Source organism: Carica papaya, chromosome 7 (genome assembly GCF_054855325.1).
Source record: "Carica papaya isolate Zhongbai chromosome 7, ASM5485532v1, whole genome shotgun sequence".
Lineage (NCBI taxonomy): Eukaryota > Viridiplantae > Streptophyta > Magnoliopsida > Brassicales > Caricaceae > Carica > Carica papaya.
Genome location: NC_142315.1, coordinates 5,215,950 through 5,475,819, shown reverse-complemented (window position 1 = coordinate 5,475,819; position 259,870 = coordinate 5,215,950). Strand labels below are relative to the sequence as shown.

At 34.1% G+C, this 259,870-nt stretch overlaps 19 protein-coding genes and 1 pseudogene across 56 annotated transcripts; 7 read left to right on the top strand and 13 right to left on the bottom strand.

Annotated features, from left to right (window-relative positions):
- Positions 1-8,103: 8,103 nt before the first annotated feature.
- LOC110821949 (S-adenosyl-L-methionine-dependent methyltransferases superfamily protein) lies at positions 8,104-19,640 on the bottom strand. 5 transcript variants are annotated; one of them, XM_022051930.2, is made up of 13 exons: positions 19,425-19,640; positions 18,924-19,103; positions 18,787-18,848; positions 18,248-18,295; positions 18,133-18,159; positions 13,260-13,364; positions 12,810-12,917; positions 12,601-12,672; positions 11,481-11,531; positions 9,779-9,841; positions 9,551-9,675; positions 9,239-9,452; positions 8,104-8,943 (listed from the first exon to the last, which is right to left on the bottom strand). In XM_022051930.2, exons 2-13 carry the CDS (start codon positions 19,018-19,020, stop codon positions 8,230-8,232), a joined length of 1,686 nt encoding a protein of 561 aa, XP_021907622.2. In that variant the 5' UTR covers positions 19,021-19,103; positions 19,425-19,640; the 3' UTR covers positions 8,104-8,229. The 5 variants fall into 5 exon arrangements, with proteins under 5 accessions (XP_021907622.2, XP_088063342.1, XP_088063343.1 ...); XM_088207216.1 differs by having other exon boundaries at positions 19,230-19,639; XM_088207217.1 differs by lacking the exon at positions 11,481-11,531 and having other exon boundaries at positions 18,924-19,640.
- A 1,751-nt stretch (positions 19,641-21,391) lies between these two features.
- Positions 21,392-22,176, top strand: LOC148252903 (proline-rich family protein). Its single transcript, XM_088207707.1, has one exon. The coding sequence runs from the start codon at positions 21,457-21,459 to the stop codon at positions 21,994-21,996; it is 540 nt and encodes a 179-aa protein (XP_088063833.1). The 5' UTR covers positions 21,392-21,456; the 3' UTR covers positions 21,997-22,176.
- Positions 22,177-22,583: 407 nt separating this feature from the next.
- Positions 22,584-26,933, bottom strand: LOC110822047 (kinase with adenine nucleotide alpha hydrolases-like domain-containing protein). The gene is made up of 7 exons (XM_088207101.1): positions 26,498-26,933; positions 26,227-26,318; positions 25,355-25,996; positions 25,146-25,241; positions 24,462-24,890; positions 23,388-24,221; positions 22,584-22,917 (listed from the first exon to the last, which is right to left on the bottom strand). The coding sequence occupies exons 1-7, from the start codon at positions 26,658-26,660 to the stop codon at positions 22,894-22,896; spliced, it is 2,280 nt and encodes a 759-aa protein (XP_088063227.1). The 5' UTR covers positions 26,661-26,933; the 3' UTR covers positions 22,584-22,893.
- Positions 26,934-29,414: 2,481 nt separating this feature from the next.
- APM1 (aminopeptidase M1) lies at positions 29,415-44,884 on the bottom strand. The gene is made up of 19 exons (XM_022052085.2): positions 44,472-44,884; positions 44,181-44,326; positions 43,895-43,997; positions 43,531-43,717; positions 43,346-43,439; positions 42,977-43,130; positions 42,727-42,831; positions 42,517-42,633; positions 41,109-41,222; positions 34,044-34,226; positions 33,332-33,629; positions 33,132-33,253; positions 32,934-33,031; positions 32,381-32,558; positions 32,186-32,300; positions 32,020-32,087; positions 31,846-31,920; positions 29,914-29,991; positions 29,415-29,810 (listed from the first exon to the last, which is right to left on the bottom strand). The coding sequence occupies exons 1-19, from the start codon at positions 44,730-44,732 to the stop codon at positions 29,625-29,627; spliced, it is 2,682 nt and encodes an 893-aa protein (XP_021907777.2). The 5' UTR covers positions 44,733-44,884; the 3' UTR covers positions 29,415-29,624.
- Positions 44,885-45,985: 1,101 nt separating this feature from the next.
- On the bottom strand, positions 45,986-47,738 carry LOC110822081 (nuclease). The gene has a single exon (XM_022052087.2). The coding sequence runs from the start codon at positions 47,584-47,586 to the stop codon at positions 46,156-46,158; it is 1,431 nt and encodes a 476-aa protein (XP_021907779.1). The 5' UTR covers positions 47,587-47,738; the 3' UTR covers positions 45,986-46,155.
- Positions 47,739-49,713: 1,975 nt separating this feature from the next.
- Positions 49,714-59,669, bottom strand: LOC110821936 (Cyclophilin-like peptidyl-prolyl cis-trans isomerase family protein). Of its 2 annotated transcripts, none has more exons than XM_022051913.2 (10): positions 59,191-59,669; positions 58,597-58,775; positions 58,414-58,515; positions 58,193-58,299; positions 57,945-58,086; positions 57,409-57,640; positions 56,422-56,461; positions 51,896-52,094; positions 50,625-50,762; positions 49,714-50,408 (listed from the first exon to the last, which is right to left on the bottom strand). In XM_022051913.2, exons 1-10 carry the CDS (start codon positions 59,408-59,410, stop codon positions 50,268-50,270), a joined length of 1,500 nt encoding a protein of 499 aa, XP_021907605.1. In that variant the 5' UTR covers positions 59,411-59,669; the 3' UTR covers positions 49,714-50,267. The 2 variants fall into 2 exon arrangements, with proteins under 2 accessions (XP_021907605.1, XP_021907606.1); XM_022051914.2 differs by having other exon boundaries at positions 51,896-52,091.
- Positions 59,670-59,981: 312 nt separating this feature from the next.
- Positions 59,982-64,951, bottom strand: LOC110822085 (uncharacterized). 3 transcript variants are annotated; one of them, XM_088207102.1, is made up of 6 exons: positions 64,492-64,951; positions 61,694-61,811; positions 61,304-61,625; positions 60,985-61,046; positions 60,598-60,679; positions 59,982-60,352 (listed from the first exon to the last, which is right to left on the bottom strand). In XM_088207102.1, exons 2-6 carry the CDS (start codon positions 61,808-61,810, stop codon positions 60,234-60,236), a joined length of 702 nt encoding a protein of 233 aa, XP_088063228.1. In that variant the 5' UTR covers position 61,811; positions 64,492-64,951; the 3' UTR covers positions 59,982-60,233. The 3 variants fall into 3 exon arrangements, with proteins under 3 accessions (XP_088063228.1, XP_021907784.2, XP_088063229.1); XM_022052092.2 differs by having other exon boundaries at positions 61,694-61,815; positions 64,492-64,950; XM_088207103.1 differs by having other exon boundaries at positions 60,243-60,378; positions 61,694-61,815.
- Positions 64,952-74,188: 9,237 nt separating this feature from the next.
- LOC110821926 (protein phosphatase 2C 50-like) lies at positions 74,189-78,475 on the top strand. Of its 4 annotated transcripts, none has more exons than XM_022051896.2 (6): positions 74,189-74,536; positions 74,617-74,675; positions 74,887-76,136; positions 76,233-76,550; positions 76,640-76,745; positions 77,783-78,475. In XM_022051896.2, the coding sequence occupies exons 3-6, from the start codon at positions 75,264-75,266 to the stop codon at positions 78,121-78,123; spliced, it is 1,638 nt and encodes a 545-aa protein (XP_021907588.2). In that variant the 5' UTR covers positions 74,189-74,536; positions 74,617-74,675; positions 74,887-75,263; the 3' UTR covers positions 78,124-78,475. The 4 variants fall into 4 exon arrangements, with proteins under 4 accessions (XP_021907588.2, XP_021907589.2, XP_088063509.1 ...); XM_022051897.2 differs by having other exon boundaries at positions 74,850-76,136; XM_088207383.1 differs by having other exon boundaries at positions 74,617-76,136.
- Positions 78,476-79,163: 688 nt separating this feature from the next.
- Positions 79,164-82,428, bottom strand: LOC110822064 (protein phosphatase 2C 53-like; annotated as a pseudogene). The gene is made up of 4 exons (XR_015813433.1): positions 81,192-82,428; positions 80,774-81,095; positions 80,581-80,681; positions 79,164-79,584 (listed from the first exon to the last, which is right to left on the bottom strand). The product of XR_015813433.1 is annotated as a protein phosphatase 2C 53-like (transcript).
- A 6,902-nt stretch (positions 82,429-89,330) lies between these two features.
- On the top strand, positions 89,331-95,770 carry LOC110821989 (B3 domain-containing protein Os01g0723500-like). Of its 2 annotated transcripts, XM_022051981.2 has the most exons (4): positions 89,331-89,513; positions 89,943-90,662; positions 95,120-95,209; positions 95,631-95,770. In XM_022051981.2, exons 1-4 carry the CDS (start codon positions 89,445-89,447, stop codon positions 95,661-95,663), a joined length of 912 nt encoding a protein of 303 aa, XP_021907673.1. In that variant the 5' UTR covers positions 89,331-89,444; the 3' UTR covers positions 95,664-95,770. The 2 variants fall into 2 exon arrangements, with proteins under 2 accessions (XP_021907673.1, XP_021907672.1); XM_022051980.2 differs by lacking the exon at positions 95,631-95,770 and having other exon boundaries at positions 89,334-89,513; positions 95,120-95,624.
- LOC110821987 (glutamate decarboxylase 5) lies at positions 95,490-99,348 on the bottom strand. The gene is made up of 6 exons (XM_022051979.2): positions 98,415-99,348; positions 97,190-97,394; positions 96,895-97,095; positions 96,343-96,811; positions 96,218-96,270; positions 95,490-96,114 (listed from the first exon to the last, which is right to left on the bottom strand). The coding sequence occupies exons 1-6, from the start codon at positions 98,498-98,500 to the stop codon at positions 95,677-95,679; spliced, it is 1,452 nt and encodes a 483-aa protein (XP_021907671.1). The 5' UTR covers positions 98,501-99,348; the 3' UTR covers positions 95,490-95,676.
- A 195-nt stretch (positions 99,349-99,543) lies between these two features.
- On the bottom strand, positions 99,544-107,589 carry D-CDES (D-cysteine desulfhydrase). The gene is made up of 10 exons (XM_088207613.1): positions 107,287-107,589; positions 107,133-107,198; positions 106,798-106,992; positions 106,583-106,693; positions 103,943-104,034; positions 102,422-102,514; positions 101,628-101,685; positions 101,436-101,549; positions 100,359-100,456; positions 99,544-100,046 (listed from the first exon to the last, which is right to left on the bottom strand). The coding sequence occupies exons 1-10, from the start codon at positions 107,527-107,529 to the stop codon at positions 99,842-99,844; spliced, it is 1,275 nt and encodes a 424-aa protein (XP_088063739.1). The 5' UTR covers positions 107,530-107,589; the 3' UTR covers positions 99,544-99,841.
- Positions 107,590-108,852: 1,263 nt separating this feature from the next.
- On the top strand, positions 108,853-185,900 carry LOC110821957 (putative cyclic nucleotide-gated ion channel 20, chloroplastic). 4 transcript variants are annotated; one of them, XM_088206897.1, is made up of 13 exons: positions 108,853-109,116; positions 110,590-111,114; positions 118,216-118,407; positions 132,231-132,329; positions 133,869-134,006; positions 138,903-139,151; positions 149,203-149,466; positions 158,952-159,097; positions 174,701-174,778; positions 175,657-175,786; positions 176,475-176,721; positions 181,559-181,721; positions 184,676-185,424. In XM_088206897.1, exons 2-13 carry the CDS (start codon positions 110,605-110,607, stop codon positions 184,719-184,721), a joined length of 2,262 nt encoding a protein of 753 aa, XP_088063023.1. In that variant the 5' UTR covers positions 108,853-109,116; positions 110,590-110,604; the 3' UTR covers positions 184,722-185,424. The 4 variants fall into 4 exon arrangements, with proteins under 4 accessions (XP_088063023.1, XP_088063024.1, XP_088063025.1 ...); XM_088206898.1 differs by lacking the exon at positions 184,676-185,424 and adding an exon at positions 184,386-184,629; XM_088206896.1 differs by lacking the exon at positions 184,676-185,424 and adding an exon at positions 185,448-185,900 and having other exon boundaries at positions 108,854-109,116.
- A 13,024-nt stretch (positions 185,901-198,924) lies between these two features.
- On the bottom strand, positions 198,925-203,124 carry HDG11 (homeodomain GLABROUS 11). Its single transcript, XM_022052135.2, has 10 exons — positions 202,399-203,124; positions 202,051-202,168; positions 201,702-201,890; positions 201,149-201,619; positions 200,967-201,068; positions 200,665-200,865; positions 200,383-200,563; positions 200,031-200,299; positions 199,863-199,952; positions 198,925-199,774 (listed from the first exon to the last, which is right to left on the bottom strand). The coding sequence occupies exons 1-10, from the start codon at positions 202,515-202,517 to the stop codon at positions 199,388-199,390; spliced, it is 2,127 nt and encodes a 708-aa protein (XP_021907827.2). The 5' UTR covers positions 202,518-203,124; the 3' UTR covers positions 198,925-199,387.
- Positions 203,125-205,262: 2,138 nt separating this feature from the next.
- On the bottom strand, positions 205,263-206,424 carry LOC110822026 (protein VACUOLELESS GAMETOPHYTES-like). 2 transcript variants are annotated; one of them, XM_022052030.2, is made up of 2 exons: positions 205,787-206,424; positions 205,263-205,676 (listed from the first exon to the last, which is right to left on the bottom strand). In XM_022052030.2, the coding sequence occupies exons 1-2, from the start codon at positions 206,345-206,347 to the stop codon at positions 205,362-205,364; spliced, it is 876 nt and encodes a 291-aa protein (XP_021907722.2). In that variant the 5' UTR covers positions 206,348-206,424; the 3' UTR covers positions 205,263-205,361. The 2 variants fall into 2 exon arrangements, with proteins under 2 accessions (XP_021907722.2, XP_088064478.1); XM_088208352.1 differs by having other exon boundaries at positions 205,796-206,424.
- An 11,959-nt stretch (positions 206,425-218,383) lies between these two features.
- Positions 218,384-221,186, top strand: LOC110821889 (protein REVEILLE 7-like). The gene is made up of 7 exons (XM_022051847.2): positions 218,384-218,669; positions 218,795-218,872; positions 219,270-219,398; positions 219,477-219,588; positions 219,675-219,736; positions 219,821-220,162; positions 220,257-221,186. Exons 3-7 carry the CDS (start codon positions 219,288-219,290, stop codon positions 220,938-220,940), a joined length of 1,311 nt encoding a protein of 436 aa, XP_021907539.1. The 5' UTR covers positions 218,384-218,669; positions 218,795-218,872; positions 219,270-219,287; the 3' UTR covers positions 220,941-221,186.
- Positions 221,187-222,199: 1,013 nt separating this feature from the next.
- Positions 222,200-228,317, top strand: LOC110822003 (Xanthine/uracil permease family protein). Of its 3 annotated transcripts, none has more exons than XM_088207859.1 (15): positions 222,200-222,736; positions 223,027-223,182; positions 223,287-223,384; positions 223,534-223,710; positions 223,812-223,912; positions 224,026-224,101; positions 224,689-224,748; positions 225,520-225,704; positions 226,046-226,142; positions 226,416-226,488; positions 226,585-226,643; positions 226,949-227,040; positions 227,267-227,344; positions 227,478-227,641; positions 227,857-227,996. In XM_088207859.1, exons 2-14 carry the CDS (start codon positions 223,050-223,052, stop codon positions 227,629-227,631), a joined length of 1,383 nt encoding a protein of 460 aa, XP_088063985.1. In that variant the 5' UTR covers positions 222,200-222,736; positions 223,027-223,049; the 3' UTR covers positions 227,632-227,641; positions 227,857-227,996. The 3 variants fall into 3 exon arrangements, with proteins under 3 accessions (XP_088063985.1, XP_088063984.1, XP_021907689.1); XM_088207858.1 differs by having other exon boundaries at positions 222,202-222,736; positions 223,041-223,182; positions 226,416-226,502; positions 227,857-228,317; XM_022051997.2 differs by having other exon boundaries at positions 222,203-222,736; positions 226,416-226,502; positions 227,857-228,317.
- Positions 228,318-230,086: 1,769 nt separating this feature from the next.
- On the bottom strand, positions 230,087-232,556 carry LOC110821984 (protein indeterminate-domain 14-like). Its single transcript, XM_022051976.2, has 3 exons — positions 232,093-232,556; positions 231,538-231,937; positions 230,087-231,022 (listed from the first exon to the last, which is right to left on the bottom strand). The coding sequence occupies exons 1-3, from the start codon at positions 232,184-232,186 to the stop codon at positions 230,215-230,217; spliced, it is 1,302 nt and encodes a 433-aa protein (XP_021907668.2). The 5' UTR covers positions 232,187-232,556; the 3' UTR covers positions 230,087-230,214.
- Positions 232,557-237,107: 4,551 nt separating this feature from the next.
- Positions 237,108-242,177, bottom strand: ABCG11 (white-brown complex-like protein). Its single transcript, XM_022039906.2, has 10 exons — positions 241,492-242,177; positions 241,122-241,411; positions 240,844-241,015; positions 239,739-239,861; positions 239,510-239,638; positions 239,212-239,406; positions 238,506-238,592; positions 238,141-238,413; positions 237,760-237,867; positions 237,108-237,671 (listed from the first exon to the last, which is right to left on the bottom strand). Exons 1-10 carry the CDS (start codon positions 241,873-241,875, stop codon positions 237,315-237,317), a joined length of 2,118 nt encoding a protein of 705 aa, XP_021895598.2. The 5' UTR covers positions 241,876-242,177; the 3' UTR covers positions 237,108-237,314.
- Positions 242,178-242,230: 53 nt separating this feature from the next.
- LOC110812884 (uncharacterized) lies at positions 242,231-255,122 on the top strand. Of its 20 annotated transcripts, XR_015813744.1 has the most exons (10): positions 242,231-243,196; positions 243,354-243,427; positions 243,708-243,867; positions 245,048-245,099; positions 245,261-245,326; positions 245,456-245,515; positions 245,914-253,138; positions 254,100-254,187; positions 254,270-254,311; positions 254,711-255,122. XR_015813744.1 is itself a non-coding variant. In XM_088208699.1 (9 exons), exons 5-9 carry the CDS (start codon positions 245,270-245,272, stop codon positions 255,052-255,054), a joined length of 432 nt encoding a protein of 143 aa, XP_088064825.1. In that variant the 5' UTR covers positions 242,282-243,196; positions 243,354-243,427; positions 243,708-243,867; positions 245,048-245,125; positions 245,261-245,269; the 3' UTR covers positions 255,055-255,122. The 20 variants fall into 20 exon arrangements, 15 of the variants coding, with proteins under 15 accessions (XP_088064820.1, XP_088064821.1, XP_088064819.1 ...); XR_015813740.1 differs by having other exon boundaries at positions 242,233-243,196; positions 245,048-245,326; XR_015813742.1 differs by having other exon boundaries at positions 242,233-243,196; positions 245,048-245,326; positions 245,424-245,515.
- Positions 255,123-259,870: the final 4,748 nt, after the last annotated feature.

Below are 259,870 nucleotides of genomic sequence, written 5' to 3'. Positions count from 1 at the left end.
CATTTAATATTTTTATATATTATTTATAACCAATTCGAGCAAACTAATCAAAAATGAACCGAATAAATAATTTTGATTGGTTTAATTACAACCTAATAACTGAAAATTTAATTCAAATTTTTATTTTTTAATTTAAAATCTTAATATTATTATTCATATATCATATCATATAGAGTACACATATTTTCATATTATATTATATATAATATATATTTTATGATATAGAATATATAGTATTTATTTTATATTTAATATAAATATTATATTATATTATATTTAATATATATTAAAAATTTAACCGAATGGTTTATCCGTTGAGAAGAAAAGATTCAACTGTCAGGTAGCAGTTGTTCAGACTTTTCACGCGCACTCCATGTGCCCATACAAGTTACAAATAATAGTCACATATACATATATATATATATATATACATAATGCATATTCATTATTTATATACTATAAGAATATAATATATAATATGTATGTGAAAAACTATAAAGAGCTTGAATTGTAACAAGTTCAATATTTTCTTTTGATTTAAAATAATAAAATGTATATATATATATATATATATGAATTGTGGAATTATTCATAAGATGTTAATTTATTGCAGAAATATAATTAAATTTGTATAATTAAGTAAATGGATTAAATTACAATGTTAAAAACTTCAAAAAAAAAAATAACAAATTCCATTTAAAAATTGCTTAAATTAAACAAATAAATAATATTCATATCAATATTAACATTTTTTTTAATTAGAATATAATAATAACCAATATTAACATATATATATATATATATAAGAAAAACAGTCCTAATATATTGCCGAAATATATTGGTATATCCATTTTTCTTTTAAATGAAAACTTAACAACTATTTTTTCTCCAAGATCTTCTCTACTTTCTATCATGTCACATATATATGTATAGATATATAGAATACTTGAGGGCTTGGAGCAAAGAAAACAAAAACAAAAGAAAAAGCTATCAAGCCAAGTCTGATGAGTAGGAGCTAAGTAAACAAACTAAACACCTAATCATATAAGAGCTTGCAACAAAGGGTAATCAAAAAGATAAGACATATATATATATATATGTATGAACATGTGTGTATATGTAGCTCTTGAAGGCAAGGAGCACAGAAAACAAAAACAGAAGAGAGAACCGTTCATCACGTTGAGTCTGATAATAGGAGCAAAGTAAACAAGCAAAACATGTAATCATATATATATATATATATATATATATATGTACACGAGTATACACATATAAGCATGGAATGGAAGATTAAAAAAGATATTAGCGGGGAGACAGATAGAGAGCGAGCACGCAGAGCTTCAAGCATGAACCCAGCATGCAAAAAAAAACCATGTGTGCTCACTCTCTTCTGTCACCTCCTTTACCCTAAAAAAAAAAAAAAAAAAAAACACTTCATCTGCAGTAGCTCAAGACTTTGATCGATCCAGTTACCAAGTTTATAATCGAAGTAATATTGGTTTGGTGTGAGAACATGTGAAGCTGAACTAGGGTTTATATAGGAGAAACAAAACATGACTTGCGTCACCCATGGAATAAATGTGGGTTTCTCTTATTCCTCACTTTCCAATATTTTACTCTTATTTTCGGAATATATATATATATATATATATATAGTCTAAAAGACATTATCTTCTCGATGGCTCCCCCAAGAGACCTTACTCATTTATTCAGTTACTGTTACCAATGCGTCTTGTAGTTCTAAATTTTTAACCATCCAATCCCCTATGCTTCTTCTTTTCTTCCTATTTATGTCTCTCCCCAGATGCTGTTATGAATATCCTGCCTGCCTCCATATATTTCCTGTTCTTTCAATTAATTAACTACATATATATTAATATATATGGTTATAAATCTTGAGGACGTATATATATTTTTAACATTTGAGGGTAATTGGAGATATTATATTTTTTGTTTTTTCATATCATATTTTTTTCATTAATTTTTTCTAATAACAAATACTTCTATATTTTCTATTTGAAGTATACATATATATATATATATATATGTATTCAATATCACATAATTGGATGATTCTATTGCAGAATGTAGAAAAATAAAAATTTGTTCAACAAGAAAAGACATAATTACTCAATATTATATTGGTCTACAAAGTTGAAAACTAAAAAATCACAAGATTGGACTGCTCTACATTTCATCATAAAGGTGTAGAACATCAAAATCTACATTAACAAAAGATGTGGAGATTCAAGTGTTAATCATTCTAACTCAGGATGGTGTAGATTAATATCTCCTTCAATGCCAACATGCTTGAAAATAAACCATGTATCGCTTCAATGGCCTTTAGTTCGTTTCTTTTTCTAGGAGTAATTATCTTTTGATGGTGAATTTCCGACCAAATAATTTATTCTAACTCGGTTTGATATTGTTTTCGTAATTAATAAACTCTATCAATTTATACATTATTTCGTACACATTATGCAAATTTTATTCTTTTTCTCTTTTTTTTTTTTTTTTCTTTTTGCATATATAATTTTTCTTTACTAGTTATTAGGGTGGAGATCTTGATTGTCGTAATATGAGCTATTATGCTATTTCCCTGGGTAAGTCTATTATTTACAAAATTGTTAAAAATAACACACTATTACTCCAATTTCTATCAAAGATGAACACAAAATCATTGCTAATATAATTACTAAACTCTTATTAATAAATAGGGTTGATCAAAAATTAGCCTGTGCTCATTTTAGGCCTCCTATATTTGGTGTGCTAACATTAGGACTATTTACCTTACTATAAATGAAGTCTTTCACACTTCTAAAGCATGTTAAGCTCGGTTAACACTTTATTTGTAAGCTAATTACATCTAATAATGTGGTTGTTTGTTTCCTTTGTAATGATGAGTAAATTGATGAGCTCTCTACCAAACTACTATCTCTATGACAATACGTACTTCTGCTAGATAGGCTTTGCCTTTAAAAGATCCCCACCATTAGTTTGCTAAAGGTGTTAAAAGAAAATAAGTTATCTTATCTAAAAATCTTAATTTCATACAAACCAAAGTCTTAATAGAAATTAACAAGCGAAATTAGAGTTTTGTTTTATATATAAAAACATTTTATAATTTTAATTTTCTAGATTTATATGTATTTGGTTCCAATATATTATATTCTACCACTAATAAAACAGTTTAGCTGTTAAGTTTATTGTGCTCTTCTTGAAGATTATGAGCTTAATTTTTATCGAAAACATATAACTTACTACTTATTAGTATATTGAGTTGACAGTAATCAATATAAAAAAAATAATAATAATTTGAAAAAGTATGTAGTTTAATGCATTATTGTACTAATAAGACTGCAGTGATCAAGTAAGATCTCGTTCTAACAAATTATAATGTATTTATACAGAAAGAATATTATGTAGTCACTAAATTTTCTTACTTGGGGTAAACACAACAAATTAAATAGTTTTTTTTTTTTCTATTTAATCTACAGATCTCCATTATTTTAATATGTAAAAGTTAAAGCATAATTTACCCTTTTGAAGCAGGATTAAATAATTTTGAATTTGGCAAGTATAAATTTTTGTATTTTTACGTGTAACAGTGAAAACAAAGGAACATCTAAACTTGAACTGGCATGAGATTGGCTTAAAATTTACTTCATATTACATATAAATGAATGCTCACCAAACTTAAAAAAGGAAAATCACATGTAAAATCTTTTGAACTCTTACCATTTTCACTCTTTAGCCATTAACTACTTCAAGTGGTTTTATAAATCAAAATTTTGCGCTTTATAACGATACATCCGCCAACTGGTGCGCCGCATTCACTAGCAATTTGACTCCATTTTGCTCCTTTTTCTTTGGTGTTCTATTTTTGGTGCTTTGATTTGATTTGTTCACGTGTATTGTTCTACTAAAACTGTAAGTATAGATTCTTTACACACCTATATGTAAAATCTGAAATAAAAAATCAGCTTCATCTACCATGTCAACTGCAAATCTATTCCCATATTTAAATAAAGAAAAGCTTTGAGATGGCTTTACAACCAGTGCGCCAGGTGGAAAGATATAAGCAGATTAAAGTATATATGCTTTATATATATATATATATATATATATATTAAACAATCATAATAGTAACAATAAATAATAAAAAAATAAGAAGGTTAGATCCAATCAGTGCAAAAGCATGGCTGGGGAAGAGGTCAAAGGTTTGAAACATTCCATGTTGTGTGGTATTTATTGTGATTGGATTTGATGCCCGCGTAAAGCGGTAAACCAGAGAAAGAGTATTTGCTTAATTGCATGTCCTTTTCATAATCATGCACGCACCCCATTGATCGCAATAATGCCATCCATCCCAGCTTACCAATCATCTTATCTTATCTTCTTTATACATATATACAATCATGTGCCCGCAGAAAGGGAGTTCTTTCTTTTTTGTTGGAATTCTTTTACCAAAGAAAGATGTAATCTTTTTAAGAACTCACCTCACCTAATGGGTTTTTTTTTTTTTTAAATTTTATTTTATTTTATTACGAACTCATATATATATATATATATATATGTATATATGGTATTCTTACATGATATAAAAGTTAAAATTCAATTATCAAAATTTTGTGCTTTAGAATTGAGCTTTATTGACCTCAACAATCAACCAACAAATTAACATCTTCATCTTCACTTCTCTATGTTCTTGATATGTATATACAGGACACATTCTTTTTTACATACGAACAATAAATCCTTTTTTTGGTACTCTCTCATTTTTGTCAGCTTCACATTACAGTTAATAATTGTCTCTATGCAACAACAATTGACCATATATTAACAGTATTAAGGAGTAAGCAATCACTCACGAGATAACTGTAATCATCTAAATTTTAATAACTAATATGCACTATTGATATTATGGATCTTTTATATTTAATCATGAAGTAATGTTTCATGAAAGAGATCTAAACTAGTGTATTTCATGAACTCATTATCTGATAAAACACGTATATACTCTTTTACCCTAGAGTATGCAAATGATTAATGCAAATAATCACATCCCTAAAATGAATACAATATACGCTAATCTAAATTAGATCACAAATATCTAAAGTTCTTGATTATATGATTCGAAATATTTTACGGACTTAATAACTAAGTTTAACTATTATGATCTCTATCACAATTCTAATTTTCTCTTTAAAAGTGTTAAAAACTTTTTATCATGTTAGAATTGAATTCATTCATTTAAATGAGCAATTTATGATAAAATAAATTATTTCTTTTATTATTAGTAACGATAACTAAAAGTAATATCTTGCTTTTATCATAACCAAGTTTTGTATAAACTAATAATTAAAATAATTGCATACTCATGATTGATCACTCTATTAGTGTATTGGCTTGAGGGCACATTTCTTATAATTTAGATTGCTCAACACTCAAAAGATATTTTAAACATTACTTAGTTGCATCTCCGTCAACAAATCAAACACATATAATACATGATCGACATTTACATCAACCATAATCTATACCGAAATAGATACTTACTCAAATATGCTACCATAGTAACTTAGAAAGTCAAATCAAATATCATAACAAAAAGTAACATGACTTCATACGTAAAATTAAGAGGCTCTTTAGGAAACTAAATCCTTCATAGCCACCCAATTCACTCGATGTGTTAAATTGGTAGATTTCTTATATTAGATACACAGGTATTCCCACATAAATCAAGAAAGAGTACTGAAAGTTGGAGCAAAAGAAATGTTCACTAATTTTGAATACTGAAAAAACCCTAACATAATTACTTGTCAAAGTTATAAACACTTCGTTTTACAGAAACCCAACAATAATGAAAATCTAAGAAAAGTCCTACAGAATAACCAGAAAAATTCTTGTATGAGTATCTTTTATGATCGTGCAACAAATATTTAAAAATTTTAACGATAAGTTAAAAGGTAAAAGAGACTATACAACTAATAGGATCTTGCATGAAAATATATAGATGTTCTAACTCGAAATAATCTACTATTGTTACTAAAATTTTCAGAAATCCATGCCTTGACTTATTTCCATTAAAGATGATCCAACAAAATTAGGAACAATCTAAACTTTATCCTCGAGTTTGAGGTGAGAACACACATGTGTTCTCTCCAAGGCATCAGCATCAACGAATATAGTTTTTGTTTCAAGTAAAGAAGAAGAAAAATTCATGTGGTATTAGTGTTTTACTTAATAAATTTCTCTTGATTTTCTTTGTTTTACTCCTTTAGCTCACAATTTCTCTTGATGATCAATATATGACCATAAAACAAATATAGTGTTAATATATGAATTAAATTGATATCGATCATTGTATGATCATAAAACAAATACAGTATCAATACAATAATCTAATAGTATTTGTTAGTTTCTTAGTCTAAAAGATGAACAAAAAGTTAGATTTACATCTATATATATGGATTTTATGTTTTTATTTTATTTTTTTTAAAAATCACTATTTCTTGATTTATGCTTTTGAGTACATCATAATCTAAATTTTATTTTAGATAACAGTTAAGCTTAAATGATAGTAGAATCAGAATTCATTGGCTGACCAATTTTTAATATTAGTACAGATTTTGAAGATTTGTGATGATGGCAAGTGGTGGGCTGCAAAGAAATGAAAAAAAAGCAGAATTGTAAATTTACCCATTATGGAAGTGGGCATTTTTGCTTTGCTGTACTCTTTCCCTTTTAGGAGTGAAGATGAGAAGAGTGCTTACACAATAATATATATATATATATATATATATATATATATGGTTCCACTTCCTACATGCAGGCACTTGGACTAGCATGTTCGATTATGAATTATGATAAAGCATCTTCTCCATCTCACGTTAACATGACTTTCTTTTTGGTATAAAAATTGATAATTAATATTCTTTTTATCTTCTACAACTTTCGGCTACAGAAAGAAGGAGACGTGGAGGATTTATTATTGTCGCAGATGGCGTTGTAGGGTATGTTTGCATGTTGGATTATTGGGAACCCAATAAACTTTGGCTAATTCCATTCCATTAAAGTACATATATTTTTTTTTCAGATTATGATATGAAGAATCAATCCCCACGACTTTGGGCCCCTCCAAATCCAAAAGCCGCCCCCATGTGTGTGTATATATATATATATATACATGTATAGACATGTATATGTATCCGCTTTGTGTGGTTAGGGTGCCTCAACCCCACAGAATGGACAGTAATGGAGAATTACACTGTCCACTCTTTATTTTGATGTGGGTGTGTGCATGTATACAAATATATATATATATATACGCATATACTATGCTCTATAATTAACAAATAACTAAATGCATTTTGTGGGTTTAGCCTTTGTTGAATCATGCATGTATATATATATATATATATATATATATATATATAGTCATTAAACTCACATTGTAATTCTAACTTATTACGGAAGATAAACCACCTCGCGAGAAGTAGAATATTCAATTAGAAAACTACAGAAAGCTTAACCTCTTTTATTAACATAAACATTATCTTAACTCATGGTAATAACTTGAACACCATAATAAGCCAACGGGATTCTCCATGAACTTTCAAAATATTAAAACTCGAATAAATTTTGTTTGACAAAAAAGTCTAGATCGCACCTCTTTTAAATCCAATTACTTTGTTTTCTGGAATTCTAAATGCTGTGAAATCAGACATTCAAAAAATGCACACAAAATGCATCTATTTTGGGAAAAAATAAAATAAGATCCCCTGATGAAAATAAAAATAAATAATTTTAATTATATATTTTAACAGTTCAAAATAGACACTTATATCATCAATTAAGTAAATTAATGCCAAAAAATTAGTACAGTGGCTTAAAAAACATATATATATATATATATATATATATATACAGTGTTTTTTCAGAACTACCGATTGCCAAATCTAGGCTCACTCAGGGAGATCAAGATCACAGGATGACTAAACTTGAAACCCTGTATTCCTCACTCTCAACACTATATGTAATTAACTCTATAAATACAATCTTCGACAAACAAACATCTAAAGGTCTATTTTATGACTGCAATTTTTTTTTTTTTTTTTTTTTTATTTTTAGTTAAGGGCCTATTTTCCCTTTCTCTTCTAGGATGGATGGAGGCAAAACATGTCTCCATTGAACCCAAATTGCTTGGTCTTCCACGGTTTAATTAATTTAGTCTACGTTGAAATACAATATATTCAATGCTGAGCTTGGGATATTATTCTTAGAACCTTTTTCTGAGAACCACTGGCCGATGATGTTTCTGTAAGGACTGGTTGAAATTCCTGTAGGCCACTTATCAACCAGTTTAAAACCAAATTCTGATGCAGCTGACAGAAGCGAAGACTCGTCAACTCGGCGAAAGACATGGCAGAGAATTAAGGCCGGCTCTTGTTCCTTGCAGATTCCCTTTTTTGACGAAATCAACTGCCTTGCAGTTGCAAAAAAAGGTAAAATAGCTTCTGGGATGTAAGTAACATCTGTGCCTACAATGATTTCAAAACCCCCGTTGTTTTCTGCTTTGATGGCTTCTATGTGATCCTTGTTACCCCACTCTAGTATCTTTGTAGTCAATTTGGTTAGAACTGGAGGTTTGAGATTTGAAGTTATATTCTCCTTTAAAAGCTCAAGTACCTTGCTATCTCCATCAGTAGCAACCACGGTATCAGCTGGTTCAACAGCAACCATAGAGCAAATGCCTGCACAGCCACAACCCAACTCTAGCACCCTTTTCCCGGCAACAATGTTTGGATTTTCCGCAAATATAGAAGCCATCAAACGTGCTGATTCCCACAACATTAAGCCTGTTGATTTACAGGTGTGCTGATATTCTTTGGACAGAACTTTGATCTTGAACTTGGAATTGCCAATGTTGACCTCAATAATCTGTACATGAAATAATATATAGACAGATCAACAAATGATATATGTCAAGTTCAGCTACTTATGAATGCCAATCATTGCCAACCCGCATTCACCGTTCAGAATCTTGACAGAATGAAACAGGTCAAAGAAATGGGAAAACTACTTTAAAATTGAGAATTGCCATTCAACAACCTAGAGGGATTTCATCAAAAAGACAAGCTACCAAGATGAAAAGCAAATGGTGAGCCTTTGGGATGTTATCCTTGGATGGTGAAAAGTCAAAACTAGCAAGTAAAAGGCAAATAATGAACCTTACCTCATTATCAGAAGATGGTGAAAAGCCAAACATTTCAATCGCCAAACCCTCAGACATATCAAAGTAAAGATTATCAACAGGCTTCTGAGAAGTATGTTTCTCAACTTCAGGTTCAACATTCTTTTGATTAAATTGGTCTGTCTTCATGGAAGTCTCCATACCTGAGGAAGACTTAACACAGTCTGAATTTCGGAATACAGCTTGGACCCAGCGCCTAAAATCAAAGGATAAAATCAAGTTCTTATGAAACTAAACATATCAAAATGCAAGACTGCAGGAGGAGAGAAAAATTTCTCTTCAAGTATTTCTCACCGATTCATCACCAACTCCTTTGATCGGTTCTCAACTTGTTTGCAGCATAAGCCAAGTTCTTGAACATCAAATCCATTTTCTTTAAACAAACTTGATAAGAAGTCATTAGAAAAGTAGAATGCCCGCTGGAAATACATGGTGGCATGAGAGATAAACCTTCTCAACCGAAATTATAAATAGAAAAAAGCATAATAAAAAAAATGAAGCAGACATCTGATTCAGACTTACAGTGCCATCACCTCTGACATAAAAGTTATCACTGATTTTTTGATCTTTGCCAGTAAGCCTTTCCTGTCAATCAAGGGATATATAGGATAGATATAACAGTTCCAAAATAGAACAACAGTAGATATAATTGAGATGAAGTATATGGACCTAAGCTACCACATTAATTTATATATGAATATTTGTAAACCCTTTTTACATCCAGCATTTATCTACAAAATAACTGGCAAAAGAAGTTTCATCCAAAAGCAACTTATTTAAGTGGTCAACCCTATTTTAGGATGGAAGCGCTGCTATTTGGTATAAACATAATGCTTATCTTGTTGAACAAAGAGGAATTCAATTCAAATTGAATCAGTCGACCTAAACTACCACATTAATTTATATATGAATATTTGTAAAACTACAAAATAGCTTGCAAAAGAACATCCAAAAGCAACTTATTTAAGTGGTCAACCCTATTTTAGGATGGAAGCGTTGCTATTTGGTATAAACATAATGCTTGTCTTGTTGAACAAAGAGGAATTCAATTCAAATTGAATCAGTTGCACCTTTGCTAAAACTTAATTAACCAAACAGTGGAAAGCACAAACATATTGTGCAAGTTAAACGGCAATAGTCCCAGTCTTTATAGGGTAAACCTAAAAGGCTATATTTGGGAGTCGCAAGGACAGAGAAAAGAAAAGATGTGGAGCGGGTGAAAAGTTAGAAAAGAGATTTTACTTTCCTTTTTCTTGTTTGGGTGCTCAGAAAATAGAGAAAAAAAGAACGAGAAAAGATTTGGTACTTCCCTAAATTTTAAAAATAGATAGAAATCTTTTCCCTTTTGATTGGAGAAGAAAAATATTTTGTATTACCATGTTACCCCTTGTCCCTTTCGCTTCTATGTACTTGAGTAGTGCCCATAAAATAATCTATAAAGAAAATGATATTAATTGTCTGCTAATTTATAAATTAAATGATCATAAATAATTATTTTTCGAATTAGAATAATATTAAAACAAAAAATCTTTCATGAAATCAATTTAAAAATGAATAAATAGTACCAAGAACCCTATGTTTATCCATGGACGTAAAAACATTATTGAGAGGTGAAGGCAGTCTCAGGAGATTGGGATGGTTCAAGAACCCAAGTGCATTGTTGGGATCCAGGCACACTCTCCAGACTCTTGGCTATCTTATTTTTCGTACCATTTTCGTACTCCTTGATGTTATTAGCTCTTTTTATTTCCAAATGAAACACATTCTAAAGAGAAGAGGAGAATGCTAATAATTCTATGTAACATGAAGGAAAACTAAACCATAAACACAGAATTATCACCCAAAAAAAAGCCATAAAGTTTGGATTGTAATAAGACCAACTCAAAAGGGATGAAACTGAACTTCGTCTCTGATAATATTTATTTTATTGAAAAAAACCTGATGTTTATGGGGAAAAAACTTTAAAGGTAACGGAAATCTGATTCTGTCCAACATCATAAATGATCAGAGAAAGGACTATGTGCTAAAGTAGACACACAAATTAATTAGAAGTGTTTGTCAAGAATTCTAGCTTTTTTCAGTTTTTGTTTCTTTTTTTTTTTTCAAAGCAGTTTTTCCAGAGTTCTAAGGGCACCACAAAGATTCTTGACAAAAACTGTGCATGCATATAGAGTTCCACCATAAAAATTAGCAAACAGCATTTAAAAGGAGCGTGAATAACAACCTGAGCAAGGTCACCAACAGCATAGTCTCGAAACAGCACACAACCATTTGGCTGAAAAGAGAAACAAAATTTATGTGAATTGAACCAAACTTTCATCTAAAAAATGGAAGGAAAAGTTACATTTAGCACCCTGTACTTTTAAATTTGTAATGATTACTACTGTGTGTACTTACAAATAAGACACTCATCCTCACATACTCTGTCTGCGTTTCAAATAGCTCTGATCTATTAAAATGTCTACTATTAGTGATAAACTCGCAAGGAAAAACTAGTAAATTTGTTCATCTCCTCATTCTTTTTTCTTTCCAGCACCCAGATTCCATAAAACCACTCTTAACAAAACATTATTTCTATGAAATACTCTCAGACAATGCCCAACTTATGGAAGGAAAGAACGAGCTTATCTCTGTAATTGCTTGGGTGCCAGCCTGGAGATATGCCTTACAATTCATTCTGGCCGAGACTGAAGGAACTTTGTTGATAACGCACATCCTGTGCTAGCTCGCAGGGGTGGGCACACAAGTGAAAAGCAGACCGGCAACAAAGATAGAGGACACAAAGATTTCTTTTTTTTTTCTTTAGAATTCATTTTATTATAGGCTCCTAACTTCGTTGTCTCTTACAAATTAAAAAAAAGAAGAAAAGAACTTAACAATTTGAAATATTTTTAGCAAAGCGGTCATTGTTGTTGCTTGCATTAGCAATACCATGATTAGCATTTTCCAAAATTTTCAATTTTGTTCTTCATTGACCTTTATATCATGTACTTCTCTTTTTGTTTATTATTTATTGTTGAGGCAATAGTTCCAACACCTATAAATAGTTAAATAAATTCAAACAGCAAATTTACGGTTAATTAGTTTTCAGATAATGAAGAAAGAATGAAGGAGAAGGAGATGAAAAAAATACAAGTTTAACCCTGTGTGCTTAACATTTGCAATAGACATTTTAATAGTGGATACTAAATGAAACATGCACCAAGTATGAGGGGGTATTTGTCTAAATGAAATACAGGGTCGTATTTGTTAAACCTCAAGATTACGGTGGCAAATGTAACTTTCACAAAAGAGAAATAGGAAACCAATCACATTTTACAGTTCTAAATATCATAAGCACTTACCTTAAGAACTTTTCTAACATTTTGCAACACTAGCGGCATCTTTTCTGGTGACACAGCAGATAGTACAAAAATCTATATACCAAGTCATCTAAAAATTAGTAGAAATGATTTCCAAGAAAATATCCAGAAAACAACCATGTATGAAAAATGAGAACAGCCTTTTATTCAATAACTATATAAAATCAATAAATGATAATTTAATCAAATACCATGCTGATGATATCAACTGACGATGGAGAAATCTGCTTGCTCAGGTCATCAATGGTAAGATCAGATACAAATGCATTAACACGGGTCTCCACAAAGTCTTTATGTGTCTACAATCAGTAAGGTAAAACAATCAGTTCATACGAATCACATATCCTGAACTTCCACGTTATAAGAGAAGTAGTATCTATGTTACACCTAAAATGATCAACTCTTAGCACCAACTAATCAAAGCAGAGGTTTATGGAAATCACTTAAGACAGCCATGATATAACAGCTAACATCATGTTTCCATTATCAATCATTGGGCAATTTACCTTCAGAATGTGATCATTCAATTCAAACATACCTATCCAGATTAGTTCCATTACAGAACAAAGAAATACCAACACAATTCCCCAATGTTTTCAACGTAGATTACTTATATATGGAGAGAGATGACAAACACTAACCTTGACCAAATTAATAGCACGTGGGGAAAAATCGCATGCATGCACAAAAATATCCGGATATGTAGTAAACAAAGGAAAGATGGTGTTTCCAGCTCCACAGCCAACCTGCTTGCAAGCATTGGAACAGTTAAAATATTTAGTTTTAATCCCAGCACTAAATTTCCAGCTCCACGGCCAACCTGCTTGCAAGATTGGAACAATTTAAATATTGAGTGTTAACTCCAGCACTAAATCTCCATGGGTGAGGTTAGCCAAAAAAAGTAAGGAGGAAAAAAGTTTCCGAGCTTAGATATCATATATGCTTAGTTTTTTCTTTTTTTTTGGGATAAAAACAAGTACAACTGAGAAGTTAGGAAAAATTATAGGATAAAGAGGATAAGACATCCTAGAACAAGAAGGAAAACCAGAAAACCAAATTAGAAAATGGAAAGCCCTTAACAAAGAACAGCTTTCCAATTCAGTTGAAAGCTAGGCTGCCACATTTCAAAAGAAAAAACCGATGTGCCTTAACCCATAAATAAGTAAACAAATACCATTCTATCCCAAACAAGACTAGAATAATAGCTGCATTTAGTAAAAAGAAAAAAGAAAAATACAAAAAAATCAATAGTAGAAAAGTAAAATAAACAAGTTTAAGTAATAGAAAAAGAATAGAAAAATAAACAGGGTTCAATTAGAAATAATACTGAAACCACTTTATTCAAAAATTATTTGATGTTCGATAAAAATATCAGTAAGAAATATTAAGACTTTAAGAAAGTAGAAACTATGTGTCTAGTGAAAATAACTTTTGAAACTTCAAGTGTAAATTTTTATTAAAAGACAACCACTTTCTAAAAATATAAATTGTAGCTTTTGTTTTTAACACTATTATAAACAAATTTTAATTTTGACTTTTGTCAAAAATACTTTTCACTTTACTTTTTTCGAACAAAAGTACCTTTGAAATGTAAAAACTAAAACCAAAAACTGGTTCATACAGGCCCTAAGTCTACATCAAATTTTCAATCTATTTATGAAAGCCAGAAGGTATCAATGGTGTCTGGTAAAAGGAGAAATTTTCAAATCCCTCTTTCTTAGAAGATAACCCTTTTTTATAGAGCCCAATAAAACAAAGGTACCATAACATCATCGACAATCATGACTGATTTGCTACCTCATAATTCTTTATTGATATGATTAGTGATTGATTGATAGCTATCATGTCTGATTTGGACCGATTAATCGATGGAACTAATTATGACCTGCTTGTGTTATGAATGTTGATTATTCAATTTATTCCAAAAAAATGAATGTTGATTATTCAATGCTGAAAACATGTTATTCCCCAAGGATAGTCGTATCCCTGACACTAGAGCTGTGTGCGCCAAGCAAAAGAGCATGCACTTTACAACCGATTTCTGGAAAACAGCCGCTTTGTCCAAGTCAGAGGCATGTCTTGCAGTCTCTTGGCGTGTGCCAACAAGTGAGGGGATCAGACACCAACTCAAAGGGCATGCGCCCCACTTCTATTGATCAAGAAACTCCAGTGTTCTTAGTTTCTCTAGGTCTCTAGGTTTGGGCTTTTTCCGACTTAGCATTCTACAATCATCATATTCCAAGGGGCAGATCATGTGGCAATCATCAACGCACTTCTATATCTTTTCCACCAAAGTTAGATGCTTATAGTTTACCCCTGAATTGACTGGGATTTTGTATTTTTATTCCAAAAACAGTTATAGGAACCATGAATACTTGTTTAGCCATGGTATGGGGAGCTAAGAAGCTTCTGCAATTATCACCAAATCCTACAGAATCCTAGCAGTTTGTAGAATGGATTGCAAACATATGAAGCCCTTCTCCTAATGGGAAAATTAGCTAGATGACTAATTCTTTCGACATAATTCAACAATGACATGTATGAAAAACAAAATAAGAGAATGACTAGTAGAGTTCTTGTTGCAGAGTCCAAGAGAAACGGACAATTATAGGGGTATAAATTCTCACATGAGGGCTAAGGGCAATAAACTTATAGAGGCGGAAGTTGTACTTGATGGAGCAGTCAATAGCCTAGGATCTAGAATTGAGGCCTTCACAGTCACACTCACTAAGAAGGCCACCCCAGTGATGAAGAACTTCCAAAATCACGAACATTGGTGTAGAGTATCAAATTTGCATCTTTGCACTAGAAGCATTAATAGCAATGAAGGCAAGCAAAGTGGAAGTTTGGGGGTAGTAGACGCTAGTAACTGACCAAGCCAATGTGACTGGGAGTTAAAAGGAGAGAAATTGGGACCATATTGGACCATTTAAGAGTGATTTGCTTACAACTTTGCCAAAAGTATCTTCAAACACCTGCACAAAGAAGAAAGTCAGATGGCATATGCCTCATCAACCTCAGTTTCTGTTTGGGAGAATTCCTGAATGTTACTATAATACCCTTGGTAATGGTAAGATCTAATTTGCCATGATATAGAGCAGGTAACGAAACTAGTGAAAGACAATTTGTGGTTCCATGATCTCTTAAGAAACTTTAAAATGAGAGAATACCCAAAACAAGCTAGTGGAAAGATACAACCACCATTACGAGATTGGTTCTTTAGTTCACTATTATAATGGGTGTTTATATAAGAGCATATCAAATGGAGTCCAACAAAAATGTTTACATGAGAAGGAAGATCAAAAGGCCATTGGGAAAAAAATCACGCTAGAGCCGGTTGATTGCATATTAAATGAATAGTCTTAACTAAGATGTTGTTCATCATACTTTTTTCCTGGTTGAGCATGAAAAATGATCTTGTGAATTTTGTTAGAAAATACCACGAGTCATCTTGGCCCTTCACTTATCAGGGAATAGACATTATTTGGAAGGTAAAGCCAGCATCCTCAAATGAAAAGAAGTATATAATAGTTGCAATCGATTTCTTTCCCTTTATGAATTTAAGCAAATCCTTTCAACAATTTGGGAGGTAAGCAAATCAATAACATTTATTGAAAGATATCTAATTGCAAATATAATGTTCCTGACCACGTGCTTGCCAAAAGCTTTGACACACAACAAATCTTGTCACTCATACCAGTCGAGAATCAAATCAACCATGATATAAACCGAATTGCTAAAAATAGAAAGGCTAACAGAATGACATAGAATAGAGTTACTAAAGCCAAAAACGCTAAAAAATGACATAATTCAAAGTTATCTAAGGCCAAAAGCTTCAATGCGACCAAATGCCATGACTAGAAAGTTTTGGAAAGATCAAAAGAGTAAAATTATGACAACAAACGAGAAGCTACTGAAGGCCAGAATGTACAATAAGTAGATCTTACCCAAGAATTGTTAGGTGGTCTCAATGGGAGTAAATGAAATACAACCCTAGAAGGTGTATCTTCTTGGCATCCTTAAGTGCTTTTATTTTATGTTCTTGCTTACGCTTTTGGCAACTTATTTTTAAAACTGTTTTTAGAATGAAAGAAGATAAACTACATCAAAGTGATGGCAAACTATAAGCACTGAATTCTACTGCACAAACGATAAAGAAATTCAATGATAATGCCCAACACAATCTGTCTCCAGGAAACAACGGTTCAACAAATGCTAAGTCAAGGAAAACTCAAATGTAGAAAAACCCTAGATCAAGGAGAACAAGAAAATTTACTTATCAATAGAATGATCGCATTCCTCTTAGCAGCTACACACCCCTAACTTGTGGCCACATTCCTAGAGCATGGGACCCACATCCATGGCTGGGGGCATGCAACTATAACAATTCAAAAGTTAGTCATGTGCCTAGAATAATCAAGTGCATTGCCCTTTTCTTTGGGCACACGCCACTAGCATCAAAAGTATGTATATCCCAGTGAAATTGTGTCTTCACCATTAAAATAATTAGCCTCGATAACACAACCAAATGAAGATAATCATTGAAACAAAACAAGATCGCTATCAATCAAAACTGCTGGAGAACTAATGGAAGAACCAATTGGTCAAGATTTTTGAGGACATTGTGTTTTTTTTAAAGAGTTAACAATTGCTTTAGGGAACAAAAGTAGAAAATGGAATGCTGACTCCTCTCACAACAACTGTTGTTGAACTTCAATTAGACGCTGCTTCTTACTCTGGAAGTAGGCATGCTTAGCCTTGATAAATATGTTCTATGATTGACATTCCCCAGCAGCAAATCAAGTACCATCCTCAAGGTTGTCATGTACGGTCATCAAGATTGCGATTGCACAATCAAAACTATACCCTCTACAACCATACCTTTTATGATAATGAACAATTTCCTCCTGTCTATCAGCTCTATAGTATGCAAAAACCTTACTCTAGCATTCTGCTTTCTCACTACCTCCCCAGATTTATGAAGGAAATTCCTATCTTCTTGTTGTTGCTAGATCTCACAAAAACACCTTTTTTTCTCAGATTGTGATTGCTCAAGTTGATGATTGATCCACCTTCCACAAACTCAATATTGAAAGCTTCGGCCTCAACTGCCAATCTCTTTTCACCCCAAGTGATTTTCTTTTCTAGAAGCCTATATAATCCAAGTAGAACTAAAAGAATAACAAGGCTGGCACAATAGTAAGGATTACATCTTAAGGTCAAGAAAGAAGGTGATGCCTCAATTTTCTTGAGATTCCATCTTTATCGAATCAATTCTAGTTAAAATAGAGGAAAATCCCCAAATATACTTAAAAATCAAATCATTACTTCATTTCGAACCAATTACTCCATCTTGACGCTCGAGTTGTACCACCACATAAACAAATGATATTGTGGCATCCAAGATGGTACAACGTTTATAAAGCTGCTATTGGAAACAAAAATAAGAGAAAAAACTAAGATTCGAGCAAAAAAAAGGTAACACATTCTGCATTAAAGAACCACAAGAATTACCTCTAGAATGACCTTGTTCCCTCCTTCCTGAAACAATGGTTAATAGTTAGCTGAGAATGACTTACAAGGACTTAAGACAAAATATACATATAACAAATTTTATGTATTTACTCACAAAGTAGTCTCCCCATTCCTTGTCCAAGTAGTGGCGGTCTTTGAAAAACTGAATAAGAAAAAAGATTACGACCCAAGGAAAACCAGAATCAGCATTCCTATTGAAACTATTAAACGTCACTCACCAGCTAGTGCTGGATAGAATCAAGGTAGAGATAGTTTGACATTCTGTTCGCAGGCTCAATTTTCTAATGGCCAAGAAACTATCCATTTTAAAAGAACTAAGAAATATATAAAAGTGAGATGGATCATTCTGCCTATATTGTAAAACTTGTTTTTTGGACCCCAGAAAAAAGTATTACCACCTATAAATAGCAAATTAGTAAACAAACTTAATAAGAATTTTTTTAAAAAATAAAACTATGGAAGATATATTGATTTGTCAGCACCAAGAGGATGCCACCCGTGTACAAAAGATTTACAAATCAATAAGTATATCTACAATCGAAGCAAGATCTTCTAAAATATCAAGGTTGTGTCCTAATACAATAGTACCAAAAAAGTGAAGCCATAACAAACTTAATAAGAATAAAAACTAACTCTGTCTTGATGTCGCTTGTAAAATATATCCCAGTACTTCTTAGCGTCTCTCTCGTACTTATCTGTCAAAGGAAAAAGAAATCAGCATTTCATATGCACGTCCATTAGCATGGCCCAATAAGAAGAAAGAGAGTAACCTCTCCAGAAAGAGGAAACTCCAGTGCCAGATGCAGAGTATATTTGCAACTTCTGAGGTGGTTTTTGTTCCACAGACTCTTGCGCACCAGTCGCCATTTGCCAATAAGCCTTTTGGGTTTGTGGATCTTTAATTTTGGATATTTACCAAAACCTTGGTAAATAGATTTACAAAATGAAATCTGCATCAATAGATTTACAAAATGAATACATTACGCAACTGCATGACATAGTTTCATTCTCCACTAAAATAAAACTAAAACTAATCCCACGACTTCTTCTTCTCGCACAGCTAGAAAACAACATACTCATTCACTTCAGGGAGCAACTGTTCTCTAGAAAAACCAATCAACCGAGAAAAATCCAAACACTCCCCTATTAGACGGATAAACGCCTGATTAAACGGTGCGCTTTGGTGCCGAGCGGAAATCCTTCCACAACAGCGAAGACTCTAATGTCCAATACGGTACCAAACCAATGAATTTGGATGTCTCTTCAATTACCTTCGTGTTTTGTCGCAGAGAGCATCTCGTCAAATCAGAAAATGTAACAGTTTCTCGAGAAGAGCACGAAGTCCCGTTAGGTCACTGAATCCACAGTCAATCTGGAATGAAACTATGACCTATTTTGTTTTCTAACAAAGAGAAACAGCGCCTTACAGAAAATATGAAGAAAACGAGAACTAGTGTGGAAAGAGACAAGAGTTCTGGACACTAGAATTTCAGTGTTGTAGGAGGGGTTTGACTGGACGTCAAAACGCACCGTTTAGTCAGGCGTTTATCCATCAAAAAGGGAGGAGTGTTTGGATATTTCCAAAAAATCTACATAATGGCAAAGCGGACACCTTATTATATGATAAATAAAATTTAAAAATAATATACTTCAGTACAAGGTGAATATAATATATTATATAAATAATCAAAGTCAAAGTCAAACAAAATTTCATCAGAAATTTAATTAAAATAAAACTAAAATAAATTTAACAAATTATTTTGAATTCGAACGAGTTCAAATTTTATATATTTAAAATAAAATTAAGTTCGATTGTTACAGAGAACTCACTCAATTTAATACGATGTTAACCTTAATTTAATATATTAATTTTTATGATAATTTTAGAAATCTTATATCTCGTTTCTCTTAGGATTTTCTCTTGATACAAATTTTTTCAATTTGTTAATTCATTGCATCTATGTTTCCTTTTAGGTCATTTACTTGTATATTTGACATCCATTTTATTCTTTTTATTATTTTTGTTCCTATTGTATTGTATGTATATATATATCTTTTTGTACGGGGAATAATTATTTTTCACTTTATTATTTTCTTATGTTTGAAGATAAAATTATTTAATTAATGTGTATTTGTTTTATTTTATATAAGATACTTCAATCTCTTTTTAAATTAAAAAATCAAATCACATGTTACCGATAATTTAAATTTTTAAGTTCGAAAATTGTATCTGATAATTTTAAGTCGATATAATTTTAAATTTTACTGTAAAAATAGTTAAATTATGATATGTGATCTTTATAATAATATCAATAAATATAAAAATTTAATATTACAGTGTAGTCTATATAACTTATTTTATATTTTTTTAATACTTTTTAAAAATTAAAAATAACAATAAGAATGATAATAGCAATAAAGAAGAAAAAAAAAAGGGGACAAATATTATTATGGTACTCGGTGTCTCACAATTCTATAGAATATTTAGGTTCAAATGTTACTTATATATATATATATATATGTTATGAAAATTGTTAGACAAATTTTAATTTTTCAACCATTCATTATTTAGAATTTTAAAATATTTTTATTATTTTTACAAAAATAAAAAATTATATTTTTGAAAGGGTTGCAATTTATTTTTCCTACTTTGTAGGCATATCCATGCTCACACAACACATTAGGAAATGTGATTCCATTAGCCCAACCATGAAAGCAAAGCACAAATATAAAATAATAATAATAATAAAGAAGAAGAAGAAAGTGCAAAGCATGTCTTCATGACAAGGGCAGAACTGATGCTCCAAGTTTGAACTTTATATATTAAGAAAAAATATATAATATATAGAGGACATTTATTGTATTTTTTTATTATTTAATTAAATTAATATTTTAAATTAAAAATATTATTTTATAATTTGTTCTTCATACGGGTTAGTGTAAATATAGTTTTTTTTTTTTTTTGAATAAAACAAAAAGGGTTGGTTTCTACTTCAATACCATATTAAAATATTTAAATATCACATCAATATAAATTAAGTCTTGCAAGAAAGGAACCTTTTCTAACTTATTATTTCTAACCCATATAAAATTTCATATACTTGGAAATTAATAAACATTTCACTTTATATTATATGATCTAATTAAATGTAAAAAAAAATTAATTAATTGGAAGCATATATATATATATATATATATATATGAAGCCTTTAGAAGAGCCTTACATTACACGCTCATGCACCTCGTTAACAAAAAGTTTAATAGACAAACCCTTTTGTCTCTAACAATCAGTTGCTATCTCAGATGGGTCAAGCCATCATGAGATTAACAAGAAAATGGCTTCTTACCCTCTTCTTGCTAACTGAGTTCCTGCCTGTAAAGCCATCTACTGATCAAGATGGTCAACCTGCCTTACTATGTATTAGTGATTGTGTGACATGTCCGCGGATTTGCTCACCGCCACCCCCGCCAACTACGACTCATTTATCACCACCGCCATCCCCACCAACTCGAACACATCCATCACCACCATTAATGTCGCACCCGGCAATCCCACCAACTCAGATGTATCGGCCACCACCATCTACGTCATTCTTGTCGCCACCGCCATCTCCAAAACCAGGAACGTGGTCATCACCGTGGATATGGTACATTCCTCCGCCTTCCTCTAATGACTACTTTTCGCCTCCGGATCAAGGACGACAGTCTTCGGGACAAAAGGCCCCATATGATTATCCTTATCCATACTATTATTTCTATGCCTCAAAGGCAACTTCTATGTCTTTTTATGGTTTCTATTTGCATGTCTTTTTCTCGTATGTGCTTTATTTATGTTGTTATTAAGATATTTTTGTGTATTGATGATCAACGGCAAAAGTGATTACTATATAGTAATTGGTTTCATTAATTGAAATCTTATAGCGTTCGACTAAGTTAAAGAATTTTGTAAAATTCGTTTGCTTTATGTGTGTGTGTGTGTGTATATATATATATATATATAATTCAACCCTATTGTGCTCATCATTCTAAAATGGCAGTTATGTCAGCTATTTTATCTGTATCAAGAGACAAATATATATATATATATATGTATATGAGGCCGTATATATGTATATTGTATAAGAAGTTTATATGACTGTTGGCAATTACTAATTAATAATTAAAAGATGTGTTAAAATTGCTTTGTGTGAAGTTAAAAATTGAAATGTTGAGATTTATTTAGTGCATAAAAATTTATACAAGCGTTTATATATAAAAATATAATATACATGCAGCAGTTAAATTAAAACCAATGATTAATTATTAGAAGATAGAAGAAAAACATGGAACAGATTTTAAACAATGTGTTTTGTTTAAATTTAAACAGAGTTATATATATATATATATATAGATAAACATATAAAGTTAAAATTTCATATATGCCCAGATCAGAATCCAAAAAAAAAAGCTGCGTAATAAGTTTAGATTGCAAGCACAAAGACAAAATAATTCCCCAATACACGTCCAGGAACAAATCTTTATTTTGAAGCAAACAAAGGAGGCTGAAGATAATATAGTTTGATTCTCTTTTTCAATCTTCTATGCATAAACACATCCTCTAGATATACATGACTAACGTACATATATATTTATAACACAATATATAGTTTTCCCCCTTCTATTATACCACCTTCACAGCCATTCCCATCTGTCTCTTCAGCAGCATGTGCACAGTTTTGGGATCTTGCATGAGGTTCCGAACTATTCAACTTCAGCCTCTGAATTCTATTCATTCAAAACAGTCAGAAAAGGATTGTAAAAATTATGCTTCAAAATTTTTAGAGGTGGGAAATTCATTTCCTATAAAGTAAACCATGAGGTGAGATGAAAATAAAATATATTTTAACATACATATATATGTGTGTGTGTGCGTGTAAGGCCTTAGGTTTAAGGTATTACTAAACAATTTGTTCTATAAAATTCAAAGTTAGGAACTTAATGCAGATTGTATCACGTCTTTTGATAGCATTAGTAACTATCTGAGTACAAGTATCACCAGCACAATAACCTTTTAATTCTAAAAACTCAAAGTTATTAATAGTGTCTTACTTAAATCTTTATATGGAGGTTATCAAGTAATTATCATGTGTTTTTCTAATGTGAGATGGAAGTATGACTATATATACACATATATATGTGCATAAGCAGTGGAAATTAGTATAAACAGAAGGGAGTAAAAATGCAATTAGATATACCTGGGTTGCATTAGATATCCTAAGATGTGATGAAGCGGATCCAGGAGAGCGTGGCACAGAACTGCGAGCACTATAACTAGTAGGTTGTCTGTAGCCGCTTGGATAATCGTTAGGACTGATATAATTTTGATCATGATGATTATTTGCAGTACTTCCAAGGTCTCTTAATCGATTAAGCTCAGGCAATATAACTTTGGCAAGGTCAGGTCTGTCTTTCTTCCTTAACTCCGCACATTTTAGAGACAACTTAGCAAAAGATAAAACTTCTTCAACCGGCCAATCTTTAACTGCTGGATCAAGCACCTCAGCAAAGTTACCTTTATCAATGGCTCTCATCACATGATGAGTCAGACCCATTGGAGATTTAGCTGTTATAATCTGGAGTAGCATTATACCCAATGAATATATATCAGATTTAGTGGTTAACATTCCTGTTTGTTGATATTCAGGGTCAATATAGCAGAAAGTTCCAGCAGCTGAAGTCATGTGATATTGTGTAACACTATCAGCTACTGATTGAGGAACCAACCGAGCAAGTCCAACATCACTGATTTTGCTCACGAAGTTCCTGTCGAGTAATATGTTTGCAGGTTTAAGATCTCGGTGGACTAAAGGCTCAGGCTTTGCTTGGTGAAGAAACAAAAGCGCAGTGGCAATTTCTGCAGCTACTTTGAATCGTTTCCGCCATGAAAGTGGTGGTGTGTTACCTCTTCTGAACAGTCTGTCTTCTAAGCTACCGTTGTTCATGTATTCATATACCAAACATCCATATTCAGGACATGCACCCAGAAGAAGAACCATGTTTGGATGCCTGATGCAACTCAAAACTTCAACCTGTAAAAAAGTTGCTAAATTTTATATGAGTCTGATTAGAAAAGAAATGGGTTTTTGTTTTGTTAATAAATTAAATTAATTTACACAAATTACTACTGAATCAAATAGTTGGTAAGTCTTTTCCTCTGTGAAAAATCACAGTTCAAGTTTCTCATCGTATCCTTATAATGATTAGTAGATATGCGTCATCTAATTGATAAAATGTAGGAGTTGTCTACTCAAATTTTTGAAAAAGTTTACCTCTTGTTGGAATTGTTTTTTCCCTTGTGCAGCGTCAGGTCTTAAAACCTTAATGGCGACAGGAGTATGAGCAAGTTTAGCTTTGTAAACAGGTCCATATCCACCTTCACCAATTTTATTTGAGGCAGCGAACATTTCGGTTGCTTCTTCAATCTCTTCTATTGTGTATTTTCTATATCGAACTTCATTTTGAGCTAAAGCTGTCAAAGCACGTTTCTTTTCTTCTGCTTCTCGTCTTGCTTTCATCTCTGCTTGTCTTCTTCTCTGCGCCTCCATCTCTGCCAGCCTTTGAGCTGCTTCGGCTGCTTCAATGGCAGCTTTGCATTTAGCCTTCTCAATCTCCACTATAGCAAGGGCCGCCTCTTCCGCAAGTCTTGCTTCTTCAAACTTTCTCGCCTCCTCGAGTTTCCATTGATGCAGCTCATTTGCCTGACATATATTTTTAAAACACACATAATAATCTTTTTTTTTTCTTTCTTTATAAAAAAATTAATTATATCTAATTATGTATTTGAACACTATTTAACTGAATGTTTAGTAAGTTTCTTCATTTATAAGAGGCCGTATGTTCTAGTCGAATTGTGTTCTCTTGTGTATACTTTCTTCCTGAGGTGCATGTGTATATCTGTTCTATAAAAAATACATCTATATATGTACATGTATGTGATATGTGTGTATTTATACCTGTCTTTTAGCCGAGAGAGCTTCTTTGCAAGCCGTGCTATACATGTCCATGGTTTGCTTAAGTTCAAGTTTTAACATTCTCATTTCATCGTCTCGCTGAAATTGAGAATGTCGTTATTTTCTTTGATAAATGCATATCATAGCCGATATATATATATATATATATATATATATATTATATCCCATGTAAGTAGATCAGTGTGACTTACAGTATTAGACTGGGGGGCTGAAGACCCATTTGGAGAGCCTACTGGCATTGAAAAATCTACACTACTAGAAGAAATATCCATGGATCCCATTGCAGAAAACTGCTCAGTATTATCATCAGAGAAAGAATCCCTACTAGTAGAAGTCCTCTGAGACATTCTCATAGGAATATCAATGGTTTCCATTGAAGCATTACTTGCAGAATTCCTATGTCTTTCTCTTCCACCTTCTCTAAAAGGACTATCAAGAGAGAGTCTGTCAAACCCAGAAATTCTTATAGGCTGTTGTTGCACTCCTCTAATCCCATCATCTTGTACTGATTGATCACCATTAGAGATCATAAGCTGCTGAGATAAAATATCTGGAAGTGGAACTTTTGGCGGAGCAGGAAGATTTGCAGCTGGTCTTTGAGCTGTTCTTACAGATAAAACTTTTCCTTTGGAAATTACGTAGACAGAACAGAAATCTGGAGCTGATTTGATTAAGGTTGTGGGAACATCAGGAGCTTTGAGTTTGAGAGATCTGGCAAAGACATTTTTTGTAGATGCACCAACGACAATGCTGTTTATTACGTTTTTGTTTATGTAGCTTGAAAGTGCTTTTGGAACATCTATGTCTTCAAGCACTACCTCCTTCAATTGAACCTGCAAATCAATTATCAGTTTCTCTCTCTCGCTTCCTCCCTCCCTCTACATCTATATATATATATATGAATATATGTATATATATATGTGAGCAAATGCAGGAAAGAAAAATCTAAAAAAATATTAGTTAAAATATATAATTAAAAACTAATTAAGTGGTACTTAATATATAATATTATTAAGAAATAATAAAATTATATAGACATGATTAAATGCATGCAATATCATACCCCTTTACGAGCGCAGTATCCACGGTATGGAACGAAAAGCTGATGTGTATCTTCCTGATCATTATTATTGTTAATGGTTCCGAGAGTGGCCTCTGCATTAATCTCAAGAACAAGAACAAATAAGAAGAAACGGAAAAACATACCTACACACGTGTATATATATATATACGTATATGCATACACACATATATATATATAATGAATGAAGGACAAGATAGGAATGGTGTAGGTAGATATAATTATATATGAATATATGAAAGCGGATACCTACGATTTTTTTGCTTAACGTGGATGAGGATGATAACAGGATTGCTAAGAACAAGATGGTCAATAGCCCAGCGCACAGCGTACTGGCTGTTCTTATCGTTGTCAATGGCCACTGCCGTGGTGTTCATGGATGGATTGCTGTCATCTAATGGGAGGTGAGGAGCCATGGATTCTGATTAATTGTATATTAAATTATGATGGTATTCTGATCCGATTGATCTTTGTTAGCTGGGTATTGAATTATATATGCACATACATATAAAAGTTATATTTGAATATGAGCACCACCTCCAGAAGAAGAAGAAGAAGCCACCACGACCTCTGCGGCCAAGAAAGGTAGAATTCAATAAAGGGGGGAGGACTGATGGGAGAGAAACAAGTTAAGGGTAAGTTTTCTGATTCTCTTCATCTTCACGTCAAGGTGGAAACCAGACTCCATGTTTCTCCCAACTGAAAAAACGGCAGCCCTCTTAATTTCTGCCTCTCCTTTCCTTTTTTTAGACAATTTGACCAGGTCTTTTCTTCTATATCTACTTAGTTATCTATAAATAAATCATATAGTACCACCTTTACATATTGTTTTTTTTTTTTTTTTTTTTCATATTTGTCAACCGCCTTCCGTATAAGTTTTAAAGAAGTACGGTTTGTATACTTCTAACAAAAATGAATATTGAGACCTCAAAATTTTAGAATTCTGCAACCATTTTACAATATTGACCATTCCATTTGATTAACACCCACGTTTTCATTTTAGTCACTAGAAAATAGAATGACAAAACCTTGAAAATACACCTTCAAAAATATGAACATTTACCGAGTAACATAATAATTTTACAGTTTAAACGTTTATGTGTTATTTAAAGATTACAAATTTGAAATTTATTGAGACACTGCTATTATAAATGTATCATAATTTGATCGTAGTCAGTTTATAATGTTTAATTCAATAAAATTATTGATTTAAATTATTATTATATTGGTAAAACTATTGTAACCTTCTTATAATAAATATACATCTATTACATTTCTAAATAAAAACATATTATGCGAAGTTTAAATTTTTTTAATTTGAGTAGTCACAGTAGATCTAAAATTTTAATTTAATATTTTTTTTATTAAAAAATATAAATAATTGGCTCAGTTACGAGGGATCATTTGCCACTCCATCATGAACTTACATGACCATTAAATTCACCTCTTAAAAGCCTCATCTTTTGAGCAAATCTTTTTTTGGGTGTTGATAAGTCTTAACTCACTTAATATTATATATTCGATTGACGATGTCATTTATTATCTCTCATTTTGAAGAAATAAAGCACGAATGCTTTTAATTCAAGATATTAATTATTTATAATTTTTTATCGTTATTTTTGTAGTGTTTTTTTACTCTTTATAATTAAGATCTTAGCTCTATATGTTATTGATATGGATTGGTCCATCTTAGATGACTTAAACTTAGTGCTTCATTGTTTCTTGAATTTCCAACTTCCTTCAACCAACTGATGACATGAGTTATTAGTTTTAGCATCATCCATTTATTGAGGAAAGATTTATCTATTACGATAAAGATTCATAGATGACTTGATTTTGAAAGCCAAGGAGAAGGAGAAGGAGAAGATAACATTTTGAAGTTTTTCGCACATTAGGTATGGTTAGGCTAAATAATCAAGTTCTGTATTTTTAAATGTTCTTGTGTATTTACCATGGTTTTGTTTTATTAGTTATGTTTGTTATTTATGGTTTAAAGTTTGAAGTATTTGAGTAGATGAGTCCAAACATAAGTAGAAGTTTACTCGAACGAACACATGCTAGTGACGGTTCTGTGCGTGTTCTGCATGCACGCTTGTATTTCATGTGCACCACTTCAGGCGCACTGTGCGTGCCTATACAGAAGATCTCAATGTACAGGAGATGCATTGGTACTGCGTCTATGCAGAACTTGCACACAAGCACTCGATATACGCAAATTGCGTGCATCGTTACTCCTAACTTTAGCAACACTTTTCCACCATGCTTCTAACTTTTTCTTGAGTTTTCTTCAATTTCTTTGGCACTTTTTGGTGCTGCAAAATACTCTAAAGTGGACTTCAACATTGACTTGATCTCTAAATTTTTTGTTTATTTTGATTTTTATGAATTATTTGGATTCTCTAACAGCTCTCAACAAATTGAATGAGGTAAAGATAACCAAAGTTTGTTCCAGAAATTCCGAAAAGCTGCTTGAGTTCAAAATTTTGTAAAAAATATCAATAATTTAAACAAGGCAAATGAATTGAACATGAAGTTGCTCAAAGCCAAATCTCGAACAAAGTAAATGTCTATCTCTAATAATCCAGTTTTACATAAAAAATTATGTTTGTTGAAAGATAAATTGCTTTAGCAGTGTTAGACCACAAAGTCATTATAGAAGTTAACAAAATTCCATGTTTCTATAGTAGGGATTATAACCAGATAACTTCACGAGCCGTATTAGCAGTTGTCTTTTATATTCACTCTTAGCAGGTCATCTGCTATAACATTGAATTGCAAAGAATGAGAATTATAACTTAATTGGAAAATATATACTCATATTTAGAGGACCAAGGAATAAGCTTCCATTATTAATTTCATTAAATTACTCTCAAGAAAAGACTGGCTCGTATTAAATTTACATTGTATAACCATTTAATGAAATGAAAATACATTACTAATCGCATCAAATTATTGTCAGATAATATCGAATATGCCTCAAATGCAATTACTGCCTTTTAGCAAGGGGGAAAAAGTCTAGTTATGTCATTGCAAATATGTAGAAGGATTGAAGGAAACTAGGCATAAAGGCACAAAATAATCATCGCCGCACCCGCAAGAAACAAGATCTATTTTCCCAACGAACGAGCAGATAATAGCAATGAACCTCTAAGCATAAAAGTACAACAAAAGGTAGAATCTTGAGAGTGCTCATTGAATTACGTAGAATACAGAGATACATCTCCAGATCTACTTATCCTGAAGTCATATATATTTATTTATTTATTTATACCACTCCCTGAATTGTTACTATTTTGGAATGTAAATTTCTGGAAAGCAAACAAATATGTTTGTCTGTACCAGCATTTGGCATCGGATATGGAAGGCTGATCAATGACGACTTAGTATTTCCTGTATGCTAGTTCCTTCGCAGCCTCAGCTAAATGTTCCTCCTGCTGAATGCTGGAAACCCACCTTGCATTAATGTGGACCCGCTCAATGCTCTGCTTCAAGGTTCTGGCAATTGAAGGTTTTGCTCTACTTGAGAAGAAGTCCTCTACTTCCTTAGCTTTCTCAGATGAAGCAAACTGCAAGAGTAATGGAGGAATATACATCATTTCACAGGTACTGAACTAAAGGCAAAAATAAATCTAGGAAATGAAAAAGGTGCCCAAAAAGACAGGTACAAACCGGTGAGACAATTGCACTGACAAATCGAGTTATTAAAAACCCAGAACCCCATGTTTTTGAAATATACTCCCAGTTGTCCTGTGCTCCAACCATTAAAAAGGAGGATTAGTTAAGCAGACTAAATAACAAACAAATATTAATGACTACTTTAGTCTCATAAAGTTTGGATTATGTTAAAAACTAGTTCTAATCCTTTCTATTACAACTTGGTCTCAAAATTAATGTATTACACCCAACAGAGGCAAAAATTAGTCCCTTCCGTTTTAATTCAATTGCACAATTTAGTCCTTTCCATTGTAACCTCTGGCACTGTGCAGTTTTGCTTGGAGTATGGGTGATTCAACTAGGGAGAAATGTCAGAACCTTCAAAGAGCAAGCTTCCCCAGTTATTTGGAAGAAGTCATTTTTCTTGACCTACATTCAGGCACTCATGCCATTTTAGAGACTTATCTTGTCTTCTTCGAATGGAGATTGGTTAAGTATTCTTTTCCAATAATAGGTGGCATTTCTTCTTTGTTTTTTTTTTTTTAATCCGAAGTGAGGATACCTACTTCTCCTTTTCTTTTTTCAATTCTAACTCTTCCCTGGACACAATATTTCTTCTCTATATAAACAAATAGTAATAATAGAGTCCCACAAAAGCTAGAAATGATTGGTCTTTGAAAAATTTCCTCAGGACAAGGCTGTTAAAAAAAAAAAAAAAGAGACTAATCTGTAACAAGAACGATAATAGCCTGATGAAAATGATAATTGGCTCAATGAGAAAGTAAGACAAACATAGTATCATAATGGTATATAGACCACCGTATTCTATTAACAAAAGAGTAGATATCATTCTATTCTCAAATGAAAATGATAAATCTCAATGGCCAAATTTCAATAGTACAAAATATCATTCTCTTTATTGCAGATCATTTGCTAATAAGCACTGAGAACATGTAAAATTCCAGAAAACAGTTTTAAAGAAGCATTAAAATGAAAAAAAGTTGGGACAGCCTATCCTTGGATAATGTTATTCCCATGAAGAGGTTCATCACAAACATTATTGGACCCATCTAGCTTTGTCTTGAACCAATTATTCTTACCAATTCAACAAACTAACTTGTTCCCTGCAGATTGTACTAAAAATTTTCCTATTTTGGTTTCCAAACATTGTCAGTGCAGAAAACCATCACTAAGCTTGCCTCAAAGTCCAATTATTTGGTAAAAACTGGTCCCACTTAAAGATTAAAGATAAAAGAGGATCCAATCACCTTTTACAATGTTGGAACAAATTAACTAGCAGAATATAAGCTCGTTTACAAATTCAGATTTTTATTTCTAAAATATTCCACAAAATGGAATTACTTTCAAAATAAATTCTATATAGACACAAGTTTAGCTCCAATCTTGTAGTATTTGAAGGAATTTAGAAGTGAACTAAAGATTTTGGTTGCTTAAAATAGTTTTTACACTCTTACTTAAGTTCACTCCAACCTAGTAATTCGGTTGAATTACAAAAATATATATCTCTAGAAGTTCATAATTTCCCAATAAAAACTTTGTTTAAGATAGATGAACATAGAATTTTCATAAAGTTTGCTTTTACGAAAAGATCTTGAGCAATACGAACACATGGTAATTCTTCTTGCTTTTCTTTAGAGTCTGCTAATATATTTCTTAGTTCTTCGTCTGCTCAACAAATAAGCTCATGAACAGAAGTGGCACTAAACCCCTAAGGAACCCCTACCTCATTTATGGGAAAGTAGGTGCCATTTGTGTGTTTAATCATTTCTGGCTTATGTTTTGTCTCCTAACTAGAAGTCAAATCATATTAAAGGAGCCCCCTAATTGCTTTATGAACTAATCAATATGCCAACTAAATCTAATGCATGTCCACAAACTTTGGCACTTCCTTCCAGTAACTTCAAATGAAAATAAGATGAATATTACCTTCAGCCATGTCCAAGCTGTTTCACGACCTTCCACACTAACAGCAAGCCCGAAAACAGCATCTTGGCTACGGACCTGGTTGAAACAGGAAAGGAACTCGGTATCATGGAAGATCAAAAGCTGTAATTAACACATGCCTCAGAAGATAACAGACTATAGTTAAGCTTAAAGTACCTCAGGCGACAACACAAAGTTAAGAACTTCAAGAACTAAACTGGGGTCACAACATGATGATAATGAACCTGCAAGCGTCACAAGAAAAAAAAGAGTAATAACTGACACAGCAGTGGAATGCAAAATGTATTCCATGATTTCTATAAATGTCAGATGATTTCTGTACTTAAAATTCGTGTTTTCTCCTGGCTCAGATCAGTCTCTCTATAAACTCTCAGAAGAGATTCATAACCCCATTTGTTTGACTGGTTAACTCTTTTCATTACAGCAACATAAGATGCCTGAAATGATAGTCCACAGTAAATAGGAGATAATTAAGAGAAGAATGCTTGAAGACAGCATATAATTCACAAGCAACAACCTTTCTTATATCCGGAGATAGAAGAGGTGTTTTCCTGTCTTCTAAGAATGCCTGAAATCGCCTGTTTGCTTCACTTAGTGTCTCATCATGGCCAAAATTAGCAAGGGCAGTCAAAATTTCTCCTCTCAACATACAGTCCAGATGACTCTCCCCTGGTTTAGGTTCCCAACCAAGTTTCCTGCATGGATAATCAAATATGAAACATCTTCATAATTTTTTGAAAGAGAGAGAAATAAAAGACTAATACAACTTGAAAAACAGGTATGACATCAGCATACTTATTCATAGCAGTCATATAACCTCTTTAAGGATATGAACATTTTCAATTTTTAATCCAATAAAGAAAGATATAAGATAAAATCCTGTTATGTTATGGATCCCCAAAATTCTACTTTATGTACATTTTATCTCTCCTTCAAAAAGCAATGTGAACAAATAACTACAAATATCACACTACATTTTTCCTTTTTCAAATGAATGAGATAAGACTATCAAATAAATAGAGCACGCATCAAAACTGAGGTAGGTAATAGTTAATATATTGGCAACTCACTCAGCAGCATACTGAAATAGGCCAATAAAAAATTGTTTAATGTCATCCACTATTTCAGGTTGTGCGTCCACCGCAATCCTCACGACTTTGTAACTTATCTGTAAGAAGCATGAATAAGAATCAGAGCTAAATTATAAGTTCCAACTTAAATAACGCTGCCGAGAACTCAATTAGAACTATAAGGTAGAAAAAAATTACAGTTATCAGGTTAGAAAGCACAGTATAGTCAAGCTCCTCCCTGTAAGCACCCATCAAGGTGAGCAAAGACGTCAAAGATTGCTGGCCAGCCATACAAAGTGCAAAGGAATCGTCCAAGATACCTGTTAAATGAAATATGTAACGTTATCTCTTATTCTTAACATCCAAGAGATTAGAAAAAACAAGATAATTTATATTACCAAATCTGTCTGTTGGAGATAAGTATTTGTTTTCTATTGCATATCTAAGTCTAGCAGCAAGATACTCGTCATATTTCACCCGATAGAAACCAGACTGATCCATGTTAAGCTTTATCCAAGAACATGCCGCATTTTTTCCATGGTCATCAACTGAGCACCCAAGAAGCTCTTCTATGTCAACTGTTGCTGACTTGGATTGCAATAGAAAATTCTTATGAACATCATATGAGCCACAACAAAATGTTATTGGAACTATCCATTGTCCATCACCAAGGCAACCACTTGATAAAAATTGTGACTGCAATTCATTACATTAAGCTCATCAGAAGATTGCAGCTTCAATGAAAGTCACTAGAATTTAGCAGCAGTTTATCCATATAAATGAAAGGACTAATTATCATTTGTCCCACAACTACGGTCATTGTTACAACATAGCCATTTTAGCAATAATCATGTCCTTGAACTATAAAAAAATTTTCAAATGAGTCCCGCTTCAGAAATTTTTAGATTTAATTGTAATAAAAAAATTATTAAAATTTGTCTGCATTGAACTTATTTATCAATTTTAGGACTGAATTGTATTGAAAGAATCTGACTCTGAGATGTAACAATGACTATATTACAAGACTAAGGCAGTAAGTAGCCTTAAGTTAAATATGTTACTTCCAATTTAGGGAAAGAAAAATGTGAAAGAAATCAAACAAAATTAGACCTGTTCAAGTTCCAATTTCTGATCTTTTACTTTGACAGAGACAACAGGATACCCTTTTTGTTTTGTCCATGAACTCATTAGCCTGTTCACAGGTTCACCAGATCCCTCTTCAAGGGCAGCCCAAAGATCTTCTGTCTTCGCATTGGAGCAAGCATATCTTTTGATATATGAAGCAAGTGACCGCTGTCCATGGAAATAACCCATGCAATAAACAAAAATTTATCTTTAGTGTGCCAGTAGTCAATAAAGAATGTTTCAGAAGTTCCTAACTGCAGGGAATATAATCAGTAACAAACAGTTTCATTCATCAATAAATTAGTCCTTTCATTCATCGATATTACTACCAGATTTCACAACTGTCAAATAATTGAGTTGGATGACCTTATGCTAAAAAGTTAAGTTGACAGGAAGAAGCTCAACTTTGATATTTATGCTTTAGCACATCTCCAATCCTTCACACATGCAAGTGAAATGACAAGTGAAAACAAACACAAACCCAAACAAAAACAAGGCAGATATAGACTTATGGGCATTGCAGAAAGGCCCAATTTATAGACTTTTTTATTGGTGCAGCAGATCACTATATTAATACAACTTGTGGTGATCAGTCTCAAGCTGAAATTTTGAGTTTACTTTTTCACCAAACCTCTTAGTTTCTTGTGGCATTACCCATGCAATGCACACAGATTAAAGTAAAAGCAATAGCCATAGAAACAACACAAAGAATTTTAACATAGTTTCGCAATATGCCTCATGGAGCAACCTCCAAAGTTTTCCACTATGTCAAGATCCACTTCTTACAACTAAGATTTTTGCTACATACACAGAAGAAAACTCAGGGGGCTTCATTTCTCACACCCCTAGCAAACCCGCAATTAACTGCACCAAGATAAAACGACAATTCATCATCACTTGGGTGGAGTTGGTGCATTTTTTAATAGTAAATTCTCTGAATATAAGCTATAAGCCAACATAATTTATATTGATCCATTTTTCCACCACTGGTGTACCAGTGAAGAGAAGAAGGTTGCTCGTTCTTTCTTTCACTAGAAGGTGCAAGCAAAGGTTTCTAAAGTTAGAGAAGAGAGAGAGAGAGAGAGACCAAATGACTTGGGACCCACAGTACTAAGGTTCAACTATGATATCTAACAGAATTGTCTTTTGAAACTACGATAATCCCATCATGCTAAGTTGAGGAACAACCAAAGCCAAAAAAACCAAAAAAAACAAAAAACAAAAAACAGAGAAAAATGTCTAAAATTGGCAAGCTGCCTGCTATCAGCGCTCACATATTTGCATCCAGAAGGTTACATAGCCATGGCACACGCCCATAAAATTGCATAGCTATGGAAGAATGCACATTCTCTATGGGCTGACATACGTAGCATCTGACAAAGTCCTATCCTCCTATGTCAAGCACTAATCCTTGTGCAATCATCAGACCAGCATTGAAAATCAATGATAATTTCAGACAATCCACAATTCTTTGTTGATTGTCAATTAACATTAATAGGAGCAAGTCAATCATTGTCATGAAGGGAAAATCCATCCTTTCAACATTCTCCACAAGCCTAGATCTATGAACAATTTTCTCTGTGCAAAAGGGTAATTTACCCTATTAAGAACAACTGTTCAAACAAAAACCTTATCTTAAAGAAAAATTTAGTCTTCCAAAAAGATTCATTTTGGCAACTAGAATTATGAGCAAGATAAGGAAAAAGCAACTTCCAAGTGTATCGACAAATCAAAGGTGGTCTAACTTCTGCAACCGGGATGAGGGGAGACACTAAAAGGCTCAAGGAAATGAAGGAAAGAATGCAAAAATCTTTACTCAGAGTCATTTAAGTTCCTACCATGGTGAGCCGGCCCACCAGGGTTAACAGAGAGAAACGGATTACACATGACAACCGGGTGAAACCCAAATTTTTCTGGGCTGAAAAAGGTAAATGGGTCGACCAGGCTGGCCCAAGTAAACCCACTCCAAAATCTGCCAGCCCAAAGAAGAAAATGAAGAAGGTAAAATGGGAATGGAGAATAAAAAAACCCAGCCGAGCAAGCCAACAGAAAAGAAATAAAGGTCAGCTCAACTGTATTTTCTTCCTCAAGTCCTGACTTAAAGAAACAAGAAAACAGAGACATGGCTGCTTATGTGTTCAACTCAAACATGTGATCTCAAACCCATAACCCAAGCAGCCTGGAAATAATTATTGAAAAACAGCTACTCCCTCTCAATGGAATGGAATTGATCGAGATTCAGATTCAGTCTCCTGGACCTCTTTCAGTAGTGGATAGAAACAACTTGACAGAAATATTCAACTCTCTCGAACGTGCTCTTCAGGGAAATATAAGTTGTGACTCTCAAATCTACTCCAAATGGATTCTCAATAATATTTTCGATGTCAGCAAGATACTTGGCACACCTTTTGGTGGTTTTGAAAATAGTATTCACTCAATTTTGGCTGAGTTAGTGGAGAATGAAGAAAAAAAGAAGAATGGACCCACTGCTGATTGAAGATGGCAACAAGAAACAGAAAGAATGGGTTTCAAGAGAACTAAAGAGGCTTCAATCTTCTATCAACTATGAAGGAAGAAACAGAAAAAATAAAGAGTGCGGAGGAAGCTCATTGTCTACTTGATGATTGATAAGATACTCTCTTGGTACGTAAGGAGTCTCAACGACATTTGGAGAAGAAGCATCATCAAATGTTGCATAAATAGATGGAAACCCCTCCATTGTTTGCTTGCAAGAGACAAAGATAAGTTCTTTAAATGAAAAGATCTTCAAAAACCTTTGGAGCATGAACAATATTGGCTGGTTAGCTCTTCCAGCCAAAGGGTCTGCGGATGGCATCTTAATTATGTGGAGAAAAGACCGTGTTAATTGCTTAAACAACATCCCTGGTGATGTCACTCTTTCTTGTCTTTTCTCTAGTTTATCTAACAGAGAATCTTGGTATTTTTCGGATATTTATTGCAAACGCAACAACAATGAATGTAATATGTTGAGAATGGAGCTTGAACAAATCCAACAAACATGGGGTAACAAAGGAATCATTGATGGTGATTTTAGTATGGTACTGAGACGATCGAAAGATCGGGGCACAATTGCTTGGATTAAAAAATTATGGAATTTCAATCTCTTTTTTCCGATCTTGATTTAATGGATCTACCTCTACATGGTGGTAAATGGACTTGGAGCAACCAACGAGAACAACCTTCATTTCCAAGGATTGACATATTTCTCATCTCTCCTTATTTTTTAGAAACTATGCCAAACATTATACAAAAAATCGTGGCTAGGACAATCTCCGACCATTTTCAAATTATCTTGGTCTTTGATGGTATACAATGGAGTCTTGTCCTCTTCCAACTTGATAACAAATGAATCAAGCTTGATAGTTTCAAGACCCTTGTTTCCAATACATGGAAGAGCTCTCATGTTAAGGGTATAGCCAATTATCAACTTGTCCACAAGTTCAAAAGATTGAAATCGAAAATCAAATATTGGGTCAAGTCACAGGCAAACAGGAAGAAGAGGGAACTAATAACATTATTGATGAAATTGCTTTACTTGATAAATTGGAAGCGGACAACTGCTTCTCCCCCAGCGACCGAGACAAGAGAAACTCTCTCAAAGTCAATTTAGCACAAAAACTTCAAATAAAGGCCACTTCTTGGAAACAAAAATCCCAGAAAAAATGGCTCAAAGACAGGGATTTGAACTCTAAATATTTTCATATGTTGGCCAATCACCAGACACGAGTTAATTTCATTGGAAAACTCAACATTGACGGCAACACTCTTAAAAGTAATGAAAAATTGAGATTGAGAGCTAGTAATTATTTCCATAAGCTTTACTCTGAAAACATTCACTCCCGACCAAAACCAGATGAGTTATCCTTTAACATAATCAATGCTGATGATAAATGCGACCTAGAAAGAGACTTCACTGAGGCAAAGATCCTTGAGTGTTTGCAGGATTGTGATGGGGATAAAGCCCCGAGGCCAAATTCTTACAGAGTTTTGGGGATATTGTTAGAGTGACATCTTGGATTTCTTCAAGGACTTCCATGAGTATGGCTCCTTTGTAAATCTCTCAACTCTACTTTTCTAGTTATGATTCTTGAGAAAGTCAATCCATCCAATATATCTAATTTCCAGCCTATCAATCTTATTAGCTGCATCTACAAACTTCTATCTGAAGTGTTGGCCAAGAGACTAACTTCTGTTCTTCACAAAATAATCGGCAATTCTCATAACGTCTTTGTTTTTGGTAGACAGATCACTGATGTTATTCTCATTGCAAATGAAACTGTTGACGAGATTATCAGGAACAATAAGCTTGGAGCCTTATGCAAATTAAATATGGAAAAGATATTTGATCATATCAATTGGGATCTCATTGATTACATGCGTCAAAAGGTGTGGGTTTGACAACAAATGGGGACGTTGAATCAGAACATGCATTTCTTCTGCCAGCTTTGCAGTCATTGTGAATGGTGATCCTTCAAAAATTTTCACTGTAGGTTTAAGACAAGGGGACCTCCTCTCTCCCTTGCTTTTTATTATACTTATGAAAGCCCTAAACAAATTACTCAAGAAAGCAAAGGATTCACAGCTCTTAAAAGGGATCACAATTGGTAGCAATAAGAACATGTGGAGATAATACATCTTTTCTTTGCAGACGACACATTAATCTTCAGCCAAACAGTTGTCCACTCCCTAATTTTTTTGAGATGCATTCCACTCTGTTTTCAGGCTATCTCCATACTCAAAATCAATCTTCACAAATCTAAATTGGTGGTTTCAAGAAACTCATATGGGACTTCTCTTGCGCAAGTTTTGGACTGCAGACTTTCAAATCTTCCCATCACCTATCTCAGGGTTCCTCTTGGAGCTAAACATAAAGACAGAAAATGTTGGGACCTAGTCATCGATATGTTCCAAAGTCGTCTTGCCAATTGGTAGAGAAAATTCTTCTCCAAATGAGGTAGGCTCATTCTCATCAAAAGCACTCTATCCATTATCCTTATTTATTACATGTCAACGCTTAAAATACCCATTAGTGTTGCTAACAAATTGGAAACGATCCAATTTAATTTTCTATGGAGCAAAAGGGACAACAACAACAAGAACATACATTTGGTTAATTGGAAGTAGATCAAAAAAACCTATTAAGGAAGGAGGTTTGGGTTTAAGATCAACTAATAAACTCAACAATGCCCTCCTCGGTAAATAGATATGGAGATTCTAGAATGAGGATAACTGCTTGTGGAAATCAGTCATCATGTGCAAATGGTTTAAGGGCAACTACCATGATTCATCCAAAATTAACAACAGCTGCTTTGGCACTTATCTATGGAAAAGTATATTGAATCTCAACAACACTATCCTGCATAATTCTAGCTGGATTCTCGGGAGGGGCTACAAAATCCATTTCTGGTCTGATATTTGGATTGGAAAGATGGCTCTTCAAGCTAGATTCCCTCGCATTTACAATATTGCTAAGGAAAAACACTTACTGGTCAGAGATGCCATTGACCAGAATTCTCAGGGGCTCTGGCAGGTTACAGTTCTTAGGAATCTACATGATTGGGAAATTGGTGATTATAAATCCCTACTGCAGTTATTGGCTAAAATTACGATTATAAATCAGGATGACAAATTACAATCTCCTAAATAAGGGAATTTTTTTCTGTCAAAACCTTTTACAATTTCCTGGCAGGTTACGCTAATCAATCCAAGAATGTGTTCCCATCCGCTCTTACATGGCAATCGGGCGTTACCCCAAGGATGTCTTTCTTTGCATGGGAAGCAGCAAAGGAACGAATCCTAACTATGGATAACTTAATGACGAGGGGGATCATCTCTGTTAATAGTTGCTATCTCTGTAAAAACAACCTTGAATCATGCTACCATCTCCTCTTTAGTTGTTCGGTCTCTCACATGCTTTGGTCCCACTGTTTTGGGTCTCATGGGTCTTTCTTGGGTTACAAGTGGTTCTGTCACTAAGGAAGGAAAACCCTCAGACTAATTCCTATCACTATCTTCTGGGTATTATCGAAATAGAGAAACAATCAAGCATTTGAAGACAAAGAAGCTGACTTTAGTATTATCACTAACAGTTGGTTTCTTTTTTTTGGCTCCACTGTTTTGGGGAATAATATTGACTGTTTAGATGACTTTGGTTTTGTCATCGACAGTTTAATTGACTTGTAAATAATTTTGTAATAGATGGTGCCGCCTTGGCACCTTTACATCAATACATACACCACTTTTATTTTAGAAGGAAAAAAAAAAAATGTTCCTAAAGAAGAGGACATTCTACGAGGTGTCTGTCAAGTTGATGAATGAAGGGATAGATAGAAGGATTATGGTACGACAAAAGATTATCATGGTGTAGAAAAAGGCTAGCAAGGGAAAGATCACGATAAAAAATTCTATCAAAAAAATGCAGGAATTACCACCAGCCCTCGAGCTAGAGAATGACGAGATCAGGAAGCTGGGAGATTGCCTTTCAGAGGCTTGTGTGACTTGTGGTACTCCTAGCTTTCTAATTTGAACCACTCCTCACGGTATAAACTTTCCCAACCACCCTATGCTACAAAGAATAAGGTTCCAAAGGAGAAAGCCAAAATCATTTGCAAAAAGATTTCAGGTATTGAAGCTTTTTCATGTGAAGCCCTCCCAGCCTTCCACATCACATCTCTTCACTGCTTCACTTTTTGCACAAAACCCAGACATTACAGCTCTGCTTGTTCCACACCTTGAGATCTAAATTTTTTCTTTTGAAATAAGAGATCTAAAACAATTTTTATTCCAAATTTAAAAAAAAAAAAAATCTATTTCTAAATATTGTTTTTAAATCTTAACAACTACTATGAAAAACACTTTTCTATAACAAAACATGCCTAATTGTCTCTTATATTTTCTATCTTTGCAAGACTTTTCATAAGCTTACTAGTGCCAAAGCCTCAACCTTCTGAATTTATTACAAACAAACAACTTAAATGGAGATGGAAGAGGGAAAAACAAACACATAAAAGTAACAAAAGAAGAACCAACCTGAAAGCATTCAGCACCAAGATAGCTTTGTAGCATTCGAATAACAGAAGCACCTTTTCTATAACTTATTGCATCAAATATTTCATCAATCTCAGACGCATGATTTATCTCCACCTGGAAAAAAAAGTATACTTCTCATTAAAGAATAGGAATAGTTGAAATAGAGCGTACTAGAGAACAATAGAGTATTTCCTATGGTGTTTGCCTCCTACATAGTCAATTTCCCTATATCAATTAGGTTTTATTCTTGCTTTTCTCCAAGTATCCCTGTAAGCTCCACCTGGAAAAAAAAGTATACTTCTCATTAAAGAATAGGAATAGTTGAAAGAGAGCGTACTAGAGAACAATAGAGTATTTCCTATAGTGTTTTCCTCCTACATAGTCAATTTCCCTATATCAATTAGGTTTTATTCTTGCTTTTCTTCAAGTATCCCTGTAAGTAGAGCAATTCTACAGTACCTCCGCCTACTTATCTTATGACATAAGGCTATTTATAATTACCATTCTGCCATGTATCGCTATATCTCATTTTTTTTAAACTAGAATTTGATACCATCTTTGGCTATATTTTGTCACTATCTAATACCATTTTTAGCAGTCATTACTTATCATCTTTGACCATCATGATTGTCTATTATATTTTTTGTATATCAATCTTCATTTTCCAAATGTTGATCATAAAGATGGTATTCAGTCATAATATAAAAATATTTTCATATGAAAAAAGGAATAACATTACAATAAAAGGAAATAAACATAACAGCAGAGAACTAGATATCCTCCCAAAAAAAAAGGAAAAACAATAGAAAGAAAGAAGATCATCCAGCACCCCTTAAACAAGGAATTCTATCCAATCTCTATGAAACAAACAGAGATAATCCTTAAAGCATCCATGCACCTTGGCCAAAGAGAAGCTAAAAAGGACATCTTATTCAAAAAACTAAAAAGGACATCTTATTCAAAAAACTAAAAAGGACATCTTATACAAAAAACTAAAAACGAAGAAGCTTGATCCTGAAGATAACAGTGTACCTTTTCAACCAAATCACCAATAAACCGGCAAAAAAGGACCCCCACCATAACCAACAAATGGTGATAATTGATTATAGAAAGTGGCACCAAATAATAGCCAAAAATGACAAAAAATAATAGCCAATGAGAGTATCAAATAATAGCCAAATGATATTAAATAAGAGTGAAAAATATGATAGCCAGAAATGGTGAGGTACTGATACCTCATAATAGGTGGTGGTACATTAGAATTTCCCCTATAAATATCTTACTCATAAATATCCATATAAATACTATAAAATATTCATTGAATATATTAACAATAAAATATTTCATTTTTATTCTTCTACACTTATAAACAAGCCATTTTTATAAGAAAATAGTGAACATCATCTACCTCGATAGGGTGGGATTCCTCCAGCCCATCTAGTCGAAGACCCTCAGTGGATTCGTCAAGAAATTGGGTCCAAATTTTCCATTCTGGAAACAACTTATCAGTTGCTAAGTAGCTAACCTGAAATCCGTATGCAAATCATGTTTCAATAAGGCATTACTAAAACAAGCATTAACAAAATTTGTTAGAATGATAAAAATTAAAGCCACATACCCACGTTGCAAAACCCTCATTCAGCCATAAATGTGTCCACCATTCCATTGTCACAAGATTTCCAAACCACTGGTGTGCCAGTTCATGGGCTACTACAGTTGCAACCTAAAAATAGGTCAACAGATTATTAAATTGGCCTCAATTATCAAATATTTAAAAAGTGTCAATAAGACAATGGTTCTTTCTCGAGAATATTGATTATGAAAATTGAAAAGCTGTTTGAAAGGGAGAAGTTCATGTTATCTATTACCCTCTGTTTGTTTGCAGCTGCAGAATGCTGATCATCATATAGCAGAGCTGTTTCTCGGTACGTAACTAACCCATAATTCTCCATTGCCCCAGCAGCAAAATCAGGAATTGCAATCATATCCAACTTGGGAAGAGAGTACGGAACAGCAAAGTATCTACATAACTTAGCAAAGTTAACTCGGCAATGCGACAAGTAGAACTAGGTGCATGACAATTAAGCATGGTCCATCCTTTTCTTTGACTTACATTATTAAGTTGGGACATATCTTTTTTCTTTCAAATTAAAAATATAAATATGTCCCCACTTAATAATGTAAGTGTCTTCAAGTGTACTATAACGAATGCATTTAATGATAGGTTAGAAAACTACTCCTTGTATACTTCAAGTGTCTTCACAGCAACGTGCAAAGCAAACTTCCCTTGATTGGCCTTCCCAACTTGACAATATACCCGAACTTTTATCCCTGTACCGAGATGCATGTAATCAACTCTACCAAGAGAAAAAAATTTGTTAACATAAGAAATGCTTGTGTGTGGTATGGGAAAAGATTTTACCGTCTGAAGTATAATCTTCTACATAATCAAATAAACCAACAACGATTGCCACCAAATATGTAGACATAATTGGCGATTCTTCATATGAAACTGTCTTCAGATCCCCATACTCTTTCTCTTCGAGGACTGGCATGTTAGAAAGAGCTACCAATTCAGATGGCACATCCAATGTGACCTTGAATGTAGCCTGTTATGCCATGTGTACAAAAAAAAACAAAAAAAAAATTATACTAATAATAAAAATAAATGAAACTCGAAAACAGGGCATAAAGATTTCAATGATAAACTAGGGAAACAGGGGAAGCAAGATCATAAAACATCTAAATAATATTAACTAGAGAAAGCCAAAGAGAATTAGAAAAACCTTGCAAGCAGGTTCATCCCAGCATGGAAAACATCGCCTTGCATCAGCCGGCTCAAACTGTGTGACAGCCATGTTCTTTTTCTCCCCATTGTGCTCATAAGTACTGAATAACAAAGATTGAAGCTTACATAAAATTTTCATATTCAATATTTTCAAAGCAGGTCTTCCTCGATACATTTTCTGAGTAACTAAACCAAGTTATTATTATCCAATTTCTTTATTTGACATGTTAAAAATAAATACTGAAATAATTATTTAAGAAAATTAAAAAGAATAAACCAATTACCTTCTGTAAAATCCCTTCATTTTGTCACTTAAACAACCCTCAAATTCAATAGCCAAAACTCCCATGCCAACGGGAAGAGTCTCAGAGAATTCCAGCACCAAAATCTCATCTTCCTCTACCAAGTGCACTTTGAACGGTTCCAATACCTGTAAATAAATATTACCACAGACAACCTCATACCACCATCCTTCATTCACCCCAAAATACTTTGCGTGAAAATAAAGCAAAGACACTTAAGTATGCAAAAGGCGGTGCTAATCATTTCAGCAGAATTTCAGAATGGGCGAATACCTTGGAGGAGTTTCGGGGAGTAAAGGAGACAGCATGGTCGTGGATTGTGAGGTCTGCAGCATTAAGAACGAGAAATTGCGTATTCGAAATGACATCGACGTCGATAGCGACAGAAGCGGCGAATCTGCAGGTGGCAAGATCCGGTTTCAGCTGGATATCGTACCGCCTCGGAACCGCGAATTTCGGAAGGCGAGGCTGCTGTTTGAATTGCTCCATTGATCGATTTCTCCGCCGCTCTCTCAAATTTACACCCTGTTGCATTAGCGCGACGAAATGATATTATAATCCCGGCGGGCGAATCGATCGGGAGCCCGAAAGAAATTTATTGGGCCGGGCTCCCCATCTTTGTGGCTCAATACGAGCTCCAAAAAAAGTCATGAGAGATTTCCGAAGATCCAAAATACTGTCTACAAAGCGGGATCTCGGTTTAAAAATATATCACTACACATTAAACTTATTCAAGATCAAATGAAATTTCTCTTCCAAGAAGAAAATTAACCTTATTCAAGATCGAATAGTTTAGCCCTTCAATAAAGTAATTACTTCACAAGTTCGAATCAGATGATTTTTTTTTTTTTTTTTTGTTAAAAATAAATAAATAAATAAATAAAATCTCAAAGTTTGTTACCTAATTTTTGTTAAATTATATATTGATTATTTTGTAATGAATTTTACGTCTATTTATTTTAAGTTGTTTCTTAAAAATTGGGCACATATGATAGGACCACTCTTCCTCTCATCTCTTTGTCTTATGACAAATTCAAATTGATCAAGAAATCAACTTGATCATTCAAATGGCGAACTCCATTTTGTCAACATTAACCAAGTTCCAGGAACAAGTGCTACTCATCGCCAAATCATATAAAGTTATATATATATATATATATATCGTAAATGTGATAAGACAAAGGCTTGCTCTGTAGAAGAAAAATTTGTTGAGATTAAAAAAATAACATCAATATAGTGTTTAATCATTAAAAGATAAAAATCAAGAGATTCTCATCTTTAAAACTAAATTAGAGATGAACAACGATCGTGAATCTTCTCAAAATCTAAATCGTACATCAAAAGATAAATGCGGTGTAAGTAAAAATTAAATTAAATTTTTTTAAAAAATATAGAAATTAAGGTAACCAAAAATTAAATAATATAAGAATTAAATCATTGTTTTTATCTTTAAATATATAACCGAGTATGGAAGAAATAAATCTCAATTAGTAAGGAAAGTAAAATCAATTAATAAAAGATCCCATATCATAAGTCGTTAGTTGCCTGGTAAATTAGTTTCCAATTAGTTAAATTTGAATTAACTATGGCGAAGATACTTGAGCAACACAGATTGTAATTAGTCCAAAAATGATTACTTGCCTAAAACATACGTTTTCAATTATTCAAATTAGAATTAAATGTCGTGAAAAAAGATTTTAAGTTAGATAATAAAAATTTCTATGTTAATTAAATCAAATTAAAGAAGAAAACAACATCCCATTACCCAGAAAAAGAAAATGAAAAGATAATGTGAAAATGGTTTGAATTAATTTATTTCTTGGGTTGATAGTTTGAGGTTTATAACAAGAAATATTGTGTAAAGTAATTAGGTATATATGTATGGGGATCATCTGTTCGAACAGAAATTAGGATGAATGAAATACGAAAAGAAGAAGAAAAGAATGTCAAACAATAATCAGAGGAAAGCAGTGCCAGCTAAACCATGGTGCAAGAGATTATGAGCAATTGCATCTCTAGCTTTCATGGAATTAGTTGATCTCAGAGGCGATTCAGGTATCATCTCATCGTCAACAAGCTCAAACCTCAAATCAGAATCCATGGCTTCATTTCTAAGCTCACAGATATTATGCAACACACAGCAGGCCCCAAGAACTACAGGCAAATCCTGCAACTTCACCTCAGTCCTCTTCTGCAAACAACACCATCTTCCTTTTAATCTAGCAAAAGCATCTTTACCCACTCTCTGAATCTCACTAATCTTCTCGTTGAAAGCATGTTGAGTCCATGTCAAATGTTGCTGAGTGTAAGGTACCAGAACCCAATCCATTAAAGGATACCCACTATTTCCTACAATCCAAACACCCTTTAATAAACCACCATTAGCTCTCTGATACAAAGCAGACTTCTCCAGCACTTGATCATCCGACATCGAACCAGGCCACCCTATGCATACATCTGTAAGTACACCTTTTGGGTCAACTACACCTTGAACTGTTATGGAATATGATGTTTTCTGGTTCCTCTCTGTGTGTCTCTTGTTGAAATAAGCTGCTACACTGATCTTTGGAGCTATAATGGGGATATGAGTCGTGTACATTGAACCAACGACATTAGGTATACCCGAAATAGATTCGAATTTCTCTTTGATTTTCCTCAATGAATCCTCATCCGGCCATTGTAGATACTTTGGCATCAACACAGTTTTAATGGCGGAACAAACCTCCAAAACCAGTTTATGACAAGTTGAAATTCCTAACCCGAATCTCTTCGAAACAAGTCTCAGCGGCTCACCAGTAGCTAACCTCCATACGCAAACAGCGACTCTTTGCCGCACAGGAATCGCGTTACGGAGCGCAGTATCTTCCTTAGCAATGGCGGAATTCAACTCCTCGCATATCATATCAAAAGTAGACCTACTCATTCTAAACGCCTTCTTGAATTCCTCTTCCGGATAATCCTCTCTGTTACAATCATCCCACCAAGCTTTCGACCTATCTTTGACCCATAACCTCCTGTGTTGGCCCGACCCGGACCCGACTTGTTTCGCCGCGGATTTTTCGGTTTCGGAGACCGCGGCGACGGCGACGGCGACGGCGACGGCGTTGGCGGCGGAGCGCGATTTCTTTCGAGTAATACGGTCAGATTCGTCGATTTCGTGGTAGTAGTCGTGGAGATTGGAGTAGTATTGAAGCATGGTTTTGGTTTGTTTGGTGTGAGTTGAATCGATTTGCGAAGCGCGTTGCCATGAGTCGGCGTGTTGTTCGTCTCTATCGCACTTGTCTTGGTCTTCTAAAAGGAGCAAGGAAGTGATGATACCTTTCAAATGTTTGGTTTTGGTATCCGAGTCTTGGGCGCCATGGCGGGGATCTTTCTTTTGGCGTTTCATTTGGGAGAGAAGGAGAAGGAGAAGGAGAAGGAGAAGGAGGAGGAGGAGTTGGAGTGTGGAGAAGGAGAAGAGGTTTTCATATACATAGAAAGATGAGTGGTGTGAACAAAATGTAAACGTGTGAACACGGCAGTTGACAAATTGAGTTTTGTATATATGACTTGCTCTACCCAAGTATATATATATATATATATAGATAGATACAAAGAATTTATGATTTGCTCATTTTTCAAATTTTGTTTTTAATTGGTTTTATTATGAATAAATTACTAAATATTTTTTTGAATCGAAAATTATAAAAATAACCTTTATTTAAGAGTAAGAAATTTTTTTAAAAAAAAATTATAAGAAATTTCTTTTTATCTGCATAAGTTTAATAAAAATAAATTAATTATTTTTGAATTTTAAAGAAAACATAATATAAATAAAACAAAATAAATATTTGGATCATTTTTGGTGAACAGTGGTTGACTCTACGGTCTTCTCCCTCCTCCCGCATCTCCCCTTCTTGGCAGCTCAACCTGGCGGCCTGATGACCGTAGCTGACCCGCAAGCACTGCCACATGCAGCGGCACTGAACTCCTACAGATGTGATTGACCCAACTGCAGATACATCCAAATCGAAAGCAATAGCTGGTGATGGATGGGCAGCTTAGATTCTTTTTTTTTTTTTTCCTGAAAATTAATGGAATAGAAAGAGATTGGCGGCGAGGTCCTGGTTTATTTTGTTTGAAAGAACATTGTTTGAAACCATGGTTCCTTCTCGCCGGTGCTAGCTTGCTTCGAAGAAGATGAAGCAGAAGGAGGCGGTCTCCGGGATTCATTTTCAGGTTTCAGAGAAATTAAGATTAATCATTTAATTTTTTATTTGAACCCATTAGAAAAAAATTTAAATTACCATAGCTGTCCGCGTAATCTTTAATTACTGTGTTAATAAATTTGACAAATATTACACTAAATTAAATTAAAATTTCTTTAAAAATACAGAAATTAAATTATTATTTTATCCTATACATATATATTATGATTTTTTATTATTTAATGAAAAGAAAGAAAGAAAAAAAAACTCGTGAACTGGTTCATGTATGAACTGGTTCATGTGACTCACAATTAATCAGCTTAATTAATTATTAATTTAAAATAAAAATAAAAGGTCAAACATTGAAAGCCGTTAAAAGAAAAAAGGCATGTTCGGGTGTGAAAGCGGCGACGTTTTATAAAATTCTAATTCGTGGTAGTGGCGTTAGGTGTAGGACGGTGACCTCATAGACTATTGAGTTTTTTTTTTTTTTTTTTTTTTTTTTCTTTTTTTATACAATGTAATATATAATAAATTTGTATAAAACAAATAATTAAATTTGAATCTCCAATATTAAAATATAAACTATAATCTTTTATTATGGTATCTGTAAAACAATTTCGAATTATATTAATTAATTTAATTAATCAATATAGGAATTTTGGGAAATTAATTTCATCAACTTATTGATTTGGTTGTGTGTGTAGTAATAATTTATTATAAAAAGTTTGTCAATCAATAATTGGCAAATCTTATCAGAACAAAAAGTAGTTCGTTCTTGATGCCGACATCTATCAGGGAGTGTGTGAAATGAATCTTAATAATAATAATAATAATAATAATTTATTTAGTGTGTATAAATATATTTGAGAAAAAAACAAGAATGTGCATATACTAAGCATGCTTCATACAATTCAATTAAGAATGCATTTTTCTTATTTTTATAAGTCACATATATATATATGTGTGACTGTGTATAAAAGAAGTCTTATGGAAAAATTACAGAAAGCACATATATGTATGTATGTATGTATGTATGTATGTATGTACGATGGGGGATATCCAAATTGTGATATGTGTTCAATAAAGTCCCAGTGAAATCATTACCGTTTACCTTTGGAAGGTAACAAGATTCAACATTATCAACTGCCTTTTGACGTTTGCCTGTAAAAATTATCAGGTAAGAAAGCACAAAATCATGATATTTTGCCCAGCAACTTTGTATAAAGCCATGATGATTCCCAACTGAATGAAAAACAAATATTCTATATCGGAACCTTCTGCACAAGTTTTGGATTTAAACCAACAAAGCTCTCAAGAATCAAAACTACGAACAACATAAAATCATACCCATTTCAATGATTTGTTCATGCGCGAGTCATATCAAGATAACCATGAAAACATCATGTTATTGATTCTTAGAGTCTAGTAAATGAACGGCATTTCTGTGGTCTAATGAGATCAAACATTGGAACTTCTCTTTCTGGGGTTGGCCAAACCAAAGTTTTTTTTTCCATGAATAACGTTTTCTGACTTGTGTCCCACGAAGAGGGTCCAACTTTGACGACTTCAATGTTCTTTAACTCTTGACCCAGTCAACATATCAGACATATGTAACATATGAGTACCACGGCTAACTTATAACAAAACAGAAAGGACCTGCGAGAACAGTGAGATCCATGTCTATAACTGGATTGCATCCCATTCCAGGATAAAGCTTTTTCCACGCAAAATGAACAAACATGTCTATCAGACACATGTTTTGCACTATTTGGTCCTCATGATTGAATTAACTCTGTCAAACAGCATTTGAACAAACTCATCAGCTTCATCCCCACAAATAATATTCACAAACCTCATGCAAATAATGGCAGTGGGGGGTTCAAGTAAGAGATTTCCCAGCCCATTCTCGTTCTCTTCGCTTCTGTCTGGCTTGCATACGATTGAATTTCTCTTTCCCCTTTTCTAAAAGAGGATCATGCACAACATAGTCATTCGCGTCATCCTTGCGAGACATTTGGTCCTGCATGGGAGATTCAAATAACTTTTACATAATATTGGAAAACTCAAATAAGCACCATCTATGTCAAATATCTAATGTTTCTGCCATGCTGCGTGACAACGCCACATGACGGGCATGCCGTCAAAATATCACAACAAATATAATAAATAAAATCATGTACTCATGTGAGCTTTCCAAATACTGAGATGAAGAAATTGATATTAGACTAAAGATTACCCTGCCACGCTCAGGAGCAAACTTCAATTTAACTGCTTTCCAGTCCAATGAATCTTCGTTGTTGCCATCAGATTCGCTATTTGATGAAACTGGTTTCCCAGAAAAGGATTGCTTAAACCTCTCGAGTTTTGCTAAGATCTAAAATAATCATATGATTAAAAAAAAAAAGGCCACAGAAAAGATGAATAGCATCAGCACCAGGTGCAAATAAATAAAAGATGATAAAAGAATGAGGATGATGTGTTTTTGGACCACGACTCAATGGTTTTGAAGGCTTAAGGATTTTCATTCTTATCATTATGCTTGACTTGACACTTTATGGTCTCCCTACCATATTTTGATACATCAAGATCGTATAACAAAAAATGTCCTAGAATAACAGGAACAATGTCCGTCTGCAGCATATCACAGTAGAAACTTGAAAAAAGATTAAAGAATGAAACCATGATATAGAATGTATAAAAAAAAAGAAAGCTTGAAACAAAAATTGGATCATTAAACAAGAAACAAAAATGAGACATTGTTCGTATACCTACAAATGAACTCTCAAAATGCTAGAATAATAATCTTAGAAATCTGAATTGTGAGCTATGCTCACATGGGAGACAGAGGCATATACGACTTCTACATGAGGCACATAACTACTGGAGCAGCCGATACAAGGGTAAAGATCATATTTTGACTTTGTCCCTAGTTAGGACAGTAGAGAAAGATTCTTGGAACTGAGCAAACAGGACATGAGTGGAAAAAGAATGATGCTTTTGCCAGAATTTAGAGGCAGATGCCTGGCAGAGGATGTTCTCAACAGTGTAGTGAGCAAACACAACCACAAATCAAAATATTACAAGGAATTAATTCTTACTCGTGAGATGCCAAAAACTCATAGCTAATTTAGCTGTATCTTTTTCCTTCCATGTTCTTAGCAAACAATGCAAGATTCAAAGAGAACTCCTATATTTCAGCTTGCATGTAACGAAGGAAAAGATAAGGTCTAATTTCTTCCTCCAAAAAAGATAGATTGCAGATGGCTTGGTATGTTGTTGTAAGGCTAAAAGGAAGGGGGAAGGAAACATAGAAGTCTTATGTGAATGCTTTGGAAGTCCACAATTTACTTGCACTCATTAATCTATTTATGTTTCAAATTTACTTGCCATCTAGGTAAACCACAAAATGAAAAATCACACATGTTATCATCGAAGGAGGAAGATAAGTAAAATGGAGAAAGAAAAGGAATAACAAGGTTAACACAAACAATTTTATGAGTAACTTACTTCATCTTCACGTCCTTGAAGTCTGCGCTTCTTTTGCTTTCGCAATAACCTCCTTCGTTCAGTTTCACTAAAAAGCTGTAAATCTGTATCTGCATTTGCCACGCGTTCGGCTCTTGCTTCTGAGCCAATTCCCTTTTTCTTTAATGACAGCTTTTCCACCCTTGGTTGGTCATCATCAATGCCTTCAGTATTTGACCTGCTAAGGTTCAAATATAATCTTCTTGCATTCTAGATTCTTAAAACTAAAAGAGTCTAACTTGCAAATATAGAGAAACTTCAGAGGTAGAGTCATCCACAGAGAAGGTTCAAATTTTGAGTACAAACAAAAAACTTATTAAGAAAACTTAAGCAAATCAAAGGGAGTGCCTACCAGTAGATTAATTCACTTGATTGGTGCATTTACAAACAACCAATTTCATCAAATGTTTCTTTGCAGTGAAGAAAAATTCAGTAAAAGGAGGGCCCCAGGGAGTTGCTACCTCAAATAACAAATTACATAGTTATAATACAAAACTGCATTAGAAGTCCACAGATTTTCGTGGTTCCAAGCACGAAGCTGGTTATCCTTGAATAATTTCCAACCTCTCACTCATAGTCCTTTAATCTCTCCTTCCATACCATCAAAAAAATAGAAAAGGTTACAAGGTAAAATACTTTACCACCTCTCAAGCATAACTGTCATGCCATATCAAGCATAGCATAGCAGAAGTCAAACAAAATCTTTTTTTTATAAAGAAAAGAAGTAAGAAGCCAACACAAAATAAGAATAGAAAGAAAACTGCGAAAGCTTTTCTGAGAGAAAGATCAATAAATTAAAAAGATAGTTGCAAATAAGTCAAAATATCAATCCTGTCCCAAGATCTTCCTCAAGGGAGAGGATGCCCTTTTTATCAAAAAAATCCAAGGGAATGATGAAGCCAATGATCTCTAATGTTGCCAAAAGAAAACTTCCCCTCAAAATCTCTTCAGTCCCTTTAGTTCCAGACAACCCAGAGGACAGACAAGGCATCAATTTCTTCTTGTGCCTCTCCACCACGATGCCATGCCAAGCCCAAAAATCATAAGTCACAAAACTTCCAATCCTCGATACAAGGAAGATCAAGTGCAAAGTTCCAAGAGAGATGTCCCAGGAGGTACAGAAGCAATAGATGATCAGTCACTGCCCGTTGACACAAATGGCACACATCCACCAAAACTGCACCTTTTTTCCTCAAGTTATCTATTATAAGAATTTTACCTAGCTGCCTCCCAAAAAGAAAAAAGGAAGCAAATCTTTTAGTAGCTTTTTTATTCAAAATTTGTTTCCAAGGATTTTTTTTTTTTGAAATAAAAGTAGTTTCAAAGAAAATTTGTCGGGCTCATTGTCGACATTTCAGATATGGCTAAAGCACAACTTCATAGAGAGAATGCCAATCCTGTCGGAGATTATATCATGCAGTCAACATCATCAGGAGACAGCGGCGCATTCAGGACAAAAGAGAAGACTGGCAAAGCTATCATCCCCAGTCATTTAGATTCTGAATAGAGCCAACTTCCCATACTCTTGGAGGAACTTTCACCTCTTTGTTCCTTGCAATATTGAGAATGCATGATATTCGGTCAAACAAGAGAGATTGGCCACATCAACTATCTTTGTAAAATTTCACCTAAGGCAAGTGGATCCCCACACCATTTGGGAACCCACCCATTCTTCCCAACACCATACTTAGCTTTAAGAACCATCCACTAAGTGTGGCATATTCCTCATGAACCTCCTAAGCCACTTCCACAATAAGAGAAGGTTAAAAGTGATCAGGGACCTCAAGCCGACGCCTCCCTTCTTCAAAGGCTTCTTAACAAACTTCCAAGCCCCCAAATTGGACCATACAAATTGCCCCAAAGCACTAGCAGGGAATGGATTCCAATATATTAGTGATGCTAGCTAGGGTAGGAAAAGACTTAAGTAACAAGAATAAAGAGGATAAAAATCCAAGGAGAAAGTCAAGCAAAGAGAGAGGAGACCAGAAAGGTAAAACAAACTTTTAAAGGAATACTAGATCAGAAAATAAGAAGTCCAACATAACCTATATAATCCCTATATTGATAGCATTATAAAGCCACCAATCACAATCAAATTAGAAAACTACAAAAATGATGACAATATCATAACGGCCTACTCAAGCTCTAAATCTAGGTAATATCTCCTAAACATTACACAACCAATAATCAACAATTACAAGAATGTTTACTAATATAGTAAAGATTTTTCATTTCAACGTAACATCATTCCAGATCATTCTTGCCTCCATGGAAATAGATTACCTTTTGAGTTTTGAGTTAGAAAGCATTAAAAACATGAAAGGCTGGGACATGCACTTCATACGTACTTCAGCCTTGTGCTATTTGTACACTCCATGAGAAACAGAAAGTTAGCCAAAGTAGTAAGTTCTTTAGGAGCAAGTATGACAAGATCAATGCAAGAAAGAGTTCATACAACGTGATCTCCATAGCAAGGGACATCCTCAACATATTGTCTTCTTTCTAGGTTAACTCATTTTGATATTTCTTCATGAATTTCTAAAAATCTTTCAACCATCAAGAATAGACTTAAATCATACTTAGATGTTCAATTGTCAACAACTAACATAAGTGTAGCAACCAATCAACTGAATTTTCAGTCCGACTAGTGTCTTCAAGTCACTAATCCTGAATAACAGCATTAGGAGTTGGAAGTACATCAAACACTTTCAATACATCCATAGGGATTAATTTTTTTGAAATAAAAAGTATAAGAAGTATATTAAATCTACGGCACCAAGGAGGTGCCACCCATTTAGAGAAAATTTATAAATCTTTTAGCATATCAACTATATTCCTAAAATCTTCCATCCTATCCAAAATCAAATAACCAAAATAATGAAACTATCTATCCTTAATTCTATATATCTCCCCTTCAATCACATTAAAATTCCTAATTTTTCTCTCTTTCCATACCACCCAAGAAATAGTTAATGGAATAAGATTAACAAATTTTTTCTTTTTACAAGTCCCCTCTCATGCCCAAATCCCATCCCTCACCAATCCCCCTATAACCTAATTAATCCATAAACAAACCATAGACCATTGTCCAAATATTATAAACCACCAGACACCATAGAAGAATATGATCACACAACTGCAGCATTCTTGCAGAGATAACATGAATGCACCATGGTCCTCCCCCTTCTCATCAACTTGTCAATGGTCAAAATGCATTCTCTACCCGTCTCCCAAGATAGAAAGTAATTCCAGGAGGGGCATTCACCTTCCAAATCTGCTTGGCCGGGAACCGCATCTCTTCTTCCACAGGGAGGTCATTGTTCCATAGGGATTAATAACTTGGTCAAGTACAATTCAGGGCTCCATCTTCCACAGGAAGGTCATGCATTCCGACCTGCATGCATTAGTAATCTGTGTTTCTAGCCCCTATTATGAGACAACCCTTCTGCTTGCATTCCGGAGAGACTGCAGTGACGAACTCACCCTAAGGGCAGTGCATATCACCAAAAGAGAACCCATTACGAAAACACCAGTCCCTAAAGACAACTCAAAAGAGACCAATCAATGCAATATCACTTTTGTAAATGCAAAAGCCACTGAGCAGTAACTTCCACCACTTGCATCAAATTTCTATAGAGACTCTTTCTTGATGAGCCTTCTAAGTGAAAAAGGCAACTAAACCCTTTAGAGATTTTTGCAAATAGCTGCCTGGAGCAAATCCTTCCATCTTTCTCATTGTCCTTGCTCCACTTCTCTTGCACTACTGTACTCTGTCAATTTCATCTATTTTCATCTAGCTATTCAGATGGCAAGATCTAACTTGCCTGAATAATTTTTGCACCCTTTTTTTTACTAATCCGATTCCCTCAGCCTTTATTGATTCTCTTCTAGGGATTTTGCTCCAATTTCCGCATTTTCAAACTAGGCTCAGCCAGATGTCATGGAACTTGCTTTCTTCTAAGAAACTGAATAATAGATAAATGAAAGAGTTTACTACCTTGACTTTCTTACTTGACAATTTTTTACCTTTCTTGCTTGTCTTAACCTAATCCTAATTAACGAATTTGGAGTCTTTGGATTCTGGTTGGGGTGCAACATTTCTATTGTTATTAAAATAAAAATCACTAGTTTTCCTTTACCAGTGGAATGGTGGGTTGTGGAAGAAATGTCATAAATTATCTTATCTATTATGATACCAGTGCTCATCACGATAACTTGTCCGCACTAAGGATTTTAGACATGATGCTCCTGTATATGTACATCTACAAACCCCTGCCAAGGCCCTTATTTTCCTGAAAGCTAAAATTCAAAATCTACATATATTTTATCCTATTAAGCTACTCAATCATACCATTCATACTAGCAACCAAAGTGTGAGTATGCACCAAGCAAGGTATATATGCCAAGCATAGTCTATGTTAGAAGAAACAAAGAGCAAGTCATAAACTTCTTCCGAGCTGGTGAGAGCAAAAAGACACGAAAAGGGCTAGGTTCCACCATATCCTTACCCAGAAGCAGAAATTTCTTTGCCTTTTGAATCAGATGTCCCTGCATAAAAGAATACATATTGTTGAAATACTCAAGGTAATCACATAAATAGATTAAGTCAAACAGACAAATGAAGATATACCAATATCTGCAGCTTTTAACAGACAATTCAGAAGTAAAGAAGCAAATAATTTTTATTAATTGATTTTAAAATATCTGAGCTAGCAATTAAATGCAAATTTGCTTTAGTTCCCACCTCTCAAGCTCTCTTTCTTCTCCTACCTTTTCTCCCCCTGCTAATTTCCCTAATCTGCTTTCTCACCACTAAAATCTCTCCAGAACTAAATCAAAATCTGCTCCATATGACTGTTAAGGAATTGGTTTCCTAATCATGGTACTTTTGAGTCTATGTTGCGCAGAGAGAGAAAACCCAAAGCCAACTGTCAAGAAAGGACTAGGAGTGGATATGTGGCTGTTACGGAATTGGTTCCCTAATCTGCTTCCTCATGCTTTTCTTTCGTTGCCTACTTTTAACATCATTTCTTTACCTGTTATTTTTTATTTCTTCTGCTTCTTTTGTTGTTCTCATTAATGGAGGTCTGTCGACATTCTTTAAGGCATCGAGAGGGCTCCAGCAGGGGGATCCTCCATCTCTGCTATTTTTCATCATTGTTATGGAAGCTTTGAATGGGTTATTGATGAAGGCTAAGGAACGAAAATTGGTGAGAGTCGTTTCTGTGGGTAGGAATGACAGTTTTCTTGAGATTTCACACCTTTTTTTTTGCAGATGACACATTGATCTTTTGTCAACCTGATGTGAGGATATTACTACATTTAAGGTGTGTTCTTTTGTGCTTCCAAGCGGTTTCAAGGCTCAACATAGAATTGGTCAGAATTGGTGATAAGGGTGATAAGGGTCGTCTTGCTAGGGTGCTTGTTAGAGGTAAATAAAATTTCATTACATGTGAATTTTAGGACTAAGAAAAGAAGAAAGATTATTTAGGTACCCTTATTTAGCTTTCTTCTAGATTGTAGATCTCCCAATTCCTTCCGTTTATTAAGTACTTGCCGCCGCATTCTTGCATCAAAATTGGCCTCATCAATATCATCGTCGTCATCATCATTACTATGATCAAAAGATGTAGTTTCCACATCTTTGTTTGCTCCTTCATTCTTAGAACTTAGAGCTTGTCTAATAGATAATTGGACATCCCTTTTTGTCTTATCTTCAGAGGAGTTCTGCACATTTTAGAAATTAAGTGAAATCAGTCTTAAAGATGTTATACAATCAATAATTTACTATTAAAATACAAAGACGATAAATGTCTACAATGTGCAGTGTTTGCCATTTAAGTCTCGGTACCACTACAGCCATTTATACCGGGCTGAAAGGCAGCCTGAAAAAATGCTGTATGGAAATTCAAGATCAAAAAATTATTGCATTAGTGCTTCAATTTGTTCCATGGACTTCCATCCAACCAAGAAAGGAAGGGGGAAAATTAGGGGAAAAAAAAAACAAAAGGAACAGGAACTGGACCATTACCAGTTCTTTACTCGAAAATTCTGACTTCAAGAGACGAGGATCATCCAGCACATCATGACTGCTTTTGATTTTTTGCTTCACAGCTGCAAGCTCCTTCTCCTCTTCTTCAGCCTCTTCCCCAAATGAAAGTAAGTTCAGCTTTCTACATGGTGCAAACGTGACAAAGGGCCCGTAAACAAAAAAGAGTCCAAAACACTGATTCCTTCTCCATATTACCAAATGATCAGATAGGATAAGAGAAAAATTACTTCACAGCTTTCTTCTTTGAATCTTTTACTTCAGCATCAGCTACAGGCTGAATCAAAGTCTTTACCAGAGCTCTAGGAATGATATCTTCAAAAGGGTTCCATAAAACCTAATTAAAACAAGGGGTTGGTAAAGCATCCTTCTGGCATTGCTACCATAGAATTTCAGAAAGAGAAAATTTGACCACAGGCCATATTTCAGAACCAAAAAAAGAAATACTCACCTCAACAGAACATATTTTAGGGGCAGGATCCAATGGCCAATCATTCTTATCGGTATCAACCTCACCTATTCTCATAAGATTAAAAATTGAGTCCCCAGTCACCTGAAAGGACACAAAAGTTTTCTTGAACGTCAGTAAATTGTCTTCTAAAGAATTCTCAACTGAACGATGAATGTTCATTACCTTCCCAAAAATGGTATGCTTTCGATCAAGCCCTTCACATTTATCTAGAGTTATGAAGAACTGACTTCCATTTGAATGAGATGACCCAGCGTTTGCCATTGCAACTATGCCTCTATGGTTAAACCTTAAACGAGAATGGAACTCATCCGGAAACACACCTCCATATATACTTTCCCCGCCTACATTGAGCCCCAAAGCATAAGTGAAAAACGTCAGTGAACATCAACTCACCAGTGAAGAAGACCTACAAAGGTCCTGCATACTTAACCCTGTTTCGTACTTCACCTCATTCACTGACCCAGTAAAACTTAAGCAACATTTTTCTACTTTCCATTTTCTAAATCCATCATTTTTACATAGTGCGGAAGTTCAAAAACCAGATAATCAGTACACAAGAAGGATAAAAGCCGCCGAACACGAAAGAAAGCAAGAGCAATGGATAGTACTCCATTTGGTACCTCCCTACTCCAAGAAAGTTAGAGAGAGAGAGAGAGAGAGAGTTTTCAATTACTGCTGGTATCAATCTAGATTACAACTATTAACAAAGCAACAGAGAAAACAAAAAGCAGAAACATAGATTGCTAAGGAAATCACCTGTCCCAGTGCCGGTGGGATCGCCTCCCTGAATGAGGAAACCCTTGATGACGCGGTGGAAGATGGTACCGTCGAAATACGCTTCGAGGCATAGCTGCACGAAGTTCCTAACAGCCTTGGGTGCCTCTTTGGGCCAAAGCTCGATGTCTAGCGGACCGTACGACGTGTTCACTATCACCTTACCCTTCGTCGGTGGCTCTAGCACATACACCGTCGACATCCCTTCTCACTTTCTTCCAATTGCAATTTCTTTCTACTGCCAATTTACTCGTTACCTATTCGTGGTTTCTTCTGAGAATTGCATTCAGGCTTGAGAAATTAGGGTATGTTTGCTGCGCGGAAAGGGCTGTGTTCGTAGTCTGGTCTGAACTGGATTAAAAAATTACATAAAATGAAGAGAAGCATTCAGTCCTAGTTTGAAAAAAATTGAAAATTTTCATGAGATCAATCCCCAAAGGCCTGTGTTCTTCTATTTAGTTTTTCAAAATTCTCTGAGCTTAATTTTCATTTCAAATTTATCTAATTATTATTATTAGTGTTAACTAATACAAAATTATTTCGGATTAAATTTTATTAAAATTAAAAAACAATTATTTTCTAACCATTTAATTGCTATATATGACAACTATACAAATATTTAACACTATATATAACCAACATTATATTAATTGATATGTTAATAGAAAATAAAATAAGCAATGTATTTTTAAACTAATTTTTTCTTTCTAAAGATATAGTTTTCAGAAATCTTCACAATAAAATACATTTTCCAAGAAAGAAAAAAAAAAGCATAAAATAATAGTTTTGATCTCAAAATGTGAAAAATATACACCAAACTAATTGTCTTCAGAGCATAATCAATTTTAACAACATCAATTTAGAATTCAAAACATCAGAAAAATGAAGAAACTCAATCTTCCAAATCTACAGAGTCATCTAATTATTTCATTACACAGCTCAAATCCATTGTGTCTTGGTAAATTGCTCATCCTGAGAATAGGAAAGCATGTAATGATGATGCCTAACCAAACTCAAAAAGTGAATCATGAACTTCGAGACTTGCTCGGTTGCTCATCCTCGTCACGTGGAAGCTGGAAAGGAAAATGTACAAATTGGATCTTCAAAACACGCGAATCGGCTTTCTTATCATCAAACTTGTAACCTGCAGAAAAGCCAATGTAGTACAGCCTACTAATTTTATTATTTCAATATAATAAATGTGTATTATTTTAAGAAAAAGAAAAGAGTTACTCCTTATCCAGGATTCTAAAAAGCAGGTGTGAACAGAATGGTGGTTCGAGCATAATCAAATATGTTAATATGGCTGCCTTCAGACCATGATCACCCAATAACTCGGAGTAAAAATCAGCAAACATCCAAATTAAACATTCGGTGTATGCAGTTTACCTTGCAGAGCTTCCATTGCAGTCAAAGCGCAGTTTGCATCAACAAACTCCACAAAGCATAAGACCCTAGCCTTGTCTCCAGTCTGCAATGTACTTACAAAATGATCATTGTATAAAAAGCACAAAAAGGAACAAAAACTCCCAATTGATGCTTGTCGAAGAACCATCTGATGATTACAACAACGATAAGAAAACGATAGCTGGGAATGACGAGCACAGGCATGAGCTTAGACTTTGAGAGTTTAAATTAAACATTTACGGGGAGCAAGAGGATTGTTCACGTGAGATGATGATAACCAAATGGATAGTTAGGTCCATTTATCAAGTGGAAAAATAGTGAAACACAATCATCTTTTTTTTTTATAGGTAACAAATATGAAAAACTTACATGTCTAGCCTCCTTGTGAATAACTCTGATATCTTTGTAGCCAATAAATGGACGGAAAAGATCTTTGCCATTAGTCAAGGACGTTAAAAGAAGGGAGAAAAGACATCTATCCTCAGGAACAGACACAAAACATTAAGAGAAAACACGTCTTGTGTAAGTATATAGTTCATTTTCAAGCAAAGTTAAATGCTTTCTAATTAGATTGAATCAAGCATAAAACACTCATATAAGTCATGTAAAACACGTACTGCAACAACAAACACTGAGATAACCTTACTGCATTACGTGGCTAAGAAGAAAATCAAGACCAAAAGGATACGCCCTACTTCTCTCCTCGTACAGTCAGTCGGGAGCCCATCAACAAACAGAATGTTAGATTCTCCTGCACGAACTGAGATGTCATCGACATTTCTTGTTGAGCTGGGTTTTTCAGTGGCTGCTTCAGAAATGCCTGAAGTAGTGCCTTGTCTAGTGAGAGATCCAATATCTGGTCGCTGATCAATTAAACTGGGATCCTCGGGTGGAGCAGAGTAACGTGTAAAACTAGTGCCTGCTGATACTCCACCAGGACGAAGTTCAGGAAGAACCCCAATATTTGTAAAATCATCAGAACCATACGCCCCATACCGCAATGAAGTTCTCTGGTAGAAATGACTGTAGTGTTATATGCATAATTCACATCATGAAAAGCTGAAGTAAAAGTTCTTACATCTCTCGTCAGGAACTCTGAAGACAAATCTTGTAAACCATTAGAGCCGAATGCATGTGTAGATGCAAAGGATGGTACTTCAGGTGACAAGTGGCCAGGAAAGCGAGGTCTTATCATACTGCCTGTCATAATTAGGGCTACAAATCAAGATATTTGGTCTAAATTGTAAAATAACTGAGCACAAAAAGAATAAAAATCACCACAACAAATAGTAATCTTTCAACGATTTTTTACTCCTCATTTGGTTCTTTTGGGTAGCAAATTAGTGAAACTTAAAAGGACCGGCTGTTATACCCCAGCAATTACTTCTGTGCAAAGCACAGCTCCAGTAATTTTAGCAAAAAGCACTCCCATAGCAATCGTCTGCTCTAAAAGAATAATAAGTGCAAACCACCATATATCCAGATCAACAAACATGGAAGAACAACATAAAGCAGGGAAGCTGAGGAGAAATTGCCAATAGAAATGCCAAGTTCAAGACACAAGTCTGAAGCTGCATTGGGCATACTGTGTAAGTTGAAGGTTCAACACTGTTCCAGGCATAGATTTTCAATACACAAGACTGTATTATGAAGTGCTAGGATCACATGCATTTTCTTTTTGTAGCTATTGCTAAAAGAGAGGAGCTTATAGTACATAAAGCCTATGAATGATAAAGAAATGGGGGATTCACTTCAGCAGGCACAAGGGTTTTGGAATGAAAGAGGAACTGATTAGCAGAAAATTATAGCCTACTTACATATGTTTGGCTCAGAAAATGTTTGCAGCAGCACATAGCACTACACAGAAAGGGAAGCCACCAAACTGGAAAATGCACAATATTTTCTAATCCAGTAGAATAATATGTTACCTAGAGCATTTTTTTTAACAAGATACCTATAGCAACCCTAAAAATAAAATTTAATTTAAAGTTTAAATTTGGGGTTTTAGGAGCACCTACTGGTGCTGTTGAAAACAAAATCAGGCACCAAAATTAGCATTGATCAAATGACCAAAAATTTCAAGGTCCAAAATAACATAGATAAGAATATCTGAAGCACTTTCTTTTGTTGGAGATTAATCTAATTAGGATCTACTTGCATGCATATTTATTATCCTATGAAGTGCAAGTGTGCGCGTAATGTTCATAATTAATAGAAATTCACCAAACTGTAAAATTAAAAATATTTATAAATCATGTCATGAAAAACTAAAAGATAAAAGAAAGTAATGTCTTCATGTCTATTTCCCTGCTCTCTTTTTTAAGCAACACTTCCCATTAAATAGATTTAGAGCTATAAATAATAAAATCCTAATAATGATATCATGGCCATAAGAAGAGAGGAAAATCCCAAGTTAAACAGAATAGTGCATGTGCCATTCTTGCCCATATTCATATAACAACCGTGCACTAATTTGGCGATATACACAATACTTGCTTCAACAACCTGTTAGTTACTAGCTGCGGCACAAAGAAATGCATTTATTCTATGTATCAGTTTGAAATAAGTAACGGAGTAATCAACTTTCCATTTTAAAATCACAATTCCATTTCAATAAATGAGAAAGAGGCTCCTAGACAACTTCATAGCATGGGGGATGACCGGAGAGAAATGCTGCATGGAACTTTGCTCTGAGCATTTGAAGTTTCAAGCCAAGGTGATGTTGGGCCTTGCACTCAAATTGTACTACCTCCCTTATTTCAATTATAACAGAACCTTGTGAGCGGAAAGAGTTAATAAAGCATAAATAGAGACAAACAAAACAAGAGGCCCAAAAGAAAAGGAAGCATCACATATTCACCCAAGCACGATTTTCATGGCCAGTCTTAGCATATTGCAAGCCTTTCCAAAAACAAGAATGCAATGTATTATTTGAATTAAGTTGGTCAATGACAAATCCTCCATAACAGTAAGACAATTCAAAGCATGCAAGGAACAGGGAAAGAAAGGGCAACGTAACAAGGATAGCCAAATCAGAGGCAGAATTGACATTGAAAAGGAAAAAGGAAGCGAAAGGGTGCCCACAGGACTCATGGAATGTCACCAAACAGTTTGTATGTGAACTAAGTAAAAGATGTGCTACTTCTAAATCATGCCATAACCTAAAATATTGCATAACCATCTATTGTTCATCACCAAACCCATAATTTGCAAACCAAATATCAGGTAAATGAGAGTTAAACATACAAGAAAATAGTAACAAGAGAAGAAACACAAATCAGCTCGTTAAAACAGTCTCTACAAAATCAAAATTAAATTACCATTTATATTACCGAAGCATTTTAACAAGCCAGAATGCATTCAAACATTTTCATCAGCATAAATTCAATTTGTTTTTGAAATAAGGCACAACATTTGAAAATATAGCCACACTTAGCCTCAAGACATTTTACAGATCATAAACTAGCTAACAATAATACTGCTAAAGAAAGTAATGAGCCGAGCTAAAGTTCATTCAAACATTTCCGTAACATAATATATACGAATCAAGACATACTGCATGAAATTGTTTCAACTCATTGTTTAGCTTTCATGCAATCAATCTTTGCGCAGATATTTGAAAGGAGAAAAAACTCATTTGAAACTGTTCACAGACACTAGAACACGTTTGGCATTCATCATTCATAAAACTGAGAGATAGCAACTAACAGACGAGAAAAGAGAAAGGAAAAAGATTAAAAAAAAAAAACTAATCCCACAATTCTGTCATTCATTCAAAGGAAGTCTATATCTTCATTTCATTCCTAATCAAAATCCATTTCGTTCTGCATTACAAAAATGAGGGAAATGAAGAGGAAAAAGGAGATCAATGTATACCGTTCTCGTACACCACCGAAACTCGGTTCTGTTTCTGCCACCTCCTTCTTGGCCTTTTTCCCGAAACCTCTATTCTTCCAAAGATCCTCACCGAATTCCCTCGAAATCCTCACTCTTCCGGTCTCTGTTTCTTTTCTAATCAGACCAAAATCCCTCAAAACCCAGAAGAATGAACCCCAAGAGAACCCTCGTCTCTCTCTCTCTCTCTCCGACCCACACACACGCACACTTATAAGAAAGGAGAAAAGCTTCTCCTTTCTCTCCTCCTCTCTCTCCCTCCCTTTCTGTTTCCCTTACAAATAAAACCTAGAACCCAAAACCTCCATGCAAAAGACCTTCTCGAAAGCCTCCGTTTTTTCTTCGTCGCTTCTTCTTTTCTTCTTCAAGCGCGAGCCCCTACTCCTCGTGCTTCTCTTTCGCTCTCGAACTTCACAGAGACAAAATTTGATGTAATTAATGTTTTGATACAAAAACAATTTGTTTATAATAATTTTAAATTTTTGTATGAATGTTGTTTATTTTCTCTAAATATTTAAATATAAATTAATTTTTAAAAACTTATATTATTAAAATATTAACACATAATTATCTTTCTTAGACTAATGGAGGGGGGGATTTTTGGGTTGGGTTTAATCTTGGGTTAATGGCCAAAATTAGGTTTTGTTTTGGTTTAAGATGAGTAAAATGGGTTTTAATGTAAATGACTTAACATAATGGTTTTAAGGAGCATACTTTATTGTAATTCTACATTATCTTTACAAACTATGAAGGTCATTTTCATTATAATTATAATTTTTTTATAACGAAATTTTAAGATTTATATTGTTTATAGTCACAAAAAATCGCGCAATCGAGATCTTTAATTGTTGCTTCTTCTTTTAAGATAGTAAAATTTTATAATACATTTTACTATATTTATCGTATTTTTTAATAATATTTTAAGATATTTTTTATTATTTTAAAAAAAAATTAAAACAAAATAATCCGTCTTCTCTGAATAAGATTTGAAAATGAATTTTGTTAACGATGCACCTTCGAGATTTTGAAAATGTCTTAATTGATTATCTTTTTAGGTACTTTAAGCTCATATTGCTTTAATTCGTAATTTTAAATGTATTGTGCTTTAAACTTGCAATGTTTTGATTATTTGACTTTTTTTTATTATTTTACTTTAGAAAGTTAAGAATTGTTTGGTAAATTATGTGGATTTACATAAAATTTTATTTGTATATCATAACAACTTTTAAAAAAAATTATTATAATGTTTATTGACTTATGGATTCAATTTTTCTCACTTGTACTTATTAGTCTATGTAATTAAATTTACTAATTAAGATACTCAATCAAAATCAATATTTATTATTAATATATACAATTAAAATTTATGTTTAGTGTTGAGATATTTAATTAGATTATAAATAAATTAACTATATTTGTTGAAAAATATTTATGTCATCTAAATAAAAATATAAAAAGAAATTTAGCATTAGATTTTCTTTTTTCCACATTATATTATAGTTTGCTTTCTATATCTTTAAACTAATTTTTAGGTCTTTGGCATATTTACATTTTTTTATTTGTTTTTGCTGTTGGGTATGTCGTCATTTTAAGTATTTATATATATATATATATATATATCTTTGTTTTTTTCTCTCTTAGACTTTTCTTTCTTATATTTTCTTAGCTTTTATTTTTTGTACTTACCTAAATGGCTCTTTTAATGTTTGTCCTTGAATGTCCAACATTAACTCTTAAAACATGTAATATATAATTTTTGTTCTCTAAATATTAGCTTTTGACATTTTCACTTATAAGTGTTACCTTTTGAAACAATTTAAATTTTATTGGTTAGATGACACTAATGAGTTACCAAATTTTTTTTTTTTTTTAATTTGCATTTAGCAAATTTTATAAATAAAAAATTGTTGAAAAACAATGAATCTCAAATTTTAAAATAAGTTACGTCAATATAAACATTAAATAGAGATGATTCATTCTCAAAATTGTAAAAAATTATTTTGAATTGCATCTAACCTATTGACTCTTTTTAGTCTCATCAACTACTCTCTTCATTTTGTTGCATTTGTTTGGTTGCTATTGAGTTTCTGACTAGAAATTCATAATAATATTTATATATCCCTCATTTATATATATAATAAATCGAAGTTTGTTATCCTTCAAATATTGGATTTTGTATTTTAACCTAGAGTAATTTTAATGGTGTATCCAATTATATTTATATAATATATACATTTTGTAACATCTCAAACCCAATAATTTAGCTCAAAATGGTGAAATTTAATTGATCGAATAAGTCAACTATCAAGGGTATTGGATATTTGTTCTTAATAATGATTATGTTAAGGGCTCGATAGTTGATTCATAGGTGCAACAACCTGTCTTTCTTATTTTGAAATAAAACAGGTGCACTATTAGGGACTTTGGAAGACTGGATGTAGCCCACTTCAAGACAACCTTAAAGCTATATTTTTAATTATGTCAGTTCTGTGGGTGCAATGTGTTAGGAATCTATGCCAGGATGTTTGTCACCTGATTCCAACTCGATCTAGTGATCTACCTCTCGCCTTGGTGGAAGCTTTTTGGGGAGTTCCAAGGGCATTACGTCCTTCTATTCCTTAAGAATCATTAGACACACTTCTACACCATTTGCTTGGTTTTGGATATACTATTGCTTAGTTTCTACACAATTGCAACAAAGTATATTGTAGACTTTAATCCTCTTTTGAATTACAAGGCGAAAATCATTTGTGGTCGGGTGTGTGTGGGGTTATTTATACCATTTTACCTTTTAATCTCAATCGTCCATCAAGATTTAATCTGAACCGTCCGATCGCGATTTATTTGGGATTAAATATGGGTCGTCCATCGCGATGCGATCTGGACCGTCCGTGCCTGATTGAATCTGGGCCTTCCGTACACGTGAGATTTGAGCCGTTCATGCGCACATTTGATCTGGGTCGTCCGTGTGCGCAGGAACGGATCTGGGCTGTCTGATCGCGCGCACGCGAATCACCCACGTGGCCCGTCCCATGTCAGTGTTCCTTGCCACGCGGCGTGTCCTGGTTGGCCGGGGCTGCTGACGTGGCACAACTTTTCCAAATTGCGTTTTGACATCCGGTTTCTTATTTTTTTTTCAAAAATGCTTCCAGAATCCAAATTTTCACCCTTTTTTTCTAAAATCAATTTTAATTAAATCCAAAAAATAAGTTTACCCTATTTTATCATTATTATTATTTTTATTAAATTAAATTAAATTAAAATCTTATAAGTTAAATTTATAAAAAATTAAACTAAAATTCAAATACGAAAATAAAAATAATAATTTGGGTGTTACAGGTTATATGATCAATTGTTATGACAACTATATTGTCTATATAAATGTCATATAAATGATATGTAAGTATAATATGATATATTGGTATGCATTTGTTAGTTGCTTTATTAATAAAAATTTTTATGTGAAAAATTTACTAGATACCCAAGAAAATGATTGACGGGTCCGGTATATAGGAAACCCTACCACAAACGTTATCTGAGTAGAACGGGACTGAAAAGTCTCTTACTAGAAATGTTTGAGAGATATGGTTCATTTTTATACCGGACGAGGTATCGAGGCAATAAAATTTTTGGCGCCCATTATCGGACATGGTATATAGACAACTAATTAATTGTTAAAATTGGATATTGTGTTTACGAGTAGAGGACATCCCTATGGACCCCCAAGGGTACTAGTAAGTAAGAAAGAAATGAAAGTTATCGTCTTTTGTTCTCTTATGTGTGAAAATGAAAAGTGGTATGGATATGAGCATTCATAGGTTATTTTTAAAAAAACTTGTTACGGTAAGTATCAAACTTACCGTAATAATAAAAAATTTAATGTCTTTTCTAATAATAAAAAATTAAAGAGTTTTAATTTTAATTACGGTTATTATTTTTATTTAGATATATGTATTTTGAGTATTTTTAAAATAATTTTCAAAAAATATGATTAAACTGTAAATAAATGGGAGATATATTTAAAAGAAAAATTTAAAAATAGGGGTCAAAGTCGGAAAAAAAAAAGTATAGGCCACATAGGACAGTTACGTCAATAGCACGGGGAGTCAGGACACGCTGCGTGGCGGACACGCTAACATGGGCTTTACGCGGGAGACATGCGTGTGATCAGTGTACCAGGACGATCGAACGACCCGTGTCCAGTCCCACGCACACTGACAGCCTAGATAATATCCTGTATAGTTTTCAAATGAATTGCTCTGATCGCCCACGTGACAAATCCAATGATCGTACAATCGACAGTCCTGATTCGCATAGTTGATCAATTAAGTGGTCTAAAAGCGTTTCCCAAATAAGTGCGATCGGATTGCCTCCGTTGTGCCCTGTGGACCCACACGGTCTACTGGGATTGATCGTAGAGATGTATTTAAACCTCTCTTCCATCGAAACTCTAACCTTAGCTGACACACGTTGTCGGAGAAGAATAAGAAATGGGGAGAAGCCCAGCCATCGGAGGACATCAGCTCCACCGCGTCGGAGACCCAAAACACATCGGTGAGCAAGATTTTTCTTTCTGTTCTCCCTGTCTCCCTATCTTAGGTTGTTTAAACCAACCCTATGCAGGAAAAACCAAAGAGGACTGCGACCCACGAAAAAGAGGTGGCGAAACACAGTTGTGCCGCCGCACTAAAGATCGAAAAATGCCCCGATAAGCCATGTTTTCTTCCTGTTCTTCTCATTTTTTCACTCTTTAATTGCTTAACACGTTTTCGATATAGGATGACCGAGAAAAGCCATAAATCACGAGGGAGGGACAGCGGAGCTCTGTTGAGTCGCCGCATCGAAAGACCGAAACCACCGGTAAACATATGTTTTTCCCCTCCTTTTGTTGAGAAATACTCCCTAACCATGATTTAAACAGATTTTCACCAAGAACAAACTGAAACCAACTTGACCGAGAGGAAGAGCCAACAGAGAAAGATGACCAGGCGGTGGAGCGCGGTGGTGTCGCCGCGCTAGAACCCCAACTCGACCCCTGCTGAGATTTTTTATCCTTTGTTATTGTTCCTAGCATTTTTTCACGCCATTTTGACTTACGTTGCAATATATCAGAAAATCCAAGAAATTCAAAAACCAAAAATCATCAAGAAACGCAATGAAAAATGCAGTGTTCTGCACACCTGAGTAGAACGGGACTGAGAAGTCTCTTACTGGAAAGGTTTGAGAGTTATTGTTTACTCTTATACCGGACAAGGTATCGAGGCAATAAAATTTTTGGCGCCCATTATCGGACATGGTATATGGACAACCAATTAATTGTTAAAATTGGATATTGGGTTCATGAGTAGAGGGCATCCCTATGGACCCCTAAGAGTACTAGTAAGTAAGTAAGAAATGAAAGTTATCGTCTCTTGTTCTCTTATGTGTGAAAATGAAAATTGGTATGGATATGAGCATTCATAGGTTGTTTTTTGAAAAACTTGTTACGTTAAGTATCAAACAAATATCTTTAAGTTAAATGTATTTAATTAAAACAATGACTTAATTAGTTATTTTTCTGATTTTTACCAATATTGAGTTTTCCATATCTATTATTAGTATGACATTCTTACTGGGTTAGTGTAACTCACTATTTCATTAACTATTTCATATTATAAAGATTAAGATTCAGATCTCGATCAACAAAAGAGTTGTGAGTAGTTCACCACCTGGATTTCCTTCAAGTATTAGTAAAGGTTGTCTTAATATGCTTATTTATTTGCTCATTTTTTTTTTCATTTTTTTAATTATCGTTTGTCTTTTGAAAGAACATTTTCATAACCCTATTGGACATTCTAAATTATTATGTAAGAAATGTAAACTCTAATTCTATTATTCGCTTATATATTTAAATTATAAATTTATTTCCTTTAAAGTTTCGAATCTTTACTGGATATACGTGTCGTTTAAGGCTAAATAGTAAATAAAATAAATGATATGCATGAATTAATGATGTTGAATAAGAGAGTTTACCGAGTATTATGAAAAAAAGTGTACGGATTTGGTGCATAAGGTGAACCCTACCGTGGACATTACCCTTAGTCGTACGGGACTAGAAAGTCTCATATCAGAAAAATTAGTTTAATTACACTCATACTGAACGAGGTATTGAGGCAGTTATGTGTTGTGGTACCCATTTCTAGACGAGGTATGGGGATGACCGTTTGATTATAAAGAAAATGTTCGTAACCACGTGTAGTGGGGATTCCTATGGACCCCTAGTTACACTGGTAGAAAAAGGTAAAATGATAGAGTAGAGATGAATATTGTAAGGAATTTGATTTTAGGAAATAGTGAATGGTCAATTGTTATATATCTTTTGAAAGGTATACTGTTATTCTGATTTTTATCTTAATGAATAACATTTGAAAAGTTACAGGGTAGTCAAGAAAATACTAACGTTTTCAGTGAAACGAATAATGAATGCACTAACATTCGAGTTTTATTAAAAACGAGCTTGATTGGTTGTTTTATATTTTCTACGACAATTTAATTTTCTGTATCGGTGGTAAGACGTTGATATTCTTACTGAGTTAGTGTACCTCATCTATTTCTTATTAATAATTTCATATTAGGACGACCAATACCCAGATTCTAAATAGCAAGAGACTAGTTAATAGTTTACGTCTTCCGCTTCGTCAATTTCGAATATAGATTAATCATATTTATTTTCTTTTATGTTTTTCTTATTTGAGTTTCAAAGACATTCTCATAGCTCCTATTGGATATTTTAAATAAACGTGTAAGGAATGTAACCTTCAAACTTTAATTGCTTATGCGAAATAATAAATTTCAATATTACTTATTTTACTATTACTGAGTTATAAACTTGAAATCTTTAATAGATGTTTGGGTTTTTACACATTTAGTCGTTGTGGTCATACAGCTGAATAAAAATTTCAAATGATTATCAACAATTTCATGAGAAATTACTTTTGAGCTAGTAAATTAGTGATAAATCTCGATTATTTAAGTAGGAGGTTCATTATTATTATTTTTTCTTTATTAAGTTAGTAGTTGACTTTTGAAATACAATCAATTTTTGAACTACTCGAAAGGAGAATGTTTTAGTCAATGTAAAACATAGCAATTTTGAAAAAAAAAATTTGATAATTGATTCGTGGAATAAGAATAGTTGTGGGAACACTAAATGTAACTAATAATATTACTCGTTATATATGACTTTCATAGACATTTTTTTTATTAAAAAATAATATGTTTTATATTTAATATAAATATTAAGTTAAACAATTGATTATTTTTAACTTATTGTTATTATGTGTTGCAAATCATTTTGTATGTATATTTTAAAACTTAAATTATATATAAACTATAAAATACCAACAAATCTACAAATTGGTAAATAAAAAAAAAAAGAAAAGAAAGAGGGAAATAAATGACATGTAATACTTTTTGTCTTTGGTGGTACTTTTTGTCGTTGCATTAATTACTCATGTTCTTGTTTTTTCATAATTTTATAGATGTTGCCTCACCAATAATTTGCATTTACACAACAATTAAATACTAGGCAATCTTGTTAGTAGGTAGACATCAATTATATGTTTGGCTTTTCCTTGTTGGGTTTTCTCATGCATGCTTTTGTGAATTCATGAACAGTTTGTTTGTTCCAATTCTTATGTTATTCCTCCCATATTTTCTTAGTCATTGATCCTGATATATAAAATTGCCTCGAGCCACTTTTATTTTGAATACTCGTGAATGGATTTTCAATTCTTGTTAAAAACTATAGATCGGTGTATAAAAATTTGAATGTAAAAGCCGAGGTATTTAAAAAATAGAAGTTATTGTACAATGTTAGTATAATAATCAAATTAAACAATAAGGTAGAAATAGAACCGAAGTTGAACCTAAGTGACTTTATGAAACAATAGTATTAATATAGTGGTGGGAGGAATGATCTCTCTTGGGAGCAATGTTATGAAAAAAAAATATATATTATAAAAAAATGAATTATAAGAGGCAAGAGATATAAAAATTATTAAAAGAGTTCGGGACATTAGTTGTAGAATAAAAAATAAACGATACCGAGATAAATATTTAAAAGTGTAGAAATAATAAAAATTATAACGTAGAAAAGGGCGAAGGAAAGTCGTTCCAATATTTGAAACTCAATTAAAGTAGAAAGGATTAGACTTCACATTTTTTTTAAAAAATTGTTATAAAATGGGTAATGACATATGATTTTTAATTACAAATAACAAGATATAAATAAAAAAATAATAATTTTGATAATAAAATAATAACGCTGTAATAATAATGATAAATTTCTATTAATCCAAAAATAAAAAATAAAAGTTACTACGAATAGAATTAGAATATTATACATGAAGTATCCAACATTATTTAAATATTCAAATAAATAATGTGAGAAAAATTTTAGAGTTGATCCATATTAAAATTAATAGAAGTAGGAGGAAGAAAAATAATTTTTCGGCAATTATTTGTATCACCCGAACTAATAATTTTTTCTACTGAATTTTTTGAGCTATTTTCTTGATGAGTTTCGGGTCATTTTTAATTTTTTTAGCACTTACTAGATTATTCATAATGTATCTTATATTTTTTAATGAAAGATTATAGCGCAAAAAGATTCTAAAAGCGTTCGTGTTCATTGATTGTTGCTAATCTTGTAATAGTATAATTTAAGTACATTTTTAGGCCAAAATGAGCTTCTTTCGTTAGGACGTTTCAATCAAAGTTCATGTTAATGGGAGAAGAAAAACTATAAGTTTAAATTTTTTTTTTGTATGAAATAGTATAATCTAATTATAAGATATTATTTTGACGAAAATTTACTTAAAAAATAGTTTTAATAATTTTTAAAACTACATTCACTTTTAGAAAATATCTATAGTTAAATTGGAGGCAAACACAAGATGGAATTAGTGATTCCATAATTTTTTAAAATGTAATTAGAAATCAATTCATGCTTATATTGAGGTGGAAAATAAAAATCTGTATTTTTAAAAAAATTAATTTAGCATAAAGTAAAGAAGTATGAATAATTAAAATAAATTAAATTGATTTTAAAATTAAAAATACCATAAAATCTCTGTTTTAAAAGAATTATTAAAAGATGATACTTTTTTTTAAAAAAGAATTATTTATTTTATATTAAATTAATAACTCTAACTCTATAAATTTACTAATGAATTAAATTATTAATTTATTAAATTAATCATTATGATTCTTTCACAGTCGACTTAAAATATAATTATAAAGTTAAAAATTCAACATCATTAATAAAATTTAAACTTATGACTTTTAAAAATGATTCGATAATCTTCACTGTTAAATAATATGTTGGCCGTAAAAAAAGATTTAATTTTTAATGTAAATCTGCTTAAATATTTTATCATTGAATAATTGGTTTTACATAAAATTACGAACCCATATGGAAAAAAAAGATCTACCAGGTTCAATTATAAACGAAGTCTGTCAAAATGGAGAATTGAATTAAGAAGAAAAAGGGGGAAAGCCGTGAAGGGAAAGTAATCAAAAATTCATAAGAGGAGTTGGTAGCATATAAGCCGGGACAATGAGTTTGTTTCCGATTGGAGAATGAAAAAGGACATGGGTGGAGATGCTTTAATATGCTCTTTTAGATTAGACATCTGTCAACTCTCCTCTCCCTCACACGCGCAATGCACACTCTCTCTGTCTTGTTTCCTTTATTAATAATCTTCAAAAAAGAACAAAAAAAAAAATCACTTTCTTCTTCACTCTCAAGTCTCAACGCCTGGGATTCCTATATAAACAAGAAAAGAATGAAGAAAGACTCTCTTAAGTCTTGCATTTGATTGGGATGCTATTTTTTTTTTTTTAATGGTAACGATAGCGAATATATCTTCTCTCCGTGGTGCTTTGATGAGTAGGCTGCGATGTTTTCGTTTATGAGTGGTTTAAAGACTCTGCAAGTAAACGGGATGGAGAAGAAGACTGAGTATTTTTAATTGACCAGATTAGGGTGGTGCTTTGTTTTTCTTTTTTTTTTCTTTTTACTTTCTTTTACTTTTCTTGATCGTTTTCTGACTCTGAATATTTTAGAGAGAAATAAAAAAAACGCAAGAGGCTGAGAAGGGTTGCCTCAGATCCAGGGAACTCAGGTAATATGTGCTAAAGGGTAGTGACTTTTTTAGGGTTTTCTTGTGATTCTTGAGACATCAACTTTCTTGGGGTTCTTTCACATGACACTTTTTTTCTCCTTCTTTCTTGTGTTTAAAGATAAGGCGTTTACTCCAACCTCTATTTGATTTTTCTGTTTTTTCTTTTTTTTGTAGATTTTAAATATATTTTCTGCTTTTTCCTTTCTCTTAGCTGTATAGTTGATGGGGGAAAAGATAAAGAAAAGTCCAGAGGAGAAGTTGGAGAGACTACTCAGGTCGAACCTATCTATTTTGGTCTACAAATGGCACTCTGGATCTGTTCTTGTTGACCAGATCTGACTACCTCATATCGTTTTCACAACCTTTTTCTGCCTCACCAATAAGTTCCTTCCCCTGAGTTTGCCTCTTCTTTTGGTTCATATATATCGTGCTTTTAAGGCATGGAAAATGGTCTCTTGAAACCCATGCTTCACAGTCCAATATTATTCTTCATTAGAGACGGCCATAAAATTAGCTGAACAATGACAGGTTCTTTAATTCTTGGGAGTTCGGAGGGTCAATTTTTGTACTACCCGGATAAGGATTTTGATGGAGGAGATGTCTCCGGCGGTTGGAGTGCCATTTCAAGTAGGTAATCCAGTCTGTGATAACCCCAGCTTAGCTATTCGTATTGGTTTCACAGGACTGAAGCTCATGGGGGATACAGATGGTTTGTCATCTAAGGTTTCTGCTCAGTCTACTTCTGGTGAAGATGAAGATTGTGATTGTAGTAACTTGGAGAGTGAAGTTAGTGCATTAGTGGTGCCTGTACAAGAAGAGACCCCTAAGATTGGTGCTCCTCTGTTGGATATAGTATTGGAAGATAAAGGCACTTGGGTTGACACCGATGATTTGATAAAAGAAAGTGAGGAGGATGATTCTTTAATATTGGAGGGTGATCAGATTCTTGATAGTTCTTGTTCACTTTCAGTGGCAAGTGAAACTAGCAGCTTATGCGGGGAGGATTTATTGCTTCTCGATGCAGCTTCTGATTTAGGAATAGCTAATGCTGTAGAGAATGAGAAGACCATTTCCAGTTTAGTTATTACTGCTAACAACAGTGATTTTCATGAGTCGAATATCGGTCAGGGGAATGTGACTGATCCTCTTTCTATGGCAATAGACCTTGAGGGAATTGGAGATGGATCCAAACCCAAGCCATCTGCAGTTGCTCTTCAATTGGCTTCAAGTGGAACGGTTGGACGAAGTGTATTTGAGGTGGAATATAGTCCCCTGTGGGGATTTACATCCGTATGTGGAAGAAGACCAGAGATGGAAGATGCAGTTGCAGCAGTAACTCAGTTTATGAAAATTCCCATTCAAATGCTTATTGACGATTTGTTATTAGATGGCACAGGAAATTGTTACGCGGACCAAACTGCTCATTTCTTTGGTGTTTATGATGGGCATGGAGGTTCGCAGGTACTGTTTTCCTTTTTCTTTGTGCTTATTGTGTATGTGTTTTCCTCTGCCAAATTTCATGCATGAGGGTCCTTTTTATTGATCACGTTAGTTCAGGTTGCAAACTACTGTCGTGATCGGGTCCATTGTGCTTTGGCGGAGGAAATGGAGTCTGTTAAGGAATGCCTGAGTGATGGAAGTATTAAGGATAGTTGCCAAGAGCAGTGGAGAAGGGCATTTACTAACTGTTTTGTTAAGGTAGATGCTGAAGTTGGAGGAACAGCTAATCTCGAACCTGTTGCCCCAGAAACTGTTGGCTCTACTGCTGTTGTTGCAATTATATGCTCTTCCCATATTATTGTGGCAAACTGTGGAGACTCAAGGGCCGTTCTATTTCGTGGGAAAGAACCAATGGCACTATCTGTGGATCATAAAGTAAAGAGACTTCATCAATTAGTCTTGCATTCTTTTGTAGTTTATAATCGAGTAACTATTTTCATTTTGGTTTTCTGTTGTTGCATTAGCCGAATCGAGAAGATGAATATGCAAGAATTGAAGCTGCCGGAGGGAGAGTTATTCAGTGGAACGGGCACCGTGTTTTTGGAGTTCTTGCAATGTCAAGATCTATTGGTATGTGTTCAATAGCTGATTCGATTTTTTTGTTCATTTGGATGTTGATTTCGTACTTTCCATACTTGCAATATCTTGGCATAGTGGCAGGTGTTTCATGTTGGAGTTGTTTGATCATACAGTAACGAGCCTGTATATAGAAAAAAATTCGTAGAAATCTCTATGATTTTGCAGATGCTTGCCTCTAAAATAATGGTATCAGGTTCATTCTTCTTTATTTGTGAAAACGGCACCCACTGTGTTGTGGGTGAGAGAAGTTTAGGGTCAGGAACTTAAGGTAGAAAGATCAGGTGACTCTTCACGGATTGTTATAGCTGCTGGCTTAATGGTGCTTTTTAATTGGTATCAAATAAATCCTTCCCCCTTTTGTCTTTGGTGGTACTTCTGCAGTTGTATTAATTACATACACCTGTTCTTGTTTTTCATAATCTGACTGATGTTGCCTTCATTTTGCACAAATAATTTTGCATTTATGAAACATTTAATACTAGGCAATCTTGTTAGCATGTAGGCATCAATAATTTTTTTTTTTGAAAGAATTTAGGTATCAATAATATTTTCACTTTTCCTTCATAGGTCTTTCCATACATTTGTAAATTTATCAACAGTTTGTTTGGTCCAATTCCTACACTGTTCCTAGTTCATTTTCTTAGCCATTGATCTAGATATGTAAAATTGCCTCAAAATTCTTATGCTCTTGTCAGTTTTATTTAGAATCTTCAAGAATGGATTTTCAATTTTACTGGGAAGAATAGAGGCTGCTGTCTGAAAAATTGAAGATAAGAGTGGAGAGGTTTAAAAATGAGTAGTTACTGTACAATTTTACTCATCAGGATTAGTCTAATAATTAAGTGAAGGAATAATGTAGAGATAGAATTGAAGTGGAATCAAAGTGACTGAAGCAATATTATGAAACAATACTATCAGTATAGGGTGGGGGGAAGGGTCAATGCTGCTGTTAGTTGTAGTCAAGATAATTGATTCAGTGGGTTGCATCACTTAAGTTTGAAGACTGATTACCGCCTGTGGGGCTCCAGGTGATAGATATCTTAAGCCATGGATCATTCCAGATCCTGAAGTGACATTTATTCCTAGAGCGAAAGAAGATGAATGCCTCATTCTTGCTAGTGATGGTTTGTGGGATGTGATGTCAAATGAAGAGGCATGTGATTTGGCACGAAAACGTATACTTCTCTGGCACAAAAAGAACAGTGTTAGCCTTCCCTCAGAAAGGGATAAAGGCAATGAAGTGGATCCTGCTGCTCAAGCTGCTGCTGAGTACCTATCAAATCGAGCTCTCCAGAAGGGAAGTAAAGATAACATTACCGTGATTGTGGTGGACTTGAAAGCTCAAAGGAAATTCAAGAACAGAACATGATCTTCTCTAGCCTTTCTAGCTAATTCTTGTACTATACGCTGTGATCTGATATTAGTATTTGCCCATTTGTTTTTCCCATGGGCTTATTCATGCCTGTATGTATTTTTTAGAGAGTAAAGAACTGCTGCAACTTTGCAAGAAGTTGTTATTGATTCAAGTGATTACAGCATTGCCAACTTGTAGCCATGTACATCTTTAGCTGCCTGTTGTAGGGGATAGGGGATAGTTCAAAGCTCCGTGCTTTTATTGTATTTCTTCTTTCCCGAGTAAAAACACTCTGGGGAGTCTGCATTTGCTTCTGTATTGTTTAAACTGCCTAGTGCTTATAAGAGAATATAATAATTTTCTTCTACATGTACAAAGTTTTTTAGCTTTGAGGATTTTCCCATTTAATTTTTTGAACAAATGATGAAGTATGCATACAATTTTTCATTTTTATTATGTTTTATAGTTTGGTTTTGTCAAATATTTCGTTGATATTCTGAATGTGCATGTGTACTCTCGAACACGCTTCGAATTTGTGGTAAGAGATATAATCTCACATCATCGCCAATAAAGGATGTTTGGTAATTTCAGATATTTGTTAAAACATATTTTTTTCTAGCATTGTAGACAAGAAATTGATATGTAATAAAATACAGATTCCTATATTTACTGATAAAAAATATAATCTTAAACTTATATTAATTTTTAATCAATCATGATTACAATTGTATTTGAGATTCTATACTATCACTAAGCTAAAGATGGCGAGGCTTTTGCCAACTAAATTAAGATATCTTTGTCCCCACAATAATATATATTTGAAATAAATTTATAATTTATGTAAAATTTATTTATAAATTCATATGGGAATATATTTTTTATTAGGAAGTGTTAAAAAAATTGTACTGATGGAATTTTCACATAGAACTAAAGCAATGTTTTCAAAATTTTTTCTATTTTGATAGAAATTTTTTAATTCCATGCGAGTTTAATTTTTATCATCTTATATAATAGATTTATTACTTTTTAAGTTAAAATAATTGTAGATTTGTATATGAAATTCACAAACAAATGGGCAAATACTATATCAGATCACAATGTATTGTACAAAATTAGCTAGAAAAGGCTGGAGAAGGATCATGTTTCTATTTTTCGGACTTCCTTTGAGCTTTCGAATCCACCTAGATCACGGTAGTGTTGTCTTTGCTTCCCTTCTGGAGAGCTTGATCTGATAGACACTCAGTGCAGTTTGAGCAGCAGGATCCATTTCATTTCCTTTATCCATTTCTGAGGGAAGGTTAACACTGTTCTTTTCATGCCAGAAAAGTATACGCTTTCGTGCCAGATCACATGCCTCTTCATTTGACATGACATCCCACAGACCATCACTAGCACGAACGATGCATTCATCTTCTTTCGCTCTAGGAATAAACGTCACTTCTCATTCTGGAATGATTCATGGCTTACATCTATCACCTGCAGCCCCACAGGTGGGAATCAGTCTTCAATCTTAAGTGATGCAACCCACTGAATCAATTATCTTGACTACAACTAACAGCAGCATGGATCCTTCCTTCCCACCACTATATTGATACTATTGTTTCATAATACTGCTTCAGTCACTTTAGTTCAACTACAATTCTTTTTCTACTTTATTCCTTCTCTTGATTATTAAACTAATCTTGATGAATAAAATTGTACAGTAACTTTTCATTTTTAAACCTTCCCACTCTGATCTTCAAGTTTTTAGGCACCACTCTCTATTTCCAGTAAGAATTGAAAATTCATTCATGAACATTCAAAACAAAACTGACTCGAGCATAAAACCTTTGAGGCAATTTTCCGTATCAAGATCAATGACTAAGAAAATAAAGTAGGCACAGCATAGGAATCAGACCAAACAAACTGTTAGTGAATTCACAAAAGTGTGTATGAGAAAACCTATGAAGGAAAAAGCAAAAAAATGCAATTGATGCCTACGTACCAACGAGATTGCCTAGTGTTAAATGTTGCACAAATGCAAATTACTGGTGCAAAATGAAGGCAACATCAATAAAATTATGAAAAACAAGAACAGGTGTAATTAATACAACGGCAGAAGTACCACCAAAGGCAAAAGCAGGAAGGATTCATTTGATTACCAATTAAAAGCAACATTAATCCAGCAGCGATAACAATCCGTGAAGAGTCACCTGACTTTCTACGTTAAGTTCGACCCTAAACATCTCTCATGCACAACACAGTGGGTATAGTTTTCACAACTAAAAGAAGAGTGAAACTGACACCATTGTGGACTATTTAGAGGCAACCATCAGCAAAATCACGGAGATTACTACGAACTTCTTTTCCATATACAGCTATTTGATCAAAAACTCCAACATGAAACACCTGCCATAGTTAAGATATTGCAAATATGGAAAGTAGAAAATCAACATCCAGATGGGAAAAAGTGGAATCTTGTCAAACACATACCAATAGATTTTGACACTACTATAACTCCAAGGTGCTTGTTCAACTGAAATAACTCTTCCTTCAGCAGCTTCAATTCTTGCATATTCATCTTCTTGATTTGGCTGATACAATAACAGAAAACAAAATGAGAATAGTTACTCAGCTGATTATAAACTACAAAAGAGTGCAAGAGTAATTGATGAAATCTATTTACTTTATAATCCATAGATAGTGCCATTGGTTCTTTCCCACGAAATAGAACTGCTCCTGAGTCTCAACAGTTTGCCACAATAATAGAGGAAGAGCATACAATTGTAACAACAGCAGTAGAACCACCAGTTTCTGGGGCAAGGGGTTCAAGATTATCTGTCCCTCCAACTTCAGCATCTAACTTAACAAAAAAGTTTAGTAAATAATGCCCTTCTCCACTGCTCTTGGCAACTATCCTTAATACTTCCATCACTCGGGCATTCCTTAACAGACTCCATTTCCTCCGCCAAAGCACAGTGGACACGATCACGACAGTAGTTTGCAACCTGAACTAACGTGATCAATAAAAAGGACCCTCATGCATGAAATTTGGCGGAGGAAAACACATACACAATAAGCACAAAGAAAAAGGAAAACGGTACCTGCGAACCTCCATGCCCATCATAAACACCAAAGAAATAAGCAGTTTGGTCCGCGTAACAATTTCCTGTGCCATCTAATAACAAATCGTCAATAAGCATTTGAATGGTAATTTTCATAAACTGAGGTACTGCTGCAACTGCATCTTCCATCTCTGGTCTTCTTCCACATACGGATGTAAATCCCCACAGGGGACTATATTCCACCTCAAATACACTTCGTCCAACCGTTCCACTTGAAGCCAATTGAAGAGCAACTGCAGATGGCTTGGGTTTGGATCCATCTCCAATTCCCTCAAGGTCTATTGCCATAGAAAGAGGATCAGTCACATTCCCCTGACCGATATTCGACTCATGAAAATCACTGTTGTTAGCAGTAATAACTAAACTGGAAATGGTCTTCTCATTCTCTACAGCATTAGCTATTCCTAAATCAGAAGCTGCATCGAGAAGCAATAAATCCTCCCCGCATAAGCTGCTAGTTTCACTTGCCACTGAATGTGAACAAGAACTATCAAGAATCTGATCACCCTCCAATATTAAAGAATCATCCTCCTCACTTTCTTTTATCAAATCATCGGTGTCAACCCAAGTGCCTTTATCTTCCAATACTATATCCAACAGAGGAGCACCAATCTTAGGGGTCTCTTCTTGCACAGGCACCACTAATGCACTAACTTCACTCTCCAAGTTATTACAATCACAATCTTCATCTTCACCAGAAGTAGACTGAGCAGAAACCTTAGATGACAAACCAGCTGTATCCCCCATGAGCTTCAGTCCGGTGAAACCAATACGAATAGCTAAACCGGGGTTATCACAGACTGCAAATACCTACTTGAAATGGCACTCCAACCGCCGGAGACATATCCTCCATCAACTATACAGCTAAGAGAAATGGAAAAGCAGAAAATATACTTAAAATCTACAAAAAAAAAAAAGAAAGGAAAGTCAAATAGAGGTTGGAGCAAAAGCCTTACCTCTAGACACAAGAAAGAAGGAGAAAGAAAGGGTCATGTGAAAGAACCCCAAGAAAGGTGATGTTCCAAGAATCAAAGGAAAACCCGAAAAAAGGCATTACCTTTTTGCACATATTACCTGAGTTCCCCGCGTCTGGGGCAATCCTTCTCAGCCTCTTGCAGTTTTTTTTTTTTTTTCTCTCATAAATATTAAGAGCCAGAAAACGATCAAGAAAAGTAAAAGCAAGTAAAAAGAAGAAAAATGAAAAACATCGCAGCAGCCTAATATGATAAATTAAAAGTACTTGTCTTCTTGATAACGAAGTCAAGTATAAGGAGGCTGTAGCGTGCTCATAATAATTAATTTAGTTTAGTGAGTTAATACTTTACTTTATTAGTATATTAATAAAATTATAATCATTAAATTAAATTTTTTTAATGATAAACCTGATAAAATAAATATTTCTAATTACAGCATGTCAAAAATTTTGTTTTAATTTTAAATTATTTGCTATAAATAAAAATATTTATAATATTAATTTTTTTAAAAAAAACCCCATATATTTTCTAATAAAAAAATCTTATAAATATAACAAGATAACGTTTTAAATTCTATTTATACATTAAAAAAGCATCATCTTATGATAATTTAGTATTGTAAAATAGATTTAATTTATTTCAAACATTTTTGCTTCTTTATTTTATTCTAAAATAATTTTTAGAAAATAATAAATTTCTAAATTTAGTAATTCAATGCAAACTTCTAATTACATTTTAAAAAATTATGGAATCATTAATTTCATCTTGTGTTTGCCTCCAATTTACCTATATACACTTTTTAAATGTGAATGTAGTTTTAAAAATCATTAACACGATTTTTAAGTAAATTTTCATCAAAATAATGTCTTAATATTTAGATTGTATTATTTTGTGAGAAAATTCTAAAAAGATCATAGTGTTTCTTTCTCCTATTAACTCCTACTTTTTTGAATCATGCAAAAATATTTACTATACATGAGCCAAGTCGAGCACGTGTGTGACTGATATTAATAAATTGACATATTCAAGAAGCATATGACCTATCTTCTATAAAAAAAAATGTCATTAATATTTTTAAAAAATAATGATACATGTATAATTTATTTGAAAGAATGACACATCAAATAGACATAATAAAATATAGAGTGGTGATAAGAAAGTTAAATAAATTCGTTCAAGTAACAACCTGACATATTTATTTACAAAATTATTACCTACGATATTTGAAAAATTAGTATATAACATTGAGATACCTCAAATAAGAGAAATAAAGTGATATTCTTGGGAGAGCTATTACATAATGCGCTCTATTTTCTTCAAATAAGATTTTATTCACCGAGGTTTTCTAACAAAATTTTTAATAAGATAATTTTTTTCTGTTTTGCAATGGATATACTAAGGAGAGTACTATAAGACTACAATGATTTTGATATCATTTATGAATATCAATTAATATAACTTAATTTGATTTGTAACATCATTTTAATTTAATTTGTATATTAATTTATATTATATGTTACTAATATAATACTTCAGTTTACAAATTTCTTTACTATTTTTTACCTATTCAATTTAATATCTTCTCAAATTTCATTTGCTGAAATTTTGAAATTAGTTTTTCTGTAATTGTTTGAACTTGATTTAATTGTTTAAATGTGGTATAATTTCCTAGTAACTGTTTGAGTTTTTATAGTTACTAAAATTAAATACATTAAAAATGATTTGACTATTGCTGGATACATAATAATTACATATATATATATATTGTAACGATTCTGGAATCTTAAAAAAAAAATAGATTATAAATTAAATGCAGAAGTAGAATAATTAGTTAAGTTTTATATTTTTTATACAATAACTTAAAGTACCAAATAATGATATGAGAATTACCATTTTTAAAAAAAATATAAAAAATAAATAAATAAATAAAAATTAAATAAAACTAGCATCTTATTCGCAACTCTCTTGTAGATCGGGTTCCAGATCTTGATCATCTTAATCTAAAATAGTTAAATAAGAAATGAATTACACTAACCCAGTAAGAATAGCACGTTACTCACCGATACAGAAATGAAGGTTGGTAAAAAATTAAAACAACTAATGGAACTCTTAATTAAACAAATTTATTTATCAATAATAAAATCATTTACTGTCCACTTACCGTGGCGAGATTTACAAAAACATCCTATAGAAATAATAATATTATACATATCATGATTTCATATGTAATCGACAACATAACACATATTATACTTTCATATTCAAATAACCAAAACAACAATTGTTAATTTTTATCAGTCTGCTAGTATTCACGGGGTTTCATAGTAATGTTCTCACTACGTGTGAACACTTTTCTTTAACATTCTCAATTAATGGATCGTCCCTATACTCCTTCCGGTATGAGTATTAAATTACTAAACCTTAATACCCCGTCTGTTATGAGGGTGAAGTGGACCATCCCCATATCATGTTCGCTATGAGTGCTAAATTATCAAGTCTCGATACCCCGTCTGATATGAGACAACGTTCACGATAGGATTTTCTATGTACCTGGTCCGTCTACCATCTCCCATGATATCCAGTAAGGCTGTTGTTTCACCCATTCACTTATTCACATAATTTTTTGTTTACCTTTAATCTCCATTTTTTCCAATTTAGTTGTAACCACATAAAACAAATAATACACGCATTCAAAATTATAAAATCAATCAATAATGTAACGACCTTGGAAATATCTAAAGAAAATAAAAGATAATTAAAGTATGGAAGCGTAATAAATGTTCAAGGTTTACATTCCTTACACAAATAACTTAAAGTACCAAACAACGTTACAGAGTGAATTCATTCTTTTGAAAGAAACATAAGAATAAAGAAATAAATAGAAAATAAAGAAATCTAGCATCTACTCGCAATCTTCATACGGATCAGACTCTGGAACCTGATACTCTTGATCTGAAATGGTTAAATAAGGGATGAGGTACACTAGACCAGTTAGAATATCACACTATATCACTGACACAGAAGTAAATGTTGGTATAAAATCAACAAACTAATAGAGCATTTAATTTAAATAAATTTCTTTATCATAAATAAAACTATTTACTGTTCACTTACCGTAGTGAGATTCATAAAAATAACTTATGCAAACAATTAATATCATACAAATAATAGTTTCATGTAAAATCAGCAACATATCACATATCACAAGTCTATATATACATCGTCAATAAACCAAACAATAACTGTCACTTTTTCACCAGCGTACTAGTATCCATGGGGGTTCATAGGGATGTTCCCACTACACGTGAACACTTTTCTTTACAATCTCAATTACCAGCTGTCCCCATACCCCGTTCGGTATGAGCGCCAAATTATTAAACCTCAATATCTCGTTCGGTATGAGAGTGAAATGAGCCGTCCCCATACCCCATCCGTTATGAGTGTAAAATTATCATGTCTCTATACCCCGTCCAGTATGAAACAATGTTCACGGTAGGGTTCTTTATGTACTCGGTTCGTCCACCATCTCTCAAGATATCTAGTAAGACTGCTGTTTTCATCTATTCATCTTCCCACACAACTTTCCCATTTTTCGTTAGTGTTTATTTTCCAAATCAACTATAATCACACAAAGAAACAAACATGCATAAGGGAATACAAGCATATCTTAAATTTCAAATTAAACAGTGATCATGTAAGGTAGCAATACATGCATTCAAACTATAAAATTGATAAATCAGATACTATCATGCATTTAAACTGTAAAATAAATCAACAGAAATCAACAGAGAATAATTTTTTATTTTGGCTCCATTAGTAATCCGTAATTAATTATGTACATTTATTAAATTCGCACAAAATACTATATTATTATTTATTTAAACTTCAATTCTATGATAGGGAATAGAGTGAGGGATCCTTACTCGATTTGATGTCCGAAAAGCTAAGCTCTTCGACTGTGCCTACAAGCGATTTTTGAGTTTCCTGAATTTTTATTCGGGAATTAAAACGCAATAATAGTACCTACAAATATCCCAAACAAACCTAAAATCAGTCCCGGGGCCCACTTGACCAATTTTGTAATTTCAGCACAGTGGCTTTGCCATGCTTCGGCAACGGCACTGTCGCCCGCGGCGGCGGTCCGTCTCGTGTAGGCTGTTTTTGGTCGAATTCAGCCGATTTTGCATTGATCTCTGCGATACAACACGTTAAAGGACCTCAGTTAGCCCAAAAAATATAAAAAATTGAAACTCACCGGTGGTAGGGCTCTCCATTGCGACGGCTCCTTCAGCTCACGTTGCGGTTGGGTATTTTGCTCTGGTCAACCTGTAAAGAAGGACACGGTGATTACAACGGTGGAAAAATTACACAGAACGAGAATCGAGAAGGGTCTCGTCGGAGGCATTTTGTGAAATTCTCTGCGGCATTGCCGCCGAGCTTTGCCAGCGTTTTCTGGCCAATTAGCTGGTCTTTTTGCTCCGATTTGACCATGGATGAGCTTAAAATTGAATTTCGAGCAAAAGGAGAAGTTTTTACATTTTTTAGCAGTTGGAAAAGGTTATGATACAGCAGCAGGTGGCGGCGGCTCTTTCCCGGCGGCCAGGTCTTCTTCTCCAGCGAGGGGTTCTGGCAGCTAGGGTTAGGGTTTGGTGTGAATGAGAGTTATTTATATCCGTCCGCTTTTAATTTGGGCCGTCCATCGCATTTGATCTGCACTGTCCGATCACGATTAAATAGGGAGTGAATCTGGACCATTCATCGCAATCCAATTTGGACCATCCATCGTGATCTAATCTAGACAGTCTGATTGCGTTTGAATCTGGCCGTTCGATCGCGTTTGGGAAGGAGCGCATCCAGGCCGTCCGTGCGCGCGGGAACGGAACTTGGCCGTTTGATTGTGGGCACGCGGATCGCCCGTGTGGCACCGCGTCAGTGCCTGTTGCCACGTGGCGCGTCTTGGTTCGTCGGGTCTGCTGATCGGGCATCCTACGTGACAATTTTTTTTAAATTATGTTTTAACCCTTAATTTTCGATCTTTCTTTAAAAAATACTCTTAGAACTCAAATTTTTACCACTTTTCCCCAAAATTATTTTCAATTTCATCCTCCATCAATTTTATTTCTTTTTTTACTCTAAATAAAAATTAAAAATTGAAAAATTAAGAAATTATATTTATAAATAAATCTTAAATTACATTAAAATTAAATTTAGGGTATTACAAATAAGGTATTATCATGCATTTAAACTGTAAAAACAATTAACAGAACAATAGTAGATTATTTCTAGTTCTGGCTCTATTAATAATCCATAATTAATTATGAACATTTTCTAAATTGTAATAAAATACTGTATTTATTGTTAATTAGACTTCAATTCTATAACAGAAAATAGAGTAAAAGATTCTTACGCAATTTGATGCCCGAAAAATGAAACTTATTGACTGCGCCTACCTCGGTCCCCAGATTCTCTGTATTTTTCTTAAAAAATTAAAACGTATTATAAGTACCTATAAATATCCCCAAAAAATCCAAAATCAGTCTCAAGACCCAATTTTGGCCAATTTCAAAATTCTAACACGGCGGCTCCGCTGTGCTCCGACAACGGTGCTGCCGCCCGCGGCGACAGTTCACCTCAAGTCGGCTGTTTTTGGCCTAATTCGACCGATTTTGCATCAACCTCGTGAGAAAATATGTTAAAGGACCTCGGTTGGCCCAAAAAAATACAAAAAATCAAAACTCACCGGCAGCGAGGCTCTCCGGTGTGGCGGCTCCTCCAGCTTACGTTGTGGTTGGGTGTTTTACTCCTGTCAACTTGTAGAGAAGGGAACAGTAATCACAATGGTAAAAAAATTACGCCGAACGGAAATCGAAAATGGCCTCATTGGAGGTGTTTTGTGAAATTTTCTGCGGCGGCGGCGACGGGCTTTTCCCACAGTTTCTGGCCAATCGGCTAGTCATTTTGCTTCGATTTGGCCATGTGGGTGTTTAAAATTGAATTCCGAACAAATTTTTTTTTTACCTTTTTTGGCGGTCAGAAGTAACTCCGACGCGGCGGCTGGTAGCAACGGCTCTCCTTCCTCACAGCTGAGTTTTCTTTTCCGGCGAGGGTATTTGGCGATTAGGGTTAGGGTTTGGTGTGAAGAGGGTTATTATATCCGTTCTCATTTAATATGAACCGTCCATCGTATTTGATTTATACCGTCCGATCGCGATTAAATATGAAGTGAAGGTCGTTCATCGCGATCTAATCTGGACCGTTCATCGCGATCTAATCTGAACCGTCTGATCGTGTTTGGAGAAGGAACGCATCTAGGCCATTCATGCGCGCGGGAACAGATCTGGGCCATTCAATTGTGGGCATGCGGATCGCCTGCGTGGCCTCACGCATGGCACCACATCAGCGTCCGTTGTCACGCGACGTGTTCTGATTCGTCGGGGCTACTAATCGGGCATCCCACGTGGCACAACTTCTCTAAATTGTATTTTGACCTCATTTTTTATTTTTTTTTCAAAAATACCTATAAAACCTAAATTTTCACATTTTTTTTTTCTAAAATTATCTTCAATTTTATCTCCTATCAAATTTCTTTCATTTTTACACTAAATTAAAATAAAAAATTATATGTACAAATTAATTTTAAATTATATTAAAATTAAATTTGGGTGTTACATATATATTTAGGAAAATAGTTGCGTGTAATTAATCATTTAATCCATCTGTTACTAAAGTTGCTTTAATTGTATTTATTTTGATGATAACATTCATAATTAGTATTTTGAAAATTTAAGACTCAACTTTAATGAATTAAAATCAAATTAAATTAGGAAATAAATTATTGTGAATTGAATAATTACTACATTCAGACAATTAAATTAAATTGAAGCAATTATTTTTAATTATGTTAAGAAAACAAGTAAGAATCCAACAAATATTAATTTAAACAATAAATATAATTAATTTTATATTTAAACCTTAAACTCTTTCATTTTCTATACTTTAATATTTGCAATTTTTACATAAAAAATTTAAATTATAGTGTTATTAAAAAACAAATTTGTGATTTAATGGTATTATTATCTAATATATTTTTATATTGATGAACCTTATTGGATACTAGGGGCTGTGTGCGGCTGATGAGCCTTGTGACTCAAGTCACCCAACTGGTAAGAACTAGTGCCGGAGAAATATCTTTTTTAAAGCCCTAAAGCATTCCTACTGCTCCCTCTTTTTCTGCGGTGCTGTGTTCCAGCTCTGTACGATGGTTGGAGATATAGGCAAAAAGCCTTCCTTTTTCAAGGTTTTGATTGGTGACTTCTCTACCCAGTTGGTAAATCCCCCTCCTTTTCTCTTTTCTCTCTTCTGATATGCTGTGGTTTTGGTCCTCTAGTAGGTCTACAGAATTTCAATTCTTGGATCTCTTGATGATCGATCATTTGGACTGACATAAACCTTTTGGTTTTATTTTTTTTCGTATTGTCAATCACATTGAGTGTAATGTGTTTTAGGGTTACTGTGTTTATGTATATCTATATATATTTGTTTAATCAAGCAGATGTCAAGTCCTGTTTATGGTTTTTTTTTGTTATTGGATTAGTGACCCTCTTGTGAGGAAAAAAATGTTCTTAGACGTTCTAACCTTTATCAGCATTTATCCTTTTTACACCATTATGTTATTTAATATCATATTGTTTTATGACTTACTCTGTTGTTTTTAATGGATATTAACATTAAATCTACCTTTGATTGCTGTTTGTAGCAAATTCCGCCAGCATTTGTCAAGTATGTCAACAGTGTTGTACCTCAAAACTTCCAACTTTGTAATCCTGACGGGATTTGTTTTCCTGTTGTTGTGGAAAGGGTTGAGGGAAATTTATACTTTAAGAATGGTTGGAGGAAATTTGTGCAAGATAATTCTCTGGAATTGGGAGACTTTCTAGTTTTTCTATATGTGGGGAATTCAAGATTTGATGTTGAATTATATGGAAGAGATTGCTGTCAGAAGGAGATCTCCATGAGTACTAGGAGACATCCCAAACCTCTTTCCTGCAATGAAACTAGAAACATAGACAAAGCTGCTAGTGGAAGTCGACCCAGAGAGAAGAGATATGGTGAATCAATGTTGACATATGAAAGGAAGAGACATGAAAATGCAACGCAGGAACATGCTAGTAACTTGGATTCAAGCCCTGTTGTCAAATTCAGCAACTCCAAAAAGAGAATTGTTGATCTGGACTCTCCACTTGCTGAAGGAGATACGCAAGCTGAAGCAAAGATAACTAACGTAGTTTCTATTGATTCTGACGGTTCTGGTGATGATCTGAATGGAACACCTAACTCCAAGAATCAAGAACCTTTATGTCAGATAGCTCCGGTAGTGACTTCTAATGTTCTTGGACAAGCTAGCCCTGCATTCAAATCAGAGTATCCAAGGTTCCAAGTTGTCATGAGAAGTGCATATGTGCGAAATGGGTATTTGGTAAGTTTTGACATTCAGATTTTATTAGAATTCTTTTGAAGAACAAGTCAACATAATTGCTTATCATGGTCCTCATTGATTTGATCATATTCAAAGTACGTAATCGAAGTTATCAATGTCAACTTTTGTCCACATTTAGGCTTGGAATTTGAAGAGAGTACTCATTGTTCACTAGCCTTATATTACAGGACCCCATATGGTGCACTTTTATTGTGACTTAATATTAAACTAAGTCATTTTATGACTTATATTCTCCTTTCACTTGCATTTATAAATATATATCTTAAGAAATTGTGAAGAAAAATCTAATAATAAGGATGCTATTATTACGTACTATAATATCTAGAAACCCTACTGATGTAGGGACAGAGAGAGGGTAATTTGGAGACTAGGCTACAGGTATTGAAGAAAATACATGCCTCAATGCCGGTTTTATCATGTGTATGGTATGCAAATCATAATGGTTTCTTATGAAATTTCTCGATTAGCAGTTTTTTTGGTCCCTTGATCTCCTTCACTTTTTTTGTTAATTAGTGATGCAGAATTAGTAGTTATAAATTATCTAAATAGATTAAAAATCATAATAGAATTATATATAAAAATACTATAATATTTAAGAATCTATTATTGTAGATTTAGTAACTTCAGGATTTTATTCTTATTAGTACCATTTTTTCACTTTGTATAAATAACATTTTCTATTTTATTAGGAATAACATTCCTAATCTTATCAATATTAGTTTCCTATTGTATTAGGAGTAGTCTTTCTAATCTTATTAATTTTCATTTCTCAGTTTAGTCCTATTTAGTAATTGTGATTTAGGAAGTATTATAAATGTCTTTATAATTTTACTTCTCGGAACATAATTCAATTATTGAATAAAATAGTTTAACTGTTGTGTGATAAAATCAAACCCATAAATATGATGCATAAGATTTTTCAGGTATGATCTCTAAGAAAACATAGGTGTGATATCTTCCTAAATCTGTAAGTAGGCAAATTAGCTTTACTTTGTCCTACATCAGTTAGTTATTCTTTATTAGTTTTCTATTATGGGAGGAATTAAGAAATTAGTGATTATGGGCTAGGGTTTTAGATATTATTTAGAGGAAGGAGGATCATGTTTAGGCTTGCAATAACTGAGCGAATGAGAATGAACAGGACCATATTTTTGGACAGAGAGGGAGGAACTGGTGGTTGCCAACTTTTCGAGAGCTGTTGCAAATATCAAAAGAAAAAAGATTCTGTCACAAATGCAATAAAGTAGATAAAAAGCTCATGGAAAAAGAAAGGAAAATAGTAGGGGATGTTTTCTGGTATTTAGAGGTTTTCGGAGGGAAGTAGTTCTCTGTAATCATCTCTAGTGGAAGAGGATGGTAAAGTTTTAAGTCTATTATTGCTTCCATGTTGAGTGTGCCTGATCGGTGGTTGAGGAATTGCTGGTGGAGATTGAAGGGAAGCAGAAAACTGTTGATTAGAATGTATTGGAAAAAGGAAGAAAGCCGTCAAATGAGTAGAAGGCTGCAGCAGTGTGAAGAACATTAAGGCAAGGGTATAATTGAATTCAGAATTGGAAGATGCAGCCAATGGTTGGGGAAAGGAATGCCACCATTAATACCATCATCCGCAACTTAAGGGACTAGACGATGAGAATTTTAAATTTGAAAGTATGTAATAATAGCCAAGATCATATAGTTCAGATGGTATAACATTCACAAATTGAGTTGATGACTTGAGCTTGAGTCCTGTCTTCCATCTTGTCTCCATAATGAGAAGAACATTGTTAATTATGCAGTCAGGAAGGAAGTATTTGTTGGGGGCTGATCACGAAAGATGGTGAGTCAACTCTTATTGATTGAGTAATCTCTAAAAAACCTGGGTTAATTCTTGATAGCTCTTACCAGGCTGGCATCGTAGTAAGATGTCATTTTTCAAAAAAAGGACTACTGCCCCTTGAAGCATCTGCAGATGTGCTTGCCAAGTTAGGATATTGAGTAGCCATTGGTGGACTTAAGTTTTGAACCCTCCTACTTGCATCAATAGTCTTCTCAAAGAAGCTATGCCCAACTAGTTTTGCTTTGTCTCCCTGCTTCCCAAAAAGAAAAAGGATTAGGAAAGAATGAAACATTGGCATTGCTCTGGGCTCATGACACCATGCAGCAGCTAAAACCAGATTGCTTTTGCACTGAAAAGAACTGGCTGACTTGGAGAGAGATGCTAAAATTTCTGGTACTGGTAAGGAAATAAAAACAGGAGCAATGGGAGGGAGAGTTTAGGCTGATTAATGGGCGGATATTATGGGAACTCAGCAAAAGGAAAATCATGAGGCTGTAGATGCTGTAACAGAATGATTTTTGGTCCCTCACTCATTGGAAGATAAACATGTAATTGGAAAAAACAGGACCAAGAACTGTGATGAAGAGGTTGACAAATTGGGATTTTGAAGGAACAGTATGATGATGGGTTTGAAGAAGCCGCTGAGGATCACCACTCAAATGAAGGGTACTCCAAAAGTTGAGGGGCGTGGATGGAGGTGATACAGAATAGGGAAAAGGTAGATTGGAATGTCTTAGTATGAGAGAAGGTTATTTATGACCTCTATGTACTCTTTTAGTGTGAGAAAAGGCTATCAAGGACATGTTAGCTAGATTTAGGAGTTATTTTTTTGTTTTATATTTTTTATATTTTTTTTAGAATGAGGTGGCGCCTTACTATTAGTAGGATGAGGTGAGACTTCATTTTTATCGGTATTTCTGTTCCACTTTTTGATTGGTCAAAAGGGTGTGGAATATTGCCAGCTTGTGACACCTCTTGTTGGTCCAGGGATAGTGGCCAAAGATGGTAACTACAAGTTGCCAATTTGTGCCACCTCTCATTGGACATAGATAGTGGCAAATTGTTGGCAAGACTGCTACTGTTTTTTTTTCCTTTTTTTTCTGTATAAAAATATTTGATGTACTGAAGATGATTATGTTATTGGAATTAGACTTTGAAGCATTTTTCTTGTTGAAACCTGATTTAACAAAGGACAAATTCATTTCCTTAAAAGTCTCTGTTGAAGCCTAAAATGATTAAGAAATTATCTCTGGAGCTAGTCCAAATGCTGCGATGATTCAAGAGATGAGGGGGTGTATAGCAATTCTTTATTTAGATCTTGTGGAAATCTAGATTTAAGGAGTGGGTTTGAAGTCCTTTTAGTGCTTCATTTGGAATATGACGTTGCTTAATTAGTGGATTCTATTGATGATTCTTTTTTCTCTTGGTGTTGTTTAATATCATGTTGGGGGGCAATTAGAGGATTAGTTGTGTGTATTGGCCTTATATTATCGAGATTGAGATCATTCCTACAGGAGGAATTGTCTTCTCTTTATGGATGGTGCTTTCCTTTGTGGTATCAACATTCTATAATGTTTCTGGTAGTCTTGTTGAAAATCATGTGGGGTGGGGGCAATGAGCTTACTTTGTACGAGGGGCTTCAATAGTTCTTTTGGAGATTGTCAGCTGTGAGACATTCCTCTAATTCCCAGTTCACTTGGTCAGATTCTAGGGGTAGTAAGTCATCTGTAAGTGATTGTTCTTTGGTTACTAATGCTTGGGATGATAATTTCCCTGAACGGTTGCAAGAAGTGAACAATTCCTTTTAGCAAGTTCAAGGGGTAGCAGTAATTTCTGATATCTCTATTTCCGGTGTCGCTACAATCTCCTTGCAAGTTCTGTATTTCTTGCAAAAGTTGCTCCATGATTTTCCTATACGGTATCTCTTTGGCTTGGTTCAACTTAGGAATTTCACCTCTTCTTGGTGCCATAGAAGCTGTAGATTGTTCTTTACTCTAACATAAATTCATAAAGATATGATAATTTGGAGCATTGACTCCAAAGGTCGAGTAATCCAGTAATTATTTTTGTTTCCCATAATTGTAGTAGAGAAAGATTTTTTCACTTGAGTTATTCTAATATATATTCGTAGTATGAATTTTCAAGAGATTGCATAGATACTTACAAGCTCACTTTAGGAAACTAAGATAGATAACCCTAATATACTCCTGACTACGAAAATGAAACAACTCCTAATCAAAATGATGTTAAACCACTTATAGATAATAAGATTCAGATAATTTTAAGACATGAGTATCAAGTCTGTAAATCTGCCATTATAATAATTTAACAAAATAACCTATACCGTAATTAATGTTAAACATTTTTTTTTAATTCTCCTGCATCACTTGCAAGTTTCTAATTGCATACATAAGCTTGATAATTCGGACCACTACCCATAAGAAATATTACGGTCGCCAAGAGATTACTAAAATCATGATTGCATGTATTTTTTGTCATTTTGGTTCCTTAAAATACAAAATAAGACTTTTAACAACTTTCTGTCAAAATATTGCTGTAGTCATTTTATCATTCATTTGGTTTCAAAATGACAATTTGGCTGGTTTCAACTTCTGTGCAGCATATTCCGTTAGGCTTCAAACATCATTCTTGGGTGCGTGACAAAGAAAGTATTATGCTTCGGGTTTCAAATAAATTATGGCCTATCAAGGTGAGTGTTTACTACGGCGGGTGGATTAGGTTCCTTACTGGTTGGCGTAGATTTGTGACTGAGAATTCTTTGCAAATTGGGGATACTTGTGACTTCGAATTGATTCCTGGTAAAAATGCAGTGCTAAATGTTTCCATTTCGAGGCGCAGAAGTTAGATGGCTTTATGAATTAGCATGTTAATAGAGAGAAACGAAATTTGGTTGGATGCCCTTTTGTACAGAAACACAACTCATGGTGAAATGAGTAATTATTTACAAATATTGATCAAAAGGAGATAGGGAAGACTAGGATTGTAATATTCTTTATTTCTTAGTGGTGAATTGATTTCTTTGTTCTTTCGCTCTTCTCAGATGAAATTGAATTTTACAGCAATCTTTTTAAGTTATATGTTAAACAAGCAGTTGATGTTTCTTATTTCAGAAGTCTTTCTATAGCAATAAACTCTGTTGGTGATAGTTGACAGCAATCAGCACACACCATTTCGTTTGTGGTCCACAAGACGGCGCCAATACCTGATAATGTCCTGATGAGAATGTTTAGGAGGATTAGGATTAGGAGTCACAGGCATGCGGCTAGGGAGGGTATCCATTTCCTTCAAAACCTGGTTGAGATGATTGATTAGTCTCTCTGCGAGCCCTGTGCTGAAGTCCTCCCTAATCACCACCCGCAGCACTGCCACATGTTGCGCATCTGCTGGCATTGTGTAGGCAGGAATTATCCAACCGAATCTTCGTAGGCTCTCTGCAAGCTCAAACACCGTGTGCTTGCTGCTATCCTGAAGCCTGAATGCCACAAGTGGAACCCCTACATCCTTTGATAGAATCTCAAATCGCTCCGTTTTCTCTATTCCTTCTCTCAACACTCGAGCATTTTCCATGCAGTTTTGTATTATGTTCTTGTACCCCTGTGTGTAATTCCCTTGTCAAATTCAGTTATATATATATATATAATTGTGCAACATGATATTACAAAAAATATACGGCAAGAAGGGGAGTATGTGTACGTACATCGAAGCCAAGTCTAATGAATTGATAGTACTGAGCAATAATTTGATTAGATCCTGCAAAACAAAGTTAAAGAGATATGAAGAAAAGACTTGGTGGTAGAAAAAATGTTAATCCTTAATTATAACCTTTAGAAAAGTTGAGAGTAAAAGTGGGTTGATCAGCTCCAAGATAGTTGATATGAAAAACAAGATCGTCAGGCAAGTCATCTTTTGTTCTCCAAACAACCCAACCAACTCCGGCGTAGACCAGCCCATACTTGTGGCCGCTTACGTTGATGCTTTTGACCAACGGCAACCGGAAATCCCACTCGAGATCTGGGTAAAGAAAAGGAGCGATGAATCCTCCACTAGCTGCATCTACGTGAATTGGGATATCCCAACCAGTTTCGTCATTCTTCTCAGAAAGCAGCTGGTTCAGAAGCTTTACATCTTCAAACTCTCCAGTCAAGGTTGATCCAAGAATGGTGGCTACACAGATGGTATTCTCATCAACCATCTCCACTGCTTTCGCTGGGTCCATCACGTAACATCCCTCAGTCAGTTTCACCTCCTTCAGCTCCACTTCAAAGTACCTTGCAAACTTTTCCCAGCACACCTACAAATGCCATGTATGTATTCTCCTAAATCATTTGCCATTTTCCATGCATATATAATATACACATAATACTTAAACAACACCTGCACATTAGCTCCTGTGACAATATTGGGTTTATCAAAAGGTTGACATTGTGATCTTCTCTTGTGCTGCCATTTTCTTTTGAAAGCTAACCCAGCCAACATTATCGCCTCTGATGAACCCACAGTTCCCACACCAACTGCAGCTTCATCATCTCCAACTGGAGCATGGAATAAGTTGGCAATCATATTTACACACCGATTCTACATAATAACGAAGATTGCGACTCAGAAAACAGAAATAATATCATATTAATTTATACTAATTCAAACTCTAGGATGATAGTGTTTACATTACCTGAAGCTCAGTAGTAACAGGATACTCATCCATGTCAACATAGTTCTTGTTAATGGAGTCCATCATAAGCTTGTCGCACTCAGGCTCCATCCATGTCGTCACAAAGGATGCCAAGTTTAGCCTGGGATTTCCGTCTAACATCAACTCATCGTTTATTACTTGGTATGCTGCTTCTTTTGGCATTGACCGCTCTGGCAACTTGAATCTGTCTCACATGGAGGTTGAAAATTTAAGTATTTGATACATTTTATATATAATTGAATTAAGTATAGTCATTGTGTATTTTATGAAGTGAAATGAGCATCAATACAGAATTTCTCACTCCTCATAAACAAGTAATATGTCCTGCGTGATTGAATCTAAAAAATCACTGGGTCAAGAATATAGTTGATTGGAAAGAAGTTCTATTTCAGTCAGTTAGATTCAGTTGATTTATTATGCTGCGTAGTGAAAGATAAGATGAGCTTTAACATATTATTCATACCTAATTCCATTAATAGCTTTGTAGTCTGGCTATATTTGTAGACAATATCCACAGACTTTGGGTTTGAGAGTTGTGTTCTAATGACATTTGTTAAAGAGCATAAGGGATCGCACCAGACCAAGTAGTTTTCTAGTAAAAAGAGTTAAAGAGCATAATAAGTTTTTAGCAATGTATTAAATCTATAAAAAAAATTAATTAATTGTGAATTCTGTTAATTAATCATATAATTATTAATTAAAATTAGGTCTCATAGATACGGTGAATCGAGTTTTTTATCTCACCTAATTAGGGCGGATTGTATTAGAGTTTAGCTGTAAAAAATTCATTTGTAACAAATTCTGATATTCTATATATAAAGTATTATATACGTTTAAATCTTTTATTAGAATAATATATACATATACATGTATATGAACTAGCTTTTTGTTTTGGGTTGTATATATATATATATATATATATATAAGTTGAAACCTAAAGTTTTAGCTTTTAGGTTGGTATATAAATAGGAAAATTATCAACTTAGTTCACATTACTTGACACTTATCACAATATGACCCTTAATAGAGAAGTATTAGTGGTTGGGTAACAAATTGTTTGTTAAATTATACGAGTATAGTCAATAGAGAAGTACTAATTTTATGAATGTTGACATGTATATATATATATATATATATATGTGTGTGTGTGTGTGTTTAAGGAGAAGAATAATAAGTTTAATATGAATGAAATGGTAAATGGTACCTGGGAACAGGAGCACGCATATATCTGGAAGCAAAAGTGGAGTGCAAATACTCTTCGGAGTCGGTGACTTTGGTCGTGATCGCCATGGTAATTGATTCAAATTAAAGTTCTTAATCAATTGAAAAAAATGGTAATTGAGAGATTAGCAAAGAGAAGAGGAAAGTGGGATTAATTATAGTGGGCGGTAGTTTCCTAAATTAACATCACGTCGATGAACAAGCCAAAATACATGCATAACCAGTGCCTGCTTCCGTAGACTACGACCATATTTATACTACTCCTCCACATATATATATATTTTTTAATTTGCTCATTTTATTTACAATAAAAACCAATTTTTAATAAAAATTAAATCATATGATTACCACCTTTTAACTTTTAATTAATAAGATTACTATGACTTTTTCAAGTCTTTTTATACTAATTTAGACACCATAATAACCTTTTAGAATAAAATTCATGATCACCCATATATTTATTTGTCGACTTTTTCAACTTCGTCTTCCGGCAGAAATCGGCTCGTGCTTCGCTTGTGCTACTAATTAGCTTATTCGTCTTCAACTCGGGTGTCAACAGGTTCTTAAGTAGTCGACCAGAGACTGCAGAGAAGAGAAAGAGAGGCTCCAGCTAGGAGAGAGAGGGAGAGAAAGAGAGAGTGTGTTTGTGTGGATGAGTGAAGGTGATGACTAGTCGGGCGGACATAGGCTAAGTGAGCTGCGAAGTAGGAGAACAAAACCAAGAGAAGGTTCGAGAGCAGAGGCTATGGAGGGAAAAGAAAGTAAGGGATTGGCAGCCATGGCAGCTGGTATAGAGTGGTGGTTTCTGTGAGGGGAGACTTCTGGTTTTTTGAGAGAGCTTTCGTTGGAGCTTTGTGTTGATTCAACCATTTACAGAGAGAGAGAGAGAGAGAGAGATCCAATAGTTCACATTTCAAATAGAAAAATGAAATTCAATTTAACTTCCAAAGCCCTCATAGTTTGATTTTAATTCTACTGTTTTAATAAGTTTCAAAATGTATTATTTGAATTCCACTTAGAATTTATTTAAAATTAAATTCTTAGATTTTTTTATATTTAAACTAACATATTTCTAAATAAATAACATAAAAATACATATCCTAAAATTTAGGTAAATTAATTGGAACTGTTAAAATAAATTTAATTCTGCGCAAAATGATAATATTTATATGCAGTTTTGTAATAATATATAAAATGATTCCTGAGCTCCAAGAGCACTTCACGCCGAAGGTGACAAATTTCAAAAGGTCCACCATCAAACAATGTATTATAACCGGTTAAAAGAAAATCTGGAGTCTCATATGTGAGCACAGCGAAGCTAAAACAATTTAAGTCCACCAGTAGCATCAGCAGAGCAGTCTGTTTTACTTGCAAAAGAAAACAGAGGAGGATAAGTAACCTGTTTCTCAGCTAAAACATTTTTCCGGCGCCATCTTTCCGCGGTACCGATTCATGGACATCCATTCTCCGCCAGTCCCCTACCAATGAGGTCATTTGATCTACCTTGTCAAAAAGACCTAGAAGACCCCCTGTATGTATGAACAGGATTTTCCTCCCTTCCCACTTCTTTGGGTTCTCAGCCATGTCTTGCACCATTCCATAAGCAGCTTTCCCACTGGAAGGATTGTTCAACCAGCAGAAAACAAATTCAAACTATTAGAATATGCGAAGCTGAATCAAAGAAATAATGGACACCAATTTGGAACCAATAGTAAAGAACTTTTCATGTTCACCAGCTTTTTTGGATGGTCAATGTGGAGAAAACAATTGGTTTTCCTTATCTCAGTGAAATAAATTGCCCTTAAATTTTCATATCAGTTAGTGGATTTACCCATTTGATGGAACAGGAGAGACAAAAAGAAAAGAATAATAGAATCAGTTATAAGGTTCAAAAATAAAATCTGAACAAGCTCAGACTTCTACCTACCTATACACGGGATCGAGAACAACACCAGTAGCTCTAGCAACTTCTTTTACAAACTGAAGCTCCTCAGAGGTGTTAAGTGCATAGCCCAAACCTTTGGCCTGCAGGTGATCTTTTTGTCAAAATGGATCTTACTGCTTCATGAACAAATTAAATCAATCAATTAGAATAACGTGAGTAAAATAATCTGACATGGGATCTTGTATTTGATTGCATCTTAGAGCTTCAAAATTTTTCAAATATCTCATTAGTTTTTTAGAGAGTCCAGGCCAATGAAACTTCAACAACAATACTAAATTGCTTCAGCAGTTTCTGGATGAAACAAGAAAGAAAACTAATTTCTACTGGACTAGGAATTACAATATTTTTTAAATTCGAGAGTTGCGGATAAGTGAATGCTTATGGGGTCCAGGGGTGAAACAAGCTCGGTTTGGTTCAAATTGGAGAACAATTTTAACCAAGCTGAAAATTTCAATTTCCAAATTTCCAAAACGAAAGTAATTTGGTTTATTTGATCCATATTTTTTCATCAATACCATAACAACCTGAATTTTTGGTATTTATTTTAACATATTTTTTTAATAAAAAAACATTATCTTATTATATATTAAATGTTTATTGATTCAAATATTATTAATAAAAGTCAGTTTTTTTATTTTCTTCAATTTCAAACTTTTATAAACCAAACCAAGAAAACTACTAAATTCAATTTAGTTTTTAAACTAGAGCAAATTTTTTTGTTTCAGTTTTAACCAAACCATAACAAATTGATCATTTGGTGTTTGGTTTTCTGGTTTACACCAAATAACTTACTCCCATATATGACAATATACATAACAAGCACAAGAAAATTCCTCAACCATGCACACCAAAACAGTTAAACAGGATGGTAACTGCTTTTATTTTTTCAGAATTTGAATGGTATTAAGCAATTGAAAGACACGCATGCAAGTGCATGTGCACATGGCAAACTGAAAACAAGACAAGATCTAACACCCACCTAGTAACAAAAAGATTGAACTCAGCAGATATTACAGATGTCCATACAAAACAACTCCTAAAAGTCATTTGAACACTTACATTTTTAATGTCAACAATTTCACGAGAGCTCACACCAGCTTCAAGTCCATCCAAGAGGCCTTGGACTAAGTCATAGAAGTAATCAGGGTCATCACAAACAGAAAATGCATGAACCTGAAAAGTCAATGGACTATACAATTAAAAAGTAACATAGAAAAGAGCATATGTAAATCTACAGAAAGGAAGACATACTTTTGCCTTCAACATACCCAGCCAGGATCCTAGTGAAAGACCAGCAATCGTACCTCCACTGAAATTCAGTATAAAACAATATTGAGTTTGCTTCCAATTCTAAATCCACGAAAGAGAAATTGGAATATAATACAACTAGGATGGAAATTTGAATTGAAACAGCAATCCAGATTCAACACAATTCCACTATCAATTCAAATTAGGTATGCTTTTGATTCTTTCCTTGACATTTGGAAATACAAATCCATGTAGTGGAATTGAAGGTACTAATAAAGTTGATTCAATTATGCATCAAATTTATAAATTACATCATAAATATCAAATAACTAAAATTTAAGAATTGAGTGGGAATAAAATGTTTGAACCAAATGCAACATGAAATTGGAAGAAGAATAGCACCTGACCTTGTTTCTGAGTATAATTAAAGGTAGAAGAAGAATGTTAGTCTAAATGAAATTCAAAACCTCAAAATATTTGACATAGGAGAAATCTTTGATTGTTGTATTTGCCTTTCCTTGCTCCTTTTTGGTACAACAATAGGACACTAACCTGTTGACCCTTAAAAACTGAGCATAATCATGCAATTGGTTACTGAATAATGTTCCTCGAAAAAAAAATTGAATAATGGGCAGTCCTTAGATATTTAAGTTAAATATTTGACCTCCTCTCATCATATCTTAAATAAAATAATTCATGACAAAGAAACAAGAGAACAAAGAAGCAAAAGAAAAGAAAAAGATGGAATTCTTAGCTTATGAAAGGAGAAAAAAAAAAAAACAGAAGTAAAATGGAACCTGCCACATGCTACCACAATATCATCAAATTTTACTTCTTCAGTCACAGTCTGAAGCTGCTTCTCGATTTCCCTTACGGCTTCAATATAGCCCCTGAACAGAATAGAATATCCTGAATGAGTTTGATAATGGAAGACATACGGTAGCAGTTACAGTATCCTCTCTATCCAGAGTAAAGAAAGCTACTTTTGGAGTTATACAAAGTTAACCCAAAAAAACAAGCAGAAACTGAAAAAATATGAACAGGATGCAAGTGAACAGTGCTCTGGAGCCTTGATGGAAAAAAGAAGAACAATTCGAGACAAAATGTGCTACTGACGGGAAACTATCATCCAAAGAGTCCACTTACCCACACTAACACAAATAAACCCATCCAACCCCCACCCAAAAAGAAAAAAAAAACAAAGTAAAATAGAAAATTAATGTTGATGTTAGAGTATATTTTCTTATATTAAGAATAATTTAATATGTATTCTATTGAATATCAAAACCCTATATATATAAGTTTTTTAGAATAAAAAAAGAAATAGACAATTAAATATAAACAATTTAATTTACTCTTATACTCTTTAACCTAATTTATCCTCTATTTAACAGTCTCCCTCAAGCTGGAGAATAGATGTTATTTATCCCTAGTTTGCCAATAAGAACTTGAAATATTGGATTGCTTAAGTTTTTAGTTAACAAATATGCTAGTTGAGAATTGGTAAGCATGTATGGAGACATTTGATGTGAAAATTTACCCAATTAGAAACAACTATGTGTCCAACTCGCTGCCACGTACCAAATCCACTAGCGATATTAGTGGCATTTAACGAATAGAGACCAATGCACATATTTTTTCAAAAAAATTGGTGGATCAAAAGGAGCAAACATTAATAAACGAGCCAATTCAAATATTTAAAAATAGTATACGAACCAACTTAGTATTTAGGCTGAAAAAGAAATATTGTCAGGAATAAGAGACAAAGGTACACCATCAGAAGACGAAAAATCCTCCTAACACAATAAAAGAACATAAAAGAGAAAGAAAAACATCAAAACAACAAAACGACCCAGTCCTTTTGCAAAGTAGCCAAAGAGATGTCGTAGAGTAACCATTAACCTGGGTCCATAAAGAAGCAATGAACACCTTTCTGTCCCGTTGTAGCAATTCGGTTTTGGTCTTTCTTGTTTATTTCTTTTTCGTTTTTTAAGACTATCTATTAAAAACTAGTCATACTGCTAACCAAATGCCAATACCAATAAATAACATTCAAATTCTCATACAAAAAAAAAAAAAATTAATTAATCATACTTAAAAAAGTAAATATTAATCAATACAGAGAAGGCTGGAAATTTGCTTTCCTTTTTCCTTTCTACAGGATTTTGGTCTAGAAGGATGGAAACTGAATAAGGCTAACTAGTCATAATGCAAAAAAATGAAATTTTGAACCATTACGCAATTAACAGTGTGAAGATAACCAACTATTTACAAATTTCATCTTACAAAAAAAGAATATGTGAATTAAACAATCTTACCAGGTTCCTAGTGAGTTAGAACCACCAACAGGAATAACATATGGTTTTCTCCCTTCCTTTAGCAATTTTTCTTTCAAAATATTAGTGAGAGTCTGACAGGATAAAAAATAAGAATGAGGTAAGTGAAAATTTGTTAAATCATATTGGCAATAAACAACAAATTGGATCCTGGGATACAGAAGCAATAGACCAGGTATTATATACTTTATGGTAGTTTGATCAAGGACAACTCCAATAATATAAGAGTTCAACTACTTACAGAAGACAGAAGTTAGTTTGAGTGAAAAGAACTGCAGAATTGAGTTTGGTTCTAATTTCAATTACAGATACTTTTGTGATTCTTCCTTGAAAAGTAAGACTATCATTGTGGAATTAAAAAATAGGTATCGAATTAAATTGTTCATCAAATATATAAACTATGACTAAAATCTAATATCAATAAGTTAAGATCTAGAATAGCATGAGAATGGAATAAACTTGAACATAACGCAACTTAGAAGTATTTAGATAACTCCTGCAGCTACTCAAAGATATGCAACCTTATGAGGGTGTTTGGCTAAGCTTATAAGCTAGTTGACAAGAAGCTTATACGCTTTATAACAGTGTTTTAAAAGTTTTTATGCATTTGACAAATACCCAAGAGCTTATAAGTTAGACATCTTATAAGCTCTTATATAGTGTTTTTAGAAAGGTGGTCAATCGTACTCTTTTTATGGAGCTTCTATGCTCTCTAAAATAACACTGCTTTTGACCAAAATAATGTCTAAACTACCGTACAAATTTTCTATTAAGGAATAACCAAGTATGATTTACTCCAGAGTGAATGGAACTCCAAAGTTAATGTTCTGATTACTTTCAGAAGTCTCTAGATACCTATATCTAACCTTTGATGTTTCTTTCTTACTCTTGTTAGATTCAAGGTGGGATTGGAGCCAAATTCTGTTATAGGCGGACCACTGGACTGATGATTACGCCCCTAGGCTCTGATATAAAATACATCAGTTGTCTATTGATTCTTGCTCTTGGAACATGTCTTTTTTCACAAACATGAATGGTCAAAAAGTTGATGATATGATTTCACTACTTCAGCTTCTTTAGTTAGCTGTATTTTCTCATAATTCTAATAGCAGAATGAACCTTTACATACCCTTAATTGTAAATCTTATTTTGTGTTTTTTACCCATAATCTTACTCGCCACAATGATGTCTTTGTTGAGTTTTCTTGGAAGGGTCCTGTTCCTCCTAAGGTAAAAGTTTTTGTTTGGATTGCATTTCTAAGTTGGCTGATTATTAAGGATATGTTTCAAGCTCGCAGATCTAATCATTCTTCGTCTCGTTGGGCATATATGATATGTTATAGAACTACAGAGATGTAGGAGCATCTGTTTTTGCATTGTGATATGGCTAGGAGACTATGGTGTTGGTTTTTTATACTTTCAGTGTCTTTCGGGTTTTTCCTGAGACATTAGATGGCTTCATATCTTCTGCTTTTTTGGGCATGAGATTAAAGAAGTAGTATAGATCGCTACAGGGTGACGGCTATGTTTTTTTTTTTTTTTTTTTTAAACTTTTGGAGAAGATGGGGCTATGTTTTCTGGGTTATAGAGTTGACTGGAAAGCAATACTCAGATTTTCAATTATTAAGTTTCCTTTTTACTGGTTCTTTGGGTCAGATATTCTTGCCATCTTTGCAGGTTAAGGGCCATGGTCATTTTAGCTATCCATTTGCACACTTGTCAGTATCATTTTCTTTCTCTTTTATCTTCCTTTTGTGAGGATACCTAATCCTACATCTTTTGTATGTGTTCTCCTAATATTTCTTTTCTATCAAAGATAAGTACATAATGTACCCTAACTCACTTTTCCTTTAGACTATTTATATGATTATCGCACAAAAATTGATATTAATTTTTATTATTGAGAGTCGAAGATCTCTGATTTGATTCTTTGCTATTTTTTCTAGAAGTATTGTTGTTAAACTCTCTTTGTGCATTACCTAAATCCTCAACTATCCAAGAAACCCCAATTGACTCTGTTATTGCCTTCTCAAAGTCCAGCTTAAACATCAGTCCATGAATTTTAGATCTTTTATATTCATTAGTGCGTCAAAGGATTTGTCTATCACCCACAAAGAATCTCTTATTGATAGAAATGGTTAATTTATAATGTTTTCTTATTGCATTAAATAAAACTTATTGTTCTAACCATACTGTTGGTTAGTGGCAACTCTGCAATTATATATGATTTCTTATTACATGGAACAAAGTTTTGCAGTTGCTATAATTTTCACTATGTCTAACAATCCTTCACTCTCTAACTTCATTTGCAAAAAGTCACCAAATACCCTACTTCACTAGAACATCTTAATCTCCAAAATATGATATTTCAGCTTATACTAAATTTAGAGAGCTCATGACCAACTTGTTTTTGTCATATTCAAATGCCGTTCGGTATATTTTACCATCAGCCTGAACATTTACTTGGTTAAGATAATATCCAGTTCTCGCTTGCAATTTGAGCTACAAGCCTACCGAAGACCAGCAAATTGAGGAATAATATTTGGAGGTCGAGATAATGGCACAATGAAGAACATAGCCTTATGGAATGCATAGAATTTTTCAAAAGAAGCCACAAACTAACCACACTCCCGATTTTTGCATATTCCTCTTTTGAGATAAGATCAACATGAGCTCCCACCAAACGTTCAACCAGAAGATTCCCGGTCAATCCAGGATCGGAGTCAACAAGAACCTGCAACATAATGAGACCATTGATACTACATGAGCTACTTCCATCGCCTACAAAACAAACTTAACGCAAAAAATAAAAAAAAAAGAGACAAACGAAGGTGAAACCTTAGAGGTACGAAGTATAAGATAACAGTCCAGATTGAGATACTTCGCAGCAACCGCAGTAGCACGGCAATGGTTGCTTTGGATACCTCCGATGGTGATGATACAGTCAGCGCCCTGGGCGACTGCATCTGCCAACAAGAATTCCAACTTTCTGACCTTGTTACCGCTCAATTGCATCCCCGAAAGATCATCACGCTATATTATTCCAAAGTCTTTTGTCAGTGTGATGCACGAAAGTGAAGAACAAACCTTAACAATTAATTAAGTTACTAACCCACTGTCATCCAATTAACAATACTTCTTAACCAAACTAAGATGAAAACCAATATATATACCTTCAACCAGACTTGAGTATTGTCCGGCAAATTAGGGAGGTTCCATCTGTGAATCGGAGTGGGACACTGCCAAATGATGAAAGATCAATCTGATTCAGTAATACACAGAAAGATGGAGAGGGAGATAGGGAAGGAAGGGGGACTGGATGGTTACATGAGCGAGAGAGAAGACGCTAGACGGGAGTGGTCTGAGATGTGATGCCCACGGAGGAGAAGAATACGGTTCCTTCGTGAGAAACTTAAAGCACTGCCGTTTGGATTCGTGTTCTTCGATCGAATGAGACATAGTTCTTCTGGTTTGATTCAAATTCAGTTTGTTGATACAGATTGATGGTGTTGGTGCGAAGAAGCTGAGAACCCCCAACTTACTGATGCTACCAGTGCTCCCTGCCAACATTTCAGTTCCTTCTATTTTTTGTTTGTTTATACTTTTGTAACTTCCAATATAATTTGTACGCTTGTAAGTTTTCATTATATGGTTGGCACTTCCATAAACTTACAAGCTTATATTGTGACTATTTCAACTATAAGCCACGTATAATTGTTACAAAATATTTATTTTATTTGAATGCGTTTACGATTCGGTTGAAATAAATTTAATTTAATAATTATAACATTACAAATACAAAAATAAGTTAAGCTTTTAATACGATTGAATTTTATATTTATTTTATTATTAAATCACTATATTAATGATATATATTAAATATTTTTATTTGACATATATTATTATTAATTTTTAAAAAAATACATTTATCGTATCCACTCTATATTTTATGTAAAAAAAAAAATTGAGACCTCATTTAGATTATAATATATTAATATATGGTATAAATTTTTTATAGTTTTACCTTATTTATTTATATTTTTAAATACATAATATAATTTTTGTCACGATTGTTGCATGGTTTAAATGTTACCATTTTTTTTATTTTTTGAAATTACCAAATCGTTGATTTTGTATAATTTGGATAATTTTATTTCTAAATAAAAAACAAATGTCGTTACTATACATTAATATACAATCTTTTTAAATATAGTATAATTTTGATATTACCATATTTGTACTTATCATATAATATCATGCATTAATAACCATCCTAAAAATCATCTAAATACACATTGAATGTCATTAATGTGTTGTTACAAAGAGAACAATAAAATAAAATAATAAAACAAAAAAGCATGGTACTATATTTCTTTATATTAAATTTTCAATATATTGTTAAAAGTTAAAAAAATATTTTATTAGTTAAAAAATATTTAATAGGAACAAGTAATTATATAGTCTTGTTTCGCACACTAAATTTTGTTTTGAATATATTTAGTACTTTGTAATAAGTAAATGATTCGAGTGGATTTCATAAAATAAAATATCTGATTTTTATGTCTTCAATTTAAGACAACAATTATTTCTAGTTTTTTCTTCTAATAAAAAAATATCTCAATCTTTGGCAATGAGCAAGATTTGTGTTGTTTATTTATTATTTTTAAGTAGTTAATTTAATAATAATTATTTAATTTGATATTTATTTATATTAAATAAATTACTATGATATCATGATAACTTTGTTTATAATTAAATTTATCATTAAATTAAGATTAACTTATATAATGATTTAAAGTAGAAAATGTCGTTGTCAAATTCTGAAAAAGATGATCGATTATCTGCTTATTTCACAAAAATTTATGGATATTTATGTAATTTGCAAATAAAATAATAGAGAAGGGAAGGAAAAGAAGCTCCCGCCCGGACAGCGAATTTTGCTGGAAATGTCCAGTCGCTCAATTCCAAACTTATTCTCATCCCCACCTGACTTTTCAAAGTCTCTGTCCTTCTCTCCGGTCAGCGTATTGAAGTCTTCATCATCTTCTTTCACTTTCACATTCTTCTCAGCATTTCAAATACCTCTTTTACAGCTTTCTCCTCTTTCTGTTGCTTCCGGAAGCTGTTCGGCACCTCCAATTCACGTCCAATTCTGAAGTATGTTCTTCTTCTCTTGCATATTTAGAGTTTCGTACGTTTTCTTATTCCATTATTTCCTTCAGTTTTGTTTTCAATGTTAGTTTTCATCTGTAAATTTACTCTGTATTCCGAGGAATTGCTGTGTCTCTTTCGTTCTATTTTAATGAATTTAGTTTGAAATTCAGTCGTTTCGGGCAGTTGTAAGCGTCGACTCTAAGGAAAAGCATGAATGTCAGTAGACTCAGTAGTACACCGAACGCTTTTAGTTGTCAATTAGCAAGCTGAATACATCTCGAAGAAGGCTGTGTTCCGTGGAATTGCTGTCCCTCTTTCGTTTCAATTTTATTAATATTGGATTTAGTTTGAAATTCAGTCGTGTCGTACAGTTGTAAGTGTCGACTCTAAGGAAAAGCATGAACGTCATTAGACTCAGTTGTAAGCGTCAGTCGACTCTAAGGAAAAGAAGAAACAATTTTAGTTGGCAATTAGCAAGCTGAATGCATCTTGAAGAACGCTCTGATACAATTTGTTAAAACTCAATCAAAACAACTCTTAAAGTAATCGCTCTCCACAAACTCGGACATTAATACTAATAATTTTCTTTTGACTCATTTCATTTGCATTACATACTTCATTCAATCAAATAGAAACTATTTATGGCCACAACTTTTCTTAAACACCTCATCTAACTTTTTTCCACTCTTCTGACCAATTTCACACACTTCACTTAACCTATCTTAATGACTACACCTTTCCAACATCTAGAGTCATAATTTTTCTTCAAACAATCTATTTACTTTTACTACAGAAAATTTATCACAATAAAATGATTGAACTTAGAGAAATCTCTCAAAATCTAATATGTTATCGTTGGAGCATGATTCCAAGACCTTCAACCAAAATGTCAATCCGCATATGATTTTGGATAGGATGATCAGGATGGCCTGTTTATGAGCTAAGATGCAATATTTTTATTTTTTTTATTATTTTTTTTTCCTGGGGAGTGCTGTTGTGTATGATGTAAAGGATTTGGGAGGCATTTTTATATTGATATTTGCCCATTTTACTAGTTTTAGTTATTGTTTTCTTTTGTTCGATAGGAGCATGTCTGTTCTTTCCTCTCTCTCTCTCTCTCTCTCTAAATATATATATATATATATCTCACATATAAAATCCTTTTTGAATAAGATACATAATTTTGAGCCGTTTTTGCTAAGGACTGCCTTGTCTAAAGAAAAAGAAACTTGTTGTCATGCCAAGCTCTGTTTAAATGTTATGGTGGAACTGAAACATCTTCACTGTTTGTTTGTTTATTTCTTTCTCTTCCAAAAGGAGTGATAGTCACGAGAAGAGGCATGTAATTTTATGCATTGTGAGGGTTGAGTTTTTCTTGTCCTTCTTTTCGAATTATGATATATTATTATGTCACCATTTGTGGTTAGACGTGCATGTATCTTGACTCTTTACTTAAATGTTTTCTTTTGTTTGTAGGTCAATCTATAAGAAATGGTTGATTCCGATAAAGATGAGATGCCAATGCTGTCAGACACCCTTTCACAGCCGTCACATGAAAATTTTGCTTCACATTTGAAGGCATTTACTTCCAGGACTAGGAGTGCTTCATTTTCCATTCCTATGCATTCAATGGAATCCTATGAAAATAGAACTAACCTTGTGGGTCATACTGGCCCCTTAAGGAATGAACAGAGAAGTCCATCTGTACAGATGAGTGGTCCATTATACATTGGCCATAAACCTGAAGCTATTTTTATTCAAAATCAGGGAATAGCTGGTCAAAAGAAGACAGAACCTAAGGTGGAAAAATTTTCTTCTTTTAGCGAGGTAGAAGATAATGAATGGTCCGATAACAAGAATGTGGGGAAAAATGAACATTTGCTGAGGTCTGGGCAATTGGGTATGTGCAATGATCCATATTGCACAACTTGCCCGACATATTACAATTTCAAACCGGCACAACGAAGGAGCTCAAAGGTTTCGGGCATATTTGACCCAAAGGTGTTTCATCACTCAAGGCTTAACTTATATTTTCTCCAATCATTTTTGTTTGGCATTTTGTAGCTGGTCTTAATTTCTTTAGCGAATGTGTTGGTATTGACATTTTCTGCTATCTTTCTGTTCAAATATAACTAATAAATCGAGCTTCTTCCTCATTTGTATTATAATTTATGTGATAAATATACTCCTATCTGTATTATAATTTATGTTTGTCCCTTTAATAAGTCACCTAATTTACAAAAATCAAATTTCAGCACTGTGTACTTTGTTCACAGTTTTTGGTTGGGTTTGTGTTTGAGGAGAGTGTTAGAATATTAATATAAAGTTAGGTTCTTTTGTAGTCGTTTAATCTTTTTTGGATAATTGATCTCTCAGTTCTACTATTTCACATCTCCATGTTGATTTACACTATTGGATTTGGAAGTGAAGATTTTGAACAGAATCTTTAAAATAAATATATTTTTTGAAATAAGCATCTTTAAAATATTTTGAACTCTAGTTACCTTGTTACAATGATTTCCACTTTTTTTTTGGTGTTACTTTACGGAGTGATGTTAATGCGAAAGAACCACCTTAGAATAATTGAAAATGATGAAATCTGATGTGCCTTCTAGTTTCAATTGCGAGCTTAAATTCACCTAATATAAGATTTTTAGGACTCGTAGCATCTTAGTAATGATTACGAATTTTTTTGTTCTTGCTTTGAGAGAGGTATGCTAGGATTTTCTAGGAAAGAGCATTTTGAATCTGTTAACTAGTTGAAGGTATATCTTTTCTCTGAGATCAGTTTTATTTATTTATTTGTGTGGTTAGTTAAAGTGTTCTTACCAAATTTTCTTGAGCACTAATTGTGCTTGGTTAATAAGTTTGCTGCCAACTTGGGAAGTATTGTCAGGAATCTAACAAGAAAGAATTCAAACGCATGGTTAGGGACCTAAATAGACAATTTGGCCATTAGGTTCTAGGTCCACCTTTATTTCCCCAGTGCAGGTCTAGACCACTATTAATAAAAAATTGGTCAGGATTAGATTGCTTAAATATATGAGAAATATACTATTTTAAATATACAATTGGTGTACTACTTATGAGTCTATTATTATAATTTGATAATTTCACGATTTTACTAAATTTTTTATTCTTGTTAGAATTAGTATTTCTTAGTTTCTTCTATTCAGGAAAATATTACTAAGTACAATAAGTACCATTTTAATCTCACTCTCTTATGTAGGTCAACCATTTAGTAAAATGCTTATTTGAGAATTTTTTCAATTTTCTGGTTGTGTAATACAATCGAATCTTGTTGAATATTGATGGTCTTTATGGTTGTCAATTACCAATTAGAAGTCTTTTGTGTGTGAAATTGAGTTGGAACTATGGCAAGCAGATCCAATGGGAAATTGTGCATGGATTTAACTGTTGAGAGGAAAATATTCGTAGTTAGCTTTGATAATGGGAACTGGGAACCAGTGAAAATCATGGGGAGACTGCATTTTCAATCATATCACATACTGATTGAGCAGGTGGAATTGACTCTCTAAGAAACTTCTTAGGCATGTTCTTGGATGAAGGCATCATTTCTTCAATAGTATGTCTGATCTCAATGCGTTATTTGCTGACAGAGGTATGTCGAAATATGGGAATAAGGTTTTTAGCCTTGTTTCACTATTTTGGTGATAAAAAGAGAAACAGGGTTTACATGCTAAAAGGGAGAGATGGATCTGGTTGGAGAGAGAGATTGTAGCGACTTTGATTCAGATGGGAGAAAGTGGCAGTCCACCAGACATAGAAGTGGATTGCAAAACCAGCGAAAAAGGGAAGATTAACACTTAGAAGCAGGTTTAGTTGCAGGAACAGTATCAACAGTCAGGGCTTAGAAGTCTGATTTAATGTGATGGAGGTGCAGAAGTCTGGTTTAATGTGGTGGAGGTGCGTCGCTAATACGCTAAAAAAGGTTTAGATGATGAGCTTGTAGAAGTGTTAATAAACAATGGCAGCACATAAAATGAAGGAGAAAGAGGGTCTTGGTGAATGACAAAAAAATAGAATGAAGGAGAGAGAGGGGGTCTCTAACTGCCTTTACAAGATCATTGGGGAAAGTCAACTGGCTTTTATTTCCAGTAGACAGATTACATATGCCATTTTAACTGCAAATGAAATTGTGGATGGTGTTTCCAGAAATAAAAAGAGGGGTGTTCTTTGCAAATTGGACATGGAGAAGACTTTCGATCATGTATCTTGGAACTTCATTGACCACATGTTGGATGGGATGAGTTTTGGTGAGAAATGGAGGAGATGGATCCGAACATGCATCTCCACTTCCAGTTTTGCCGTTATGGTGAGTGGCGGTCTCTCCTCTTTTTTCTCAGTTACTAGGGGATTGAGACAATGAGAACCCCTCTCTCCTTTACTATTCATCATTGTTATGGAAGTCATAAATAAACTCATTGAAAAAGCAAAAAATCTACAATTATTGAGGGGCATTTATGTGGGTAATTTTGGAAAATAATTGGAAATCACTCACCTCTTATTAGCCGATGACACTTTAATGTTTTGCCAACCGGACGCCAATTCACTTCTTACTCTAAGATGTATCCTCATTTGCTTCCAAGCAGTTTCCAGTCTCAAGATTAACTTATATAAGTCTGAACTTGTGGAGATTGGCACTGCCCAATTGTCCATCAAATACTTTGGCATGCCCCTCGATGCTAAATATAAAGATGGGAAAAGTTGGGATCCGATAATTGAAACCGTGGAAAACAGATTAGCTGGCTGGAAGAGAAATTTTCTCTCCATGGATGGTAGGTTAACACTTATAAAAAGTACTTTATCGAATCTTCCGATCTACTGCTTATCTGTGCTGCACATTCCTAAGAAGGTTGCTGGGAACTTGGAAGTAATTGAAAACCGTTTTCTTTGGGGGAGATGAGGTCAACAACAGGAAAATTCACCTAATTAAATGGGATGAACTCAGGAATCGTAATGTTTATGGGGGTTTGGGAATCAGAATTGTAAGCATTCTCAACAAAGCCTTACTTGGTAAATGGACTTTGCGGTTTTGGAATGATAATAGCAGCCTTTGGAGGAATGTTATTAGTCATAAATGGTACGGGGAAGATCTGCACAATTCCACTTTTTTGGATCACAGCCCGCATGGTTACAGCTTGTGGAAGAGCATTAAGCAGTTGGGTGTCATTGTGCCTCATTATTTCAGGTGGTTAATTGGTAATGGCAGCAGGGTGAGATTCTGGAGGGATACTTTGAATGGTCAGGAAAATTTCCAGAACAGATTTCCCAACATTTTTGCTATAGCCAGAGACAAAATTGCATTCATTGACAAAATCATTGGGTCTGACTCATCTGGTGACTGGAATTTGGTTTTAAACAGAAATTTACAAGATTGGGAAGTAGAAGAATACTTGTCTTTGACCCAGATTCTGTCCACTATTAGCTTAAACAACAATGATGACAAACTGGTATGAAAGTTGTGTAAAAATGGTGCTTTCTCAATTAAATCTCTCTACAACTACCTCTCTAGTTACGCTAATTATTCACGTCCGGAATTCCCAGCCAACATAATTTGGAAATCTAAGGTCCCTCCTAGAATTTCGTTTTTCTCTTGGGAAACTGCTAAGGAATGCATTCTAACATTGGACAAGGTCCATAGGAGAGGTATTACCGTGGTCAATTGATAACTCTGCAAATCCAACTTGGAAACTACCAACCACCTGCTCCTTTGGTGTCCATTTTCAAACTCTCTCAGGTCTTTGGTCTTCAGCATTATGGGCTTAAAATGGGTCATAGTTGGATCGATTAAAGGGGAACTACTTGCTGGGGAGGGCAGGCTTATGCAGGAACAAAGCAAATCATAAAATCATTCCCTTAGTTATTTTTTAGATCATTTGGAATGAAAGGAATAGTAAAGTTTTTAGGGAAAAGAATTGGATTTTGCCGTTATCAAGGATAAATGGCTACATCTTTTTGGCTCTATTGTACTTGGTCACAATCTTAATAGCATTGTTGATTTTAGATCTATTATAAATATACTTATTGATCTGTAAATTTTTATACATGGGTGACATCTTCTTGGTGCCTTTTTTCAATACATCTTGCACTTATATTTAAAGAAAAATACTAATTTTCTAGAAAGATCACTTTTTTAGAAATTCAAATATGTCACAAATCTGGATCATAGTAAAAAAAACCTTTTTAGTGTATAAAATTTCAGAGAAAAAGACATTTAACTGATTGAACTGTGAACTTTGTGCATTCATGTGTAGGAAGATGAATATAATACATATAACCAGAGGTATGAAGATTAGAATAATTAGGAGTGTAACTTAATAATCGACTAAAAGGTGAGACATAGTTCAATGAGGGAAGAGGCCATTGGTTACTGAGGTTGACCATAGTGGAGAGAGAGAGGTTCACACCAAAATCGAGAGGGGCACAAATGACTCTAGTAAAAGAATGCGAACAACATAGAGAAGGTGATGGATCTTTCTTTCAAGGTGATTGATCTTTCTTTTAGCTACCTTATTTTGTTGTGGGAGTAAAGGACAAGACATTTGAGAGATTATGCCATTAGTTTGCGAGATTTCTTGAAATAAAAGAGATATGTACTCTCCCAATGTTAGAGTGAAAAATTTTGATTTTAACAAAAAAATTGGTTATGAACATATGCAGGAAAGAGCTTGAGAACAGAAAATAATTTGTTTTTATAATGCAGAAAATAGATCCATGTGAAATAACTGTAGTCGTCAATAGAAATGAAGTACTTATAATTAGATGAACGACTAATGCCATACATCACGTATCGCTATGTATCATATCAAAAAGCCGAGCTACGTTTGGTGTGTGTGTGGGAAAAGACAATTTTTCTTTTTCTTAATGCACAAGAATTACAATCAAATTGACTAAGAGATGATGACTCTTTATTTCTAAGTAAACCATATTTTAGCAAATCATAAACTATATTAGAGTTAAGATGTTCGAGATGCTTATGTCATCCTTGATAATCAATAAAAGCAGAATTATAAGTGACAAAGGGTAAGAAGAAATATAAAGACAAAGGAAGTTGGGAGAGGGAAAAGACGTCCTGCATTAAGCCCCTTGTGATCTTCCTACATAACACAATCAGGTTTAAAGAATTATACTTTACAATCATTTTTCAACTAACTAACAAACAAAAACAATATTGATGGTAAGGTTAGGAAAGACAAATCATCAATTAGAAAGGAAAAAAATGTAGTGAGTGGCTGTGATGGGTAATTGGCTCCTATTAGCAGTATGAATCTTGAAATTTCTCGAATATTTGTTTTCATTGGTAAGGAAATGACTATTGTTTGATTGGAAGTCGTAGAATCAAATTATCAAAGAGATGATATAGATAAGGGTTACCTAAGAGTCCTAAATAAGAGAATACATAAATGATCATCTGTTGAGCCATTTCAGAGGTTAGGGATTGGATAGGAGTATGAGTATTTTGTGTTAGATCTGTTGTATCCATAGACCACCAATATTAGAAGAGCCAATTGGTATAACATATGTGTTGTAGATTTCTTGGGGATCTAGGAGGATATTCTTTAATAATATAACCATCTTTTTTGCAGTAATTACAAATTTTTTGAGATCGTTTGAGGTGTAATGATTAAATCCCTTGTAGTAAAAGCGTTGAATAGTACTCATGTCTCTTTCTCTTGGCTTACCTTGTGTTGCATATGCCATAAGAGCAGCAGCAGATCTTTATGTTCCATGGTGGCTTGAGTGAGAAGGTGTTGAGACATATTTCCAAGGAAGAGATAGGATCTGAATTCATAAAATTGGACCTGCTATCTTAAATTTAGATTTCAGTTTTATAAGAAATTGATCTCTTTAGTAATTTCATTAACACAATGAACAGAAGTAAGACCTTCGAGAAGTAAGGTAGCATAGATATATTAGTATATTTAGCTTAAAGATTCATGAAAGTAGAGTAAAATTCAGAGATAAAAAGAATATCCTGTTAAAGAGTAGTTAATTCATTTTTAAGCTGGAACCGACAAGTAGTGTTACATTGATTGTAGAGTTTCTATAGGTAATTCCACATCTCATCTGTAGTCTTGAAAGGTCAAAGATTCAAAACAATGTTGGACTTGATGGATCATAGGGTTCACGCCTGTATTTGGACATCCTTGACCTCCCACTTGGCATGCCCATCCTTATATTTGTTTTTGGGATTGTTGTCATCTGTATGGCTCCATAGATCTTTACATGTGACAAATATCTTGAAGTGGAATGTGTAGCCTGACTAGTATTTGCTATTAAAAGAAATCAAGAAGGATCATAGTTGTCTGGAGACATGAGGCTAAGAGACCTTGAGTAAGAATAACTAAGAACAAAGAGCTGAACGAGTCTAAGTTGGAATTAACTCTAATACCATATAGAACATAGAGAATTTAGATAGGAGAGTACGTTTTCTCAATAGAGAATTCACATTATTTATATGAAAAACACAATCTGATTTTCACCCCTAAAATTAGCTAAAATATAATATACAGATTTGATATACAACTGGTATATTCTAATTAAGGAAAGATTAACTTATTTACAAAGATAGTAGATACTTGTTAAAACTGTGCAAAGTATAAAATCTGCTGATATTAATGATAAAATCTGCTAACTTTACGTGACTAGCTAATACTCTTGACATGATGGTCATGGTAGACATGATCTTAGTAGGAGTGCTCTCATTGTGGAAAAGATAGCCATACACTTCATCATTTTGGAAATTGGTTAAAAGACCACCTTGCATAACTAATTTTATTATAAATATTATTGAACCTATAGGTTCTGTCGCTTCTCTTGCTCAATTTATTATCTCCAACAGGTTTAGCAGTTATGTTACCAAATGGAATAAAGGTTCTTGTTAGTGATTTCTAGGCCATGTCTAAAATATAAAATAAAAGTTACGCGAGAGATTAACAGGAACCTTAGTTTAAGATAAATCTCCTACACCATTTATGTTTTAGATGGAGCTCTTTTTCTTTTGTCCTCTATGTTTTTGGTTTACTTTGCATCTTTCTTAATTGCGTTGTTTTCCTTCTTTTTTCATATTTTTTGCAGTTCCATAATGCTCTTTATGGTGATGCCAAAGGTTGGGCTAGGAGGTTTATCTCTTTTCTCCGACCATACATTCCAGGGATCATGAATCCTCATACCAAAAAAATTCAACAGTGGAACAAAGTATTTGTAGTTTCATGCTTGGTGGCTATTTTTGTTGACCCATTGTTTTTCTTCTTATTATATGTGCACAAGGTATAGTTCTCTACATGAATACTTTCTCGTTGTTGGTAATGTTGAAGGAGAGAAACATATCATAATAATGCATGCTTATTTAGATTCTTCATTGTCTTTCTTTTTCCTCGGTTCCTCTACAACTTCCCATTTTTAATGTTTTTGTACTAATGCTATGTGATGCACATACATCATAAGTTTTAAACATCTTAAAGTAAGTTCGAGTTTTTATAATCTTTTTTGAAGTCTGAAAAAGGGAGATATGTCGGAAATTAACTTATCATATTTCATGTATCATGGTTTATGCTTCTTTTTAAATATTCTATTACAAGCCTTACTCATGATTGTCTAATCTAAGAAAAAAGAAGAGAAAGAGAGAGACAAGTAAAAAGAAAAAACAAAGAGAAAGAAGAGAAATTTTGAGATAAAATTTGTTTTTTTCTTTGATGGTTTACATGCACAGAGTCAAGCATTTTATAGGTTTTAAGTATTAAAGATAAACGACGTTTAAGGCTGCAAGATATGATGGTAAAGGTTAAGGTTAATCAATCCTAATCCTAATTAGCTCGGATGAAATTATCGTTTTGCCCTCCATGGGTGAAATTCCTTTTATGCCCCTCCCTCAGTATTAGACAACTAGGAGTTTCTTGACAATATCATCCCCTTGAACATCAAACTTGTCATCAAGATTGAGTTGTTGAAACTGTTGCTATAAATACTGATAGTCCTCCCACGTACATTATTTAGCTGGAACTCCTTCTCAATCGATAAGGACTTGATCCACAGATTGGTTGACATGTACTTGGTTTTTTATTGCAAGATTTGCTGGAGTTGCACACTGAGAAAGCAGTCATAAGTATGGAGAGACAAGTTTTGTTGGATTGTTTTTGTATTGGTGATATATTTCTTGAGTTGAGACACATGAAAAACTTGGTGGATCCTCGAGTTTGCTAGCAACTGGAGGTTGTAAACAACTTCTCCAATCTTCTGTGATACTTTAAGCAACCCATAGTATCGGTGTGATAATTTGGATTCTCTTCATCTTTTTAGTGTTCCCTATTTGAAAGATTGTAGCTTGAGTAGAAACCCAATCTTGGATTTCAGAGCTTCTTTCACTTTGGCGGTTGTCTATATACTGTTTCATTTATACTGTGCCTTCAAGAGGTGTTGACAAATTTTCTTGTTGACCTCCTCTCTTTTGGATAAAAATGAAGGTGATGCTGGATAGAGTTCTATTGAGTATGAGAAATGTGGAGGAGGGTATCTATAAAGTGCTTGGAAGGGTGTCATTTTCAGACTCATGTGGTATGAGGTATTATACCACCATTCAGCTGCGGCCAACCATTTAACCCAAGTCTTCAGTTGTTGATTGGCCATACATCATAAATACATCTTTAGACATTGATTTAACTTTTCAATTTGTCTATTCATCTGTGAATGATATGCAAAATTGGAGAGCAAGTTTGTCCCCATTACTTTTATTAACTCATTTCAGAATAGATTGGTAAATATTATGTCTTGGTTGGACACTATTACGTGCAAAATTTCATATAATCTACGCACAATGTCCATTTAACTCTTAGGGACTCCATTTGCAGTAAATGGATGGTGTAAGAGTATGAAATGTCCATATTTTGGTGAAGCCTAATATAGTGTATTTTCTCTCAGACTTTGGTAACTGCTCAATGAAGTCCACGAATATATGGGTCTAAGCATTTGAGGGTACAGGAAGGGGCTGCAGTAAACTTGGTGTGGGAACCTTCTTTGTTTTACAATGTTGACAGATGTCATCTTGTTAGACCCATTATAGAATATATTTTTCATGTCAGGCCAATAAAAGTGTTGTTTGGCCAATTCATAAGTGGTTTTAGTTCACTGAGTGCCTTCCCACTGTTGAGTTGTGATATTAGTAGAGTAGTTGATTCTGCAGCTCTTCTTCCTCACTGATCACCAACCTTCCTTAATGAGGCCTTGTTGCAGGCTAAAAGGGGGCCTATTATTTGGGTAAACCATCAATTCTGTGAGTAACTGCCGGGAAAAGGATCATCGGCATAATTGTTGCTTACTTCTACCGTCCACGCATGGGTGGATGTAGATATAGTGTACAAGACTTCTGTCTCAAGATCATCGAAGTCCTTTCTTGAGAGAGCATCAACGGCAGCTATGGACAATCCTTGTTTGTATTGGATCGTATAATTTAATCCCAACAGCTTTATGATTCCTTTATGTTGTAGAAATTAAAAAAAAAAGGGATGCACTGAACCGCTCCACGTAGTGAACCGGCCTGACCCTTCATCTGTGAACGAGCCCGATTGTTCATCTTCTTCCTCCATCTGACGCCATATACAGCTGCAACATCGGCTTTCTTCATCTTTCCAGCAACAATGGCGACGATAGGAATGAGTTTTTTTGTACCATTTGGTGTATATAACTAAAAGGTTGTAAAATTAAGTGAGGCATGTCATTTTTGTAGGAGTATATCTCAAATAAAATTATCTTTTCTTTATCCCAATCTCTATCTCTTTTCTCTGCTATTTATCTTTTTTTCTCTCTATTTCTCTCTCTAATAGTTTATTTCTCTTTCTACAGCTTCTTTCTCTCTTTAAAACCATGATCTCTCTCTAAAATATCTACCTTTCACATATCTGTATTCTCTCTCTAAAGACTATTATCTCTCTCTCTCAAACTCTTTCCTTTTCTCTTTTCAGACGCCATCTCTCTCTCAAACTCTCTTCTTCTCTCTCTCCCTGACATCATCTCTTCTCTCTTTCAAAAAGTCTTATTTTCTTTTATAAAATTTCAGTTCTATCCCACTTTTTTGTAGTTTTAAATTCTACCCAATATTTCAAGTTATCTCAAAATTACCCCACAAACATTTAAAATTTAATATTTTTCTTAAATTTTAGTTCCGGTAAATTACGTGTCAAAAAATCAGGTCATGACAACTTAGTGTTAGAGTAGCTCGATTATGATGAAACTCATGCAAGTTTCATAACTATGGTGTCCAAAGCTTATAGTATATGAACCATAGAAGATACAAACTTTGGAGGAAAATATACATGAGATGGATAAAAAATTTTCGAATCTTAGATCCAAAATGTATAAATCACAACAGCAAACCTGAGTCATAATGGACTAATTGATTATGTTAGGCAAATAATTTGAAAGACTCACCAAAATTGTGCAAAGCAGTATGTGAATTGGTGAAATAGCCACTCAAGTAAGTCCCTCTGCCTCTACTTTAAATATTGTTAGAGAAATATTATCGAACCTGAAAACTAAGGAAATTGGGGTTGGTAGTTCAGATCAAGGGGGTAATCGAGCTAGTAACCCTGTCCAAAAAATTGAAATTTCTATTTTTGATTGGCAAAATCCTACAACATGGATTAGAAAATGCAATAAGTATTTTAATGTTTTCAACATCTCAGAAGACGATAAGGCAGAAACAACCTCATTGTATCTTAGAGACAAAGCAGAGATCTGGTTTCATGGGTTAACAAATGACCCAAATATATTTGAATGAGAAGGTTCTAGGGTGAAATTGTGTAAAAGGTTTGGAGGATTAGCTGAAGTTGATATTATGGAGGAATTCAATAAATTGATCTAGGAAGATACTATCCTCCAGTATCAATAAAAGTTTGAAGAAATGAGATCTCTGAACTTTTTGAAAAATATTCTATCTCTAGTTTTACAAGTCGTTTGAAGGATGAACTTTGACCGATGATAAGAACGCACAAGCCACACACTTTAACTCAAGCGTTTGAGTTGCTATATGGTAGAATAAGCAGTAGATGTCATCAACCGCCACAATAAGCAAAAACACTCCACAACTTCTTCTAAAAGGGAGTGTTTCCATCACTGAAAATTCCTCTACAATTTAGAATTTTCAAGAAGTAGCACCCTTGAGGAGTCTAAATCATACAGAATTAAGGAGGAACAATCTTTGTTATAGTTGTGGGGAGAAATACTCTCTAGGACATCGATGCAAAGAAAAAATAGCAATGGCAGTGGAGGCATGTGATAAAGAAGAAGAAAGTGAAGAGGATCAACCTCCAGATGGCAAGTAGAAAAATGTTGCAAAAGATCCACAGAGATATCTTCGATAGTATAGTAAATATATATATATATATATAATATAAGTATCTATATATAATATAATAAATAGTAATAATATCATTTGACACCAAATGTTTAAAGACTGAATTTTAATCTTGAGAGCAAGGTTAATTCTCAAAGGGAATAAATTGTTAGGAACTGGTTGCAGGAATTAAAAAAAAATTGGGTTACACCGAACCACTCCATGCAGTGAACCAGCCTGACCCTTCATCTGTGAATGAGCTCGATTGTTCATCTTCTTCCTCCATCCGACGCCATATACAGCTGAAATGTCAGTTTTCTTCATCTTTCTAACAACAATTGCGACGATTGGAATGAGTTTTCTTGTATCATTTGGTGTATATAAATAGAAGGTTGTAAAACTAAGAGAAACTTATAATTTTTGTATGAATAAATTTCAAATAAAATTATCTTTTCTCTATCCCAATCTCTATCTCTCTTCTTTGCTATCTTTCTCTCTTTAACAGCTCTTTCTCTCTCTAAAACCGGTCTCTCTCTAAAATATTTACCTTTCACATATCTGTATTCTCTCTCTAAAGAATCTTCTCTCTCTCAGACTCTCTCCTTTCTCTTTCCTGACACCATCTCTCTCTCAAACTCTTTTCTTCTCTCTCTCCTTGACACCATCTCTTCTCTCTTTCAAAAAGTCTTATTTTTTTTCATAAAATTCCAATTCTGTCTCACAGTTCCTTAGTTCTAAATTCTACCCAATATTTCAATTTATCTTAAAATTGCTCCACAGACATTTAAACTTTAATATTTTTCCTAAATTTTGGTTCATGTAAATTACATGTCAGAGTCGGGTCCTGACAAAATGATACTCTTTGCTCTAACAAATACTTTAAGCTGCGTTAATACTTTCTGATGATGGAGGTTTTTTCCAAATAGTACCGCTATTACCCTACGACATAAAAAACTGCCATAATTTTTTTTTTTTGTATACTGGTTTAGTTTGATTTCTGGGACTGAGAGTCTTACTTATGAAGGTTATGAGTTGATTCTTTTGCATTAAGACAATACCAATGTCTTTGTTGTTGGTCTCTGTCTCAATACTAAATGAATTTCTGAATTTGGGCATTCTATGTACATGACTAGAAGTTATAGTTGATTTTAACAACTAAAAAGCTTGATTAACCTCTGTGTTGCACTTAAAAAACACTTTTCTTCAACAGGTTGGTATGTGGTTTGGTTATGATTCCATAATTTTGTATGGACTTACAATAGTATCCCGTTAGGCTTGAAATTTTGCAAGGGCCTTAATCGTTTGAGGAGTTGGCCAGTTAACCATAGTTTTGATTTTTTAGAGATCTGTTTTCACACCTCTTTGAGAGATGATATGTTCCAGATATTCCATTTTCGTTTGGAAAAAACAACAATTGGATTGCTTGACATAAAACTTAGTGCAGGTTCTGGTGCCTTTCTTACTGCAATTGAAGGTGTAGGTCACCGTTTTCAGGTTGGTCAGTTGCTGGAACAATTTCAATAGCTGATCCATATTCATTAGTTTCAGTTACAGATTTAGGTCCAATTATTCGACATGCTCGGAAAGTTAAAGAAATACTTCTTTCTTGAATAAACCTAAGTGATAGGAGGACCGATCTCCATATGAGGTAAAGTGATGTTCAGGAGTAGACTCAGAGGTAGGAGTAGGATCAGGTTACTTGGATAAGTCTATTAAAAGAAAAGAGATGTCCTTGTCTTCTAGACATAATTTCTTCCATTAAAGATGAGAATCATGAAAGTAAGATCTATTTTTGTTGAAGAGGACATTATAATAGATGAAAGTTTTTAGTAGGTGAAAAATAACACTTATACCCTTTTGTAATTGAAGGGTGTCCTACAAAAACATATTCAAGGCTTTAGGATTAAGTTTACCTTGACGAGAGGGATAAAAGTGACAAATGATACACATCTAAAGAATTTTGGACCATTTGGTGAAGCTGTTAGTGGGAGGAAAATGTGATGAGAGCATCTCCATTGGTGTTTGAAATCCTAGGACTCGAAAAAGAAATTGGTGTATTATATGTGTAGCAGAGAGAGAAACTTCTCCCCAATATAGTTATAACTTCTCCCCAATATAGTTATCATATGTGTTTGGAAGAGAAACACTTTAGTAGTAACTAGAAGGTATTCATTATTCCTTTCAGCAACTCAATTTTGTTGGAGTGTATAGATACACAATGATTCATGAATAATTCTTTGTTGTGGAGAAATAATGGTAGGTGTTGATCAAAATTACCTTTGGTAATTATTTGATCAGTCTTTTAATCTCCATAGTACATTGATCACTTGATCAAAATTTAGAGGCACGAAGTTGAGTTTTAATTTTTCTCAAAGAGAAAGATTTATGTTACTTGTGTGCAATCATCTATGAAGGAGACAAACCACTTAGCACAAATAAGATTAGACACTATAGACGAATCTTAAATATAATTAAGAATCAAAGAGAAAGGAATTGAAGTTCTATTGTTGCTTATTGGATAAGAGACATAACAATCTTTTGCAAACTTACAACCATACTATGACATTGTTCACCATCAATAACTTGACAAAGGACATGAAACATAACTTTTAGATGACCAAACGATCACCAAGATAACGGTGGTAGAGCCAAATTTTATCCTTTTTAGGAATAATATTTATGAAAGAAATAAAGAGGGAAGTATGTTCTTTTAACAATTAGTAAGTCATGGTAATGGAGTTGATGTGGAACCTAGGGTTGACTAATGGGCTTCAATGTGAGTTTGAGTTACATATTGGTCATAGGATCTCATGTAATTTAGTGTGAGTTGTCTTCCCCTTTCTTGCATCATCCCCTCTTCTTCAAAATGGTTCGTTCTCGAATCGGGACCTTTTCATGTAGTGGTTTAACTAACTCCACTTTCTTAGAATCCTGCAAGAAAGACACAACATTAATAGATGAAGATGAGTTATGTTAGATAAACGTTCCTTTCTATTTTCTTTCACAAAGGTTTCTTGTCTCCCATGGTATCAATTTTCTTTTCTCCTGCAACATCATGATGTAGAACCCAGGGTCAACCGGTGAGATAAAAAATTTCACATATAACATTAACATACAGAATCTTAAAACCCTTAACAAATCCTCCTTACTTAACCCAACAATTAACCTAATTATGGTATTGGGATAAATTGAATTGATTAAAATATCACAAAAAAGTATCTTGATAAGTTCAAGTCAACTCGATAAAGAAATTAATAAAACGCTACAAGGGATTATTTTGATAAGATAATTAAGTTTTTCACTCAATAAGATGGTTGAAAAACCCTCTTAAAGAGTAATCACAATAGTATAAGGTAAAACAACCTTTAATTTTATTAATATCAAAACTTGACTTGAATTACAATCTAAGCGTGTGTCCTTTATATAGACATTCACCGATTTATTTCTAATTGAAATCAAATATCAAAATCTTAACTAGATACCTAACTTTACTTAAGTTAGGAAACATTAAAATAATAATTAAACTAAAAAAATTTAATTAAAATTGTAACTCGTTTCGCTTGGCCGAACACGGAATTCTCTTGAACTTGAAGTATTCTTCATCTTCTCAACTTGTCCTTATTCTTTAATTAATTAATTTCTTTGAGGAATTTGAGTTTGAAGAAGTATGAAGATGGATGTTTGTAGAGTAGGAATCTAGGAGGAGAATTCGGCTAAGGCAAGATCCTCCTTAGCTGATTCTTTGTTGCTCTTTAATTCTTCTTCCTCTTGAATTCATTACTTCAATAAATGTAGAAGTCTTTGTATGATGAATTCCCATTGGAATAGTATTCAAGGAAATCAAGAAACACATGTAAAGCATGTAGGAAGAAAACTCCCTCTTGGTTCGGGCTCTCTCTGATGGGTGGGAGTTTTTTTCCTTTCGGGATTGCTTTTCCCACGGACTCCTTTTGCTCTAGGGTTCTTCCTTCAACTTCCTCTAAACTTCTTTTCATTCTTACCATAAGTCTTAAGAGGATTCTTGCAGCTGATCCAGAAGACGGGAAGAGGTCAGATGAGGACTCTCCCTCATGGGTGGAGGAATTCTGTATGTGTGGGATCCTCTTTCTCTCATTTGCCTTTGTCTGCACATGTGAGCTAAGAGGTTCACATGTACGGCACACCTTTGCTGCGGGCCTTCATGGCTGATTTGATCTAGACTCGCCTCCCTTTGGGCCAAAGCGCGGCCTTGCTTCTTGACATGTAATCCCTTAAGCCCATGAAGTGCCGCTTGGGCCTTGAACTCTCTTTCTCAAACAAACTTGGGCTTTCCTTGATGATAATCTAGTTTAGAAAACCATTTAGGGCCAAGTGTACCTTCCTTTTTGAAACGGAACTCGCGGGAGTCCTAGTGGGAGTGGGAATCCCCCTTCCTACAGACGAATTTCGTTTCCTGTGGGCCCTGTGAGCATGTGAGGCTGCATTGGCATGCTGTGCGCATGCAGAGTCGCTTGCAGGATGGCCTGTGTGCGCGTGACTTGCTGGCTGCGTGCACGTGCACTGTGCACGCAGCGCCCCCTTCCCGTGCGGCTTCAAGCGCGCGGGTAACTTCCCTGTAGGCTACTCCTTGCTCGTGGGATTCCTGCATCTTGGGGGAATCTTGCAACTTGTGGGTTTTCTTCCTCCCATGGGTTGGCTCTATCTTTCGGGATTCAGCTTGGATCTTCGGGGTTGTTTTTGGCGTAGCCTTGGTCACATCACATCATTTTCTGTTCTTCAGCAGCATCAATTGTCTTCGCTCTCATGACATTAGTTTTCTTTTCCCTTATGGCATCATTCTCCTTTTCTCCCGCGACATTATTCTCCTTCTCTCCCATGATTTCTTTTCTCTCTTCAAATGATCTCTTGATCCTTAGTTGATCTTTAAACACTTTTTAACGTGGGAAACTCCAGGATCAAAACATCTTGATCATGAATCCCTCATATGCATGAGCATGCAGAAACTTAACTGTATAATTAAATCCTCCCTATTTGAACCACATCCAGTAACTTGAATGCAAATCAAGGTAACTGGGAAATAAATTTAGGAATAGAAAAAATGTTACGACTTACCCGATAAGTCGATTCAAATTCTCCGGGTTAACAAAATGGTTGAAGCAACCTCACTTGAAAAACTCTCACTCACAATTTAGCGAAGCTAAATGTAAAGAACAAACTGAAATTTCATTATCTAAATTGGCTTGATTGTTTTTTTATGTCTAGAGTGAGACTTTTATATAGGTTTTTACTGGATTAATTCTAAACAAAATCAAACTCCATAATTTACCTCAAATTCTTAAACTAGCTTAATCTAAAACTCAACTTATCCTAATCTCAACTTTTAAAATAATAATAAAATAATAAAATAATAATTAAAGCAATAATATTAAATTGGGTAATGCCCCATTCTCTTTGCCCGAATCTAGACTCCTTGATCTTGATCGCCTTGAGTTAATTTTCTCTTTATTTAATTAATTAATTTGAAGAAGATAAGTTGAAGAATAAGTTAAAGTCTCTTGAAAGAGAGTGCGAGGATGTGGCTAGGAAACTTGAACTTCTTGACTGATTCTTCCATGTGCTTTTATCTCAAATTTGATGTTTATCTTGAACTCTTCACCTCAATCCATATAGGATTCTTTTAGGAATGAAATTACTTGAAAAATAATCAAGAAAACATGTGAAAATAATGACTCCGTGTGTGGTTTCTTTCATGCGGGTTTCTCTTCCCATGGGGTCTACTTGAGCTAGGAGTCTTTTCCGCCTTGCTCTGTTGTCATCTTCTTCCTCTTATCTTATCCAGCCTCAAATTTCAGATAAAAAAGAACTCAAAATCCGAAATAGAAGAGGAGAGGAATCAGGTGAGGAGGTTCCTCATGCGTAGGAGTTTTCCACGTGTGCGGGTTCCCTCTCTCGTGCATGTGCATGCGCGCACATGCGAGCAAGGCTGCCCGCATGCACGTCACTCCTTGGCCACGGGCCTTTTTGGCCGAGAGGCCTTGGACTTGCCTTCTCTTGGGACTTCAAAGGTCAACACTTCCTTGGATCTTTCTTGGACTCACGGGTTGAGCATTTTTAAGGACTCTTGGACTGGCTTTCTTAAGCTAAGGCCAATTCCTCTTGAGTTTTGTCATTTCCTTCCCTTTTGGTCTTGGAATTGCATAAGCCCTTGAAAACATCATCCTCCTGTGGGTGTTTTTTGGATGGTATCATGTGCATGCCGTGGGCGTAACTAATTGCCCCTCTCTTGCGGGTCGTTATCCCACAGGAGTCCTACTTACTACAAGATTCCTGCTTCTCTTGGGTCTTTCTTTTTGGGATTTATTTGGCCTTTCTCGGAATCACATCACTTCCTCAACTGATAAAGAAGTAAGAATAAGTTTTCGACCATTGAAGCAAAAGGAATAGCAATTCCTAAGGCCATCATGAATTGCACGTCTATTTTTTTGTTATGGTTGCCTAAGTAATATACGAGTAGTATGAATGAATACAACATCACACAAAACTTCGTTAGCGTATCGCCCAATAATAAAAGAAATCAATACTTGCTTAGATACCTTCACCTCCCCGCGTTCATGCAACAATCGCAATTTGTAGGAATGAAGATGTGTTGTGCATGTCAAACCAAACTTGTCAACCACTATAGGACTAACCGCGTTGGTGCAACTACTTTCATCAATCTGTAGGCTATTTTTCCACTCACAAAATGAGTAAGGAAGCTGTCTTGCTTATCTTCCTTTGGATTAGGATCGTCTTTCCTTCATGTCATCACATGAACTATATTTCTCCTTATGGATTCGTCTTTTGGCTTTTGATGAAGTAGGAGATCTTTTCCTTATTTCCGCCCAATTAAGCTTTTTAAACTTTCTACATACCGCTTCATATTGACTAGTTCACTAGACAACAACGTTGTGAGAAATCTACAAGAAAAGTTAGAAAATAACACATCTTCACGTGTTTCACTAGCTCTCTCAATCTTCTCCTATCAAGTTGAATATCAGAATTGAATTCTCTCAAATTAAGGTAATCAAACATTATATATAACACTTCAAGAAATTCTAGTGAAAGAAAATTGTAACACAATTCTAGACGCGATAAAAGTTAAACACACGGATGAAAATGGTGTGTGTTTTGTGTGATGCTAAGTAATTAAAATGCAAATAGCTACTTAGTGATATAATAGAACTAAAGTACAATGAAAAATAAAGAAACTTAGAGTGCAAGAAAAGATACTATGGATATGATTTTTTTTTTAATTTTTGTTTTTGCTATATGATGGGTATGAATAGAAGAGTGGATGCAAGATATGATAATAACCGAATGAAACAAGTAATGATGAGTTTTTTTTTTTATTCTTTCTTTTCTGATTCTTTTTTTTACTAAAAGAATAAGGAGATCAGTTGAAACAATAAGAATAATGCATTCAAGTGAGCATAACACAATCAAGGATTAGCACTATGATGGCGATGCTAATCACTAGGAAACAGATATATGCAAGGGCAATAAATCGAAGATAATACGATTTATTTTAGCCTATACTCTAATACTAAATGATGCGGGTCCCAGGATTAATCAATATGGTCTTCCATGTGAGTTTGAGTTACATCTTGATCATGAGATCTCATGTAACTTAGTGTGACTTGCCCCCTATTTTCTCGCATTAGGAGTGCCTTAGGCTCGTTGCATTTCCAATCATCTTCCTAGTTGCCAGGCCTAGAACCTCAAAAAAGGAACACCTAACATAGTACACAATAGTTTCGATTTAGTGACACGGTGATAGGTCTAAGAGCGGTAGAAAAGTTAGGTACATATAGAACATTTAATAAGGCCAAAGAATAACTCAAGCAAGTCCTTGTCCTGCATTAGTGACCCGATTGCCATCAGCACTAATAATTTTCATATTACTAGGAAATGGGTTATAGATAACAACTTGGAATGAAGAGTTTTTTCATATGGTTAGTAACCCTAGAGTAAATGACCCATAAATTCGGATGGGACAGCTCTGAGACACTAAATGCAAACGAAGACTTACCTGATTGTGCGAGAGACCAAGCACCCATTGGTTTGCTAAAAGTTTCAACCATACTTCTTAGCTTCTCAACCTCATTTTAAAGTCGCCATGTTCTCCACTGACTCTAATCTTTTCTTGAGGGGAATCTTCATGAGCATGGGTAAGGTTGGTTTGGCTTTTGCTAGTAACCTTTGTTACTCCACTCTCTACTTAGTGGTTTATCATAGAGTTTCTGACATTGGTCTTTGGTATGGCGGAACTTTCTGCAATAAGAGCTCAGAGCAAGTCTTTGGTTGGTCTAGGTTGTTCTTGTTTCTTATTAATGAATTATAATCCCGTGGCTTTGATTGTGGCACTTTCATCTTTGTGATCATAGCTGATCTTTCAACAGGTTGTGATTCTAATATAAGTCTTCATATGTTCTCCTCAGTACAAATAAGAGATATTGTATTATTAAGCAAAAGTAATTCTTTCTTCCCTAATTTTGCTTTATTGAATTTCGCATCTAGATTCTCCATGAAATTAAAAATCTGGTCATTTATATGAAATTCTTCAAGAAAGCGGCACCTTCACTAGACTTCATTTGAATGAACTATTGATCGTTTTTCCCATGAACTTTTAAGAAGGTTGGGCATACTCTGTTAGGGAGACATTGCCTTTTTGGTGGCTGAAGGTTTTTTGTTTTGATTTCATTGATCAAAGCTGTGTCATGTGCCTTTGCATGGGTTTACTTATCTCGGGTAAACAAGTTCAATAACCATGGCATAACTGTGGAGTCCTAATCCCGGACAGTGAACTTGACATCTCCTTCTTTGGTTCCAGTGTTAAGCAAGAGATTGGTCTTTCTCTCGCCTATTTGAACCAATTGGGACCACTTCAAATAACTCTTTCCATTTAAACGGTAGGCTGATTGAATATGTTGCAGATTATCTGTTGGTTGGGCGAGTTTGGCAACTTCTGAGATATTGAGGATTTAGAAGTAATGAAAAACTGTCTTGGATTCAACAGTAAACTTTGGATCAAGGTTCAATAGTGAGGGCTGGAAAGGATTCAGGGATGAAGTCTTAGTCGAGGTCCAGCAACTAAGGGTGGAAAAAGGGGGCTTAAATGGGGAATGAAGGCCAAGAAAAATAAAAGAGAGCTCGCCGATAAAGGCTGAGAAAAAGAATTGAGATAGAATCCTACAGCTTTGGTACCATGTGGAAAATCATGAAATCCTTATGTATTTTTCCACATCTGGGGGCAGCAGAATATATGCAATAGATATCGTCACAATGTAGCAACTGATTAAACTTAAATCCTGACAAATAAGAGATACTAATCAATACTTATTACAAGTAAATTAGTCCTACAGCTGATATTTAATAAATGTTAATTACAGAATCATTAGACATGGTTTTACTTATATAGGAGAGACTGACTTCTCACACTCAGAAAGGCTAGTTTATAACTTTTGGGGTACATCAATCAACATGCACAAATTCCATGCATCGTGCAACCTCATAGAAGAATGATTGGGTGACGAGTAAAGAGAAGTTGAAGGTTGCTGATGGCGAGGTCTTCATAGCCAATAATTTGTCTAGTTCCTCATGGTTTTATTGTTGCGTATGCAGAGTTTCTCTTTGGGCTATAATATTGGATTGTGCTAATTCTTTTCGTTGGAGATTTTTACTATATGCTTATTCTAACCTATTTTATCCTTGAATTAACATAATAACCTCCTCTATCTTGGGAATGCAGCATAATAAATGCATTGTTATCAATTGGCCCATGACAACGGCAATTGTGGTATTCAGAAGTATGACTGATTTCATGTACTTATTAAACATACTTCTTCAGGTAAGTGACTTCACTTTTTCCTTAATTTTTTTCTCAAGTTTTTATTATTTAGAAAGTTTCTTACGGAAAAAAAAATGATGAAAAGGAACAGGGAAAACAAATTTATAAGTGTTGTGTTTTGATATTGTAATGGAGGGTTAGGAGCTTGAAAGATCATGATTTATCTCTCTCTTATGTGGTTAAAATGGAGAAGGTGAGAAGGATTTGTTTGAATGTAATATAATAATTAAGTTCTGCCATTTGCTATCAGCTTAAATTACAAATCTAATGAAATTATTAAACTTGGTACCAGGATTTATGGTTTTGGGTTCAAATCTTGGGAGCTTCATTTGCTCCTATAACCTTTTATTGATTTATGGCCTCTATACTAAAGTTATTTATTTAATATATGGCTTGTGGGTTCGTCTTTGCATAGCCCTTTCAGTAGGCTGTATCTTGCATTCATTGGATTTTTATTTCTGTGCTAAGCTCAATGTCTTCTTCTTTGAGAGTCATATTATAATGAAATAGCGTGCACATTCAAGAACATGTTAGAATTAAGATTGCTGGTACATTTCCTATTGATGAATAAGCAGATCTTAAAATGGGAGATTGTGCTAGAAGATATGTTTATGATTACTTTGATATCTTAGAAATATTAAATTATTTAGGTTATATGGGAAACGGTGATTAGTTAGAGTAGGTTTTAAATTTGATTTTGATTTAGAAACTTCTGAAAACATCTTTATTATTTTGTTATTAATCATGCCAGTTGTCAATGAGGTTTGTAAGTTAGTGCTTGTATAAATGTCACGATTCTAGATAATATTAAACAAAGTTGCACTTGAAATTGCTAGCTTGAGTTTTATTTTTTGTTTATCTCCTTATGTTCCCTTTTCTGTTTCCTATTCTTTATTGCCTGCTATCCCTTTTTTGTGTATTTCTTCAGTTCGAACTTCTGTTTACTGGTGTCTCTCTTATTCTGTTTTCTTAGCAAAAGGGTTGCTAATTTGTTGTGTAAGTTTCAAACCTTACTTGTCCAGCATTAATTTGGGATCAGAAAAAAATCTGATTCTCACCCTCCCTGCCAAATTCTGCTAGTTTGAAGAGAAAGCCAGATCTCTGTATGCCATTCTTCAGTTGCTGGGTACAAAACTAGAACAAATAATTAAAAGATCAGAAAGTGCTGCTGCTGCTGCTTCGCAGCAGCTTTCTCCACTGTGGAGTTGTCACTGTTGTGCTGCAAGAATAGATGCAGTCTATTGGTGCTTTTTGGAGTTTTATCGCTCGATATTTATTTATTTTTGTTGATGCATGTCACATATCGTGAAACTTGTCAGTGCTAAAAGGGAGTCAACACTCACAGTGAATTGCACACAAATAGATAGGTTAAAATACCGAACTGTATGAATTAAAAGATTGAACACGGTGGTATATGTTTAGCCATTTTTTTTGTCTTATTTTTCCTCCCCTTCAGTTTGAAAAATGTATCTGATGATTATGGATTTAGCATGACTTGTATTAATTTTCGTTGTTTTCTTTCTTTTCTTTCTATTGCAGTTCAGGTTAGCCTACGTAGCTCCTGAGTCACGGGTTGTTGGTGCTGGAGAATTAGTTGACCATCCAAAAACAATTGCTCTCCATTATCTGCAGGGACGTTTTTTTGTGGACTTCTTCATTGTGTTACCACTTCCTCAAGTAAGTTTATATCATAGCTGCTTTGGATTATGATTTCTTTCTATAATCTGCTGATATATTCCAAGTGTCCATGTTTGTGTTTAAAAATTTTTATTTTTTCATTTAGACTTTTTGCTTGGTTTTGGACATGAAAAGGGTTAATATGTTAATATCCTTTTTCATTTACTGTAAATAGCTTTTGTGAGTGTTTAAATTTTAATATCAAAGGTATCACATTCAACTCATGAGAACCTTCTCTCCACAATTGATCACTCTCCTTTTCCTTTATCCATTAATTGGACCCTTGAAATGGGCAAAGTCATTTAATTTCTTTTTGGCTTGCAGTTCACTCCTTGTTAACTAGCTACCTTGCTTTCTTAGATCTGTTGAGTTCACAGCTTAAGCTCAGAATACCCCATGCATTCAATGGGGTGCATTAAGAATATAATATAAATAATAAATTAAGCTATTTATTATCAGTTTAAATTTTTTTTAAAAATTGATCATCTCGCTATTGTTTAAGGAAAAAAATAACTTATTATTATTATTATGTGGGTAGAAAATAAATGCTATTTATACACAAACATACCTCCCATTGAGTAGATTCTTGAGAATTAGGAAACAATTAACTTGAATAGTAAATAGAAAAAGATTATGAGTTGCGCTGGATTTCCTATGTGCTCATGATAACTTTAAAATAGATTAGTAGATATCAATGCCGTATATATTTAGAAAATAAAAGAGTGGATGTTCAACATTTGCACTCAAGCTAGTGAATACATATTTTGGCTAAATGCTCAATTAAAGGCCTAACATTTGGATAAATGTACAATTAAAGGTTCAATGTTTTGTTATATTTAATTAATGACCTAATGTATTTAATTGTCTTCAGTCAAGGGTCTAATAAGTTCAATTGCGTTCGATCAAAGGCACACAGTAACAACAAACTTAACACCATTAATATTTTTCTGCCACTAGCAAAACTCTACGTAAGCGAAGGAATTTGAACACATCCAAGATGATTTTTGCAAAAAAATAAAGTATCTTGGTAAGACCTATAATGTGACATCCTGATGCCTGGTGAGTAAAGGTGTTAGAAAGAAGAACATATATGAGTGCATAAAAAAAATTATATAGCGGAAGAAAAGTCATCCCTAACAAAAATTTAATGTTCAAATACATCTGAGACCAAGGAATTGGCAACAAAATATATACAATGCTTGTTTTAGTCACTTTTTTCGTTACAAATAATTGTTCATCAAAGTACAATCATCCACATGCACTCAAATATCCACTACAGATCCGCGAACGGATCCAAACAAGCTTCAAGAGACAGCATAGAGAGCAATTTTTTCACTTTTCTCATCATATGGGGGAAATGGATTGGAGTGAATTCATAAAATTCAGTAAGGAAAATAGTTTTTAAACTACGCTACTAAAGTTTCAAAAGTTATTCATTTTCAAAATGTGTCGTTACCTTTATAATCAATGTACTAACTGTTGGGGACCGTTGCAGAATAGGTTTATTAAAAATACATTCGAAAATGCTATACGTTTAATTGAATCAAATATTTTTTAAGATGTCAGTTTGAGACATCAACAATAAAAACAGAATAGTGAGAAATATAGTAAAAATCAGTAGAATTAACCCTAACATGACATGATAAGACGGAACAGTGAGAAACATAGTAAAAATTAGTAGAATTGACAATAGTATGACATGATAAGACGAAACAATGAGAAATATAGTAGAAACTAATAGAATCAACAATAGCATGACATGACAAGACGGAACAGTGAGAAACATATTCAATTCAGTAAACAATCTAAGCATGAATAACCAATCAGCAATCCTATCTAGACAGTCAAACGATTTTATTCAGTTACGGATTTTACAGATTTTCGCACGAAATTGTTTTAACTTATATCAACAGAGGGTAAAAAGGATCCCCCACTACCATTGTGAATGAGAAACAATTTAGTTCGATATACGGTAAAACAGTTGAAAACTAATTATCACAACCGTACTTCGCCACTGTGGCCTATACAACAGTCGCGATTCTACTCTCGTAAGAGAGAATGCCATACCATTCACAGAGAGCAGTTCATCAACAGTTAATAGTAATTATATTCGCTCACCACTTAGTGACAACAATAAAACAAATTTAAGTCTTTCCACTTTTTTTATCGATTCGAAATCATAGTCAAATTTACAGTACAAACCCGGCAGGGTTCCATTAACCAAAAACTCCCCGACAAGGGCCCGCATACTTGCATTGGGTCATTGGGTTGCCTTCTCGGGCCAAGGCCCAATTGGGTCATTGGGTTACCTTCTCGGGCAAAGGCGAGGTCGAGGGTCCAAGGCCCAACTCGTACACACGTCGTACCGTTCAAAATAATTTCTTTCATTTCTATGAGTCAATTTAAGCATGCATTTTCGTATTCACAGAAAATTCGAAAACAAAATACTCAAATTTCATCAAATGCTCGACAAAATACGATCTTTAAAACAATACTTATTTCATGCAAGAAACCAAGTCAAACAATCATGAATTTAATTACCTTTTAAATATTTTCAAAGTCTAGAAAACACAATAGGAGAGTACGTGAAAATACCAAGACCCTTACCTAAACTTTCAAGCTTTCGGGTTCCTAAAATGAAGTTGCTTGCGGATTTGAAGGAGAAGGAAGATTGCTTGGCAACCCGTAGATTTTTGGAAGGATTTCTGGAAATTTAAGGAAAGGAAGAGCTTAAGGGTGAGCTCTTAGAAGTCTTAGTGACGAAAGGAAATCAAGAAGAAAAGAAGAAAGGTTACCATGGGAAGGAGGAAAGCTTCTTGGGTTTCCTTGGTTCTCTCTCTCAAGTCTTTTTCTCTGTCTAGTTTATCTCTCTCTCTCTCTCTCTCTCTCGGCCAAGTGAAGAAGCAGCAAAATAAAGAAATGGGAGAGAGGAGAGGAGAAATGGGATTTAAATAGCCAAGGGGAGTGCATGCATGCACACCATGTGGCAGCCAGGCAGCAGGCAGCAACGGACGTGACTTGTGGGCAGCAAGCGGACGTGACACAGGCATGCAGGTGGGGCAACAGTGACGTGACAGCCTGCATGATGGGATGTGCAAGCATGCAGCAACAAGTGGCGTGAGCAGCAGGTCTGCGTGAGGGGACGCGCAGGTGTGCAGGTGCATGGACAGTACAGCTCTGCGCGATGAGATGCGCAGGTGCGCAAGGCAATGGGACTTGCACTACAGGTGCTGCGCTGTTCCGCTGGCGCTGTCGGCGCGCACAATGGGACGTGCGCGCACGTGGCACGCGGGCTCGCAGGCTCGGGTGTCAGCGCGTTGCGCCTGCGGGCATTTTCCGCGAGGCCTGCCCGTGGGTCCCTTTTTCATTTTTTTTGGTTTTCAAATAATATTTTTAAATTATGCCGATTTTAAAATTTAAAATGCAAAATTTAAAATTAACATAAAACAAAATACAACATTCGATCTTGAAACGTCTTTAATATTTTAAATGCCAAATTAGAGATTGAAAACACAATAAAATACTACATCTGATATGTAAAAAGTTCAGGGGTGTCACACGTAAACTAAATAATTATTATAACCCATCTCTTGCTCTTTCTATGACAGGCAACAAGTCAAATATCTCCTAGTTGAAGTAGGCATATTGTCTGTTCTAAAAAATAACTAAAATCATTGTATTAATCATGGATTTGTACGTAGTCAGGTAATGTCGGACAAGGCCATCACACTAAAACCAATTATGATAAACTTTGATCAAGGTAATCGTGATGACTTGCCTGAAAGTTTGGACTTAGGTTCATAAGAGAGTTGGTGAAGGAAGTGTGGATAACAGTGTCACTGAAACTTGTGTAGGAAGAAGAGAATGTATGGAGGGAGTAGGGAGTCAGCACTTGAATGACCAATAGTTCTTGGGCTAAAGTCCATGGCCATTTCTGTGACATTAGCCTCTCCGTTTTTCGCAAATGACAAGATGTTATGTTGCCTTGTTGTTTGTTTGTCTTTCTTTCTCCTTCCCTCTCTATTTTCGGGTTTAGGTTATCGCTCTATCTTTTGGAGGATGTCTTATTCTCTTTTGCTGTAATTTTCTCTCTTTCTCAATAAATTTTCTCTCTTTTATATAAAAAAAATTACCCCGAAGTTCTTTTGGTACTAGTGTAACGCATGTAATTAGAGATAATATCTTCTTCCATAGAATTCACAGTCCATGCATAATGGCTGGCTTCTGAGTAACACTGGTACGGTAACCAAAATTTCATCTTCCTCTAATGCACATTCTGACTGACTGTGACCAGCATAGAAAGTTATTACCATTGAGATGAATGGTGGTAATTTGGCTAGGTGGAGTTTCAGAATCAGAGGAGGCTCGAGAATTATGGGTGGTTAACATTAGGTGGAGGCAAGGAATGTGCAGTCGAAATTTAACATACTGGAGGTTTGTTAGTACTGTCGTGGCTACAGGAATAACTGCTTAGGATTTAGTCAAAATATTCCTGCTCTACTAACATGTCGATTAAGGGGAAAACAGAGAAAATGTTTAATTTTCTCTGGTTGTTTTTCACACATTACAAGGTCTTCTATTTCTGGCATCAGGAGATCTTTATACAAAAGGAAACTGATTACACAAAAGATCCTACAAATCTTCTTATTACTTACAAATCTTCTGAGTCAATCATTTCTTATTAATTACAGAAACATTGTTAGAGACTAAATTAGAAAATAGATGTTAAGAATTTAATTTGTTATTTGTCTAGTACTGTGCTATTTAAGTAAACAAATGCCATTTCGTGCTTGCAGCTGATAATGCTTTCTACATTTTGATGGTGATCATATCTGTAATTATCTTGTTTAAACAAGTTTTTATTTATTTATTTATTTATTTTTATTTTGTTTGCAGATAATGATATTATTGGTTCTACCAAAATTCTTGGGGACATCTGGAGCAAATTACGCCAAAAATCTGTTACGTGCTTCAGTTCTTGTTCAATACATTCCAAGATTGTACAGGTTTCTACCTCTACTTGCTGGTCAATCTCCCAGTGGCTTCATATTTGAATCGGCATGGGCCAACTTTGTTATAAATCTTCTCACTTTCATGTTGTCTGGCCATACTATTGGATCATGCTGGTACCTCTTCGGGTTGCAGGTAATCCAAGGTCAATATGGTTATTTGGCAATATTTTTGAGCATGCTTTTGTTCAAACTTATTTATGCTCTTTTCTTCCATTTAAGTTTATGCAAACTTCACCAACAGCACATTGCTCAATTAAGATGAACTCTACTTACAGAACTGATGACGAAGTTTGAGTCCTGCCCCTCCGGCATAAAAAAAAAGTTTATGTGAACTTCACTAGGCTTTTGCTTTGGTTGCTGAATTTTCATGATTAGTCTAAAAATTGTCTTCCCTAAAAACCAAAATGTTGAATTACTTGAGAAGTTTTTGCTTGAGGCAGTGGAAGTAATGGGTAAACTGAACAGAATTGTTGTTGCATGTAAATCTTTCACTTGTTTTCCTATATTAAAGCATATTTTCCTATATATTTAGTGTACAACTCAACTCACAGCTTATACCATAGTTTGGACCTTAGGATCATTGAGGTTATGTACATGAAACTCATTCTTTGACCATATCGCCCAAATCCCAAATTGTAACATTCTCTCTTGATTAAATTCTGCTAAAATGTAGACTATGGTTTTCCTATATTACTACTATTTCCAACCCATATCTCAGTGAAGGAATTAGTGAATTTGTGTTTACCCTTCTTTTCGACACATCATACAAACATCTGATGTTAATCTCCTAGTAGCTACTGGACTTGTATAATTAGCATGTAGGCTTCTGATATCAATTCAATTCCTTTCATGAACAGCATTCCTTTTTGCGGTGTAGCGTTTAGATAGTCCAAAATTTTGGTGAGTTGCTCATAGATGAGCTTCTTGGATCATGCATAATCCGACTCACACACTTACTTAATATGCTATATCAGTCAGAATGTTACGTAGGTAATTAGTTTTCCAATTAGCCTTTGGTACTTTCCCTTATCTAGGCTCCATCTTCACTTGCTTTGTGAAGCTTCTGATCAGAACTATGGGTGTGCTTATTAGTTTGTATTCCATTTTCCCTGTTGCTTGCAACAGTTAAGGGACATATTTCTGTTGTGATACAAATATCCCTTTCTTAGAACGAGCTCCTTAAAAAGTACTTCGACCTCTTAATTTCTTTATTTTAAATTCTTTGACCAAATACTGCCTTAGTCTTCCTTGCTCTTTACTATATCTCCTGTTATAATTATGTAATTTACATAAACCAATTATGCAGCAACTCCCCTGAGTTAGAATTATCAATAAATAGGGATGATCTCCCTAACCATGCACGTAGAAATTGTTTTATCCTATACAGGGCTTTCTTCTATTCAGTTCATATCAATACTAGTTGGTAGATCCATATAGATTTCTTCTTTTACTCTCCATATAGGAATGTATTTTTAACATCAAGTTGTTGATACCAATCAAATTGAGAAACCTAGAAAAGTAACAGTCTCAAAGTATTCATTTTTGCCACTGGTGCAAATATATCCTAATAATTAATTTCATATGTTTAGATATACCTTTTTGCTACCAGCCTGACTTTCTATGTCTCTAAAGACCCATCTGCCTTGGGTTCCACTTAAAAAACTATCAATTTTTTTTCCTTTGGGTAATTCAACTTGGTCCGAAGTTCTTTTTTCTTTTTTTCTTTAATGCATACCTTTTTTCCTTTCATTGTTGTTAGTGCCTCAGATACTATTATCATAATGTTATTTAGGGGATAGAGGAAACTTCAGTTTAATGGTGACAGGTTCTTGTAGGACATGAATGAGACAAAGGATATGGAGGGTATTTAGTATAGGTTCTGATGCCTTTTCGTACCATAATGAGAAGATATAGGTCAGGTTGATTGGTTGATCGAACAATCTGTACAGGTAATCCATTTTCAGTGGTTTCAATTGCAAGGGATTGTATCCAATCTTTTACAATACTCAGGAAGTTGAGAAAAAATCTTCTTTCGTGAGTAACCTGAGTGATAGGAGGAACCAGTTTTCTTGAGGCAGTATTAGGCTGAGAAGTAGAATTAGGATCATAACTAGGATTGGGTCCCTTGGATAAAGGAGACAGGTCTACTAAAGAAAAAGAATTGTCCTTATCTTCCAAAGACAATTTCTTCCTCTGAAGATGAGGATCAGTGATTTAAAGTCTGAATCAAGGTTCAAAAGTGAATGCTAGAAAGGATTCAGCGAAAGGCTGAAAGGAGATCCACTAATGAAGGCTACAAAAAAGGACGTAAACCAACCAGATACGCATTAGGTCCAAGCTTTTTAAGAATAGGGCAATGCCCCATCTCTTGAGCATTTAGCATTTTGTTATGGGAATATATCATTCAAATTTAATGTGAACCGTGACACAATCATCAACACTGGACTCTTTCCCTCTGTGATCGGCATCATCAAGTTTATTGTCGATAAAGCAATTTGGCGTCTAATCTCAACATGGAAATTTTCCATATGCTAGGCAAACAATACACTTTTAAAGGCGAGAATGATGAGGAACAAGTAACACATCAATGGGTGCACATGCTGGATGACCATAAACAAAGTTGAGAGGGCTTTTCTCCATGGACCTATTAACAGAGTTGTTATAGGCAAATCTGTCAATAGTTAACACTAGATCCTAGATATCCTACTTGTTTCCTATAATACGCTTAAGAAAATTACTCAAAGGACAATTATTATATATATTTGTCTATCAGCTTGCAGTCCCATTTGTATAATATTCTCTTATGCTTCTCCCTAATTTAAAATTGTCGTTGGGATTGCTGAACGGATGGTAAAATCCACAGGAGACTTCTTGTGGTCTGGTGTAGGTGAGAATGTTGGGGGTCATCTTGTCAAATCAGCTGTGTGTTGTCTTCTTTATGGCACAAGGTGTTGAAAAATGAGTTCAAGTCGCAATAGAATTGTTGCAACCTGAATTGGGTTGGCCCATCTCCCACAGGTCTGGGAAAGCAATTACTCTGGTATATGGTTTTTCTGCTTGCTTATTTGTGTTAGAGTGGGGAGTTTTTTCTTCTCCTTTTTGAGAAGATAGGTGGGTGGGGGGATGCACAACTTACATCTCATTTCCTCTGTTTTTTATAGATTATCTACTAGATAAAATTCTCAATCTATTCCCATTTGTCCCCTCATGATAATCATATTTCTTGGAATATTTACCTTTTTAGAAATCTTAGTGAATGAGAAACACTTGATTTAGTATCTTTGATCCCTATACTGGAACCTTTTCGCTCTTCATTTAGTCCTGATTATAGAACTGGTCTCTTGATTCTTCAAGGGCCTATATTTGTATATCATTCTTTGATCACCTTACCTGTACCCACAATTACAAATAACATTTTCCTTTTGCATGGAAGTAATCCCTGAAGGTGAGAGTTTCTGTAGTTGGGAATTGGTCTTTAAGAAAATCAATAACCAATAATTTTGTTTAGATGAACAGACCTCATATTCTTCTTACTCATGTTAGATGTGCTTTTGTAGAGCAGAATATGATGGTCATTTTGTTTGAGTTGTCAGGTTGATTGGCAGGTTTGAACTATACTTCTGTCTAATCTAGGGTAGGATGGGTTTGACCCCCAAAGTTGGATATTTTCATTTGCACTACTGTAATTTTGGGAGGAGTTATGTGCATCCCACACTTTGGAGAGGGCCTATCTTTTTTGCTCTCTGGTGCTTTAGTTGGGGATGAATGCAATAATTTTTCAGTCAACATTTTTATTCTATTAACAATATTTGAGAAAAGTATTGCATTAGCTTCTCCTTTAGATAAAGCGCTCAGTTTCTGAAGAATGTAAATTACGTATTTTTCGTTATTTTTGATAATGATATAATGATTATATTTATAATACAAAGATAGCTACCATATTTACACAAAAGAATATCTAATCTGGGTGATTTGGAAAGATAAGAACAATAGGGCTTTTGAGAGTATTGAGAATGAGATATCTAAGATTAGAGATAGGTAGTTTCATTTTTTTGAGTCCTTGATTTTGAGACATGAAAAATATAGGGTGAAGGATTTTGAAAATATTATAGATGTATTAACTAAAGTGTAAACTTTTTGTAAATGGGTGAAACCCCCTTGATCCCTTTGTGAATAATATATTTTATATTTTTATTTAAAAAAAATATTCTAATTAGGGAGAGAATTTCTTTAGAATAAATGCCAGATCGAATCAAACGGATTTGATTAACTTTGGAGCCAAATATTCTAAATAAGGAAGAAAAAATTTTGTAATATATCTGTATAACTTAATTACTCAGTTTTCAACATTGCCCTCTCAAGTTAGGCTATAAATGTTGAGTAAGCCTAAGTTGAACTTCATATCTTCAAATTTTGCCTTAGGTAGCACCTTAGTCAAAATATTTGCTTTTTGTTGATTAGTTAGAATGTAGATGATGTTAGTTATACCTTTCTATCTTTTCCTTACTGCAATGCCTATCTATTTCCAGATGTTTTGTCTTGTCATGATGAACAAGATTCTTGGGTATATTTATAAGTAGCTTGGTTATCACACAACATGTTGATGGTATTACTTACTTTTTTTGTTTTTTTGAAATGAAGGTGTAAGATTAGTATTGAGTAGTGGTGCCAAGGGGCATCGCCTGTATACAAAAAATTTACAGATTGGCTAGCATATCAACAATGTAGCAGTCAATGGTATGACCCAAAATAATATAACTAAAGTAATAAAACCAATTGTCTAAAATGACGCTAAAATCAACTTCTTTTCCTTCAAAAGCTCGGTTGTTTCTTTCTTTCCAAATGACCCAGAAAATGGTGAGAGAAATGAGTCTGAACTTTTTCTTGCTGCTGCTAAAGACTTCCCAAGCAAAAAGTTCAGATAGAATGGATTCATTCCTGACCCAAAATAAACCCAGCAAACCGACCGCAGTGGACCACAACTTGTGAGTAATGGAGCATTCAAGAAGGAGATAGTTATAAGTTTCCATGCTGTTTTTGCAAAGGACACATCTATTGACAGAGATTATGCCCCTCTTCATTAAGTTGTCGATAGTGAGTATGTGGCCTTTAGCTGCTTCCCATGCAAAGAAAGATATTCTGTGGGATGCCCCAGATTTCCAAATGATTTTAGAGGGGAACGGCCTGATGCTTGGGGTGGAGTTGCTAGCAAGAGGGTTATAGAAAGATTTTACTGTGAATTTGCCGGCCTTAGAATTTTTCCACCAAAGAATGTCTTCTTTCTCGGTAACGTGAGCAGTGTTTAGAGAATGTAAAAGACTTTCAAATTCCTCAATCTCCCAATCTTGGAGGTTCCTTGTAACCGTTATGTTCCATTGCTCAGCTAGATTAGGATCAATAGCATCCTTAACAAGCATATTTTTATCACAAGAAATAGCATGAATGCGAGGAAATCTAGAAGATAAAGCATCTGTGCCCAGTCAACAATCAGACCAAAAGTGTACTTTAAAACCGTTGCCAATTTGCCATCTAGAGTTCAAGAGGGTGGTGCTGTTTAGTTGCCAAATAGCCTTCCAAAGACTGGGGCCATATTTCCCGTTTCTGATCTTGTCAAAATCACCGGTGTTGTAACACTTACACACAATAATTGATCTCCATAAACTGTTGCTTTCATTCCAAAATCTCCAAATCCATTTGCCCAACAAAGCTTTATTAAGAAGAGTGAGAGATCTCAAGCCCAGGCCGCCACCTATATTTAATGGCCTTTTAATTTCAGCCCAGTTAACAAGGTCCATTTTCTTGTTAGAGTCATTGTCCCCCCATAAGAAGTTACGTTGAATGGCTTCCAATTTGTTAGCTATGCTGATGAGGATGTTGAGAACGGATAGATAGTATATTGGAAGGTTTGAAAGAGTACTCTTGATGAGGGTTACTCTCCCTCCCCTTAGATAGATATCTCCTCTTCCAATTTGAGAGCTTATTTTGGAACATATCAATGATGGGATCCCAGCATTGCTTATCTTTAAATTTTGCTCCAAGCGGGATCTCTAAGTGGGTGATAGGGACCTATGTTAGCTTGCAACCCAGAACTTAAACAAGAGCATTCTCGCCTGAGTCACCAAGTACCGCTAGTTCTGATTTATTAAGGTTAATCTTGAGACCAGAGACCGCTTGAAAACAAAGTAATATGCATTTGAAAAAGAATAGGAAGCTTATATCTGGTTGACAGAATATGAGTGTGTCGTATGCAAAAATTAGGTAAGATGATGGTATCACTTACTTGAACTTTAAGTTTTCTGAATAAGCATTTTAACCATATTCTTTTGCATATTCTGCATGCCATAGCTCTGAATTATGCTTTTGCACTTGTCCGAGCAACAAGTATTTGCGTTGTGCTTGACAGGTAACCAAATTTTCCCACACATAAGTACATTATCCTGATGTGGATCTTTGATCAGTAGTGGACACTGCCTAATCCACATCATTAAACATTTGATATTCCTATTTTTAGTCTTATTGAAGTGAGGACCTTCTCTATGAGTTTTCTTCAAGTACCTGAAAGCATGATACAGCTAATCCATGTGTTTTTTAGTAGGACTATTTATGAACTGACTAGCTGCACTAGTAGCAAAGCCAATATCTGGTCGTGCATGTTTATAGATGAGTTTTCCGATTAACTTTTGATATCTTCCTTTGTTAACTGGAATATTGTTTTCTTCTTTTTTTTCCGGCAATTGCTTCCATCGGAGTATATATAGGTTTACAATCCAAAATCTCTGTTTATTTGAGTAAGTCAATAACATACTTTGCTTATGAAACCACAATTTCTAACTGAGTCCTTGTAAACTCCATTTGGAATAAATATTTTAGGTTTCCTAGGTCTCTGACTTTGAATTCATGAGGTAGAACCTTCTTAAGTTCTCCAATCTCATCTTGATTTTCTGTCAAGATAATATCATTTATGTAGATAATTATGATAAATATCATTCCATCAGGGAAATATTTGACAAGTAGGATATAATCTGATTAACGTTGAAAATATCCAAATTTCTTTGCCGCCTTTGAGAATCTGTCAAAGTAGACCTTGGCGAACTGTTTGAGGCTACATGCAAAAAATTCATAAAATGATATGAATTGATGACAGAAAAATGACATTTATATCTTTTTTGATTTGGTGTATATCCAAGGAAGATACATCCCTAGTACAGTCTCATTGAGTAGTTTCATACGCATTAAGTTGCTGCCAGTACTTACTCAGGCGGCTGAAGTATTGAGTGACTGAGAGGTCCTCTTAATGGAGGTCATAAAGGACACCTTCAATCTCAAATGCTTCTATTGTATCTTCCTTATCTAAGAAGGTTTTTTGTGCGGCATCCCAGATTTCTTATGCTATTTTGTAAAGAATAAAAGTCTCGCCAACACTATTTATTATGGAGTTTATGAGCAATGACATGAGTAAGTTATTTTTGGTTTTCCACGTCTTCTAGAGTGGATTACTAAATTTTGGTTTAGTGGCTGCACTTATGATGTAGTCATCATTTCACTGATCATGAATGAACATCATAACTGAACATGTTATAGGAGATAGTTATGGCCGTTCAGTTTGTTTCCAGTAATGATAAACGCACTGGACTAGGATCCTCATTGTAGTTGGTAATAGATGGGGACTAAAAGTCAAAGATGATTGGCATCACTGAGAAAACGAAAAAGATTTTGGTTTTTGAGGATTGCTCTAATACCATGAAGAATAAAAGTTTTATATTTTTAATTTTTTTTAAAAATGATACAAGGATTGTATTTATAATACTGAGCTAGCTACTTTATCTACATAAAAGAATCTTCTTAATTAGATAGAAGATTTCTTTAGCACAAGTAGCAGACCAAATTAAAGGGATTTGGTCAACTTTGGAGCTGAATCTTCTAAATAAGGAAGCAAAGATTTCTGATATAGTTGTATAGCTATAATTACTCGGTTTTCAACAGTTTCTTTAGCGGGTTCCTCCTTTCATAGTACAAAGGGGTTAGGTTGCCATCTTCATACTTTTGTTTCATTTATTCTCTTTGTTATTTTTTGTATGTTTTCTCTTTTTAAAGTATAGCTGATCCTCCTCTAGGTTTTATTCCCTGTTCTTTATTTAATATATTTCTTTTTCCATAAAAAAGAAGCTGATGAAAATTTCAAGGAGAAGCGGCAACTCTTCCAAAGAGTTGGAAATGTGAATCCCTATCAAACACTGTGCCATAAGGGAACCAGTATAGATTGACTTAGGAACTCAAATTGCTTCATCAATTTTATGACAAGGATAAACATGAGCCAGTTTTTAAAAACTTATTTACAACTTGTAAAGTAGACTCATGAGTTCTTATTTAAAATGGGCTAGGGAGTACAAAAACTGATATTTTGTTTCTAGCCTTGCTAACTGACATGCTTGATGCAGATAAATGGATTTAGCAACATCCCTACTTGCTATATGAAGTCTACCGTGCTTGAGGTATAAAAAACTCCCTACCTGTTATAAGGACTAGACGAACCCTGAAGTTCCCACTAGTTGCTTCTCTTTCCTTCTCTATACAGCTTCTCTACAGTTACCTCTCCTTTATGAGTCCTTTTTTTAAAGTTCCCAAAAATCTTGGGGGATTTTGGTGTTGTCTGAACCGTAGTCAATTGGAATTTCTTGGAAGCTTCATCAAATATTGACAACAGTCCTTTCTCCTTTTCTTGGCTTTAATGCATGTGCAACACATAGTGAATACGTTGACAACTGGAATTCTGAATTTCTGGATTACTGGGTTGACTCTTTCTGCTGAGTTGATTCTTGTTATTTTAGTGGCTTGGATTTCATGACCGCTGTTTAGCAAGCCTCGCGAAAGGCTATTGTTGATGCTGTTTCTTCTTTGTCATAGTCAAACTTAATCCCTTGTAAGTTATTGGCAATATATGGGCATTACTAGAATAACCCTCTCCTTCTCCTCTATCATCGATAAGTGAATAAGTTTCTTACTTCCTGCTATTTCAAATATAGAGGGTTTCTTTACTTTAAAAGTCCCGGTGCAGCGCATGGTTGCTCCTTCCTACTTAGCAAAGATAACTTAAAGATTACTCTCTCTCTATTTTTTGAATAGATATTGCGTGGCTGTCCTTTATCGAGTGATGCAGGTTTTCCTCCTTTTTTTCTCTTTTTTGTTTTTCTTCCTCCAATTTCTCCTTGGGTGGATATTACCTCAATTGCTGTATTCTTGCTTATTTATCTTATATTACTTTTCTAAACAACAAATATGGAATTGTAAACCTTAACTAACTCTGATATTTGTTTTCAAAACTAGATCTTGATGCTGCCGATGTTTTTGGCTTATTTTCTTTTTTGGAATAACTAACTTCTTAGAAATAATAGTTCTATGATGTTGATGCAAAATGCCAAAACTAATAATAATATGGTAAAAAATTTGGTATCTAAATCATTGTTTTAGAAGAACAATGCCAATGCCACAAAAGAAGGAAATACCTATTTCCATGGGCTTAGGCAATTTCGGAAATAAATTAAAAATTTATGAAATTCATTTAGAAATCAATAATTTGTTCAATTATGAGCGGATGAAAATTCGTTTACAAAATAGTAAAAATTTACCTCTCACAGCATTCAAGTCAATCTAAACCATTTCAAATGAATTTGAAATATATTGTTTGCATTCACTTAATTCTCTTGGAGGTCAGTTTTTATTCTATTGTAATAGAGTTTTCATCCTCTCTTTGTTGAATTAGGTGTGAATTTTGATATGAACTCCACAAACATTGTTAAATTATTCCAATATGGCTTCATTAAACTTTAATGTTAATGATTATGCTGTTGGATACTTTGTAATGGACAATCTGATCCTGACTATTTTTCCTATCCAATCTTGTAGATCAAAAATAAAATAAAACGCTAAAAATTGATAGTTCAAGCAGTTGATTGTAGAAATCAAAATTTCATGTCTTTTTGTTTCTGGACATTAATGTTCATGAAATACTGGTTTGATTAACTCCCATAAGTGCCATGTTTATGCTTTCTTCAGCAGGTGTTTCCCTGTCTTGTATTCAATTTTTGATATTAAATTAGATTGAAGCACCTCTAGAAGATGGTATTACTGTGTTTTCTTCCTGGACTTTTCATATTCTTATTTCATTCTGATTTTCCTGGTACCAGAGGGTCAATCAATGTCTACGAGATGCCTGTCACAATTCTGGAATGGGTTTGAATTGTCGGGACTTTATTGATTGCGGGCATGGAAATGACATTCGAAGTTTTTCTTCCACACCACTGTGGGAAAGATGGGTAACCAATAAGAATGCTAGTGGTTGTTTAAAGGATGATGGTTTTCCTTATGGAATCTATAGCAAAGCTGTTGGCCTCACGGTAGAGCACGATATCATCAGAAGATATGTCTATTCATTGTTTTGGGGTTTCCAGGTAACATCTACTTTGTCCTTTGTGAAGCAGTATGGATTTGATTAAGAATTTGTAAATAGATTAAGAATACTCTATTTTTCTAATCTACACTTCTTTGAAATAGCATGAAGAAGATTACAACTTAGTATTGTTAGGGATTTATTTATTCTTTATGTTTATTATGGTTGCCTAATAGAATCTCTAATTATAGGTAGTTTAAGATTAAATGTTGAAAGGACTATAAATATCTTTGTAATTCTCGTATGAGAAAACTATTAGTCATTTAATAATTATTTTGAGAATTTTCTCAAATATCCTGTAATTGTGGGATGCATTTTACTATTAGATATCATGGTTTAAGATCCTTTCTTATGTGATGTCTAAGAAACACTTGGTGTGATATTTAAGTGATGTAGGACAAGTAGCATATGATAATTTAAACAGAGAAAATTTAGATGACAAAGAGAAGAATAGAGATAGACAAGAAGAGTTGAAGATCAAAGTGAAGAAATATAAAAAACAAGTAGGGCAAACAATAAAAGATCTATAGGACAATAGCCAAAGAAGAATACAAACAAATAGCATGGAATAAAACCATAACAAAAGAAATTTTTAATCTATCATAATGTTTTCTTTTTTTTTCTTTTTTGGTTATTACTAGTTGGTATTATCATAATATATCTTTTGATTGTTTAATTTTGTGGAAGATTTTTTTTTGTTGTTCATTGAATAATACACAAAAATTAGCTATGTATACAATAAATCTAGCTATAGAAAAATAACCTAACTAGGTTATATCAAATCCTATGATTTATGGGATATTCCAATGAAATAGGGAACTAATCTGATCAGCCTAATTCTGGGGATACAAGCTGTTTACAAAATCTCCTAAAATAATAATCTGCACACGTGTAACATACACGCCATTAATTACTTTTTTCTACAGTTCCTCTCAAATTGTATGAACTAACTAATTACACTCACTGCATATGCCATATTCGGTGTGTGTGAGACAGATAAATGAGTCTTCTCATTAGATGTTGAAACATTTCCTTGTCTACTGCAACAATACTCCTCATGCTGTCTCTTAGTAAGACAGAAATGAAAAAAAAAATTATCAAGTTTTTAGTACTTTTCTTACTCAAAAGACCATTGAGTTCTCTCATAACGAGTCCATATTTAGATGAAGATAGGTAAATGATGGAAGACACAAAATATAAAAAGTTCATACTGATTTTTCATGTTCATCGTCCCATAACGAGATTTGTCAGTAGGGACCTTAGCAAAAACCCTAAGCTTATTTTAAATAAAGATTAAGCATAGAAGTAATTTTAGAAGAGTTTTCTTCAACCTTTTAAATGCTTGGAGATCCTTGGATTCTCTCTTTCTGACACTAAATGAATTCATTCCATAACAACAACCTAAAGAAAGGACCATAGTATTTGGTATAAAGGGGCTACTCTTATTAGTGGTCTATGATCCATTTGGTGAAAATTTGAGAATTTTCTCAAATAGTGGTAGGAGGCTTGGGCAAAGGAACATGTTGAGCCAGAGCAAGACAGGGTAGTTTTGGCTGTGCAATAAGATGTTTTGGTAGGTCATATGAATTATGTAGGAAATGATCTGTAAGCTATTCTGAAGGCAAGGGTGATTTTTAACAACTTGACATCCTAAGTTTTAGCATTGATTTAGGTTCCAATTTGTCTTTGCAGCCCCTCTGTTGGTCCACAATACGTCAGGTATTGCCTTCTAGGATCATAGTGATGTAGTGAGCATTGTATATTACAACCTATCTTTTTATATGAGCAAGATGATGTTATTATCATTGATGATCCAACTTGTGAGAGCAAGTTAATGAATGAGGTAACCAAGGAGATCATCATTGAACATCCAACTTATGATAGTAAGTTAATGCTGAAAAGTGTGGAAGAATTTGATGTTTTATTATCGATTGAATAATACACAAAAGTTACGTATATATACAACAACCTTAGCGATAGGAAAGGGTTTAATTACTTTCTGATCCCATAATGTATGAGATATTTTATCATAACAGTCTAACTAAATCAGCCAAATTCTAGGGATATAATTTGTTACAAAATAGGAAACAATATATACATGCAATTAATCACTTTTCCACGCTTCCCCTCAAGCTAATGATTGGGTGCTTTCTATTCTCGATTTGGAGACAATACTCTGAAACACTAGACTACCTAGCCCTTTGATAAGTATGTCAACAAGCTGGATATTTGTAGATATATATGGTGTATAAAACAACCCACTCTCCAACTTTGTTTTGATGAAATGTGTGTCAACTTCAATATGTTTCGTTCGAACATATATCTTATATCGGATTATGAGTTATGCTGATAGCTGACTTGTTATGACAATATAGTCTTATTGAACCATTTCATTTGATCAAGTCTTCTAGGGTGATCTTTACCCAGAGCAGTTTACACATCTTAGGTCATCGCTCGGAATTCTACTTTCATACTTGACCGTGCTACCATATTCTGATTTTTACTCTTATGTTACTAGATTACCGCCAAGTAATTTGCAATATCTAGACGTCAACCTCTTGTAAATGATTGACTAAACATAATCGTCATTTGTATACGACTCAAGAACCAAACCTCCATTTCTTTTGAAGAAAATACATTTTTTTGGTTTGCTACTTAAGCTGCAACAATACTTTGTGAGATACCTGTAAATGGACTTTTTAAGGTTATGCATAAATTGAATGATCACTCTTACTGCATATGCTATATTTGGTCACATGTGAGACAGATAACTTAGTCTTCCTACCAAGCCTTGATACATTTCTCTGATTACTGCCACATCCTCCTATCTTCTCAGTCTAAGACTTGGGTATATTAGTGTCTTTGTTGGTTTGCATGATGTTTTGCCTGTTTTTTTTTTAGGAGATCACTAACATACTTCTAGTGAGAGATAAAAATGCCTTGTCTAGAGTGAGCTACCTCAATTCTAAGAAAATATTTCAACTGTCCTAGAGCCTTGATCTCAAACTCCTTGGTTAAGCACCAACTTAGGTGTTGTCTCTCCTTATAATCATCTCTCATTACTCTTATGTTATTAAGATATATAAGAAGAGCCTTGACTCCCCCGAAAAAGGTGAGTGTTTAAGGAACAACATATAGTCTTGACTTTACTTATATCCAAAGGCCATCATAACTCTATTAGATTTGGGAAACATACTCGTGGTGTTTGCTTAAGGCCGTATAAGGTCTTTGTCAACTTACACACAATATGAGCAGCCAAATTTCGTCCATAATCTGGGAGGACCTCCATATAATTTTTTTGCCTCTCATTCTCCATGCAGAAATGTATTCTTGTAGAAAATAAGGGAATAAATTCCAAATCAGTTAGGTTTATTTTTTCAACTATTTTCATTTTGTTTAAAATAAGTATAGTAGCTATACATTTTCTGTTTTCTATTGTAAACAGAGGCAGTCACAAATTTGGTAGAGAATAACCAATTTTGTTATTTCCTCCTCCCATAATTTTATTAGGAGTTTGTTAGAATTTAAACTGTATATATACACACCTTTGGTGAATGGAAATGATAAGCAGAAACATTATTTCCTCCATTAAATTCTTTATGGTATCAGAACTTACTTGATTCAAAAGAAAAGAGATCCTTGCTGAGCCAACGTCTCCAATGGCCATGGGTAAGCTTCCGTCTTCTCCACCAGAAGTTTCCTCTAGTTCCTATCACTGCACAGCAACCACCAGAGCTGTGAATGAAATGTCATCATCCTGTATCACAGGGCACAAACTCGACAGCAACAACTATCTTCAATGGTCATCGTCTGTCCATTTAGTCATCTGCAGAAAATGGCGTTTTGGGCACCTCACTGGCGAGCTCGTGCCTCCTCCAGCGTCTGACTCAAATGCGCAAGTTTGGGAGATTGAAGACAGCATGGTCATGTCTTGGTTTATCACCTCAATGACTTCTGAAATCGGAGAGAATTTTCTTCTCTACGAAACTGCCCACGAAATCTGGAAGGCAACTCAGGAATTCTACTCCAGTAAGAAGAACACCTCGACTATTTTTGAAATCAAATCAACACTCCATGACCTTTAGCAAGGTGAGTTGAGCGTTATTCAGTATTACAATCTCCTAACCCATAATTGACAGCAGATGGATGTCTTTGAGGATCGTCGTTGGAGCTGTCCCGAGGACGCGGAAAGCTTCAAAGCTTTTGTTGAAAAGAAGCGAGTCTTCAAATTTTTGTTGGGGCTGAAAAAGAATTTCGATGAGATTCGGGGATGCGTACTGGGCACCAAGCCATTGCCGAGACTTCGAGAAGCTTTTTCTAAGATTCGACGCGAGGAGAGCCGTCGGAAGGTTATGATGGGAGAGATTTACCAAACTCACCTGACTGAAAATGCTTCAGCACTCACGACCTGAGTTGTTGACAGTCAAATGAAGAAGACGAGACCCTGGTGCGATCACGTCGGAAGCTAGGACACACTAAGGATCGTTGCTGGAAACTTCACAGCAAACCAAGCAACTAGAAACCATCTTCCGATGAGTGGAAGACGTCGAAGGCAAAGAGCTCCAGCAAGCATCAAGGGAATCACGTTGTTGATGAGGAAATGCCCTCTGATGCAGTGGAAAAAGGCCTATTTGCCCCTGAGCAGTTGGAAGCCCTCCAACATATTATGTCCAAGACATCTTACCCGGTCAGTGCCTCTATGGCACACAAAGGTAATATTTTTAGTTTGTCTATTTTTTCAGAAAAGGGCAGGTGTTGATGGTAGACGTTGGAACATCTGACCATATGAGTGGAGATGTTTCAATGTTTCAAAATTACAGAAGATGTAAAGAAGATTTTTCAATTATAATTGCAGATGGTTCTCTCTCAAAATTGGCTTGAATGAGTTCCGTAAATTTTGGCTCCAAATTTGACTCTCTGTTCAATTCTCCATGTTCCAAATTTGGACTGTAATTTATTATCAGTCAGCAAGCTATGTGAAGTTTTAAAATATGCTGCAAAATTTGTTTTTAATATGTGTAATTTTCAAGATTTGGACTCGGGGAGGACGATTGGTAGTGCTAGGGTGAGCTCAAGATTATATTTTCTTCAAGTCAATGCTTCTAAAAGATAAGCTCACAATGCAGAATGTGCAAACTCTGTTTCTATTTTCGCAAATAATGATCATGATATTATATTATGGCATTATAGATTAGGACATCCAAATTTTATGTATTTGAAAAAGATGTTCTCATTACTATTTAAAAAAAAAGATCCAGTTGCATTATAGTGTGTATACCAATTTTCTAAACATACTCGAAGTTCATTTCCTAGCTTGTCATACAAACCTTCAAAACCATTTGCATTAATATACAGTGATGTACGGGGCCCTTGCATGGTTTCCAACATTTCCGGAAGTAGGTAGTTTGTATCTTTTATTGATGACCATACAAGAATCACCTGAGTATTCTCATGAAAGAAAAATCTAAAGTGGGATCTCTGTTTAAAAAAATTCGTACAATGATTCGAATCTAATTTCATGCTACCATACAAGTGTTGAAATCCGACAATACTTGTAAATATTTTAAAACTACCATTGAAAAATACTTTATTGAACATGGTATTATTCATCAAAACTCCTGTGTCCATACTACACAGTAAAATGACATAGCTGAAAGAAAAAATAGACATATGTTTTATGTTGCTCGATCACTCATGTTCACCACCCATGTCCTAAAATTTCTTTGGGGAGAGGTTGTTCTTTCAGCTACCTATTTGATTAATCGGATGTCCTTCCATATTTTACAGTTTCAATCACTTTACACTATCCTCTCAAATGTCTTTCTCGATTCACACATCTTAAATATTTTGCCACTTAAAGTCTTTGGTTGTTCAGCATATATCCATATTTATAAACATTTTCGTGGAAAATTAGACCCAAGAGTAATAAAGTATATTTTTGTTGGGTACTCTACTAATAAAAAAGGATACAAATATTTAGTTCCGGAATCCCGTCGTTTTTATAATATAATGGACGTCACATTTTTTGAGAACCAACCATTTTATCCCACTATTGATATTCAAGAGGAGACATTCACTCAGAAATATCAGTTGTGAGATGTGAGTGTACCTCCTCTGTACCCACAAAATCCACCACCAGACAAACTTCCCTTGGAACCTGAACCCGAAACCTCATAAAAGAAACCTGAACCAAAACCAGTTACAGAAAATACATTATCTGCAACGAGTGAGTTACGTGTCTATACAAGAAGAAATAAAGGAAAAGCACCTGAATCGTCCAAACAGTGCCATGAATCCACTCCTGATCCAAGTAATGTAATCTCTGTACCAACTCTTGATTATGATATTTCTATTGCTTTGAGGAAAAGTACCCGGACATGCACCAAACATTCTCTACAGAACTATATTTTATTGGACAAATTGTTTTCAGAACATTATGCTTTTGTGTGTAGGATAGACAGCAGCTCACCAGAGCATCGAACAATACATGAGGCTTTGAAAATTCCAGATTGGAAGATAGCTGTCCTAGATGAGATCAAGGCACTTGAAAAGAATGAGACATGGGAGCTAACTAATCTATCTTTAGGAAAGCGTCAAGTGGGGTGAAAATAGATCTTTACAACCAAATATAACCCAGATGGGAGAGTGAATCGGTTTAAGGCTTGCCTGATAGTCAAGAACTATACTCAATCATATGGCGTAGACTATCTGGAGACGTTTACACCGGTTGCCAAACACACTACTATTCGGGTATTTCTCTCACTTGCATCTAATCTTGACTGGCCACTTTATCAACTAGATGTAAAGAATGTATTTTTTAATGACGATTTGGAAGAAGAAGTGTATATGAATATGCCAACAGGGTTTGAACTAACAGACAATTCTCAGAAAGTGTATAACCTGAAGAAATCACTCTATAGCCTAAAATAATCTCCAAAGGCATGGTTTGATAGATTCAAAAGAGCCATAAAGCATGAAGGATATGAACAATGTCAATCCTATCATACACTGTTTGTCAAACACTGCATTTCAGGTAAGAAAGCTATTTTGATTGTATACGTTGATGATATCATTCTTACAGGAGATCACCTTGAGGAGATTCAGAAATTCAAAGAATTTCTAATCAGAAAATTTGGAATAAAAGATCTTGGGATACTGTAATACTTTCTCGGTATGGAAGTGGCTAGATCCAAAAAGAGAATTTCAATATCTCGAAAGTACGTTCTGGATTTCCTAAAGGAGACTGGGATGCTAGGAAGTAAACCCGCTGACACCCCGATAGATTCAGTTATCAAACTTGGATCTAGAATCAGTGATAAATGGTTGACAAAGGAAAATACCAGAGACTTGTTGGAAAACTTATCTACTTAGCACATACAAGACCAGACATCAGTTTTGCAGTGAGTACAGTAAGTCAATTCATGAATCAGCCAACTGAAGATCACATGAGAGCTGTGTATCGAATTCTAAGGTATCTCAAGATGACTCCAGGATAAATATTGTTCTTTTGGAAGACAGAAAAAAGAGGTGTTGAAATTTACACTGATGCAGATTGGACAGGTTTTACAGATGACAGAAGATCTACATTAGGATATTGTACCTATGTTTGGGGTAACCTGGTTACCTGAATAAGTAAGAAACAGTAGGTTGTGTCTCGCAGCAGTGCAAAATCTGAATTTAGGACACTTACTCATGGTATTTGTGACGGTATATGGTTGAAGAGGATATTTGAAGAATTAAAAACCCTTAACAATATGCCTATAAAAGTATGGTGCGACAACCAATCAGCTATCAGTATGGCCAAAAACCCAGTACACTATGACAGAACTAAACATGTGGAGACCAACTGCCATTTTATCAAAGAAAAATTGGAAGATGGAACTATTACTCTGATGCACATTCTAACGAATCAACAGATTGCAGATATTCTAACAAAAACTCTACCTAAACGAAACTTTGAGAACATAATATCCAATCTAGGTTTACTAAACATATACGTAAAATAGATTGAGGGGAGTGTAGAAAATAAGGGAATAAATTCTAAATCAATTAGGTTTATTTTTCCAGTTATTTTCATTTTGTTTAAAATAAGTATATTAGCTATACATTTTCTGTTTTCTGCTGTAAACAGAGGCAATCACAAAGTTGGTGGAGAATAACCAATTTTGTTATTTCCTCCTCTCCATAATTCTGTTAGGAGTTTGTTAGAATTTAAACTGTATATATACACACCTTTGGTGAATGGAAATGATAAGCAGAAGCATTATTTCCTCCATTAAATTCTTTAATTCTTAACATCAGGCTGCCGCAATTCCTAACCATAATCTGTTGCTAATGACAAAAATATTCTAATAATATTCATCTTTGCAACCGGATCAGGACTTATCTTGTGTATTCCATCTGCTCTATACTTCAGTTGTACACCCATTTACAACCTACCGACTTCCTTTCTGCTAGTAACTTCACCAACTCTTGAGTCTTGTCTTGTTTCAATGCCTACATCTCCACATTATAATTTGTTTCAATTTTTCATTGGATAAAACCTCAAATAAGGTCATAGGAATGACAATATGTTCAAGCTTACAAGGAACGCTCTATTAGATGATGAAAAGTTTTTCAATGACGAAGTGTGAGAGAGATTATAAGGATCATTTTGTGCATTCTCTACTCCCTTTACTAACACCAATGCGAAGATCTTGACTTTTAAGTTTGGTGTGAACAAACTGTTATCAGATAACAACATTCTTGTTGACTTTCTATATAAAATATCTTCCTGACTTCTATATTTCCCCAAGCCCTATCTTTTCAAACTACATTAATGTCTTTAAACTGCATGCTCATCTTGTTTAAAGGCATATTCTGCATAGTTGTTGCATTATTAATCTATGAGAAACTTTGGTCCGTATCTTACATGTTAAATCTATAAATTGATCCTACCTGTTTGATATGTGCTTTTATGAAGCAATTAAGTGTGGTATAAATTGACTGTTCATCAAATAACCAAATAACAACATTCTTTGTAATTTTCTGTCTAAAATATCTTATTGACTTCCATTTTCCTCAAATCTCTACTTTGCAAACAACATTAATGTCTTTAAACTGCATGCTCTCTTGTTTAAAGCCATATTCTGCATATTTTTTGTATTATTAATCCATAGAACTATGCTACATGAATAAATTTTAGATGTAAAATCTAAAAATTAAATCTCTCCTCTCGATATATACTTTTATGAATAAGCATGGTGTAAATGAATTGTTTATTAAATAACAGTTCCAGTAATTTTCTTTATAAAAAGTTCTTATTTAGTTTTATTTCCCCCAATTCCCTTAGTTGTGGACTACCTAAATGTCCTTGAACTACATGCTCCTCTTGTTTAAAGACCATATTCTAAATGTTTATTGCATTATTAATATGTAGTAACTCTGATACTTTGACATAAATTCTGGAAAACTAATCCTAGTTTCCTTATTTGTGCTTGTATAAAGCAAATAAGTACCCTAGCTGGAAATCAAACACCAAGCTACTTTGTGTGGGAAGTTATCTTTACCATGGGCATCATTGGGTTGGGTCTCCTGCTCTTTGCTCTTCTCATTGGGAACATGCAAAACTTTCTTCAGGCTCTTGGACGGAGGTATGTTTTGTGAAATAGTTGAGTTGGATAATCAATGCAAAGGTTTAAGCTAATAGGAAATGGTACGATATTGTTAATTATGTTATTAATTAATGCGCCCTTTCACACGTAAGTTCACTACCATAGAAGAATAGATTAAACACGTGTTTGTTATACTTATGCTGATATTTTATCTTTTAATAGAAATGAAGCAACTAGCATTTAATCGATTGATCTAATTTCTCTGATACTATGTCAGTAACCAAGTTCAGTGACCTCATATCCCCAAAGCTATGTTGATAAAAGAGGATCCACTTATTATTTAAATCATGTTTAACATGTTTGTGTACATTGAAAGTTCTAAACATGCATCATTTGTATAACCTAGAGTATTTGTATAACCTAGTGAGAAACAAAAGATATTTGGTAATTTTGTTTGTGTATATTTCCTTTCTATACTTAGATGCTCCAATTTCCTAGACCACAACTATCTTCTGTAGGTGATAGCATTGAAGATGAGGAAAGTTGTAAGGGATGTACACAACATTTTCATAAGGTTGACAAATTATGGTGTAGCTATCATTGCAAATGAGGTTGTTGACTATAATTCAAAAATGGAGTAAGGGAGACTTGTTTAGTCATTGAATGTGGAAAATTCATATGCCCATGTGTATGATGTAGGACGGATAACGTTCATTTGTCCAATTAGGAATTTGGTGATAGAAACCTAAACATCTCTATACAACTGGATCAAAACAAGGAGATTCAGGGTTTAATGCGTGGGATGAAGAAGATTCCATGACAATACCATGGCTGCAAAATTGAGTGACCCCATAAATTATTGACGCTTACATGTTCATACTTACTACCAAGGACATTTGAGAAACTTAATCAAAAATATTCCAAAGTGAAGGATGTTGCCAAAATATCTGAGATTAAGGTAAAAACTGCCACTCAGTAAATCTGTCACGTAGTATGCCAATTTTTTAAAAAATATATGGTAAAAATTGGATCATCATTGGGCTATCAAATTGAAATGCTCCAAGGATGCAACTATTCTGAAACCCTTTATTGAGGCCGATAGAGTCTATTACTTTCTCATAGGCCTTAACATAGAATTTGATCAAATAAAAATTCAAATATTGGGAATGATGAGATGCCTTCTCTAAATGAAACCATATCCATCATCAGAGCAAAGGACAGCAAGACCAGTTATGCTTAAGCCGTAGAAGCCGGAAGCATCTATCTTTGTGGCAGACAATGGAAAAAAGGAGAACATGAGAGCAGAACTATCATCAGGAAAACAAAGATAATCTTTTGTCTACTTAGTACAAAAAGCCTAAACACACTAAGGAGAGATGCTGGAAATTAAATGGCAAACCTACTAGTGCAAGCAAGGATTGGGGAAGCCAGGGGAGCATCAGGAAATCAAGGTCAAGCTCACATGAGTACAACCCAAACAAATTCAGAGAAAACCTCGTGTCAGGGAAGAGGAGATTTGGGATTTAGATAGCCGAAGATGTTAAAAAGAAGCCTAAGTCCATGGGTGCTTGTTTCTTGGCACTATTTAGTATCTATGTTTTTTATGGGCTGAAGCCCTCAGATAATGCCATCACAGACTCTTGGATTATTGGTTCAGGAGTTAAAACTTCATATGACTAATTCCCTGTCAAAACTTAACATATATACACCCTACCCAAATAGTAAGAAGGTTTCAGTTCTAGATGGTTCACTCACCATAATAGCAGGCATAAGAGATGTCCAAATTAATCTACAATTGATTCCAAAGGATGTTTTACATTTTCTTAAACTTTCAACTAATCTAACATCCATTAAAAAATTCACACAGTATATGAATTATAAAGTGTCCATTAACTGGGTATTTCAGGATCAGGTTATTGGAAGAAGATTGGACTAGCCAAGGAGAAGGATGGGTTCTATCATCTTGAAATAACAAGTAATTTAAAACGTGCCAAAAACAACCTATCACCGTCTTTCTTTTCATCTTCAAATAAAGATACAATTTGGCTCTCACTGTCTCTTGGTCATCTTTGTTTGGAGTTTTGGAAGTTATGATTCCTTTTCTATTGAAAGAAGTAGATGTTAACAGTTTTTATTGTAATATTTGTGAGCTTGTAAAACATACACGTGTTTTTTCCCTCTACTGTGCCAAATCTAACAGTGTTTTAGGTGGTTTTATCTCTTTCACTGATGATGGCACTAAAGTCTCTTGGATTTTTCTACTCAAATATAAATCAGATGTGGTAAAGTCCTCACCAACTTTCATAATATGATCCACAATCAATTTGGGTTGAAAATTAAAGATTTTTGGTCAGCTAATGCTAAGGAGTATTTAAATCAAATTAAGTTCCTTTACTTTCAAAAGGAAGAGATAATCCATGAGCCTGCATGCACTAATACTCTACAACAAAATGGAGTTGTTGAAAGGAAAAATGGTCATTTATTAGCCACGGCAAAGCCTTGTTATTTCAACAAAATGTTCCAAAATCTTATTGGGGAGAGATTGTATTTATAGATGCTCATATCATAAATAGGCTACCTAATAAAGTTTTGGAGTTGAAAACACCAAAGGAAGTTCTCAAAACTTATCGCAATTTGAGCACCACAAACAATCTCACGCCACATTTTTTGGTTGTACTGCCTCTATACACGCTGACTATAATAATAGAGGGAAATTGAATCCTAGAGCAATCAAATGTATCTTTGTAGGATACTTATTGAGCCAAAAAAGGTGTAAGTATTACCATCCACTTACTAAAAATTCTTTATCATTGTCAATGTCACTTTTGAAGAAAGGAAACCATTTTTCACCAAAACCTTATCTTCAAAGGGAGGATCAGTAGTATAAGATAAGGATAGAGACCTTTTTTTCGCTAGATCTTCCTATTAAAACAAGTTCTAGTTCTATATTGCCTAGTTAACAAACGGCTCCAGAAATTGACCCCTCTATAACACTGTAGAATTTGGAGGAAAAATAATAATTTTATTTCTTACTCTTTAGATTGTTTCATTTAGGGTATTTATAAAATTCCTAATCTACTACTAAGGGAATTCTTATTCTAATAAAATTCTAATAATATGATATTATTATTCTCATAGAATTCTAATTACATAATACTAAATAATTAATTAATTAATTAATTAAATAATAAAATATGTAAAATTTTTGAGAATAGAAAAATTCTCAAAATTTCCTCTTATTTCTTTCATTCATTGGGTTGCCATTATGTAGGCAGATAGAGGAGAATAAAATAAAAATAACAACCTTCCTCAACAGAAGGAATAAACGTAAAATGGCAAAGGGCATCCCCAACTGCCATACACGACACCTGGACAAAAAGACAAAAAAGGAGAATAACAGAAGAAATGGTAAAAAGATGAGGAGAGACCGGTTTTACAATATTTCTACACTCCCGCTCAATCTAGGTTCCATAGATGTTGAGTAAACTTAGATTGAATGTTAATTTATTGAAGGATCCCTTTGGTAGTGCCTTTGTGAGAATATATGCTATTTGTTGCCCAGTAGGAATATGTAACAGAGTGATGGAATGATCTTCATTTTTTTCTCTGATGAAGTGCCTATCTATTTCCACATGCTTAGTTCGATCATGGTATATAGGATTTTTAGACATACTGATTGTTGATTTGTTATCGCACTATACTTTCATAGGAGTAGTAACCAAATCTTTTAATTCCATCAAAATCCTTTTCAACAAAACACCTTCACATATTTCATGAGCAAGTGATCGGAATTCAGCTTCTACACTACTTCATGATACAACAGATTGTTTCTTGCTGTGCCAAGTAATTAAATTCCCCCAAACATAGGTACAATACCCAAAAGTGGATCTCCTGTTAGTCACAGACCCTGCCGAATCTGTATCTGTGTAAACTTCAATATATTTGTTCATGGTTTTCTAGAAGAGTAATCCGTGCCCTTGAGTCTTTTTAAAGTATCTCAAGATTCTGTATACTGCATTCATGTGATACTTGGTGGGTTGATTCATAAATTGACTTACAGTACTTACTGCAAAACTGATGTCAGGTCTAGTGTGTGCAAGATAGATGAGTTTGCCCACAAGTCTTTGATACCTTTCTTTATCAACAGATTTATCTTGTAGTTTGAGCCCAAGTTTGGCAGTTGGCTTCATAGGTGTTTATGCTGGTTTACACCCAAGCATCCCTATTTCTTTTAGGAGGTCAAGGACATATTTCTGTTATGACACAGATATTCATTTTTTAGATCGAGCAAATTCCATTTCAAGAAAATACTTGAGTCTTTCTAGATCTTTGATCTCAAATTCTATAGCAAGAAAGGCCTTGAGTTTCTGAATCTACTCTATGTGATCTCCTATTAAAATGATGTCATCCACATACACAATTAGGACAGTTTTCTTACCAGAGGAACAATGCTTGACAAACAAGGTCTAATTAGACTGGCACTGCTCGTAGTCCACATGTTTCATTGCCTTGGTGAATCTATCAAACCAAGCTCTCGGAGACTGTTTTAATCAATAGAGTGATTTTTTGAGTTTACATATCTTGTGTGAGTCATATGACATCTTAAGACTCAATGGGACTTCCATGTAGACTTATTCTTCTAAGTCGTCATTGAAAAATGTGTTTTTCACATCAAGCTGATAGAGAGGCCAATCAAGGTTAAAAACAAGTGAGAGCAATACCCACATAGTATTGTGCTTAGCCACAGAGGTGAATATCTCCTGATAGTCTATCCCATAGAACTTAGTGAAGCCTTTAGCCACTAGGGGAGCCTTGTATTGATTCACACTTCCATCTAGATTGTATTTTGTAATAAAGATCCACTTGCATCCTACTTTACACTTTCCTGGAGGCAAGTCTGTCAATTCCCAAGTCTCATTCTTTTCCAGAGCCCTGATTTCTTCTTGAGTAGCATCTCTCCATTCTGGCAATGTGAGTGCCTCATGAACAGTTTTTTGTTCGCTGAGACTGTTGTCTAATTTGCTCACAAATGCATGATACTTTGACGACAAATTGTCAAATAAGACATAATGCTGTATAAGGTGTTTAATGCAAGACCGAATACCTTTCCGCATAGCAATAGATAACTCAGTATCATGATTAGATATTGCAATAGTATCAGAAATTATGGTAGAATCATTACCTGTTGTGTCCTCACTACTTGGTACAGGAATAGGTTCATGAGAGTCCGTGATTAATTCGGGCACTTTACCAATTGGAACTTTATTCCTTCTAGTGTAGACTAACTCTTTATTAATTGCAAGTAGTATAAGTTCAGGCTCAAACTCTTTGTTACTGGTTTCACTCATAGATTCAGACAGCTCAGGAACAACAGAACGAGGTGATATGTTCGGGGATATGAGAGAAGATGTGCTCATATCCCACAATTGATATTTTTGAGTAAAATGCTCCCCCTGAATATCACTAGTGGGATAGAAAGATTGATTTTCAAAAAATGTAACATCCATAGTGGTGTCAAAGCGACGGGTTCATGAACAAAAACATTTGTATCCTTTCTGATTAGGTGAGTATCCAACAAAAACACATTTTAGGTATTTTTGGTCAAGTTTTCCTCTGAGGTGAGTGTAAACTGGACATAGGCCGAACAACCAAAGACTCTGATAGGAAGGGTATTTAAAACATGGGAGTGGAGAAAGGTTTGTAGTAAATTGTCATAGGGTGATTGAAAAGTGAGTATACGGGAGGGCATTCGGTTTTTTAAGTATGTGGCTGTGAGTATTACTTCTCCCCAAAGATATTTTGGGACATGGGTAATGAACATGATTGATCGAGCGACTTCAAGGATATATCTATTTTTTCTCTCGGATACATCATTTTGTTGTGGGGTGTTTACACAAAAGATTTGATGAATAATGCCCTGATCATAAAGGTAATTTCTCAATGTGGTTTCAAAATACTCACATCCATTATCAGATTTCAACACTTGTATATTGGTATGAAATTGGTTTTGAATTATAGTGTTGAATTGTTGAAAAAGGTTCAACTTCAACTTTTTCTTTTATGAGAAAAATTCAGGTAATTCTAGTGTGGTAATCAATAAAGAATACAAACCATTTTGTTCTGGTGATGTTCATAACTCGTGAGAGACCCCATACATCACTATGAATTAATGAAAATGGTTTTGAAGATTTGTAAATCAAATTTGGATATGAGTTTCAAATGTGTTTAGAAAATTGACACAGCTCACACTGAAATGAAATTAGATTTTTATTTCGAAATAAAGCTGAAAATAACTTTTTCAGATACAAGAAATTTAGATGTCCTAAGTGATAATGCCATAACATGATGGAACCTTTACTGTTCAAATGGCTTACAGATTCAGAGTTTGTACATACTACATGGTGAGTTTGTCCACTAAAAGGAGTTCTATCAGCTTGTAGGAGGTATAGGCCAGAATTCATCCTAACATTGCCAATCGTCTTCCCCGAGTCCAAGTCTTGAAATTTACATAGATTTGAGTAAAACTTAGCAACACAATACAAACCTTGAGATAATTTGCTTACTGATAAAAGATTGCAATTCAACTTCGAGACATAGAGTATTGAATACAACGTCAATCATGGTGACGCAACAATTGACCCCGTCCTTGCCACTTTAAAAATTAACCCATCGGCAATTTGGATGGTGAAATCCTCCTTACATTGATTATAATTTTGAAAGAGTGACATATCTCTTGTCATATGATCCGACGTCCAGAGTCTACAATCCACATTTACCCTTTTGTAGAATAAGTTGAAAAACCAGTTAAACTTTTACCTTTGTATGCAGTGGAGGCATTACCAAGGGTCTTTGGGGAAAAAAGCTTCTGCAACACCTCCATCTGCTCAGGGCTGAAAAGAGAAGCTTCTGTGGGAGCGACAGGTGAGTCCTCTGTCATCACAAGGGTGTCCCGATGTGGTTCCAGCCTTGAGATCTTTTTGTCGTTTATTTTTCCGTGGAGCTTCCAGCATTTCTCACAGTAGTGACCTAGTTTTTTGCAAAATTTGCACCAAGGTCTTCCTTTCCTCCCCTAAAAATCAGTCGTCCTAGTTGTAAGAGCAGCGACAGTCTTAGTTTGGTGTGCGCCGAACCGAGGCTCACTTATTACTGCTTTCTTCTGAGCCATGAGAGCTGAATCAATCTCTGTCGGGCCAAAGTGAGCTTCTCCTAGCATGACCTTCTTCGTGTTTTCTTCACGGCGAACTTCGGAGAACGCCTCTCGAATGCTTGGCAATGGCTTGGTGCCCAAAACACGACCCCGCACTTCATCCAAATTCTTATTCAAGCCCATTAAGAATTTGAAGATGCGCTTTTGTTTGGTGATGGTCTTAAACAGCTGGGCGTCTTCGGGGTAACTCCACTAACATTTTTCGAAGGTGTCGAGCTGTTGCCAGTTCCAAGTGAGGGTGTTGTAGTTCTGGGTCACTGTCAACTCGCCCTGTCGCAGGTCATGGAGATGAGTTTCTATTGCGAAGATGGCAGACGTGTTGTCGCGACTAGAGTAGAATTCACGAGCGGCTTCCCAGATGTCGTGCGCAATCTCATACAACAGGAAGTTCTCTTCAATCTCGGTGGTCATAGAATTCACCAGTCAGGACATGATGAGACTGTTCTCCACCTTCTATGAACAAGCACTTGGGTCGTTGGCAGGAGGTGTTGAGAGTTCTCCAGTGAGGTATTCATCTCTGTCTTTTCCCCGGATGAACATCAACACAAACGGTGACCATTGGAGATAATTGCTTCCATTTAATCTATGTCCAGTGACGAACGAAGGAGTCTGATCAACCAGGGTGTGATTTACCGGCACGGGAAGGTAGGATCCCGAAAGAACTTCGGGATGAGAGGAGGTTTGCTCATCCGTGGTCATTTTACGCGAATGGGATGATGATTTCGGATCAGGTATGCTCTGATACCATGAAGTTTTTGAGAATGGAAAAATTCTCAAAATTTTCTCTTATTTCTTTCATTCATCGGGTTGCCATTATATAGGCAGATAGAGGATAATAAAACAAAAATAAAAATCTTTCTCAATAGAAGGAATAAATGTAAAATGGCAGAGGGCATCCCCAGCTGCCATACACGACACTTGCACAAAAAGACAATAAAGGAGAATAACAAAAGAAAGGGTAAAATGGTAAAAAGATGGGGAGAGACTGGTTTTACAATATTTCTACAATATGGTATTCAACACCCCCCTCAAGTTGGTGCAGAGATATCACACATGCCCAACTTGCATATCAAGTTGCAAACCCGAGGTGTACACGCGCGGAAGAGCCGAAAAAAGATCAGAAAATGCTAGTCAGAGCAGCTTGCATGTAAAAGAAGGGGATTTGCACCGGATCGCGAAATTAGAGGTGGACGTGCGTAGAAGAACCGGAAAAACGACCAGAAAATGCTTGTCAAAGCGGCTCGCGCACGAAGAAGGCCTGGTCGTGAAATCAGAGGTGGTCGCACGCAAAGGAGCCAAAAAAGGACCAAAGAAGGTTGGTCGTAGCAGCTAGCGTGCGGAAGAAGTAGATCTGTCTGGCAAGGCAGCAACACTCAATTCGGCTCAAAACGGCTCAAAATCAGCTCAAAAACAGCTCGGGCGCCTCCTTCTTCAGACAAAACTGACTTTCCGCTGCACTGACGTTCTTCCGCCGTGTTGCACATCAGTGGCTGTGCAGATTTGGATCCAATTTGCAAAACTGGAAAAAAAAGAATCAGACCTTCTGTTCTCTCCAATCTGATCGAAGGCAGAACCGAAGCAAGTTGATTCGCAACTAGGATGCCTCTGGAACCAGTATCTTCTGGTCAGACGCAGACGCAGATGCACCAGGAAGCTGGAAAGCAGAAACAATGGAAATCGCGGATCAAAAACTGTGCGAAGAGGCAGAGGTCAAATCAGAGATCGTATGCAAACCAATTGCTGCGTGCAAGGGAGCCAGAGAAGAAAATACTGCAAACCAGAGGCTGTGCGCGAGGAAGCAGCGTGAACAGCTGAGTGCAGCCGGAGCAGAGAGAGATTGGGTAGGCTGGAGACGCTCACCGGAACAGGGCGGCAGGCCTCCAATGAGGTTAGGACTCCATTTAGCTGGATTGTGAGAATATTCTAGGGTTTTGAAAGAAATTCTGAAATTAAAAATTCTAAAATATTCTTAGTTTTGCTTTGATACCATGTAGAATTTAGAGAAAAAATAATAATTTTATTTCTCGATCTTTAGGTTATTACACTTAGGGTATTTATAAAATTTCTAACCTATTAATAAAGAAATTATTATTCTAATAGAATTCTAATAATATGAGATTCTTATTTTCATAAAATCCTAATTACATAATACTAAATAATTAAATAATTAACTAATAAAATAATAAAATATGGTATTCAACAAACACACCCAACTTTCTCTTCCCATTATTCCAATTCATCACAACACGTAAATCCCTATTCGTGAGACTTGGGGAGATATGAGCAGTTCGGAGATTTTTTTCTCAATCCTAATAATAGGGTAACTACAATTTTTGAACCTACTTCTCTAAAGGAACTCGAGAGCAAAACAGTGACATTCACCTGCCAATTGCTATTCAAAATAATCAAGAGAGTGACTAAGCATCTATTATATTCACTATCTCACTTTATGTTATTTGAAGAAGTCTCATCATCTCATAGAGCCTTCCTTATGAGCATAAACACTATTCCAGTTCCTACAATATTGTCTATCACATTTTGTAATGAGGAATTAAGGAAAGGTATGAGAGTTGGAACAGAAGCTTAGTGATGTGAACAAGGAAAGGGAAAAGAATTTCTTTAAAGGAAGAATCAGTCAAGAGGGAAGACTTGTTTCTGAACCATGTGATATCTTAAAGGAAAAGAAAATCAAATCTAAATCCTATGGTTTAGGAAAGATATGGGTGGCTTCTTTACTCCTTTAAAGATCAGCCTTAATGAACCATATTTATTTTCTCTAATTCCTTCATAATTAATTAAAATATTCTCATTTAAAAAGAAAATATTCTATCTAGCCTATTATAGTCAAAGTTTTCTTAATTTTCATTATTTTCTCATTCAAGATAAGATTTAATTTTCTTGTAATTTCTACAATTAACTTAGGAAATATGTTTTCTTATAATGCACATTACCTACTCTATAAATAAATTTTCAATTTTTAGTTGAATTCATTCAAAATTTGAGAATAATAAAATTATAAGTTTTTAGTTTTCAACTAATGAGGTTTTTTTCAACTTTCTTGTTGAGTGGAAATTGATTCAACTTATCAAGTTAAATTCTTGTGGCGTTTTATCAACCTTCTTGAATGGATTTCACTTATCAAGATTCCATCTTGTGGTGTTTAATCAATTCAAATCATCATCCCAATTATCTTGGTTGACATTCACATGTTGAATGTAGGTCAAGTAAGGAGGATTGTTGAGAATTTAAAGATTCTGAACACTAAAATATATGTAGGATTTTTTATCACATTAGTTGATTTCGGGTTCTACATCACTTAGAGAAGAACAATACATGACAAGTCACGGAATTGCCAAAGGGAAAGAAATCAGTAGGATGCAAGTGGCTTTTTACTGTGAAATACAAAGTAGATGGAACTCTTGAGAGGTATTAAGTGTGATTGGTGTCTAGGAGTTGTACAAACTTCGGAAGTAGATTATTAGGAGATGTTTGCTCTAGTTCCAAAATGAATACAGTAAGAATGTTACTATTATTTACCACCAATTTCTATTGGGATGTGCAACAGTTTAATATTAAAAATGTATTTCTTCATGATGATGTGGAGGAAGAAATCTATGTAGATATTGCTCCTGGTTTTGGAAGAAGTTTAGGGACTAACAAGGTTTATAAACTAAAAACAATATTTTATGTCTCTTGGTTTGAAATGCGATGACAACCATAGGTTACAAACAAATTCAAGGGGACCATATATTGTTCATTACTTAGTTGTAAAAGAAGTCACGACTTTGTTGGTATACATTGATATCATAATTGTAAAAAAAATAACGAGTAAGAAAAAGAGACTTTGATGTAGTTATGAATCAAAAAATTTTGAGATAAAGCATCTAGAAAAACTGAAGTATTTCCTAGGATGGAGATAGTGCACACACAGTAAGGAATCTTTATTTCACAACCTACTTATACACCAATCAATTCGAACTATAAACTATGAGAAATAAAGAAAGACCCTACTGTGGATAAAGAGATGTACTAGAGGCTAGTGAGAAACTTATTTATCTTACAAGCCAAAGATATCATATGTTGCAAGTGTAGAAAGCTAATTCATGCATGATTGAAGGAATACACATCTGCAAACTATCTATGAAATTCTGGATTACTTGAAATCTATTCATGGGAGGGGAATTTTATTTTAGAAGAATGTCGGGATATTACTTGAAGCATAGAAAGATGCAGATTATGTAGGTTCGCTTATGGAGAGATCCACCTCATGATACTGTACCATTCTTGGAGGTAACCTTGTCACATGAAGGAACAAAAAAAACAAAATTTAGCATTGAAGTCTAGTATAGAAACCAAGTTTAAGGTCATGGCCTAAAGAGTTATTTCAACTGATATAATTGAAAACACTCTGTAAAGATTTAAAGATTGAGTGGGATGAAACTATGAGACTTTATTGCGATAATAAGTTAGCAATAAGTATCATACATGATTCTATGTAAAATGACTGAATGAAATATGTTGATATAAATATTATATAAAGGAAAAATTAAACAGTGGTCTAATTTGTACACCTAATGTCTCCGTAAGGAACCAATAAAAGAGATGTTGACAAAGGAACTCAATAATGTGCAATTTCAGGAGATTGTTGCCAACTGGAAATGGGAGATATCTATTAGCCAGTTTGAGAGGGAATGTTGAAAAATAGATGTAAAATTCCAGGACTAATTATTCCATAATCCTAGGATTACATAATTCCGAGGTTGATCATTCTTCGAACATCATTGGATGATTATTCTAGTAATGATAGATGTTTTGATTGGTAAAATTCGCCATGACAAAAGGATTTTATTTAGAAGGTTTTATTTAGGAGAGTGACTTTTTTGCATATGTTACTAGTTACTCCTCTATGTACAATTTATATGTAGTGTCAAGAGGTAGTTTGTAGTTTAATAGAATACACTATAATTCTCTAATTTTGTTAATGGATGATCCGAGGTTTAGGGTTGTTTGGGATTTGGTAGAGAACAAAGATGCTAAACATTTGTAGAGTTGGAAAGGGGACTATTTTCTTTAGGAGGTAGGGTCACCTTAATTCAGGCTTTCCTCTGTAATATACCACTTTCTATCTTTTGTCTAGTGTACCCATTGGGGTAATAGAGAAAATATAAGGATGCAGAGAGAGTTTTTTTTATCAGGAATAGGAGAAGAAAATTTGAATTATCTAGTAAGTTAGGAGGTGTATTGGTAGACCAAGAGTTCAGTGGCTTAGGTATTAGAAATCTTAGATTAAAAAAATTATCTTTATTCGCTAAATAGCTTTGGTGCTTCCCAGGGAAATTGAATTCTTTGTGGCACATAGTGGTGAAAAGTATTTATGGTCATGGCGGGGTCGAATGAGATCCTTAGCAAAAAGGTCTATTACTCATATGTTCTTGGAAAGGCATTTGTGAAGTCTAGTTGTTGTTCATTCCTCTAAACCTGGTCAAAAGAGGGATGTAATTCTCAAGTGATGCTTTGAGAAGATTCATGGTTGGGGGATCAACCATTGGCCACCAATCCCCCTGGTTATTTTACCTTTTGTCTAGGCACAACACCCCTATTTGTTATTTACGTACAAATTTTATTGATTGGATTAAAGACAACTTGTATTTCACCTCAACCTAATACCAGAATTCAGTCCTTGGAACCCTCAAGCTTGTACACTTACGAGCCTTTCTTGACCACCTCAGAGAAAACCCTATCTCCAAGAACATATCTATTGCCAAAGTATTTTAGAAAGCGTAAATTCTATAAAAGGTCAAGGTATTTACATGGACAATCATTCATTGCAGGCTCAATACAAATGAAATGTTACAAGTCCATCAACCTCACTGATATCTTCAGGCATCTACTTTATGTGCTTCAAAGGAGAGGAGAGAAATTCACATTTTTTCCTCATTGTGCAATAGGTTGTAAGTTTTTTACCGAAATGGTTCATCTAGTTGGTCTTAGATGGGCCACTCCAACAATAAAGAGTTTTTTAAGTCCATTAATTCACAGGAAATGGATGAGGAAGGGAGAGAAACCTCTATAGCAAAGGTGTGATCTTTGTAGGTCTATGGATTATATGGCTTCAGATGAACTATAGTCATTTTTTATGACTGCTATGCATCCACTAAAGAGTTGAGGGATAGGACCACCTTTCTGGCCACCATATGGGCCAAAGTCAAATGGAAACTACACTGATGGAGTCATCTTCTAACTCCATCAGAATTGGGACACAATAATTTGCATCCCATAGGATAGATTCATTTTTGTTCTTTCTCACTATTTTGATTTTTTGCTAAGGATATCTCATTCTCTGCATTTATAGTTCTTTTTTTCCTCACATCAATAGAAATTCTTCTTCTGTTAAAAAAACAAATAATTTTGAATTCGTGTAAGATAAGAAAATTCTTGAGGAAGTTCTTTATGGAAATTTCCGCCTCTTCCCTCAGGGCTGCATTCCCTCCAAGGGAGGTAGTTTGAGAACGTATTGTTAGCATGGATAATACAAGGAAGAGAGAGAGAATCTTTGGGCTCCCCATTGTGTATTTTGTTAGATGAGGGTGTAATTTAGACTACGTTTATAGAAAATTTTAAATTTTATGTTCATATTAAAAACTATTTTGAGTTTTAGTTGATGAACTGATTTTTGTAGATCCCGTGACAAATTTATTGTTGAAAGTCAACTGTAACTTTTCTAATACTTCCCAAGTGACATAAGGGTTATTGATATATCGTATATTTATTTCAAAATGCCTTTAAGATTATGATAAATAGGATATAAGCATAAAAAATTATGCATAACAAAAATATCTTTTTGTTGATTTTTAGAGAAAAATAATAATTTTATTTCTCACCCCTTTTATGTTGTTACATTTAGAGAATTTATATAATTTCTAATTTATTGATAGGGAAATTCTTATTTTACTAAATTTCTAATTATATAAGATTATTATTTTTATAAAATTCTAATTGCATAATATCTAATAATTAAATAATAAAATATAGTAGTCAATACCTCTTCAAGTTAGTATAGGGATATCAAGCATGTTCAACTTGCAGACCAAATTCTGAAGAACTATCCTGTACTTTACCAACACCAAAGGATGCCAAAAAAATATTACAAACTGGAACTAGATCTATCAGATAGCAGTTTGGCTCGACTCAACTCAAAATGGCTTGCTCGGCTCAAAACGGTTCAATCCGTCTCAAAATTGCTTCGTCCGACCCAAAACAGCTCAGCCCGACTCAAAATGGCTTCACTCAGCTCAAAAACAGCTTAGTTTCGACTCAAAAACGATTCGGGCTCAACTCAAAAACGGCTCGGGATCCACCAGAGTACCACAGAGGTCTTACGCGCCACCACGCACCACCGAATGCCCTGCCACCGGACCACCATGTGTCGTCACGTGCCACCGCCAGCCACCACTCGCCGTTGTCAGAAATCACCGAAAACATCACAGAACACGCCGACGGGTCTAGATCCAGCACGGATCTGGTGAGTTTGTGCCAAAAATGCGCTGATTCTGCCTTTGCGCAAAGCGGACCGCCATGGCTGGGTCTTCTTCTCCAGCACGCATTTCTCTTTTTCGTCTTCTTGCGCATGGAAGGTCTGCATCGCTTCATCCAGTCGCACAAATCTAAATAAATCACCTGGTCATGTGATCTCTCTTTCGGCCTCCTATGACCAAGCTGCCCGAGGCTTCTTCTACCTAGAAAGCCGGATAGAACCGGTCGTTTTCACCTTCTATGCAATTCACGCTGCAGATCTGGTCGCCGCACCACCGCCACTATGTGTTGTGGTCTAATCAGCCGCCCGCCACCTCTATTTCTCCTTTAAGTGGCGGTCGGAGGTGACGGGAAGAATCACAGATGTTTTTCTATGGCTTTCTCTCTCTGACCTGAGTTGGGAGGAGGTTGGTGATGAGTCTCCGATGCCGTTTAAGGTGGTGATAAGAATAGATTTAGTAAATAGGTACTAACCCAATTTATTGTGTTATTTTAGGGTTTGAAGGATACTATAAAATTAGAATCTTAAAATAATTTTATTTGACTCTGATACCATGTTATTTTTGGAGAAAAAATAATAATTTTATTTCTTATATCTTTTATATTGTTACATTTAAAATATTTATAAAATTTCTAATCTACTGATAGCAAAAATTTTATTTTACTAAATTTTTAATTATATAAAATTATTATTCTCATAAAATTCTAATTAAATAATACTTAATAATTAAATAATAATTAAAATAATTAAATAATAAAATATGGTAGTCAATACTTATCTATTATATTGAAGATTGCATGAGAATTAAAATTTTGGCTAATGTTTTATTATTAATTTTCTGCCTTTTGTTCTTATTTTTTATTTTCTAAATTTACTTGTTTATTTATTTATTTTCTGCCAGGCGGTTGGAAAGGTCCTTAAGGCGTCGTGATGTTGAGCAGTGGATGAGCCATCGTCGCTTGCCAGGAGAACTAAGAAGGTGAGATTAAATAACTTTTTCCCCATACTTCACCGTGATTTAACCTTAGTTGCTTTTAATGGATAATTATTATGGTCACGTGCAATATGCCAAGAGCAAAGGCCCATATGCATGGACAAATAGTCAAGAAATTTAAAAGTTCATCAAAGTAGAATTTGATTTTGAGCTGTCCAGAAATGAAAGCAAACTTATCTGCATAAAGTTACATAACCTATACGTGCAGCCTGCAGTATGCTTAATCAAAAAACTAGAGCCTGTTGTACTTTAGCATTTTGGGAGTCTCATATAGGTTTTCTTGCCAAGGAGATTCGTATAAGAAAACTCTTCTTGTGTTTCATCCCTTATTTTTTCTTTTTACTTTTAAATTATAAACAGATCTTTATATATTTCCACAAATGCTATTTGCAGACTGTAGTATGTGAGCTTCACCCCAAAACAAGACTCAAACGTTAGCATGCAGGCTATTCCATATAGGTCTTGTGGCTATCAGAGTTGTTTAGGGGATTCATCTTGTGGAGGTTTCCTTATAGTCTCCATTAAATTTCTCCCTTTGTTTGTCTTGGACTAGGTTTATCTAGATATGTTGCATTTGATCTTGTCGTAATAATTGCCCCCACCTGATAGCTAAGATTTTTTATAAAAAGAATGTCCTTTGTATGTCCCTAATAAATTGTTGGGTTTACTAGAGATATCTAATAAAATCAGTTGCAGCATTTTTTTTTTTTTTAAGAAATAAACAATTGATAAACAACTCCATTAAGGAACAAAATATTTATAGAAGCATATTAGTAAAAGTATCTATTAAATTCTGTTCTACAAATACGAAGATATGCAGCATTATTTGCAGATTAATCTGTATAATTAACCCTTTTTTTCAGGAAAGTAAGAGAAGCTGAACGGTATAATTGGGCTGCTACAAGAGGGGTGAATGAAGAGGTGCTTTTGGAGAACCTGCCTGAGGACCTCCAACGAGATATAAGACGCCATCTCTTCAAGTTTATTAAGAAAGTTAGTTTTTGGAAATCTATGAAATAGTATAAATTGTTTCTTCAGCTGCATGTTTGTTAACTATAGTGACATCATATTTGATGTCGGACCATCTAGCATAATTTTTACGAATATAGGACTACCACCATGTTTATTATAATTATTATATGATGGCAAGTTCTCATGTTTTATCAGGGTTTTAGTTCTTAGTTACTTAAAAGTCTTATTTTGGCTATTGTCTTTGTGAAAATTTGGGATTCTGATTTCTAATTAAGTTCTAAAATCTTGAGATTCTGATTAAATGCATTGAATTTTGACTTGTAATTAAGTGACAAGATTAGCGAGATTCTATTAAAATAATTTCTTATTTTCTGGTGAGAGACTTTCTCCTAAGTGGTTACTATCTCCTGTTTTCCTACCTTCTGGACACAAACTATAGGAGTTTTGAGGATGTTGCTTTTCTTTTGACCAAGTACAACATTCTTTGATCTAGACTTTGTATTATTTGTTTAAAAGTCATTCTCTCTCAACTCACAAGAATTTTGGATATCTTATTAATATTTTGATTGAGCTGTAAATTTCTTCTGCTCATGGACGGCACTTCATTGGTGCTTGTCTATTATATCTCGTATTTTCCTTTCAAAGAATCAATAGTTTTTTATAGATGAACGTATGCATTTTCTAATCCAAGTATGTGTTGTCTTTGCAGGTTCGAATTTTTTCCTTGATGGATGAACCTATCTTAGATGCCATTTGTGAGAAACTAAGGCAAAAAACATACATTAAAGAAAGTCGGGTTTTGGATTGTGGCAGTCTAATTGATAAGATGGTTTTCATTGTGCGTGGAAAAATGGAGAGCATTGGAGATGATGGAATTGTGCTTCCCTTGTCCGAGGGAGATGTCTGTGGAGAGGAACTTCTCACATGGTGTCTTGAACACTCGTCAGTAAATAGAGGTATGATTGGAAATGCTAATTTGAAATAAAAATTTTCAGTGCATTAGTCATTGTTTTTCAAGCTACAAAAGAATATATGGTGGAAAGCAAGTTTGTATAAACTTGTTCTTAATTGTAAAAAGAGGATGCTCCTTAAATAGACTAATTTAATTGTATAAACTCAATGCTGCTAGAGATTGGTGTTATTTGCTTGTTTTTGCTTACCACCAAACACGTCTAGAATAACCTTAGATATACCTTCTCAAGAACTCAGGATGGTGCTCATATTATGAACTAAAGGTGAAGACTACTTTTACCAAGCAGGAAAGATGCAGCTATGCTAATCTCTTGAAGGGATTGTAGCAAGAGCTAGATCACTGTCGCAGCATAGAGATGAAATGCAATGAAGATGCAGTTACACTAAAAAAAAATTATTGAGCGAGATAAAATTTATGATTTTCTGGCAAGTCTTAGTGTTGAATTTAACCAAGTTAGGATTTAAATTTCAGTAAAGAAGAATTGTTCTCTATGAATGAGGTAATTTCTATCATTATAGTCAAGGAAAGTGCAAGAAAAATAATGCTAGAACCCCGGCCAACTGAGGGCTCAGTTATGTTGACTAATGGGTCCAAAATCCATCATCAGATATTTAAGGAAAATGAAAAAACTGAATCACCAAAAACGAGTAGAGATAGTTGAGACAACCTGTAGTACACTTTTTGTTAAAAAACAAAGCATACCAAAGAAAAGTGTTGGAAATTGAATGGAAAGTCTTTTACCTCAAGTAAGGAGTGGGACATAAAGGTCGACAACATAGAAACTGGGAACAAGCCTACTTAACAAGTCAGGAAGAGGAAGGTAAGGGCAAAACCAAAAAGAGTTCAATAAGGAGGAGATTGAAAGGCTAAGAAATCTCCTCGAAACTCTAAGAAAAACCCACATGTATATGTTCATTGACACATTCACGTAATTTTCCTCTTTCATATGGTTTAAATACCATAAATAAATTATTTAAAAATTCCTAGATTATTCTCTTAGGAGTTAGAAATCCTATGACACACTTTTTGATAAATTTAGTGCATAAAGACATCCCTTGTCCTAACAACAGGAAAGTAGCTATTGCAGATGGTTACCAATCACTATTGCAGGGTTAGCTATATAAAGATTACTCCCACTTTTATTCTTAAGAATGTACTTCATGTTCTAACGCTATCTAGTAATCCTATGTATATAAATAAACTCTCTCATGATATGAATTGCAAAGTAATTTTTTTCCCTTTCACTATATATTTCATGGTCAGAATCTGAGGATAATGATTGAACATACTAAGGCAAATGTGTTTTTGTGTATCATTTGTTCACATACATCAATAAAATATAGAAAAACTAGAACCAAGAGCTACTAAATGCGTTTTTGTGGGGATACTCCTCAATCCAAGTACTTCCCATGTTTCTACAGATGTTATTTTTGTTGAAGCAAATCATGTTTAACTCAATGTTATCATCAAGTGAAGACCATAATGGAAGGTAAGGATAGAGACATATTTCTTCTTGACCTTCCTTTGCCTTCTCCATCCCAGTCGGTGTTTATATCCCTCCACTCACCTCTAAACCTAGAAAACCAGCCTGATTCACCTAAAAACCCAACAAACATACTCGACAATGATCTTGAACCTGTAACCAAAGATCATGAAATCTTACATGACACGATGGTCTCTCAAGCATTCTCAAGGAAGAGGAATCCAAATCCTGAACTAAAGCAAGTCCAAGCATTAGACTCTAATTTTAGGAATGAAGTAATTCTTATAATTTCTTGTCATCTGATATTAATATGTTCATTGCAATTCGAAAAGGAACTAGAAAATGTACTAAAACCATTTTATATCGATTCTCACATTTTGATTTCTTTGAAAAATTGTCATTATCTTGCGAAAGTTCCTCATTAGTTTAAATATTATATTTACTCCTTATTGATTTTTAGGAGAAAAAATAATAATTTTATTTTTCACCCTTTATATTTATAAAATTTCTTATCTATTAATAAAGAAATTCTTATTTTACTAGAATTCTAATAATATAAGATTATTATTCTCATAAAATTCTAATTATGTAATACTAAATGATTAAATAATAAAATATGATATTCAACATCCCCCCTCAAATTGGTGCAGGGATATTGCACATACCCAACTTACAAATCAAGTTCTGAAAGAGTCATCATGCAATTTACCAAAAACGTATGCATGCCGACTAGGCTCAAACGGCTCAACCCAACTCAAAATGACTCGATTCGGCTCTAAAATGGCTCAGGTTCAATTAATAAACGGTTTGGGTTAAGTTCTAAAACGGCTCATATTCGGTTTTAAAATGGCTCGAAGTCAGCTCAAAAAACAGCTCGAAGTCAAGTTGACTCGTCTTCTCCGAACAAACCTCTGAAGGTGCGCACAAAATGGAATGATGCGACCTTTTTTACCGGTATCTATAGATGTGTGGCTGCAGTTTTTGACCAATATCTTCAGAGTGCGATTACACCTTTTTACCAATGCTTGCAGATTTGCGGCTACACTTCTTTACCGACTACTACAAATGTATAGCTGTAGCTTTTTACCGGTGCCTTCAAAGTGCGGTTGCACCTTTTTACCGTCGCCTTCAGAGTGCAGCTGCACCTTTTTCTAGTGCCTCCACAGTGCAGCTGCACTTTTTTACCGGCGTCTGAACCGTCGCTGAAAATCGCCGTAAATGCCACATAACACATTGGCAGGTTCAAATCCATCTTAGGTGGTGATGAAAGCAGATCTGGATAAAAAAGTACTAACCCAACATATTATGTTATTTTAGGGTTTAGAAAGAATTCTGAAATTAAAACTCTAAAATAGTTTTATTAAGTTATGATAACATATTGATTTTTAGGAGAAAAAATAATAATTTTATTTTTCATCTTTTAAATTGTTACATTTAGATTATTTATAGAATTTTTAACATATTAATAAAAAAATTCTTATTCTACTAAAATTTGAATAATATAATATTATTATTCTTATAAAGTCCTAATTATATAATACTAAATAATTAAATAATTAACTAATTAAATAATAAAATATGGTATTCAACACTTCTACTAAACTATTAGAGATATTATCCTGTAAAAAATGAAATAATGTTACTAATGTCAAAATGTAGGCATTAGAAACGAATATAACGTGGGAGACAGTGAATCTACCTAAAAGAAAAAGGTTAGTGGAATATTAACTATAAAGTACAAAGCATATGGTATTATAGAAAGATATAAGACAACGCTAGTGATCAAGAGATAGACGCAAACCTATAGGATAAACTATCAAGAAATCTTTGCACCTATTGTAAAGATTAATAAAATCAAAATATTGTTTTTTTAGTTGCTAATTATGATTCACAACTTCAGCAATTTGATGTGAAGAATGCATTTTTACATTGAGATCTTTAGGAGAAAATATACATGAAAATTCTATCTAGGTTTGCTAAGAATGCAGGACCCAATAAAGTATACAAACTTAAAACCACTATATGGATTGAAGCAATTGTCTAGAGCCCAGTTCAGAGGATTCACCAAAGTATTGCTAATCATGGGATACAAGCGAAGTCAAGGAGACTGTAAAGTACTCAAATTCAGGGAGGCCTTACAGTTCTACTCGTGTGTGTTGATAATCTAATTGTAATAGAAAATGATAAAAATGAAAGATTGACACTCAAACAATGTCTGACAAATAAATTTGAAATAAAGGAATTACAAAATTTGAAATACTTCCTAGAAATTGAGGTGGCTCGTTGAAAATAAGTACTCTCCTTATCTCTGTAAGAGTATATTAGCACTTTTTGAAAGACACAGGAAAACAAGTATGCAAACCTGTAAGCACACTAATGGATACCATCCACAACCTAGGATTGGTGGAGGAAGATGTTGTTAATAAGAGATGTATCGTAGATGAGTTCGGAAACTAATTTTATTTGTCACACATGAGGTCAGATATTGCTTATGCAGTAAATGTACTAAGTCAATTTATGTACAATATCAAAGAAATCTACCTGCAAGCAGCATAAAGAATATTACACTACCTTAACAGAACCCCAGGACAAGGCATTTTGTTCAAAAAGAATACTGGACCATACTTGAAGCCGTGATTGATGATGAGTAGTGGATAAGTACTCTCCTTGGAGGAAATCTTGCTACATGGAGAAGTAACAAACAGATTGTGATAGCCAAGTCAACTGCAGAATCAGAATAGTGGTACAAGGGGTGTGAGCTATAGTTAAAGATTATTGTGGAAGACATGAAGATTAAGTGGGATGATCCTTTGAGACTGTGACAACAAATATGCAATCAATATTGTGTACAATATGATACAACATAACAGAACCAAATACATTGAAATGGACAAACACTTTATCAAAGAGAAAACAGATTATGGTTTGATCTGTGCATCCTATATGCACTCTTAAGTCTCATCTTGCTAATACTTTCCTAGGGCTTGAGTAATCCAGCATTTCAAGCAATTGTTACCAAGCTGAAAATAGACAATATCTACTCCTCATCTTGAGGGGAAGCTTTGGTAAGTCTTATTATATGTAATTTACTTGTTTTTTTTTTATTTTTAAAAAGGATATATTCCTAGAATATGTTAATTTATTAGCCTCTTAAAAAGGTTGAAACTAATTGCTGGGGTTTCACTTCGGTAGTTAGCATTATATATAAATATCGATGTGTTACTCGATAAAACATATCATATTCTCCCACAATATCCAATATATTTTCCTGTGCCATGAGATGCCTGAGCCTGAAAATCAGCAGTATAACCCCCATCTAACGTGACTTCTGTTGCAGATGGAAAAAAAATCAGGATCCCTGGACAACGATTGCTTAGCAACAGGATGGTAAGATGCTTGACAAATGTCGAAGCATTTTCACTCCGAGCTGCAGACCTTGAAGAAGTCACAAGTCTGTTCTCAAGATTCTTGAGGAACTCTCGTGTTCAAGGAGCCATAAGGTTAGTTCTATCAATTCATTATGTTCATGCATAAACTCAAGGCAATACTTCAACAATTTGAACAATGCACTGGGTTCATAGTGTCGCTCTGGATTATAGTCCAGTTTAATATGTTTCAACTTCACTTTTCAGACTCCACAAGCAAAATCCTTAATCAGGCAAAGCCGTTAGTGATTGTGTTACTTATGTGGATTTTTGATAAAGCATCTACACCTGAATGAAAGAGTTAAAATTTTGAGGTTTAATGACAAAACTTTGCTTACTTTTTTACTTTTGAGGATCACTAGATCAATGCAAAATTCTGAGTTCCAAATTGTGTTTTCCACACTTGGTCAAACTTTTCCCTAGTAATTCGCTTTTTATTATTCTCAGTGATAGTTTTTGATTTGGTGAAACTATTTTCTCCATGTTCTTTTAGGAAGAAATTGTTCATATTCATATAGAAAGTTTGTTGTCTCGTTGGCATTTTTCTTAGCTGTCTTTCCTGTAATTACAAAAATATATGGTTGCCTGTAAATGCATTGACCTACCAAATATATATTTGTACTATATGTACAATACTCCCTTTCAAGTTAGAGCAGAAGTGATGATATCTAACTTGTTGTAAATGTAATCAATCTAGAACCTCATAGAGCTTTTCATAGAGCTTTTATGAAAATGCACATAGTTGTCTCCAGTTATGACATGACTAGTACAGATCAATTATTTGTTAAGGTTTTTCCTAGATAAAATAATATTTGAGCTTGATATGCATAGTTATCTCATGAAAAACTGGATTTTCTGCAATTTCAAGAGCAGTTCAGTTGTTACACCATTGCCTCATAGGCGGTAAACCTTCACAACCAAACCCATACATAACTGATTTAGTACATAAGTTCACCTGTGGATATATATAGGAGAAATTTGCAACATCGTGATTTCTCAATGTTTCCTTCTCTTTCTCATCATTTCTTATAACAATTATTTTATCGACATACAAAGATCATATTATCTCCTTGACTCTGTCTATCCCCAATGGCAAGTATTACTTTGATAAATCTTCCAAACCAAGTTCTTGGTAGCTTTGATTATACAATGCTTTCTTCAATCTGTCCACTTTATTGTCTCTTATTCCCTTGAAACCTGAAGAAATCTCCATGTATATCACTTACATCCAATTTTCGTGAAGAAAAGCATTATTTAGATTAAATTGCTTCATACCAATCAAAGTTAGTCGATAAAGACATCAAAATTCTTAACATATTCATTTTTGGCACAGGAATAAATGTCTCTTGATAGTCCATATTATAGAGTTTGTTATCCTTTTCCCATGAGTCTGGCTTGTACCTATCTAGGTAGCCATCCAGCATACTTCACTGGAAACACCAACTTTTGAATCTCACAAGCTTGTTTCTAGGTGGCAGCTCAATGACTTCTCATGTTGGTTCTTATTTAGTGCCTACATCTCTTTTTTATAGCCTCTTTCCATTATTCATCGAATAATGCCTCGTAAACAAAAAAAAAAGAATTTTTTATTTTATTTTTCTACTATTTACGAGGTAGTATGCATATATTTATAATACAATTGGTATACTAAAATGGGAAAGAATGCTAACAAATTAGGAATAAAATTATCTACCAAACCTTCCTAATTATCTATCAAATCTTCCTAAAGTAAATGCAATAAATCCTTAACCAATCTCTATTTTACCAATCCAACAAATTTGGGAATTTCCATACTCTCTCTCTCTCGATACACCATAGATCTTAATCATATCCAGCTTGCAATTGAAATCATAGAATTGACTTCAGTAATCGTGGAGAAAAGAATGCTATGATATTATTGAATAATTGACTTTTTATACACACAACTTGTAAGTGTAAGTAGAGAAAACTCTAAAAACTAATCACAAAAGTATATATTTACTAATATATCCTTCTATAAGGTAATTGCAATTGTACACTTTCCAATCTCCCTCTAACTGGTGAATAGACATTGGTCCTTCCCAACTTGGTAATGATAATTTGAAATGTTGGGTTACTCAAGCTTTTGGTGAGCATATGTACAAGTTAAGATGGATAGCATATAGGGTGTGCAGATCAAGACATTGTCTAGTTTTATTTCCTTTTTTTTATAAAATATCTATCAATTTCAATGCACTTGGTCCTGTCATGTTCTACTACATTGTAGACAATACTAGTAGCAGACGTGTTGTCAGAATAAAGTCACATCGAACTATTCCATTTAATTTCCAAATCTTCTAAGATAATCTTTAACTATAACAACTCATGTATCCCTTGTGTCATTGCTATTCTGATTCTGTATTTGATCTTGCTATCTTATTTTGTTTTTTGCTTCTCCATGAAATAAGATTCCATCCAATGAAAGTACAATATCATGCAGTAATCTTCTATCCACTACTCACTCATTATGGTTAGAATGAATATAGTCTTTTATTATCATTCTGATATTCTTTTGAACAGTATACTTTTTACTAGGGTTCCTTTCAAATAGTGTAATTACTCTTATGCTACCTGTAACTGTCTTTTGCATTGTGTATGAACTGGCTTATTATATTTATTACATAGCCAATATCTGGCCTCATATTTATAGATAAATGTCTTTTAACTGATTTCTTATACATTTTCTTATGTAACACTCTCATCTTCTTTTATCAAGTCTAGCTTGTAGCTTGTTTGTACTTCTCAAAAGATCACCGATGTATTTTTGTTGGGAGATGAAGATCCCTTTTTTCGAGTGAGCTACCTCAGTTATTATGAAGTACTTCAACCTTCCTAATTTTTTTATCTCAAATTCCTTTGTCAAATATTGTTTCAGTATTAATCTCTCTGTATTATTTCCCATCACAATGATGTCATTAACATGCACTAATAAAATTATAACTCTCCCTGAATTTGAATGCTTGATAAAGAGAGTATTAATCTCCTTGACCTTGTTTATATCCAATTAGCAGCATTATCTTTGGACCACTCGTGAAGTCAAGTCAACAAACTGAATAGCTGATGTATTCACAAAATTCTTAGGTGGCACTTGTGTGAAGTTAATTTGTTACAAGCTTGGTGCATCTAATATATAAGCTCCATCATGAGGAAAGTATTAAGATATAAAATATATTTCCTATATACTTATTTTGTAGATAGATTTGTCCTACGTAGTTAAGTTTTTTATTCCATAGTTTTTGCTTTTCTTGTCATGGAGATCCTTATAGATGCCTATGTTCTTTCTAACATATAGTTAAATCATAATATTTTCTTCAACAAATATGGTATGTAAGTAACTATTTTTCTTGATTGTTGCATAAATGACAACCAGAATTTGAAATTTTTGAAGAGAGGGATATCAACTAAAGGAATGACATCTGTTGTAACATGTCAATTTTTTTAAATAAAGTGAATTTTTTGTGGTAACTTTTGTAGCGAAGCCCCAGTGTGTTACATGCTGCATTTTCAAGGTCGTAAGTGTAAATTTCCAATGGTTTATAGCAGTGCCCCAGTGTGTCATATATTTTCAAGATCATAAACGTAAACTTTCAATGGCTATGTAACAGTTGCCGATGTGTTATATGCTGTGTTTTCAAGATTATGAATGTAAATGACAGTTGGATGATATCAGCTCTAAAATGTGATTTATCTCAAAGCTCCATCTTAACAATTTCAGTTAACTGTGCTAGACCCAGGGACTGAAATAGAATTCTCCTTTCCAACTTGTCACTGTCTTCATGACAGGTACGAATCACCCTATTGGAGATCTCTGGCAGCTACTCGGATTCAAGTAGCTTGGAGATACCTGAAAAAACGTTTAAATCGGGCAGATCCATCTCAGAGCATCCATCAATTATAATAATATATTTTGTAAGTTGTCAGTGGAGTGCATTAGGGCTTCTGAAACATCTGGCCATATTTGTAGAAAGTTCAATCAACAGAAGAGGAAGAGATGAAGATACTAGAAGTTTGAATTTAGCGTTTGTATACAGATGGTCAGTGGACATCCAGGAACATAAGTCTAGATTTTTAACCTTGGAGTCAAATTTAGTCCTATATTTGTAGGTTAAATATTGATTTAAATAGATGAAGAGTTACTGAATCATGTGGCCTTTCTTAGACTTTGTTGATGTATGTACATGTATGCAAGACCTTTATCTTCTGCTAATGGACTTTGGCAATCTTTTTCATGCTTCATAGCTTGAATAGTAATGCAGGACTTAGATACACTATAAAGGGATAAATATACTCTTAGGATAAATATACTCTTATATTTAACATGTATTACAATAGAGATTATATATAAGATTATATTTGATCTCTTTAAATATAGCCTTTATTTGTTCATTCTTGTCAGAGGCATTAGAAAACTACTTTTTTCTGGGAAAAAAATGTATTTGGCAAATAAATTAAGGTTTAGTTCTCGTACTCAATGATGAATGTATTTGGAAATGATTAGGGTATTTGCATATATTGATCAAATCAATGAATGAATGTAATTCAATGCTTGTCCTTTGGTTTTTCTTTTTGAGTAAAACACTACAATGCCTTTCTAATTCTAGCTATGAACATTTTTTCACTCAATTTTAGCTGAATTTTAAAATCTTCTAGTGCCAATTGAAAAGAACATCAATATTTGTAGTTGTGGTTGGCCGGTAGAAGAGAAAAGCTTATGGAAGCTTAGTTCTTCCCCGAGAGAGAAAACCCGGCAATCTGGTTTTCTCTACAAGATGCCTACTCTATATCAGACAAGGCAAAAACTGCAGGTGAGAAATTGTGTGTTAAAAGAAATAACGAAGATTATGTTGACATATAAATATGAGTCAAATTGAGTTCTTTATGAAAATATAAGTAAATGCAAAATAATATCATTACCTGGTTAACTACTGTCTTTTATTTTAGTAAGCCGTTTGCTTGAAGATCATATCAAATAGAGCTTCTGGTGAGAATTCACAAGTTGCCTGAGCCTTAGGTTTTTTCTAGGAGGGAGATGGATTCTGGTGCTTGTAGTGAGAATTCTGGTTGTAGGCTCATGCGATAACCTTTCTTTTCTGTTTATCTCTTTTTAGGTCCTTTTGATTGCATTATAATGTTAATATAATATATATATATATATATATTATTAACATTAAAATTAGATATCTGAAATAAGAGAAGAACTTGTGATGTTTGGTTTTTTGGTTGGTTTGCTTCTGAAAACTTTAAAGCAAAAATTGATATCCACTTGCTTAAAATTGAATTGAAAGGGAAAAAATGGTTTAATGGAACCCATTAAATTGATTGAATTGAATCCATTTTTTTTTTCTGTTAAAACACAATTTCTGCACATTCCTAGACATGGATGACTTTCAATTTAAGAAGTGAGTGATTGGCTTTCGCAAAAAGGGTTTTCTCATATACACTTACGTTTTGAGGACTTGCCAAAGAATGTGTAAATCATCATCTTGAGTTAATTTCCTTACCTAATTATGAATTGATGTTAAGATTAACCTGCCTAATTGTGATAATGACAGAATGCAAGATCAAAGATCCTATGTTTTTTTGTCAAAAAGAAAAAGAAAAAGAAATTGGGCCCTCCAGAATCATCAGAATCTGGCCTGTAATTGAAGACATCGTTAAGGAAATGGAAAATAATTTTTCAAATATTAATTTTTGAGAGAATTTCTCAAATGTTAATTTTTCAGAAGCTTACCATGAAATTATAACACACTCATATTTAGAGCATTGTTTCCATGACATGTCATTGCCTAATATATATACATACATATGTATATGTGTGTGTGTTTGTGTATTGTAGCCCCAAAAGATGTCATCACGAATACAGATTTTTTCCTTTTCTTGATAGAATTAACTACATATATATATATATATGTATACACACACACACACATATATATATATGGTGGAAATTAAAGAAAATGAATAAATATCGTGCACCTCGTTGCTACAAAATTGATAATAGTTCATCCATTGTTTTCTACTTGCATATATCATTTTTTTCTGGTGGTGGGAGTTATTTGCAAAATCTTCAACAAAAGGAGTTTAGAAGTTGACATTCATATGTGAAATTGAGTTATTTAAGAAGGTAATTATTTAATTAAGAATTATAACATTTATATAAATATATATATATATATATTCATCATAGACCAACTGCTTTATTTAGGAATTTGTGGGTTAACGTTGTTGCTCTACATGAAGGTTTTTATCTACATAACGCAATTATGGAAGGATATAAAAAGCTTATCAAACAAAAAAAGTGTTTGAAAATTTATAGCAAAGTAAGAAAAAATTATCAGGCAGAATATAAATTGGTTGATGTAACTCATAAATGTGATTGATGAACTCCTAAATTTTATTTCTATATATATATATTTTTTTTTAATTAAGATTTAGAATGAACCAATTAAAATTATGCATTCTACATCACCTTCATAATCTATCCAAGAGCAATACTTATTCTCTTTCTCTCATAAGAAATAGAAAATCATTACTTGCCCTTCCATGGAGGTAGAATACATAGCAATTTTTGTAACGAATTTTAAATTTAGATGGGTTGAAAATCTATTAAAAAGTTGGTTGTTGGTTGATTCCCTCCAAGAGTATACTCTAAAAATTTGGATGAAACATATTGTTTTACTACTTTAGTCAATCAAAATTACATGGCACATTTTTCTCTTAGTTACCTTTTTCTTTTCAAAAATTGGATTCGGCAAAAATCATCTACCCTCATCACGTTGTGTCAAACAACCAACTTATAGATGCACTGACCTTGATTAAAGTACTTGTGCAAGAACTTTCAAGACAGAATCAATGTATGTGCTGAAACTGTCATTTTATGTGGATTTATTAAGTGATCTCTCGAATTATATTGCTGACAAACGGCATTATCATATATATATATATATATATATATTTAAAGCATTTTTGAAACATCCTAATTCTAATATTATTATTATTATTGGAATTATTTTAATTATTATAATTGATTTATTATGTAATAATTATATAGTTTTAAATTTAGTTTAATTTAATTCAATAAAAATAAAAATAATAATAATAATAATAAAAAATGGTAAAATTATTTTTGAGATTTAATTGAAAACAATTTTAAAAAAAATGGGTGAAAATTTGAATTCTGAAAGTATTTTTGAAAAGAAAATTGAAAATCGGGGGTCAAAATATAATTTAAAAAAATTGTGCCACGTCAGCAGCCCCATCAGCAGCCCTGACCAACCAGGACACGCCGCATGGCAGAGACGCTGACGCGGGAGGCTACGCAGAACGGAGTCACGTGGGCGATCCGCGTGCGTGCGATCGGACGGCTGAGATCCGTTCTCGCGCGCACGGACGGTCCAGATTTATTCTCAATTTAATCGCGATCGGACAGCTCAGATTAAAAGGAGAATGTTATAAATAATCTCATCCACACTCAACCCCAAACCCTAGCTGTGAAAACTCTCACCGGAGAAGACAACCCAGCCGCTGGGGGAACCGATCGCCGCCACCCGCCGCCGCACCGGAGCACTTTTCGGCCGCAAAACTAGGTAAAATTTCTCCCATTGGCTTGGATTTTGATGCTGAACCCACCTGTGGCCAAATCGGAGCCAAACCACCGGTCAATTGGCCGAAAAACGCCGCCGCGAGTTTTATCAATTTTTGCCTCCGATGAGGCTCTTCCCGATTCCCATTCGATGTAATTTTTACACCACTGTGACCACCGACCTTTTCTCTATAGGTTGACCGGAGCAAAACGCTAAATCACGACTCACGCCGGAAGAACTGCCGCACCCGAGAGCTCCGCCGCCGGTAAGTCTCAGTTTTCTATATTTTTTGGCCCACCAAGGGCCCTACGTGTGTTTCTTCGCCGTACCGGAGTTCCGAAATTGGCCGAGGAGGCCTTGGGTCTCATTTGGAATTTTTTGGGGACATGTGCAGATACCGGAAGTGTGTTTCAGTTCCCGAAAAAAAATTCAGGGAATCTAAGGACTACCCGTAGGTACAGTGAAAAACTGATTTTAGACTTCGAATCAAGTAAGGATCACTCACCCTATTTCCTATCACGGAATTAAAGTTTAATAAATGATAAAACGGTATTTTATGAATTAATAGATATGTATAATTAATTAAGGTTGCTAATGGAGTCCGGATCTGATATATTTTCGGACAGTTGCTATTTTAGTTATTTTACAGTTTTAAATGCATTATGGTATCTGATTTATTTATTCTATAGTTTTGAATGCATGAATCACTATTTACTTCATTATGCCTTGATTTTGTGAATCCGATAATATGCCTGCATTGTTGGATGCTCGTTACTGGTTTAAATATTCATGATTATGTGAGAAACAGAAAACTAAGAAAAGAATAGAAAAGGTATGTGAATTGATAAATGGATAAGTCGACAGCCTCACTAGATATCTTGGGAGATGGTGGACGGACTGAGTCCATAGGGAACCCTACCGGGAATGTTGTCTCTCATATTGAACGGGGTATGGAGACTTTAAATGTTTTGGCGCTCATACCGGATGGGATATGGAGACGGCCCGCTTCACCCTCATACCAGACAGGGTATTGAGGTTTATGGTTTTGGCGCCCATACCGGACGGGGTATGGGGACGGCCCTCGAGTTGAGTTATTAAAGTGAATGGTTCACGTGTAGCGGGGACCCCTATGGATCCCCATGGATACTGGTAGGCTGGTAAAAGAGGAAATTTGTTGCCTGATGATTGAAATATTAAAAGTATGATATGTGTTATGTTACAGAGTACGTATGATTTCATGATATTATAATGTTATTATTTTCATAAGTTATTTTCATGAATCTCACCGAGGTAAGTAGACAGTAAAGAGTTTTATTATTGATAAATAATTTGCTATAAATTATGCTCAATTGGTCGTTTTTATTTTCTACCAACCTTTACTTCTGTGACAGTGAGATAGTGTAACATATTTACTGGGCTAGTGTAGCTCATTCCTTACTTAACCATTTCAGATTATGAGCACTTGGTTCCCGAGCCCGTTCCGCAGGAAGACGGCGAGTAGATGCCTAAAGATTTTATAGTTTTCCTTATAGTATTCATTTCTAGTATTTACTTTAGTTAACTTATTCTTTCATACGTTTAATACGTTTTGGTTATTGTGTAAGAGATGTTAATCATAATATTTTATTTTGCTTCCGCACTTAGAATTTTTATATATATGTTTTCGTTTAATTTTCGTGGTCGTTATAGTTGGTATCAGAGCCACGTTCCTCGAATTCATCCCTTACACAATAATACTTAGAGAAATACCAACCGATTAATCGTTACTCAACCTTTCCTTGTGAAATGCAGTTGCTGAGAGATGAGGAGAGGAAGACCTCCACTAAACCGAGCATCCCGGGATGATTCGCTTCGGGAAGACAGAATATTTGAGATGCTAGAAAGAATCGTTGTTGCCCAACAAGGTCAAGAGGAGAGAAAGGAGTTACCCGAACCTCCCCCACTACCACAGATTGAGCCACCACTACAGCGAGCGGATCCCGAGCTACCCCGGCACAAGCCTGCTCCTCCACAGTACCACCCGGCACCACCGCCGCAGTATAATCTGGTGCCCCAGCCACAGTACTGCCTGGCACCGCCACATAACAATCTAGTGCCCCTATTATATCAACAGGTGCCACCACAGGGCCCCTCAGTCTATCCTCAACCCGGCCCAGTCCCTCTTCCACGGGACCCAGCTCCTTCCCTGATTGACCCAGGCTACGTAGAGAGGTACAGGAGACTGAACCATTCCACTTTTGTAGGGGAGTCCTCTTTCGAAGATGCCCAATACTGGTGGCAGAGACAGAGAAGGCTTTCAAGACCTTAGCAGTGGTTCCCGAACAGATGGTTGCTCTTGCTTCCTATATACTGGTGGGGGAAGCAGGTTATTGGTGGGAGCTCAAGCAGACCACCCTGCCTACACCAGTCACTTGGGAGCAGTTCTTAGCAGCCTTTCATGAGGAGTACCTCTCCGAGCACATCCGACATCTAAAGGAGATGGAGTTTGTCCAGCTGGTCCAGGGAAACATGACGGTATCGGAATATACTCGTAAGTTCCTAGAGTTGAGCTGATACTCCCCTGAGACATTGATAGATGAGGGCAGGAAGGCTAGGAGGTTCCAGTGGGACCTCCACCCAGAGATCAAGCAGCACTTATTGGTACTAGAGCTCAAGACATATTCAGCCGTTCTGGCAAAGGCGCAGATCGTGGAGAGGAGTTTCAACACCCTTCCTCAGTCAAACAGGAATCACAGACCCTCAGCTCCATCCCGCATACTAGTACCTACTGCACCTGTCCAACAAAATAAGAGGCCTAGACCGGCGATCCAGGCTCCCCCTCATGCTCTTGGGGCAGTACGTGGCAAGATCTGTAAGCACTGCGGCAGGGATCACGGGGACCGACCATGCTATCGCCTCAACAACACCTGTCGCATATGTGGTAGTGCCCAGCACTATGCGAGAGAGTGCCCGAGGAACCAGAACCAAGGAAGACCTCCTATTCAGGGTAGGGTTTACAATCTCACACAACAGGATGCCGATGCCGACCCGGACGTGGTACAGGGTATGTACACTATCTGTAACCATATTGTTCATGTTTTATTTGACACTGGTGCATCACATTCATTTGTTTCACATATTTTTGCTTTCAAACTTAATGTATCACCTGATAAACTTGATTCAATATTATTTGTGTCTACTGCTGGGGGTGAAACACTATTAGGGGAAGTTGTCTACAGGGCTTGTGCCGTAGAGATAGCAAATAAGAAACTGAGTGTAGACCTAATAGGGTTAGACACGGGGGATTTTGATGTAATTTTAGGGATAGATTGGCTAGCGGTGTATCACGCCACCATAGATTGCTTTAACAAGAAGATTGTATTCAATCCTCCTAATGAAGAGCCATTTACAAATTAATAAAATCATTTGGTACTTATTCCTTGATGGCAAGTTTCCTTAATTTTCAAGTACTTTAACCTTGCTATTTTCTCTAACTAGGCAAGCCCAAGAAGGAAATTTGTATCTAAGAGATTTCAATAGTATGAGACTTTTCAGATGTGTTTTTGGACGAACTATCTAGACTGCCAATGGACAGAGAAGTTGAGTTCACTATAGATCTACAACCAGGTACCCAGCCCATTTCAGTTGCTCCTTACTGCATGAGCCGCGTTGAGATGGAAGAGCTGAGGAAACAGATCACTGAATTGCAAGACAGTGGTTTTATTAGACACAGTGTGTCTACTTGGGGTGTCAGAGTCACTTTTGCCAGAAAGGGAAATGGAACGTTGAGACTGTGTATTGATTACAGAGGATTGAACAAGGTCACGATCAAGAACAAATATCCCTTTCCTAGAATTGATGACCTCTTCGATCAGCTGCAGGGTGCGCAGGTATTCTCTAAAATAGACCTGCAATCAGGCTACCATCAGGTGAAAATAAGAACAGAAGACATCCCCAAAACGGCTTTTTGAACCAGGTACGGACACTATGAGTTCCTGGTCATGCCATTTGGGCTAACAAACGCCCTGACTATCTTTATGGATCTGATGAACAGGGTCTTCAGAGAATTCTTGGATCAATTTGTTATCATGTTCATCGATGACATCTTGGTCTACTCAAAAAGTAGAGAAGAACATGTTCATCATCTAGCCTAAGTTTTGCAGGTCCTCAGAAAAAAAAAACTATATACAAAGTTGAGTAAGTGTGGATTCTGCCTTGAGCAGACCGCCTTCCTATGACACATCATATCGAAGGAATGAGTATTAGTGAATCCCAAAAAGGTTGAAGCGGTACTTGGCTAAGAGAAGTTGACATCAGTTAAGAAAATCCGTAGCTTCCTGGGAATGGCAGGTTATTACCACAGGTTCGTCGAATGATTCTCTAGTCTAGCAGCTCCCCTAACCCGACTCACAAAGAAGAATATCAAGTTTAAGTAGAGTGAGGACTGTGAGAGAAGTTTTTCAGAATTAAAGGAGCGGCAGACCACTGCACCCGTACTGGCTTTACCGAGTGGATCGGGAGGATATACAGTTTATAGTGATGCCTCCTATCTAGGCCTGGGTTGTGTCCTAATGCAGCATAGGAAGGCCATAGCCTATGGGTCCAGACAGTTAAAGAATCATGAGAAGAATTATCCCACCCATGACTTGAAACTTGTCACAATCATACACGCCTTGAAAACCTGGCGCCATTATTTATGCAGAGAGACCTTTCAGATCTATGCCGATAATAAGAGTTTAAAATACATATTCACTCAAAATGATCTCAACATACGTCAGAGAAGGTGGATGGAACTCCTTAAAGACAATGATTATGATATCTTGTACCATCCGAGTAAGGGTAACGTGGTGGTAGATGCTCTCAGCAGGAAAAGTGCAAGTATCTTAGCCCATTTGATGGTTTCAGAACGCAGGTAAATTGGGGCCACACAACAGGTTCGACTTCAGAACCTGAAGAGAATTGCATGTTTGGGCCGTCTGATAGTCCAGCCCGAGATAATATAGAGAATAATAGAAGCTCAGTCAGTCGACCCTGCCCTAGTAGCTCGCAAGATTGATGCAGAACAGGGAGTGAGCTCAGAATTCTGAGTCTCTGCCGATGAGTTACTCCAGTTCCAGGACAGGGTGTGTGTCCCAGATGACAGTGAGTTAAAGAGAGACATCATGATAGAGTCCCATAACGCGAAGTTTGTCATGCATCCCGAAAGCACCAAAATGTACCAAAGCATGCGACCCCAATTTTGGTGGAATGGGATAAAGAGGGACGTAGCTGACTTTGTATCTAAATGCTTGGTATGTCAGCAGGTCAAGGCAGAGCATCAATACCCAGGCGGGTTACTTCAGCCTTTACCGATCCCGGAGTGAAAGTGGGAACATATCACCATGGACTTCGTAACGGGATTACCCAAGGCATGTTCAGGACATAACGCTATCCGAGTAATTGTTGACCTGCTTACCAAGTCTTCCCACTTCCTAGCTACCAGGATGACCGATCCCTTGGACAAGTTGGCAAGAATGTATATCCGAAAAATAATCAAATTGCATAGAGTTCCAGTGACAGTGGTATCCGGTAGGGACCTCAGGTTCACTTCTCGGTTTTAGAGTAGCTTTCAGCAGGCCATGGGAACAAAGCTGTCTCTCAGTACTGCCTTCCATCCTCAGACTGATGGACAATCAGAAAGGACAATCCGTACACTTGATGATATGCTCCGAGCTTGTATCCTTGACTTTGGGGGCCATTGGACGACCATCTACCCCTGTAGAATTTGCCTACAACAACAGCTACCAAGCGAGCATTGGCATGGCTCCGTATAAGGCGTTATATGGGTGCCCATGCTGATCGCCGATTTGTTGGGAAGAAGTGGGCGATAGAAAATTTTTCGGCCCGGAGTTGGTGGAGGAGACCACGTTTAAAATAGTTAAAATCAAAAAGAACATTCAGACGACTCAGAGCAGGCAAAAGAGTTATGCGGATACCCGGAGGAGAGATTTAGCGTTTGAGAAAGGTGACCGGGTGTTCCTTAAGGTCACTCCTTTCAAGGGAATTAGTAAGTTTGGCATGAGGGGAAAACTGAACCCCCAATTTATTTGACCATTTGAAGTCTTAGACAGGATTGGTACTGCCGCCTACAGACTAGTACTACCTCCACAGCTTTCCAAGGTCCACAATGTGTTCCGTGTGTCCATGTTACGTAAGTACAACCCGAACCCCTCTCATGTCTTGGCTCATGAACTGCTTCTACTCCAAGATGACTTGTCTTATGAGGAAGTACCAGTCGGTATCACGGACCAAAAGAGGAAAATACTCCGTAACCGAAAAATATCATTTGTAAAGGTCGTGTGGCAGAACCACACGCCAATGGAGGCTACCTGGGAGTTAGAATCAGACTTTAGAGCTCATTATCCCCATTTGTTCGACCAGGAGTAAGAGGCAAATTTGGGGGACTAAATTTCTTTAAAGGGGAGAGAGTTGTAACACCCTAATTCTATTATTATTATTATTGGAATTATTTTATTTTATTTTATTTTAATTATTATAATTGATTTATTATGTAATAATTATATGGTTTTAAATTTAGTTTAATTTAATTAAATAGAAATAAAAATAATAATAATGATAAAAATGGGTAAAATTATTTTTAGGATTTAATTGAAAATAATTTTGGAAAAAATGGGTGAAAATTCGAATTCTGTGGGTGTTTTTGAAAAGAAAATAGAAAACTGGGGGGTCAAAACGTAATTTAAAAAAATTGTGCCACGTCAGCAGCTCCGTCAGCAGCCTTGTCAGCAGTCCCGGCTAACCAGGACATGCCGCGTGGCAGAGACGCTGACGCGGGAGACCACGCAGAACGGAGCCACATGGGCGATCCGCGTGCGCGCGATCGGACGGCTGAGATCCGTTCCCGCATGCACCAACGACCCAGATCCATTCCCAATTTAATTGTGATCGAACGGTCCAGATTAAATCATGATGGACGACTCAGATTAAAAGGAAAAATTATAAATAGTCTCATCCACACCCAACCCCAAACCCTAGCCGCCAGAGCCCTCGCCGGAGAAGACAACCCAGCCGCTAGGGGAACCGACCGCCGCCACACCGGAGCACTTTTCGGCCGTGAAACGAGGTAAAATTTCTCCCCTTTGCTCGAATTTCGATGTTGAACCCACCTGTGGCCAAATCGGAGCCAAACCACTGGCTAATTGGCCGAAAAAAGCCGCCGCAGATTTTCTCAATTTTTGCCTCCGATGCGGCCCTTCTCGATTCCCATTCGATGTAATTTTTACACCACTGTGACCACCGACCTTTTCTCTACAGGTTGACCGGAGCAAAACGCCAAATCGCGACTTGCACCGGAAGAGCTGCCGCACTCGAGAGCTCCGCCGCCGGTAAGTCTCAGTTTTCTGTATTTTTTTAGCCCACCGAGGGCCCTACGTGTGTTTCTTCGCAGGAACTAGTGCTAGTTTGGCTGAATTCAGCCAAAAACGACCGAAAATAGCCAACCCGAGGCCGATCGCCGCCGTGCCGGAGTTCCGAAATTGGCCAAGGAGGCCCTGGGTCTGATTTGGAGTTTTTTGGGGACATGTGTAGGTATCAGAAGTGTGTTTCAGTTCCCGAAAAAAAATTCAGGGAATCTAGGGACTGCCCGTAGGTACAGTGAAAAATCGATTTTAGACTTCGAATCAAGTAAGGATCACTCACCCTATTTCTTATCACGGCATTAAAACTTAATAAATGATAAAACAGTATTTTATGAATTAATAGATATGTATAATTAATTAAGGTTGTTAATGGAGCCCGGATCTGATATATTTTTGGTCAGTTGCTGTTTTAGTTATTTTACAGTTTTAAATGCATTATGGTATCTGATTTATTTATTCTATGATTTTGAATGCATGAATCACTATTTACTTCATTATGGCTTGATTTTGAGAATCCGATGATATGCCTGCTTTGTTGGATGCTCGTTACTGGTTTAAATATTCATGATTATGTGAGAAACAGAAAACTAAGAAAAGAATAGAAAATGTATGTGAATTGATAAATGGATAAGTCGACAGCCTCACTAGATATCCTAGGATATGGTGGACGGACTGAGTCCATAGGGAACCCTACCGGGAATATTGTCTCTCATACCGGACGGGGTATGGAGACTTTGAATGTTTTGGCACTCATACCAAACGGGGTATGGGGACGGCCCGCTTCACTCTCATACCGTACGGGGTATTGAGGTTTATGATTTTGGTACCCATACCGGACGGGGTATGAAAACGACCCTGGAGTTAAGTTATTAAGGTGAATGGTTCAGGTGTAGCGGGGACCCCTATGGATCCCCATGGATACTGGTAGGCTGGTAAAAGAGGAAATTTGTTACCTGATAGTTGAAATATTAAAAGTATGATATATGTTATGTTACAGAGTGCGTATGATTTCATAATATTATAATGTTATTGTTTTCATAAATTATTTTCATGAATTTCACCGAGATAAGTGGACAGTAAAGGGGTTTTATTATTGATAAATGAATTTGTTATAAATTATGCTTCATTAGTCATTTTTGTTTTCTACCAACTTTTAGTTCTGTGACTGTGAGATAGTGTGACATCTTTATTGGGTTAATGTAGCTCATTCCTTACTTAACCATTTCAGATCATGAGGACTTGGTTCTCGAGCCCGTTCCGCAGGAAGACGGCGAGTAGATGCTTAAAGATTTTATAGTTTTTCTTATAGTACTCATTTCTAATATTTACTTTAGTTAGTTTATTATTTCATACGTTTAGTATGTTTTGGTTATTGTGTAAATGATATTAATCATAATATTTTATTTTACTTTCGCACTTAAAATTTTTATATATACGTTTCCTTTTAATTTTCGGGACCGTTACAATTTTATTGTAATTGATGGATAATACAAAATTGCATATGATTAACAAAAGGCAAGTAAAATAATCTTTTTATTACAGAAGCCAGATATTTCTTTACTTGGGAAAATAAAAATAAATTTACAATCCTATCTTTTTCTTTTAAGTATGAACTTGTCAAGTCTTATAATATTAGATAAAACAGTCAAAAGTTCTATTGTATTTTTTAATTTTTTTTTTTTAAATCAATTTTGAAGTCTTATTTTAACTCTTAATTAATTTTAATAAAACAATTATCGCATCGAATAAATATAACAAACAATTAAACTAATTGTTTGAATTGGATATCGGTTAGAAATTATTTTTTCTATTACAAAGTTCGCTTTCAAGTCTTTCAATCAATCGCTATAACACGGAAAAGCACATTTGCTATCATCTTTCGAACTCAAACTATAAAGTTATATTTTGTACTATTGAGTAGATTATTTAATAAATATATAAATTATTATAAATTACAATTTTTAATATTTGATTATTATTTATGAAATATTAGACTGGTATACCAGTTGAACTAATAGTTAATTGATTGAATTGCTGGTTCATAAATTCATCGTTGAAAAAATTAAATATAAGAAATCAATAATAAGATTACTCCCAATTATATATAACCAATAATTATGAAAATTTATATAAAATAAAAAAAAAATTGGAATTATTTTATCAAGAAGCCCCATGTCGTGATCAAACTTTTAAGATTGTAATTATTAGTATGCTTGAAAATTAATAATATGCAATAAATCTGAAGATAAATAAGTATGAAGTCAACCACCAGACCACACAAAACAAGGCAATAAACATTAAATTAATAAGACAATTGGGAGTTGAAAGGAATTAATTTTTGCCCAAAAGAAAGAGCATTAACAGAGAAGTCAATACCCGAACCATACACAAATTTTGTAGGTTGGCAGAGCGTATGGTGCGTTCTTGACTCCCTCTCTTTAATACTGACACTCTTCAAAATGGTAAATTGTGAAGAAAATTTAAAAAAAAAAAAAAAAAGAAGAAAAATTTGATCGAGTTTGGTGTTGATCGTAAATGAAGTTTGGCAGAAGATGAAGCAGCAATGGAGTAAATAAGCAGAGCAGCTTGATGAGGCCTGAAGCCCAGCATTCATACTTCCCAACTACCCACATTCATTACCCACCACAAAAATCCATTCTGAATCCTTCTGATCTCCATATTTATACTCACTAGACTTACCAAAGAAAAACAGTTGTCTGAGTCTGATGAATGATGATGATGATCATGAAGCAGGACAATTCAAGGCACTTTTAATTTGCTGGACAGTCGTTCCGATAAGGTTATTAACAGTTTCTACAGACTCCATGTTAAGTTTTGCAGATGGCAAGCTGCTTACCAGTATCTGAAATGCTACTGTTATTAACGATCCACTCGAACTGTTACCCAGCACGTTTGAGCTACTTGATGATGCTCCATCGCCCTGCTGGCTCTGCCCGTCTGACGAAATTGTAAACCCTGATGGCAGTAGAGGGATGTATGAGGGATCCTCCCCGCTCATTGCTATGTTTATGGCGTGTAAATCAACAGGGCAATAGACCACAAGTGAGCCTGAAGAGTCTATGCAACTCTCTTGAAGTATCAGCATATTGTTTTGGCTGGTGTTGAACGCCTGGATTAATCAATTTTTTACACTAGTTTAGTTCAATTAATGGTTTGTAGAAGGTATTGAAATGATGATCTGTATCAGAAAGTCTTACTCGAAGCACGGATATGCAGTTTCCAGGATGTGATCCATTCGCAATGTGGGCAACCTCTTGCACTGCATTACCGTTCGAGAGAACATCCCACTACAACAGAGTTAACCCTGTTAATTAATAAAAACTGTCAGGCAGAGTTAAGTCCAAAACTTGTTCTGTGGTGCTTACTTGAGGTCGAGTTCTTTCATCCTTGAAGAAACTGAAAACATTTTGGGGAGAAACTGGAAGCCAAAATGTAGTAGCTGCACTAAAAACGACACCACTGGGTTGGCCAGGATCACTACTCTTGTGTGCGCTGACTCGCACTCCAACTTCATTGAATCCCGAGAGTGTTGTCCAGCGATGGCTACTGGATGTGCTAATGCTGGTGCAGAAGTTGTTAACCATCCTCTGTGCTAGTTTCATCATGCTTCTCTTGCCATCGGGCGATGGAATTACTGTCAAATTAAGCGTGAAGTAAGTCATTTCAATATTGGATTGGGAAAATCATATTAATAATTCATTGAAGAATCAAAATTACCTCCCCCAAGATCACGAGTAGACGTGCCTGATACCATTAGACAAGCAAACCTCTCACACATTCTCTGAATAATGGCCATCCATCTTTCTGCTCCAAATGCTAACCCACTATGAATCAGCTCTCTATAAAGCCTATGCACGGCTGTTTTGTCTTCAATTTCCACATGTTCTACCCATGTAACCTATTTCAAATGAAACCGTTACTTGGGAACTAAGATAGTATTATACACGCACATACACACACATATAAGAGAAACTAAAGTGGTGCAGTAGAGAAGGAAACCTTGCAGTAACCATTAGGCATGTCTTGAATCAAGCACCCAGAAGGAAGCCTACGAGATGGACACTGAGAAACAAATTGGGCAAAATCGTAAGACACATTTACTATAGCCCACGAACCCTGTTCTACTTGCCGACAATATCTCAGAATACAGAACTCCCTGGTGGCCACCAGGGGTGAAAGCACCTGCAACTCTTCATACATCTGCAATGGTGTCCTTTCTTTTAATGATAAATAAAATTCCCCAATGCAGAAACCAAAACCAAAGAAGAAACAAAAGAAAAAGTGGTGGATGATTATATTACCAACTGCAATGAACCAGCTCGAGAACCCATCATCCCAGATGAAAGCACTTCCATTGTTTTTGCCATGGAAACCATGGTGGGGAAAAGCTCTACCCATTTGTTCTGCAAAACTTAAAGATTTTTAAAGGAACCCTTTTTCCCATTTGCATCATAAACAAAAGGGTGTTAAAGAAGACACATACACAGTCCATAAACATGTCAACTAGTGCCAAAGCATTCATGATAACAACACCGGAATCTCTTGATGCTTCAATTCGAACATTAGGGTTCTTCAAGTGAGCATTAGCTCTTGGAAACATCCTGTGGTAACTTTCGAGATCTAAAACATCTCTGCCATCATGACTCGACTTAACCCACAAGGGTTCATTAGTTTGCAGAAGCCTAAGTAATTCCTCCATGGCATTGGCTGCAATATCAGCCATTAAAGACTTGTCCATGTCGGAAATAACCAAATGCTGGAACGGTAAGTTTGGCTGATCAGTCGAAGAGCTGCATGGAAGCAGATCAAGATCAAGGGAAGGACCGTTAAACCCTTGGCTATTAAGAGTGGCAATGGACAAATCCAGTGAGGACATGTGAAGAGGCTGTACTGGTGGGAGTTGAGTTATGGGTCTCCCTATGTATTTTGCAGCAATGGAAGACACTCTATCAAGCTGCAAATCACATAAACTTCATCAAACAATACTACCCATTATACAAAAGTATGATATTAAATTGTATAAACTTGTCAATTACCTCTTCTCTCAACTGGGCATTCTCCATTCGCAGTTTATGTTCGTCGAAATAGGAATCTTCAGTGACAGGAGGCCCGCCACAAGACGGGCATATGACATTCTTTAGTGCCTCTCTGATTGCTATATTCTCGCATCGGATCTTGTCGTTCTCAGCCCGGAGAGCACAGTTATCGGCTCTTTCGTGTTGGGCCTGAGAGAGAATCATCATTTTTTAACATTATCAAGAAGAAGAATCCTTGTTTTGTTAAGGTCGATCATTACAACAAAGCGCAATATACTACGATGACTCAACACAAAACAAAGAGAAAAATAATATTAATCAGAACCAGACAGAAGACATAGGAAAGAACCTTCATCTGGGTTCTCCTGTTTTGGAACCAGAACTTGATTTGCCGAGGTGCTAAACCCAACTCTCTACTCAACTGTAATCTCTGCTTTTCATCTGGGTGTGGACAGTCCTTGAACGTTCTTCATTCAAAATAATAATCCAAACAAAGCGACAGCAGAAATCGCACGAACAACATTAAATTTTTGTATTAAAAATATAAGAATGAAAGAAAAGAAGCCAAACCAATCAAATATCAATCGTCATCAGAAGCCAAAAGGCAAAACAAAACTCTCCCATAAAACAAGCGTATAAAAGACAAAAAAAAAAAAAAAGTAAGTTCCTGAATTGTAATAAGAATAAGAAGACTTACGATTCAAGTTTCTGAATCTGGTGAGCGGTGTGACGATGGTATCGTTTCTTCCTCCTCTGGGGGTCTGAAGCGTCATGGTCTCCGCCTGACCCACTCCCTCCTCCACTTCCGTACTCCATGAAATGATATAATCTTCTTAGAGTACCTAAAATGAGTGCATTCGTCTCTCTGCTTCCATTACCGTCGCTACTGGTACCACAAACAAGACAGAAAGTAACCTAAAACGAAAAGAAAAAAAGAGAAAGAAGACGAGAACCGTATGCAAGGATGAAGACCCAGAAAAAATGAGTAACTCTACTGGAAGAAGAAGAAAAAAAGATTTCTGAAAGTGGGTTGTGAGAAAAAAGGCATTGGCTTTGAATGACAAATAAGCATGTTTCATTGGAAGAGAAACGGCCGAAAATTCAAAGATATTCGCATGATTTTGGCGAGTGAGTTCAGGCACCAAATGATATTGAAAAATCAGGCAGTAATTAAGTCAGTATGAAAGAGAGAGAGAGAGAGAGAGAGAAGAGAGAGAGGAGCGGCCACCCTCCCCACCCTCTCCACTAAAGCCACTACTACTCGATCGGCTACTACTAACAAATACTGTGCATTGATTGAGTATGAACACACACACTTTCTCTCTCTATCTGTCTAATCGTACGTGAAAGAAAAGTATGTAACTGATGGGTTTTAAAGCATTTGACGCTATGAGAGAGAGAGAGAGAGAGAGAGAGAGAGAGAGAGATGGGCCTTTTAAATTCTCTCTGTTTCAGACTCACCATATTGGAGGGCGAACCCTTTGTTTCTTCTCTCTCTAAATTAAGACCTTCCTTCTCTAATTTTTCTACACCATAACAACTCACAGCCAGGTGTACACAACAGAGAAAACAGAAACTTCGGTTACGACGAGTTTCTCGCCGGCACCGGCACGCCTGTTCGCCGGAGTTTCTTTCTTGTCTCCGGCGTTTGGCAAATTTGCATGTATCCTATAAATGACAAAACTAACCTTTTTGCTTTCTCTGTCTCTGGCCTTTCTACTTTATACAATCTATCTACAAGGAGGGAAGGTGGAAAGTCAAAGTTGATACCTTTTTGGGAGGGCGTAATTCTCTACAATTGGCTTTTTGTAAGATTTTCCCATCAAATTATTTCCTTGTTTAAAAATTAAAATCCTTTTTTTTTTTTTTGTTTTTCCTTCAACTTTTAAGATTTAATTAAAAATGTTTTCCATTTAAAGATGTTTCTCCTAATAAAATTTAGTACCCATTAAAGAAACAATTTATTGAAAAATAATTAATTACTCTACATTTACAAAACCAAAATCATAACCATATCTATATATCTAAAACATCACATGTTAATTATTTATTTCTTAAAATTTTAAGATAAATTTAAATATAAAAATAAAATTAAAATAATAATATATAATAATTATTTAAATATAAAATTATTAAAGTTTTGATATTCATAAATAATTATCTTTTTAAGTTTTTAAATATAAAATTTCAATTTAATTTTTATTTTATTACAAATATATATATATAATAGTTATATCTATTTAACTTTTTAATAAAATTAATAATAGATATAATTATCTATTTTAATTTGTAAATATAAAAATATAATTAAAGTGATATGTTTATAATAATTATATATTTAATTTAAATAAAAATAATTTTTAGTTAATTATAATTTCTTTAATTATGTATTATATAAACTCTTGATTACTTATTTCTCTACCCACACATCATTCATTTTGTAATTTTTTCAATAAAAATTAAGTTATAATAGGTGTTGATATGATCTTACTAAAATATTTAAAAATATATCTTTTAGATTTTCATTTAAAATATTTTTAATTTTATATCGTTTATATAAAAAAAATAGCACAATAAAATTTTTAAATTATTTATAATAAATTAATCCACTAAATAAGATTATCATTTTAATATGATTTGATAATATATAATTAGAATTAAATTATTACAAATAAGTTAAAAATAAAAATTTTACTAATTATAATGTAAACATTAGTCGTAGTCTAAAATAATATAGAATAAATATAATATTCCTTTCATTTTATGTATTTAATTCTATTAAAATAGTAACATTTATATATCATAATAAGCTTTTGGTATAACATGTAAATAAATTTTTTGAGAAAATAACTTTTTTTTTTTTTATAATGATAAGATTTATATTATTGTGCCCAAAAAATAATGAAACGATTCCATGTAGATATGTCAAACCAAGGAAAGTCCGGTCCACTTGGTTCGGCAAAAGGTAATACCACGAACCGGATTTTGGGCCGGAAAGCCACCCAAGGAGAACTTAAGCCCAACCCGAACCGGGGTCCAGGCTCGTAAGAAAAATAAATGGGTTCGGGTTGGCCCATTTTGGCGATCATTTCAAATCTTCTAATTCAACTTATTTCTCAATTTAATAACTTAATTTATCAATTAAAAGAAATAAAATTATATTTTGCTAATATTTATACTGTGAGTGGGGAGTAAAAGTTTTTCTCCAACTAATAATGAAGATATTCATGATATATTATATAACAATTTTAAATTAAAATTAACTTCGATGTTTATGTGAAAATCATCTTTCGTTCTTTAGTTGTTCGATCTTCTGTTAAAATCTAGGTAAAATTAGTGCAAATTTTGATTTATATCTCAGCATTATATAAGAATTTCTTAGGTAAACAATTATATGTTCTCCGAAAAATATATAAAAAGCATTATATATAAGTTTCTAAAAATAATATTTCAAATTTGAGGTGCATTATATCTTTAATTTTTCTTAATCTGACTAATTCACTTTGACAATTACATTTTTTATGCACTTTTAAATTACCAAAACATTGCAAGTAATTCAGATGAAGAAAAACAATGTAGTTAATAAATAATTTATTCAACAACATCTTCTCTGGACGTCATAAAACCCCCTTTACATTTTCTCTCTCCCCAAACAGCCTCCTAATTTTGGTTTTCCGAGTCACCAAACACGCCGCTTAAAATCGAAGACCCGACGCTGATCACAGACACAGACGGTACAGTACCAGAAGCATCACCATTACAGTTATTATCCCCGACGTTTCCCCCGCCATTTCCATCACCCATTAGATTCTGCACAAAACTCTGACCAACCTGCTGAGCTGCTCCTTCTACAAATCCTTGAACCGCAACGTTCGCCAAATCATTTCCAGGTCCATTAGCAACACCCATCTGCTGAGTTGAGTTTATGCTTCCCGTACTCTGGCTATGGCCGTAATAAATCATCCCTCCAGGCCTCTGCACGTCGAGCGTTGACTCCGTTAGAATATAAATAATTAATTATACTCTTTGCTATCAGTTTAAATTATTTAATATGATATCGAAGTTAGAGGTTTCATGTTTAAAACCTGGGTCACCTGTGTCCGAGCTGGGGTTATATTTGTGGCGGTGGCACAGTCGAGATGAGCGTCGAAGCCGCAGGGAGCGCATCGATATAGCCAGTGGTTTGTGCCGATCTTACGGCAAATATCGCAAGAGAAGCCATGAGTATTATAAGGAGGGTGAAAGGTAAGTTGGAGTTGATGAGGGTGAGAAGAATGGAAGAAAACGAGAGGCTTCGAAGCGCAGAGCATGTGAAGATCGAAGTCGCAGAGAGCGCAGTGATAATTAAAGCCGTGGCCACGGCGACCGCAAGCGTCGCAGTTGAATAATGCGCCGGGATAGGTGGGGACAGGGAGGAGGGTAAGTGGGTGGTCAGGTTGGTGAGCGGGATGGTTGATGAGTTGGGGCATGTTGGCGCAGGAAGTATGGAGAATGAAGTTGCAGAGCTTGCAAGTATAGAGCCATGTGAACTGCTGGGTTTGGAGTTTGCAGGCTGAACATGGCTGAGCGGTTGTTGATAGGGCTAGCTCTAGAGGGTGAGGATGGCTGAAATGATTGATGTACGGGTCATGGCTCAACTGCCCCATATCATTCTCTCTGAGGAATATACAAACTGACGAGGAAGATGAATGAAGATGAGAAGCAAGGTGACAGAGATTATGAGGAAGAAGATGATAAGAGACATAGCTCGTTGACTACGGAAGGTTGGTGAGTCAACGCAACGCGTTTTGGCGCTGAGGTCAACGCTGGTTTTGGTCGTCGGCTTAATGTATCAATACAATGGGCAATAAGACCATCCAAAACTTAAATTTAATATAAATTGATTATATTTAGAAAATAATAAACTAATTAGGAATAGATATAAAATATAATTTTGTATAGATTAACTTTTAACAAAATTATCATATGATAAGAGAGGAGCAATTCAAATATCCAAGTTATATTTTTTATATATAAAAAAAAAAAGACAAGTTGGAGTACTTGGTAACTTATACATTCAATCAAAGGATTATTATATTACATATAATTAGATATGCTATGTTTACATAAGAGATACCCTTTTTTTTTTTTCCTACTTAGAATGAGATTATTTTCATCAAATTTAATTAATAAAGTAAGCTATATTTTTTGAAAATCTTATAACTACTATAAGTTAGATAACTACTATAAGTTTAGAATATAAAATAAAATAAATAATAAATGTCTACATATGATAATATATGAGAAATTACATTACCAATTAAATAAAATTTTATCAACATGCATCTAGAATATTTCTATTTTGATATATGAGACTAAGAATTGCTTAGTGTTAGGAGTTATTCTCCACATGAATGTTTTATAAAAAAAAAATACTTCAAATTAGAAAAAAAAAAAAGATAAGAAAGAATATAATATGAACATATTATTATCTACGACGATAAATTAATAATGGATGAGTTACGTTTAGATGGATTGTTAAAGGACGAGATGAATCCTAATTTTTAATAATAGATTTTGTGACTATCATTGTAAAAGCTCAAAAATAAGAAAATAAAATAATATTAAAATTTATTAATTTACAGAATTAGTTTAGGATTTAGGGTTACATTCCTTATCCAGTTTGATTGAAACGCTCAATAAGGTTACGAAAATGCCCTTAAAGAACATAAATGAAAAAATGTAATTCAGAAAATCTATGTAATCAACCTCCGTTGCACAACTAGAGAAACTGGAGGTAACGTTCTATCTAGTTTTTTTACTGTTTAGGATCCGAGTTTTGGTCGTCATAATATGAAATGATTAATAATAAAAAAGTGAGCTACACTACCTTAGTAAGAATATCAACACCTTACCACTAATATAGAAAATCAAAGGTTTATAAAAATTGTAAAATAACGAATGGAACACATTTTTTTTTTTCTTAAGTAAATTCATTTAACTAAAAATATTTATTTCTCACTCACCTATAAATTCCCAAATGCCATTTATGAAGATAATGATCAGAATAGTAATTTGCATTTTGCATTCTAAAAAACCAACAGTAATTAATATTTACCATTTTTACCTACTTACCGATGTCGTTGGGGGTCCATAGGGGTCTCCACTACATGCGGACCAAACATTCATATAATTATCAAACGACCGTCCTCATAGCCCTTACAATAATGGGCGTCAAACATGGTGGTCTTTATATCTCGTCCGGTAATGAACGTAACAAAATCAATTCCTAACCCATTCCGATATGTCTGATCTCATGACAGAGACCCTAGTCAAACCTTCTTGCCTTCTTATCTTTATCTGTCATACTCTTAGGAGAGTACTGGCCTAACTTTAGGAATTTTCGAGCATATTCTGATACTAACAATTTTTTATGGATCAGGTATACAAACTACATCTCCTTCATATGTCGAAGGTGTTCTGTAAGGTATTCAACATTGAAGGCTGTCAGAAACTATTCCCAGGTGACTATAGTGGGTAGAGTAGCCTGCTTCAGTTGCCGCCAACACACTGCCTCACCTAGAGCATGTAAGTGGTAAGAACAACCTTCTGTTTGGGGACTACTCTAAGGGTTGTGAAGGCCTTCTCTATCTCTGCTAACTAGTATTTAGCTTCTTCAAAAGTGGATGTCCATATAAAAGTGGATGGATTGAGTCTCTTATACATCTCCATGTAGTCCGGGTCTATCATGTGTGGAATTGGGTCCTGTTGAAGGGGAATTAGATTATGTTGGGGAGGAACCGGGTGACCCTATGGCAGCACCAAGTTCCGAAGAACGTGACTTTGATACTAATTTTAAAAGGACAGAAATAGAGAAATAAAATAATATTAAAATTTATTAATTTATAGAAACAGTTTAGGATTTACGGTTACATTCCTTGCATAATTTGATAAAAATGCCAAATAAGGTTATGAGAATGTCCTTAAAGAACATAAATGAAAAAGTGTAATTCAGAAACATATGTAATCAACATTTGGTGCGTGACTAGATAAATGAGAGACAACCTTCTAGCTAGTTTTCTTATTGTTCAGGATCCAAATTTTAGTTGTCCTGATCTAAAATGATTAATAATAAAAGAACAAGCTACTCTAGTTTAGTAAGAATATCAATGTTTTACTATTGATATGAAAAATTAAAGGTTTGTAGAAATCGTAAAATAACTAATGAAACTTATTTTTTTTCTTAAATAAATTTATTTAACTGAAAACATTTATTCATCATTCACTTACAAATTCTCAAATGTCATTTATAAAGATAAGGATCAGAATAGTAATTCGCATTATACAATCTAAAAGACCAACAATAATTAATCTTTACTTTTTTTACCTATATATTGATGTCGTTGGTGGTCTATAGGGGTCTCCACTACACGTGGACCAAACATTCATTCAATTAATCAAACGGTCATCCCCATACCCCGTCTGGTAATAAGCATCAAACATACCACTACCTCTATACCTCGTTTGGTAATAAGCATAATAAAACTGATTCTCAACTCCTTCCGGTATGAAACTTTTTAGTCTCGTTCGACTGAGGGTATCATCCACAGTAGGGTTTGTCTCATGTATCAGGTCCGTATACCTTTTTCATGACACCCGATAAGCCCTTTAATTTAACAATATTGCTTATACATACAAGTTTCTATTACTATCTAGTCACTAAATACGTGCATAACTCATATTTCGCAATTATAAAAAAATGAACATTCAGTTAATGCAGTGATATAAATTATAACTCATCGTTTCAAGAAACATAATTAAGGCATTTGTTGTAAACTAATATAACAGAATAAAAATAACAATGATTTAAGTAAACTGAATAGATAAGAAAAATAAAAATAAATTAAAGTACACTAAGATAGAAATGAAGTAACGGTAAACAATTAAGGAAATAGACAATACAGATAAATTAGGAATAATTATAAACTAACAGGTTACTAGCTCCATCGACAACCTATATTTAATTAATCATGGGATCGCTAACTATTTATAATTCTCCGTTTATTATTAATTTGACTTTAATTTAACTGTAAAAAGAGAAATTGTGAGGGATTCTTACCCTAAGTCGGTGTTCGAAACACCGCATTTTTCATTATATTTGATGGTGGTTCCTATTTCTTTAATTTCTTGAACTTTTTCTGTTAAAATCAAAAATTTTGTCAAATAACATGAAAATATGCAAAAAATGGCCAAAAAGGGCAAAAAATCTCACAGGTGGCCGGTTTAAGGTTCCGACACGGCGGCGCCTCCATGCTCCGCTGTCGGTTCTGCCTTCTACGATGGCTCTTTCTCTCGTTCATGCTAGTTTCGACCAATTTTGGGTGAAAACCTGCTCAATTCGTGGTTAGGCAGCGCCTATTAGTGAAAAAATAAAGAAAACTGAAGCTTACCGGTGGTTCTGGCTCTCTGGTGCGATGGCTCCACCGAGCTTCGTTGCTTTTTCCTCGCAGTCGTGAATTTTCTTCAACTACCATGCACTGAAAAGCATGTTAGATGGCCTACGACTGAGAAATGGAATAAACGGAAAAGAATTTCAAGTTCACCATAGCGTTTTAATGTTCTGGCACGGTGATGTCGGCTTTCCTCCAGTGGCTAGTTTGCTTTTTGGCCACTCTTCTTCTTCTCTGGTGGTCTTGGCGACTAGAGTTAGGGAGCCCAAGTAGAGAGGTTTAAATACCTCTTTGCCTTCAATCTGGGTTGTTCGTGCAGGGACACGTGGAGCAACAAAGACCGTTCGATTACGCCTAATGGAGGAACGTATTTGAACCATCCGATTGGAGACATGTTTGTCATTCAATCAAGCCTATTAAGGAAATCAATCTTGACTGTTCACGCGTGCGGGAGTGGCCCTGAGCCATTCAATCGACCTGTCACACGGATTGCCCGGGCGACTTTCTGCATGGAACCGTGCTGGTGTGTTTGTCACATAGTGCATGATGTTTGTCATACTGCTGACGTGGACATCCTACGTGGCTACATTTTCTCTTTTTATGATTTGACCCATGTTTTTCAACTTTTCTTTTAAATATATGATCCCCTTACTTACAATTTGGTCCTATATTTTTAAAAATTGTTCCACACGCGTCCAAAATACATATAACTCAAAAATTCTAAAAGAAAATAAAAATTAAAAATTTTCATATTTATTATTTAGAATAAATTTTATCATTCTGAGCCTAAATTATAGACTCGGGGTGTTACAATCATTGCATTAACCATAGATAATAAACCTCAGTCCTCCACATAGATCGCATATAATAGTGAGGTTTATGAAGGTTAATCATAAAAGAAGAAAAAAAAAAGAAAATAAAGGAGATCAATTTTTTTTATAATTGAAATTTTTAATATATTGTGACTATCTTAATTAAATAAATCTAATTGTCACATAATGTTCATTTCACTACTTTTTTAGTGCATTATAAGTTGGTAGTAACTGACATAATATATGATTCAATGAATTTTAGAGTTTAGTTTATTAATATATTAATACGCACACAACTTTTAGATAATACTATATTTTTGTTTATTGTAACTTTCTAAACTAATGAAAAATGTCTTTCCCAATAACTCATATGATTTGGTTAAAGATGTAATGTTGAGTTATAAATTAAAGATTTATATGTATTTAAGTTAATATGTGACTTCAATAGCACACTTGACTTTAATTCTGAGTGCATAAAGTGTATAAATATTATAACAAATCAATGTAATTATACATCGAAATTCGAAAAGTATTTGTTTCGTGGTATAAAAGTTTGTGCAGTAAATGACTTGAGTTATTCATCAGTGAAACATAAATATAATCTTAAATTATTAAAATTTATAAATAACTATTTAACTGAATGGTTAATATGCGAGTTCGGGTCAGCATATGCTCTAATATATATATTTATTTAAAAATTATATTATGTTGTTTGATATTTTTGTAGTATCTAATTAATTAATGTATAAATTTACTCAAAAGAATTATTAAAATTTATCTTATCTTACTTTGTTTCTCTAATTGAATATCAATTTAATTTTAAATTACTACTTTAAATGAAAAAAAATGGCGAATACAATAAAATGTGTTAATTGTGCAAGTAATAAAGTATTAAATAAGTATTGTTCTTGACATAACTTATAATTAATTATACTTATACTTTATCTGAGAGATCTAAATAACGATATTTAGTGATAACTAATCTAAAAAATAAATTAAATATTAAATTACCAATAACTTAATTGAATAATTCCAAAAAATGAAAGATGTTGATGGATTAATTTTACATAAATCACCTACAAACACTTCATACCATATTTATATTTTCTTCTTTTGGAAATATCTTTCTCATAAAAAAAAATCAAACAATGATTTAATTACATTTATTGCTAATTCTCTATCTGTCAACAATGTGATTAGTACATGTCCAAAATATTGTCAACTATGTGATTAATACATGTGCAAAATATCTTAGAGTTGCTATTGGGAGACCGTTGAATTAATTGACTCTACCTAAAACTATTTTTAAAACCTTAATAAATGATTAATAAATTCCAAATAAAAAAATTTATCGCAAATATTGTGAGAGACTCGAGCAAAAAAATATGAGTTGAGTATAAAAGAACGAGAAAACTTTTATAAGTCACAAACATTTCATTTTCGATACAGGATTAAAATATCATACTATCTTTTGGTCGTTTTCAAAAAAATAAATTCAAATTAGAAAGAAAATTAATTTCCAAAACCATCCACAATCATAATAAGTAGTGCAAAATAAAAAAAAAATACAAAATTTAACAAAGTTCGACTGTGTGTCTATATCTATGAATAAGATTAAAAATAATTTTTTTTCACTATGATAAAAAAATATATATCACCAATAGAATCATATTTGATTAAATAACGAAACTATGAAAATTTTTCTTCCATTAAATTATACATAAAATATTCTAAATAATAACTAATAAATCATAACATAAATAGTATATTTTTAAAATTTAAAACATATTAACCCAAATTATTAGTAATTTATAACTTAAATTTTTATATAAAACTTAATAATTATATATATATTTTTTTACGTGAGACTGAAATATTACGATATTATGTAGAATCTACTCACAGAGATGACCCGAGTGTCGATTTATTTTATGTAATAATCATATTTATTATTTATAACTTGCATATATTAAAATTTTAAATTTTCACTTATGTCTTAAGGGTCAATATCTATTATTTTTACACTTTTTTGACAAAAAAAAAAAATCCAAACTAGTTGTCGTATGCCAATTGCACCGAACCCAACAGAAAATTAGGCAGCAAATTGTGAAATTACATAGGAAGAACTTGAAGTGGGCAGGCAAGACATGTGAATATTGGTTAGATTGATTTTAGGCAATATATATATAAATATAAATATATATTTATAAATAATTTATTGGCCTCAAAAAATGATTGGCCATAGAATCAATCCTGATCTGGGCGAATCAAAATGATGGCTCACACAAATCGTTTCATAAAATATCAAATGCCATGTGGGCTTTTTCTTTTTCAAGTATATACATGTGATCTGGCTATCCCACCTCCACGTACACCTTTTACTTAGCTTATTTATTTGGTATACTAAAAACATAAATAAACAACCAACCAAATCTATAATATTATATTAACTATATATTATAAAGGGTATGAAAAATATTTTGATAATTGTAACACTTTTTGAATCTGATTACAAAAAAGAAAAAAATTTTACCCCCTAATTTAGAATTTTCATTTTTGTACTAATTTGCTAAAACCCATTTATAGATGTAATTAATTATTACCATTTTTAGGATTCCTTTTATTATAATTTTTTTAAACGAATTATTTTATTGATAATTAATATATTTTTTGAGATAAAATAAGTAATAAGACTAAAATTCAGAAACACCTTACGTTCTTGAATCCATAATCATCTTTCAACTAACGTAACCTCTTCCGTTCATCAAGACTAACAAAGAACAGTGTGCGTATGAATATTCATATGTTATCCATCGACTATGTCTATCAACTTGATCTTAGATCTTAACTCACTTTATGTGGACAACCTTACAGAGAAATCCTTTAAGTTTTCTGGGCATTGGGTTCTTACCGATGTTTATCAATTCTCAAATTGTAACGACCCCGGAAATCCAAAAGGAAATATATAATAATTTAAGTGCGGAAGCGAAATAAAAAGTTAAGGTTTACATCCCTTACACAATAACTTAAAAGTACTAAACAAATATCACGGAATGAATCATATGAAAAAAACACGAGAAATGAGAAAATTAAAGGAAAATATAAAGTATCTAGCATCTGCTCGCAATCTTCTTGCGGATCGGGCTCGGGAACCAGGTCCTCTTGATCTGAAATAGTTAAATAAAGGGTGAGCTACACTAACCCAATAAGGACATCACACTATATCACTAGTACAGAAGTAAAAGTTGATAGAAAATAAAAAATAACCAATGGAGCATTAAATTTAAACTAATACATTTATTTAAAATAAAACCATTTACCATTTTACTTACCATTGGGGAATTTATGAAAACAAATTATAGAAGCAATAATATCATACAGATCATAATTTCATACACGATCAGCAGCATAGAACATATCATAAATTCACATTTATTAACAATAAACTAAATTGTAATTGTTTCTCATTTCACCAACCTACTAGTATCCATGGGGATCCATAGGGATGTTCCTGCTACACGTGAATCTTTTCTCTTAACAGTCTTAATTACATAACTGACTTCATACCCCGTCCGATATGAGCGCCAAGACATTAAATCTCAATACCTCGTCCGGTATGAGGGTGAAGTGGGTCGCCCCCATACCCCATCCGGTATGAGCGCCAAATTACCAAGTCTCCATACCCCGTCCGGTATGAGACAACGTTCACGATGGGGTTCCCTATAAATCCAGTCCGTCCACCATCTCGTAGAATATATAGTGAGACTGTCATCTTATCTGTTTATTAGACCACACCCATTTCTTGTTTTTCCTTAGTCTTTGTTACCAAATCAAACATAATTACATGCCAATTTCAAAAATCCGGCACGACGACTCCACCGTGCTCCGGTGACGGCGTCGCCGCTTGCGGTGACGATCCGCCTTGGGTTGGTTGTTTTCGGCTGAATTCAGCCAAATTTGCATTAGTTCTTGTGAGAAAACACACTTAGGACCCTCGGTTGGCCAAAAAAATATAGAAAACCGAAACTCACTAGCAGCGGGGCTCTTTGGTGCGGCGACTCCTCCAGCTCACGTTGCGGTTGGGTGTTTTGCTTTGGTCAACCTGTAGAGAAGGAAACGGTGATCACAACGGTGGAAAAATCACATCGAACGGGAATCGGAAAGGGCCTCATCAGAGGCATTTTTTGAAATACCCCACGCCGGCGCCGCCGGGCTTTGCCAGCGTTTTTCGGCCAATTGGCCAGTTCTTTCACTTTGATTTGGCCATGGGTGGGTTCAAAATTGAATTTCGTGCAAGAGGAGAAATTTTTACCTTTTTTGGCAGTCGAAAAAGGTTCCGGTGTGACGGTGGGTGGCAGCGGTCGACTCCCCGGCGGCTGGGTTATCTTCTCCAGCGAAGGGTTCTGGCGGCTAGAGTTAGGATTTGGGTGCAGATGGGGTTATTTATACTCATCCGCTTTTGATCTGGGTCGTCCATCGCTTTTGATCTGAACCTTCCGATCGCGATTAAATAGGGAGTGAATCTGGACCGTTCATCGCAATTCAATCTGGGTAGTCCGTGAGTGATTCAATTTGGGCCATCCATGCGTGATTTCAATCTGGGCCATCCGTGCGCGCGAGAATGAACCTTAGTCGTTCAATCACGCGCATGCGGATCGCCCACGTGGCTCCCCCCGCGTGGCCTCCCGCGTCAGCGCCTCTGCCACCTGGCGCGTCCTGATTGGTCGGGACTATTTACCGGGCATCTAACGTGGCGTAATTTTTTTAAATTGTATTTTGACCTCCAGTTTTTTATTTTTCTTTCAAAAATATCCTCATAATCCAAGTTTTCATCCATTTTTCTTAAAATTATTTTCAATTTAATCCTTAAATTTTTTTTTGTAACGGCTCTGGAATTTAAATGAAGATGTATGTATTAAAAATATTAAATGCAGAAGCATAAAAAAAAATTTGATTAATATCCCTTACACAATAACAAAAAACGTACTCAAAAAATAAAAGAATAAGCTAATTAAAAGAGATACTCAAAATAAAAACTATAAATAGAACTATAAAGTCTTTAGGCGTCTAACTTGCCGTCTTCCTGCGGAACAGGCTCGGGAACCACGTCTTCATGATCTGAAATGGTTAAGTAAGGATCTCTCACCCTACCTCCTATCACGACATTAAAGCTTAATAAATAATTAAACGGTATTTTGTGACTTTATAGATATGTATAATTGATTGAGGTTGCCAATGGAGCTCGAATCTGATACATTGTTAATCAGTTGTTCTTTGATCTATTTTTCAGTATTAAATGCAGTATGATATTTGATGTATTTATTTTATGGTCTCGTATGCACGAATCATGGTTTCTTTTATTATGGTTTGTATTATGGTGAACCCGATACTGTGTTGTCTTATTTGGTGTCAATTACTGGTTTACACGTTTGTGTATGATTGAATGATTGAGACCAAGGAAAATGGTAAAAAGGTTATGTGAATTAATAAATGGATAATGTGGACAACCTGACTAGATATCTTGGGAGATAGTGGACGGACCGGGTCCGTAGGGAACCCTACCGGGAACGTGGTCTCTCATACCGGACGGAGTATGGAGAACTTATGTGTTTTGGCGCCCATACCGGACGAGGTATGGGGACGACCCGTTTCACCATCATATCGGACGGGGTATTGAGGTTTATGGTTTTGACGCCCATACTGGACGGGGTATGGGAATGGCCCTGGAATCATGTTATTAATGTTAATGGTTTACATGTGCGGGGACCCCCTATGGATCCCCATAGATACTAGTAGGCTGGTAAAAGAGGAATTTGTTGTCTGATTATTGATGTGCAAAAGTATAACATGTGTTATGTTACAAAGTGTATATGATTTTATGATGGTTATAATGTTATTGTTTCCATATGATATTTTCACGAATCTCACTGTGGTAAGTGGACAGTAAATGTTTTTATCATTAATAAATGAGTTTGTTATAAAATATTCTCCATTGGTTGTTTTTGTTTTCTACCGACCTTTACTTTTGTGGCAGTGAGATAATGTGATGTCTTTACTGGGATAGTGTAGCTCATTCCTTACTTAACCATTTCAGATTAGGAAGACGTGGTTCCCGAACCCGTTCCGTAGGAAGACGGTGAGTTAGACGCCTAAAGACTTTATAGTTCTATTTATAGTTTTTATTTCGAGTATCTCTTTTAATTAGCTTATTCTTTCATGTTTTGAGTACGTTTTTGGTTATTGTGTAAGGGATGTTAATCAAAATTTTTATTACGCTTCCGCATTTAAAATTTTTAATACATACATCTTCATTTAAATTCCGGGGCAGTTATATTTTTACCCATTTTTTCATTAAATTAAAATAAATTAAATAAATAAACAATTATATTTATAAAAATAAAAAAAATAATGTTGGGTGTTACACAAATAAAATTATTATATTTGTATATAATTTTTAAAGTTTAATGCTGAAAATTAAAATATTTTTAAAAGATTATGTGAATTTCATAGACAATTGAAGAAGTACTTGTTTTAAAAGCAAATTATGTAAATATTAAATTTTATAATTATTTGATCACAATTATTTATAATTATGTTCAAGTAAATTCAGAAAATTGATGGAATTATACGATTTATTATTAATTTTTAAAATTTATTTATAACTCACGATAGATTGTGATTAACTTATAAAATTCAAATTATTTTATTATTGAATGGAATAGAATTGTGAGTTTCAAAACGTTTTGAAATAATTTAAATCACCGAGTATAATTATTTTGAAAAATAATATTACCTATTTATTATAACAATTTAAAATTTGTACTTTTATGATTTAATATTTATTTTATAATATAATTAATAATTACAAAACTACAATTTATCTTAAAATTACATTTTATTTATTTTTTATGATAAAATAATTTTTATTAAAATTTGTTTAATGATATTTTTACACAAATAGATAAAGAGATATTTTTTTAAAAAAAATCTTAAAAGATGGAGAAGAAGAAATATTACACCTGACAAGTGGCATGAAAATTTACTCTAAAGCTTGAGAGATTATTTCATGAAAATACTAATAAAAAAATAAGAAAAATTACATTAATTATAAATATTTTTAAAATCAATAAAAATAAACCAGAAAATAAATAAAAATTAAAAAATTAAATTTTTTTTTTTTTATGGAAATGGACCAGTTACGATTTAGTTTCGTGGAAAATTAAAATCTTCATATATCCAATTGATATCAGGAATTTATTTTCTTTTATCCATTAAAAAATGGAGTGGAGCGAAAACGACGCCGCCGCGTGTCCAGGGTCCCCTGCGTTCTCAGCCACAAGATTCCAATGCCTTCTGGAATTTTCCTTTGAAAAAAATAAAGAAAATTAAAAACAAAAAAAGAAAAAGAAAATGACATCTTACGTAGAGACTGGTGGGTATCCTCTGCTTTTATACGCTGCTTTTCTCGCTCTCCAAACACCCCCTCCTTCGCTACTTGATCCAAACTTTCCTTTCTTCAACTGCACCTTGATTCTTCTCTTCCCGATACTTTCGTCCTTTTTTTTTTTTGACCTGGGAGAAAGAAAATTGTTCACCGTTTCTGCGTTTTTATTTTTCTTGTGAATGGTATTTTGCGGAGAATGATTTTCTTTTGGAATCTAATAGCATGTTCTCTGTCATTTCTCTCCTGATTCGTGTTCTGTTTCAGTTTCCAAGTACTTTGGCTGGTGAGTTCCTAATTGATCTGAATCACAGTGATATTTGTGCAGGCATTTTTCGTAGATATTAAAGAGAAAGATTAAGACGGAAAGAACTTAATTCATATAGTCAATTGTTGAATTTTTTTTGTCAGAGTTTATTTAATTCTTTCACTGAAGAATCAGAGATTTCAACCCGGGCCTACTCTACTATTTGCTCTCAGTCTGCACAGGTACTTTAGTTTCAATTGATACGTTTTTGTTTCATGTCTGTTTGCCTGAATTTACCATTAAATTTGAGGTGAATGAAGAATCTGAACAGCTGAAATATGAATTTGATTTTCTGCTTTCATCTAAAGTAACTTATATTGATATCTACTCCGAGTCGGATAGGAGCATTGGTGTCACTGAGTCAAGAGGCTCGGCCTTGTTTAATAGTAATAACAGAAATTCGTCTGTAGTTGGATCCATTATCATTTCATGTATGGGCTGAATAAAGAAACGGAAACTCTAGTTTTAGTGTTTCAGTTCTAATGTGATAATTTGTTATGTGCTTGGTTGGATCCTGTTTTCTCTTTTGGCTGCCCCAACTTTTGTTATGCTGACTATGATAATGTTGAATTGGTACAGAAGCACGGTGAAGAGAAAATGAGTGAAACTGCTAACTCTACTACCTGCAGTTTCAGTACCATTGCAGACTCTGAAACTGTTGTTCAAGTAAACCGGTTAGGTTCATTTAACAATGGTAGCACGCCCAAGGTAACTATCAGTTTCTTTTACTAGGCTATCAGTTTAGCTTGGTTCATGGTAATTATATGAAATTAGTATCTCTAACAGGCTAGAAAACCTTACACAATTACAAAGCAAAGAGAAAAATGGACAGATGAAGAGCATCAAAGGTTTCTTGAGGCATTAAAGTTATATGGTCGTGGCTGGCGTCAAATAGAAGGTGACCTTAAAATATTCTGATCGATTCTTCCAAGCTTCTTTCTAGTATTTGGTTCAATCAGATGACGTTACTCTGTTTTCATGCAGAACATGTAGGTACAAAAACTGCAGTTCAAATTCGAAGCCATGCTCAAAAGTTTTTCTCCAAGGTTTTATGCTTTAAATTGGAGGGCAATTTACGGTTGTGTCCATTTGACTCATTTATGTTTTACACTCAAATTTCCTGGCTTCAGGTGGTTAAGGAGTCTTGCTCTGAGAGCTCAATTAAACCAATTGATATACCGCCTCCTCGACCAAAGAGGAAGCCTGTCCATCCTTATCCTCGTAAATCAAGTGTTTCATTAAAAGGTAGAGCCATACAAGCAGAAAGAATTGTATCCCCAAATCTGTTGGCTTCAGGAAAGGAAACTCAATCTCCTACTTCAGTTTTATCTGCTGTTTCTGAGCAGCGTAATGAATGCTCTTCACCTTCTTGTACTAGCGACATGCATTCTAGTAGCTTCCTATCAATTGACAAAGAGAATGAGTATGTGACGTCCAGTTTATCTCCAGAACAGGAGAAAATATCATCCACGGTAATTTCCTTTTAGTATTGAAGTTTTGGGTATTTTTGCCAACAATTTGTATAGCTGGAACTCTAAAATCTGTAATTTTCGTATAATGATCCAGAAATTGGATTCGTGTTCCAAGATCCCTTCGTCATCACTAGGAGATGCAGCTGCTGCAGCATCGTATATGCACATTAAGCTTTTTGGAAAGACAGTTTTGGTAACAGATGCCCAGAAATCATCCCCAGGTGTGAAGAACAACAAATTCCCAACATCCCAGACTCATGAAGAGAATCTTGATACCGATAATATAAATCTTATTCAGACTTTTCAGTCAAAGCAATTAGACACACATTTATCTCTTGGAACTGGAGCAGTTAATAAAAATATGAATTGGTTGCCAGCTGAGAGACCGGTTGTTCATTTCATGGATTGTGATGGAGAGAGAACCTTTGTGGAAGCCACTGCTGATTCTCCTCTGGAGTCAATTACTCAGTACCAGGCTTTACCCTCTTTTAGTCTAACGTTATCTAACCAAATGCACCTCCACTCACCTGTAAGTTTTTGTGGGGATGAAAACTTCAAAGAGAAGCGAAATCTGAATGGAAAGTCTTGTGCTAATTCAGTTGCTGGGTTGGAAAATAGGGAGAAGAATTCAGAAAGTGATTCTCAGTGTATAAAACCACATTCTCGCAATTGTTCGAAGGGATTTGTACCATACAAAAGATGCTTTACGGAGAGAGACATGAAATCTTGTGTGATGGGATCAGAAGAACAGGATGGGCAAAGGGCCCGTGTATGCTGATGGTGCGCATTAGTTCCTTCCATGCGTTTTGGTAAGGAGCCGACACAGGTAAGTATTGTGACAATGGTGAACAATGTTGCAGATGACGCTTGAAAAAGCATGGAACTCTTTGTCATAGCTCTCAAAATTGCCAATTTTCTTTTGTTTAGACAAGAAGATGCTGGGATGAAGATGCTTCAAATCTGGGGTTGGTGAATGGACCAACTCCCAAACATACTGATAGAATTAATTGATTTTTGAAATTTAGCTCGTCCTAATTTTTTTTTTTACACTAATACACATTTTATTGTTTCAAAAATTTTCGTCCTTAAGTGTAAGAGCAATTATTAAAAACTTTTAACCGTGGGTGTAAAAGAAAAAAAAAAAGGCATTTCAATGAAAAAATAAATGGAAAATTAGAAACTAGAAACCAAGTATGAAATTGAACACAATATTAAAAAAACTTACTAAGTTAATACTAGTAATTTTATACTCGAATTTGATTAAAATTATATTTTGGTCCTCAGAATGTTGCTTACTGAAAAAATAATTCATAAAATTTTAAATTTATTTTAAACTATTAATTTCGTTCAGAATTGAATAGAAAAAACTAAAGTGACCAAAGATAAATTTTGGGAAAGAATAACTTTATCTCTTAATCTCACGACCCTCTCTCTTCATCTTCATCTCTCTACTCAGGTCACTCTTCTTCATCCCTCCGACATCTCTCATCGCTCTCCCTCTATTAGTCATTCTCTACTACATTACACACTCTCATCATTTTTAACTAATTTCTTATATAAGTTCTTTATTGACTTACTTTTTAACCATTTCAACGATCGTTAATTGGAAGTATTAAGTCACAATAACATGTTTATTCTATAATTAATGATACTTAATATTATTTTTTTCTTTAAAAATATTTTTATATTAATACCAAAATTTTTAAACTATATAATATTAACAAAAGGAAAAAAAAAATTATCGACATTTGATTAAGATTTTAAGAACATAAGCCAAAAAAAAAAGTGTAAAATTTTTGATGAAAAAAGAAAGTAACTCAAGTTTAATAAGTTGAGACTACAAAACTAAAAAAAAATATAATTCTACATTAATATTCTAGTTGTCAAGTAATATTATAATGAATTAAACAATATTAGACATTCATCATCAATACATTATACATATATAAAATAATAAATTATATATTTTTAATAAAATTTAAACTTATAATCTTCCATGCCATATATAAGCGACTTATGGTATCAGTCGTTGTTTCCTTTTTATAATTTATAAGATATTGGGTGGTGGATTATTAAAAAAAAGCGGGAAAATTATGCTTCTTTCCGTTCCCAGAACTTCTTCCTCATCATCTCACACCTCACTCTCTCTCTCTCTCTTCCTTGATAGACAGAGCTATAGAACGCAAACCCCAGCCCCCTTCTTTCTTCCCTCCCTCTCGGACCAAATCCCTAACATTCACTTTCACACATTCAAGAGCAAATGCTCCTTAACCAGATCATCGATCTCCAGACTCAGTTCGCCAATCTCGACGACGCGGCTCCTGTAGGCGCCAAATGTGATTGGACAGACGGTGAGCTCAAGATCAAGGCCGATGTTGAATTTATCCTGGTCAGGCTGGATCGGCACATCAAGCACAGCGACATTTCAATCAGGAATTACTGCGTCGTCTCCGCCACTTCGTCAACAAGAGGCCTATAAGGTTCCGTATTGGGAGCGCTGAGTCGAAGATAGCGGCCATGGACTCCTTGCTGATTTAGCTGAGAGAATGACAAGATTACGGTGGCTCAGTCACGGTACCTGTTTTAATTAGTTTAAAATTCTTTTGACCGGCGAATATATTATCTGACTCAATAAATAGAAAACTAAATGGTTATTATACTCATTTAATTTCGTGTATCAGTTATTTGTTTGAAGAAGAAGAAGAAGAAGAAGAAGAAAATGATTGCCAAAACCAATTGAAAATTCAAATGAGAAGGAATCAATAAAACTCGAATATTTTTATAATAAATGACATAATTACAGCAAAGTAACGGTTCTCTAATTCCTCAATTATATAATTGTTCTCATTCATCTGCATCTTTAGCTTTCCTTTTCTAGGTAATTAAAATGGCACAAGGTGGCGGCGGAGGCACTGGCAATGGCGGCAGCAAGAAAGTTGAGGAGATACAACCACAACCACACCCAGTGAAGGAGCAACTACCTGGAATTCAATACTGCGTTAACAGTCCTCCTCCTTGGCGTACGTCTGTTCTCTATCTCCCCTTTCATGCCTTCCTTTATTTTCAGTTTCTGCTTGTTTCTCAATGAATGTTAATAAGACAAATACCTTTCTATGAATTGCAGCTGAAGCATTCTTATTGGGGTTTCAGCATTATCTTTTGACTCTTGGGATGACTGTATTAATTCCAACCATAATTGTTCCTCAGATGGGAGGTGGTGATGTAAGATTAGACACACAACATCACCCGCAAACTTTCAATTTCTTCTAATATTTCTTTGTTTTTGTTTTTGTATTTTTCTTCCAGCTGAACTATTCCAATTATTTAATCTTATTACCATTCCTTCTTTGATTTTAATTTTTGACTGCTAGCTGGAGAAGGGTAGAGTGATACAGACGTTACTGTTCGTTTCGGGGTTGAGCACATTATTCCAGACTCTATTTGGGACCCGCCTTCCAGTGGTAGTAGTGGGTTCATATGCATATACAATACCCATAACCTCTATCATCGTGGCCAATAGATTCAGTTCGTGTCCAGATCCTTATGAGGTGAAGAGTTTTCTTTTATGTTAGTTTTGTGTTTTCAGCTCTGTTTTTTTTTTTTTAAAATTTTTTTTTTCCTTTGCATGAGATTCTCGTTGATTTTCCAGAGATTTGACCGAACGATGAGAGCGATACAAGGTGCACTAATTGTTACAGCATGTTTCCAAACTGTGGTAGGCTTCTTAGGATTATGGAGAAATGCTTTACGGTAAAATGTTCAAGTGTTCAAACACTTTAAAGTTTTTGTCATTCGCAGTTGAGATTTTTTTTCACTAGTAACAGTGTTGTTTGTTTCTTTGTTTTTCTTTTTTCCTTTTTCAGGTTCCTAAGTCCTCTCTCTGTTGTTCCATTCGTAACTCTTACTGGGCTTGGACTCTATCATCTTGGTTTCCCCATGGTAGCCTGCACTTTTTGTTTTTTGTTTTTTTTTTTTTACTATAATACCCTTTTTTCATTTTCTACAATTTTAAAACTTTTCTAGCAATGTTCCATAGAGAAACAGCTAGATATAGTGGCTAGTTCGTTTAACTCCTTTTGAATTTGTAATATTTCTTTTGTTGTTCAGAAGAAATCTTCTTTTAGTTTAATTGTTTTGATGCTAGCCTCTAAACTACTGCTTATCAAATACAAACCTGGGAGAAGTCGTAACAATAGCTTTGTAAAATAAAAATGGTAATAAATTTTAATTCAAGATCATTGTTCATTCCATGTTAATGTCATAATTAAATATTTTACCAATGTCAACAAATTTGGGGAAAAACCAATTTCTGGATTGGTGAAGCCCTTCATAAATGGAAAACGCATGCTGACTGACTGTAGACCCGAATTTGTTGTTCTTGAAGAGTTTCTTCGTGCAGCATGTGCAACGTCTGAGTTTTTGCTTCTTCATTTTGGTCTATTTATCCTGTTAGATAACTGAATTAGTTACAAACTACAATTTATTCACTATCAATGTCATCTCATTTCTCTTCTCCATCTTTTTAGCTGGCAAGATGTGTTGAGGTTGGCCTTCCAGAGATTGTCCTGCTGGTTTTAATCTCCCAAGTAAGGAGCACAACTTTTCTTTTGTCTTCATTTATTTCCCATGTATTGTTATGCTTTCATAGTTGCACAGCATAACAACCATTATGCCCATTTCTGTCTATTATAGTTTCTTGTTTGTTCATTCAACATGCCTTGTGCAAATCTTGTTTGTTAGCTGCAGAACAACCAGAATAATAGTGCTCCATCATGTCATTTTCATTTTCTGCACCATTTTCTTCCTTTTACTTTTTCTTTTTATCGATAAATGGAGCTACGGATTCAACTGTTTCGTTGATATATTCTTGTGGTAGCTTATGCTTCCTGTTCGATGAAGATTGAGAAAAGAATATGAGCTATCTAATTGTAAGAATTAAGCAACAAATGTGCTTCATAGGAGTGGCATTCGAATTCTTACCATCTTTGCGCCAGAAAGAAAAGCAGAAAACTACAAATTTTATAGTAACAAAGCCAGGATTACGGAAATGACATTTGGAATGCTCTCAAGGGTAATGCAGCTTTACATGGTTCTTTATATAGACATCCATTTGACTAAATTTTCTAGGAAAGAATCAGGTAATAAAATATATCATTTCGGGCCATCATCTTCCGCCTAATGTAATTGTCAAGGGCAGAAAACTATCCTTTCCTAGTTGCTAATCTTGGTATGTTTTATTTAGACACAATGACAGAAGGCTATGGTGCATGCAGTTGTTATTCACCAATGAGTTTTTCCTGTCAACTTTCTTTTGTAGTTTCAGTGTAATATTCTGATCAATCGACTACTTTTTGCAGTACCTTCCTCGTTTAATAAAATCAAAACCTCATCTATGTGAACGATTCGCAGTCCTGTTCTCAGTTGCAATTGTGTGGCTATATGCTCAGCTTCTTACTTCAACTGCTGTATACAATCACAAACCTGCAGCAACTCAGCTTAGTTGTCGCACTGATCGTGCTGGACTCATTAGTGAAGCTTCTTGGTGAGGTTCAATGAAAAAACTTACAGCTAATATAGGTTTCTATAAGAAAGCTGCTTGTTGCAAGTTTTGCTGCTTTATTGTTCTCACCGTGCTTTTTTAGCATAATTAGTCTCTTGTGGTGCACCATTAACAGTGTTTTATTTTTTGAAAACAAAAAATGTGTCATAGCTCTTGAGGTGTTTAAACTGTGTTTTAACTATTACAATCATTGCAGGATTTCCTTTTCTCCTTTTTATCTTTTTTTCATTCTACTTCAGAAACTTAGCCTTATGAATTCTCTACTTTCTACATAATTTTCAAAATATTCAAAGTTATTCTCCTCTTTGTTGGTTTACATACAGGATATATATTCCATACCCATTTCAATGGGGAAGCCCTACCTTTAATGCTGGAGAAGCTTTTGCAATGATGGCTGCTTCTTTCGTATCTATCTTTGAGGTTCACTATTTAAAAGTGTTTACCAGTTCATAGCTTATATTCTAGTTTCTCTGTTTGTGCGTTGTAATTACGTTCAATTTGTATGTGAAGGACAATATGCTCATTCAGTAATCATAGACTTTATATATGCCAAGGACAAGTGCCTTGCAGTTTATTATATATGTATCTAATGTAATAAGGAGAACAAGCCGGAGCTTTTTTCTTCTTTTGGAAATTACAGTACTTTATAGAAGCAAAGATAAATCCCCCGTTTCTTTTTCTCTTAATGTGCAGTCTACAGGAACTTTTATTGTAGCAGGAAGATACGGAAGTGCAACACCAGCTCCACCTTCAGTGATCAGCCGCGGTACTGGATGGCTGGTACAACTTATTTTCACAATTTCACAATAAAATGATGCAGTTTTATTCTTTCATATCACTTGTACAATTATCTGGATTTCAGGGGATTGGGGTTTTGCTCAGTGGCATACTCGGTGGTCTGACAGGAACAACAGCTTCAGTGTAAGGAACATTTCTTACTGTTAAATATTTTTGTTGTGTCAGTATGTCAAATGTCTAGGAGATTTTGCACCCAACATGCTTGTCTGTGAGTTGTCTAACTTAGTTGACTGGTAGCTCTGGCTTCAGCTCAATTGAGCTATAAACTATACCTTCTGAACATTTAGAAACAAACTTGGGATGACTTGAAAACTTGCTTTTTCCCTTGCTTGGGATGCCTCTTTGAAGGAATGATGCGACTTCTTTGTTTCAACTAAGCAGTCATGGGGTAGTTTTATTTGCCTCCTCTCATATATTGCTTTCTACAGAGAAAATGCTGGCTTATTGGCATTGACAAAAGTTGGAAGCCGAAGAGTGACACAAATATCAGCTGCCTTCATGATCGTCTTCTCTGTATTTGGTATTATCTCAGCACTTGGGAATCATTAGTTTAAAATTTTATGTTAAATGCTTAATTCTCATATGGTCTTCACTAAGATGGATGGTATTTGGTGTTGAAATGGCATCTTATATGTTTATTCAAGACATAAGTACATGTTTTTTGAAGACATAAATACACAGTTACACACATAGCTTATGATGTTTCTTTTTTTGATCTTGTTTTATCATATTGTGTTCTTGACCAGGAAAATTTGGAGCTTTTTTCGCCTCTATACCCCTGCCAATTGTAGCAGCTATGTATTGTGTTCTATTTTGTTTTGTCTGTATGTACCGAGGTTTCCTTTATTGTTTTTCCTTTTCATTTCCTTTCCTTTCTTTTTTGCCAATACTTGGTTTTACTATTATAGAATTATATATTTCCTTCAAGTGTTGACCGTTGTTTTTTTGCCCATGTAGCGTCTGCTGGTCTCAGCTTTCTCCAATTCTGCAATCTGAACAGCTTCAAAACAAAATTTATCTTAGGCTTCTCTTTATTCATGGGAATTTCGGTTCCGCAGTACTTCAGAGAATATTACCAAGGAGGCTGGAGGTCAGAATATTTTCATACTAGTTCCACATGGGTAAGAATTTCTTAATCAGAGTTTAGTAAATCACATCTTAACTCTCTCATGGCTTATTGCCTTCAGCATTTAAGATTTTCTTTCTTTTTTTAGAAAAAAAAAAAGAAAAAAAATTGAAGATAGCATTTAACTTTGTTTTAAATAACTAAGATGTAGCCGTAAAGAAACTACTTAGTATAAGGTTTTTCAGAAAATTCTGGCTTAAACGATTGCAGTTCAACGATACAATCAAGGTTATCTTCATGTCTCATGCAACGGTGGCTGCATTAGTTGCATTGTTCTTGGATTGCACGATTTCGCGGCAGAATGAGGAGACTCGAAATGACTGTGGCTTGAAGTGGTGGGAGAAGTTTTGCTTGTACAATTCAGATGTTAGGAATAATGAATTCTATGGACTTCCGTTCAGACTCGACAAGCTTTTCCCAGCTCTTTAAACCTCCCTCGAACTTTTTATCTTTTCCCGCATTCTTGTACGTTTTGCCTTGTGGAGAAAAATTACTCCTTCCATTTGCCAACTATATTAAATCTGTATGGTTTCATTCTTCGGACAATTTAATCTTTTTTGTTGGGTTTTTAATGTTTTGATTTTATTGGTAAGTCATAACAACACTCAAATCGTCTTATGGTATGTTTGGAAGAGTAGGAAAAAATTTAATTGATTTCATTTGGGAGTGAACTCTTACGCATATAGTTTCACGTAGAATTAAAATAATATAATTTAAATTCACTCGAATTTTATATGAGATGAAAATTTCTCTGTGGCCATCGTAGTATCATTTAGTCCAAATTCTAGATTGGTTGGAAAGATGGCATTTGAGGTTTATTACATAACTTGAAATTATTGATTTTATTTTATTTTATTTCTTCAAAGGAGGTAAGTTAGAGAGAAAGAAAAGGTTTCTTGTCCGGCATAAATGGAAGGACAGGTTTTGGAGTGTGGTTATGCACGCGGCACTGACAAGGGATGACCCTGATTTTGATGATCAACTCTGAATCAATTGATTTTGTTTTGTGTATTTGTGTTTGTTCGAAGAAGTTGAAAGAGACTGGTGAGAATCTCTCTCCTTCCAACCATTACATCTCTTGGCACTGAAAAACATGCTCCTCCTCCTCTTTTTATTTAAATAGAATAACTTTTCTTATACCGACACTCAATTTCTGTTTTCAATTGAATTCGACAACATCTTCATCTTCTTTCGTACCCACCTAAAAACATACCCATGATATGTTACTCAAAAAACTACTGCAAATAAATCAATAATCAAGGTATATCTATATATATACCTCCTTATAATTAACTTAATATGTATTCCAACTAAAGAAGAGAAACAAAAAGCCAAAAACAAAAAAAAGAATAAAAGTATGTTTTTTTTAATTTAACTATAGGTATAATATTTATAAATCAAATTCGTCACTTATTGTTTTTCTATATAATGAGTAGAATTCTTATGTACAATGAATTGAAGAAGAGAAAAAAAAAAATAAAAAATATTTATCTGAATTTTTTTATTCTAAAATTCTATATATAAGATTTATTATTTATTATTTTTTTAAGATAATGAGTAAAAATCTTGATAAATGAGGTATAGTACTTATTAATATTTTAAATAATAAATAATTAAAATTAATTAAAAAAATAAATATTAAATTTGTTTAACAATATATTGCTGCTCTTCGAAGCAATAAGAACAAAGTGATAAAAATAGCTGAAAATCATTTATTAATATTAATTTGTATGACCCAAAAAAAAAAAAAAAAAAAAAAAACATGTCTCTCTTTCTCTCTCTCATGCCCATTTTTATGAGAGTTTTATGTTATAAATGCCTGGTCAGTACTACTCTTTAATGTTACAAACATCTTCATATACTCCAAACACAAAATCCAAAAATACCAACAGTTTTTCTGTACACAAATTATTTTTATATTTATATATATATATATATATTTCATCATTCAATGAAATAGTTACTGTCATATACATGTATATAATGCAATTGCCAATCCCCGTATATATATATATATATATGTGTGTGTGTGTAGAAAGAGAGAGTATTTTAAAAATATTTTTAGAGAACATAATATGCATAGTTCAACAAGTTTCAGACATGCTTAACTCTTCATAAATCAAATCTAGATAGCATGACTTGAGCCTGATTTGCAATTTAAGTTGAGATCGTACACAGTAATAAACACACATATATATATATATATCAATATGGAGTATTAAACCTACTGTATATGCACAAGTATTAGAATATATTAGGTGAAACTTTTGCTATCAGCTTATTTTTTCTTTAGAAAAAGTGGATACAGTTTACAATCATAATATATTTGTTATGATATAAGTGGTAGACTGTTTGAAAATCTTTCCATTCTCTTTCTCTTAAAATCAAAGCAATCAAATTAAGCATTTCCCGACTCAGTTTAAGCTTTTGACATGATTGGTGATCAGAATCAATTATTTTACATTACACAAAGCTAAATAGTGAGTTACAAATTAAATCACCATGAACAAATGATCATATTATACTATACATATATATATATATATATATTAAAGAGGAAGAGGTATGTTAGTTTTGGTGCAAATTAATTTGGTGCCTACAAGCAGTAATCTCTAGTTCACTTTGAGAAAGTATGGCTGGTGAAAAATAACTCATTGAAACCAAAGAGTTATGATGAGTAAAAGGATTTGTTGCTTGAAAATGGCGCTTGCAAGATTGGCAAGTGATTTGAAGAATATTAGAGTTGATTTTCTTGATTGCATGATCTTTTAAAGCTTGAGCTTTGTTTAATTCAGCTTGTGCTCGTTGCCTGATTTTCTTGGCACTGGCGAATTCCTGCTCGGCCAATTCAATCTGTTTTTTCGCTTCTTGTCTTGCTTGTTCAGCATAAGCCTTTTCTGCCATGGCCAACCTCAACTGCTCCCGAGCTTCGTCTTTAAGCTCCCTTGAAGCTGGCTTCTCGCAGCTGGAATACTCGTTTCTTTGATTACCCCCCAAGAATTCACAGGAACCAATGGAAAGTTGCAAATGAGTAGAGTGATTATCATATATCTTGGAAGAAACAGCTGAGACCCGATCAAGCGGATTAGATGTCGTGGTGGAGAGCTGTAACTCTAAGTTGTACTTGTTTTTCGAATGATTATCCTCCTTAGAAATCAAGAACATGGAATCTGTAATAGCTGGATTTGTTGGAACCACCATGGTTGATCCATTACCAGCTGGTGTAGTACTGAAATTGGTGTCGCTGGATGGAGTTGGAGTACTTGAAGTTGAGCGAGACAAACATGGCGTCTCCGGTGGCTGCTGCTTCGGTTGTGTCTCCGGCCGGACACGACCCATGTTACAAGCGTCTTGGTGCTCGATGAAACTCTCAACTCTATGTATATGCAAGTGAAAGGAATCATTAATGTTGAGCTCCTTTTAACAAAAAGGTGTTATTAAGATAAACATGTCTTTTTCCTTTTAGCATCAACAGGAAAGATGGATGAGATGATTTCGACTTGCTTGGAAACAATGGAGAAGTCCGGAGACAAAGTCCAACAATATTAAAGATTACTTTTTTCTTTAAAAGTAGATTGAAGAAAAGGAAGCAAATATAAATCTATATAATATATAAAGAAAGAAGGGAAAAAAGGATAAATATGCTAGTATAGTGAGTTACCTACATAGAAGTAGACATGGGAAATGAGCAGAAATCCTACATATATAACTCGCAAAAGAAGAAACCATTTCTGGGTTTTCAGTTTCAAACAAAACACATCATGAATAATAGAAAATTTGATAAAAAAATCTCTGGGTTCTTAATTTTGGGAGCTAGCTGTTGTGTGTGTGCATATATATATGTATATATATATATAAGAAGAAATTTAGATTAAAAAATAAACTGATCACCTGGAGAAAACACGGCCGCAGTCGCAAGAATGACCTCTGGTTCCACAAGTCTTGAGATGAGCCTTGAAATCAGACTGAACGGCATAGGCTTTAGAGCACTTGTGACAAACCCACTGCTTGTGATTACTGTGCTTCCGTCTGAAATGTTTCTTGATGCCGACTAAATCGCCGAGAGCATGACACGGGTCGTGATGCAAGCAGCTGGGTTCCGGGCAAACAAAAACCCGCTTCCTCACCGAGGGCGTCTCCCTCTTCAGCAGCTTCCATGGCACTTTGTGTCGTCGCCGGTGCATCTGCAGGTTCTGGTCTCTTTGAAACCCTTGGTTGCAGATCTCACACACGTAACGATCGGATTCCATTAGGGTTTTTGGTGACAAGGATACCACCTCTGCATCTGGATCTGCCCCGTGATACGTATACACAGATTATGATACAATAGAAATAATCACAAGAAACACAAGGGAGATGCCAGATCAAATTTATTAATCAACCCATATAATATAATATGCTACCCATTAATTATACACGTATATATGTATATGTATGCATACACACCTGGAGTTCCTGCCGGTCTTCTTTTCCTCTTATTATTACTGTTGATTCCAGTTTCCAAGCAAGAGAATGGATCGGAAGGATTACTGGGAAACATTTCACGAACAGACTCTGATTAACGACAAGTTTAATAAGACCAAATTCCCAGTTACAATAAAGTTTCCTTCATGGGTTTGAGAAATTGAGATTTGGAAAGACAGAAGAGAGAAAAAGCTGTTTTCTTGCTTTCTTGCTTTCGGTAAATTTGAAGCAGCTTTTTTTAAGCTTTTTAAACTGTGAGGTTTTCTATGATCAACTTTCTCTTTCTCTTACTTCCAGCTCTCTCATCTTCACAGGCTATTGTCTGTATAGACTGTCGACTTAATTATAAACTGGTTCAAAAGGAAGCAACGGGAGAGAGATAGACCCAAATCATATATCGCAAAGTTTCAACCTCTGAAGTCTGATCCCACAACCAGACGTGGCCCTATTTTTTAACCAAAAATAAATAAATAAATAAGACGTCTATATAAAGAAACAGAAATTCATAATTGATCTCCCACACAGTAAATTTTTTGCATGCACATGACATAATTACAGCAACCAACACTCTCCTCATAAACGTAAGTTAATTTCCCGTTTTCGACACTTTCCCTCTCTCTCTCTCTCTCTCGCTCTCTCTCTCTCTCTCTCTCTCTCTCTCTCTCTCTTTCTCTCCCTCTCCCTCTCTCTCCCTCTCCCTCTCCCTCTCTCTCCCTCTCTCTCGCTCTCTCTCTCTCTCTCTCTCTCTCTCTCTCTCTCTCTCTCTCTCTCTTTCTCCCTTTATGTTCCCCGTTTTGGACACTTCCCCTCAAAACACACACACAGTCTCTCTCTCACTTTATGTATGTATGTGTATTATATGCATGCGGCTAAATTTGAGTACACAAGTGTTTGTACAAAATAGTAATTGTAAATTAAGAAGATTGTGTTTCTTATTAAAGAGTTAAAAATAGTAATTTATAAATTAATAAGACATTTTGTTTTACTAATAATTTAAAAATAATAATTTGTAAATTAAAAAAAATTATTTTTATAAAACGTTAAACTTTTAAATATATTTTTTTGAGTTTTTTTAAATTGTTCATATTTTAAACTTAATTATGGTCATAAATTAAATTTAGTTATGATATATGTATTTGAAATTTTAAAAATTGTGTTAGTACCTATACATACTCATGTATTTGAAGAGTTTTTACAACAATCACAAATGAAAATTTGAGTATTTTTATTACTTTCTCATTATTCTTCATCACATTTGCAACAAAGTATTAGTTAGACATAACCTACTTTCTAATTTTTTTTTAACAAAATTGTATTACAGTTTAGTTCATTGGTTTCTTAATTATTTAAAATTTTAAAGAGATGACTAATAATAATTTATTATCGTTCTAATTCTCTTCTCTTATAAAAGAAAACTATGAGAATTGATATTTCTTCATGAAAGTCATACTTAACTTACAAGATGCGTGAGATATTGTAAACAAATACTTTATGATATAAGTATGAACAACTTAGATTATTCAAGAAACTAATCAAGCTTAGGACCTTTTGAGTTGGACCCTTCAAGCTTATAAAGTCACGGATTGGGCTATCTAAACCGATCAAGCTTGTCTAGAAGAAGCTCTAAATAGCTAAGCATGTCTAAAGAAAGACTCAAGCGGCAAGGGCTATCCAAAGAAAGATCCAAATGGTATAGGCTCTCCTAATAAAATCAAGGTGTTTTAGGCTCTAAACAATCTCCATATAGAGATAATAAGGTTGAGACACATCATATTATAGACTTGGAATACATGGAAGAAGTATTCTGATGCTATTAAATTAGCCAAAAATCTTGTAAAAAATTTGCAATCTTCTGCTTTTAAATTCAAATTTATTTCAAACTGCAATTCAGTTATCTATAATTTTGAAACAAATGAAAAGTTTTTGTTAAAAATGTTATGATAATATATAATTTATTATATAAATTTATTAAACAGTAAAATTATTGTAGAAAAAATAAAAAAAATTGAATAAAAGTTACAAAAAATATCAAACTTTCATATATTATCTATCAGTACAAGATAATTTATTAATAATAATCTCAATTTTTTTTAGGTTCCTGTTGCTAAATTCTTTCATCCTTCATTTTCTTCGAGAACCTCTTTTAAGTTTTGTTTAAATAAATATAGAGTTTAAGAATTTGATATTTATAGTAGCTTATTAATGGTAGTTTAGGAAAATTTTAATACTTTAATAATTAAGTAATTTTTTATTTATATATTATATATATATTTCTCTATTGATTATTAAATAATATTTATGTTTTTAATTTATGAACATATTAATAATAATGTTGGTTGCACCATGCATAGCTTATCGATGCAAATTACTACTTGAAAGGAAGGACAAGTCTACATTATGAATCGAAATATATACGAAAGCTTGTTGGATATTATTAATATGATGTAGTTAGATTTTTATGAAAATAATATCAGTAAACTTTAATTTTCCTAAACGATTTTATTCATATATTATTTTTATGGATGTAAACAAATATCTTTTTGACTTTAAAAAACATAAATTTAGGTACATCAAGTGTGTGTATTTAAATATTTAATATAGAATAAAAAATATAATGAGCTCTACTTCAATGTACTTTTAGTGGGAGTTCATGTTGCTAATTGAACATTAGTGCTCATGTATTTAGTGATGATTTCGAAACTGTCATTTAAATGTACAAATAGTAATTAACACATGGCCTAACTTTTCAAGAGGAAAGTAATATCAACAAAATTAAGATACGTCACTAAAATTAATGGCATGATAAAAATTGTCGCATCTAACTTTTGCTATCGTCTTTGTTGTAGGCAATCATGCAACATTTTAATATGCCTTTAGTTTTTTTAACCAGTGGACAAATGTAATACGCACAAATATAATAAAAGCTCAAAAAACTGTTGTAATAGCTCTTTTTTCTTGTAGTGATGATATAACTTCCATATTTATAAATATATATATTTTTTTTCAAAAAATATTTCTCTCTCAAGTCAATAAAATATATAGTTTGCTCTTGTTCGTGCAATCTATAGTGAATCAATAAGATTAATAAATTACTATATAAAATAATATTAAGACTTTAATGATCAATTTAGTTCCTCAGCTTAGGTTAATATTATATTTCGGTTCTAAATTAATCTGTTGTTATGATTAGTTATAAAACCTTGTCCATTGTCCAAATCAAAATAATAATAATAAAAACTTATGTTATCAAATATGTATATGTTGCTTTTATCGACCAAAACCATTTTACTTTAGTGAAGAAGCAATATTAATCAATAATATAAAAGCTGAAATTTAAAAAAGAAAAAGTGACCAAAAGAACACTTTTAAGTGAATGCTAGAAACATGTCAACTAGGTTACAAGGAATGAAGATAAGAAAAGTGTTATTTACAACCCACCGATTTAACATGTGCTTTGCAAAGGAAGGATCTAAAGACGATGCATTTGTCGAGCTATTATTTTTTTATATATTTTAAACTCATATATATATGTATATATTAATAAGTTAAGAAAATGAAAGAATAGAACACATAGAAATAAAAAATTTTCCGAACTTGTTAGAGGGCTCTTTTTTTTTTTTAAATTTTTATCGTTTTTAAAAATTTTAGTAAACTTTAAGTACGAACAAAATTATAAAAATTAATTTATAAAAAACGGTAATAAATTTAATTATCAAACGATGATAATAACATTATTAAAAAATAATTGCGATTCAAATCAAAATAAATTTTTTTTTTTTTTTTAAAAAAAATTATACTAGTAGGTAGTGTTTCTTCTTTCATTTCGAGGGAGAAAAAAACAAAGAAAAATTAGTCCTAACAAACCCTAACCATGAAATGAGACTTTGGGTCCCTATAAACACAAAATCCTCAAAAGGAAATTTCTCTAACAAAGTTGAATGGTGATGGGTCAAGAAGCAGAGCATGTGAGTGGGGAGTGTTTTTATCTTTTAAATACAAAAAGAGAAATCTGTCAGTGCAAATCCAAAAGTCAAAAATTCCAATTAAGAAAAAAAAGTCTTTATCTTTTGTAAAAGAAATTAATCATACAAAATGTAGGACCAATTTCTAGTAAACTATTTGGAAACCAATCAAGGGACTCTTGCTTCTTTAGTTTTATCATTCTCCATCTTACACCAAAGTTGTAAATTCTATAACGATAATGCTTAGAGATTAAAGATAAATAAAACGGGTTTTGTGAGTCTCCGTCTAAAATTATTTTTGTAGATATCTTTCGATAATTCTATCTTTAAATTATAAAGAATGTTATTGTCTCTTATAATTTCATTCGTTGCGAGTGATGAAGTTTTGAAACATTCTACAATTCATTATTCTTGTTGTTCCCTGAGCTATACTCTCTTTAGCCCATGCCGAAACCCATCTAACCTTAGGCCGAAACGAATATGATTTTATTAACAACTATAATTTATTCAATTAAATTGAATTTTTAATTTTTATGTTAGAGAGTTTTTCAATTATATATAAACTACCATAAAGTTTTATATAAAAAAAATTTAATTATTATTTTTTTCTCGGTGGACACATTCGCACTAGACAAAACTGAATTACGAGGGTACAAGAGAATTATGTAAATAAAGATCTCAAATTCTCATACCATATAAATAACAAGTTGGATCATTTCGTGTATAATCGTATTGAAAAACTAATCAGAAACTTATTATTTAATGTGACATTAGGGATACAAATCTAGAGTTTAAATTTTGATTATCAGCCACGTTATGTTAATTAAATATCCAACAAAAAGGCAAAGTGAGTTTTTCTTTGGCCCCTCTCCTCATTTCAATTAACTTGTGCATAAAGAATTGCATTGATATATAATAATAAATTATATAGTTTTGTTAGCCTAAATTTTTTAAAAGTAATCGAAAATAGAAATTACACTAATAATAATAATAGTAGTGATTAAATAATAATAGTAATGATAATCACGACGACGATGATGATAATTTTTATATAAAATAAATTAAGAATTACGATAAAAATAAATGTAGTTAAAGGGTTCGGTTGGCAATTCTAACATAATTATGATTTGATACACATATCTAACTTAGTATCTTATCATTTAGAGATATAAATTTGGAAAATTAAAAGAAAAAAATAATCTGATAATTTGGAATAATGCTACATATATATATATATATATATTATCCTTTCCCAGCAGCAGCAGGATTAACCACATAAGTCCTCAAAGAAGGGGACTGGGTGAGTCCATCAGGAGCAACTGTTGTATTCTGATGAGTAGAATTCTTCTTCTGTTGCATCCTTCTCCTTGCTATATACCCTCTGATCCAAGGAGTCACATCCTCATTGATCTTGATCATAATGAAGAATATAATCCTGTATATGATTATCATGCTCAATATCACACTCAAATCTATCCATTTTGATCGGTGCACATTGATTTGGAACACGTTTTCCAGGATGTACTCGCCCGGGATCTTTGGAAGATCTGGTGACTGGTTGTCGAACAGCAACCCTTTCAGATCATTTTGGTACTGACCCTGAAAATCATTTTTAAATTTAGAAAATGAATGATTAAATTTGAACCAATATTTCCAAGTTTATGATCTCCTTCCAACATTCTTTTACCTGCAGAGCCCAGAAATGAAAGCTGATGTATGACATTGGGTAACGCCAGAATGGTTTTGGGATGTCATTTGGGAGCCTGAAGTACCCAGACACCAGCATGAATATGCCCTGACATTATTAAAATAGTTTAACAGTTAGAGGTCTTAATTCCAGATTTGGAGAATGTTGTCTCCTGTTGCCAGTTATTGGACTTATATTACAGTATGAAAGAATGTGCTAACATATAAATAACTGCTAACATATAAATAACAGATCATGTTAACTCATATCAATTTAAGTTTTTGCCGTAATGAGTTCCATCCATTATTTAAGGTTGATAGAAAAAATTTTTCCATCTTTCCAACTTTACTCGACACTAATAATAGAAAAAGCTAAGTGTACCTGAAGTCCAGCTCCAATGATGATACCCATTAGGAAGTTTGGGACAATGCTGGCTATGGCCATCATCAAGCTCTCAACAACAGTGACGCTCGCATACAGACAGAGCACAAAGAAAAGATAATGTTGAAAGCCGGGATGAAGACGGACCATGAAATAACAAATGGTCCCAGAGATGAAGGTGATCATTATCAGGAATGGCATTGCAGAGAGTGTATTGCTGATCACAAATGCAGTTACACCATAGTGACCATTTAGTCTCTCTCTTTGGAAAACCTGCCAAAAATATACATATAATTTTTCTACTCGGGTACTATTAGAATATACGAATCTTAGTATGGGAATTTTCGTGAAGACTATTTAATTACCTTCATATCTTCTACAAACGAAGGAAAGCCACCAATCGACATAAATGTAACGAAACCAAACACGAAAGATGCACATGAACCTCTTGCCTGCAGAGTTATATGGTGTTTGTTCAAGATTAGGCTTGAATTGATGAAAATAACAGAAGAAATTTGATTGTGTGAGTAAGTTAATTGAACAGCTCATAAGCAAGAAAAATAACCCAGAATATATGCAATTTCACCAATTGCAACTACTTCTGTGGAACGGGTAGATGTTGAATTTGCTACAAACTAAATTCTAAAATTACAAATCTAGTCTCCCTCTTAAACAATATCTAAAATATACTAAAATCTCACAAAATACTGAATATCAAGGTTTTAAGAGATGACTATATGTATGCAGATATAGAGTGACTTCAGGAAGAAAAAACCCATAAAATAACCACAAATCTCACTTTGCTCGCCCACTCTGCTACGTGAAAGGTCTTGAATTTACCAGTATTTTAATCTTGTGAAATGAAAACACATCTTAACAATTCTTGATATAGCAGTAGCATTATAAACTCCAAAACATAGTAAGTTAGTGAAAAAACGAAACAAACATTCACAAAGAATTTTTAAGGAAAAAGAAAGATATTATAGTTGACATATTAGATATAGCTTAAAGTTAATGATCAATAACATACTGCAAAAACTTTTAAAACATGTAATGAGGGAATAGTAGTACCAGAATTGCGTTGTAACCAGTGCCGACATTGAGATAGATGGTCCCAATACAGACAGTGACTACAATGTAAATTAGAAGCCTCAACCAGTAATACCCAAAGTCTCTTGACATGTTGATGAAAGAACGCTTGGTTAAAGTGTAGGCCTGCATCAAGAAACTAGCTTGACTGCCTCCTGAGTCTAGCACAGTTCCTTTCTGTAACATTGGATACAGTTCTAGTTATGATCACAACAGAAACTAGAAATTCATGGTCATGAAAAGTGTATATATATATATATATCAGATTAATTCAACTTACTACTTTGGATATCTCATCAACTTTTTCTCTGGCTGTGTAATAAAACTGAGAGCTGTGGTAGAACTCGATGAGAGTTCGAATAGCTTCAGCTGTCGTTATCTTCTCAAGTGGATCCTCACTTGTTTCAAACTGAGTCAATCCCAGAAGTTAAAAAGTTAAATCATCAACAACCCAGCATTTGAGTTGAACAGAACCAAAGAATTGAACAAGGAGGAGTTGGTTATAATACCCGAAGTTTCATGGAACCTTTTAGAGTAGCCTTCACTTTGTCAAAGTCAGAATTAATGCACCTAAGGAAATGATCAGAGGGATTCCTCAAAGCAGGACAGGGAAAGCCTGCTTGTGCAAAGAACTGCTCACAGCAAGCAACAAAACTAAGGTAAGTGCTTACATATAATATTTAGATTTAAACTTGAAGTTGCTTATGCTAAAAACTTTAAGTGATAAGAAAGTGACACAACCTATATCTTTTATGTGCAAGCAAGTTTTTGTTGAAAATAATAATTTGTAAATTAAAGAGAATTTTTGTCTTAATAAGAAGTTAAAAATAATAATTTGCAAATTAATAAGACTTTTTATCTTACAAAGGGTTAAAATTATAAATGTGTCTTTTGAATTCTCCTATGTGATTTCTCCCACTTAATTACGATATGCATATTTAAAATTTTAAAAGTTACATTATTACCTATATATACCCACTTACTTGAATGTTTTTTTCCAACAAACACAAATAAAAAATTAAGTTTTTCTATTAGTCTCTCATTTTTCTTCCTCTCATTTGCAACAAAGTATTATTGAGAGTTAACAAATCTGTTAAAATTTTTTCCAATAGTTTTTTCAAACCATCAAATTAAACGAAGATCAAATCTAAAGAACATAAAAGAAGCCCAAGAATAATTGAAAGAATGCAAGTGAAAGGGAGATTGATGGCCTTTACATCACTTGAAGCCCAATAATAAGTCCAAAGAATTGGTGAACAATTCTACAATAATTTATTTATTTTTTCAAAAAAAGGAATTCATATTTAAATGTATTCCATCATTAGAAAAGAAGCATGATTCCATATTAATCTGTTCCAAACAAAATCATATGTTATGAATTAATTATCTTGAAACACTTAAAAACTCATACTAAGACACTATTTAGAAGAAATTAAACTTCAATAGTTACTACTTCAACATCTCTATGAGAATGTAAGTTGGGGTGGTCAATGTACACTCCATATTAGAAGATTAACTCAATATAAAAATAAAGACACCATATATTTTGTTTATGCATAAATTATGAGTATGAGGAAAAATAAAAGATGAAGGCGATAATAAATAATCATATACCTCATATGCTTCTGATGCCTGACCAAAATAAACAGTTTTACCACCAGAAAGCAAATATAATCGATCAAACAACTCGAACACCTCACTACTGGGTTGATGAATGGAAGCTATTACAGTCCTTCCATCTCTTGATAATCCACGCAGTGTCTGAGTCACAAAGAACGCCGATGCACTGCCCAAATACATCAAATCAAAACACTGATACCCTCATCTCTATTTTATGAGAAATAATCAAACTGGGTATGTGTATAAAAATCTGTAAATTCGTAATTAAGAACCTGTCAAGACCACTGGTAGGCTCATCAAGAAACAACAATCTTGGCCTCATGAGAATTTCAAGAGCGATGCTGACTCGTCTCTTCTCTCCTCCACTGATTCCTCGCAGATGCCAGTTTCCAATCACTGTATCGGCGCAATCCTGAAGACCCATCTCGATAATCGTACTCTCCACCAAAGCCCTCTTCTCCGATCGACTCATCTTGTCCGGGAGACGCAATCTCGCTGAATACCAAATTGTTTCTCTCACTGTTAGGGTTCCTATCAGGTTGTCGTCTTGCGTCACGTACGCCTGAGATTTTGTTTTCTCTAATTTATAAATTAACCCCAAAAAGAAGCAATAAAAAGAAGAAATCAACGAAATGAACTCACAGCAGTGCCAAATGAGAGCTTGGTTTTCCGACCATTGAGGAGAATGGTTCCAGAAAGGAAAGCGTTAGCAGCAAGGCGACTGGAGAGAGCATCAAGCAAGGTGGATTTACCAGAACCAGAAGGACCCATGAGAGCAGTTAAGCTACCAGGCTCTGCATACCCAGTCAGTCCTTCTAGAACTTTCTGGGTTTCTCCATTTCTGAGACTCACCATTACTGTCAGATCCTTCCATGTTAACCTAGCAGACACATCTCCCATTACCTCTATCTTCGTCTTCTCTCTCCAAAGTGTTTCACTCAGTGGACTCAGACCCCCCATCGTCGTCCCAGAGGGTTTACTAGCTTCTATCTCCATCATAGTATGATTTGCAGAGTTATTATTCATCGTCTCAAATCTCTATATATGACCCTCAACAAGTGAAACCAAAACAAACCACCTTCTGGGTGTACAAAACCGAAGGTGTGAAGAAATGAGAACTGTATGACTCCTTATTTTGACCGGGAGGAAAAAGAAAATCTCATGCGATATTAGCCTCTCTGGTCATGAAAAACCTTACTTCTGTTCCCATGTCAATCAATAACAGAAGTTGAAATTTTCATGACCCATACGATTTATGCTCTTTAACATGCAAAAGAGATAATCATCAATCAAATCCGGAGGAAGACGAAGACTAAAATTCATACTTACTTTTTTTTTAGTCATTATTATTATTAGACAATAAATGTGTTCTGGTAGATGTTGGTAGGGGCATTTAATACAAGAACCAACTCGTATTAAACTTGGTTTGGCGGACAATTCAATACGTTCTGCAAAGGGTAAGTGTTAGTTAATCAAGTAACTCAAATTATGATTAGGGGAAATTTTAGTTTTAATTGAAAGAAAAAACTGATAGTAGATGAAGAAGAAAGGTAATTAAAGCCAAGTCAACTGTCCATCAATACATGCATGCAGTTGGGTGTATAGTTAGGTATGGTGTGGGTGGCACACCGTCCCATTACTGTTAAATACCATTCTACTAGAAAAACTCGTATAGACCACAATGTCTTTTCACATTTGAATTTCTCTGTCTGCAGCTTTTAATTCTACCGCCATAAAAAATGAAATCAAACACCTATTTTTTTGGAGTCATATAAATTCAACTTATTTCCATTTGTATAACTAACATCCTACCATTATCCCTTAATCCATGTCCTTGTTTGCATTTTCACCTACCCAATTCACAAAATCTAAAACAAAGCCCATCTATACATCAATTTCGGACCTAACGAAAAGGCTATAATCCAAATATATGAAATTTGTTCAACAGAGACCAAGAAGTAGCCCATCCAAAATGCCCATTTCTTCCTAAGTGCAAGCCCAATCTATGCCCAACCCACAAATATGAAATCAATTAAAACCCAAACTTTTTCCATAACCAAGTCCATTACTTTAGCTTTTAACCCAAAAAGATCTCTTTATTTTTCCTTCAGATCTAGAAAGGCAACATAATTGAAGCCCACTTGAGTAGAATTTAATTTCAAAATATATTTGAACACAACAAAAAGAAGAAAAAGAGAAAATAAAGGAACTGTGGAAGCAAAGTATACTTGGATAGAAACATTGGTTAATATTTGCCACAATAGTTAGCTTCTTATACAAAGTTTTAGCAATCTTGTAATCTAGGGTTTTGAAGTTTTCCCTCAACTATTCTACATGGCGTTCTGGGGTGAGTGACTACTACTCTCCCTTTAGTTTCTGCTCTGTTTTCTAATGGTGTTCTGGGGTAAGATGCTACTCATCTTCCAGCTTAACTCATATATATGCATAATAAATATATTCCATGAAAAATTATAATTTTTAGTTTCAAATGGATTATTTTGCAGGAGTTGAAGTGAAACCAGGCAGACCTTTCACTCATGCTGCTAGTGCTGCAAGAGGAAGGCTTCACATTTCTCAGGTTTATCAGTTAGCTAGTTTTCTTTTTAACCTTAGATTTTTTATACTTTGTCCTGTTTTTGCTTTTTTCCTCCTTCAATTTGTATGCGGATTTTAACATTTTGCTCATAGTTTTGTGTTTTGGAGTACAAACTCAAGAGAGTTTTATGTTTCCTGGACTCTGCTTTTGCTGCATTCCACTACTAGAATCATGTATTACGTATTGAACCGTTTTTTTCAGTCTATACGTGCCTTCAAGTTCTAGCCACTTTTGATTGAGGATTTGGATTCTGGTTTACCAGGCTACTTTGGGGATTGGCACGTCAACAAACAAAAGTCTGCTACAATGTAATGTAGTTCTTTTCCCTCTGTTTGCCCTTGAGAGTATTTCTGGTTCTATGTGACGATGGCTTCACCTGCACAATTCAGATGCTAAGACATACATGGGAGCTCGCTCAAGAGGTTGGACTAGGAATCGAGTTTTCTGGTTACCCATTTCCTAACTTTTTTCTTTTCAAGCCATGATTTTTTGAAATAAAAGTGTTGAATGTATTGATGTAGAGGTGCCAAGGAGGCACCATCCATCTGCAAAATTATTTACAAATCTATTAAGCTATTGATCACAAAACCAAGATCATCTAGATAGTCAATCTCTAGCTTTCGATCACACAGAACACTCTCTTCTGTAATTATTACTGATGGGTCAATCTATAATATTGAGAGTTCTGAGACTATAAAAACAACTCTCTTCATTACCTTGACATCTGTTTTAAGTTTACCTAAACTTGCTTTCAATTTGATTTCTGTAAGTAGACTTACCAAAGAATTTAATTGTTGTATCTCATTCTTCCTTTATCATTGTCTTTTTCAAAATCTTATGACGAAGCAGATTATTGGTAAATGACATATATCATAAGGTCTCTACATTTTTTATAGTTGGGTGCCTCGACCAGTTGTCTGCTCTAGTGTGATATCTCTATTTGGAGTACATTGTTAGTTGGGACATTCATCTTTTACTGTGTTAAAAAAGTTGTGTTATCAGTTTCATCCTATATCTTCATTAGATTGTGAGTCGTGTCAATTTGCAAAACATCATCGTAACTTGTCGAGTTTGAGAATTAATAAACGAGCTGAGTCTGCTTTTGAATTAGTTTATTCTCATATATAGGGTCTATGTCCTATTATGTCAAAAATAAGGTTTAAATATTTTGTTACTTTTGTGGATGATTTTTCTCGAATGACTTGAATGTACTTTATAAAAAATCATTTTGAAGTATTTACTCATTTTTATGCTTTTCATGTAGAAATCAAAACTCAATTTAATGTGTCTGTGCATTTGTTAAGAAGTGCTAATGTAGAGAATATATGTCAGATTCATTTCAGAATTATATGACTCAATATGGATTCTTCATTAGTTTTCGTATGTCGATACACCATCTCAAAACGAGGTTGTGAAAAAAAGAACAGACATTTACTTGAAACTGCTTGAGCTCTTTTATTTCAGACATAAAATCCTAAGCAATTCTGGGCAAATGCTGTATCAACTGCATGTTTTATGATTAATCGTTTACTATCTACAGTACTTGAAAGTTATATTCCTTACAGTATTCTTTTTTCAAACAAGTCATTATTTTCAATACAGTCGCGAGTATTTGGTACTACTTGTTATATTCAAGATGTGCGACCCAGTATTAGTAAGTTGGATTCCAAAGACTTGAGTGTATCCTTTTAGAATATTCTCGCTTGCAAAAGGAATACTGATATTACTTTTCAGATTTCAATAAGTATCTTGTATTAGTCGATATAGTTTTTTCAGAAAATATACCGTTTTTCTCCTCACAATCCAGCTCTACAGATCGGGTGAATGACAATGAATGACTCATTTATAGATTCCAACACAATACCACTACGGAGCAACAAGGTAATAGTATTTCTTCTTGTGTGCCTTCTCAGCAAACTGATGATGGTGTGACTCCACCTCAAGAACCACCGCCAATTATTCATGTTTATTCCAGAAGACAACAGACTGATAATACATGTCCTATACCAGCTTATTCACCATTTGATGCTACCACCTATGATCTTGATCTTTCCATCAATCTTCGTAAAGGTACACGTCAATGCACCCTTCTTTATTCTACTTATCCCATTGCTAATTTAATTTCATATGATCATTTATCTCCTTCGTCTACCTCTTTAATTGCTTTTATAGATTTCGTTTCTATACTAAAGACAGTCAATGAGGCTCTGAATCACCTTGGTTGCTGTAAGAGATAAATGCTCTTGATGATAATCATACTTGAGATCTGTTGGATTTGCCCAAAGGAAAAAAGGTTGTAGGGTGCAAATGAGTGTTTGCAGTCAAAATGAACCTAGATAACTCTGTAGCAAGACTTAAAGCATGGCTGGTAGCAAAAGGATATGCTCAGATTTATGGGGTGGACTATTTTGATACATTCTCTCCAGTGACCAAATTTACTTATGTTCGTTTATTCATATCTATTGCAGCCTTCCATGATTGGTCTTTACACCAGCTAAACATTTAAAATACATTTCTTCATTGTGATCTCTTAGAAGAAGTGTATATGAAGCAACCACCTGAATTTGTTACTTATGGGGAGTACGGAAAAGTTTATCATTTGAAAAAATTCTTGTATGGTTTGAAACAAAATCCCCGCACGTGGTTTGACAAGTTCAGTGAGGTAGTCTGTGAGTTCGAATTGAAGAAGAGAAGTGTGATCATTCAATTTTGTACAGACAATTAACAGCTGGTATTATAATTTTTGTTGTTTATGTTGATAATATTGTAATTACAGGAGATGATCATGCAGGAATATTCTCTCTCAGGTCATTCTTACATACCACGTTTAATATCAAAAACTTGAGACAGTTAAAATACTTTTTGGGGGTGGAAGTAATAAGGAGTAAGGAAATGATTTTATTATCTAAGAGGAAGTATGTACTTGACTTATTTGTGGAAACAGGAAAGCTGAGAACTAAAACATGCAATACACCAACAGTATCAAATGTAGATCTTACAAAAGATGATGATGATCCCCTTAATAATCCAGAGAAATACATGCAACTAGTTGGGAAATTGAATTACCTTACTATGACTTATCCATATATTGCATATTCTGTCAATATTGCAAGTCAATTTATGTTTGCACCTACAATCAAACATTAAAAAGTTGTGGAACGTATTTTGTGCTATCTAAAAGGTGCCCCGGAACTTGGTATAGTCTTTAGAAATCATGTACATACTCATATTGGATGTTTTATAGATACTGATTGAACTGGATCTAAGATTAATAAGAGATCTACTACGGGATATTTTGTTTTTGTTGGTGGGCATCTTGTATAATGGAAAAGTAATAAGCAAACAATTGTATCTCGCTCAAGCGCAGAGTCTGAATATAGAGTTATGAACCAATCCACATGCGAAATCTTATGGATACATCACCTTTTAGATGAAGTGGGTTTGAAGCCCACATCTCCTGTAAAACTCTGATGCGATAATCAGACTGCCCTTTATATTGTTTCAAATACTGTGTATCATGAGAGAATCAAACATATCAAGATTGATTGTCACTTTATCCAAGAGAAGATTTAAGAAAACTGCATATCTACTGTTTCTGTGAAAACGGAAGAACAACTTGGTGATATGTTCACAAAACCTCTCAATGGAACACGAATTGAGTATCTTCGGAACAAGAAAGACATGATTAATATTTATGTTCCAGCTTGAGGGGGAGTGTTAGAATATTATAGAAGATCTATATACATAATAAGTTGATTATGTTTTCTAATGTATTAAACTAATTAGGAAAGAAATTAATTGGCTAATTTATATTGGTTACCATATATGATTCTATTTGCATGTATATATATCCCTACTTTTATTTTAACAAAATATAAGAAATATTTAGTATTTTTTCCTAAAATTTACATGGAGAAAAAAGTGATAATGAGATTAGCGCTCTAGAAGCCATTAGACACACGTCTGGGAGAGAGCAAGGTCAGACTTGCAAACTTGCAACAAGTCATTTGTGTTTAGTCTGTGTTGATAAGGGTAGATTTGGATAGATAGGTAATAACCCAGTCTATTGTACTATTTTAGGATTTGAAGAAACCCTGAAATTAAAATCTTAAAATACCTTTATTTAACTCTGATACAATGAAGATTTTATGAGAAAAAATATAAATTTTATTTTTCACCGTTTAGATTGTTACATTTAAGATATTTATAGAATTCATATCGTACTAATAACGAAATTCTTATTCTACTAGATTTCTACTAATATGAGATTATTGTTCTCATAGAACCTTAATTATATAGTACCAAATAATTGAATAATGAACTAAAATAATTAAATAATAAACTAATTAAATGATAAAATAATAAAATATAATTTTTTGGCTCTTTTGTGCGCATCTGCCTCCAGTTTAGCGATCCGGCGTAGATTCGCTTCTTTTACGTGTGAGTCTTTTCGAACAGCCTTTTTTGGTCCTTTGTAAGCTCTTCCACGCGCATACACCTTAGATTTGCAACTCAGTTTGCAAGTTGGACATGTGTGATATTTCTGCACCAACTTAGGAGAAGATGTTGGATATGATATTTTATTATTTAATTATTTTAATTTATAATTTAACTATTTAGTATTATGTAATTATAATTTTACGAAAATAATAATATCATATTATTAGAAGTCTAGTAAAATAAGAATTTCTTGATTATTAGAATATAAATTCTATAAATATCGCAAGTGTAATAAATTAAAGGGTGAGAAATAAAATTATTTAATTTTTCTTCTAAAAACAACAGTTTGTTAATTACAACACTCTAGGCAATAACCTTGACCATAGAGGGAATTCAATGTTCCAAAAACAATGGTGAAGAGTCTCATTCAAGTAGTTTAGGTATCTAGTTTATAAAGCACTTCCTTTAAATGGCTATTGAAACTTATGAAGGAACAAGGCAGTTTTTGGAGGAGAGTGATCAAAGCTAGTTGGCATGGAAGACATGATTTGGTGCTCAAAGGCTTCTAGTTGTCTGCATGGGGTGGTGATTTGGAAGAAAATTGCATGAGAAGGGGGGAGTTTCAGAACTGTATCAAATGAAAAGTGGGTTGGATCAAATGGTGAGTTTCTGGCTGGATGAATGGATTGAAGGTGGGACGCTCAAGCAACAGTTCCCTATGATATACTCTATTGATTATACAGGGAAGGCATGATGGACTCTTTGTCGGGATCATGTGTCGGTGGTATTTTGAGTTGTTGATCTAATGAAGAACCTCAATAATTAGGAGGATGATGATTATGTTAACTTATTTCAGGTTCTCTCGGATTATGTTAACTTATTTCTGGTTCTCTCGCAATGTGCAAACCTAATGAGGCTCTGAATGAACTAGTTTGGAAGCCAAACCGCAGAGGAGGTTTCTCTGAAAAATCATATTACCTGCAGTTGGTTAAGAGTGAGGGAGTAAGTGAGAAGTTTCCTTGTATATTCAAAAGATCAGTGCATCAGCTAGGAATTTCTTTTTGGTGCATGGGGAGCGACAAAGGAAGGCATTTTAACAATAGACAACGTAATCAAAAGGGGGAAAATGCAGATAAATGGGTGTGATTTGTGTAAGAGAGCTGCCAAGTTTTGCAACCATATCCTTCTTTGCTGCCTTTCTTGTATTGGCTTTGGTTCATGGCATATGGTCTACTGAGGGTAAATTGGTGATGATGAGAATAGTGGAAGAAGAGCTTTGAGCATGGAGATGCATCCATAAGGATAAATGCTTCAACAAGACCTTATGCCTTATCTATTTGGCTACCTTTTGGGTCATTTTGGAGGGAAGAAAGAGAAGAGTTTTTGAGAGTGTAGAGTCTACTTTTGATAGATTTAAAGATCTATAATTTTAGATCCTTAGCTTTTTGATTTATAATTTGGTAGACTTGTAAATATTTGTAGGCTTGCACTTCCTTGGTGCCTGCTTATATCATTTACTTTTATTTTTCAGAAAAAGTTTCATTTGTGCAACTATCATTATGAATGAGGTGGCTGAGAAAGGACTATAAAAATATCCAAAGAGTTCAAAGTCCAAAGTTTACTATCAGAATGATAAGAATATTATGAGGCCTGACTAAGTTAAGCAAGGAGAGGATATGAAGAGACTCGTGATTATCTAGGTTTTAGAAGAAATGCATATTCCACAAGGTATTGCCCCTCAAAACGATTTATGAAATTCTAGATCGGAGCCTCTAATGAAACCCCTCTCAAATCCCGAGATCGACAGCAAGTAGGAATATTCACCATCAGCATAAAAAAATGGGGGAGAGAGGATTAGCTTATCTTACACTTTTATGACCTCGAGACTTGGACTTAGGCTCAGTATTAACAATAAACATGAGAGGCAGATTATAGACGATGACTTATCCACTTCCTTCCCCTCTTCCAAAACCTTTTGATGTGAGCATGGACATGATCCATAAAGAGGTTTCATTCAAAGGAAGAGGAAAATAAGTCCAACCAATTAACTTATGAGCATAATTGTTTCATCAACTTGCTTTAAGTACATGATAGAAAGGGGTAAGAAAAGGAAGCAATCAGCTAAGAAAAGGGAAAAATCATATCTATCATAGTAAGAAAAGGAAGCAATCAACTAAGAAAAGAGAAAAATCATATCTATCATAGTTAGGAATTTAAATTTTAATTTTAATTAATTTCCTGTGTATTGCACTTAATTAGGGATTTAGATTTTAATTTTAATTAATTTCTTATGTAATTGCAATTTTAAATTAGGAATTTTTTATTAATTTTTTATTCACGTAGTCAACTCTATAAATAAGTCATCAAATTTTCATTGTAAGTATCCAGAAATTATCTCAAAAATATTAAGATTGTTTCTTTTAAAGATAGGTTCTTCTATCACCTTGTTGAGTAAAAAGTTGATGTACTTATTAAGGTATGATTTTGTAGTGTTTTTCCATTATATTTCTTTTATTTCTAATAATCTTAGTTTTTATCATTCTTGATAGTGGGTTAAGTAAGGAAGGTTCTTAGCCATCTGCATTAAAAGTGCCTTATCGAGACTGAGGGCTCAAAGGCTCTCTTCACCTCATGGAAAGGTCTTCCAACCAGCTTGCTCTATCATACAGTTTTAATTAATGTCCTCCAGAAACTGCTGATCACCATCATCCTCTTTACATAACATTCTACAAAAATCAGTGATCTCCTCTGTATAGAAGTAGGATCTCTCTCAATAGTACCGTCTCTAACTCCAGCTCCTTAGTAAAGCTTTTCCTTATACAATTGCCAACTTTATTAGAAGGACTAGAATTAACACTAGCAGCCTACTTGAATCTTGATTTTCACCTCCAACTAATTTCCTCTTTAACGATGACCACCCTCAAAACTCATTCCTTAAAGAAGAAAGCCAACCCAGTTGATCCTTAGAATAGTTCTAAAAGAAGCTAGCTTATCAAGAGCAGAAATCTCCTCAAGAATGGAAACAGTAATTTCCTCATAAATTTGAAACCTTCCCAACCATCCACCTCAACTTCATATCACCACTCTTTGGCTTAATCAAGAAAATTAGGATGATGCAACCACATATGCTCAGAGCAAAGGGAATAGGGTCCCATCTCAAATGCTTAGACTATGAAAGATAAAAAATTATTTGAGATAGAGCAAGAGAACCTCTTGAACTGAAAACCAAAGATCTTTATTCATTTATAAACTCTCTTGGCGGATGGGTTATACCTGGAGTGGCAATTTATGATATTATGCAATTTTTGTAACCAGATCTACAAATAATATGTATGAAATTGGCTGCTCCAGTGGTATCTTTTATCCTAGTCAGGGTAAAATTACCGAGTGTGTAACATTTCGCCACACTTTGCGCTAATGATTTTTTTTTTTTATTTGCAATAAAAGAAGAATACTATGCCTCAAGTGGATCTTGCGGTCAAGCTCCCTTCTGCTTTTGCACTCAAGGGTGAATCTCCATCTAATCCGAGAAAACCTATGCCCGCGTCCATCACCTTTTGGAAGCGTACACTCCATATAAATTTTCTACTGAGAGTCCCTGACTCGTGGGTCCTGCCACAAAGTTAGAGTTCTAATTCTTCTAGGATGGTATCTAACTTATGGCTAAGGGTCCACCCAGAAGGCAGTGTCTTCGGCTTCTACCTTCCTTTAGCTATTAGACACCAAAAACCAATCAATGCTGGAGGAACCAGTCCCCCTTTTTGTTGACCAAATGAATTGGCCATTGCAAGAAAAAAAAGGGTATTGTAGATGGAAGTGTGAAAACCCCTGATGGTGGAGGTAACTCTTGATATGTCCAGTTTTCACAAGGAAACCTACAAGCATTAAGAGCACCAACAAACTCCTAAAAGGATTACATAGATTGGAAAAAGAAACAGAGTTTCCTCCCATGAGAAGGAATGAGGCCTAGGATGATTTGGACCATGCACACAAGTAAACCACCGATTGCTCTTTATCTTTGATATTGAGCAAAACTGAGAAGAAAAAAAATCCTCAATGGAGTCAAATAGAGTCAACATGGGATGCACTTTAGTATTCCACATCAGTAACATCCCACTCGATGCCTCGAAGGAAGGACTAGCAATCCCATGTGTAAATCTAGAAACCAAACACTCTAAATCAACTAAGCATCTGCAAAATCATTCTTCGTCTTTTGAAACATGACAATATCCGGACACACCCTAGAGATCACCTCTTTAGCCTTTTTCCTCTCAAAAATACTCTGTAGACCATTCACGTTCAAACTAATTATCTCCATGATGGAATGTCTTCCGCTTTTACCTTTCAGCCTATCATAAAAATTGTGGATGGCGACTTCTGGAATTCTAATCTATTTCTATTCTTTTTCATCACATAGATACTAGGGGAGATTTCAACCTCACCTTAGCCGATGGCGCAACTAATTGGATTTGAAATTTTCTGTAGTAGCATTGGGATTCACGTGTTCAAAACCTGTTGAAATAGGCTTTAAAGCAACAACTTTTAAGTGCCCAAGTGTATCACCAGTTACATTAGAGGATTAGGGTTCATCTCACAATCACCACCTTATAAAACAGCTGCGGAAAGAAAAAAAAAAGATTAGGGTCTAAACAAGAAAAAGTTCCACGGAATTTTTTGGGAACACTAGGATCTTTCTTGTGCTTCAGTTTGTTTCTTTTATAACACTTCTCTTTCCTCTAAAAAGAAAACAAATCATTAAGTTCCCTCAACTTTGGTTGGGGTACAAAATTAAGTTCCCTTCCTTTAGGTGTACAAATAATTAAGTTACCTTTGCCTTTGTGAGGGATACAAAATGTACAAATAATTTTCCCTTGGCCTTGACTAATTGGTAGAAAATAAGTTTTTGTCTTTGATGGGGTACAAATTCATAATTATATTACTGTAGACCAATTATCTTTGCCTTAGTGTGCCATTATGTTACTGTATATAAATTCTTGTGATCTGAAAAATATTTTTCTAATCGGCAACTACTTTGCTAAGAGACTTCTAAATTATTTACGTAACATAAACATAAGTTAGATATCTCTCTTTTAGCAGGATTGTTGATCTGTTGCTACCTCTCATTTGATGCTACTTAATTAGGGTAACATCCAGTAATTACTTTACCTACAGCATGCAAAAGTAGATCTTAACTTTATAACAGCGAAGCATGGCATTAATTGCAGGAGCCGACTGTAGTAAAACTTAGCCCAGGTAAATACCTTGCACAACTATCGTAGTCTTTTTTAAAAAAAAAATAAAAAGTGTAAAGTATGTATTAAGAGGGTACCAAAAAAACAGGGGTACTACCCATGTACAAAATCATTTACAATGATGTTAGAATATCAATGACATTCCCAAAATTCACCTCACTATTAATGCATGATCTAACAAAATTGACCCAAAAATATGTATCCACCTATCTTTTAATCTAATTAAGCTACTCTCAACACCATCAAAAACTTTTCTATTCCTCTCTTTCCAAATGACGTAGAAAACGGTTAAAGAGATAATGCTTAACAATATTTTTTTTTTTACAAATAAACCATTCCAAGCCTAAATCTCCCCCTAAACTGACCCCCTAATAACCCAATCGATCCTTAGAAGACCATAAATCATACACCATAGACTATAAGTTGTAGGACACCACAATAACAGAGCACAACTATCATAGTCTTGTAGAATACGTACTGAAAATTCTATACAAGAATCTAACACCCGAGTTAATAAAGTAAATTTGTTTAATTACAAAGGACGCACATAATTGCTAGTATATCCGATTGCTAGTGTCATATATACAAGTTTTGATTAGGTCAAACACTTTTTTCATTGACATGATATGTACTAGTTTATCCGAATTCAATAGTGTCTATCAGATTGGTTTATGAATCGTGCTGTATATATTGATTAACATATGAGTAAGACATTGATTGATGAATTAAAATTCAATTGAGTAACATATGGTAAACAAACATAATGCTATTCATTAATTAAAACATTACATGAAGGATCTTGGAATAAGATCACATCTTATGCAGTTAATTTATGGGACACATTATTATTAACGATTATTTGGAAAATCGTGGAGGAAAAATTCTCTTGGCTGTCTTACCATGGTAACTATGGAAGAAGTGTGAAAACAAGATGTATTGAAACTTCTTTCATTTTGTTTCAGGTCAGCATTCGCTATGTCGGCAAAGTAAAGGAGAATGGAGAGGTTTTCTGTTCTAATATCTCCAAAGCTGCATTCAAATTTCAACTAGGTATCATCTTATTAGATTATAGATATCTTTGCTGTCAGTTCGAGATTTTATTTTTTCTTTACAAGAATGTTGCTTCTTGCAGGTGCAGGAGATGTCATAGAGGGTTGGAATGTCGGTATTGATGGTATCATCAATGACCTAGACTTTATCCTCTATGTTTCTTTTCAAATTAATCATCTAAGCCTATGTTTGGAATAAATTCAGAAATGATTTGTGTTCATTTACAAATCCAAACTTCATTTCACTAAGAGAAAGTTTAAATTGTATTTGAACAAAAAGAAAAAGTTGAGCATATGTGGAATTCTGTGTGGAGTTAAAACTATATTTTGATTGGATTTGGAATGTATCATTCTAATTCCATATAAATTAAACTTTTGTCATTTTAAATAGGATTCTCATCATCTTTTAGTTGAGGTAAAGATGGATTTGTAAGTAAATTCCAGACATAGTCTAATTGCATCTCATGATGAATTTTATTTATTTTCTTTGAGAGAATTTCTAATTGTGCTTTTGTGATTTCTAGGTATGCGGGTTGGTGGTAAAAGTCGACTGACTGTTCCACCTATTTTGGGGTCTGCAAATCGCACTCCTTTTGTGTAAATAGGGATGCGTTCATAAGAACATATTTGCAATGTAATCTTTCTGAGCGTATCATGACTTGTCTCTTATTTATGTTTTGCAGTTATGGAAGTGAAGGAGCTGCCGGGATTGTACCACCAAATTCATGGCTTGTATTTGAATTTGAATTGGTTAAAGTCCGATAACTGTGTCTTCAATGGCTGTTGCTTCAGGGGCTTGATTAGTTGTTTTGGCCTTTTCCTAAATATCATACTTTGCAGAAGCAGTTTTGAACTTTTAGTTGGATAGCCACTAACAAATGTAAACTTATCATAGTGCAAACTTAATGAAGCAAGCGGAAAGAGCAATTTTGGGTATGCCTAAATTATCTAGAAATTGCATAAATTACCAAACATAATTTGGTAGAGAGGGAGAAAGAGAGAGGGAGACAGAGAGGGAGGGAGAAAGAGAGAGGGAGACAGATAGAGAGAGAGAAGGGTAGAGAGAGGGATAGAGAATGCGAGAGAGAGAGAGAGGGAGAGAGGAAGAGAGAGAGGGAGGAAGAGAGGGAGAGAGAGAGGGAGGAAGAGAGGGAGAGAGAGAGGGAGGAAGAGAGGGAGGGAGAGAGGGAGAGAGACAGATGAGACTGAGAGAATAAGTGAAAGGTAAGGAATATATACATAGATGGAGAGAAAAATCACATGCAGAGAATTTTTATTATATTCTTTTGCTTAATTGGTCAAAAAAATGTGCATCTATATAGATGGATATAATTATGTTAATTAATTAATTAATTAAAATTTTTATTTATATGAACAGTAAAATCAAATTCGTATTAAATCGAAAGTAAATTAAAATTTTTAAATTTTTTTTAGATCGTATAAAGTTTGTAAGTTATCCAATCATGTTATTTTGTTATATTAGTATAAATATAAACGTATTTTTATTAAAAATTAAAATATATTTATTAATATAAATATAATATATATACACATATAATTTCTCATAATTTAAAAAAGTCAAAAATGAACCCATCACGATCTGTTTTTTTTGTTTTTTTTTTTCTTTTCTTAGCAACTCAAAACCTACTCAACATAAACTTATACTTCAACATTGTCAGATTAAGTACATACAAGTCAAATTAAGCAGTTCGTATGTAAAATATAATTCTTAAATATTCCTCAGTCTTGTAATGCAAGAATTTTAGAACTGTCTAAAATTTTTATTAGGAGAGGGTGAAATCTCAATATTGATATTAAATTTTAAGACTATTTTAAAATTAAAAAAAAAAATATTTTTTATAATCTCTTTCTAATAACAAACATAATAATTTATATATAATGATTTGATAATGTGTGTATAAATAAATTTATTTATTATAAAAAAAAAACGGATCTGACCCGTGCTAAGTTCAGTATAGGCAAAATGGACCGACATGAATATTTGAACACATTTCTTACAATGGTCTCGCTTTAAAATTAAAATTAATAATATGAATAACAATAATAATAATATTAATAAATCTAAAATTTATTAGACTACTTCAGATGTGGTGATCATATAAAAATCTAACTTAAAAAATAGTGTACGAAATCAAGATTTTTAATAATTAATTTGGATTTTGATGATGCCAAAGCAAATCTGATTTTGGATTAACACTAATATCAGAATCAACTTATTAATTAAATTGGGTCTTTAATTGGGAGAGGGTAATTTAGTAAATTCGAAGGTCAATTAAATTTTTTAATCATGAAAAATCTGAAGTCAAGAGAAGATTTTCAATGACTGGGCAGCAGTCTCATATCCACACACACAACATCTGTCACAGATTTTATAAATCATTATGTTCTAGATTTTCTCAACACCCTGCTTTTTGGTGTGTGTATGTATATAATATATGTATGCACGCATGCATATAGTGTACACACGTGCGAGTACTTTGTTTATTGCCAAAATTAAGTTGGATGCGGGTAAATTACTAAACTACCCTTTCTTCTAACAAATTTATCTTCAGAAAAAAAAAAAAGCCATAAACTGCAAATATAGATGTGCATGCATGTGTTGTGTATCTGTTAATTTTAGTCAACCCACCTGCCTAATCTGTAATTTTAAAAATTAAAAAATTTACTAAAAATCTAGTGGGGTACACACAAAATTTGGTACTATATATTTAACATGTGGAGTTAGAACAAATTTAAATCCAATATAAATAATTTTAAAAGAATTAAACGTCTTATTATATATATGTATATACTCAAATAAATTCTATTGCAATGCTCATGAAATAAGTAATTTATCTTATTATTTTGCTAATTACTTATATGTTAATATTGCTTGAGTAATTTTTTTAATTATATGATATTTATATTAAGTAATATTAGTACTATAATAATTACTATTTTTATTGTGTTTAAAAAATATAGTAATTTTAATATAAAAATTAACTATATGTTGTGAGCTTATTTTTATAAAATTATAAGTAGATTACGCGATAATACATTTAAAAGATTTAGAATCTGAAGCAAACCCAAAAAATAGAGAGGGTAAATATGTAATTTCAATATCAAACAAAATATGGTAACAAATCCATACTAATTAATATTTTGGATTGAGATTCTACACCCCTTTATCTTAAATATTTGCCTTTATATTTCATTCAATCTGTAACAAATCAATTCAGACTAGAAGGTTTTGAGTTTAGTATATTCTCACATATAATATAGAGTGTTAGGATCGTGATAGAGCAAGAGGTAATCATACTCAAATTGTCATATAGATCTGGTATTATATGTTCGGTAAAGTTTTCTCTACCTATACTTTTAAGATTTTTTCTTTTCGTGTTTTTACAGTTGATTGGTTCTGTCTGAAAGTTTATTTTAAAGATTAGAGACAAATTTATGTTTGATTGTATTCATCAGCATATACTGATTGAAAAGTAAATTTATACTTGATTGTAATCGAGAAATGAGTCATAACTGATCGGTTCTATCTAAAAATTTATTTCAAATATTTAGATATAGATTTGTGTTTGATTATGTTTATCAGCATATATTGATTAAGATATAAAATTATATTCGATTACAATCGAAAAGTAAGTTCATAATCGATTCAGTTGATCGGTTATGCTTGAAAAGTTATTTTAAATATTTAGAGATAAATTTGTGTCTGATTATATTTATCAACACATATTGATTGAAAAATAAATTTATACTCAATCATAATCGAGAAGTAAACACGTACTTAATTTATTTATTGACATACAGATCGAGAAATAAATTCACATTCCGATTCGATTTTTTAATAGTAATAAATAAAATACATGACGTCAATTGGCTATATTTTATTATAACCATTACAAAGAAATTACAAAATTCTGTTTAATTGACAAGTAAATGGTTTACTTGTCAATTAAACAGAATTTTGTAATTTCTTTGTAATGGTTATAATAAAATATAGCCAATTGACGTCATGTATCTGTTTAATTGACAAGTAAATTGCAAATTAAATCTATTATTTTGTTATTAATTTGTAGATAAACCTAATTTTATTTCAACTATAAAATTTGACCTAGTGCCTATTGTACTTTCAGGAATCCATAAGATAATAAATTGCTTATCCAACATAGTGATTTTGATAAACTAAAGACTCAAGGTAGAATCAACTGAGTCTCTTTGACTTACAGGATTATATATAAAAGATATTTTTTTTTTAATTATTATTTTGAATAAGTGAAATTGAACGATCTTTTTTTTTTATAGATATCTTAACTAAATTTAGTCGGTTAAGTTTATTTATATCTCTAATTTACTTTTAAATTTTAGTGTTCGATATTTTACTATGTTTGTAAATAATAATATTTTATTAACCAAAAAATATATTTTTTTACTCAATCCGTTTAGTTTACAGGATTACGTACAAAGGTATTATTATTTTTTTTAACCACTATTTTGTGATAAGTAAGATTTAACCTTCTTTTTTAGACTTTAATTAAATTTAATTAATTAACTTAACTTATTCCTCTAATTCATTTTAAATTTTTAGTCTTCGATATTTTACTTTGCTCGCTAAATAATAATGTTTTATTAACCATATAATATTACTACAATAAAGTACATATCTCTAAGTCAACCTTCTTTCATTATCTTACACTTTATATCTATATGAACTAATACATGCTTAAAATATTAAAATGCATAATATATTACGTGTGTCTGTACATGTATATACGTACATATATATGTATTACATCATTGAAGGGCAATTAATTAACTTGGTGAAAAATCCATTTTTAAAAGCTATTAATAATTAGTAAAAACTAAGTTACAATGACTTGTTTTTGTGAAATTAATATTTATTTATTTTTTTAATTATGGAGCAGGATATAGAAAAATGAATGATGGTAATCAAACCGTTTATACTGTTGACACTGAGTCATCAAAGAACATCATCGAGAAACAAAGAGAAGAAACCAGGTTTGACTATTGTATTAATTCTTAATTTAATATATGAAAATTTTAATATTTTTATTCATTGCCGAAATGTATAAATTTTTTTAAAAAAATTAATTTCATATTTTTATAATTTTTTAATTTATACACATTAAAAATATGAAAAATTAATTTGCAAAATTAAGTCACAAGAAAATTAATCTTATTTATGATACGAATTCATCAAAAAATAATCCTGCAAGGCAGAAAGAAGAAATTGGGTTTGATTATTTTATCAAATTATTTGTTTATATAGTTTTTTATTATAACAAAAATTAATTTTATTAATTGTTACAATATTTATTCACCAGGCAAAATGATGTTGGTAATCAAAGTCGTGATGAAGATCGCAACGAAAATAATGCAACGAAAGGATGTTCGAAGAAACGTGCTATGAGGTCTGAACGTATATTTGGCACGAGAAGTTCTATTTATCGTGGAGTTACTCGGTTTGTCTTTCTTCTTTTCTCACATAAATATTTATATACATGAAACTAAATATTAGATTAGTCTCTTTAATGTATATATATATATACACACACATACAGGGTATAAAATTATTATACATTTTTTAAAGTTATATAGATTATTAACTTGTATTAACATTAATGAAATACAGAAACAAAATAACAGGACGT

Coding starts and splice junctions, on each gene's coding strand:
- LOC110821987 (XM_022051979.2), bottom strand. CDS start 98,500: ATGGCGATCACGACCAAAGTCACCGACTCCGAAGAGTATTTGCACTCC. Junction 97,395..98,414: donor ATGCGTGCTCCTGTTCCCAG/GTACCATTTACC, acceptor CATGTGAGACAG/ATTCAAGTTGCCAGAGCGGT. Junction 96,812..96,894: donor TCACAGGAGCTAATGTGCAG/GTGTTGTTTAAG, acceptor TGGCATTTGTAG/GTGTGCTGGGAAAAGTTTGC.
- LOC110822026 (XM_022052030.2), bottom strand. CDS start 206,347: ATGGGGCAGTTGAGCCATGACCCGTACATCAATCATTTCAGCCATCCT. Junction 205,677..205,786: donor CTCGGACACAGGTGACCCAG/GTTTTAAACATG, acceptor CTCGACGTGCAG/AGGCCTGGAGGGATGATTTA.
- LOC110812884 (XM_088208694.1), top strand. CDS start 244,961: ATGATTAATCGTTTACTATCTACAGTACTTGAAAGTTATATTCCTTAC. Junction 245,100..245,294: donor AGATGTGCGACCCAGTATTA/GTAAGTTGGATT, acceptor ACTCATTTATAG/ATTCCAACACAATACCACTA. Junction 245,516..254,099: donor TTCCATCAATCTTCGTAAAG/GTACACGTCAAT, acceptor ATTTTGTTTCAG/GTCAGCATTCGCTATGTCGG.
- LOC110821926 (XM_022051896.2), top strand. CDS start 75,264: ATGGAGGAGATGTCTCCGGCGGTTGGAGTGCCATTTCAAGTAGGTAAT. Junction 76,137..76,232: donor ATGGGCATGGAGGTTCGCAG/GTACTGTTTTCC, acceptor ACGTTAGTTCAG/GTTGCAAACTACTGTCGTGA. Junction 76,746..77,782: donor TGCAATGTCAAGATCTATTG/GTATGTGTTCAA, acceptor GTGGGGCTCCAG/GTGATAGATATCTTAAGCCA.
- LOC110821949 (XM_022051930.2), bottom strand. CDS start 19,020: ATGGCGACTGGTGCGCAAGAGTCTGTGGAACAAAAACCACCTCAGAAG. Junction 12,673..12,809: donor CAGTTGATATCATCAGCATG/GTATTTGATTAA, acceptor CTTGGTATATAG/ATTTTTGTACTATCTGCTGT. Junction 9,453..9,550: donor AAGGAGTTGGTGATGAATCG/GTGAGAAATACT, acceptor CTTTGATTTTAG/GCGCTGGGTCCAAGCTGTAT.
- LOC148252903 (XM_088207707.1), top strand. CDS start 21,457: ATGGGTCAAGCCATCATGAGATTAACAAGAAAATGGCTTCTTACCCTC.
- HDG11 (XM_022052135.2), bottom strand. CDS start 202,517: ATGGAGTACGGAAGTGGAGGAGGGAGTGGGTCAGGCGGAGACCATGAC. Junction 201,620..201,701: donor ATGCCCAGTTGAGAGAAGAG/GTAATTGACAAG, acceptor TGTGATTTGCAG/CTTGATAGAGTGTCTTCCAT. Junction 200,866..200,966: donor GAGCTGGTTCATTGCAGTTG/GTAATATAATCA, acceptor ACACCATTGCAG/ATGTATGAAGAGTTGCAGGT.
- LOC110821984 (XM_022051976.2), bottom strand. CDS start 232,186: ATGTTTCCCAGTAATCCTTCCGATCCATTCTCTTGCTTGGAAACTGGA. Junction 231,938..232,092: donor AAGACCGGCAGGAACTCCAG/GTGTGTATGCAT, acceptor ATCACGGGGCAG/ATCCAGATGCAGAGGTGGTA. Junction 231,023..231,537: donor TGCGGCCGTGTTTTCTCCAG/GTGATCAGTTTA, acceptor GCATATACATAG/AGTTGAGAGTTTCATCGAGC.
- ABCG11 (XM_022039906.2), bottom strand. CDS start 241,875: ATGAATAATAACTCTGCAAATCATACTATGATGGAGATAGAAGCTAGT. Junction 239,639..239,738: donor AAGGTTCCATGAAACTTCGG/GTATTATAACCA, acceptor GGATTGACTCAG/TTTGAAACAAGTGAGGATCC. Junction 237,868..238,140: donor TCATTGGAGCTGGACTTCAG/GTACACTTAGCT, acceptor TAATAATGTCAG/GGCATATTCATGCTGGTGTC.
- LOC110821989 (XM_022051980.2), top strand. CDS start 89,445: ATGGTTGGAGATATAGGCAAAAAGCCTTCCTTTTTCAAGGTTTTGATT. Junction 89,514..89,942: donor GTGACTTCTCTACCCAGTTG/GTAAATCCCCCT, acceptor TGCTGTTTGTAG/CAAATTCCGCCAGCATTTGT. Junction 90,663..95,119: donor ATGTGCGAAATGGGTATTTG/GTAAGTTTTGAC, acceptor ACTTCTGTGCAG/CATATTCCGTTAGGCTTCAA.
- APM1 (XM_022052085.2), bottom strand. CDS start 44,732: ATGCAACAGGGTGTAAATTTGAGAGAGCGGCGGAGAAATCGATCAATG. Junction 33,254..33,331: donor ATCTCCAACAGACAGATTTG/GTAATATAAATT, acceptor TTCATTTAACAG/GTATCTTGGACGATTCCTTT. Junction 32,559..32,933: donor CTATTTCAGTATGCTGCTGA/GTGAGTTGCCAA, acceptor TTATCCATGCAG/GAAACTTGGTTGGGAACCTA.
- LOC110822085 (XM_088207102.1), bottom strand. CDS start 61,810: ATGATAAGACCTCGCTTTCCTGGCCACTTGTCACCTGAAGTACCATCC. Junction 61,047..61,303: donor TACGAGGAGAGAAGTAGGGC/GTATCCTTTTGG, acceptor CTAATGGCAAAG/ATCTTTTCCGTCCATTTATT. Junction 60,680..60,984: donor TTCACAAGGAGGCTAGACAT/GTAAGTTTTTCA, acceptor AGTACATTGCAG/ACTGGAGACAAGGCTAGGGT.
- LOC110821957 (XM_088206896.1), top strand. CDS start 110,605: ATGGTTGATTCCGATAAAGATGAGATGCCAATGCTGTCAGACACCCTT. Junction 134,007..138,902: donor TTGTGTTACCACTTCCTCAA/GTAAGTTTATAT, acceptor TTTTGTTTGCAG/ATAATGATATTATTGGTTCT. Junction 174,779..175,656: donor TTGCCAGGAGAACTAAGAAG/GTGAGATTAAAT, acceptor CCTTTTTTTCAG/GAAAGTAAGAGAAGCTGAAC.
- LOC110822081 (XM_022052087.2), bottom strand. CDS start 47,586: ATGAAACGCCAAAAGAAAGATCCCCGCCATGGCGCCCAAGACTCGGAT.
- D-CDES (XM_088207613.1), bottom strand. CDS start 107,529: ATGTTGGCAGGGAGCACTGGTAGCATCAGTAAGTTGGGGGTTCTCAGC. Junction 102,515..103,942: donor TCTAACTCACTAGGAACCTG/GTAAGATTGTTT, acceptor TATTCTGTTCAG/GGGCTATATTGAAGCCGTAA. Junction 101,550..101,627: donor TGGGTATGTTGAAGGCAAAA/GTATGTCTTCCT, acceptor TTGACTTTTCAG/GTTCATGCATTTTCTGTTTG.
- LOC110822047 (XM_088207101.1), bottom strand. CDS start 26,660: ATGGCTCCTCACCTCCCATTAGATGACAGCAATCCATCCATGAACACC. Junction 24,222..24,461: donor AAAAACAATTCCAACAAGAG/GTAAACTTTTTC, acceptor ACTTTTTTACAG/GTTGAAGTTTTGAGTTGCAT. Junction 22,918..23,387: donor GGATATCTAATGCAACCCAG/GTATATCTAATT, acceptor TTGAATGAATAG/AATTCAGAGGCTGAAGTTGA.
- LOC110822003 (XM_088207858.1), top strand. CDS start 223,050: ATGGCACAAGGTGGCGGCGGAGGCACTGGCAATGGCGGCAGCAAGAAA. Junction 223,711..223,811: donor CGTGTCCAGATCCTTATGAG/GTGAAGAGTTTT, acceptor TTGATTTTCCAG/AGATTTGACCGAACGATGAG. Junction 224,749..225,519: donor TGCTGGTTTTAATCTCCCAA/GTAAGGAGCACA, acceptor TACTTTTTGCAG/TACCTTCCTCGTTTAATAAA.
- LOC110821889 (XM_022051847.2), top strand. CDS start 219,288: ATGAGTGAAACTGCTAACTCTACTACCTGCAGTTTCAGTACCATTGCA. Junction 219,589..219,674: donor TGGCTGGCGTCAAATAGAAG/GTGACCTTAAAA, acceptor GTTTTCATGCAG/AACATGTAGGTACAAAAACT. Junction 220,163..220,256: donor AGGAGAAAATATCATCCACG/GTAATTTCCTTT, acceptor ATAATGATCCAG/AAATTGGATTCGTGTTCCAA.
- LOC110821936 (XM_022051913.2), bottom strand. CDS start 59,410: ATGTCGACGGTGTATGTGCTAGAGCCACCGACGAAGGGTAAGGTGATA. Junction 58,776..59,190: donor TCCCACCGGCACTGGGACAG/GTGATTTCCTTA, acceptor GGCTCAATGTAG/GCGGGGAAAGTATATATGGA. Junction 52,095..56,421: donor AAAGAAATTTCTGCTTCTGG/GTAAGGATATGG, acceptor TTTGAACCTTAG/CAGGTCAAATACTGAAGGCA.